At 41.7% G+C, this 280,973-nt stretch overlaps 27 protein-coding genes, 3 long non-coding RNA genes and 3 pseudogenes across 43 annotated transcripts; 13 read left to right on the forward strand and 20 right to left on the reverse strand.

Annotated features, from left to right (window-relative positions):
* Nucleotides 1–3,855: 3,855 nt before the first annotated feature.
* Nucleotides 3,856–6,008, reverse strand: LOC127780799 (probable ribose-5-phosphate isomerase 3, chloroplastic). Its single transcript, XM_052307770.1, has 2 exons — nt 5,478–6,008; nt 3,856–4,423 (listed from the first exon to the last, which is right to left on the reverse strand). Exons 1-2 carry the CDS (start codon nt 5,880–5,882, stop codon nt 3,986–3,988), a joined length of 843 nt encoding a protein of 280 aa, XP_052163730.1. The 5' UTR covers nt 5,883–6,008; the 3' UTR covers nt 3,856–3,985.
* A 2,765-nt stretch (nt 6,009–8,773) lies between these two features.
* On the reverse strand, nt 8,774–12,008 carry LOC127778566 (uncharacterized; annotated as a pseudogene).
* A 1,313-nt stretch (nt 12,009–13,321) lies between these two features.
* On the forward strand, nt 13,322–23,376 carry LOC127779036 (MMS19 nucleotide excision repair protein homolog). The gene is made up of 21 exons (XM_052305711.1): nt 13,322–13,675; nt 14,115–14,177; nt 14,260–14,314; nt 14,743–14,840; nt 15,960–16,118; nt 16,219–16,278; nt 17,138–17,326; nt 17,451–17,504; nt 17,661–17,747; nt 17,851–18,583; nt 18,984–19,357; nt 19,444–19,517; nt 19,802–19,904; nt 20,057–20,919; nt 21,364–21,439; nt 21,576–21,687; nt 21,807–21,883; nt 21,988–22,068; nt 22,426–22,505; nt 22,576–22,667; nt 22,753–23,376. The coding sequence occupies exons 1-20, from the start codon at nt 13,598–13,600 to the stop codon at nt 22,589–22,591; spliced, it is 3,432 nt and encodes a 1,143-aa protein (XP_052161671.1). The 5' UTR covers nt 13,322–13,597; the 3' UTR covers nt 22,592–22,667; nt 22,753–23,376.
* LOC127779037 (protein LIFEGUARD 2-like) lies at nt 23,301–25,007 on the reverse strand. Its single transcript, XM_052305712.1, has 4 exons — nt 24,577–25,007; nt 24,330–24,443; nt 23,880–24,040; nt 23,301–23,708 (listed from the first exon to the last, which is right to left on the reverse strand). Exons 1-4 carry the CDS (start codon nt 24,869–24,871, stop codon nt 23,502–23,504), a joined length of 777 nt encoding a protein of 258 aa, XP_052161672.1. The 5' UTR covers nt 24,872–25,007; the 3' UTR covers nt 23,301–23,501.
* Nucleotides 25,008–25,101: 94 nt separating this feature from the next.
* LOC127779038 (protein LIFEGUARD 4-like) lies at nt 25,102–27,954 on the reverse strand. The gene is made up of 4 exons (XM_052305713.1): nt 27,549–27,954; nt 26,962–27,075; nt 25,706–25,863; nt 25,102–25,610 (listed from the first exon to the last, which is right to left on the reverse strand). The coding sequence occupies exons 1-4, from the start codon at nt 27,805–27,807 to the stop codon at nt 25,407–25,409; spliced, it is 735 nt and encodes a 244-aa protein (XP_052161673.1). The 5' UTR covers nt 27,808–27,954; the 3' UTR covers nt 25,102–25,406.
* Nucleotides 27,955–62,842: 34,888 nt separating this feature from the next.
* Nucleotides 62,843–67,860, forward strand: LOC127779332 (ETO1-like protein 1). Its single transcript, XM_052306064.1, has 5 exons — nt 62,843–63,486; nt 63,614–65,326; nt 65,429–65,720; nt 66,635–66,944; nt 67,349–67,860. Exons 1-5 carry the CDS (start codon nt 63,362–63,364, stop codon nt 67,567–67,569), a joined length of 2,661 nt encoding a protein of 886 aa, XP_052162024.1. The 5' UTR covers nt 62,843–63,361; the 3' UTR covers nt 67,570–67,860.
* A 12,648-nt stretch (nt 67,861–80,508) lies between these two features.
* Nucleotides 80,509–83,774, forward strand: LOC127778319 (heat stress transcription factor A-2b). The gene is made up of 2 exons (XM_052304904.1): nt 80,509–81,309; nt 82,635–83,774. The coding sequence occupies exons 1-2, from the start codon at nt 80,977–80,979 to the stop codon at nt 83,418–83,420; spliced, it is 1,119 nt and encodes a 372-aa protein (XP_052160864.1). The 5' UTR covers nt 80,509–80,976; the 3' UTR covers nt 83,421–83,774.
* Nucleotides 83,775–84,724: 950 nt separating this feature from the next.
* LOC127780896 (low molecular mass early light-inducible protein HV60, chloroplastic-like) lies at nt 84,725–85,910 on the forward strand. Its single transcript, XM_052307884.1, has 2 exons — nt 84,725–85,029; nt 85,110–85,910. The coding sequence occupies exons 1-2, from the start codon at nt 84,877–84,879 to the stop codon at nt 85,581–85,583; spliced, it is 627 nt and encodes a 208-aa protein (XP_052163844.1). The 5' UTR covers nt 84,725–84,876; the 3' UTR covers nt 85,584–85,910.
* A 1,293-nt stretch (nt 85,911–87,203) lies between these two features.
* LOC127780897 (low molecular mass early light-inducible protein HV60, chloroplastic-like) lies at nt 87,204–88,144 on the forward strand. The gene is made up of 2 exons (XM_052307885.1): nt 87,204–87,431; nt 87,527–88,144. Exons 1-2 carry the CDS (start codon nt 87,297–87,299, stop codon nt 87,968–87,970), a joined length of 579 nt encoding a protein of 192 aa, XP_052163845.1. The 5' UTR covers nt 87,204–87,296; the 3' UTR covers nt 87,971–88,144.
* Nucleotides 88,145–91,935: 3,791 nt separating this feature from the next.
* Nucleotides 91,936–96,987, reverse strand: LOC127780933 (ruvB-like protein 1). The gene is made up of 12 exons (XM_052307928.1): nt 96,741–96,987; nt 96,406–96,594; nt 95,227–95,358; nt 94,914–95,063; nt 94,454–94,609; nt 93,680–93,814; nt 93,504–93,569; nt 93,173–93,279; nt 92,942–93,041; nt 92,773–92,864; nt 92,484–92,553; nt 91,936–92,330 (listed from the first exon to the last, which is right to left on the reverse strand). The coding sequence occupies exons 1-12, from the start codon at nt 96,819–96,821 to the stop codon at nt 92,241–92,243; spliced, it is 1,368 nt and encodes a 455-aa protein (XP_052163888.1). The 5' UTR covers nt 96,822–96,987; the 3' UTR covers nt 91,936–92,240.
* Nucleotides 96,988–97,173: 186 nt separating this feature from the next.
* On the forward strand, nt 97,174–104,499 carry LOC127780121 (pentatricopeptide repeat-containing protein At4g20740). Of its 8 annotated transcripts, none has more exons than XM_052307076.1 (5): nt 97,174–99,392; nt 100,773–100,931; nt 101,027–101,155; nt 101,970–102,044; nt 102,139–102,854. In XM_052307076.1, the coding sequence occupies exon 1, from the start codon at nt 97,180–97,182 to the stop codon at nt 99,361–99,363; it is 2,184 nt and encodes a 727-aa protein (XP_052163036.1). In that variant the 5' UTR covers nt 97,174–97,179; the 3' UTR covers nt 99,364–99,392; nt 100,773–100,931; nt 101,027–101,155; nt 101,970–102,044; nt 102,139–102,854. The 8 variants fall into 8 exon arrangements, with proteins under 8 accessions (XP_052163036.1, XP_052163033.1, XP_052163034.1 ...); XM_052307073.1 differs by having other exon boundaries at nt 100,800–100,931; XM_052307074.1 differs by having other exon boundaries at nt 100,816–100,931.
* A 1,569-nt stretch (nt 104,500–106,068) lies between these two features.
* On the reverse strand, nt 106,069–107,591 carry LOC127780236 (uncharacterized). The gene is made up of 3 exons (XR_008018780.1): nt 107,320–107,591; nt 107,009–107,166; nt 106,069–106,852 (listed from the first exon to the last, which is right to left on the reverse strand). It is a non-coding gene; the product is annotated as an uncharacterized LOC127780236 (long non-coding RNA).
* Nucleotides 107,592–116,539: 8,948 nt separating this feature from the next.
* Nucleotides 116,540–122,748, forward strand: LOC127778983 (peptidyl-prolyl cis-trans isomerase CYP63-like). Of its 4 annotated transcripts, none has more exons than XM_052305632.1 (14): nt 116,540–116,722; nt 116,831–116,929; nt 117,045–117,099; nt 117,626–117,714; nt 117,982–118,006; nt 118,095–118,133; nt 118,250–118,367; nt 118,921–119,075; nt 119,156–119,483; nt 119,574–119,686; nt 120,347–120,494; nt 120,907–121,215; nt 121,296–121,376; nt 121,945–122,748. In XM_052305632.1, the coding sequence occupies exons 2-14, from the start codon at nt 116,849–116,851 to the stop codon at nt 122,306–122,308; spliced, it is 1,905 nt and encodes a 634-aa protein (XP_052161592.1). In that variant the 5' UTR covers nt 116,540–116,722; nt 116,831–116,848; the 3' UTR covers nt 122,309–122,748. The 4 variants fall into 4 exon arrangements, with proteins under 4 accessions (XP_052161592.1, XP_052161593.1, XP_052161589.1 ...); XM_052305633.1 differs by having other exon boundaries at nt 116,540–116,718; nt 116,808–116,929; XM_052305629.1 differs by having other exon boundaries at nt 116,540–116,718.
* Nucleotides 122,749–122,812: 64 nt separating this feature from the next.
* On the reverse strand, nt 122,813–126,342 carry LOC127778984 (2-methyl-6-phytyl-1,4-hydroquinone methyltransferase 1, chloroplastic). The gene is made up of 3 exons (XM_052305634.1): nt 124,629–126,342; nt 123,497–123,803; nt 122,813–123,309 (listed from the first exon to the last, which is right to left on the reverse strand). Exons 1-3 carry the CDS (start codon nt 125,156–125,158, stop codon nt 123,154–123,156), a joined length of 993 nt encoding a protein of 330 aa, XP_052161594.1. The 5' UTR covers nt 125,159–126,342; the 3' UTR covers nt 122,813–123,153.
* A 526-nt stretch (nt 126,343–126,868) lies between these two features.
* LOC127778985 (phosphopantetheine adenylyltransferase 1) lies at nt 126,869–129,135 on the reverse strand. The gene is made up of 7 exons (XM_052305635.1): nt 128,950–129,135; nt 128,633–128,814; nt 128,433–128,504; nt 128,279–128,338; nt 127,511–127,605; nt 127,204–127,273; nt 126,869–127,099 (listed from the first exon to the last, which is right to left on the reverse strand). Exons 2-7 carry the CDS (start codon nt 128,774–128,776, stop codon nt 126,977–126,979), a joined length of 564 nt encoding a protein of 187 aa, XP_052161595.1. The 5' UTR covers nt 128,777–128,814; nt 128,950–129,135; the 3' UTR covers nt 126,869–126,976.
* A 4,860-nt stretch (nt 129,136–133,995) lies between these two features.
* LOC127778386 (uncharacterized) lies at nt 133,996–138,213 on the reverse strand. Of its 3 annotated transcripts, XM_052304976.1 has the most exons (4): nt 137,959–138,213; nt 137,491–137,674; nt 135,532–135,872; nt 133,996–135,023 (listed from the first exon to the last, which is right to left on the reverse strand). In XM_052304976.1, the coding sequence occupies exons 3-4, from the start codon at nt 135,850–135,852 to the stop codon at nt 134,256–134,258; spliced, it is 1,089 nt and encodes a 362-aa protein (XP_052160936.1). In that variant the 5' UTR covers nt 135,853–135,872; nt 137,491–137,674; nt 137,959–138,213; the 3' UTR covers nt 133,996–134,255. The 3 variants fall into 3 exon arrangements, with proteins under 3 accessions (XP_052160936.1, XP_052160935.1, XP_052160937.1); XM_052304975.1 differs by lacking the exon at nt 137,491–137,674 and having other exon boundaries at nt 137,959–138,208; XM_052304977.1 differs by lacking the exons at nt 137,491–137,674; nt 137,959–138,213 and adding an exon at nt 137,675–137,944.
* Nucleotides 138,214–142,159: 3,946 nt separating this feature from the next.
* LOC127780726 (uncharacterized) lies at nt 142,160–144,096 on the forward strand. Its single transcript, XM_052307682.1, has 6 exons — nt 142,160–142,269; nt 142,388–142,483; nt 142,802–142,975; nt 143,166–143,216; nt 143,333–143,476; nt 143,709–144,096. The coding sequence occupies exons 1-6, from the start codon at nt 142,177–142,179 to the stop codon at nt 144,048–144,050; spliced, it is 900 nt and encodes a 299-aa protein (XP_052163642.1). The 5' UTR covers nt 142,160–142,176; the 3' UTR covers nt 144,051–144,096.
* A 10,853-nt stretch (nt 144,097–154,949) lies between these two features.
* On the reverse strand, nt 154,950–157,675 carry LOC127780006 (uncharacterized). Its single transcript, XM_052306948.1, has 2 exons — nt 156,203–157,675; nt 154,950–155,519 (listed from the first exon to the last, which is right to left on the reverse strand). Exons 1-2 carry the CDS (start codon nt 157,528–157,530, stop codon nt 155,312–155,314), a joined length of 1,536 nt encoding a protein of 511 aa, XP_052162908.1. The 5' UTR covers nt 157,531–157,675; the 3' UTR covers nt 154,950–155,311.
* Nucleotides 157,676–164,709: 7,034 nt separating this feature from the next.
* Nucleotides 164,710–167,617, reverse strand: LOC127779954 (uncharacterized). Its single transcript, XR_008018747.1, has 3 exons — nt 166,501–167,617; nt 165,538–165,957; nt 164,710–165,463 (listed from the first exon to the last, which is right to left on the reverse strand). It is a non-coding gene; the product is annotated as an uncharacterized LOC127779954 (long non-coding RNA).
* A 119-nt stretch (nt 167,618–167,736) lies between these two features.
* Nucleotides 167,737–173,433, reverse strand: LOC127780857 (uncharacterized). Its single transcript, XR_008018835.1, has 5 exons — nt 173,338–173,433; nt 171,369–172,483; nt 170,269–170,546; nt 168,834–168,894; nt 167,737–168,673 (listed from the first exon to the last, which is right to left on the reverse strand). It is a non-coding gene; the product is annotated as an uncharacterized LOC127780857 (long non-coding RNA).
* A 2,905-nt stretch (nt 173,434–176,338) lies between these two features.
* Nucleotides 176,339–182,274, reverse strand: LOC127778923 (uncharacterized). Its single transcript, XM_052305570.1, has 14 exons — nt 181,977–182,274; nt 180,859–180,899; nt 180,644–180,763; nt 180,166–180,382; nt 179,942–180,078; nt 179,782–179,830; nt 179,557–179,678; nt 179,410–179,475; nt 179,235–179,298; nt 179,069–179,132; nt 178,848–178,994; nt 178,628–178,768; nt 176,861–177,853; nt 176,339–176,785 (listed from the first exon to the last, which is right to left on the reverse strand). Exons 2-14 carry the CDS (start codon nt 180,895–180,897, stop codon nt 176,746–176,748), a joined length of 2,199 nt encoding a protein of 732 aa, XP_052161530.1. The 5' UTR covers nt 180,898–180,899; nt 181,977–182,274; the 3' UTR covers nt 176,339–176,745.
* Nucleotides 182,275–184,683: 2,409 nt separating this feature from the next.
* Nucleotides 184,684–190,256, reverse strand: LOC127778817 (heterogeneous nuclear ribonucleoprotein Q-like). Of its 2 annotated transcripts, none has more exons than XM_052305450.1 (11): nt 189,319–190,256; nt 188,654–188,743; nt 188,325–188,558; nt 187,200–187,421; nt 187,017–187,122; nt 185,956–186,020; nt 185,807–185,883; nt 185,627–185,706; nt 185,499–185,539; nt 185,272–185,332; nt 184,684–185,184 (listed from the first exon to the last, which is right to left on the reverse strand). In XM_052305450.1, exons 1-11 carry the CDS (start codon nt 190,222–190,224, stop codon nt 185,180–185,182), a joined length of 1,887 nt encoding a protein of 628 aa, XP_052161410.1. In that variant the 5' UTR covers nt 190,225–190,256; the 3' UTR covers nt 184,684–185,179. The 2 variants fall into 2 exon arrangements, with proteins under 2 accessions (XP_052161410.1, XP_052161409.1); XM_052305449.1 differs by having other exon boundaries at nt 184,686–185,187; nt 189,319–190,255.
* Nucleotides 190,257–194,219: 3,963 nt separating this feature from the next.
* LOC127778519 (60S ribosomal protein L4-1-like) lies at nt 194,220–196,628 on the forward strand. The gene is made up of 2 exons (XM_052305139.1): nt 194,220–195,388; nt 196,310–196,628. Exons 1-2 carry the CDS (start codon nt 194,285–194,287, stop codon nt 196,421–196,423), a joined length of 1,218 nt encoding a protein of 405 aa, XP_052161099.1. The 5' UTR covers nt 194,220–194,284; the 3' UTR covers nt 196,424–196,628.
* An 831-nt stretch (nt 196,629–197,459) lies between these two features.
* Nucleotides 197,460–202,068, forward strand: LOC127778518 (pyruvate kinase isozyme A, chloroplastic). Its single transcript, XM_052305138.1, has 6 exons — nt 197,460–198,083; nt 199,276–199,366; nt 199,449–199,642; nt 199,932–200,053; nt 200,811–201,289; nt 201,466–202,068. Exons 1-6 carry the CDS (start codon nt 197,535–197,537, stop codon nt 201,765–201,767), a joined length of 1,737 nt encoding a protein of 578 aa, XP_052161098.1. The 5' UTR covers nt 197,460–197,534; the 3' UTR covers nt 201,768–202,068.
* An 11,659-nt stretch (nt 202,069–213,727) lies between these two features.
* On the forward strand, nt 213,728–216,168 carry LOC127780648 (S-type anion channel SLAH2-like). The gene is made up of 3 exons (XM_052307583.1): nt 213,728–213,886; nt 214,325–214,855; nt 214,987–216,168. Exons 1-3 carry the CDS (start codon nt 213,728–213,730, stop codon nt 216,166–216,168), a joined length of 1,872 nt encoding a protein of 623 aa, XP_052163543.1.
* A 5,742-nt stretch (nt 216,169–221,910) lies between these two features.
* LOC127779304 (thioredoxin H2-2-like) lies at nt 221,911–222,473 on the reverse strand. Its single transcript, XM_052306032.1, has 3 exons — nt 222,470–222,473; nt 222,275–222,393; nt 221,911–222,186 (listed from the first exon to the last, which is right to left on the reverse strand). Exons 1-3 carry the CDS (start codon nt 222,471–222,473, stop codon nt 221,911–221,913), a joined length of 399 nt encoding a protein of 132 aa, XP_052161992.1.
* A 2,602-nt stretch (nt 222,474–225,075) lies between these two features.
* LOC127779305 (uncharacterized) lies at nt 225,076–226,626 on the reverse strand (annotated as a pseudogene).
* A 12-nt stretch (nt 226,627–226,638) lies between these two features.
* On the reverse strand, nt 226,639–227,245 carry LOC127779306 (uncharacterized; annotated as a pseudogene).
* Nucleotides 227,246–251,420: 24,175 nt separating this feature from the next.
* On the forward strand, nt 251,421–253,610 carry LOC127778340 (uncharacterized). The gene is made up of 3 exons (XM_052304926.1): nt 251,421–252,046; nt 252,124–252,316; nt 252,403–253,610. The coding sequence occupies exons 1-3, from the start codon at nt 251,642–251,644 to the stop codon at nt 252,987–252,989; spliced, it is 1,185 nt and encodes a 394-aa protein (XP_052160886.1). The 5' UTR covers nt 251,421–251,641; the 3' UTR covers nt 252,990–253,610.
* A 4,787-nt stretch (nt 253,611–258,397) lies between these two features.
* Nucleotides 258,398–264,516, forward strand: LOC127780493 (uncharacterized). Its single transcript, XM_052307410.1, has 17 exons — nt 258,398–258,864; nt 259,799–259,901; nt 260,031–260,100; nt 260,186–260,224; nt 260,318–260,435; nt 260,528–260,585; nt 260,665–260,729; nt 260,832–260,838; nt 260,915–260,975; nt 261,354–261,413; nt 261,532–261,551; nt 261,639–261,704; nt 261,910–262,077; nt 262,174–262,431; nt 262,921–263,133; nt 263,735–264,006; nt 264,093–264,516. Exons 1-17 carry the CDS (start codon nt 258,761–258,763, stop codon nt 264,232–264,234), a joined length of 1,824 nt encoding a protein of 607 aa, XP_052163370.1. The 5' UTR covers nt 258,398–258,760; the 3' UTR covers nt 264,235–264,516.
* Nucleotides 264,517–264,608: 92 nt separating this feature from the next.
* Nucleotides 264,609–266,128, reverse strand: LOC127780492 (uncharacterized). Its single transcript, XM_052307409.1, has 2 exons — nt 265,832–266,128; nt 264,609–264,972 (listed from the first exon to the last, which is right to left on the reverse strand). The coding sequence occupies exons 1-2, from the start codon at nt 265,958–265,960 to the stop codon at nt 264,868–264,870; spliced, it is 234 nt and encodes a 77-aa protein (XP_052163369.1). The 5' UTR covers nt 265,961–266,128; the 3' UTR covers nt 264,609–264,867.
* A 1,897-nt stretch (nt 266,129–268,025) lies between these two features.
* Nucleotides 268,026–272,482, reverse strand: LOC127779896 (bZIP transcription factor RISBZ1). The gene is made up of 6 exons (XM_052306820.1): nt 271,835–272,482; nt 270,448–270,541; nt 270,079–270,286; nt 269,384–269,459; nt 269,169–269,294; nt 268,026–268,629 (listed from the first exon to the last, which is right to left on the reverse strand). The coding sequence occupies exons 1-6, from the start codon at nt 272,255–272,257 to the stop codon at nt 268,246–268,248; spliced, it is 1,311 nt and encodes a 436-aa protein (XP_052162780.1). The 5' UTR covers nt 272,258–272,482; the 3' UTR covers nt 268,026–268,245.
* Nucleotides 272,483–276,198: 3,716 nt separating this feature from the next.
* On the reverse strand, nt 276,199–279,428 carry LOC127780889 (tryptophan synthase alpha chain-like). Its single transcript, XM_052307878.1, has 8 exons — nt 279,118–279,428; nt 278,339–278,485; nt 278,057–278,231; nt 277,589–277,665; nt 277,191–277,268; nt 276,868–276,945; nt 276,712–276,771; nt 276,199–276,617 (listed from the first exon to the last, which is right to left on the reverse strand). The coding sequence occupies exons 1-8, from the start codon at nt 279,355–279,357 to the stop codon at nt 276,483–276,485; spliced, it is 990 nt and encodes a 329-aa protein (XP_052163838.1). The 5' UTR covers nt 279,358–279,428; the 3' UTR covers nt 276,199–276,482.
* Nucleotides 279,429–280,973: the final 1,545 nt, after the last annotated feature.

Here is a 280,973-nt window from a genome sequence, read left to right on the forward strand (position 1 = left end):
ACGACATGGATGTATCCTTGGCAGGGCAGGCATGCAGATAAGATAAGGAGAGGTTAAGTCTCCATATATATGTGCGCAGGAAATCTCGTTCTCCGGCCCAGGTGGGGTTGGCCGAGGCGCGCAGGAAATCTCCAGTGGGTAATAGTGGAGGATGTCCTCATCATTCCCACCCCCTTAAACAATGGCCCAGCTCTGATACCAACTGATGACGCTCTCTCTCGTGGCCCGATCTTCTGGTGAGGGGATAACTCTCGCTTTGATCGAGTGCAACGTTTGCGACGTGGCTACCAACCAGAACAAGTCCAGGACACCGTGCAATCACTACACAACAAACAATGTCGTACCAACCGTGACGCACGGTTGATGATCCTTGCAATGCAAACGAAAGAACACTGCAAGAACAAGATAAGATGCAATCTAAATATTGCGAATAGGTGATTAAGTACAAAGGAATAGTTGCGATTGAAGTGTTAGATCTAATCGACCCAGCAAATCAACACACCAACTATTGGGGGCTCTGAATCAATAGTCACTGATTAATCGAGCGAGGACTAGAGACAAGGTGAATGGCACTTGGCAAAATTCAACTAAACAAAACCCAATTGATTTTTAGGATGTACAAAGCTATTTATAGAGGAAAATAAAGCTAGGGTTAAGTTCTAATTCGTGGAGGTGGAGGGAGACACTTCCGAGATGGGCCTAGTCAATTACAAGGCCCAAGGCCCAAGTTCGGTTTCAGCAACAACACTGTCTTGTTTTAGCGATTCCCATTGACTCGAGATGAATTTTGTCGAGGGGTAATCCTCTCTAGCAGGAGGCTGTGAGGCCTCCCTTTGTGAGTTCGGCCAGGGGACCGGACGCGATGCTTAGGAACATGTTCTCGCGCAAGCGAGGTGAATCCGCGGAGATTAGGTTTGCGAGGTGGATGGTGACTAGAGAGAGAGAGAGAGAGATTATCTAGGTTCGGGCCGCTGTGGAGCGTAATACCCGACTCCTGCGTGTGTGTTGATCTTCGATCGATTACAAAGAACTCGGTTTTTGGGTTTACAAGCTAGGGCTTGGCTAGCCTTTTCCTAGAAACCAATCTACCAAGAGTCATCCCCTTGCTTGTAGGGCAAGGTCCTCCTTTTATAGATGAAGGAGATACCACATGCACCGCTCTACGCTCTCCTCCCGGGAGAGGGTCCCACATCGCCCGCATTGGAAAACGTCCCATGCCTTGGGCCGAAAGCGATCCACGCAGCCGTCCTCAAGTGGCCCCCACCAAAGTCCTTCGCCTGACACGGGGGACATCCCCGTCATTTCTTAATAACTTCTTGACGACTTTGTGGGTATACGCGCGTGGGGAGCGCCGATCCGCACGTCCCTTTTCTGCACACGATGGGACGGGGCATACCAGCCCCCACGCCGCCTGACAAAAAGCGGGGCGTGGGTGCGCTGCCGCCCGTCTTGTCCATCCATCGCCGGGTCACAGACCGGTCAAGAACCGGCTGCCTGGCGCACGTCTATCAGTGGGCGGCGCACGGCCTACCACATCGCATTAAATGCGACGGGGGCGGTTGGGGCGCCACCCATAAATACGCTTGGCGGACGGCGTTCCCGCCCGTTTGAGCTCCCACGAGGCCGCCACATGGCGACCAAGCGAGGGCCTCGGGGGCGGCTCAGCCCCTCGAGCCCGAGGGGTACGACAAGGTACCCCGAACCCCCCGAGGGATGGACGGCCGCTTTTTGGCCAAACGCCCGATCCCCCGAGGGGGGCTGGGCCCGCCGGGTGCGTTGTGCAGGGGAGGCTTCCCTTCCCTTTAGCCTAGGTACCCCCAGGCCCTTATCACCGACAAATTTGGACATAAGACTGGATGCGTTTGAAAGGTAGCGAGATAAGCTTTCCATGAAGTCCAAGATCAACCAAATCGGAGTTGGCATGAAGGCGCTAGGTCTATTTGAAGTCAATGCTGTCTCCGGAGGCCAAACTGGATTCCAAAACTCATTGGACTTTAATATCTTGTAGATCCTCCATTCATCCGATATATTCTTTGGTAATGTTATATATTTCTCATACTTGGTTGTATGCATATACTTGATAGTCACATCAGAACTATTGAAAACGGTTCATCTTCAACCCCCCTCCTCCCCCTACGCTATTTCTCTCCTTTAGTTCTCATTGTATAAGTCATATTTTGTTAGAATATAGATGTGCCCACAACTTATGTCTCAACATTCTTTTTTTATTTTTTCTCACTGTTCACATAGGTTGAAAGCACTTCAAATTGATTTAAACATCAAAATTTTAAAGTTCGAGCAAATGCCATGAAAAATTTCAAAATATTTTTGAACTTTGGTGATTGTGTCATCTATAGCTTTAACAAATTTCAGCTTAAAATACAACTTTGTATAAAGAGTAAAAAAATGTTATTAAGGAGTAAAATGAACCATTTTTAATAGTTTAGTGGATAAAATGAGCTAAAAAATAGTTCAGGGGTTAAGTGATCCATTGAATTAGTTTGGGGAAGTAAAATGTACTTTTTTTTCTTATAATTAAAACTTAATTAATCATGCGCTAATAGTCTTTTTATTTTCCGTGCCCTAACTTCATCTTCATTAGAACCGAACAGGTCTTAGCTCAGTTGTAGTTGAGCTAGCTGCGCCGATTCTAATTAGTTTGGAGAATAGGAGTTTGGTTGGGAGTCAAGTCGAGTCATTGAACGGTCGGAGTTCCTTCCAAAGGAGCTGCCTTTGAAGTTTTGGAGCATCACCAATGTACTCCCTCCATACTGAGAAGAAGTTGTGTAGGATAATGTTTAAGTCAAATCTTGGGAATATAAATTATAAATAACTCTCAAGTTGTTAAGTTTGTAAATGTAAAAATTATATGAATAGATTTGTCTTGAAAAATATTTTCATAAAAGTATACATATATCACTTTTTAATAAATATTTTTATAGAAATAAGAAGGTCAAAGTTGTATTTTAGAGACCGTGTCGCTGTCCTAAACGACTTCCTTTACGAGTATGGAGGGAGTATATGGTAAAAGTGATCCATATAAATAGGACCCACGTACATAGATTTTAGCTGTAGCAATTCTCAAAATGTATATAGATACAAGATAGCATTAGGAAAAAAGAGAAGTAGAGATAGATATTATTGTTTATTATATGTGGATAGCTAATCCTAACGACTGACATACTACTGACATATAAGAGGCTGAACCAGGGTTTACGATTCCGACGAAATCTGACCAGACTTCACAAAATTTTGACGTTTCGACGAGGCTCGAAAGTAGAAACCGTCTGAGATTTCGAGAAGTTTCATCTCAATTCAAATTTGAATTGATAAAAAAAGAAAAAATCAAATAAAATCTTGTAAATACTATGATACTCATATAATCTATTGGGATATAAATTTTCGAAAAAAATAATGTATTGTGTGTATTTACTGAAACTTACATTAGGAAAAAAAAGAATAATGAACTAAAAAAAGGAAAACCCTTACATGGGCCAAAACCGATCGGAATTAAAAAAAGGAAAACACTTACCGATCGAAATTTCGATGATTTCGATCGGAATTTCGTCAAAACCGACCAGTTTTCGAGAACTTGTCCTCAAACTCAGAGAATTTATATTCAAATTTTGGTTTATAAAATTTGTTCGGAATTTACCACCGAATTTCGTGAAATTCTGAATTTCGCCACTGCCCGAAACGGAAGGGGCCTGTACAAATCGTAAACCCTAGGCCTGTACAAATCGTAAACCCTAGGCTGAACTCCCAACTTTCTTCAAACTTCCAACTTTTTTCAGGAACTAAACACACCCGAAATAAAACATAGGAGATAGACTATGCCACAAGAGGAATCAGCAATGAAAGAGTGGGGAAATATATTCAATTATTATTAGTGAAGCATCTTATTGCCTGCTTTTACACCCCAATAGCTTATACATCCCAACAAAAAATCGTAAATTCAACACCGGCAACAACAAAACCCCAAAACTCACTTTGTTTTGACACTGACGCCGTCTGTTCCAGCGATGATCACCGAAGTCGCCATGTCCAGGAACAGCCCATGCTCAACGACGCCTTCCAAAGCTGAGATCTCCTTCCCTGCTGCCAACGCATCCTTGATCGGCGTCTTGAAGTATAAATCAACGATGTAGTTTGAGTTGTCGGTAACGTAGGGTTTGCCGCCTTCATCCAATCTCAGCTTCGCCTCGCATCCTTCATCGTTAAACAGATCCTGCAATCTCACTTGGTTGTACTTCCAGCAGAACTGCACAACCTCCACAGGCATGGCTAGACCACTCCCTCCTAAGCCGGTAACTAGCTTTGTCTCGTCAACAACAACGATGAACTTGTCTGATGCTGCCTCAACCATCTTCTCCCGGAGAAGGGCACCACCTCTCCCTTTCACAAGGTTAAGGTCTGGATCGACCTGTTTTGATACCAAAATGGAGGTATTCAGGTAGGTAGCTATAAAATGGTGACTTGGGAGAAAAGCAGGGACGAGGATACCAAATCATAGACAATAAAATTACATAATATTTGACCATAGAGCAGCTGTTTGCATGTCATGGCTTGATCCTGCTAACTTTATCATCACTGTTAAAGCATTTTACAATAGAGATGTGTTGCTAAATGGCCTACTTTCAGATACAAAGCTACACAGAGAAAAGGACAAGGACAAAAACAGATACTCCCGAATTACTACGGCTAATCTGCATAATAAGAAGGCAACACCAGCCACGAGTACCAAGAGTACAACGGTGCAATTTTTACACGGTTGACTAAGAGTTTAGTAGTGATTCTAGTGAAGTTCATGGCACTAACAGCGAGTAGTCACTGAGCTGACAGACAAGCTACCCTTTCCATTGGGCTGTTTTGCTGATCAGCTACTGGGCTGATCGGTATTGGCTGGGCAATTAACACATGATACTATTAGCTATTACAAACTTGAAAAAGGGATTTATTTGAATTTTTAAAGGAACTTCTATACAGAAAGTTTTCTTTCAAAAATTGCACTGTTTAGATTGTTTTCTCCTTCATAGGAGTAGTATCTAAAATGTGACCTGCCAATTAGCTCCTTTACTACTCTTTAGCTAGAACCATATACAAGATTTGCATTTTTGTCCAACTTTATCCATAAAGCTACCATAGGACCATCACACATTCACACCTACAACTTTTTATCCAGAGAAAGAAAAACATTATCAAGGTTAAGTCCAAAAGAAAAGCCTCATTTTCTCTCCAAGTCTCCATGAACGGTGATTGCAGGACAATCATATAGGCTTAGCACATGGTAGAAAGTCAGACCTCCCCATGTTGAAAGCAATGCAAGCCTGAATTCCTTTTTTTCACTCGGAATGGAACTGAACTGAACTAATCCAAGAAAACTGAATTTTTTTGTCCCTCAATGGATTGAGGAAAACAGTTGAGGACTCATGATGATGTAAAAGGAAGGAAGGAGAGGGGGTGGTGGCGAGGCGGACCTCGTCGGCGCCGTCGATGGCGAGGTCGATGCGGGGGTGGTCGTCGAGGGTGGAGAGCGGGATGCCGAGCGACTGCGCCTGCTCGAACGTGCGCTTGGAGGTGGGCACCCCGACGATGCCGCTCAGCTTCCCGGACGCCAGCAGCGCCCCGATCTCCGCGACGGCGAAGGCCGCCGTCGACCCGGTCCCCAGCCCCAGCACCATCCCGCTCTCCACCTGCTCCACCGCGCGCACCGCCGCCAGCCTCTTCAGGTCGTCCTGCGTCAGCGCCGCCGCCGCCGCCGAAGCCGGCGCCGACTGCGCCCTGATGACCCCGGACAGGCGCCTGCTCCGGCGCGAGCCGCCGCCGCAGCGCGCGGCGGATGCGGTCGGGTGGAAGCGGACGGAGACGGTGGCGGCGGCCATGGGAGGAGGCGGTGGTGGTTCTTGGGAGGTCGATGAGGCGTGTGAGGTGGAGTGGAGATGGAGGAGATGGGGGGTTGGTGGTGGAAGGAAGAAGATGGAGATGGAGATGGTGATCAAAGAAAGAGGGGTTGGTGGTGACTTGGTAGGCTAGGGGTTTTTCTAACTTTTTTTGTTGCAATTTTCTTTCTTATTCTTGTCAATAAGAAATGTTTTCGTGTTTAAATTACTGGTCATATTAGGTTGGGTTCATTGTGAGCATAGGACAAAAACATCTATTTCGAGTTTTTTTTTACAAACAACTCGCGTGGATCTCGGTAATTCTGTACGACAGAAATAAGGGACACTTAAATGGTTACTAAGGTCGTATTTAATGTCCTATTTTTATTGAATTATTAGAGTAAGCTCGTACGAAATATAAATTCCATTATGTGATAAAAACACCCCTTTTTATAGCCGATGTCCTTATTGGATTACCTCCTCCGGAAAGGTTCTTTTTTTCTTTCCATTTGTAAACTTTGTTTTCTCTCCATTTCTAGTAAAATTGGGCAATGATATCTAACAGGCCCAGTGAAAATCAAGGTCATTCATTTTAACCGATGTGACACCACCAGATTTCTCTATTGTATACTAATAAATATAAATTTTGGGATTATCATTGGGAATTAATTGGAAAGGGAATGAAATAAGAACATGGTAAGCTGATCATTGGCCTACCGCCTACAGCTGATTAGCAAAAGATAAAACTTTTATATCTATGTCCTTAGCAATTTAAAAGCTAATAATAGGAGGGGGTAATACACGGCCCTCGCGTCGCCCTCGCGCGGCGGCTCGGGGGCGAAACCCTAGCCGCCGCCGCCCCTCCTCCTCCCTCCTCCCTCCTCCCTGCTTCGCCGCCGCCGGAGCTCGTCGCCGGCAAAGCCGGGCGACGCGCTGGGATGGCGGCGGTGGGCCCATCTCCCTCGGCTCCATCTCGCCCCGGCGCGGGTGTGGCGACAATGGCGGCGGGACGGCGAGGTCGCGGTGGCGGGACGGCGAGGTCGCGGCGACGGCGTGGTGGTGGAGCTCCCCGCGGCGATGGCGGCGCGGCGGTGGGGCTCTGCGCGGCTCCGTCAAGGGCGTCGCCAGATCCGGTCGCCCTGCCAGATTTGGCCGGGGTGACGACGGCGGCGTGGCGGCGGGTCTCGGCGCGGCCGGCGACGGTCTCGGTCGACGCCGGCGCCCTCGGACGTAGCAGCTCCGGCGCGGTTTCGTCGGCGATGACAGAACCGGGTCGGCGGCGGCTCTCCGGTCGGCGGCGGCTCGTCCGGTCGGCCAGTGGTGCTCTCGCGGAGCGCGCTCTGGCGCCGGCTGCCGCGTGGTCCTGGCCGGGCTGCCGGCCTACTGCGGCTTTTGCCGGCGACGGGGAAGGCGCCTCCATCTTCCTCCCTTCTGGTCCTCCAGATCCGGTTCTCCCCTTCTTCAGTAGTTGTTCTTCCGGTGCTCTCTGACGGTGCGGCGGCCGCTCCTCTCTTCTTAGGTGCTCCTCCCTTCTTAGGCTAAGCTACTTCCAGTCGATGCCGGGGAGTTCCGTGGTTCGGTAGGGGTGGCGTGCGGAGTTGTTTCGGCGTCCTGTTCGCTGGTCGTCGGCCGCGCCGTTGGTTTCCTGCAGCTGGGTTCCTAGGTGTGAGGTGGTCTCTGGTCGAGCTGCAGGGTTGGCTGTTGAGGTGGAGTCGGAGCTGCTTGTCTTGCAAGCTCGGCAACGATGACCCTCAACGAACGTCCCGGCAACGCGACGAGGGTTTTGAGGTGGAGCAGTTTGAGAGAGCCTTGGGTGAAAACCTTGCCTAGTGCTATCCTAGGTTGATGATATCGACGCTTGCGGGTGCCGTTTCCTCCTTGGAGGTGTCGTCATGTTGGTTCTCTCTTCCTTCAGGTGAAAACCGGGTTCCTTTCGGAATGGGCGTTGACAGCATCCTTGATGTTATTTCCTTGTTGAAGGCTTCGCTCAGAAGGTTTCTGCTCCAGTAGAGGATGTTTGGTGGTTCTGGAGACCTCGTCATTATGTTGTCGAAGCTGCTTGCCTTTTAGTAAGCTCGGTAACGACGACTTCTGTGAGGTCTCATTAGTTGTTTCTTTTCTTTTCTATATTGGTTTTTGCCGGTTTCCCGTTTAATTAACCGTGCTTGTTTGATTTTCGGGCCCGGTTTCCCTTATTAACTGGGCCAATTCTCTTCTTCTATAAATTCCAGCAAGAGATTCTCCTGCCGTCGGTTCCTCGAAAAAAAAAGCTAATAATAAAACAGTAAACCACGATGAAAGACAAACGATGGGAGGCATTATTTTTCTAGTGGGGATTGTCTGCAATACTGCTGATGCAGTAGCAGACACTTACGTGTGGGACCGGGACCACATATCAGCCACTGCTACTGCAAGCAGTACTACAGAGGATGTGCATCCTTATTTTTCGGCTTTATAAAATCGTAAAGGTATACCTCAAAACACCATATGGTTTCGAGAGTCATGTGTCAAATTTACATGAAGAATGTTAGTACATCAGGAAAAGACATGTAATCTTATCTATGCTGGGCATTTCTGTTGGGTACACCATTTTGCATTGCCTGCATCTTTGATTTCTTTTTGTTTTACAAAAATACAAGTCAATGTTCAGGTAGCTGTTTTCTTTTCTTTCCTCTTTTTCTTTAAGCGAAGGGTCAAGACTCCAAGCAGGATAGTTGGCTCCTGGTCCTGATTATTTTGACCTCTTCTTGATCTATCAGCATAGCAGCCTAGTGTTGGACTAATTGAAAGCGTACATTCGCTTTTACGCTTTCTTCAGTCAACAAACGCAGCAAAAGGCACCAGGATATCAGGGAGACAGTTACCAACCTAAAACATGGAAAACAAAACAGATGGACCTCCTAATTTCATGGCTGATAAGAAACTAGTACTCCACTATGTTATAATCCTCACAGTTAATACACCATTTTTTCTGGATTCATCAAAAAGCATTTGTGGGATAACTGAAGTTGCAGAGGGTAAGTTTCTAGGTTGGCTACAGAAGAAAACACAGAGACTGAGCTTCCTGCTCTTGTGCTTGATGCAAAATGAAGTTGCAGCGAACGTCCTTCCCAGCTCAAGTCTTTCAGGTCTGGCCAATGAAAAAGAACAACATCACTATTAGTAAACTAGTAATTACAAAAAAAAAAAAGTGATATAGCTGGCTGGCTATGCATATAATGCAAATGCTCATATGATCCTTGTTGCACCATTTTTTACAATTTCCTTTCGAATTTCCATAATGAAAGTTGCAATCTACCAGATGAAGAGAACTACAAAGTACAAACACGAAGAAAAAGTGACAATTCCGGTTTCAGGTTTCAGCAAAACTTATGTTACTGGAACCAATTCCAGGTTCGGTCGGTAACAATAGATTCACAAAAGGAGTAGCATTTGAGTAGTAGAAAGAATGATCCAATGTTTCAGGGGCACACACACACACAAAAAAAAAAAAAAAAAAAAACAGCAGCACCCAGCTAGTAACATCAATTAAAATGAATTAATGTATTCAGACTGTGGCTTTTGAATTGCGGTAAATACCCATATATTTCTCTGTATCTAACTGAAGGATTAATAATACACTACTACAGTGGCAGATCCATGCATATCCTGTGGGGTCGTCTGACCCCACAGGTTTTTGAAAAACCCCTTTAAAAACCTCGATTTTTATGTATAAATCCAGAGAACTTAGAAAAATGATCCCACTTAAATATAAACTGGTATTAATCGACCACAGGGTTAAATTCTTGGCTCCGCCACTGCACTACTAGCAAGCTTGTCTCTGACTCAAGAAAAGATCACCGATATATAGATGAAAATGATTCTACTAATGCTTATAACATTAGAAGCGACAAAGAGGATGAGAAGAAAAACTGACCCCATATTGGTACTTCCGCATCGCCCACCATTCAGGCTCTGACTCAGAACAAAATATCAGCCCTTTGTTCCTACATATTAATCAAAAGCTAAGCAAATATAGAAGAAAAGATTTAACAAAGGATCAAGAACCATGTAAAACCAACATGCTGATAATAATTAGTAAATTTTTTTAGGGAACAATTAGTAAAATTTAAATTGATACATCACTAGGTACAAAACAGCAATACACTGAAAGAGCATGTGAGGTTCAAAGACTAACCGAAAATGAACTTAGAAGTGCAGATTTCGTATTTCATAGTACCCTGAATGAAAATCACATTAGGCCCACCCTTATAGACTTCCTAATCATTAACAAAAGCTGGTAATACTCCAACAACTTAAGACACCGCTTATTCATAGAAACCTTAGGCCCTAGTTCTATTCTTCAACTCTAAACTTCAACTTTCTCGTTTTCCGTTAGCACGCTTTTCAAACTGTTAAATGGTGTATTTTTTTTAAAAAAAAGTTTCTATATAGAAGTTGTTTATTATCTAAAAAATATAGAAGTTGTTTAAAAAAGCAAATAAATCCATTTTTCAAATTTATAATAGTTATTACTTAATTAATTATGTGCTATGAGTTTTCTCGTTTTGCATGCAACAAAAATTCAACTCCCAAATAGGAGATTGAACGGGGCCTTAAGGTGAAATCACTCAGAATATTTGGGTTTTCACCAGGATATTCTACTCGGTAACAAATCCGCATATAAATCGGCTCAGGCTTCCTCATAACAAGCAATTAACTTTTTACCTACTGCACGTCTGAACCTTAGCTGAACCGGAGACCAAATTGCCATATAACACGCTGGATATATAACTGAAGATACATTGGTGTAAGAACAAGGAAGAACCTTACCAGAATTGGCGATAGCAACAGGTGAAGATGTGATGGATGAGGCTACACGGGCGCGATGGAGGGCTAAGCATCAGCTGTCCATCACTTGCCGGTGACCAAGAGCCGGTGCCAAGATGGTACTGAGCAAGGTAGTTCTCTCCGGCATGGAAGCACACAATGGAGTTGCCACCAATGGACAGTAACCAGCCAGGCGAGACGCACAGGCTCCGCGCACCGATGAAGAGGACATGGTCACCAATGTTCGCCACTGGCACAATCATACCCATGGCAAGATCAGCAAGCCTGAGAACCAAAATGCGCGAGAGGGAGCTGCCATTGTAGCCGACCAGCATGAGCTCGGAGTCCAATTCCACTAGAGAAGGCAGGTGGATCTCCTCGCTCGAACATGTCGCGATCCTCCTTGGAGGAGGCACCGGCGGCTGCGCCACCGATTCCTCCCCCTCACGCCGCCGCCGTCGCGGCGGATCGATCACCGAGACATGAATCAGCCCATCCCTGCAATTCACCACATACAGCTTCCCCCCTGGAATGACAATGCATTGTCCAATTGGTTCTCCTTCCATGTGCTGATGACCCAATCGTCGTCGCCGGCCGCCGCGAACGCCACGCGCCCAATCTTTTCGACAGCGAGCATCACGGTAACAATCCCCTCATCGGCGACATCGACGGCGGCGCAGATCTTGCGGATCTGGTGTGAGAATCGGGTAGCGGAGGTGTTGTACATCCAGCCGGTGAAGATGTACATCGGATCGACGGTGGGGTCGAAGTCCAGGTGGAGGAGCTGGTGGGCGAGGGAATCGAGGCGGGGGGAACTCGGCGATGTCGCCGGTGAAGGGGTGAAGGAGGCGGATGGCGGTGTCCCCGTCGCGCTGCAGGAGGAGGAGGCCGTCTGGGGAGTCGAGGACGCAGTGGTCGCGGAGGAGCGGGAGGGGGACGCGGATGAGTGCGGCGGCGGCGGAGGCGGAGAGGTCGAGGAAGTGGGCGTGGCCGGCGAGCGCGCGGTGGCCCGGGAAGCGGCCGAAGCCCTCCGGGAACATCATCCACCGCGCGCCGGGGTGGAGGAGAGGGTCCAGCACGCCGCGGCCCCGCGGGGAGGGCGCGGCGGCGCGCCACGGCGAGCACACCGCCCGGAACCGGACGTAGTCCGTCGACGAACCCCCCCCCCCCCCCCCCCGCGGCGATGAGCTCCGCCAGCTCGGCCGGCAGATACGCCCAGCAGACGCCGCCGCCTTGCTCCGCCATCTCTCCCGTCGCCGGCTGGCCGTCGCCGCCGCTGCTTCGCTTCGGCTTCCTGGTGCAAAGCAAACAGGTGGAGTCAAATTTAGTCAAGCGGCGAGAAATTTGCACAAGAGACCTAGGAGATTTCGTCAATTACAACTATGCCCCTGGATGATGTTTTCGTATCATACACGCTGTGAGTTGCAAGTAGAGGTGAAAACGGGCGGATGCAGTCAGATCATGGCATTCTTGTATTCTAACCCATATTTTCCTATAAATTCGGAGTCGGGTACGGTTAGTGTCGGATAATATATCACTTATCCCGTATCATATCGCATATTATTTTCTTCGAATCGGATTCGGAAACGGATATCTGTTTATATCTCTAATTCATAGATATTAAATATATAATAAGGTAATTAAAGTATTAAAAGAGATACATCAAGAGAAAAAATGTACAATATTACATGTGAGCTCGTAAAATAGTGATTAACCAATCTTTTGTCATGTTTGTAGGTAGATTTATTATAGATTTTAATACATATTTTATAATATGGGATATACGGGCGGATACATGTCTTCCCGTATTCTAACCTATATTTGCTAATGAATTCAGATTCAAATTCGGATAGTATCGGGTATTCCATTTTTTCTCCCATATTCCTCTTGCGAGCCTCGGGTCGGGTGGGTGGGCGGGGAATACCCGCCCCATTTTCACCCCTAGTTGCAAGGGAATATATCATACCTGAACAAGCTTCCCATGCACATCAACTAGCAAATGTCACAAAAAATTCTTAAAAAAATAGACATATACTTCCAATAGTATTATACCTACATGTGAAATCTTATCTCCAAATTCATTATATTTTAGCCATAACAAAAAAGACAAAATTCTACCATTAAAACTATTAGAATTACGGCTAAAATATTCTAATGAATTTGAATATGAGACTTTGCAGATATGTGTAATACTATTAGGAGTAAATGTTTAATTTTTTATAGAATTTTTCATGACATTTAGTAGTTGGTGTGTACGGGAAGCTCCCGAGTTGCGAATCGTTAAACGCCATATCTTAAATGAAAAATGCTACATGGTATTATGTTATCTATCATCTAATACCTGCCTCGTCCGAACGGGATAATACCTCTAAGGTATCGCATGATACCTAGTAGGTATCAACTGATTCCCAGATATTAGACGATACCTCTAAAATATCATCTCATCGAACGGGACACTGTCACGTCGTATTTTTCTAAATTAAAGTGACAAATAGTTAAATGTTCCCTTTCTAAATTAGAAAAAAAAATAGAGGGAGAGATGTGGCTGTGCTAGTATGAAATTGTATTATTTCCTAGGGCCATCCAGGCATAATGTTGACCATGCACGGTGAAAGAAAAAAAAAAAAGAAGCATAGAAGGACAGAGAAAAAAAAAGAATAAAAAGAAAAACATCTCGCGCCGCCTCGCCCCTCCCCTCCCCCTCCGCCGTCGCCGTCGCCGTCGCCGCCGCCGCCGCGCCGCCTCCCCCCTTCCCGGGGGCGCCTCCACTCCACCACCTGCCGCTCGACCGCCCCGCGCCTCGTCTCCACGACCCTCCCCGTCCTTCGCGCACTCCGCAGTAGCAAAACCCCTAAACCCCTGGGTGGCACGAAGCTTGTACGCGGCTTCGGCGGCGGGCGGCGGCGGCAATGGCGAAGGTCGCTGTCGGCCAGTGGGTACCCCATGTGGAGGCCTTCGTCGACGTCTCCCGGCCCCCGGCCCAACACGTGCGCTTCCCCTTCTCCAATCCCCTTCTCCCCTCTCCTTGATTGGATTCTGAATGCGTGCAGCTTTGCTTCAAATTCGTTTTCTCTTTGAATAATCTGGGTAGAATTATCTTCATTATGAGTTTTTTTGGGGGGCAATTTCCATCGTTGGTGGCAAGTCCTGGATTCCGCGGCCGAAATTCTAGCACTTCTTTTGTTAGGGAAGTGGTATTTCAGCTCTCACTCTAAAAAAAAGAAGTTGGTATTGAAGTGTAATACTGTAATATGGTAGTATTGATAATAAGTCTCTTGGTTAACACATTGGATGGATGCTGCTGCTGACTTGCTTGAAATGTGGAATGCAATGCGATTCATTGTTGGACTAGTTTGTTGTTGATTATAATGTTTTTTTTGACGGAATTGTTGATTATAATGTTGTAATGATGTGCGTGCACAACAGTCTGCCAGTGTGGATGCCCTTTCTGCCTTGGTGAATAAGGACAAGCTGACTCTCTTTGATTTGGTATGTCCCAGCCTCATATACCATACATCGAGTTAGGGAAGGTAGTTGTTTTTCAGTGTGCCTCATTGGTGATTTTGTTCAGGTGTCAAAGATGGAGATGTACTTGACGACGACTGACCACATTGTTAGATCCAGAGGTTACCTTTTCTCTTTGCTTTGTTTTGCTATATTCCAAGTTCGATTTGCCTTATTTTTGTGAGAAGCGATCAACTAATGAAAGTAAAAGCTTGAACCTTTCTGTGGGCTAGATTAGGGATATGGTCACCAGTTTCTTGCTATAGTTACTTAGCATTGTTGGCACAGTTCTAGTCTTCTAGAAGATGCAGAAGACAATCTCTTCTCTTTGTGAAGATTATCACAGATCTTTACTTATATACAAATACTGAAAAGGGGGAAAAGCATTTCACTTTACTAGAATCTATGATCCATTTGCGAAAATGTGAATTATTTCCAATCATTATTCTCTTGTTGTGTGACCGGCCAAACTTCTCTTGCTTGGTGACTTGTAGATTTCAGTCGAACCTCATATTGTTTGTCAACAATCTCCTTTTTTTTTTTTTTGCAGGAATCTTGCTTCTTGGGGAAATATTGTGTCGAATTTCATTTAAACAGTTAGATGTTAATGCTATTTCAACATTGTCAGACTTCTTTATATCAAGATTGGTAAGTGTAATAATGTGAATCATAGTTATTTCCTTTCAAACTACTGTTCTCAGCTCCTGTAACTTCAGTACTTCACTATAGAAAGAAATTCAATGTGTTACTTTATGTTGATTGGCATTTGGTGTATGATCACAGCTTCTCAAACAAGTAGATCAACAGTTCTTTTTACTTGATTAACCCAGTAATATGACCTTCTGTTGTTATTATTGTCTCTTTGTCAAATGTCGAATGAGATCAAACACCTGGGGGATAAGGACGTAAAATTAATGAAGCAAAATAGAAGAGATTTGTTGAATTTGTGGTGCGATGCTTTCTTGGGAAAATTAAGCATGGAAATATATATTTTTATTTGCTTACATTTGCTTTCTCTCCACATTTAAACAAGCAAACATCCACATCTTTAATTCCAACTTCTCAACCCTTGATGTGAATCATCACCATCATAGATTTCCAGCAATTAATTCTAAATGTACTGTTGAATATGACTAGCTGAACTGCAAGGCACCATGCTATATTTATTCAAATGACTGAGTTCTGGTCACTGCTAGGTTCTAATGTGTGCCTATGATTATTTTTGTGTACACCACATATAACAGAACAGTCAGAATTGTGTTCTAATCATTGTTGAGCATTGCATGCTGAGTGAAAAAGGGAACATGGTTTTAACTAGTATCATAGCCTCATTGGAGAAATGGGATTGAATTTCATTATTTGACATCTCTAGAAACTGACGACTTTAAAAGTTGTTAGCAAACAAAGATTTGTCTAGGCTTTTTATTTGATTAAAGACGAAAAAGGTTAAACTAGGTGTCTGAGCTTGGTTCTAGATTAGGCACTCTTTAGTCGTTTAGTTTGCCTAGATTGGACCTAAGTGTCATTTGTAAAGAATATTCTCCTTGTGAATTGCTTTGGATAGTTTAGAAGTTCTTATTTTTCACATTTTTATTTTTTATGTGATGAAAACATTGTGTGGAGCAAATTGGTGAGCTCAACATCTGAATATCTGATAACTCCTGTTATACTGTATTTATTGTCTCATGCTAAACTGTAATTATATTTATATTATGGTGCCATCCTTTTATTATCATAACAGTAATCATACTTATTTTTACATATCAGTCAGATTGGCAAGCACTTCGAGGAGCACTTGTTGGATGTTTGGCCTTGTTGCACAGAAAACAAACTGTTGGTAGTATCATCATTGCTGATGTCAAAAGACTTCTCGAGACTTTCTTGCAGAATGTTCAAGTCCAGTCACTTGCAGCTGCTGACCGCAAGGTTTATGTGATTATTTATTTTTGTTGCAGAGATGCTTAAACAAGAATTTATCCTAGTCGAATCCATTGACAATTTTTTATCCTTTTTATTCTCTTTCCAGCTATGCTTTCAAATTCTGAACTACATACTGGATCACTACCCTGAGGCTGTCAAAACAATGGTATGGTACTAAGTCAGTATCTGGACAACAGTAGATCACTGCATCATGCTGAAATTATCTTAGCCTAGTTGTTATTATAACAGAAACGACAGTGCCTTTTATCAATCCTATCTGTGCATAGACTATCTAATAATGATAGCAGCAGCACAGCTTCGCACTTCCTTTGCTTTAATATGCTATGTTTTATTGTTGTGATTATTCCGCGGTATGTTGGCACTTCCCTCATCTGGCAATCATATATTATCTTTTTTATTCCGAAATATTTGACTCTTTTGGCCAATCATGAAACATGCTTTGGACAAAACATGACAATCCAATAATACTGCAAGCATAAACAACAAGGTATTTAAGAGTCATATGGGTAGTTTTGAAGTATACGTTGGGTATGGGGAAGTGCCAGCTATTCAAGGGTGGAAATAAAATCATTATTATGAGCCTCTGACATGAAGGCTCAGTTTGTATTGAACTGTCGTTTTGGTCACTTGCCCTAGATGCTTAGTCTGTTCTTTTGGTTTTGTTTGGTCATTAGACTTTTAAGCGTGCATTGTATTTTCCGACTCTTGGGGTGGGATTGTTTTTCCCCCTTGCATTCTTCTTCTCTTATTAATGAAATGATGTGCAATTCTCTTGCGTGTTTGAGAAAAAAAGGGTATTTCACTGTCAGCGTGTACTTTATGTTCCTTCTTAGAATTTTGAATGTATAGTATTCTCATTTATGAATTCTGAGGTTTTGACATGGAGCCATGGAGGCACAGTTTCCTTTTCACTATCAATCTGTTAGTAAGTTTATAGTCCACTTCAATTTTCGGAAAGATGAGTACAAACCAATACAAGTTCAATTGGTATCATGAATTTCTAGGGTGATGAGCTTCTGTACGGAATGTGTGAAGCAATTGATGAAGAAAAGGACCCGGAATGCTTGAAGCTTTCATTTAATTTGGTCGAAGCTGTCATGAAGCTATTTCCAGATCCATCTGGTTTGGCAGCACAATATGCAAGCGAAGTTTTTGAGATTCTGAGTAAATATTATCCGATCTACTTCACACATGTATGTCGATTGACCGTTTTGACTTTTAAGGCATTTTCATGTGCTTTATTGTTCTATTAATAGCTGTTCTCAGCCTTTCTTTCTTCAAAGCAGCATACTGATTGTGCATTGTTTGTGTATGTAGGGAGTGGGTGATGATTTAGATGCTACAAGGGATGATCTTTCTAAGGCACTAATGGTATGAATATAGACATATAATATTTCGCTGATTTGAGAGTGTTTGATCTTTGTGGTATTTGTTACCCCTAGATTCTCTTGTCATGCTAATTAATGATGAAGTAAGGCTTCCTATTATTGTATTTTGTTGGCTAACAATCTGTTTAAATCTATACAGCATGCCTTTTGTTCAACCCCATACTTTGAGCCATTTGCAATTCATTTGCTTCTAGATAAACTTTCTTCCTCTCTTCCATTAGCCAAGGTTAGTAGCTAAACTTACTGCATTACATATGCTTCAACAACCTAAGAAAGAGAAATCCTGTCCGTGTATTTTTGCTGAAGTATCCGCCTTTATTTTCTTACAGCTTGATTCTTTAAAATATTTGGATAATTGCATCCGCTGCTATGGTGCAGACAGAATGGGTAGACATGTAACCACTATTTGGTTTAAGTTGAAAGAAGTGATATTTAGCCTGTCCATAGACCAAATTTTATCAACCTCAGGGGCTAAAGACATGGAGAAGAATAAGAATGAAATAGTATCAGAAGCTCTCACTTGTTTGAAGACAGCTATTACTCAAATGGGTCCTTCAGATGAAGATCGTTTGATCAATTTAATTTTACTGGATGAGGACATTGTAAGTAGCATCCATTCTGTGGCAAGTGAAGAAGCCTCTGGTTTGACTTCATTGCAAAACCCGATTCAACTGCATGCCCTTGGAAGTGTCATTTCTATTCTTGCTGAATCATCTGCATATTTCTGCACTAGAGTTCTTCAAGCGCATTTTGCACGCTTGGTAGATAGTTTGGAAATCTCAGCTGGTCGTGAATCTCAGCACTTGAATAATTGCAGTGGACCATCTTCTGGTGCTATTAACTATGGTGCACTCTATTTATCTGTCCAAATGCTTTCATCCTGTCGAGAGGTGGCCTTGACATATAAAGAGGAATTTTCTCCAATTAAATCAGCAAAGGAGTCTTGGTGGCTTATCTTAGAGAAAAAAATGGACTCACTAATCCATATTCTTCAATCATTACTAACCATTGATTCTCAATCTGTCCAGTCAGCAGACAGGCAAGAATATGTTTCGTGTGCTGGTATGTCTAAGTATAATTTAGTAATTTACCACATGCAATATTTTGTGAACCAATATGTACCTGTCAGGTGCCACATTTACCAAAACACTGTTGATCCATGTTGATAAGTTGACATGTTTGCTTCAGATAGTTTGTTTTCAAGTATTACGCTTCAAGCTGTAAATAAATAAAATACACGTAGAATCCATATCTATGCCCTGTGGTAGTTAGCACATTTAAATACACATAGTTTGTTACTTTGTTTTCAACTTTGTTATATCTTGCGCCTCAAGGCCATGTTTTAGTACTAAATGTTTGATTAATGGTGCTGTTAATTTTCAGTTTGCCCCCAGCTTCTTTAGAATTAATGAAGGTTGAGCTATCTGTCCTGATTTGGTTATTTATTGTAAATGATTTGCAGTGAAGGGTTTGATAATCCTTGCAACTTTCCCGGAACCCCGTTTACCTCTATCGGCTAGTGCATATGAGGATGTTCTGCTGACGCTTACTTCAGTAATTATGAGCAAGTATGAAAATATGCATTTGTGGAGATTATCATTGAAAGCATTGACCACCATTGGCTCGTCTATTGTGGAGTTTCATGCTTCTCAAAAGGAAAATATTTATAACAAAGTTGTTGTTGACAAGATTAGTTCTCTGGATGAGCCTTGTCGAACTTCAATACCCCTCAACCTAAGACTTGAAGCATGTTTCGAAGTTGGTACTTCAGGTTCAAACTGCATGTTAAGGGTTGCTAAATCTCTTGAAGAAGCTGTTGTCGGCAATATTTCTGAGGCAACTGAACATAGCTCTTGTTTTCATAGCTCTTGCATGTCCCATTTCTATAAGCAACTGAACAAAATATTTTGTTGATCATGCAGGTTAATGGAAGAGTAAAATGCAGCGAATATGTAGTCAATCTTCTTGAATGCTACTGTGGTCGGGTCCTTCCTTGGTATGTCAACCTTGCCTTGTAGTAATGTAGTTCTATGTTAGGAGACGTGGGAACAAGTCTGTGATCTAAAACTCGGATTATGCAAACCTAACCGTAGAAAATGTTACAGAAATTTGATGAATAGATAACATGAGCCTGAAACGTGATAGGATTCTCAAACATGGCCAGCACAAATGACCATGACAATGCATGTTTGATGCATGTGGACAGCATTAGTTTCCAATCTTTTTGATTGGATATATTTTGATCAAACTATCGTTTCACAACCATTTTCTTCATGGCAGGTTGTTTAATTTTGGTGGTGTCAATGAACTTGCTTTGAACTTCGCTATGCGTCTCTGGAATGAAATTAGGGACTTGGCTACTTCAGATAGAATCGGATCACAGGTGAAGCTCTATCAAATTGAGTGTCTCTTCTAGTTTAAATGGACTTACTGACACCTAGATGTCTTCATAATATATGATGTTACTGAGGATTTGGTGCATAATCATGAAAATACTAAATCTCCTCTCTCTCTCTCTCTCTCTCTCTCTCTCAGGATCTTCTTAGCTCACTAATGATGGGAATGAAGCTTGTAATCGGAATCTGCACAGAGGAACAACAGTCACTGATTGTTCAGAAAGCGTATGACACAATATCATCGATGCTGTCTCTTCCAGTGAAATCAATGACAAGACATCTTTTGGCTGTTGATGAGGCAGTTCCTCTATACTCTGTTCGTGATACATTTCTCATGTGTATGCTTTCATCGGTTATAGTTGGTCTTCGGCCTCAAACACCTGTACCAGATATGCTGATGATAATTAATCTCTTTACGGTCTTCCTACTGAAAGGACAAATTCCAGCTGCCCATGCATTAGCTTCTATTTTCAACAAAAACCTACACAATTCAGAATTCTCACATGAGAATAAACTGGATAAAGTGATTGATACTATTCTTGAGAGGTGTTTCTCAACAATATCAGTGCGAAGCAATATGAAGACATCTCTCTCTTGTGCTGGCCGTTCAGATGATGCTAATTGCTCAGAGATCTTGTCTGGAAGCATTGAATCAAAGGACGATATCATCTCTGGCTTGGCCTGGCTTGGCAAGGGATTGCTTATGAGTGGAGATGAAAAGGTGAAGGATGTTTCACTGTTTCTTCTTAAATGTCTATGCTCAGATCAGAGTTTGGCTGGCATTTCATCCCATCAGGAAGAACATGGTATCAGTGATTCATCATATGCTTCTCTTGCAACATCTGCAGCTGATGCATTCCATGTGATGATGAGTGATTCAGAAGTTTGCCTGAATAAGAAGTTTCATGCAAGAATAAAACCACTATATAAGCAGCGTTTCTTCTCAATATTGATGCCAATTTTTCTCTCTAAAATCAAGGAATCTACTGTGATGACTACAAAGTAAGTGTCTACATTCGTACTGCTTTCCTTATGGTCTGTGCTGAAACAAGTGACACGGCTGCATCATTTGTCATACAAAAATGATACATAGTTAACTTCAGGCATAACAATCCAAAATGGACTGAAGTAAAAGAGACTTTTATGCCTATTTCTTTTATCTGGGGAAGGCATTTCTGTTGACAAATTAGTTGGGTACTGTAATTTTATAGCCTAAGGACTAATTAGCATAAGCGTCATTAACTATGTATAAATTTCATGCCTGTTCTCATAAAATGTCTTCATCATGAGTTTATGCCTAAAAAGTGCTCTTTTTGTTTCTGGATTTAAGTTATGATATTGCCTGGCAGTGGCCTTATTAATTAGAAAATTGATTCCTATATATATGGAGCCTTTTACAAATGTTATATTCTTCGAAGTTACTGAGAAAAATATCATTCTATGCAGATTGGTTTTGTATCGAGCTTTTGGGCATATCATTTCCAATGCTCCAGTACCAGCAGTTATAACAGAAGCCCATCGGGTTAGTTCTTGATTATGATCCATACTATTACATGTGCAATATTAATATTAGCATGGACATCCTTTGTTGGATCATACATCCAGACCATGCTAAATTGCTAATCAACCCATTGTTTTGTTCCCCCTTTTTATTTCAGATTCTACTTGTGATGGTTGATAGCATAGCTAAATTAAGTCAGGATGTTAAGGATAAAGATCTAGTGTATAGTATATTGCTCGTCTTATCTGGAATGCTGATGGATGAAAAAGGTGAGATCATTTATTGCTCTGTTTTATATACATTTTCATTTTTTGTTGTCACTGCTGCAAACTTGATGCACATTATTCGATCTAGTTGCTAACTTATCAGTATCATTTTTCCTATGCAGGCAAAGAATGCATTGTGGAGAACATCCACATCATTGTCAGTGTCCTTACGCAGCTCGTTTCGTATCCTCACATGATGGTACCTTTGTGTTATTTGCATTAACCATTCAATACTAACCGTGCATTTGTTCTGTTTATGGAATCAACATGTCTCACAACCTTTTCTTATTGCCCTTCCTTTAGGTTGTTCGAGAGACAGCCTTACAATGTTTAGTTGCCATGTCTAGTCTTCCTCACTCAAAAATTTATCGCATGCGACCACAGGTAATTCTGATTGTAACTTATTTGGAAAAATATGCATGCAATAGTCTGTAGTATCCTCTTTGGAAAAATATGCAGCCGATATGGTCTGGAGTAGGCATAATGTTGTCAACTGTTAATATACTTGTACTATACTATGGGCCTTGGCTCATGGATAGTTGTCTCCTTATTGGCGGGAGATAATAAGGTGTCATGCTTCAGGTCTTCAGCTGCACATTTTTAGTACAAATAGATAAATGCATTTAATACAACTTACCTTTATTTGCTTAGTTCATATTTTTTAGTTCAGATGAATTTGTTAGACGCAAATAGAAGTTATTAAATTGAAAACACTTATATGACAAAGGCATGCTCTTGCAGATCCTACAAGCTGCAATCAAGGCTCTTGATGATAAGAAAAGGAGAGTTCGCCAAGAGGCTGTTCGTTGTCGACAAACATGGTATGAAAACCTTTATCATCTTTGGAGCCAAGGACCTGGTCTTATGATTTTTCCCTTCATTTTGCTGCAGGCAATCATTTGCTTAAAGATAGTGTTTCTGCTATGATGGTATCATTCGGGTTCGGAATTGCTTACTAGGCCATCCTGTTGGCCGTTGATGAGGTACAAGATATCTTGATTGGTATGTCATGCTACCATTTTGGGTCATTCCAACGGCTCAAACCTCTTTATCTCCTTACCTTCCCAGGTTAATTAGCTGTCAGCTTGATGCACATACACAGGCTCGGTGTCCTGTTGCGTAAGGTGAGGACTGTACAGCTCGACACACCTTGAAACCTGTTGTTCATCCGGTGGCTGTTGAGTTCTGGATTGGAGATATGAACCCTAGGAAACAGTGGACAATGACTTATGACTTGTGCCAAGAGCTTCTGGGGGACAATCTGCTCACCTGCATTTCAATCCCTTTGTAGTCCCCCTTGATCACAAATCATCCTCGTTCGATGACTACAATGCAACTTAGCTGGACGTTGCAATCCCGTGCCCTCAAATTTATCGCGTGCTCCTTAACTGTGGTAGGATAATACTATCATGATATCACCTCAGTGAAAGATAAGTTCAAACCAAGTTCTCTGCATATTTTTGCCAGTGCAGTAGCTAAATTTTCCCTCTTTCGTTAGATTGTATTTTGTGCAAATACTGTTCTTCCTGGAATGGTTGATCTCCCTGCCGAATACTGCTGTAAGAGCTAAGAGACGCCTCACATACAACGCATCTACCAAATTATGTTTGCCAACATCATAAACAGTTGCAGCATGTAAGCCACGTACATTATTATTATTACTGTAATGGTTCATATATTATTACCTCAAATTCATGGCTAATACATTGGAATGCAATACGATAACTACATATGTTTTCCCTATAAAGAGTTATAGTTACTGGCTGCTGCTTTTCAGCAGGGTAACAACTACTAGTAACAAACTCAAGAGATATATTCTATGAATCTGAAGCGTCGAGTGCAGTGAAAATGGCCATGAAGATGTTGACGGTGTCAAGGTAGAGCGAGATGGCAGCCGTGACGTACTCATCGTAGGCGTGCCTCTTGATCAGATTGTCCGTGTCGTAGATGATGAAGCCGGAGAACACCAGCGCCGCCACGCACCCGTACACCGTCGTCGCCACTTTCCCCGTTGGCACCAACATCTGTGCACGACCAAACAAATGTCATTGAGAAATCAAAATCAAATCAAATATTCAGGATGTCGGAGACGAAAATGACGGAGTTCGAAATCAAATCTAATATTCAGGATGTCGGAGACAAAAATGGTTAGTTTTTGCGATCGATATGCAGCTGTTTGGTTGTTGGTATGAGACCTGGATGAGACCGTAGAGGACGAGGACGAGGAAGGCCGCGACCAAGAAGGGGCGGAGGAAGCTGAAGTCATGGCCTCTCTTGGCCGCCCAGAATGTGTAGAGCGTCAGGCCGAACACCACCCCGAACGTTAGGGATGCCGCTTCGATTATAGCAATGCCGGCTTGGTAGTTTCAAGGAAGAAAAAAAATAAGAAGAGAATATTAATTTCAAGATGGATGCAAGGTTAATATCCGTTTGGAATACCCGCTTCAGTTACAATCATACTGTAGTTAAATTTAAAAGTTTTCCATTAAAAAATTGTGACGGTTTTTTAGATAGCTTATAACAATGCCGGCTTAGTTTCAAGGAAGGGGAAAGGAAAAGAGAGAGTATTAATTTTAAGATGGATGCAAGTCCGTTTGGAATGCAATAATTTGATAGAAAATTTTGTAGGGAACACAAATATGTACCTTTGGAAGAGAGGCAGCCCAGGCCAATGGCGCAGCTCATGCAAATGGTGAACAATGCTAGAAGGATGAGGTTGATCGGATGCTTCTTACGGAGAAACATCGTCGGCAGCATAACTGCTCCATATTGTCACCCATCAGCACAATATAATTATCGTTAATCCAACAGTTAATCATACTATAACGTGGCATTATATGTATTAGATGTGTTAATTAGCGCTGCATGAAATTAATGTGGGTCAGTCGTCACCGATGAGGGGGGCGACGATGACGAGCACGAAGGCGGCGAGCGACGCCGGCGTGCGGGCGAGGAAGAAGCGGCGGATGGCCGGGACGGAGTAGACGGCGGCGGCGATGGCGACGGTCACCACCAGCTGCGTCGCCACGATCGCGTACACCTTGCGGATGAACGCCCACCGGAGCTCCGGCCTCTCGATCATGTACGTGCACGCCACGCCGGCGACGCCTACCGCCGGCGGCGGCGGCGGGAAGCTGCTGCCGCCGGCGGCCGGCGCCTCCACGTCGTGGTGGTTGTGCTTGCCCATATCGCCGCCGCAAACCAGTGACGCGCATGCACTTGCAACACTTGGTCGGTGGAGAGGACAACGGAGAGATGGCAGGAGTGACAGATGCCACGTGGCACTATACCCCCTCTTTTCTATTGCAGGATCAAAATTTATGGCTGCCAAAGAATTTCAAGGATGAATTTACAGGATCAAAATTGCTCAGAATTGAGCAGTAAATTTAGTTAAAAAAAAGGGTTAAAACAAAACAATGGTAAAAAGAGAGAAGCAATTCCATTCATCCAAAGGTAAACCAAGCCATCCATGATCCATCCGTCCACCATACATCAAGCAAATTAACCCAAATCAAACATCACCTCCATATGCATATAGAATCTAAATTTGTTCGCGTTTCCTACGTAGATAAGATCACTAGTTTGAACCCAGCATGATAAAAGACCATCCTACTTGTGGCATCTATACAATTGTTGTTTCTGGGTACGCGACTCATGATAAGGCAGAGCATTTTCACATTCACTGATGAAAACGTATATGAACACGATGCGATGCGAGGAGCTCAGTCGGCTGCCCTGAAGAGGGTCATGAGGGAGAGGAAGAGGTTGATGACGTCGAGGTAGAGGGAGACGGCGGCCCAGACGTACTGGTCGTAGGTGTAGCGCTTGATGATGTTGTCCGTGTCGTAGACGATGTAGCCACTGAAGATGAGCGACGCGATCCCGCCATAGATCATCTGGGAGATCCTGCCCAGCGGGAATAGGATCTGCAAACGGCAAGTTTCGAATCAGCCACCGAGTTTGTCAAGAACAAGATGAGGTGCACAGGAGATCAAGAGAGTGTAATGCTGCATCTTTTGACCTGAATGAACGCAAACACGAGCAGCACAATGAGGGAGGCGAAGAGGAAAGGGCCAAGGAAGCTGAAGTCACGGCCCCTCTTTGCAGCCCAGAATGTGTAGGCAGTCAGGCTAAACACAACAACTGTTGTAAGAATTGCAGACTCCAGAATGACCTTGCCTGTTAAAACAGCATAATATATTAGTGACCACCTGATCTTTTACAACCAAAAAAAAAAAAAAAGCAACTCCGGGACAAAGAAACAGAGTACTGAGCAAAGATAGGAATATAGGATATGAAGAGTAAACATCATTATCTACTAAAATATCTATAAAAAATGTTGCATGCAATGCTTTGTACATACATCTGCTGTTTACATGAACAACTTTTAACCACCACTAGAACACGGGCATATTATAATATGGTACACATCATCAAAGAAACTAGTTCAATAACATTTATAGATGTATAAGATACTAGTGCCTTCCAACAGATAGCAGATAGGTCGCAATGTTCCAAGAAATACTACTCAGATAGACATAGCACGCATTCCATCTCAATTTAATCAAATGATATTAAGATAAGAGTATTTTTCGATCTCATGTGAAAAACCTTTTTTATTATCAGTTTTAGGTTAGTACTGCAACCTAAAGTCCTAAACAATAACCTTACAAAAACTATGCACAAGATATTCTTTGGACCCAAACCACACATCATACTCAAATTAGTACTGTCACAAGATGGCATTATATAGAAGATTCGAACAGTGACAGGGTAAATAGTAAATAGCTTTAGAAATAGGTTCCAGATAATAGTCTATGGAAGATTCTATTCATTTGCATGTCTACAAAAGAAAAGTTAAACATGCTCAAGCCTCAACATTACAAAAGGCAAAAGGAGCCAACATTAATAAACTAACCTAACGTGCAAGCTGATTGTATTCCGAATACTTTTATAAGATTAAGAAACTAAGCAATGCCAAAAGGGGGAGATATTCCAAATGCTTCTGACTCGACAAGCATATATTAAAGTCACAACAACCTGGCCTTACACAAAGACCAAGCAAAATGCGCACTCCGACAATGTCTCCGAAATTTCCTATGTAGCCCCACCATAAGCATATTCTTAGCAAACTTAACACGGCGAAAGCAAGAAACTAAATGCAAACGGACATCGATATTTCAAGAGAACTAGTCATGAAACACAAACGGGTGTAAAAATTGTGAACACAAGAAACAAAACAAAAAAAAATTGATGGCGAGATCGATGATCAGTTACCACTGGTGAAGGCGCATGTCATCCCAACCGCGAAGCTGATGGCGACGGTGAAGAGACCGAGCAGGATCAGGTTGACCGGGTGCTTCTGGTGGTAGTAGTACAGCGGGCAGAGCACTGCACACCAAACCAATCAACCATTCTTATTCAGAACAAACAATTGCAATCCACACAGTAGAACACACACACACAAATAAAAAACAATCTAATTCTAGTGGCGAAAACTAGGTCAAATTAGTCATTATTAGGAGTATGTATGTGCGAAAATACACCACGCACCCACCACCCCACCATCCACGAACCCATCATCGCTTTGCCTGGACGTAACGGCATCAATACGTGCACGCACGAACACACAACACGCAAACCCAGCGCAGTTGATCATCCCACTAAACTTCACAACACAATTTTGCAGGGGAACACATATTTCCAGTGGAATTTGGGGGAATCCGATTCGAAATCTAAACCGTACGCAACGCAGCAGAATCGAACTGATTCGAATTCTTCCCCCATTTTCCTTCGCAAGAAAAAAAAAACACCATCGAAACCCTAAAAAATTGAAACAACCATGTGAAGAACGGGGAACTCACCGATGAAGGGGAGGATGATGAGGAAGATGTAGAGGCCGAGGCCGGCGTGGGAGGAGACGAAGAAGTGGGAGATGGCGCGGACCTTGACGACGACGGCGGCGACGGCGGCGGTGAGGAGGAGCTGCATGGAGAGAATGACGTAGATCTTCCGGATGAGCGCCCACCTCATCTCCGGCGGCTCCGTCATCCCCGGGTAGAGCTCCCTCGCCCCGCCCGAGGTCCCCGCCTCGACGTCCCCGCCCTTCTCGTACCGGAACATCTCGCCCCCCCTCCTCCCACTCAACTCACCCCCACTTCTCCTCTAGGGTTAGCTCTTACCGCGGCGGCGGCGGCGGCGGCGCGAGGAGACGACGCGGCGGCGCAACGGAACGGAGACGAAGACGACGACTCGAACGACTTCCCGTGTGAGATAGACTAGTAGTACTAGTACGTATCCTCCTTTATAGGGAGAGAATGACCCGTGGGAGAAAGCTCGCTGACAGGTGGGGCCCGAAATGTTGTGTGGTCCACATGTCGGTGACGGTGAGTGGAGTTGTAACGGTAGCATCAAGCGGTTTTTATTTTCCCCGAATGGTTTTCGAAATTTGGGGGGAATGGTGGGGCCGGGGAGGCGGTGGGGCCCGGACAGCTGTGAGACGGGGTGCGGTGAGGTGGCGTCTCTCGGGTAAGGTAGGTGCACCGGATCCTTCTGGACCGAGTCCACCGCGTGTGTGAGCGCGTGCGTTGAGCGGACGCGTACGAGGTTTTGTCGACAAATGGAGATATATTAGCCCATCTGGCCCATGTAGCCCAGTTACGTCTTGTTTGGATACGGCCCCATACACGTGCTTGGAGTGGCATTTGGGCCTATCTAAAGGAAACGTTTTTGCTCTTCAATTTTGTGGACAAATTAAGTAATAATGCCTTGAAAATAATATATTTCATTTCTCAAAAATATATATATTTCATCAACACATAGATACACATGCATAATTGTAACTCTCGACCCTTGTAGATGTAGCTATCCACTCACAACAGGGACAGATCACTCATCACTCAAGTCTTCTATTAAGAGAGGAGGAAGAAGAGAGAGAAGGAAGAGCGTGTGTGTGTGGAGGGAGGATATAAGCTCTCCCTCTATTAGAATTCTGGATCCGCACTCGGCTCACGATGATGATTCCAATGTTCAAAGTGGAACAAACCGCAAGAGTCATGGCGAAGGCCTTCGTCAAGAAAATGTTGAGGTAATCACACCAGCCACAAGAACCTGTGGGACTAGTGCAAGAAGGACAACCACCTTGGCGGAGTGCCTACGGGCGAGCCATGTGGCAGTAGATGCCAGAATCAACCCCGTCATAAGAAATACGATGAGGATGATGTAGTAACCCTCTTAGTGATGATTGAATACTCCTTTCAGGAAATGAGAGAGCATTGCTGCAGTAGCAGAGGCAGCCGTGAGAACACCTCTTTCCAATAGCTTCGTTTTAGTATTGGATTCCTCGTCTGTTAATCCCTGTCTAACACCATTGTCGTCAACCATTGTGTTCTGGTCAGCATCGTGCGAAATAGTGACAATCACATGCCCGGGAGTAGGTGTTGGAAATATAGTCATTAATCGGCATATTTTAATCCAAAATGTTAAAGCAATAATCATGGCATAAGCATTGTAGGGTGATCTTAACATAACCAGTAGCACACTATGCGCATCATGAATGTCAGGAACATGAACATAACAGTAACGCATAGAGGCATCATGAAGAACAGGAACAAGAACATAGCGCACATAGTATAGCGCTAACAATGGGAACAGGAATAGCGTTAACAATGGGAACGGGAGGAGAAGATTATACCCCGAGAATGGCCCTCCGCTGGATGGTGAGGCAGAATTTCCTCCGTTGTTGTTGTCATTCACGGCACCTCCTCCTGGCGCACCAGCTCCGGCAGCTCCGGATCCAGCTCCTGTCGGCGGCGCACCACCTCCATCTCCTCCAGCGGCGGCTCCAGACATCGCGATGAGCAGTCGTGCGGGAGGCACTCCCCAAAAACCTGATCACCCGCCTACCCGGTGCAGATCTCAGGCGAAGGTGTGGTTTCGGAGGCACTGCTCCTTCCAATCTCTCGTGCGCGCAAGAGATCAGAAGCGAGGAAGCGAGAGCAACTCAGGCGGAGAGGGGGAAACTAACACCGGGGAAGAAGCGATGAAAACGGATCGCACACGCGGCCTCCTTATCTATCAGGAGAAAGAACGTGGACGCGCTGTTGCGGGAGAGATCGTGGGAACGTGGTTAGTGGCTGCAAAAGGATAGCGACGTGACGCACGCACGTCCGCCAGCCACGCCCCGCCACGCCCACGCCCACGCCCACGCCCACGCCCACGCCCACGCCCACGCCCACGGCCTCGGCCCGGCCCGGCGCGCGCGCGCGCGCGTGTGGCAATCCGACCCCCACCTCATCTGGTCAACAGGGAGCCTCCAATAACTCCCTATTTAGGTTGAGATATTTCTCGCTTAAATCCTGAGGTGGTATTATTATCCTTAACACTCATTATGGGCCTTTGAGATTTAATAGGATAAGTTGGGCCTAGCCCAATTATTCTAACAATCCCCACCAAATTTCAAGGCTTATAAGAAATGTTCTCAATGTTGTGCCTGTTTGATATACCAGGGTTTTGGTGGAGACTGTTAATTTGAACTTCCACCTAGGAAATGAGCTACATCAGACCACAACTGAACAATGGACTATGCCTTGAATTGTCAGTTTTGTGTGATCAGGTTTCACTCAGAACCTTGACTGGTACTGGGCTGCCATTCGCATCCCCTCTGTTTGGAGCATATAAGTCAAACTCCAGGCCTTTCATGAGTATCTAGAGGTCGCCCAAACCTCATAGACTGTGACTAGCAGTCGAACTCATATAGGTGTGTTCCTTCTAAGATGTTCTGCAGGTCAACATCTCTGCTTGGAAAAGCCACTCGGATCACATTAAAGCATGAGCCATCCTACCATGCAGGAAGGAAGAGAAGCACATCATGAAAATGAGCCCTTTTCAAGGGTCTCTTCTCTCAGTCACACAATAGTTTGTTTCGCCATCCAAATTCACGGGATCTCCAATCACAATGGACAGGTTTCCACTATTATGCAACCTTAGGTGGGTATCAAGCCCATTTCCCTCGATGCACTGTCTATCACATTACGTGGTAGCCCCTTGGTAAACTGATCTGCCAGATTTCTAGCCGTTTGGACATAGTCCAATGCTATCACTCCGGAGTTTTTCTGCTTTCTGACAGACTTCAGTCTTCTTTTAACATGCCTGGATGACTTCATGTTGTCCTTCGAACTGTTCACTTTAATAATCACTGTTTGATTATCACAGTTCATCAGGATTGCTGGTACTGGTTTTTCAACCACCGGCAAGTCCATCAAGAGCTCACGAAGCCATTCGGCCTCAACTGTCGCAGTATCTAGTGCTGTGAGTTCTGCTTCCATTGTTGACCTCGTTAAGATGGTCTGCTTGCAAGACTTCCAGGAAACAGCGCCACCTCCAAGTGTGAACATATATCCACTTGTGGCTTTTATCTCATCGGCATCAGATATCCAGTTTGAGTCACTATACCCTTCTAGTACTTTTGGATACCCGGTATAGTGAATTCCATAGCTCATAGTGCCCTTTAGATAGCGCATTACTCTTTCCAGAGCCTGCCAATGATCATCTCCCGGATTTGAGACAAACCGGCTCAGCTTGCTTACAGCAAATGAGATGTCAGGCCTCGTTGCGCTAGCCAAGTACATCAATGAACCAATGATTTGAGAGTATCTCAGTTGATCCCTTGCTATTCTTCGGTTTTTCCTTAATAGCACGCTGGGATCATAAGGAGTAGGAGCTGGCTTGCAGTCACTATATCCAAAGCGACTCAAAACCTTGTCCACATAGTGGGATTGCACAAGTGTAATCCCACCCTCATCTCCTCTTTGTAGTTTGATGTTAAGAATAACATCAGCCTCTCCCAAATCCTTCATTTCAAAGCTCTTGGATAGATAGTCCTTGACCTCCTCAATCACATTAAGGCTGGTCCCAAAGATCAATATGTCATCGACATATAAGCACAAGATCACCCCTTCTTCCCCACCATAGCGATAGTATACACATTTGTCAGCTTCGTTCACAACAAAGCCTGCAGATGTAAGCGTGGTGTCAAACTTCTCATGCCATTGCTTAGGTGCTTGCTTGAGGCCATACAAGGATTTCAACAGTTTACACACCATTCCCTCCAGACCTTCTAGTACATACCCGTCTGGTTGATCCATATAGATCTCCTCCTCCAGCTCTCCGTTTAGGAAAGCTGTCTTAACGTCCATCTGATGGACGAGAAGACCATGAGAGGCTGCCAGAGCAAGTAGTACTCGAATCGTGGTCAGGCGAGCAACTGGTGAGTATGTGTCGAAGAAGTCCTCGCCTTCCTTTTGGGTATAACCCTTGGCCACAAGCCTTGCCTTGTACTTTTCGATTGTACCATCAGGCCTAAGCTTTTTCTTGAAAACCCATTTGCATCCTACGGGCTTACACCCATATGGACGCTCAACGACTTCCCAAGTACCATTAGACATAATCGAGTCCATTTCACTGCGTACTGCTTCCTTCCAATAGTCAGCGTCAGGAGATGAATATGCCTCTTCTATGGTTCTTGGGGTGTCATCCACGAGGTATACAATGTAGTCATCTCCAAAGGATTTTGCAACCCTTTGTCTCTTACTCTTGCGAGTATCTACAATGTTGTCCTCCTCAGGATTTTCCTCAGACGTTTGATCATTGTGTTCTATCGGTGCAAAGTGCTCATGGGGTATGACAGTTTCTTTACTAGAAGTGCTAGGTGTATGTTTCATGGGAAATTCATTCTCAAAGAATGTAGCATCTCTGGACTCAAGAATTGTACCAACATGCATGTTGGGTACTCCAGAGTTTACTATTAGGAATCTATAACCCACGCTGTGAATAGCATAACCAAGGAACACACAATCAACAGTATTTGGTCCAAGTTTCCGCTTTTTGGATATAGGTACATTTACCTTGGCCAAACAGCCCCATGTTCGTAGGTATGAGAGATTTAATTTCTTCCTTTCCCATTCCTCGAATGGTGTTACTTCCTTATGCTTCACTGGAATTTTATTCAGGACATGACACGCAGTCAAAACTGCCTCACCCCACCATTCCTTGGAAAGCCCCGCAGTGTCTAACATGGCATTCACCATCTCAGTTAGAGTACGGTTCTTTCTTTCGGCCACCCCATTTGATTGGGGTGAATTGGGAGGCGTCCTCTCATGAATAATTCCAAACTCTTCGCAAAAGGATGCAAACTCATTGGAAAAATACTCCCCACCTCTATCAGACCTCAACCGTTTGATTTTCCTTTTAAGTTGGTTTTCTACCTCAGCTTTATAGATTTTAAAGTAATGCAATGCCTCATCCTTTGTTTTCAATAGATACACATAGCAAAATCTAGTGCAATCATCTATCAGTGTCATGAAATATTTCTTTCCCCCTTTAGTCAACACGCCGTTCATTTCGCACAAATCGGAATGAACAAGTTCTAGAGGTGCCAAATTCCTTGCCTCAGATGCCTTGTGAGGCTTGCGAGGTTGTTTCGATTGAACACAAGTATGGCACTTGGAACCTTTGACCAAAGTGAATTTTGGGATTAAACTCATGTTAGCTAAGCGCGTCATACAACCGAAATTCACATGACAGAGTCGCGAATGCCACACATTAAACTCATCATTCTCGCTAATATGGTTCACAACATTATGATTATTACACATGTCATTCAAAGAAAAGCGGAACAAGCCTCCGCTGTCATAACCTTTTCCAACAAAAGTCCCATATTTAGATACGACACATTTATTGGACTCAAACACAAGTCTAAAACCTTCTCTACACAATAGAGAGCCGCTAACTAGATTCTTCTTTATTGAAGGGACATGCTGCACGTTCTTCAGCTGCACGGTCTTTCCCGAAGTAAACTTCAGATCGACCGTACCAACACCATGAACAGCCGCAAGCGACCCGTTTCCCATCAACAAGGAGGAACCTCTCCCGACCTGATAAGAAAAAAACAGAGAAATGTCAGCACATACATAAATATTAGCACCAGTGTCCACCCACCAATCAGGTGAGTGAAAAACAGAGAGAACTGTAGGTAATATTTTACCGTACCCCGATGTTCCTCCGCCCTCGCTAATGACCATGTTGGCAGACTTCCTGTCTTTGCGCTCAGGATAGTCCTTGGCCCATGCTCGGACTTGCCACACACAAAGCAGTCTCCCTTTGCCTTTCCCTTGCCTTTCTTCTTAAAATTGGTTGCAGCCTTGGGTTTGACATCAGGCTTGACTTTCTTGTTGTTGTGGGATGCATGAGGGTTCTTCTTCTGTACCATATTGGCACTAGAACCTCCCTCAACCTTTTTGCCCCGGACGTCCTTTGCCCTCGCCTTCTCCTCAACACCCAAAGAGCCAATGAGATCAGAAACACTGAACTCTTGTCTCTTGTGCTTTAGAGAAGTGGCAAAGTCCGACCAAGAAGGTGGTAGTTTGGCAATAATGCCACCCGCCACAAACTTGTCTGGCAACTCACAGTTGTTGTTCTCAAGTTCCTTAGCCAGCATCTAAATCTCATGAGCTTGTTCTACTACAGAACGGTCATCGACCATCTTGTAGTCATAGAACTGCTCCATGACATACAGCTCACTGCCGGCGTCAGAAAGTCCGAACTTGGCCTCAAGTGCATCCCACATGTCCTTCCCAGAAGGCATGTGCATGTACACGTCCACTATGTTGTCAGCGAGTACACTGATCAATGCTCCACGGAACAGGCAATCTGAAGCCTCGAACTTAGCCTCTTCCTCAGGAGAAAGAGGTGGTTCACTTCGTTTGCCCCGTGAAACATAGAAGCATTGCATCGCTGTCAACCACAATAGTGCACGTGCTTTCCATCTCTTATAGTTTGAACCATCAAACGCATGTGGTTTCAGTGCAGTAGCAAAGCCAACTACCGAAAATGACCTATCAGGTTTTTGGATTGTTGGAAATATAGTCATTAATCGGCATATTTTAATCCAAAATGTTAAAGCAATAATCATGGCATAAGCATTGTAGGGTGATCTTAACATAACCAGTAGCACACTATGCGCATCATGAATGTCAGGAACATGAACATAACAGTAACGCATAGAGGCATCATGAAGAACAGGAACAAGAACATAGCGCACATAGTATAGCGCTAACAATGGGAACAGGAATAGCGTTAACAATGGGAACGGGAGGAGAAGATTATACCCCGAGAATGGCCCTCCGCTGGATGGTGAGGCAGAATTTCCTCCGTTGTTGTTGTCGTTCACGGCACCTCCTCCTGGCGCACCAGCTCCGGCAGCTCCGGATCCAGCTCCTGTCGGCGGCGCACCACCTCCATCTCCTCCAGCGGCGGCTCCAGACATCGCGATGAGCAGTCGTGCAGCTCCGGCAGCTCCGGATCCAGCTCCTGTCGGCGGCGCACCACCTCCATCTCCTCCAGCGGCGGCTCCAGACATCGCGATGAGCAGTCGTGCGGGAGGCACTCCCCAAAAACCTGATCACCCGCCTACCCGGTGCAGATCTCAGGCGAAGGTGTGGTTTCGGAGGCACTGCTCCTTCCAATCTCTCGTGCGCGCAAGAGATCAGAAGCGAGGAAGCGAGAGCAACTCAGGCGGAGAGGGGGAAACTAACACCGGGGAAGAAGCGATGAAAACGGATCGCACACGCGGCCTCCTTATCTATCAGGAGAAAGAACGTGGACGCGCTGTTGCGGGAGAGATCGTGGGAACGTGGTTAGTGGCTGCAAAAGGATAGCGACGTGACGCACGCACGTCCGCCAGCCACGCCACGCCCACGGCCTCGGCCCGGCGCGCGCGCGCGCGCGTGTGGCAATCCGACCCCCACCTCATCTGGTCAACAGGGAGCCTCCAATAACTCCCTATTTAGGTTGAGATATTTCTCGCTTAAATCCTGAGGTGGTATTATTATCCTTAACACTCATTATGGGCCTTTGAGATTTAATAGGATAAGTTGGGCCTAGCCCAATTATTCTAACAGTAGGAGCTTCAGTTCTGTTGGATAATAGCAGTAAAACATTGTTACCGGCAACATTGCCTGATGTCATTTCCTCGTTGCTGATGTCTGGTTGGATGGATTTCGTCAAGGCAACTTGTGCTTGTGCTTCCATGGTTGAAGGGCTGTTTGTTTCAGCCATCACTCTTTAAAGTAGAATTTTGTTGTCCTGTGGCCTGTGGGCAATGCAAAAGAAGACGAAATGTCTTGAGGATGCACGGTGTTTTTTCAAATTGTAACTGAAAGGAAAAAGTACGAATTGCCCCCCTGAACTATTGCGACAGTACGAATTACCCCCCCTGAACCACAAAACTAGACATATTACACCTCGAACTATTGATACTAGATGAATTACCCCCCTACTCAATCCTGAGCGGTTTTTCTCTTACGTGGCAAACACGTGGCGCCGACGTGGAAATCCAATCAATAAAATGAAATAAAATAAAACATAGGGCCCACCTGCCATTACCACTCTTCCCCCTCCCCTCCCCTCTCCTCTCTCTCTCTTTCTCGGGTGTGCGTGAGCGGGCAGTGGGCGGCATCGGCAGCGTGCGGACGGGCGGTCAGCGTGCGGGGGCCGGCGAGAGATGTGGCACGGCGGGCGGCGGGCGGCGCGGAGGAGGCGAGCCGAGGGAGCGGCGAGGTTCTCTCTCTCTCTCTCTCTCGTCTGGCGCCGTCGGGAGAGCTGAGCAAGGAAGAGGCGGCGGATCCTGACCGGCGGCGGAGGAGGCGAGGCGACGGCGGAGGAACGCGGTGGCGGAGGAGGCGAGGCGAGGCGACGGCGGCGGAGGAGTCCAGCGCCGTGGTGGAGGATGCGAGGCGGCTCTGCCCGCCGTCGTCTTGAGCTCCCTCCGCGACTCTCCCTGCCGGAGCCGTGAACGGCAGCGGCGCACTTCGCGCTGCCGCGCCGCGCCTACGACGGGTAGGTGCAGGCGTCGCCGCCACGAGGCCCCATGCCCAGGTCAACATTGCCACCTCCAGCGAGCTCACGAGCCTCCTTGCGGCGAAGGCCGAGGATGAGGCGCGTGCCTCGCCCACCCCCGCGCGCCGTCGTCCACCGCCACCGCAGCCTCCCGGGCGTCCACCGCGCTCGCCGCGCCCGCCCTCGCGCGCCGCCATCCACCGCCCGTCCCTGCACGCCCCGCCGCAGCCTCCTGCCCTCGAGCTTGCTCCGTCTCCGCCCTCGGCCCCGCGCTTCTCCCCCACCCCTGTCTCCAGCACGGCGATGTCCTCCATCGACGAGTGTGTGCCCGGCGACGCCTCTCTCGTCTCTGCCTCCATTCTGGGCGTGCTCGTGCTCCTCCTCCGTGGCGAGCGTGTGCGCTGATTGGCCGCCACAGCGAGCTCGCCGTGGAGGCGGCGAGATCGATGGCGAGCTCGCCGGGAAGGGGCAAAGAGGAAGGGGACAAGTGGAGGATTGGGCTGACAGTCGGCCCCACCATATTTATTTGTTGTGGCTGACAAGTGAGTCCCCTATATTTTTCTTTTGTTTTGGCTGACCGGACTGCCACGTGTGCGTCCACGTAGGATCGAAACCACCCTGGATCGATCTAGGGGGTAATTTGTCCGGTTTGTAAAGTTCAGGGTTAAAAATAACTGGTATTGGAGTTTAGGTTTAAAAATCGGACGACCATAATTGTTGAGAGGGTAATTCGTACTTTTTCATAATTGAAATGGGAGTCGCTTAAACAAACAAGTCATATCTAACAATTAATTAGTACTTCTTAAGGATATTCCTAACCTAATGACTAGGATAATGTCCATAGCATTAAATAAGCTGTCATCTAGGATGAAAAATGACGTGGCAAGTGAATAAATGAGGAAAGAAAAGAAACCATGTCTTGCATGAGACATGATTTCTACACAACATCCAAGACATCATATGAGATAAGTAGCATTAAATTTAAGGATAGAAAAGTAGTATTTGTATTAAAAGAGTAGAGTGTATTACTAATTTCTTGGTGATGTAGAGTTTATGGAAACTATATCTAGTGTCTTGGGTTGGGATTGGCCTAATGTAATTAAATATATTTACTACGATTAATCAGTGTCCTAGGAGGTGTGATCCAATTCTATCGGAGAGATCACAACTCAAAACAAAAGCATTTTATAGTGCAAAATTATAATGAACGAGAAAATCAACACAATAGTTGAGTTGGTGAATTAGACTTCTTTCCATATTGAAATGGACTTAAATGTTTTGAAATTTCAAGTCACACTTTATCCCTAGATTAAAAGCTAACCGCTTTATAAGTCCCCTCGTTACTACTCCATCTGTCCCAAAATATAAACTTTTTTTTAAAATAATGTAAAGTCAAACATTTTCAACTTTAACTATTAGTAGCAAAAATATATAAAAAAAATCAATCGTGTAAAATTGATGTAACTAGATTTATCATTAAACAAACTATCATAATATGTAACTATTTTATTTAAAACATTTTATTTTTATAGATATTGTTGGTCAAAGTAACATAAAGTAACATCTCGAAGACTGTGTCGAAGTCCAAAAATTCTTATATAGTAGAACGAAGGGAGTATTTAAGCACCATCTTTTTTTTATCCATAGTTGAACAGCATTTTACGGCCTTTATCTCTTCGTTTATGCTTATAAGCTAAGTGTTAAATTTTCAACATTAAATTTGAAGTTAATTTTGGTGTTTTTTTAACCTTTGCTTTTTAAATCGTTAAGAATGATAGTTTGGTAAATGAAAAGAAATTTTAAAATTTCTTTTCATTTACCAAACTATCAGAGCTTTAGTTTAGACATGAAACAAAATTGTAGTAAATATATATTGAAAAATGTAAATATAATACTCCCTCTGTTCTATCTTAAGTGCAACCATGATTTTACATATCCAACTTTGATCATTCGTCTTATGTGAAATTTTTTTGAAAAAAATTAAAAATATAAGTCACATCACACGTAAAGTATTATTTATGTTTTATTATCTAATAACAACAAAAAATAATAATTATAAAAATTTTAAATAAGATAGATGATTAAATCTGGACATGAAAATTTATGGTTGTATTTAAAATGGGATGGAGGGATTAGTATTCAAACTTAAAAGAAATAAAGTAAAGTCACCTCGGGATCGGCTAGGATACTGCTACCTCAGCAGCTGCGGCGGCGGCGGCGCAACGGAACGAAGATGACGACTCGAACGACTTCCCGTGTGAGATGACAGAGTTAGTTCGTATCCTATTTATAGTGACGACAGGTGTGCCGACGAGGGTGGATGGCAGTAAAGGCTGTGTTTATATTCAAAGTTTACATCCAAACTTTAATCCTTTTCTATCACATTAATCTATCATATACACACAACTTTTCAGTCACATCATCTCTAATTTTAACCAAAATTCAAACTTTGCGCTGAACTAAACACAGCCAAAGTTCAGCTGTCGAATTTTTGTGCGGATGGTGGGGGCGAGATGGTGGGACACGAAAAGGCTAACTACTGACTATAAATCATCTATAGTCAATTTAATAGTCTATTCATATAATAGTTGCTTACTATACTGTTAATATCTGGTCCCACCTATCATAGACACATTACGTCTTGGAGTCTGTGCTGTAGCTGGCTACAGATATGTAGCCCGCTGCTTTTCTCTTTCATTTTATCTCTTTAAAATACGTTTATAGCTGCAGTACGGACTCCAAAACGTAATGTGTGTATGATAGGTGGGACAAGGTATTAATAGTGTAGTACGCAACTATTATATGAGTTGGCTATTACATTGGCTATAGATAATTTGCGATAGTAGCAGGCTATACTATTAAACTTGCTCTAATGGCATCTCGCGAATAACCACTGTGTAGGTAGGGAAGAACACATCAGGTATATGAAAAAAAAAGACCGTGTTTAATTCGTGCGCCATTTTTTTTTAAGTATATGGATACATATTTAAAGTATTAAATTTAGACTAATAACAAAACAAATTACAGATTCTGCCTGAAAACTGCGAGACGAATTTATTAAGCCTAATTAATTCGTCATTAGCAAATATTTACTGTAGCACCACGTTATCAAATCATGGCATAATTAGGCTTAAAAGACTCGTCTCGTAAAGTAGTCACACTCTATTAATTAGTTATTTTTTCCCTATATTTAATACTTTATATATGTGTGTAAACATTCGATGTGACAGTGTAAAAATTTTTGTTCTGGGAACTAAACATGGCCTAAATCGATCTTTTCCTCTTCTTTTGTCAACTTGTTCTGCCAGCATCTACCCACTTCTTATCTTAGTACGTGTTTGGTGCGAGAACGAGCTGAGATGGATTGGATGGGTGGAGTGACTCCTGTTTTGCGATAGAGTGGAGTGACTCCTGTTTTGCCATAGGATGGTTCTATTTTCTGGTTGGATGGATGGAGTGAATCCTGTTTTTATTTGGTAAGAGGAATGAAGGGGATGAAATGGTCCTATCACTCATGTCGTCACCGTCGCACATTGAACTATTATTATATTTTCTCGAGCGCACAGCGAATTATTCTTACTAGATAGAAATCACGCACGTTACTTAAAAAAACTACATGATAAAATAGTATATATGAGTTATAAAATTTATTTACTTATTCAAAAAATATTTGAATGTTATAAACGTTTAGGATGCATGATATGTTTTTTTAGAAGAGAATTAATTTGCATCTTTGATGAATCATTTAACACTAAGAATAATTAAGTTGATATGGCTTTACAAGAGAAGAGAAAAATAATAGATTTTTGGATTCATGATGATACATTACATGATAATGAACTTGTGGATTATTTAATTTGTTGGACTCGTTTGTTCGAGCTGCGGTCAATTTTAACTTATAAAATATAGTTTTAGAATTAATTTAGTTTTTTTTTTTCATTGTTTAGCTTTCGGTCAATTAAACATATCCCTCCTTCTCAAGCCGGCGGATTGTATTGGGTTTGATTGGACCACGTGGCATACATCACATCACACAAAAATGTTGAATTAAGGACGGGAAAGGTTCTGAAAACGTCTCTATCGAGAATATATGGAGCTGCTGGGTTCATAATTCCGAAGAAAAACTAGCCGAATTTCGTGAAATTTCGAGGTTTCGGTCTGAAATTTTGATGAGTTTCATCCAAATTTAAATTTGCATAGATAAAAAAGGAAAAAAAATCTTATAACTAGTATGTGTCAGGGTTACGGATAAGGCATACCTCCTACTCTACGACTTATGGAATATACGGATATGGTATACCTTCACGTATGTGGATTATTCCATGTACGCCTAAATGAATCAACAAATCGCAGAATCCTTAAGCCTTCGTTATGAAAACGTGGACGTGATCACACCAGCCACAAGAACCTGAGGAACAAGTGCAAGAAGGGCAACCACCTGGGCGAAGTGCTTACGAGCGAGCCATGTTGCAGTGGATGCCAGAATCAACCCCAACACAAGAAATAAAACAAGAATAATAGTAACCTTCTTGGTGGTGATTGAACACTGCTCTCAGGAAATGAGAGAGCATTGGTGCAAAAGCAGAGGCAGCGGTGACAACGCCTCTTTCCAATAGCTTCGTTTTGGTGTCAGATTCCTTGTCTGTTAGTTCCTGTCTAACACCATTGTCAACCATAGTGTTCTGGTCAGCATCGGACGAAATAGTGACAACCACATACCTGGGAGCTTCGGTGGTGTTGGACTTGGAGTTACTAGCAATATTGCGTTGTGCTGTTTGCTCATTTCTGATGTCTGATTCGATGAATTTCGTCACGGCAACTTCTGTTTGCTTGGTTGCATGGATTATCTTCTTTTCAGCCATCACTCTTTAACTGAAGTAGGAGTCTGTTGCACTGCAGGTAATGCAAAACAAGACCAAATGTTGCTGAGGATGCAGGGTGTTGTTTGATTACGACTAATTAGTACTTTCAAATGTGAAAATTTTTGAAAAGAATAATATATTGTGATTGATCAGGGGTGAATCTACAGTGTAATGGCCGGTGTTAGACAACACCGAGGACTTTTAATAAAATCTATAGCGAAACTGTTTATCCATATATTATAACACCATGATATAAGCATAATTAGCATACTATGATACTAATAGACATGTTATGACACCACTAAATTAATTTTCTGATCCGCCGCTATGATTAATCGATCGGTCGCCTAGGAGGTATGATCGAATTTTGTTAGATAGGTCAGAACACACAATGGAAGCATTTCAAAAAATTAATTAAATTGCTCGGATTCTAGGGACTAAACCCATTTCTTATAGTACCATAGTAGGAAGTGAACATCAAAACCATCCGTGTGTCATAGTATGCATGAAGAGGGAAGAAAAGGAAAGGGAATGAATCCCTTGAGCCATTTTTCTTTTAACAAAAGGGTTTGCGCCATTGATTAAAAAAAGAATCTCTCCTCCTTATTTTTTTTGGCCCAATGGAGACTAGAAGAACCTCAGCTTTGGAAGACGCGGGCTTCCGGACAGCTAGCGGCCATTGGATTTGCATCCAACGCCCCTCCTGTTTCTTCTCCAACCGATCATCGCATGTTCTTCTTCTCTCTCTCCTGTCGTGCTCGATCCAAAGCGGAAGCCATGTTTCTTCTCCATGGTGCTTGATCCCCCGCACCACCTCGATCTCCTCCCATGCCGTCTTCTAAGTTAATTCTAAGTCTAACCACTCCATTTTTCTTGTCCCTCCAAACCAACACCGCCGCCGCCTCGCCGCCATCGATCCCACCCCTCTAACCCCAGTGCATGTGACCGGTTCTCCTCGTCCCTACCCTCCCACCCTTACCCGGATCCCTACCTCAATCTAGTACAGATCCTTCTATCTATGACGGCCCCTAACAAGACTGGAATTTGCGGGCCGTCACAAGGAAGTAATCTCAATCGGGCCGAAGTTTCGCCTGATTGAGATATGGTCGCACAGCCATGGTATATCGGCATAAAACTAAAGCCCATCACGGATGACACTTATCTGTGACGGGCCATAGTTGAGGCCCGATTGAGATGAGGGTTCCATATCTCAATCGGGCCCTAAAAGAAGCCCGTGACAGATGACAGTCGTTTGTGACGGGCACCAACTAAAGGCCCGATTGAGATAAGTTAATGCCCGTCATAGATGACACTCTTATTTGACGGGCTTTTATTAAGGCCCGATAGAGATTACTTGTATGCCCGTCACGGTTGATTGTTTTAGGGCCGTTACAGATATTTGTTGCACAGTATAAATACCCCCCACCACCTAGTGTAACTGTATCCCACTGTTCACTATTTTGGTGGGAGGTTGTAGGGGCGATTTTTTGTCTTTTTTCCAAGGAAAACAGAAAATTTCCAAAAGTGATCAAAATGGAGCAATCAAGTGAGTAATATTAATCATTAATTGAGCAATTTCATCACGTCTTACTTTTGCAATACTGATCTTATAAGATGTGCCTCTAATTTGTTTTTTTTATTTTGTAGCAATTGATCGAAGTTGGATGTATGCGAAAAATTTGAAACGTCATTCTACGGAGTACAGAAAGGGCGTAATAAATTTTATGAACGCCGCGGAGGAGGATCGGAAAAGAAGAATGATTACATGTGTTGTCCATGTGCAGATTGCAAGAATGAGAATATGTTTGATAGCGGAGAGGACGTACACGGTCATCTGATACAACAAGGATTCATGAAGGGCTATACATGTTGGGTGAAGCATGGAGAGCAAGAATCAGGAAGTGGAGCAGCAGCAGACATAAGTGGTGCGCATAATCAGGAAGATGAAGATGAGCATGACATGTTTATACCTTCTCCATTGGGCAGTGAAATGGTTGATGTGGATCACGATCTGCTGCAAGACATGTTACGTGACGTTGAGGACCCAGCCCAGAATGAGAGAGATGGAATGAAGTTCAGCAGGTTGGTCAGTGATTCCGAGATGCCTCTGTACGCTGGATGCAAAGCAAAACACACTAAGTTGTCAATTACCTTGGACCTAATGAAGCTGAAAGCAAGTAGTGGATGGACAGACAAGAGTTTCGCAGATCTTTTAGGAATTTTGAAGGCTATGCTTCCTACTAAGAACACATTACCCGAGACGACATACGAAGCAAAGCATGTTCTGTGTCCACTAGGGTTAGAGGTCCGTAGAATTCACGCTTGTCCAAACGACTGCATATTGTACCACAAGCAATATGCGGACTTGGATGCTTGTCCTGTCTGCAAGGCCTCTCGATACAAGCGAAAGAAAAGTGCTGACGAAGGAAATAAGTCAAAGAGGGGTGGTCCGGCAAAGCTTGTGTGGTATCTACCTATCATTGATCGTTTCAAGAGCATCTTTGCCAACCCGAACGAAGCGAAGTTAGTACGTTGGCACGCCACGGAGAGAAGGAATGACGGTATGCTTAGACACCCAGCGGATTCGATTGAATGGAGGAATATCGATCGAAAACACAAAGACTTTGCTGCCGACCCTAGAAACATGAGGATATGTCTGTGTACGGATGGCATGAATCCTTTCGGTGACATGAGTAGTACTCACAGCACTTGGCCAGTTCTTATTGCGAACTATAACCTCTCGCCATGGTTATGCTTTAAACGGAAATATATTATGTTGTGCTTGTTAATCCAAGGTTCGAGGCAACCCGGCAATGATATCGATGTATTCCTGGAGCCTGTTATCGACGATCTTGAGATTCTTTGGAAAGAAGGTGTGGAAACTTGGGATGCATGTGGTCAAGAGAACTTCAAGCTAAGAGTTCTATTGTTCTGCACCATTAATGACTACCCTACACTCGGTAATCTTTCCGGACAAACTATAAAAGGAAAGAAGGCATGCTCCGATTGCAAGGAACATACACGAAGCCGATGACTGAAGAAATCACGAAAGATGATATACATGGGTCATCGGAGGTGGCTCCCGCTATGTCACGCATTTAGAAGAAAGAAGAAAATTTTTAACGATAAGAGAGAACTTCAGCCTGCTCCCATATTGTGGAGAAGGGTATGTGGAAGAAAAAATCCATATTTTGGCGGCTACCTTACTAGAAAGATCTTGATGTCTGTCATTGCATTGATCTCATGCATGTAGAAAAGAATGCGTGTGAGAGTTTGGTTGGCCTGATGTTGAATATTCCCGGGAAGACAAAGGATGGGTTGAACGCGCGCCTTGATTTACAGGACATGAATATTCGCAGTGAACTCCAGCCCATACGAGATGCAGAGACAGGTAGAGTGTACCTCCCTCCAGCCTGCCACACGTTGTCGAAGGATGAGAAAATCACAATGTTATCATACTTGAAGGATATTAAAGTTCCATCGGGCTATTCAGCGAGGATAAGTAAGTATGTTAAATTGGACGATCTAACACTTGTTGGAATGAAGTCTCACGATTGCCACGTGCTAATCACATAAATCTTACCAGTTGCTATCAGAGGCATTCTACCACCGAAAGTGCGTCACACGATTCAACGTCTGTGCGCCTTCTTCAATGCAATTGGACAGAAGGTTATAGATCCAGAAGATCTAGATGGGTTGCAGACCGATATTGTGAATACCCTCTGTCACCTGGAGATGTTTTTTCCACTGTCTTTCTTTGATATAATGGTTCATCTCCCTGTTCATCTGGTGAAGCAAACAAAACTATGTGGCCTGGCTTTTCTAAGGGAAATGTGGCCGTTTGAAAGGTACATGGGAGTTCTGAAGTCGTACGTTCGTAATAGAGCTAAACCCGAGGGGAGCATCATTGAAGGTTACACGACCGAGGAGGCTATTGAGTTCTGTGTCAATTACATGTCCGATGACGATCCTATCGGAGTTCCTACGTCTTGTCACGAGGGAAGGTTGTCAGGTGTTGGCACAATCGGAAGGAAAAGAATTAGGCCCGATCAAGCGTCGTACGCGCAGGCTCATTACGCTGTGCTCCAACATATGGCAGAAGTTGGCCCATAAGTTGACTTTTGATATATTTTTGACAAAATAAATTTGTCTTACACTTACACGTCAGTACTCCCTCCGTCCTAATTACAAGGCTTATATATTTTTACACGATCTTTTAGATATATTTTAATCATTAATTTATTTCATATTATGTCATCAATGACTATAAAATTAGTATCACATCAAAATATTTTAAAGGAAAAGGTACAAATTACACCCCCCAACAATCGCGGTCGACCGAATTACCCCCCTGAACCACAAAATCGGACATTCTTTACCCCCAACTATACAAACCGGACGAATTACCCCCCATCGACCCAATCCGCAGTGGCTTTGGTCTACGTGGTGTACGTGTGGCAGTCCAATTAGCATTCTATTTATAAAAAAAATATAGGACACACCTGTCATACTCCTCTCTCACTCTTCCTCTCTCTCTCTTCTCTCTCTCACTCTCTATCCCACTCTTCCTGTCTCTCTCTTCTCTCTTCTCTCTCCGGTCGGTCGGTCGGTGGCGGCGGGGGACACGGAGCGGCGGCGGCGGCGGGTGACACGGAGGTGGTGGTGGCAGGGGATGAGGAGGACGACGATGAGGATGACGCTCGGGCGCTGGCGGCGGTGGCCATGGAGGAGAGGAGGAGCGCGGGGTGGACGCGGCAGTCGGCGTGAGGGTGGTGGCAGAGCGCGGGGAGGACGCAGCAGCGGCAGGCCGCACCGAGGAGGGGGGATGAGGAGGACAACGACGAGGATGGTGACGGAGGAGTGGAGGACGACGCTCGCACACTAGCGGCGGCGGCCATGGCGGAGAGGCGGAGCGCGAGGAGGACGCGGCAGTCGGCGTGCGGGCGGTGGTGGAGCGCGGGGAGGATGCGGCGGTGGCGGGCGACGCCGAGGAGGTGACGGAGCGCCGAGGAGGGGGATGAGGAGGATGACGACGAGGATGGCGCGCACGACGCCATGAATTGCCTAGTTCCCCCCACCTCCGAATCGACCACCGGCCCCGAACCCAAAACCGAATCGGCCGCTCCCGCACAAACCTAAGCACCCAAGCAACCGCGAGACCAGAGGATAGGGTGGGGGAAAGCGGCATCACCTCCTTCTCCTCCTCTCGGTGAGCCTGGGGATCCGCGACGCGGCGGCGGCGACGGCGTGGTTCGATCCGACAGCGAGACCACGCGGGGGAAGGCAATGACGATGACCTGGACGCGGCCACGTGGGGGAGGATGAGGAGTATAAAGTTTGATCCGTCGCGAGGGAGGATGACCTGGACACGGCGGCGGCGGCAGCGTGGTTCGATTCGTCGCCATCCTTGTCGTCATCCTCCGCGTCACCCACCGCTGCCGCCGCCACATGTCCCCCACCGCCGCGACCGACCGACCGGAGAGAGAAGAGAGAGAGAGGAAGAGTGAGAGAGAAGTATGACAGGTGGGGCCTACATTTTTTTTATAAATAGAATGCTGACTAGACTGCCATACGTATGCCACATAGACCAAAACCACTGCGGATTGGGTCAATGGGGGTAATCATCTGGTTTGTATAGTTGGGGGTGAAGAATGTCCGATTTTGTGGTTTAGGGGGTAATTCGTTCGATTGCAATAGTTCGGGGGAGGGGGTTAATTCGTACTTTTTCCTATTTTAAAATACAAATCAAATGATGTAGATATCGCTTAAGTAATTAATAGTTAAAAATACCGAGTTTATTTTTTCTAAAAATAAGAACATCCTATAAATTGGGATACTTAGTACTGAGAACTGAGAACAACGCATTACTGAAATTGCCAAACAGATCATTGGGACAAACTGATAGCAACATTTTATTGATCCATATTTTAGTATCACAGCAAGTAAATTTTATAATATACTATTCTCCCCCTCTTTTTTTTTTTTACATTGGAAGTATAACTCGATCATACCCTTTGTACCAACTAAAGTATGTACACCATCGTATTTGTGGAGACATGATAAATGAAGTCATATACCACAATTCTACCCCTAAATGAATCAACAAATTGCAAAATCCTTAAGCCTTCGTTATGAAAACGTGGACGTGATCACACCAGCCACAAGAACCTGAGGAACAAGTGCAAGTAGGGCAACCACCTGGGCGAAGTGCTTACGAGCGAGCCATGTTGCAGTGGATGCCAGAATCAACCCCAACACAAGAAATAAAACAAGAATAATAGTAACCTTCTTGGTGGTGATTGAACACTGCTCTCAGGAAATGAGAGAGCATTGCTGCAAAAGCAGAGGCAGCGGAGACAACGCCTCTTTCCAACAGCTTCGTTTTGGTGTCAGATTCCTTGTCTGTTAGTTCCTGTGTAAGTGTAACACCATTGCCAACCATAGTGTTCTGGCCAGCATCGGACGAAATAGTAACAACCACATGCCTAGGAGCTTCGGCGGTGTTGGAGGATGACCGTTTAACATTGTTACCGGGAATATTGCATTTTTCCGTTTGCTTATTTCTAATGTCTGATTTGATGAATTTCGTCACGGCATCTTCTGCTTGCTTGGTTGCATGGATTATCTTGGTTTCAGCCATCACTCTTTAACTGAAGTAGGAGTCGTTGCCCTGTAGGTAAAGCAAAACAAGACCAAATGTTGCTGAGGATGCAGGGTACTGTTTGATTCCCAAATGAAACTAAATTTCGAAAAGAATAATATATTGTGATTAATCGGTCCCCTAGGAGATGTGATCGAATTATGTTTAGATAGGTCAGAACACACAATGGAAGCATTTCAATAAAATAATTAAATTGCTCGGATTCTAGTGACTAAACCCATTTTTTAGTATCATTGTAGCAAAATGTAAACATCAAAACCATCCGTGTGGCATAGTATGCATGAAGAGGGAAGAAAAAGAAAGGGAATGAATCTATTGAGCCATTTTCTTTTAATAAATAAAAAAAAGGCTTTGCGCCATTGATTAAAAAAAAATCATCCTCCTTATTTCTTTGCCCAATGGAGACTAGAAAACCTCAGCTTTGAAAATATCGTGGTCGACCAAATTACCCCATGAACCATAAAACCAACATTTTTCACCTCCAACTTTGCAAGCCAAACAAATAACCCCCGGCACAATGCGCTATGGTTTTTATCCAGTCAGTCATTCATTTATAAAAAAAAAATAGGTGGGCCCCACCTATCAGTCTCTCCTTCTATCTCTTTCCCAATGTCTCTCTCACTTCTCCATCAGCGGCGACGGCGGCGGCCAAAGAAGTATTGGCGTGGGAAGAGACTGTGCCGCACAGGTGTGTGAGTGGAGGCAGTGACGGCCCCATCTTCAACCTCTGCCTCGTGGCTTCGAGCTCCCGACCAGCAACCGCCACAGCACCATCTCCTCAATTCGTGAGCGTGAGAAGGGGATCGAGCTCGTCACCGTGGCTCCTCAGCGGCGGAAATCTCCGCCAACTGCCTTCGAGAGCGGCGACGTGGTGGTGTGCTTGTTGTGCCGATGAGGAGGAGGAAGCCCGGCCGGCGATCTCGACGGCGGGCCGCTGCCGCATGCTTCGAGGAGAGGAATCCGGGAGAAGAGTGAGAGAGGGATACGGTTGAGCAAGACAGAGGATAGAGGTGAGGGATAGATATGACAGGTGGGCCCCACCGAACATTTTTAAAGAATTGCTTACTGGATGCCACACGTATGCCATGTAGGATCCAAACCACTTCAAATTGAGTCGAGGGGTTATTTGTCTAGTTTTAGCAGTTGAGGGTGTAAAATGTCTAGGTTTAGAGTCTTAAGGAGATAATTCGGACAATCCAAATAATTCAGGGTAATTCGTACTTTTTTTCTAAATTAAAATATTGACTACTAGCGCTACTTAGATGAATATATACAATACATTCCGCATGTTAAAAACTAATATAGAACCGGAATTGAACTACTTCAATGTATTTTAACATAATATCAGTTTCGTAGGAATTAATAAATGATGTTAGATACCTTGTAAAAATCGAATACGCCCTACGTTTCCGGATTAAGGCAATATATTTTACTACACACGTGAGAACAACACATTGATGTGTGCTCTGCAAATAAACTTATGATTAATAAATAGTTATAAAATTTAAATATAAAAGTATTTAAAATCACCTCGCTCCTCGCGGCAGCAGCGGGCGTTGCGCGAGGACAGCGGAACTGAACGGAAGTGAATACTTGAATACGGGGGAAGGGGGATGCTCTACTGCGCCCTCTAAGCGGTTGCTAATTATAGTCCTATTTACCGCCAGAGCAGTGGGGGACTCTCTCGACTTCACATAATAAGGGTGTGTTTAATTTCACGTTAAAATTAAAAGTTTATGTGTGTAGAGAATTTTTGATGTGATGGAAAATTTAGAACTTTAAAGAAAAACTTTGGAATTAAACAGGGTAACTTCCAACTTTCTATCACATCAAAACTTTTCTACACACATAAAATTTCAACTTTTTCGTCACATCGTTCCAATTTCAACTAAACTTTTAATTTTAGTGTGAACTAAACACACTCTAAGTGGGAGGGGAGGAAGAGCTCTTGCTGCTTTCTGCTAAAGTTTTTGTTTATTTTATGCTCCTACTACTATCATGTGTGGTTTTTTTTCCCTAACGTAAATGGGATAGAATGGAATCATTTATACGAATTTGTTGGCCTCCCCTTTCACGAACCGTTTCGAATTCCACGGCTCGCCCTACTTTAGTTGCGAAGAACACGGTACACAGCATCCCAAAAAAAAAATTCGGTGGCAAATAGATTTACTTAGAGCAAGTTTAATAGTATAGCCCACTACTATTAGTATATTGTCCCATCTGTCATATACATATTGTGTCTTGAAGTTCGTGCTGCTGCTGGCTCCATATGTGTAGGCCGCTCTTCTTCTCTCTCATCTTTTATCTCATTAAAATATTTTTATCTTTTATCTTATTAAAATATTTTTACAACTGACTTATAGTTTTCTACTTTACCTGCTCTTAATCACAGGTTACAAAATCCGTATAGTTTTGACGCTTGCTTTTATCGATAACAGTACAGTGCATAGCGATTGGATAAAGGCGACCGAAGAATTTGGGTCCAGGGGCGGTGCGCGTCAAACTTGTGTGTATTTGCTACACCTTGCCGATATCACAAGTCAATCATACATCACCGACGGCTACACTCGACCCAGCTGGCGCGTGGTTGCTACTCCTATTTACTACTCCCTCCGTATTAAAATATAAAAGATTTTTAGAGAGATGTGACATATCGTAAGACTACGAATCTAAATAGAAAGCCTCTTTAGATTCATAGTCCTACGATATGTTAGATCATTTCAAAATCTTTTATATAGTGGGACGGAGGGAGTACTATGGCTCGTCTCAGGTTTCGTCTCTGCGGTCTCGCTTTAATTAAACTAGATGACGGGGTGGCGCTGACGCACCTCCTGTAAAATAGTTGGGATTCGGATCACTGCAACTTAACACTGCACATAATTTTGGCTGTCCATTTTTGTGATCAACGGTTCAGATTCATAACTACAGTAACGTGAACAGTATTCCGTGCTACAGTGCTACTGCTTAAGGTGCAGTCACTATTGTGACTGCACCTGAGCCAAATCCAAATAGTTGGCTGGATCATCAGTATGTACATGCTATAGAACACAATAGAGAAAGTTGGAGAAGAAATGGAGATAAATATAAACTACAGCTGTGTTTAGTTCTATGCTAAAATTGGAAGTTTGACTAAAATTAAAAATTTAAAGAAAAAAGTTGAAAGTTTACGTGTGTAGGAAAGTTTTGATGTGATAAAAAAGTTAGAAATTTAAAAAAAAAAGTTGGAAACTAAACTCGGCTTACATACAGTTTGCCCGTTAAAGTTCTTACTTACAAGCGTTGGTCATTAGTGTTTACATGGCATGCTTCACAACAAAATTTGCTAATACGGTGACCAACTAAATTGTATATGACACGTATAGGAGGGTCTGTAACCGAGTTTTTTGATAGGTGATTCAGAGAATATATACTACCAGTTGCAAGCGCTTTTTAATGTACAAGTGGAAGATCAAAATCGTTCCTAGTTGTATGGTATTTTTGGCCACAAATAATTTCCATCCAGTCGATAGGTTGCAGCAACTGTCCATGACCTGGTAAGAAGCAGTGGTTGGATGCAGCTTGCCCTTGAATCTGAGCCAGCTCGGTCATCATGTATGGTCAAATGTAATATTGCCTTGTAGTAAAATATTGGTGAGCAAAGCTATAAGTATGCTATGTTTGCACATTGAATTGTAAATAAAAAGTAAATGTAAAAATTTCTTACTATTCTGCATTGTTGAATAGCTGCCTTGTTGATGGCGAATATGTAACATTTCTGAGAGTAATCTAAGGAGCTTTGATATGTCCTTTATAAAGCTCTTGTATCACCTGTTAGCTGACAATATTGCCACCGTAGTATGCCACTCTTTTCTCTTTGCCTTGATGCAGGAAACAAGATGGAAATTTGGATTTTTCATTTATGTACAAGATAGTTTTTAAAGACCAGTACAAGACAGTGATGCACCCAGTTACTTCACTTTCTTTGTTGCAGTTTTGGTTCTCCGAGCACAGGCTGAGCATGTAGTGTCGGCGAAAGAAGGAAATAATTCGATCAGTTACAAACATAACCAGCAATTGTACCTTCAATATCTTGCACAACGCCCAACACAAAAAATATTATTTCTCATTTTCTTCCCTTCATTAGAGGCAGCAAGCTCTTCCTGCAACTAAAATAAAAAATGAAATTACGCTGGATAGAGACAATGTTCAGATCTGTATGCACATATAATTTTACGGCTAATTAACTGTGTTCAGTTTCCTTTATGCTCTTCCTCTATGTTTTACTTGTTAAGTGAGGCACACTCGGCAATAAGCAGAGCTGTTATATCCCATATAAAGCTAATGAATGAGAATCACTACGTGCTTTCACAATATGCAGAAAATGCATATACCAACGAATATATTATGTCATATAATCTGAAAAAAAAAATGGAAACTAACAAAATTGTTTTCATGAATGGAAACTGACACTATTCAGTAGTAGTTAGTTTGTAGTACTATATTACATAGGACACTACCACATTACATAAATGAAAAACTAAACTGTAACACATTTGATTGTGCATTGTTTCCTTTCCTCATGTAAATATTTCTTTATTTATCTATAACATGAACCAAAGTAGGAGACTTTGCAACTGATTTTGATGAGAAGAACACTTTCTGTATTAGATTCACACATAAGAACACTTTCCGGATTTTCAGGGGAAGGCGGCGGTATGGCTCACGGGCACGGGAGGCTGGAGGTTGAAGACATACTGTAGCGCGAAGGGGGAAAGTAGACTTTGGCTGGGTTGAAAAGAAAAGGAACGTAGGGCAAGAAATAGACTTCTCCGGGAAAGAAGGACACAGAGAAGGCAAAGAGGAAGAATGGGCCGAGAAAGAGAGAGGACTTTTCCTGTTTCGGGCCGAAAAGGAAAATGGGATTTTAATTACTTTTTCATTTAAATTAATCATGGAAATGATCTTTACTAAAAATACTTCCAATGCTCAAATAATTTCAAGAAAATTCCTGAAAATACTTGGACACTCAAAGTATTTAAAAAGATTAATATCGTATCATTTAATGACTAATTTAATATTTAAATAATTACTGAAATGTTCTTTGTATGATTAAAATTAGTAATTGAGCTCTGAAAAATCCGAGAAAATTCTAGAGATTATAATTAACCATGAAGAATTTAATAAAAATTAAATCCAGCCATGCTTTATATTTAGGAAATTTTATTTCCCACATTTAACTTCACTTGTAAATTAATAAACATTTAATATAAATTCTAATAATAATTTATTAAATAATTTATAAATCCTGAAATGAAAAATCAGGCTGTGACAGAGATCTCGTCGAGTACATTGACTACGATATTGTCGGTATCGTCAGTTTCGTCTACTTCCATTGTAATATGTGGTTTTTCATCATCAATCTCATATAAACTGGACTAAGGCTATTATCTGATAAGGGGCCTGAACCAGTATAATCATTGTCTTTTGTCTGCTTGATGTCGTATTACGTAGATCCTCGCTCCTACCCCAATATCCTAATAATCCGGTCTACGAGTATCACTCATCGACAAAGACGGACAGTGAAATGTGAGGAGAGCTATAATGCCGTGTCCTAGCTATAGTAAAAAAAAATACTATAGAAATGGTCATGGTCGTCACCCTCCAACAACCATGCTTGTCGGCACTATAATGATTTTTTTTTAGAGAAGTGTATTTTTTACCCAGCCTCTACATCAAACAACCCAATCTGAAATTCGCTCCATAGGAGATTTGAACTCAGGACCTTGAGGTACTACTCAGGTCACTATAACCACTGTTGAGATTATAGGCATATAATGATTTAATCTATTCCATAAATAAATCATGACATTACAGATGAAAACTAGCATGAACGCATCATTAGATCTACACATGTAAACTACACAGTATAACATGAACAGATCAAATATGCGCAACATATTGAACACGTACCGAGATGACGAAAAGACCGGCTGCTTGGTCGAAACTTTTCGCAGGCGTCTACGAAGGCACGAAACACGCGAGCGAAGAGGAAGGCGAGCCGTCGCGAACGAACAGGGAACAGTCGCGCGAAGCGCTTCCCAAAAATCTTATTGCCGCCTTCTCCCGGTGCAGGACGTCGAAGGCAGAGGTTCCGGAGACCTGCTCTCCCGATCGCCGGTGCACGCCGGCGAGCGAGATGTAGTAGTCTACGAGCGACGGCGCAGTACAGAGTAGGAGGCAAACCCTAGATTGATTTCGCGTGTGTTACGTGAAGACGGCAGGTCGGTTTATATAGAGAAGGGTCGCTTGATCAGGGCGCCCGCACGATCTCTACTGCGCGTAACCGAACCGGATAAGTCGCGCGTAACTTATCCGGACTCCACACCGTTTGCACGCACCGAATTTTTCGGAACGTTTCCAAAACAAAAACGAATCCGAATTTGCAGCAAAACAAAACTGTAAAAGGAGGCTGCATCTGCGCAAGGGTGAGAAGCCAATTTTTCGGACCATTCGACGCGTACGTCGTGCACGCGCGCCGCCTGCCCTGCCAGGCCAGGCCAGGCGAGGTGAGCGAGCGCGCACGTGTGTTTCCCCTCTTCTCTCCACCACACATGCTTCAAGTGGCTAGGAGGGCATCCTCCATTTTAAGGAGGTCCCCCTCTCCTAGAATAAGCAAGGTGGTACTAAACTCCACATGCATGCCATCCCATGAGGTGGGCTTTTGTGATTTTCCAAAGAATTAATCTTCGAGTGGGCTAAGGCCCATTCATTAATTCCAACAATCCCCCACCAAATCTCAAAATCCCACTGAGATTTGCCTTTTCCAATGTACTGTTTATATACCAGCGGTTCGATGGAGACCGATTAAGATTGAACATCCACCTAGAACTCCAAGTTACACTTACTTACAACTTGAACAATGGACTACGCCTTGAATTGCAAGTCTTGTGCAAGCAAGTTTCACTCAAAGTCTTATCTGGTACTAGACCGTCTGTAGACTACCCCTCGGGTGGAGCGTATAAGTCATACTCAGGTCTTTAGTAAGCTTCCTAGAAGATTCACCCAAAATCTTCATAGACTGCGACCAACAGTCAAGCTCACAAAGGTGAGTTCTTTCAAGAATGCTCTGCAGGACAACATCTTCGCTAATTAAAGCCAACAGAACTCATTAATGCATAGCCAACCTGCCTTGCAGCTCACGAGAGTACATGCATCTTCACTTGGAGAGGGTATATATTGGTACTCTCCTCTAGTTTACTAATGATTTGTTCTTCCCAAGATCTAATTCACGGGATCTCCGATCACATAGACTGGGTTACCACCATAGTATAACTCACATAGGTCTCAAACCCATCTCCTTCGATGCATTGTCTATCACATTTTGTGATAGTCCCTTCGTGAAGGGATCTGCCAGGTTTCTCGCTGTTTGGATGTAATCCAACGTTATAACTCCGGAGTTTCTTAATTTCCTGACAGACTTCAATCGTCTTTTCACATGTCTAGACGATTTCATATTATCCTTAGAACTATTCACTTTGACAATTACCGTTTGATTGTCACAGTTCATAAGGATAGCCGGCACCGGTTTTTCAACAATAGGCAGGTCCATTAATAGATCACGCAGCCATTCTGCCTCAACAGTAGCAGTATCCAGTGCCGTCAGCTCTGCTTCCATGGTTGACCTCGTCAAAATGGTCTGTTTGCATGACCTCCATGAAACAGCACCACCACCCAGTGTGAAGATATATCCACTAGTGGCTTTGATCTCATCCACATCAGAGATCCAGTTAGAATCACTATAACCCTCCAGTACCGCAGGATACCCAGTATAGTGAAGCCCCAATTCCACAGTACCTTTCTGATAGCGCATTACTCGCTCAAGCGCACGCCGGTGATCATCTCCTGGATTAGAGGTAAATCGGCTCAACTTGCTCACAGCAAAGGAGATATCAGGCCTAGTTGCACTAGCCAGGTACATCAACGAGCCAATGATTTGGGAGTATTCCAGTTGATTCCTAGCAATTCTCTTGTTCTTGCGAAGCAACAAGCTAGGATCATAAGGTGTTGGAGAAGGCTTACTATCAATGTAGCCAAAGCGATTCAAAATCTTCTCCACATAATGGGACTGCAAGAGTGTAATCCCATTCTCACCTCTAATTAGCTTAATGTTTAAGATAACATCAGCTACTCCCAAATCCTTCATATCAAAATTTTGAGACAAGAATAATTTAACCTCATTTATCACCTCAAGGTTTGTCCCAAATATCAGTATGTCGTCAACATACAAGCACAAAATAACTCCCTCACCCCCACCATGGCGATAGTACACACATTTATCTGCCTCATTGACTGCAAAGCCTGCAGATGTCAATGTTTTGTCAAATTTCTCGTGCCATTGCTTAGGAGCTTGTTTCAGACCATACAAAGACTTCAACAATTTGCACACTTTGCCTTCTTGACCTTCAACTACAAACCCATCAGGTTGATCCATATAGATCTCCTCATCCAGCTCTCCATTAAGAAAAGTTGTCTTAACGTCCATTTGATGAACGAGAAGACCATGTGAGGCTGCTAGGGAAAGTAGCACACGAATTGTGGTTAATCTAGCAACAGGTGAGTAAGTGTCAAAGAAATCTTCGCCTTCTTTCTGAGTATAGCCCTTAGCAACAAGCCGAGCCTTGTACTTTTCAATAGTACCGTCAGGCCTAAGCTTCTTCTTGAACACCCACTTGCACCCCACAGGTTTACACCCATAGGGTCACTCTGTCACCTCCCAAGTCCCGTTAGCGATAATGGAATCCATTTCACTACGGACAGCCTCCTTCCAGTAGTCTGCATCAGGAGATGCATATGCTTCTGAAATTGACTTAGGAGTGTCATCCACGAGGTACACAGTGAAATCATCACCAAAAGACTTAGCCGTCCTTTGTCTCTTACTCCTTCGAGGAGCTTCACTAACATCCTCCTCAGAGACATCTTCATGTGTATGTTCAGTTTGTTCTGGTGGTGTGATTGAACTGGGAATTATTTCAGAGGGTTGGTTCAAACCACTATGTGTATCCTTCATTGGGAAAAAGCTCTCAAAGAAGGTAGCATCACGAGACTCCATAATTGTACCAACATGCATGTCCGGTACCTCGGATTTAACTATTAAAAATCTATAGGCAATGCTATGATGAGCATATCCCAGAAAGACAGTCCACAGTCTTGGGTCCAAGTTTGCGCTTTTTCGTTATTGGTACATTGACTTTCGCCAAGCACCCCCATGTGCGCAAATAAGAAAGTGATGGTTTTCTCCCAATCCATATCTCATATGGTGTTTTGTCCTTATTTCTGTTAGGAACTCTGCTTAACACATGATTTGAGGTCAACAGTGCCTCCCCCCACCATGCCTTAGGCAGTCCCGCGGTGTCCAACATGGCATTCACCAAGTCAGTCAGTGTGCGGTTCTTCCTTTCAGCAATCCCATTAGACTCGGGAGAATAGGGAGGCGTCCTCTCATGTATGATGCCATGTTCCTCACAGAATAAGTCAAACTCGTTCGAGAAAAACTCTCCACCACGATCAGACCTAAGCCTTTTTATCTTTCTGTCAAGTTGATTTTCAACTTCTGCCTTATAAATTTTAAAATAGTCTAGAGCCTCGTCTTTCGTTTTCAACAAGTACACATAGCAAAATTTAGTAGCATCATCAATCAACGTCATGAAATATCGTTTTCCACCCTTCGTCAACACCCCATTTATTTCACAAAGATCTGAATGTAGGAGTTCTAGTGGTGCCAAGTTTCTCTCCTCGGCAGCCTTGTGAGGCTTGCGAGGTTGCTTCGATTGCACACAACTATGGCACTTAGAACCGTTGACAATGGAAAACTTAGGAATTAAACACATGCTGGAAAGCCGAGACATCAAGCCAAAATTAATATGACATAAACGTGAGTGCCAAACATTAGCCTCATCATCCACACTGATAAGAAGAAAACAATGAGATGTCAGCACAAACATGTACATTGGCCCCAGTGTCAACCCACCAATTAGTAGACTGATTAACTGAAAAAACAGTAGGTAGATTACCATACCCGCTTTCATCTCCAGTGTTGCCAATAGTCACATTAGCAGACTTAGAAGTCTGCCCTGCAGGTGCCTTCATCCCCTTGCGCTGTGGACACTTCCTAGCCAGATGACCAACTTGGCCACACACAAAGCAAGTTCTCTCATCCTGGTTAGGATTGTTGTTGTTCTTCTTCTGCTTCTTGAAGTTGGTGGTCTGCTGAGCTTTGTATTTTCCCTTGCTCTTGTTCTGGGCCTTGTGCACAACATTGGCACTGGACTGCCCACCATCGCCCTTAGACGCGGCATCCTTTTCCCGAGCTTTCTCCTCAACATCAAGAGACGCTATCAACCCCTCAACGGAGTATTCCTGTCTCTTGTGTTTGAGTGCAGTACCGAAACTTCTCCAAGATGGAGGTAATTTCGCAATAATGCACCCGGCCACAAATTTGTCGGGTAAGACACACTTAAGGAGTTCGAGTTCCTTAGCCATGGTTTGTATCTCATGAGCCTGTTCGACTACAGAACGGTTGTCAGCCATCTTGTAGTCATGAAACTGCTCCATGATATACAGATCATTGCTAGCATCAGTAGCACCGTATTTAGTATTCAGTGCATCCCACAACTCCTTAGCGTCGGTCATATGCATATACACCTCGACCAGACGATCGCCAAGAACGCTAAGAATGCATCCCACAAAGAGAGTAGTGGCTTCCTCGAATTGCTTCTGCTGTTCAGCAGTAAGAACTCCTTCAGGTTTGCCAGTACTCACCCAGAAGCATTTCATAGCTGTCAGCCACAGAGTGACCCTGATCTGCCATCTCTTAAAATGCACACTAGTGAATTTATCCGGCCTCAGTGCATCGGCAAAACTAGCCATAGTAAAATCACAGTGCCTATAATAAGGTTTTTGGATTGTTGAGATTATAGGCATATAATGATTTAATCTATTCCATAAATAAATCATGACATTACAGATGAAAACTAGCATGAACGCATCATTAGATCTACACATGTAAACTACACAGTATAACATGAACAGATCAAATATGCGCAACATATTGAACACGTACCGAGGTGACGGAAAGACCGGCTGCTTGGTCGAAACTTTTCGCACGCGTCTACAAAGGCACGAAACACGCGAGCAAAGAGGAAGGCGAGCCGTCGCGAACGAACAGGGAGCAGTCGCGTGAAGCGCTTCCCAAAAACCTTATTGCCGCCTTCTCCCGGTGCAGGACGTCGAAGGCAGATGTTCCGGAGACCTGCTCTCCCGATCGCCGGTGCACACCGGCGAGCGAGATGGAGTAGTCTACGAGCGACGGCGCAGTACAGAGTAGGAGGCAAACCCTAGATTGATTTCGCGTGTGTTGCGTGAAGACGGCAGGTCGGTTTATATAGAGAAGGGTCGCTTGATCAGGGCGCCCGCACGATCTCTACTGCGCGTAACCGAACCGGATAAGTCGCGCGTAACTTATCCGGACTCCACGCCGTTTGCACGCACCGAAAACTGCAAAAGGAGGCTGCATGGCTGCATCTGCGCAAGGGTGAGAAGCCAATTTTTCGGACCATTCGACGCGTACGTCGTGCACGCGCGCCGCCTGCCCTGCCAGGCCAGGCCAGGCGAGCGAGCGCGCGCGTTTCCCCTCTTCTCTCCACCACACATGCTTCAAGTGGCTAGGAGGGCATCCTCCCTTTTAAGGAGGTCTCCCTCTCCTAGAATAAGTAAGGTGGTACTAAACTCCACATGCATGCCATCTCATGAGGTGGGCTTTTGTGATTTTCCAAAGAATTAATCTTCGAGTGGGCAAAGGCCCATTCATTAATTCCAACAACCACTAGGCTACATGCCCTTTCGTGTCGGCACTGTAATGATATGATTTGTATTTTTTTAGGTTGGTAATACTTATCGTTAACCATAAACTTTAAAATTTTTGAATGTGAATAGCTTCTAAAATATTATTTTTAACAAAAAGGAGACTATATGTATATACAGTATTAGTTTTAAAAAGTATTTCCCTAAAATCATATATTTATTGACATATATATATATATATTATAATAGAAAATAGTAATCAAATTGCTTCTCAAAGATTATATCCTTGTCCAAAATGACATATTTTCCTTGAATAAATTGGCCGACATTCTGTCACCAACTGGCCGGCGAAAAAAAATCCTTAAAACTCTATAATAGTTAATTTATTTGTTTATATCTTTAAAAAAATTAGCTATTCAGCATCCCATTAAGCCCAAGGGAGCATACCAAGTAAGAGAGCTCCATTGTGAAAAAAAATAAGGTTCAAATGATATGCATCGTTGCAAATTGGTGGGAAAAAAAAATCAAAACCCGACGAATGCCATCTGATCTGTACTTTCGTGTTCAGATTTTTACACAAATTTGTGTGCATTTTAAACGACGATGTTTGCGACGGCGATATAGCGTGAGTGAGGTGGAAAACACGAGGCATGAGAGGGCGCCGAGTTTGTCACCATGGTCGGGCAGCAAGCACAGAACAAGATGCATCGAGCAGCAAAAAGAGACCTCTATTATAGTCTATTTATTTTTGCAGTCTGTATGGATGCATGATGGTCGATGAAGGGCAAAACGGCGTCCAAATGTTCAATCAAAGCTTCAAATTATTACAAACAAAGCCAAGAATTCGTTAGTTTCATCTCCAAATCCATTTCACAGTAGTAAGTTCCAAAATTCTCTACTGAAGAATGTGTGTGTTTGGGTCTACAAGGCAGGCAGTTTGAGCTAGCTGGGAAAATGCATTTATGATGCAAATTTGCAATGCACGCCAAATTCTTTTTTCAAAACCATAATAAGTTCTTGATAAGCAAGAGTAGGGTACCACACAAACCCAATTATGATTCCCAACGACCATTCCGATCGATCAATGCGTCTACATTAATCCTTGGCCCTTTTTTCTAGTTGTATCATATATGTACTTCTTTTTTGACCTCTTTTTTAGCAGCTAAGTCTTCACTCTACTTGTGCTCATCTCGTGACCCCATTAATCCAATCCAATCCAATCCATCATCTGTTTGCTGGTCCATCTACCTCAACTAAATTCATGCATGCATGCACAACTAACTACTACTCCTACTCACTACTGATCAGTACTCCTCCAGTTCTATTTTAATTGACGTTTTAGATAAAATTGAAGTCAAAATTTTATAATTTTGACCATAAATAACTTAAAAATTATTTAGTTTAGAGGAACTAGAACAACATATATAGATTTGTCTTTCAAAACACTATAATAAAAGTAAACATACATTTATTTATTATATATATTATAATAGAAAAATAAGGTTAAAAATATATTTTGTAGACTGTGTCATTATATAAAACGTCAATTAAAATAAAACCGGAGCGAGTAAGTAGCTAAAAGATGGGTTCCATCAGCTAAAATTGATTGATAGAACCATCCTATGAGTTTGTTTAGGTGTGCATTTCATCATTAATACTCTCATTCTCAGTCGGCCTCATCTTTTTCCATATATGAAATCAGCCGTTGACAAAATTTAAATTCTAAAACTTAATTTTTTATGTTGATTTTAGGATATCTTAAACATAGTTTCTTCTCAGCATTGATTTTTATGTCGCTAAGAACACGTATATAAAAGTTTCACTTATAAATTATTTTTTATCGTAATAAGATGCTTGTTATATAATCAACACTTGGCTAACCTATGAGACTGTGCATTTGGTTAGCCTTTTCCAAACAACTAGTTTCCCATGTAGTATTATTAATTCTAAATTTAGTACCACCTACAACATACCAGCGAACATGATATAAATACACGGACTCCACAAACAAAGTACGGTTGTTACTAGTTGCGATTGCCACTTCAATTCACTATAGTTTAGATTCACCAAACCCCCCCTAAAAAAGTTTGGAAACAAAAGTCTCATAACAACGAAACCTAATTTGGTTTCTGCTCTTAATGCAAGTTCTCAACAAACGACAAACTATGCCAAACTCTCAGCTACCAGCTGACACCTGCAACTTTGTTCCAATTGTTTTGTGGACACATGATACTTCAACTTTGTTGTTTCAATTGTGTGTGGAGCGAAAAATTAAAAATATGTGGTCCCAATATGGGATTTTTTTTAATTTTTAAATTTGTAAAGTAAGCCCGCCAGTAACTTATGTTCAGATCCAAAGCTTTTAACAATCCCATGATCAGTTAAAAATGCTTCGAATGAAATTTTCTCACCACCGTGATGTTTCAGTCAAATCTGAAAAGGGTTATTTATAAATCGTCATTTGGACCAATACCTCCATAATTCAACTTACATACACTGAAAGCATTTTGGAATAAATTTTTTACCTCCAAAGATGTTTCAACAATTACAAAAGAGGAATATAAACCCTGATTTGTACCCATACCTCCATAATTCAACTTAATCACAATGTCAATCAATGTCCTGTGGCAAAGTGCCATTTCAGACCAAACCTGAAAAACCTTTCAAAACTTACAAACACAAATTTGAACAAACACATTCATGATTCATCCCCTCCACCTCCTCCTACACCCAAAAGCTGGTCCATCCAGCTGCATCCTATGCATGGATTCATGTGGCAGAGCATTTCCATTTTTTTTCCCTCTCTCTCTCTTCACAAAAGGCACACCCTAAAAAAATTTATAAATATTTTTTTCCTCTAACACTAGGTTAATCTAATCTCCATACTTTATTTATTCCTCTCCACATCCACTACCACTACAAGAGAGAGAAGAAAGAGAAGGAGAGGAAAAAAAAATCCTCTCTTTTTCTTCTTCTTCTTCTTCTCCCCCCTTCCTCTGCATCGAAGCTGCTCCCTGCAGTCGCAGGATCCCGAATCCGAGCTCCTCCCCGCCATTGCCGCGGGGGCGCGGCTTCTTGATCTGTGGAATTCGATCGGGGGGCGCGGGGGGCGCGGAAAGGTGGGATTTTTGCGGCGAGATTTGGGGGCCATCTTTGGCCCGTTTCTTGTGGATTTCGTTCGAGTTCTTGTGGTTTTGGATCGGGTTGGTGGTGGTGGTGGAGCTGGAAAAAGGTGGTTACCTTGGCCACCAAATTCCCAACCCTTTTTCTGTTCAGATTCTTGGCGTTTTCTTGCGCAAATTTTAGCTAGGGTTGGTGTGGATTCCCGCTCGTACCCCCATTAGCTCGTGATTCGTATCCAGGTTCGTGTAAAAATCTGGGAGTGGTGGAGATTTGGGAGGTTTTCTCCTTCCTGTGCTCTATGAGGAGCAGCTTCCTGTCGGAATCGCCGTGCGACGAGCAGCATATCCATGGATTCAATCCGCAGTCATGGCTGCAGGTGGAGCGTGGGAAGCTGCCCAAATCGTCCTACTCGCCTTCCTCTATGTAAGGGCCACTACATTTGATTCGAAGATTTTCGATTCTCTCACCGCGTTCAGCTCATTTCTGTGTGATGCTACTGAAAATTGAACTAGATATACTGATGATTTGTGCCGATTGTTTGGATGTGCAGCGAGTCGCTGATAAAGATCGCGGAGCCGCCGGTCGTACCATTGTATAAGCCCTTGGATTATGTGGAGGTGCTGTCCAGGATCCATGAGGAGCTCGAGCAATGCGCGCCGAGCGAGCGGCCAGGGCTGTATTTGATACAGTCCCAGGTGTTTCGGGGACTTGGGGAGGCGAAATTGCGCCAGAGGAGCCTGCATTCTGCGTGGCGCTGCGCGACCACTGTGCATGAGAAGATTGTGTTTGGGGCATGGCTGCGGTATGAGAAGCGGGGGGAGGATATCATATCCGATGTCCTCGCGTCATGTAGGAAGTGTTGCAAAGAGTTTGGGCCACTTGATGTCGCATCCGAGATGCCCGAGGGAGACTTTGAGATACTTGGTTCTTGTGATATCGGCATATCTTTGAAAGTTTCCCCTGTAGTGACCTTCCAAATAAGGGATGGGAAGGTGACATGCAATAGGTGCAAGATTGCTTCTCTATCGATCCCTTTCTGGTCCATGCTCAATGGACCATTCACTGAATCTCAGCTTGATCTTGTTGATTTGTCGGAGAATGGTATCTCACTGGAGGGCATGAGGGCTGTATCTGAATTTAGTTGTACATATAGCTTAGAGGATTTGCCTTTGGAAACCTTGTTGGAGATCCTGGTGTTTGCAAATACATTTTGTTGCGACAGGCTTAAAGATGCGTGTGATAGGAAACTAGCTTCATTTGTTTCATCAAGGCAGGATGCTGTTGAGCTCATGGCATTGGCATTTGAAGAAAATGCACCAGTCCTCGCCGCATCTTGCTTGCAAGTGTTTCTGCAGGAGCTTCCAGATTGTCTAAATGATGAGCATGTAGTTAGCCTATTCCTAAGTGCAACTGAACAGCAGCAATGCATCATGGTTGGACATGCCTCCTTTTTGTTATATTGCTTGCTTAGTGAGGTTGCAATGAACATTGATCCAAGGACGGAGGCAACCGTGTGCTTGTCAGAGAAGCTTGTTCAATTGGCTGTTACTCCTACACAGAAGCAAATAGCTTTTCATCAGCTTGGATGCATTAGGCTTTTAAGGAAGGAATATAATGAAGCTGAACACCAATTTAGTGTTGCCTTCTCAGCTGGTCATGTGTATTCCATTGCTGGTCTTGCTAGAATTGCTGGTATAAGAGGTAGAAAGGGTTTGGCTTATGAGAAGCTCAGTTCAGTCATAACATCAAGTGTACCACTAGGATGGATGTATATGGAGAGATCTCTGTATTCAGAGGGTGATAAAAAGTTGGGTGACCTTGACAAAGCAACTGAGCTGGATCCAACTCTCACTTACCCTTACATGTATCGAGCTGCATCCTTGATGAGAAAAAAGGATGCAAGACTTGCCTTAGAGGAAATCAACCGAGTATTGGGTTTCAAGCTAGCATTGGAATGCTTGGAGCTCCGGATTTGTCTATATCTTGCTCTCGAAGACTACAAATCTGCAATTTGTGATATCCATGCTATCCTTACACTTTCTCCTGAGTACCGAATGTTGGAAGGTCGTGTAGCTGCTTCCAAAATAGGCACTCTTCTTGGGGCACATGTCGAGCAGTGGAATACAGCTGAGTGTTGGCTTCAGCTGTATGAACGCTGGTCATCAGTGGATGATATTGGTTCCCTTTCAGTGATTTACCGGATGCTTGAGTCAGATGCAGCAAAAGGTGTTTTGTATTTCAGACAATCTTTGCTGCTCCTTAGGTTAGTTATACTAGCACCTCACTCTGTTGATTCCCTTGTGGCCATTTTGGTCTCAACTCTCAACATAACTATAGATGATGCTTAATATTTTTTTGTTTCCAGGTTGAACTGTCCTGAGGCTGCAATGCGCAGTTTGCAATTGGCACGGCAACATGCAGCAACTGAGCATGAACGGCTAGTGTATGAGGGGTGGCTTTTGTACGATACTGGGCATTGTGAGGAGGCCCTACAAAAAGCAGAGGAATCTATTTCTATTCAAAGGTCATTTGAGGCTTTCTTTCTGAAAGCCTATGTTTTGGCTGACTCAGGTGTTGATCCTTCTTATTCTGCGACTGTTATATCGCTTCTTGAAGATGCACTAAAGTGCCCTTCAGACCGGCTTCGGAAGGGTCAGGTTAGTATTGTTGCGCACCAGCACACAAATGCTTCAACGTAGCATTCACTTATGCTAATTGATTTGTTTTGAACACTTAGTTTATCTCACATTGCTCAGACTTGGTAAGGTGGAGAGCAACTTGGTTTTCCCAAACTTTCTATATTTTTAAGACCCTGCATGCTTTGCTCGACAGTAAATAAAGCGAAGATAACATTTAATATTGTTATATTGTTCCCTCCAAACATTTAAGTATGAGGCGTGAGAAAATTCCTGTTATATTGTTCCCTCCAAATTGCGGGAATATTCTGTTTTGCACATAGACTGAGAGATCTCTAGCTGCTATAGAAAGCTGGATATAACTTAGAGTACAGACTATAGAGTGTATACACACTTATTTTGCATTGTGATATTAAATATGCCTTAAATTTTTCAATGAGACCATTAAAAAAAACTTGCATTTGTGGACAGTGATCAGTTGTCTCAGTGAAATAAGAGTTGCTGATGAGAAAAGGATAATGTTGTCTTGTCTGGCTAATTATAAATTATATTATTGTTCAAAACTATTCCAATAACTCAAAATTTTCTATCCTTGATGTTGAGGTATCATCAGTGCAACATACTATATACCTACGCTGTTTTATGCATGTCCATGATGTGGAGATGCATGAACAAAAAGAGAGAAGTTAAAGAATCTGAACATGAAAAGTGTCGGTTAACTTAATCATGGACCAAAGGGCGACATTCTTGCTATGATTTTTGTCTGAAATTGATCCTACTAGTTAAGACAAATAGATCCTAAATACTGTATTATGACTGCCAGTAATACAAACATCCAAAATTTGATCCTATCTTGCTTAGTCAGATCCAACAAGTTGCTCTCGATTGTTCCTTATGATAAGCTTTTCTCTAATATTGCATAATTCCACCTGCAGGCTTTGAACAATCTTGGTGGTGTTTATGTTGATTGTGAGAAGTTAGACGCAGCAGCTGATTGCTACACGAGTGCTTTGAAGATCCGACACACTAGGGCACATCAAGGTCTTGCCCGTGTTCATTTTCTCAGGAATAACAGGGATGCTGCATATGAAGAAATGACAAAGTTGATAGAGAAAGCTAAAAACAATGCTTCAGCTTATGAGAAACGTTCGGAATATTGTGAACGAGAGCAAACTATGACAGATTTGCAAATAGTGACCCAGTTGGATCCATTACGTGTTTACCCGTACAGATACCGTGCAGCAGGTAAAAAGACTAAAGTTTACTTAATAGTTGAGAATTACCTTTAGTTTTGAATACTATGTTACTATGTAGGTTACTCTATACCTTATCTTGGCTTCTGCATGGAGAACTGTTAATTTGTTCATCATCCTTGCTGGACAAAACAGATACTTTGTTGCTACCATCTTTTAAGTAGAGTAAATGTCTGCTGTCATTACTGAATCTTCTTTTTGTCAGAGCAAGTTTAGTTAGTGAACTATTGACTGAACTGCACCATTGCAGTATTCCTTACCTATAATTTCCTCTGTGTATTCATTTCTCTTATTTGAACATGCAACTTTCAACACTGAAAGCGTGTTTTATATCTGATGTAGTTGTTTTTTAAGAAATGGAGTAGTTAAAAGATTTTTGATGGCTTTGGTTTGCAGTACTGATGGATAGTCACAAGGAGAAAGAAGCAATTGCAGAGCTAACCAGGGCGATTGCATTCAAAGCTGACCTCCACCTATTGCATCTTCGCGCGGCGTTCCACGAGCATATCGGGGATGTCCCCAGCGCTCTTCGCGACTGTCGAGCCGCCCTTTCTCTGGATCCAAATCACCAAGAAATGCTGGAGCTTCAGAAACGCGTGAACAGCCAAGAGCCCTAACAAAAAATTGTGGTGCCACTTGGTGCATTGCATACCATGATTTTTGCGCTCATAGGTGCGCCTCATGACAGCCCCTGACTCCATCCAATTTTCTTCATTTCTTTGTTAATTACTGTAATATGATGTATTCAGCAAGAAAGGAAAAATGAAAGCACTAGTTCTTTGGAAGCCATCATCGATGAATCTTAGCACTCGATGACTGCTGGCTTTTGTAAAAGTAATGCCTAATCACTGAACTGTTGTCTCCTGGAAATGAAAATCACCGTGCATGATGTAACTTTCAGGCCCCTATTTTAGCTCCCAATTTTTTCTGTAATGAACCTTGCATGCAAATTTTGCACCATTTTAGACCTACTTTACCTGTGGGTTTTACAGTCATCAGATGGTGTATTAACATGTGTAAATGACGCGTCCCTTATATTTAGGGGAGTTTCTGCTTTCCCTTCAGAGTAAAGTACAGCTTGGTTGCACTTGCAGCATCAACCCCTTTTTTAGAGTTGCTCCTGCATGATTACAATTTCAATGGCTTTTCCTTTGCCTTCTTTTGTCAGTGCATATCTTCACCTTCTCTTTCTCTGAACATTGGTGTACTTCTTTCTTTCTTCTTTTTCTTCTTGGCTTATATGATCCATAACCAAAAATTGAATTTTGAATCTTAATTTTGGAGTTGATTTTGAGGGGGGTTTGCACCGTTGTTTATTTTACATAATTGATTTTTTTTAAATCGTTATTAAAAATACAGGTAAAAAAAAAAGAGATGTTGAATTTGGATCTGACAGATGCCCCATATGTTTCATTTTAGTTTTGTTTTTGCTCACTAGCATGACACACCTGCTGAAACAGCTATCCATATCTAATAATCTAAAACTGACTCTTTTACTAGCTTTTGATTGGTCCACTTGGCGTCTCTTACTTTGAAGAAAAAATCATAAATTTATACTAGAGAAAAAACACCTAATCATATGTGAGGAAAAATCTAGAGAAAAATATCACATATGGATTTTAGAGGCTTCCAAAACTATCTCCCTTTCCAACCACAAACTTCTACTCCTTTGTCTTCTATAAATATACCACGCATACTCGCTACTCCTATAACTCTAAAATATATAGTAAACTCAATATTATTAAGAAAAAACAAATCTAAAACAACAAATTTACATTTATTTTCCTTCTTTAAATATCCTATACCTACTCGGTACTCCTATAACTCTATAACTCTAGAATATGTAGTAAACCCAAAATTATTATTAAAAAAATCCAAAAAAAGAAGATAACCTTGAAAAATCTAAAAAAAGAAAGAAGACAACCTTGATTTCATATATCATGAAATAGGATCATTAATACCTCCTCAGCTTAAAAAAATGATTGTATTTTTTTTGTTAAACAAATTCAAATTCACAAGCACACCAATTTTATCATTTATTATTTTTGAGTGATAAGTATATATATATATATATATATATATATATATATATATATATATATATATATATATTCTGATTAGCAAGTGTGCCAACGACACGCCGATTTTCTAGTACTGTCTCGTTACGCTATTTAACATGATTTTACTGGATAGTTTTAGAATTGAGATCAGAGGGTTGCGATTAAAAACGAACTCGATAGAGAGGGACTTAAAGTGCACTTAATCACGGTGAGGCAGAGTGGAAGAGCGCGTTGCAAAGACCAAAACCCCATCTTTCTTCCCATGGCCGCCACCGCCATTGGCGCCGGCGCCGGGCTCCTCAGCCGCTGGGCTCTACCCCACCACCGCCACTAGCGTCGGCGCCGGGCTCCTCAGCCGCTGGGCTCTACCCTCCCGTACACGGCGAGGGTACGATCTCCACTCTTCCCGTGGTAAGTCTTAAAAACCCTAATCCTTATTTATTTTTTCCGTGCCCATCCGCCGCGACGACAACCGGCGCCGCCGCATCTACGCCACCTGCGTGGTTCGCACGTCTCTTCTACACTTCGCAGACACCCCCTACCATCCTAGCCACCGCCCGGCGGCTTACTTATCCGTGATCTCGGTCGGGAGATGGACATGTTGTGGGCTGATTTCAACGTCCTCATGATAGAGTTTCAGCTGATGAGATCTAACATTGAGTGAGCTATAAATCTAAGATTGCAATTTGGTGCAAAATGTTTTGTGCGAAAATGTTTTCTCATCGATGTTTTCCTTTTTGAACTGATAGGGTGGACTCCATTAAGCTCACCGCAAATGCCCACCAGGATAGCTTCCTGATGCTCGCCGCCGGCTAACTGTCTTAATGACCTTAGCAACTTGTTATCCGCAGACCAAGAAGGCAGATAAAGTTTTCATGATTTTTCAACCATACTGCCCGCTGAGCAAGAAGGGGAAAGGAGGGGTGATCATTTCCCCTGCCAACGTACCAAGGAAACTGCCACCCCCACACCCATATCCAAGGAGGTGCTCAAGTCAGCAAATGAATAGGTGCCCGAGTAGGTGCTCGAGGTCGAGCTCACCTATAGATTGCTTGAGTATGTACTGAAGTTGTATAATATAGCTTGAGTATGTGCTGAAGTTGTATAATCTAGACTTTTGGAGTTTGTATGGTATTATGTTAAACCCAAAGCTAGCTTCCCTGTTGATCACTTGATTGTGAACATTTATTCAATCATATGTCTACAGCAGCAAGGCATATGTTGTGGTGCCATCGCAATGCCATTTATTTTGTTGCAACTCTGTGGTTAAACTTGTGTAAGACACTTTCATTTTCATTGTGGTTAAACTTGTGTAAGACACTCCATTTCCATTGCAGCTATTATTGAAACTTTTTGGTACATGAGTTTCATATCCTATCTTCCTCTTTGTTGATAATTAAATATTCTTCTGTATATTTTTTCTTTTATTCTTATCATTTCCTTTCTTTTGGATTCCTCCCCTAAGGTTTTCTGGAGAACCAACAATGACTTCTGTTCTATGGTAGGTTATTTTTTCCTAAAAAGTTCTATTTGGTGTGTTCCAATGCTGTTTCGACCATTAGCATAATTTTTGTTGCAGTAATCGTGTTAAGTCGTACTGTTTTTCATGATAGGAGATGGAACTCTATCTTTTCAAGTTGTTGCTTCCTCTAAGCATCTCACGTTGCTTCCTTAATGCATTACATGTAACAAAAAAAAGAGAACTATTCCAAATTTCCTGTGGAGTACTCATTCTGCACTGAGCCACTGATAGAATACCATGGAACTTCCTGCACTTTAAGGATATGCTATTGTACATCAATGACAAAATGCCAGTTGATTCTATTCTTTGCTTACCGCTAAACACACTTTTCTAAAGATAAAAGGAAACCAACAAACTATTTCTAATTTATAGATAACTTTCCATGCCGCATCCTCCTTGAATTCGGTCACTTCTGGATAAGTTTCCTTTAATAGATTAATTTACTTAACCGAATATAGCAGGAATCCGACTATTGGTGATGTGATAATTTTCTTAGGGGCTTACCAAATTTCACTGTTAACACAATCACCGCCTTCTCGTGGACAAACTGGCAAGCTCACTGGCTAGCAATGTCGCCAGAGATGGGGATGGAGAGAAATGGATAGGGGATGACGAGTGGGTCCATTTTATTTTTCCATTTCTTTATTTTTATGTCTCATTGATATGTGGGCACCACATGGGCTCCATTATTTTTTATTATTTTGTGGGCTCAACATGGAACCCAGTATTTTTTTCCAGATTAAAATACCACATAAACACCATGTCAATGTCACGTGGGACAAAGATCTAGTCAAAGGAGCCACGTAGGTGATACATCAACCAGAAACGGGGACAATATTATCGAGAGACCTCGTTTGCAATGGTTTTGTAAGTTAGTCATGTGTTGTATCCGGTTTTGCGACCCAGGACTAATTTTCGAACTCAGTGACAAATTGTGTGACCTAAAGTGAATTTATTCCAAATACCAGCTTCTTCCCACTGCACGGCTCACTCCAAAACCACAGCCCACTACAATCTACGGGTTTATCGACGTAGGTGTTGAACCAGGCCGCATTCGATTTGGTCAGGTATTTACTGTCGGATAAACTAGGAATAAGTTTGTTTTGACTCTCTTAAGCAAGTCAAATCTAATTCTTACCCTGAATCACAATACGGATATCTCGACTACCAACTATTAAAATTGGTGTAATTTAACGGGGGCTCCTAACGTGCGCGTACGTGCTAGGAGGTAAATGCAGTGCGCGTTTTTTGATGCTAAGAGCGCTTAGTGCTAACTTTTTTTCGATTTTTTTTGGATAAAAATTCATCACACGTCTTTCTTCTTTTTTTTAGTTGATTGAAACAAACTTTCAATTCCAGATTTAAACTCAGATTTAAAATTTTCAAGTCAAGATTTGAATACTTTTAACTTAGATTTAAAAAATTTTCAACTCAGATTTTTAAATTTGAGTTCAAAATTTTCAAACCAGAGTTAAATTTTCAAATCTTGACTTGAAGTTTTTTAAATTTGAATTGAAAGTTTCAAATCTTCATTTGAAAGTTTTCGAATCCGAGTTGAAAGTTTTCAAGTCTGAGTTGAAAGTTTTCAAGTCCGAGTTGAAAGTTTTCAAATCCGAGTTGAAGGTTTTCAAGTTTGAATTGAAAGTTTTCAAATCTGAGTTGAAAGTTTTTAAATCTAAGTTGAAAGTTTTCAAATTCGAGTTGTAAGTTTTTAAATGTTGATTTGAAAGTTTTCAAATCTGAGTTGAAAATTTCAAAAAAATCTTGAGTCCTACTCCTACACGCGTGCGGTAGTAAACGGCAAAAAGAAAAAAAGGAAACAACGGCAGCTGCGAAAAAAAAAGAAGAAAAAGCAAAAAAAGAAAGAAACAAAGAAAGAAAGAAATGGCGTCGCGAAAAAAAAGAAAGAATCGCACGCGCACGTGGGCCTTGTGGGCCGGAAGTGGGCATCGGCAATGCGCGCGTGTGAATTAGCATTTGCGTAATTTAACTCCCTCAGCAATTTTGGAGGATGGTTTCACTGACATGACGCCTATGTGATAGTGTTGAGCTGGTTTTCATCCCACGTGACTCTAACGTGGCATTAGAATTTTTTTACAAAATATGAGACCCACTTATTATTAAAAGAGGGGACCCACTAACATATGGGTCCACATATCATTCTCTCTCCCTACTTTCCTTCTTCCTTCTCCCTCGTGGATTTTTCACAATTTGATCATTTTGAAAAACTTATTTCACAATAGACCCCTGAAAAAACTTATCCAAAAATGGTCTTGTTGGGGGCGCCAAAGTCACTGGCGCCATCGTCCAACGGGACGGCGCCAGCCTCTCTCGGACGTGGCGGGACGGTGCTGAGGTGGCAGTGGGAGCGCACTAGTGTGGCTGGCACCCACCCTCCCCCTCTGAAATTTTTATTTTTTTTATATTTTTTTGATATTTTTTCACGCTTAGGAGCACATAAGAACCAACCATAAAAAAAATAAACTTAAATAGACGAAATATGTGACTTGTAGAATTTTTCCTCTCCTCTCCTCTCTAGTATAGAGGACAGAGACGTGCAACTTTTTTTATTTTTATTTTATTTTTTGATATTATTTCACGCTTAGGATCACACAAGAACCTATCATAGAAAAAATAAATTCAAATGGATGAAATATGTGACCTGTAGAATTTTCTAAAGCTCTACCGAAAAGCTTCTCACCTCGAAAACACAATCTTGCAAGCAGAATTTGGAGGTTTTAATTTTGAAAGTTGCGCCTATTTTAAGAAATGACACCCAAATGATGCCTATTTTCGGTACAGATTTAGAAAAATTCTACAGGTCACGTATTTCGTTCATTTGAGTATATTTTTCCCATGGTTGGTTCTTATGTGCTCATAAGTGTGAAAAAAATAAAATGAAAATAAAAATGTTGCACATCTCTCTCCTCTACACTATAGAGGAGAAGAGAGGAAAAATGGCGGCGGGGAGGGGGGAGGGCAATGTGGCTGTCTGGCTGGCGCGCTCCCCCGCCACCCACGTCAGCAGTAGGAGCTGGCGCCGTCGCGTTGGACGACAGCGTCAGTGACTCAGGCACCTCAAAAAGGACCATTTTTGAGATAAGTTTTTTTTTGTCTATTTACAAAATAAGTTTTTCAAAAAAACCAAAATGTGAAAAATCCAGCTTCTCCCTCCCTCTCTGTTATCTCTCTCTTTCTATCCCCTTTCTCTTCCCCGGGTGACCGAGAAGATGAAGGCCAAGCCGTTGTTCCATCATCACCCAATTAGATATGGCATAACGAAGTTTAATTAAACTAGAAAGGAAGCCCGCGCAGATGCGCGGGCATCTTATTTATTGTTTATAGAAATAATGCTATTAGAATTAAGTCATATCTCATCAAATAGGTTTAAGAAATTATAGATTTTGTCTCATAATAACAAAATTCTATATTGTGAAATAGATCGTAAACTTTAATATATAAATGATAAGAATGTCTCTTAGATTTAAAAAATCACTTTTATCCAGGTTACTTGTAAACTCGCCTATTATCACCATTATTTATTATCATTTTTCTTAAAAGTTAGATATCCTTTTAATAAATGGAACTTCATTTGTACCACCAAAATAAACTTAATACGCCATTAATACATAAGACATTCATTTCCACTACATACCTAAATGTTTATCTCAACACTTATTTCTAAATCTATGAATAAATATTCTAAAACTACGGCTTGTATTAACCTATTGGTTAATAGGATAGCGTCATTAAGAAATAGACATGAATGCCCCCTCTAATGGGTGGAACCATCGAGGCTTTATTTATCCGCTGCCTTCAAGCATGAGTTGACATAGTCGTGATTCTCACAATTAGTGTGGAGCACAATTTTAACTAATCCTAGTTCGCTATCGGCACCCTCAAAGAAGATTGCATCAGTAAGTAAGTAGAAAATTGAGCACTATTATCAATGGTGGCCTCCTCTGGGCTTGCTTCAACTCAACCATATGTGCCCCCTGCTATACTTGTGGTAGCATAGCAAGCTCTGTTATTCATGCTCGGTGTCCTTCAAGGAAACAAAGTCAATATGGATGTGATGAAAATAGTTCTTCATTTCTTCCCATAAAAAAATAGTTTCTTTATGTTTTATGTAGGCATGATTTGTTTATGGTGTTAAGCAGTACTTCTTAATTTTTTATGGTACAGATACAATGTAATCTTTAGAAATAAGTGAGGTTGATCATTAAACATATATATAGCTAAGCAAACATGTGACTGTGACAATCTTCAGAGTTTGTATTTTGACAAAGATCTATATTTTAGCATCTGGTTTGTTTTTGTCACCTATTGTTCATAATTGCAATTGCAAGAGACACCTTTACTAATTCTAAATGTATTTATTTTTTTCAAATTATTTATAATAACTAATTTGTTGAAGTGCAGTTATAGTTACATCAGTGGGATGTTTGACGTACATTTATCAATTATCACTTATGCCCAACATATTATAATTTCTCGATTATAAGAAAATATATCATGAGTAGTAGGTTTATGTACATGTTATAAGATTGTTCATTTGTTACCAAACCTATTTCGCAAAATAACAAATGTAAATGACCATAATTTTTGTGATGGATTAAGGAGTTGTATTGTAGCAACATCATTGCCTGGGCATACCTATCAAATAATTCTGAAAAATACAATAAACAATTAAGAATCTTAATCTCACAAAAATTAAAATAAAGTCAGATATAATTGACAAAACATAACGTTGTTTCATTTTCATGCACGTAGATTTCAGTTAGTGTTATATAATTATCAAGTGATATTTGACCATAAAATATAATATGAAATTATTTCAAAGATTATCATAACATTAATTATTATATGTCACACAAATTATTTGAAAAAGTATTTTTATATTAAATTATTATGTTGGCTCCATGTGTTGTAATGTATTTAGCACTATAATATAACTATGATAAGTCATCAACATTTGATTACACCTTATTATAAGTTGACTATATAATTAAAAATAATTTTAAGAAAATGAGTGATTAAACACATTTAGTTTGTTTTTATATTAAAATAGTTTAACCTGCATATTTATCTTTGGAGTAATGAATTTTATTTTATAGTAGAGAAAATCCTATTCTGAAGAACATCTATATTTTTTTTAAGGTTCTACCAACTTATATATGCATTTTTTAGGGCTTTATAGCTTCATTATCGTATGTACATATGTTTCTTTGTTTTTTTTTCAATCGAATATCCGGTACATAGTTTCTCTCGTATAGACAGGATATTAAGAGGAAGCGGGATAATTATCTAATGATCTAAAATAATGGGTCCATTATTTCAAATGAAAGTTGACAGCAGAATTATAGACTGCCACGTGGCGGTCTAAGAGTGCTTGGAGAAACACCACATGATCATATTTGTGGAGTAATAAATTTTATTTTTATAGTATAGAAAATCCTATTTTAAAAAGACCGTCTATTTTTCTTTCTACTGACGTACATATATTTTTTAAGATTTTATAGCTTTTCTTTTCACTCCTACATAAGTACGTACCTTTTTTTCAAGTGAACAATATCTAAAGTTTTTTTGTTTGATGGTTTTTTTATCGTACTTACGTACTCTTATACATGTATTTTTTGGGCGTTATAGATTTATTATCGTATGCACATATATTTCTTTCTTTGTTTTGTTTCAATCGAACATCCGTAAACAATTTCTCTCGTATACACATGAAACTAAGAGTAAGCGGACTAATCTAATAATCTATAAAATGGGTCCATCATTTTAAATGAAAATTGGCATCTAAATTATAAAGTACCATGTGGCGGTAAGGGTACTTGTAAGATCGCCACATGATCATATCTATGGAATAAATTTTATTTTTATTGTACGGAAAATCCTTATTTTAAAAAGATCAATGTCTATTTTTTTCTACCTATGTACATAAATATGTGATAATAAATGAAAATATTATTAATAGGAAAACATCAATAAACATATTTAAAAAATATTCAAAGGCTCTTTTCTTTTTTTTGTCTATATATATATATTTATATTTTTTCAAGTGAACAGTTTCTTTTTTTTTCTGTTTTATAGTTTTTTTATCGTACGTAACTACAAAGTACGTTCGTTTTTTTTAAAGGAACATCAACTAAACGTACCTTTATTTTTTTTTTCCAAGTACATTCCGACGGTGATTTTTTTCCGGTATAAATGGCATCATGCACAGGACAGAAGGCAAATAGATCTAATCTAATGTAATGGTCTAAAATAACGGGTCCACCAATTTAAATGAAAATCAACGGTAAGATTATAAAATACCACGTGGCGATCTATAAGCGTTTGTAGGAGCGTCACATGGTGGCTTAGGAGTGTTTATAGGAAGATTAATGGACTTTTAGTATATAATAGATAGATAGATAGATAGATAGATAGATAATAGATAATTAATTCCCATGGTAGTACAAATTAATAGTTAATAATACATGTTGGAAATTAATCCCCATGATCACTAACCAGAGCTTTGTTGCAACTGGGGAGGCCAAAAACACGGTTCATAGTACATCAACGTGCAAAGCAAATTATTTTTTCGAACGACTCGCATAAGTCGGTGTAAAGTTCTATTGATAAATTACAAGGTTACAACCCGAAAAGGTCATAACCAGGAAAAGAAAAAGTATACCATAAAAGATAAAAGAAACACGACTGAGATCACCCAAATCCTATCCCTTACAAACAACACAAAGTATATTATGGGCAAAGCAAATTATTTATATTCAGGAAATTGAAGAGCAGAAGTACGTACTAGAGGTGTACGGTCGTCGATCTAGAGATGCAGCTCGAGGTCCAGCTGGTCGTCGCCGGCGCCCATGGAAGAGACGGCGGCGGCGAGCACCATCTGCATGCCCGCTGCCGAGAGCGGCCAGGAGCTGGATGCCCTCGGCTCTCGGTGAGGAATGGATCACCGGAAGGAGGTGGTGGCCTGCATAAACTCTAATAAGGTTATTGTTTAGTAAGTAGAGAGATACTCCGGTGCTTCCTACTCGTAGTATTATACTACCAGTAGAACTAATCTGAACCGTTTATTTTTTTAGGGTAGATTGGTACTAAGACATATTTGGGGTAGATTTGACACTTAATTTATTTCTCCGTGTGGGTCTCGTGGTTAGCGTCGCTCAGAATCCTCATCTATCGCAATCGAGTGGAGGTGGAGAGCGTGACTCCTTCCGCCGGCGCCTCGACTCCTTCTGCCGGCGGCGCTTGTGCATCCCGTTCCCTTCCGCCAACGGCGGAACTCTCCGGCGCCCCTCTCCTTCCGTTCCCCTTCTCTGCTGGCGTCTAGCCGCTTCCTCACCGGCGTGCGCGCAGGAGCTTCTGCTGTGGGATGTTTTCCTGTTCATGATTTTGTATGGGTTGCGTTTTGCCTGAATTCTGGTGTGAACTAAATAGAGAAGGGAAAACGTTAGTTGGAAATTTATCTGAAATGCTGCAGTTCGTTTCATAGATATATGGACTAATCCATGTTAGTACTGAAGACCAACTGATCATCAATTGTTTGGTTTAGTTTTCAACTGTAACTGATCCTTCTGTTTGTCTCTGTCTGTTTGGTTAATTGACCCTATTCCCTGCATGTATCTGAATTCTTCTGGATATGAAGCAATTCGTTTCAGATATGGATGTGGATTTAATACCCTAGTATGTCACAATGTGTTGAATTCTTCTGCATCTGTGGCATTCCGTTTCAGAGCTAGTTGAACTGTTGGATCGCTTGCATGAAGTAAGTATTTTGCCCCCAAGCTGCCACTCTTATACTTTTTCCGTTTCTAAATATTTGACACCGTTGACTTTTTAATACATGTTTGACCGTTCGTCTTATTGAAAAACTTTTGTGAAATATGTAAAACTATATGTATACATATAAGTATATTTAACGATAAATCAAATGATAGGAAAAGAATTAATAACTACTTAAATTTTTTGAATAAGACAAATGGTCAAACATATTAAAAAAGTCAACGACGTTAAATATTTAGAAATTGAGGGAGTATATTTAAGTGAAATCCCAAGCTGCTAAGTTGCCATTCTTATATATTTAATTGAAATCCCACTCCTATGTACTCTTATATAGCAAAACCGTTTTACTGTAGACTTGTTCGATGGTCACAAAATGCATTGACAGTGATATGCTATCAACCATAAACTCTGGACAGAAAGTTAATTAGGGTTGATCAAAGAATAGTTTGTCAGGTTTTGCTGCTATCATGCTTCTTCAGCAAGCTCTCCCTTGGTCTGTTCAATGGTATATGCAACCAACTTCGTATGTGTCAGAAAAGATGCAAAGCAAAATGCTCAATTCAGTAGATTGTCGACAAGATTTTTGATGACATCGAGCAATGGAGCAGCTGCGGGCAAATGTGCTGGTGCATTTCTCTCAGAGAGCTAGATAAACGTTGGAGGCGGCGGAGGCGAGTGCGTCGGGAGGCGGCAGACGAGGGCGAGGGTGGCGGAGCAGGCGAGGTCGGTTGAGGCGGCGGAAGGGAGGAGTCGCGAGGGAGGTTCTCTCGGCATAGGCTCGAGATGCAGGCGTCAGTTCCAGAACGAAAGAAGATAGGGTAGCTATTGTTATAAAGTGAAAGTGACGATTATACCCCTCCGTAAATAATTTTATGTAGACAAAAGTACCCTCTCCACAATTCTACTACCATTAAATGAGGTGGTAGTAGAAATAGATCTGAACCCTTCGATTAAATAAGATCAACGGTTCAGATTTTTTTCTACTACAAGTAGAAAGCACCGGAGTGAGGCTCTAGTAACTATATACTTATTAATTTGACTGGCCTGCGAGAACCAGTGTTATATGTAGTGTGCATGAACACCTGAAGTTATTATTTCCTTTTTTTTATGCTCCTTTAACATCATTCTTTTTTTTTCCTGAAGAAACAGACAAGAAGTATAATACGTCCGCGCAAAAAGAAACACGCAAGGTTAGCCCCAAATTTCCAATCATTACACATTTTCTCTCTCTCTTTGTTCTTCGCCATTGCAAGACAGCTACAGTCCGCCCGCAAGGTGCGCTGGCGGCGGCGGCTGCTACTACGGCGGGCCATGGCGCCACGCAACACAATTGCAGCCTCCGGCGGCCATGTCGCCGGAGCGAGATTACGTCGGCCAAGTGCCAGGTGCAGCCCAGCCGCCGCGCGTGTGTCACCCGCTGATTGCTGTTAGAAACGATTAAGACTTAGAATTTGGTTCTAAAGCAGAGACACTGATGTTTTAAGTGCTTCTCTTTTTCTTTTCCCGCCTTTGATTTGCTATACTAGAGCATTTTGTTTTTCTCCTTTCAGCTTTCATTTCATCCTGGAAATGTAGAACAAAAGGCAGACATGTTTGCAACACATCTACAAATACATATAAGTGCTTTGTATCATCATCCGATGTAACTATATTTTTTCATGTCAATAAAGCTTATGGTCTGTTCACTTTGATGCCATTTTTAACCTTACCAAATTTTAGTAAAGTTGTCAAAAAAAAAAAGTTGCTACATTTAATTTGCTACCAAATTTTGGTAACTATATAAGAAATCCTGCCAAAATTTTGGCAAGTTGTCAAAATTTTAACAGCTATACCAAAATTTTAGCATTGTCCAAAATTTAGTAAGTTTTTTTTTAACATAAAAGTGAACAGCCCTGAGCCGAATGGCACTCCCCGTAGGCACCACCCCCAAAAAGAAGAAAAAAAAAACGAGCTACTGTTTGAGCGTTGGTTTTGGATCGGACGGTGCACAACCCATCCATTTCCTGTGCCAGCATATCCCCCTCCTGATCGATTCGGATTCCTCCAGCTACCGACACGCCGACACTTGTCACCCACACAAGGCCCATGTGCGGCCCAACTAGGCCCACCCTTCCGACACGTGTCCCTCCCCCACCCTCACCGACCGGCAGTAGCATTCACCTTCTCCCCCCTCCGCCGCCTCCGCCGCTCCCCCACCTTCCAGAACCTTCCTTTCCCGAAATAGCCACCCCTACCCTACCCTACCCTACCCTACCCACCCCCGCCAAGATCCCCGCCGCCGGCGAGCTCGAGCCCTTGGTGGTGCTCCGGCGGGCGTTGTCGCGGTCGGATCAGCTGCTGCTGGTGCTGGTGATGCCGCTCTCTCTTTCTTGCGTGTACTTCCGGGTGGGAGGTTGATGGCGATTGTGAGGTGTTCTTTGGCGCGGTTGCCCTCGCCCCCACTCTTATCTCCTCTCCTCGCCCATGCTACCTACCTTCCTCCCCCGCCGGAGCTGCTCTGCTGCTCGTACTAGCGTGGGAGCTGCCTCTTCTTGTTGAGCCATTTCTTGCCTACAAGGACAGGGTGCCTCGCCGTCGCCATTGCCGGCGTCGGAGCCGGACAAGGAGGTTCAGTGTGTACTGTACCGTGGTTTTGGGCCTTCTGAGCTATGGATGATCCAATGCTGAATGCGGTGAAGGAGGAGGAGAGCCACGGGGACGGAGGAGGGTTGGAGGTGGTGGCGGGAGAGGATGGGGCGGCGGCGGTGGCGGCGGGGGTGGCGCCGAGGCCGATGGAGGGGCTGCACGACGCCGGGCCGCCGCCGTTCCTGACCAAGACGTACGACATGGTGGACGACGCCGGCACCGACGCCGCCGTGTCGTGGAGCGCGACGAGCAACAGCTTCGTGGTGTGGGATCCCCACGCCTTCGCCACCGTCTTGCTCCCCAGGTTCTTCAAGCACAACAACTTCTCCAGCTTCGTCAGGCAGCTCAACACCTATGTAAGCCCATAGCCACAGCTCCCTCCCCCTCCCTCTATATTTTGTCCTGCAATGCACTTGTTTGCAACCTGGTTCAGTTCTTGATGTTTCGCCGCTAGCGCCGATGAATGTAGCTGAAATTGTTCTTGTTCTTGGTCGTTGGAACAACCCCCACAATTGCAGTATAAACTATATGTTGTGGAGTAATAAGTTGGTGTAACCATCCAAATTGAATTGTCATTTGTGGTCATTCAAAGTTTAACAGAGGAAATTAGTTAGGCATTTAAGGTTGCCGGGTTCTTTTCGGTTGTTATGGTTGAATAGTTGGGATCTCAGATCTTTTTTGGTGATAAGGATATTTAATCTCTGGGAAACACTTACTATGTCTCATGATATTTCATCAGAGAAGCAGAACTAACTTACACAAGCGCGTATAAACATCTATTTAGTGTTTTTGTGTTTAAAAGCACAAAGAAATCCTAGATTTGACATACTTCTGTGGAATAACAAGCAACGTATGGACAAATGATAGTTGAATGGCAGTTGTCCTAGATCTGAAAATTTGGACTTTTCTCATTTTTGTTGGGCCACTGTCATAATTGTAAGAAAAAGGCTGTTAACAGAAACAAAAGTCGCTCAGGGGAAATGATTCGATGTTTGTTTGGATGGATGCAGCATTGCCCTACCTGCATGTGCTGTAGTACTGTACTTCAGGTCTTCATATCTGGACTCCATTTCCCAAAGTGATGGAGATCCATTTTCATGCTGTGCCCGGTGTCCCCATCCTTTGAACCTTTTTTTTGGGCATGTTACGGTTGTGTACCAACATCTTTTATGCTATGCGTCACCGTCAACTACTTGAACTTCATATAAGCGTCACGTTGGGCTATTTTTAAATAGTGTAAATAAGATCAATATGTTTATGTTTTTTAATAAATATCCTCAATTCTTATGCTAGAGTTGATAGTTAACTTGTGCCCTCTGGAATGGGGCAACAGATGACTGAATTTGTAATTTGCCCCAACTTATGAAATCGATGAAGATTGAAGGAGAAACTTGATGAATTTAGTGCAGAAAGAACTGAAAACTGCACAAACTGAAACCTTGCAAATTGAACTGAAACGCATTCCAGAAAGGTACACAAAAGATACTTCTTGTAGCTTCATCTTTGTTGGTACTGCTGCAACTTGTGATCTTAACAAAAAAGCAAAAAAAAAAAAAGTGAGAGAGAAGTATTAGTGTGTAATTCTCCCCCTACCAAGAAAGAAGTAGCATCCTGTTGCATACTTGTCTAAGATGTCTCTTGCAACTAACATTTCCCTGATGAATTGTTTGTTTGTTTTCAGGGTTTCAGAAAGGTGGATCCTGATCGGTGGGAATTTGCAAATGAGAATTTTCTGCGGGGACAGAGACATCTTCTCAAGAACATCAAGCGTCGAAAACCACCTTCCCATACTGCTTCAAACCAGCAATCCCTTGGGCCATACCTTGAGGTGGGCCACTTTGGATATGATGCTGAGATAGACCGGCTGAAGAGAGACAAGCAATTATTGATGGCTGAGGTGGTGAAGCTAAGGCAGGAGCAGCAGAATACAAAGGCAAATCTGAAAGCCATGGAGGATAGGCTGCAAGGAACCGAGCAGAGGCAACAGCAGATGATGGCATTCTTGGCGCGTGTCATGAAAAATCCTGAGTTCTTAAAACAACTTATGTCCCAGAATGAGATGAGAAAGGAGCTCCAAGATGCCATTTCAAAGAAAAGAAGGCGTCGCATAGATCAGGGACCCGAAGTTGACGACGTCGGCACTAGCAGTAGCATAGAGCAAGAGTCACCGGCCTTGTTTGATCCCCAGGAGTCGGTGGAATTCCTCATCGATGGGATTCCCTCCGATCTTGAAAACTCAGCGATGGATGCTGGAGGTCTGGTGGAGCCACAGGATTTCGATGTCGGCGCCTCCGAAGAGCAGCAGATCGGGCCCCAGGGGGAGTTGAACGACAATTTCTGGGAGGAGCTGCTGAACGAAGGGCTTGTTGGTGAGGAGAACCACAACCCGGTCGTCGAGGACGACATGAATGTGTTGTCGGAGAAGATGGGTTACCTCAACTCAAATGGCCCAACGGCTGGGGAATAGCTAATTTCATTCAAATTATACCACATTGCTGTCAGCTTTCGCCATATGAATTTAACTGAATTTTAGTTGAATTTCTGCTTGCTACTGGCATGCCTCCCTCCCTGTGTTACTGACCGTAGTGATTTGTTCGTTGTTAGGCCATATAGCCTGCCAGTCATGTAAAATGAGTAAAGGTGTTGATGATCCACAAATGTTCTGTTCCGTGTTGTCAGATGGTCTGCCTGTATTTGTAGTCGTGCTTAGTGTGTGCAATGTTGTAATGACATCTAATATTAATCTGTACTTCTCGTAATGACATCTGATCTTAATCTGATTGCAGAAGTGCTTTGAATTGCATGTGAAAAGAGAGTAGTTTCCATGAGGTGCATATATATGGTACTGAACTTTGATTTAAATAGGTTTAAACTTTTTAGATTTTGATCGGCAATTAGTCAAACTAAAAAGAGATTTCGAACTTAAAGACTATACCAATACATTCATATTTCAAAGTGAATCCATAACAGTTCAAAATTGTCACTATAAAATATTCATATTTTTAAAGAAATTGTATCTCTTCCGCTCCAAAATATAACAGTCCAATATTTGTTCCCAAACACAATAACTTTGGCATCTACTCCCTCATGTCAAACAATCACAAACTTCAGTAGTTCAATTACATATCTCTTCCTAGGCCATGTTTGCCACGACTCCGGATGCTAGATTTTGTAAAGCTGAGTATTCCTAGCTACAAAATCCATGAATTTGGATATGCGAATTTGTTGATAACATTTAAATGGATTGTTTTGTTCCTATTTTAGATGAAATATAAAATTTTAAAACAATATAATTCAACATAAAAAATTTAAATGTAATATGTATATGGGATTTGGAGTTGTGCCAATTAATAGAACCTTAACCTCCATAAAAAAGCCCTAGAAGTCTCATTATACTCTGAGACGAAAGAAATATAAATTTTACAATCAGCACAAATTTGATCACAAGTTCACAACCACATATCACCAATCACCTGACACGTGGGCCCACAAACCGCCAACCTTTCCCGCGACTACTGGCGCGCGCCTTCTGGATTCTTCCTCAGCCCTTTTTGGCGGGAAGCCCACCCCACACCCCGACGATGCACGGTGCCCTGGACGTCCACGTCGACCGCCACCCGCAACCTCTGACCCCCTCGCCCTCCACGTCGCCGCCTCCCACTCCCCCCGCCGACGTGGCCGCTGCCGCCGCCACCACCACTCCCCGCCTCGCCGCGCGCCCCCGTGACCTCCTCCTCGATGATCCCCCCGCCTATTTATACTCGTCTCGCCACCCGCACCATCATCATCATCAGCAGCAGCAGCAGCAGCAGCAGAAAGAGTGATCTAGCTAGCTCGCCTGAGTTCTTTGCTTCTCCAGATCGATCGTTTCGCGCGCGTCTCCGCGTTCATCTGCTGTGTAATTTGAGTTATTATTAGCAACAATGGCAGTTGCTACCATGGCGCTGAGCTCCTCCTTCGCCGCCGCCGCCGCTGGTAGCGCGCCATGGCGTGGTGTCGTCGCCGCCGGCCGCGCCGCGGTTGGCTTCCCGCCTCGCCGTCGTGCTGCCGCGCTCGTCGTCAGGGCCCAGGCCGAGGTGAGCTGAGCGTTCTTGATTGGTTTCACTGTGTGTGTTCTGGTGATTTGCTTCGTGTGCTAACTTGGGGCGATCTGCAGCCGGAGGTGGAGCCGACGAAGGAGGAGGCGGCGACGTCGTCGCCACCGACTCCGACTCCGAGCCCCGCGGCGGCGGCGCCCAGGGCGAAGCCGGCGGCGGCGCCCAGGGCGAAGCCGGCGGCGAGCACGGGGCTGTGGGACGTGCTGGCGTTCAGCGGGCCGGCGCCGGAGCGGATCAACGGGCGGCTGGCGATGGTGGGGTTCGTGTCGGCGCTCGCCGTGGAGGCGTCGCGCGGCGGCGGGCTCCTGGAGCAGGCCGGCAGCGGGGGCGGGCTCGCGTGGTTCGCCGCCACCGCCGCCGTGCTCTCCGCGGCGTCGCTGGTGCCGCTGCTCCGCGGCGAGAGTGCGGAGGCGAGGAGCGGCGGCGTGATGAGCGCCGACGCCGAGCTCTGGAACGGCCGCTTCGCCATGCTCGGCCTCGTCGCGCTCGCCTTCACCGAGTTCCTCACCGGCTCGCCGCTCGTCAACGTCTAATTAATCAATTAAATTAAATTAAATTAATTAAGCTGCACTGTACACGTGTACGTACAATACATTCATGTACGTACGTATGTACTGGGTAGCTAGCTAGGCCGGGTTGTGTGTGTGTATACACTGGAGCAAGTAGCAAGCTTGATAGTGCTTGGTGTACTACCTTGGAATTTGAGAAGGGATTCAAAATTTGGAACTCTTGCAAAAATTCTTGAGAAATTTGGATGTTCGACGCAGATCCATATCACATAGAGGGAACCACAACCATATTTATGGACACTATAATTTAAACTCCGGTGGATATATAAAAAGAAGTGCATATCGTCTCAATTATTAATAGGTTTGTACAGAGAAAATATGCATGATTAGAAAGAGATAAGTACACTTTCAGCGTCTTACATGCGATTGTTTTCTTCTCTCCACTGTCTCCTCTCTTCTGTAGCCTCCACTCCTTGCTAGTCTCTGTCCTCCTCCTCAGTACACTCCATTCATGCTCTTTCCCTAATGCATTTCTTTGTTCCTTCGTAACTACATATATTGGTAAGCATATGTTTAACCACACCATATTTCCCTGTTACTATATGAAATCTTATGTATGTGTACTACAAATAAAACTACCATTATTTCAGCCTTTTTTTTCATTTGTTAGATATAATATTGGCCATCTATATAAAAATAAAACATCGCATGAACAACTAATAAATTGCAACTTAAAATCACTACAAATTAATTATAACATTAATTACATTTTTTACCATATAAATTAATTATGTCTATCTATTTTTTAAACCTAAACCGACTCTAAGTCATAGCACACAAACTACCTCCATTACTATTATCCTACTTAATAATAATATACTACATTATGAATATTTTATATTTATTAACTTCCTATGTTACTATTTTTGCATGCGACGTATAAAAATATAATGTAAAAACTAATATATACCTCTAATTTTCTCCGACATAATTAATAACAAATATTTACTATCACTAATATAAACCACGTGAACTAATATTTTCTAAATCCTTCACCCTACAAATTTTTACTAATCAACTTACGTGTAATTTATTTCTTCTATCCACTACCTCCTATCTTCTGTGGCTTCCTCTCCCCGCGGCTCTGACGCTTCGCCGCCTGCCCGACCCGCCGCCCACCGCCGAGCTACCGCCTCCTCTGGCCATCCCTCTAAGCCGGCGAACTCCTCCCCTTCCCTCCCCCTCTCACCCCCACCCCACCTCGGGACCCTAACCCGTAGGGTGTCGCCAGTGCCGGAGAAGAAGAGAAGGTCGCCGGAGTTAGAGGAGAAGACCTAGAGCACGAATCTCAAAGCTTATCTGGTTGTCCAAAATCTGTAAGATTACTGATTCCCGCGACTACTGGCGCACGCCATCTGGATTCTTCCTGAGCCCTTTTTTGGCGGGAACCCCACCCCGACGACGCACGGTGCCCTGGACGTCCACGTCGACAGCCACGCGCAACCTCTGACCCTCTCGCCCTCCACGTCGCCGCCTCCCCCTCCCCCGCCGACGTGGCCGCCGCCGCCGCCACTCCCCACCTCGCCGTCCTCCTCGATGACCCCCCGCCTATTTATACTCGTCTCGTCACCCGCATCATCATCAGCAGCAGAAAGAGTGATCTAGCATTCTAGCTTTGCTCGCCTGAGTTCTTTGCTTGTCCTCACTAGCGGTGTTTGACAGTTTGAGTTGTTAGCAATGGCGGCCGCTACCATGGCGCTGAGCAGCTCCTTCGCCGCCGTCGCAGCCGCCGCTGGTGGCGCGCCATGGCGCGCCGCGGTACGCTTCCCGCCTCGCCGGCGTGTTGCGCTCGTCGTCAGGGCCCAGGCCGAGGTGAGCTGAGCGTTCTTGATTGGTTTCACTGTGCGTGTTCTCTGGTGATTTGCTTCGCGTGCTAACTTGGGGCGACGTCGTCGTTCGATCTGCAGCCGGAGGTGGAGCCGACGAAGGAGGAGACGGCTACGTCGTCGTCACCGACTCCGAGCCCCGCGGCGGCGGCGCCCAGGGCGAAGCCGGCGGCGAGCACGGGGCTGTGGGACGTGCTGGCGTTCAGCGGGCCGGCGCCGGAGCGGATCAACGGGCGGCTGGCGATGGTGGGGTTCGTGTCGGCGCTCGCCGTGGAGGCGTCGCGGGGCGGCGGGCTCCTGGAGCAGGCCGGCAGCGGGGGCGGGCTCGCGTGGTTCGCCGCCACCGCCGCCGTGCTCTCCGCGGCGTCGCTGGTGCCGCTGCTCCGCGGCGAGAGCGCGGAGGCGAGGAGCGGCGGCGTGATGAGCGCCGACGCCGAGCTCTGGAACGGCCGCTTCGCCATGCTCGGCCTCGTCGCCCTCGCCTTCACCGAGTTCCTCACCGGCTCGCCCTTCGTGAACGTCTAATTAATCAATTCAATTAAATTAATTAAGCTGTGTACAAGTACAGTATGTATATACTGGGTAGCTAGCTAGGGTTGTTTGTGTGTGTATACATTGTAGCAAGTAGCAAGCTTATAGTGCTTGGTGTACTACCTTGGAATTTGAGAAGGGATTAAAATTTTAGAACTCCTACAAAAATTCGTGAGAAATTTGGATGTTCAACACAGATCCATATCACATAGGGGGAACCACATGCAGTGGTAACCATATCTATGGAAACTATGATTTGAACTCGTGTGTGTCTATATATATATAGAGAGAGAGAGAGAAAGAAGTGTGCACCATCTCAATTATTAATGGGTTGTTCAGAGAAAATATGCATATTTAGAAAGAGACGAAGACACTTTCGGCGCGTCTGACTGCTTACGTGCAATTATTTTCTTCTCTCCACTGCCTCCTCTCTTATGCTGCTTCCTCTCCTCCTCAATGCACTTCGTTCTTTCTCTTTCTCTACTACTCAGTATTGTCAGTGAGGACCATCTCCTCTCCTTTCCTTTTATGGAACGGCAACATTGGATTCGTATGAAGAGAGTGGTTATTACGAGCTGAGTAATGGTGGCCGACATGAAATGACGGCACTAACGAAAATGATAAAAGAGTGCACAGAGGTATTTCACCCTGTGCAAAAAGAAAGAGATGGAAATAGTAGAGGGAAAGAGTGGTCATGTTGCTCAAAAAAAAGGTGTGATTGCATGGTTCAGGTGAGGCCGGTGTTGTCCTCGAGATATAAGAGCATGAGTGGAGGTGTCAGTGGCGTCGGTCTCGCACTTCCAAATAGCAATACCGTAGCCGTCCTTAGCACCAACAAAAAAAATTCGCAAGACCTACAACTAAAGCCAGTAACGTGCTTTGAAAGAGCGATACCAACGATGTTTTCGCACTTTGAGCGTGCGATACCGCGGGCCCACTCTCCAATCTCCGTGCTCCTCGGTCTCGCGCATCGGGAGTGCGACACTGATACGGTATCGCGCTCTACGCGTGTGATACCGCAGGCCCACCCACCTCCCTCTGTGTCCCGGTAATGCGACAACGTGGATCCCAAAACTCTCTCGGTCTCGCGCTGCGAAACTATGAGACCGTTGGGCCCACCCGCCATACTACCCTCCCAAATCGCCAGAACGGGTCAGTTTTTCCACGTGGCGCTCTCGCTCTACGAAAGAGCGATACCGCGACGATCTCGCTTTTCCCACACACGATACCGCCAACTCAAATGCACCCTCGCTGATTGATACAGCGATATTGTGGCGCTATCGCACTTTCCCGTTGCGAACCTCGGTATCGCTCTTCCATCCTGCGATACCAATGGTATATTTGTGCAAATGATTCGCCATCCGATATATTTTTGAAAAAGAAAACGATGAACAGTATATTTTCAAATTTTTTTCTGCAAACTAACAGCTAAGATAAACAAATTTCAAATGACACTACTTAGGCTTGCATCTTTGTCTTCGTTTTCTTCTAGAGCACAATACTTCCATGGACCTTTTTCTTTAAAAAAAAATTCAAACCTTCTATGGCTCCAAGAAATTAATTTTTATCTAAACGCTATAAGTTTCATGAAAAAATGGAAATAAAGAAGGTAGACTGTAGTTAGTCAGTTATAAGATGTTACGCTCATGAGTAGTACCATAAGGTCCTGAGTTCAAAGCTCCATAGGAGCGAATTTCAGATTGGATTATAGATTGGGTTATTTGAACGCTAAGTTTCCTGCTTAATAGGCTAAGTTCCTGATTTAAAAAGGCTGCATATATATATATATATATCCGGTTGGTTTACACTATGTGTAAAGCAGCAAAGCCCTGTGATTAATTAGTCTAATTATATACAAGGTGATTCCCCACGCTTTGCTGTGGGAATTACTAAGTAATTTTTAATATATATTTTTTCGTTACAATCAAGCTAGGGGCAAAAATAAAACAAATGAAATATCAGGGCTTATCAGTATTTATCATGAAACAGACAAATGAAACCCACACTTTAATGTGTAACATATTGATAAGTTTATGTTAAATATTATAAAATGGTAGATAGATTTGTAAAAATATTGTGAAAATGATGTGATGTGTGATGATTGGATATGTTTGCATGTTAATTTGTAGAATTAAATAGATTATAAATGATGTTGCATGTTTGCACGAGGTTGAATATATAATTATTGCTAGTGGGTGATGATATAGCATGGTTGTATGTTAAGCTTTACAGTTAGTGGGTTGTAACTTTATAAAAAGTATAAATAAGATGACTTGTTTATACTCCCTCCAACCAAAAGTTTATAGCATATTTCTTGTTTCACCAAGACCAAATAATAAATTAACTCATTCTATATATAACAAAGAAAAAAATATGCATTCATGCAACCAGTGTTAAGATGCTAATTTAGCACTTCATTCAAATCTTATATGCATATGGAGACTACAAATATGCATATCTCATTTTCTTTTCAGAAAATAAATAAGCTTTAAGACTTTTGGGTGAAAGGAGCAACAAAAAAACTTTTACACGAGTTTTAGACACTTAAATTGAAAAACAGTAAAAGATCTCATATATAACATTCCATCGTTATAAAGAGACCCCAGTTTTACACCCTAGTAGCTTAGGTTATCATAATCAAGTTAGTAGCATGCACGGCTGGTGTTTGAATCTCCTGAAGATGAATATAAAGATAAAGATTAAATGTTTCACGTAAAATGAGGTGGTAATAACGTGTGATTAATTGAGTTTTAATTATTATAAACTTGAAAAATAGAATAATCTGATATTTCAGAGCAACTTTTATATAGAAAGTTTTCAGACGAAATGCACCGTTTAGTAGTTTGAAAAACGTGCCACGAGTATCTAAAATTTTATCCTATGCTTCTAGAAGAAACGAACAGGGCAGCTAAAGAAAAAATGATGGAACAAAACGCCAAACGGTCACTAACATTGTTGTTTTCCCGTCTCATCTCGAATTGTCGTTCTTGCATGCTGAAAATGCTGCCACTTTGTTGGCCATGGAGATGGAGGCTGCTAACTAGCCACGCCGGGGGGCTGCCTGACCTCTTCACGGTGGCCTCGATGTCCACGTTGAGTATCCAATGAGAAATGACCCCAATCACCCAAGCTAGGCTCTATGGGCAGTTTTGGTTTGAAGCTTGTCATAATTTTGTTTCTTTAAAGATGATGGATTGAAATGAGATCTTCAAACTCATTTTGGTTTAAAGCACGTCATAATTTTGGTTGTGTCGCGAAGTGAGCGTAGCTCAATGGGCTATGTTCCTTTTTTTTAAATCTATCCACTCTAATTTAGTTTAAGTACTAAACTTAGCACATATACTTATATTTAGTGATAGATGTTAATTATAGTGTGTACGTTTATATGGTCAGTTTGAACAATTTTTTTTAAAAAAAGAATAGTTGTGTCAAATCTTAAGCAAACTTTTTAGGTAGATTTGCCCCCCACTTCATAGTCATTCCAATCGAAATGACTAGTCTATGAAGTACAAGAACTGGAAAAAAAAATAAAATAGCCCGATGCGGCGTGACTGACCCAGCCTCACTCCACGTCGCTGGACACCACGTACGATTGTTGATTGTTCATTTGTTCTATCAACGATAGCTCGGTAAAATCGTATTACCACCACGACCAATAATTTGCACAAAACAATAATTTGAATTTCGATCGTTATTTCTGTTTAGAAACAACGACCATTATTGGCTTAAATACAAAACATTAGTAGACTCCACTCTATTATAAATCTTGTGATACAACTCTGATGCTACATAATCATATTACTTAGAAAATGTCATGAATAAGTGAAACCACTGTGCAGCTAGTCGTGATCAAGATAGGTAGTACCAGAGGGCATGACGCTATTCTGGGTATTGATATTTGCTAAATATGCAGCGTCTCCTCACAAGTCAAGTTTGAGAGCATTTCCCTCTATATGAACTGAATGATCAAGAACCGACATGAAAATGCTCATTAGATAAAACAGTATCAAACTACTGGTTAGCATGGACAATTAAGATACACGATAATTCCATAGGAGATCTACTCAGCAAACAGTAGTTTGAACAAGCAATACTCCGAAAATGCTGCTATTCTCTAGAGGCTGCCTACAGTGCAGGGGTACATTGTTCAGTTTCTACATTTCTGCAAAAATCAATCAAGTGTGCTCCTGAAAGAGTCTTCGCACCTGTGTACGGCATGAATAGGGACAAATTCTCGAGTTTATCGTCATACTGCAAGAGAAATTTAAGTAATGTATCTTTCTTGCTGCTCCTGAAGGAGACGAGCCGATGATTTAGCGTCCAAATACAGAGCACTGACTTCCTCAAGATCGGCCTGATTAAAAACAAGGTCATGGGTTCAGCATACATAAAACTTGCAAGAACAATATCAGGCTAACAAGTGAATGTAGCAGCCAGCCATAAGCCCATACGGCAAAAAAGACAACAAGAGGACGTTACAATATCCTGCTGGAATTTCAACACATACCTTGCTGATCTTCTCTCTCCCATTAGCCTTTGCAACTACACTGGCTGGCGATAGCAACTGAATAGCATGCCTACATGAGATTCAACATGTGTTACAATCGTTCATCTTCGCTAGCTGCCTCAGTAAGATGAGCTTGGTGGTTATAAAACTAAAACTACAAAATTTAAAATGCTTATAGAACACCGAAAGTGGGAAATAAGATCAGTCCACTTAACATAACTCCCTACTGCATAATTTCCATCTTAACTCTCTTTCTCAAACCTGTCGGTGTAACAACCAAGAATCATACCTCAAAGATGTCTGTTGTCCAATCTCTCCTAAAAATGCGAGACTTTCTTCATCAATGTCAATCTCTTCCACCTGCGCTCTAATAGCAAGTATCTGTAGAGGACAATGAGCAAAGATCAAACACATTTCTAAATGGGAAAGCCTAAGTGATATAAGATCCAAAATCAAACCTGGATCATCTCAGTGGGACCATATGTTTCTGTTCGAATAATCACCAATCTGTCTAGAAGATCAACTGGTATACCATGTGGACTTGTCATATCAGTTCCTCTGGACACAAGCATAACAAGACTTTGTAAACTTTAAGGAGCATATGGTAATAAACAAACAGACAAACACATGATTAGTCTGGTATTATAATGTAGCGCAGAGTGCTTCGACTGGTAAATCAAACTGTTTACCTTACGTTACATATTCCTCTGTTCGTAGCAAGTATCACAATTGGTGATAATGGGCTCTCCAAAGCACGATTAAGATAAGAGAAGCATTCAATGTCTAACATGTGGACCTGCGATTAAAGTTCCTCACAAGTAACTAAATCAAACCACATCAAGATTTATACCATATAGTAGAGAAATAGCATGGCAGTATGGCACTGCCCCACAAGGACAACCCACTGTATGTTTGACAACAGACAAACACACCCTCATTTGTATTTATACCTTCTGACTCCAAAATGAGCCACTGAGACAATTTCCAATCATAATTCGTAAGGATGAAATAATAAGATACCTCGTCAATGAACAGAACACCAGGTACAAGCTCAGCAATTCCTTCATCAATATATCTGTTAACCACCTAGCAACATACAGTATAGATGTTAAAGATCATATGCCAATCCTGACATGTTTATTAAATGTGGTCCACTTTTAAAAGCAGCAGTGCTGCTACATGGGAAATTTGAATACCTTATTGATTTCTTGTCGTAGCTTCTCAGTGATTTCAGTTTTCCGTGGCTTCATCATCTGTCCCATAAGGGACAAAATATCTTGGCCTCCTTGTGGTTGAGCATTTGCAGCATCAAGATCATGAAGCGTAACATCCTGTACAAAATTGATAACTGAAGTTTCAGCTCTTTAACTAACATCCATATAACTTGAGAATCATAAACAGAGAGCCTGTATATAACACACTAATGCTGCATAAGGGAACCCATTTTCTTATGCCGGTAGACAGGAATATAACAGTTGAGGGATAAAATAGAAGATAAAAAGGACAAATCTTCCAGTGGGACCTAATTAATCAAACATAATGAACTCCAAGGGTTATAATAATGTAGACTGATGGTCATGAATTTATTATTTAGTAGTGTTTGATTTGTGAACTGTATAAACCATTTATCAAGGGAGGTGTATTTACAAATGTGGATAGAAAAGGGATTAAGACCAATCCTTTTGGCTTTGGTAGGGCGGTTAGTTCAATATCACCTACAGGCCTGAAAGAGTTGGTTCTAATCTGGTAATCCATATCTATTCAGACAAGGTGTGATGGTAACAAAATGTCCCATAGCTGACAGCTCTACTTTCAATCTTCAAGGCATGAATATTTGACACTATACTTCAAATTTGTAAAACACGATCCATTCATTTCTTTAATTATCACCAACATAAATTCATAGATAGTACAATGCAAAAAAGACTTGCCTGTGCAAAAATCTTTTAGGCTAAAATTCACCAAATTACCTGCACTATTTCCTTCTTCTTATGGACCTCCCCTTTGGGAATTGGAACATACTCCTCAGCTTCAAGATCGTATTCTGTAGCAAAAGCATCACATCTACCAACTCTTTTGACCGCACCACTATTAGCTTCAATGTATATAACATCACCCACTGACACCTGCATCCCATGTATCACTGATGTAATGAAACAACTAGTGCAAAAAATGGAAGTAACAGAAGTGAATCTCAGTATCAAGGCATCTAATCAGCTTCACGATGACAAGTTATGAATTTCCAATCATGCAATTTTTTTTTTACAATTAACATTCTCCAAAGTTTACTTTATAGATTAAATATTCACAACAAGACATTCTTCTGAATAAGAAATGAACAATCATCCAACTATTACTAAAATTTCAAAAAATGCACTTAGTGTATTCTAAAATATCCAGCACAAGATAGGAGGGCGAGGAGCAGGATACCTTTTCCTTTATTAAAGCATCATAAATTGTAGGATCTAGCTTCAGTTGCTTAGTCCCTTTTACAGTCTTCAGACCTATGATTACATGGCTAATGCTTTTTCCATATCCACCTGTTGTACTCTCAGCCTCTTCTGGGGAAAGTTCAGTAACCTAAAAGGCAATGAAGCACAAATATATATTATTTTAGAAACAGACAGTGAGAATATCATATCAGTTATAAATGTGCTAATATCAAGAGAAAATGAAATAATGCACAAATTCAAGAACAATATCTTAGTGCAAACTTAAAAATTAGCATATATGGTGTGCTTACCTCTCCTTCGTAGACCTCTTTATTTTCTTTTATACGCAAACCTATAGCTCTACGGAAATTCTCCATTAGCACCTCAGTTTTCTTGACCTCTGAGGAATACACTTCTGATCCTACCATAGGACAGAAAGGGACCTGTATAGTAAAATAATAAGATAACACATAAGATATTCTCCATCAACATGAATGAAACATTGGAAGTTTTACCAAAAATGAAGCAGATGTAAGACATTGAACGAAAAATCTTATAGTTAACACAAAGAATTTCTCATATAGATTGTGAGGTATAAAGTAAAAAAATGTACAGGTATCTAATAAATTGACATCAAATTCCAGTGATCCACCATTAGCAGAATTATTTTCAAGGAAGGGAAACAAATATATTGAACCAGCAAGCAACAGAATCCAAGCCTAAAAGAAATGTTGAAAGCCAAAAACATAGAAAAAAACATGCTAAGTCGACCATTTCTTTAGAATAGCAATTTAGTTAGGTGAATCTGAAATTTAATCCAACCATCCTCCCAACAGTTGAACTAAAAAATAATAAGGCATAGGTTCTCAAATACCAGAAGCTCAATATGAATGCCTTTCTGGAGCTAGATGAGCCCTTATAAATGTAGAATTACTTGTTTACACTAGCTAATGAACAAAAAGGATTCAAACTTACAAAGAAATGGCTTATTATGAACAATTGTCCACGGTGCCCTTATTGCACTTAAACACGATTCATCAGTTTTTAGTGGCCACATGCTTTAACTCCATTCAATCTTCAGTAAAGAGAACTATGAAATAGAAGTAAGACCTCTTAAACTAAGTCTATGGTATGAAAGGCAGGAAACATAACCCCTCTATGTAGAAGTGAGGCTTGAACACACACATGTATAATATGTTGTTGAAATGAGGCTTAAAACCAAGGTATTCACAACCTTGTGCGGCCACCATTTCACCACGCTGAGGGCCATCGCATCGACCTCTTGACGAGCGGAAGAGCAAAAATCCCCAAAAGGCAAAACACTTTGTACAAGCTTACGGTGAGCATATGTTGCTAATAACATGGCTTGTTCATTATGAAGCCTAAAATCTAACCTCCAAATTTAATTTACAGCAGAGTGTACAAATCATCTAGAGCAGTGCTCAAAGGGTGTTCGAGAGGAGAATGAGGGAGTGGAGGCACCAACCAACCTTACTACCGAGCTCCTGGGAGATGCCGAGAGCGAGAGCCGTCTTGCCGGTGGCGGGCGGGCCGGCGAGAAGCAGCGCGCGCCCGGCCATCTTCTTCTGGCGAATCATGTCGACCACCAGCCCGGCAGCCTCCCTCGCCGCCCCCTGCCCCACGAACCCCGCCGCCAACCCTATCGCGGCCCCATTCGCCTGCTCGAGACCACCAAACCAAGCCAAGCCATGAGAAAATTTTCTCTAAAACCCTAGGAGAAAAACCTTTCCCCACTGCAGCAGCAGCAGCAGCAGCAGCAAGGTGGGGGAGAGAGCGGAGGAGGAGGAGAAGCGCGGGGACGCACGTCGAGGCCGAGGCCCTTTATGTGGGTGTGCGTCGCGATCCTCTGCTTCTTCGTCGTCGACTGCACCTCCTCGATCCTCATCGCCGCCGCCGCCGCTTCCTGTCTCTCCGCCTCCCTCCCTCTCCCCCACCGCAACGACGGTGGCCGGCCGGTGGCGCAGCGACGCACGTGCGGACCTACGAGCGAGCGGCGGCGCGGCGGCGACCTGGGCGGCGGCTGGTGAGCTGCGACTGCGAGCGAGCCACCGGCGTCGAGAGGGAAGCAGAGGAAGAAGAAGAAGAGGAGGGAGGGGGCCGCGCAATCTAGGGTTCTTTTTTCTTTTCGGGCCCACCTGGTTCGGCCCATTAAAGCCCATATAGGCCCACGACTTAGGACTTAACCCGGCCTGCTAATCCTACGCTATAGCCAGTGCAGCGAGTGATCTCATCTCAAACTCACCATGGCCTCGCCGCCGCCGGAGCGGGCGCCGGCGGCGGAGGCTCGCCGGCGCAGGACGACGGTGTACCACGGCCACCGCCGACCGTCTCCGCACCGCCCCACCGTCCGAGGCGGCGTATTCTCCGACCTCCGCGCCACCACCGCCGCCTCCTCCCAACCGAGGCCTCCCTCCTCCTCCTCCTCCTCCGCCCCATTCCGCCTCGCCGACTGGGACCCCTCCTCCTCCTCCTCCTCCACGCCTTCTCCTTCCGCCACCGCGGCCGCCCGCCGCCTCTCCCCGCTCGCGCGGTTCCTCCTCGACGCGCTCCGCCGCCACCAGCGCTGGGGCCCGCCCGTCGTCGCGGAACTCACCAAGCTCCGCCGCGTGGCCCCCGAGCTCGTCGCCGAGGTCCTCAGCGCTCGCCCGCCGCCGCCCCCGCCGCTCGCGCTCCCGTTCTTCCTGTGGGCGGGACGGCAGAAGGGCTTCCGCCACTGCTTCCCGGCGTTCCACGCGCTCGCCTCGCTCCTCTCCGCCGCTGGGCTCCCCGCCGCGGCCGACCAGCTTCCCGACCTCATGCGAGCCCATGGCAAGCCGGTCTCGCATTCCCAGCTCAACCTCCTCGTCAGGCTCCACACCGGCGCGCGTCGCCCGCTCCGCGCGCTCCACGCCCTCCGCCGCTTCCGCCACGAGTTCTCCGTGCAGCCTGAGGTCCACGCCTGCAACCGCGTGCTGGGAGCGCTGGCTGCGGCTGGGCATGTTGATGATACCCTCAAGCTGTTCGACGAAATGTCGCACTGCAGTGTGCGGCCTATGCCGGTGACATTCGCGATCATGGTGCGTGCGCTGGCGCGGGCGGGGATGACGGATAAACTCCTGGAGATGATTGGGAGGATGCGGGCTGAGGTGTGCAGACCGGATGTGTTTGTGTACACCGCACTGGTGAAGACGATGGTTCGCTGGGGGCATATGGAGGGTTGCACCAGGGTTTGGGAGGAGATGAGAAGGGATCATGTGGATCCAGATACAATGGCTTACACCACAATGATAGCTGGGCTATGCAATGCGGGAATGGTGGAGAAGGCAGAAGAATTGTTTGGGGAGATGAGGAGGAAGGGTTTGCTGGTGGACAGGATGGTGTATGCGTCTCTCATTGATGGGTATGTCTCCACAGGAAGGGTCAGCGATGGTTGTAGAGTGTTGAAAGAGATGGTGGATGCTGGTTACCGTGCAGACCTGGGGATCTATAACACACTGATTGGCGGGCTATGTGAGATAGAGCGGGAGGATAAAGCACACAAGATGTTTCAGATTGTCGTTCAGGAGGATCTAATACCAAGCTCCGAGACTGTTTCACCATTGCTGGCTCGTTATGCCGATAAGGGCGAGATGGTTAAGTTTTTTGGATTGGTTGATAAACTAGTGGAGCTAAGCTTGCCTATAGTTGAAATTTTAGTGGACTTCCTGAAGCTCTTTGCATGCAAGAGTGGCAATGAATTGAAGGCTGTGGAAGTTTTTAATGCTTTCAGAAGAAGGGGGCATTATAGTGTTGGCATTTATAACATTCTCATTGAGAATCTGCTGAAGATCAAGGAGAGGAAGAAAGCACTTGTGTTGTTCGAGGAAATGCAAAGTTCAGATGACTGCAAGCCGGACTCATGTACATATAGCCATATGATCCCATGTTTTGTGGACGAAGGAAATATTGAAGAGGCTTGCTCGTGCTACAACTTGATGATGAAGGCAGTTTGGATACCAAGCATTTCAGCCTATTGTGCTCTTGTGAAAGGGTTGTGCAAAAAAGGAGAGATAAATGCAGCTATTTCACTTGTTAAGGATTGTCTTGGGAATGTGGAAAATGGGCCAATGGAATTCAAGTACACCTTGACTATTCTTGAAGCTTGCCAATCAAAAAGCCCAGAGAAGGTCATCAAAGTGGTGGACGAAATGATTGAGTTAGGTTATTCCATAGAAGAAATTATATATTCTGCTATTATTTATGGTTTCTGCAAGTATGCAAGTTCAACTGAGGCAAGAAAAGTACTATCTACCATGAGAGATCGCAATATTATTTCAGAAGCCAATTATATTGTTTATGAGGATATGTTGAATGAGCATTTGAAGAATGTCACTGCAGATTTGGTGATATCTGGATTGAAATTTTTGGATCTTGAATCTAAATTAAAATGGAGAAGCAGAGATGATTGAGAAATCTTTGTACAGTTGCTACATACTAGGTACAACCTGCTTCACTTCACTTGTGATTTGTGCTATTTAGATATTGTATTATGTGTTACCTCTTGTGAGTTGAACATTGCATTATGTAATAAATAGTCCTAAACACTTCTAGGGATCTCATAACCTGGTTATTCCATGGTATGTTTAGCTAGAGTTGATATCCATGGGCCTCTGGTTTGTACCAAATTATGGATAATTCATACTTCATACTGGTCCTGATCATTTTTCTCAAGTATTTTTTTTAAGAAAACACAAATCTGGTATTCCACCAAAAAAGTCAACATGTGGGAGTGGACGTGGATGAGTTTGGGAACCCTTGTTGTGCTTATCCGTCCATAGATTTATCATGAGAAAATTTAATGATACTGTAGTATGTAGAACATAAGTATGTATGTTACTTGACAGACAGTTATTTGGAAAATTCATGCCTGCATAATGTTGTGGAAATTCATGCCTGCATAATGTTGTGGGCATATAGGAGATATTGAGTAACCAATGATGGTTCTCACAGACTCACACAGTCACACTAACGAATGGGCCTGATCACTTTACATTATTGGTGACATTATGCAGAGAAAGTAGGTAAAGGTAGAAGTATACAAGTTCTGTAATGAGCAACGACGGCACTACAGATGAATGAGCCTTACAGCATAGGTGTTTTTTGTTTACACAATTTGGAGGAACAAGCAGTGTATACAACCAGTTCCTTCTGAGTTTGTAGTTTGAGCAGGCCAACTTGGTCTGAGGCATGTTAGAACTTAGAAAGATGTGAGTTGCAAGCTGAGAAAATATGATTTGAGTACTGATTAGCTAACCTCAAGCAGCTTGGTTCTTGCCCTCCCATATCAAGTCCCGATGCTTAATAAAAACAGAGTGCATGGTTTCCTGCCGTTTAACATTCATTGTTTATTTATCTTCAATTTACGAGCTGGTGTTGAGAGCCTGAACTAATGGACTAATTTTGTGAGTCAACTCTTCCATGATATGTCCTCCGTTTTAGTATTTAGGATTCGACTGGACCATTTATGCAAACACACAACACTGACACCTATGTTCCCAGTTGGCCAGTCACTTGGTTAATGGTTACATAAATCCATGCGCACCCTTGCTTGTAGCTAAGTATTATTTCATTTTACTTTTAAATTCAAGATTGCCAATCTTTTGTGTAATTGCTAATAGCAGTACTGTATTTTGACATAGCAGAGATAATTAAAGCAATTTTCTTTGTTTTGTTTTATCATGTCTCAATATTTTATGCATGTATGGTAAATGGTAATGTGCCTTCATCCCTGTATCCTACTACATATGTTGTACCATTAGCAAGTTAAAGAAACACGCACACCAAAAAAAAACTGACTCGGTCCCTATATATGGGCAAGTGGTACTCAAATGAAGTAGTATATCAGTCCCAACTTCTTTCAGGACGGTAATGATAGCGTTTCATTTTACTGGGGAGCTGATTCTTATCAGTGACATGACACTGTTGAATCTTTAAAGGGTGTGGAATCTGGATCGCTTCCTCTCTACATTCCTTTAAGGTACACACTACCAATCGTGCAATAGGATCTGCAAGTATTGTTATAATTAGGTATCTGCTCCTTATTACCATGTTAAACCTCAGTAACTTGATCAGGTTTCTTCTTCACAACCACCCCTGGAGAACTAGCTTCCTTAGATGAGGTGAAAAAGCCAATCCAGCTAACTGGTCGTACAAGTGAGATCCATCTGGTGCAGCCTGGAAGGTTGATGGCTTGATACAGAGGTAAACTAGCATTAGTTCTTATAGTTAATCTTTTCAGCAGTACTCCGTTATTCTGTCATCTACCCTATAGTTCACCAACACAGTGTTACATTCATCATTCCTCATTGATCGGTCAGGATCGTCTCCCACAGATCCGATGCCCCAGGTCGCTCCCACCTCCCTCACAGCCTCACCCCATCAATCACGCGTCACAAAATGTGCTCTAGCGAGAGATCATTAGACTAGAATAGTTCATTTCGGTCATGGAACTGTACTTCACCTTCTATGTTACAGTGGTACTTTGATTATCAATTCCATTTGGTACTCATGCCGATCCAGATTTGGTGCTTATCATTTTCATTTGGTACTCATGCTTCAATAATTCTTGCTTTGATGAATTGTTGCTGATCCACATCTTTCATGATTAATGTAACATAGTCTGTAGTAGCAGTTTAAAACTGAATCAGTAGCAGTTTAAAATTGGAACCAAGCGCATTCTCCATGGGATGCCTTAAATGACTGATTAGTGCATGAAGTAGGCTTAAATTGCAGTCAAAATCAGTATAATGCGTTAGAAGCAGATGATTTCTAGATACTTTATTTAAGGCCACTATTACAGTTTAAACCATATAAACTAATAGGAAACCATTTGCTCTGAGTTGCCATGTCTTATAAGAATGCGTTGCTGTGAGATGCTCCGGAAAAAAAATCTTTAACCTTTCGGCATAATATATTTTTAACTGAAATACTTTACACATGCATTAGTTATGTCCTCTAAGATCATGAAATTCAGTTTATTACTGTCCATTTATGAATATTCCAACTATTTTGCCAGATGATGAAAAGCAGCTTGAGGTTTTGAATCTATGCAAGTTTGTTCTTACTGTTCTGATGGTACACCTTATTTCAGGTACCTAAAATTGTCCTTTTATTCAGTAGTCCTTTCATTAGGTCAATAAGCTCCTTTTTTGTGTTGCCACTGAGTGTCCTTCATTTGTTGTTAGAGACTACAGTCCGAAATTTCTGATTATTTAGGCAGTTAGAAGTCCCGAGCAGCGGCAACCGGGTCTCGCCCAGCCTCCGCTCCCAAGCTTTGAGATTTGAGAATCCCGGGTAGGGGCAGTGGAAGCCGAGGGTGCCACCATCCATAAATTTCTGTCTGTAAATTATCACACTTTTTAGGACTAAAACTTCGGTATTGTGAAGGAAAACAAGAAATGATATTTATTTTATGCCATTCTTTAAATTTTGGTATCTAATATGAAGCTTAAAAAACACGTGCGTGATGTGTTTTAAATTGTATAATCTATATTATCATATATTGTTGTCATAGCGTTAGCATGAGCATATTACTAGTCTTAATAAATTCATGACATGATCTTCCCTCTTCTGAATATGTAGTTTTTCTTTCTTTCTTTCCTTTTCTTTTTTCTTACTTCAAGAGATAAATTGTAGGAGTCAGCATTACATTGCGTCTCGTCATCAATGATATGTATTCAACCCGTAGATGCGCATGTCTTGTGTTTTTGCAATCCTATTCCAAGTCGATCAATAACTGCCTAATAAGAAACCAATAGATAGGCCACTCATAGTGCTATTTAGCCATCGCTGTGATATAATTATAAATTATGCTTTCTTGTTGCTTGTCTGCTTTGCACTGCAATTAAGATGTCATTGTTGGAACAGAAACTTGTTTGCCGGGGCACACAATAATTTAGATATGAAAAAAAAAAACATGTGTCTTGTCTTGTTCTTTGCAGTGTGATTTCATTTCAATTCGCCGACTATATATTTCCTGAAGCCAAGAGGGGCAATCAGGCGCATGCCAGACATGGGCATAACTGTTGGCATATGGCGTTAGGTATAACCGTTAATGCATCCTGACGCCGACGGGTTGCTGTGGATGTCTGTGTACATTCCTCTTGATTGTCACCAATTATTTTCCAGCATGGGGCGTCCTGATGTGTAAGTGGCTGCATTGATCGTTGATGCATGCATGGACTTTGTTTTGTAGTGTTGGATAAATTTAGGAGCTATCTATGCATTTGTTTTCTTCTGCATTTTTTTTCTTCTTTTTATGTTTGTGTAGGCCTTTATGGTTGGAACTTTGAAATGTTGTGATTTATGTTGATGTGTTTTGGAGCACCTTTCAGAATTATAGGAGCGGTGACTGACAGGTGACGAAGAAAGTACTTTAGGTTCAGGTGGATGAGATGAACTGACCTTAAATAGATATGTAGACCCCAGTGCATTTTCTCTCCTCGTAGTTTCATTTTTCTCATCGAGGCTATATTTGGAACACAGGAACTCCATGGAAATTTTGGGGGGAATTGCATATATCAGCTCATTTCCTATAGGAAAATGGGATCAAAACCTCACAAACACATCATTCTAGTGGGTGATCCATAGTAAGCTGAAGTTTTATGCTTCTGAAATTTGGTAGAAATGCAACATCGATGCATTCTCAATAAGAATTTATCGATTTTATTAGTTTCCTTAGTATATTGAGTGTATGTTAAAAAGGAGCCACTTTTGCTTGTGTGCGTGGTAGAGTGTGTGCATATGTATTTGTCTTTCATGCAATGAAGAAATGAGGGGAAATGGCCAATATTGTCCTTGAAGTTCCATTCCAAGGTTAGTCTAGTCCTTAGCGTTTTTATATTATCCAAACAAGTGTTTAATATTTATCATATGACCTAATATCGTCCTTAGGCCCACATAAATGACCACTTGCGCGTACCATATATCCTCCCATGCGAAAAATGATGATGAAATGAAGTAAATTGGACCCATCATATATAGATTTTGTATGGGAGATGATAATGTGATATAACCGTGGTGATTTCGATGGCGCAAAGGGTTATATTATGTGACATGATAAATTTATCGGTTCATTTGGATAATATAAAAGGCTAGCGACTAAATTAACCTGAGCTGGGACATGCTATTCTCCCAAGAAAAAAAAAAAAGAGTCGATGACAATACACTATTTTACTGCAGATTGACAAGATATTAACGTTAACTACAAATGCAGCTAAGGGTTTCTTTGGAACGTAGGAATACAAAAACACATGAATAGAAAAAAAATGTGGGAATCGAGGTGACATGTTAATTGAATCCTTTGGAATTGTAATCTATAGGGATTGTTAAAATTTGCTGTTTGGGTCCTTCATAGGAAAAGTATAGGATTTTAGGAGAGAGGTTGACATAACAAAGTTCCCGATGAGGTCCAACCTTATTTTAGAAATCCTTCAAAATTCCAATGAATCAAGCCACTCCAAATGAATTTTGTAGGATTCTCAAATACCCTTCCAAAGGAGCACAAAGGAAAATTTTCCAGGGGTTTCTAATCCTACAAAAATCCTCTATTTTTCCTTTGTTCCAAAGGAGCCCTAAACAAACGGCATGGCTGGTGAGCTGTATACACTTTAATCGTCCATGGATGTACGTACGTTTCACCGTATTTCTACTTATTTTTCTGAGAGGACACATGTACGCATTCAGTAGAGTTATAAATATGTACTTGTATAATAACTCCATGAGTGCTATACTAGCTCACGAGAAAGCTCGAAATGGTTAGCTTGACCAGCTAGCTAGCCTTTTTGTCAGTTTTTTCTAGTACGTAGTCCTCCGTCCTTAAAAAAAAAACCCAACTTTGAACTTCAATGAGATATAATCTAGGATAACGAATCTAGATAGATAGGCTTCTAGGTTGAGTTTTTTTTTTTTGGACGGAGTATATAGCTAGCTAGCTTTAAATTGTGCCAGCCCATGCTGCTGTACATACTGTTTGTATATTCAACACTCCTTGAAAAACAAGAGTGCATAAATTAAAAATGCAAAAAAAAAAAAGCAATCTTGATTCCTTTGAGAAATAAACTGAAATTTGTAGATAGAACACATGAATTTCAAGGATGAGTTCTATTTATAAGGTTGGGGAAAAAATCATACGGCCTTAACCCTAAACCACATTATCCGTCGACCCATGTTCAGCGATGCAAATAGGTCAACCCATGTATCCGTAAACCACATTAGTATTTTTTTTCTTTAGTTATATACTAAGAATACATGATTTTATAAATATTCCTTTTGTAAGGTATTTTTGGGGCCATGGGTTATAAAGCCAAAGACACATAACCAAAGCAATAAAAATAATTGTCAGGTAAGACTTCTATACTTCTACTCATAATGGTCTCAAAAGCCAGAGAATTGGATCACAAAAGTGATAAAAAAAATAAAATTAATTCTACAATTAGCTGTGATTTATAAGCTGAATTTGGAACCAGCATGACTACATTATTCATGACACAATAATACAACAATTAGTTCAAAATTGGAACATGTACTTCTTCCCCAACATGTTTCCATCCTAACACCACATGACAGTTAGGAACTCATTTTTTCGCTTATGATTATGCTTATCAACCAGAATTTAAATTCTTAACCTTAAATTTGAATTTGATTTTGAGGTTTTTTAATCGTAGTTTATTTTTCAGCTTTTACTTTTAGATCGTTTAGAACATTTATATAAAAATTTTATTCACAAATTATTTTTTATTTGCAAATATGCCGTTTGGCTTATTTCACCAAACATCCAAACGATGGGACTGTTAGTCTTTTTCCAGCTTAATTATTGTGTGAACCAACAATAATTACACGTTTTTACGGCACCACAATTTTTTCGATTAAGATGTATATAAACAACTGGATGTAGTCAATAGCCGTACCTGTACGTGAGCTACCCCTACCGCAATTAAATTATTCTCTTCTAGCCTTTTCTTTTACTATATCTTTTCTCCTCTCGTTAGTTATGGCTCTTATTGTTTTGCTTATGTTTTTACTTATAAGTTAAATTTTGAATTTTAAAATTGATTTGTTTTCATCGTAGTTTATTTTACAACATTTGCTAATATACGATTCGGATAATAATGTTTACTCATAAATAAATTTCTGTCTTCTAATATATGATTTGGATAAATATATGAATAAACGAAAGCTCTATTTATTATATAGTATATATGCGACGAGTAGTGGCACATCTCACACAGATCTTCACATGCAATTGAGTAGGACTGGCATAATGGGAAAAAAATTAAGAATGTACACCCAACTTTCGGCTGTAATAGACAGGGACATAGAATCTAATGTATTGTACACTCAAATCAAATGGTTAATCGATATTCAATCAATCATCGGTTAATCAATTAATTAATTAATTATCCCCTCTAGCTAGTTACTCCAAAAAATCTGCTGATGTGTATCGTCAAATCTGGTCATACATTAGTGTAATCTGGTCTCAAAAAATATATCTAAAGAGAGATAAAGTAATATAATTACACAATCATAATTTGCCCAACTAATACATCCGTAGTGACGACGATAGTGTGGACTGGTCCCACATGTCATTCAGGCGGTACTCGTAATAATTTCAGTAAGATAAAATATCTGCGGTTTCACTTCGCCATGCATATCACAAACCTTGCAAGTTGCAATCTTGTATACTATAGTATGAGATAAAAACAAGAGAGAAATTTGCAAGATTAGTATTTATTTATGACTTTGTTACTTCTCATTATCCTGGCTAGCATCAAAAGCTTGCAGAGATCAGACCCAAGATTTGTCTAGCTGGCTGCTCCAGACTGATGATAATTAATTGGCTCCATATAGCTAGCTAGCTTCTCCTGAACATGCTAAGCTAGCAAGAACACCCTACAACACCTGGACAACTGGATATCAGATTTTATTGATTGAATTAAAGACAAATTAAGAAGTTGGAAGAAACTAACCATTCATTATATATATATTTTTAGATAATAACCATTCATTATATATGTTGATGATGCAAAGAAAGAACTCCTTATTAGTCTCTCACACCTGTTCATCTTCAGATCTTGGCTTGCTAGCTCATGTGATCTTCACACCTGTTTCATCCTCAGTTCTTGACTCTTGCTCATTTGATCTCCAATTAATTCATGGATGCTCAGCTCCCAAACAAAACATCTAAGATTTGATCGATCCTGCAAGATTAAAATCTGCACACAGAAGAATATATAAATTTGCATGTAAGCCTCACACCAACATATATATATGAATACAATCTGGCCCTTTAATTTTGTGCAGCCACAAGCAGATGAAACTGCACAGCATGATCTGATCTTTGTTTTGGCAGTCAATTCTGCCCTCACCTAATAAGCACTCGTCAGATCATGCTGGCAGCTTCAGCTCCTAATGGTTGCACCTCAACAATCAAGGCTGTGTTTAGATCCAAAGTTTGGATTCAAACTTCAGTCCTTTTCCATCACATCAACCTGTCATACACACACAACTTTTCAGTCACATCATCTCTAATTTCAACCAAAATCCAAACTTTGTGCTGAACTAAACACAGCCCAAATTCACACACACGAGAGAGAGAGAGAGAGAGAGATGTGAGAGGAAGAAGAAGGCTCTGAGAGGCTTTATATAGCAGTGGCTCCAAATTACTCTGACCGACCAGTACACACTTCGATATAGGTGGTTATATATATATGTGTATATATGTTTGAAGGATATATATATAATACGGCTTAGTTATCTCTAGCTAGATTGATGTAACAACTAACTAATGTGGTGGTCCCATTGCAAATTTGCAATACACTGTGTCACTGTCAAACACACACTAACCACCACCTTTCAGTTAGGGTTTCTAAAATATATTTTCTGTATACATGGATATAAATGCATATATATAAACAATATTGGCCACATGAGCTCTATGATTTTAGTCTATGCATTTAGGGCCATATTTAAATTTTTGGAAGTTTTTTTCGGGTCCCTAGTGCCAGCCAACCACCACTTGAGATCTTAATCATACATAGTACTTTCTAGTCTTTTGCTAAGCTATTCTCATTTTGTAATAATTTGTTGATGAGCTAGCTTTTGTACCATTTTGATAATTTTGATAATTAAGCCAGGGCCATGTGTAAATGGATGCTGCTCCCAAAGTATCAACAGGTCAAGCATTTGGATCTTGCATGGAAAGGTCTTGGTGATTTGATATAATGAAAATGTATTTAGTTTTTTATTTGTCTGATTCCTAAGAAATTGCTTTTGAATTATTATTAGCATTGTCTTGACCATATATATAATTAAGCAAACAATTTTAGCAACTAGCTAGGAAAGCGAGATGCATATGCCTGTGAAATGAATTCTATCACCTGTCTGGTAGCTGGCGTATTGTGTATCGTGTGATCATGCATTGCACACATACATTAGAAAATTTAATGAATACAGCTTAATTAATTTGTAATATATAGCTGGCATGTAGTACACTAGTACCTTGCAGAAACAAAAATATGTATATTAGTATATAACATGTGTGTGCAGGAGATCTACACGTAGTACATGGCGTGCAAGGCTTGCACTACAGTTTTTATCTTAACTAAAAGGTATAAATTATTGGAGATGCATGCATGATTTAATAATTGATTAATTAGTGGAGTAGTTGATTGGATCACTCTTTAAAATTATACTGTATGTAGGATGTACTATACGTATATTAACAGTTGTTATGTTGTACTAATGTACTATATAATGGCACCAAATTTGGCACCTCAATTCTCATAGCATGTGCTTGTGTGAATGAGTTGTCTCTCGATCTAGCTAGCTAGGAGTACGAAAAATACTCCCATTAATTAACATCGACAAAATACTCCCGTTAATTCACCATCTACAGGTTATACTCCATCCATTCTAAATATAGGGTGTAGCTATATTTCTTCAATAGTAATATAAGATATGCATCCATGCATACAATTAATTAGTATTTCTCCTCTAAATTCATTTCTTTAAAAATTCTCTATGCTCTTGATCTCTAATCCCAGTGGGGACATGCATTATATTTAGAGAACTTTTACGGTACAACATACTATCAGTATATACTGGCAGTATATAGAAGGGCATGTTAAGAATTTGATAGAAAATAAAATAACACTTTAGTAATTTTTGGTTCAGATTGAATCTAATTGGGAGTAGCCGGTCCTAGATCTTATCGTGCACTAGGGGAGGAGCATCTTGAGCGCCATTTGATGATGAAGCACGTGACGATAGCACGATTTGATGATAGAATAACGAAGAAAAGATAAAATTACCCTTTCAAACTTTATACTTCTATCTAATTAACTAAAAAATCCAATCAATCTACACCGTTAGATCATATATACTTGCAGTATATTGTACCGTAAAAGTCCTCTATATTTATTGGGATGATAATAATTATTTCTTGGTCTTTTAACTCTTTATGTTAGTAGTAACGTCATATATTTTGGAGTGGAGTGAGTATTAATTAAGTATGTATGTATGTACACTAGCATATATTCAACAAGTATAATCAGTCTTAATGCAAATGATAAACTAATCCGAAGCTGTTCAAGCTATTCTTAACTTTGATCAAACTACTATATCTTTTACATGCATATATACATGCAGACAAATATGTATATGGCTCAAATTCTACTACACAACAAATAATTAAGCATAAGTCTATGCTGACTGAGAACAAAGAGGACAAGTAATCCCTTGGCTGCATGTGTGGATCAAGAGTACACACTACAACAAAGTGAGGTAAAAAGAATAAATATACTGCAGCTTTGCAAGTATTGAAATATATACACTGCAACAAAGTGAGGTAACATGTACTTCATCTATTCCAAAATATAATCATTTCTAGATTCAAATGTGTACACTTGTGGGGTGTTGATTAATTTCAATGCATGAAAACATATACATTTTCAGTCAGTAAGATGCTTGGGAAGGGAAGAATTAATCTAAGTAATCCAAAACTTAATAATTGTCCAAAGTGACTGAAAGAAAATATTTTCCCTCTGTTTATATTTTGGAAGTATATGCACATACCCCACCATTGGAAGAAGAATGCATGCAGCTAGCAAGCACAATCTGTGCCTGTCTTTCATGTGTATTTACACACGAATTAAATAGGTTAGCTGCAGCCAGCACGACCTAGCAACAAGGCATGCAATGCATATGATCCCCAAAAGAGGCCACATGACCATAAAATTCTTTTTTTCTTGGTGATCATTTCATAGCTAGCTAGTACTCCCTCCGTCCCATAATATAAGTGATTTTGAGTTTTTGCTTGTAACGTTTAACCACTCGTCTTATTCATTTTTTTTAAAATTATTATTTATTTTATTTGTGACTTACTTTATTATCTACAGTACTTTAAGCACAACTTTTCGTTTTTTATATTTGTAAAAGAATTTGAATAAGACGAGTGGTTAAACGTTGCAAACAAAATATCAAAATCCCTTATATTGTAATACGGAGGGAATAGATCATATCAATGCTGGCGGCAGGGCAGCTTCACCCATTCCTTTGGGCAGTTCCAAGATTGTATCACAAGATTAATAGATTAATTATACAGTATATACACAAGTACTAGGGAATCACATGTTCTCTTCTCACTGCTAACCAGCTAGCATCTGGGACCATTCATGCATGGGATCTCTGAGAAAGACACTGGTGACTAGCTAGCTAGCTCCTATGAATTAATGCCAAATTATTTCTAAGGTGATATATAGTTTAATTAATTTAGCACTGAAAGGTTAACCTGGGCGACTTCGATCTGGTTAAAAGAAAAGGTCGATAATTAAGCAAAACTGAAAGAAATGAGGGCAGGAGAGAGATTACATAGAACAAAAGTACAAGGAAGAAAGATTCCAAGAACAATGTTAAGAAAGGAAAAGGAACAAAATAAAGAAGGATCTACCTGCACACAGTATGATGAGGGGTCATTTTGGTTTGATGCCAAAATTACCCTACCAGATTGTTGTCATTTTGAATAGTAGTTTAGCTAGTGTTTAGTTTGTTACCCAAATATACCAATAAGATACATAAGTTGCTAAAAAAATTAACACTACCAAAATTTACTTATGTTTTGGTATTGCTAATATTTTAGTATGGTAGCAACAAAACTAAACAAGTCTGATATAAACATAGTGCTCCTACATAGGAGTACTCACTCCGGTTTCATTTTAATTGACGTTTTGAATAATAACACGGTCTGCAAGATATATCTTTGACCTTGTTTTTCTATTATAATATATATAATAAATAAATGCATGTTTATTTTTATTATAGTACTTTAAAAGACAAATTTATTTAAAATTATAAAAGTGTAACCTTTAACTTTGTCCAAAATGTCAATTAATATAGAAGAGAGAGTATGCAGCATCTTCAATTCATTAACCTGAGGTAGGTCTATCTAGATAGGGAGAAACTGCCAATGAAGAAGACTAGCAATAGAAGGGATCCGTAGTATAGCTAGCTAACCCTAGATGCCTAGCTAGCTATAGCTATGTCTAGACAGCAAGCATAGGCTGCTGCACCACAAGAGTGAAAGGCTGTGGATATGTGTTGAGCTGTTGAAGATACTACTGCATCTCAAAATATAAGTGTTCAGAGTTTTAAAGAAGCTTAAATTGATCGATAATATAATAATTATGATTAGTTAATATGAGAAAACTATTATGTGAATATTTAACAATAGATGGTTGTTTAGTTGAGATGATAAAAGCATGCACTACTAGAGAACCACATATCGGTGCCGGTTGGGACATTGAAAGCGGCAATGATTAGTCCGCTGCCACCAATCTCAATCTTAAAAACCGGCACCAATATGGAATCAATGAGCCAAAAAAAAACGGCTCCTCGAGCCGACGTAGGAGCCGATACTTCGATCCGATGAACTCCACATGAATCCACATGATGAACAAGAACAACACATCAATTCTCATCAATAAATCTCAGATGAACTCACATCGGCACATCAATATATAGATCTCACATCAATTTCAAGAACACATCTCACATGAGCAACAAATGAACTCTAATAAGAACAAATCACAAATCACAAAGAGAGAGGGAGGGGGAGAGATGGATCCGCCGTCCGCCGACGCCGTCGCACCTCCTGCCGCCGCCACCGTCCGACCACCTCCCGCAGCTGAGGGGCGCGGGCCGCCTGCCTCCCACCGCCGAGCGGCGCGGGCTACCTCCATCCAACCATCTCATGCCGCCTCCCGCAGCTGAGGGGGCATGGGCCACTTGCCTCCCACCATCACCTAGAATAGGTGCTGGTTTTTGACATATTAAAGGTGTCAGTTTTTTATAAAAACCGGCGCCTATTAGGTGCCGGTTTTTATTTAGAACCGACACTTATAATTGTTTAAAGATGTCAATTTTTTTGTGATTTCAATTCACGGAGGTGGAAAAAAGCCTATAGTGGCGACACCTATTTGATGTTTTGTAGTAGTGATGTTGAAAAGTTTGGTAGTAGTACATTTTAGGATACATTTGGAATGTTACATTATTGTTATACTTTAGATTACAATAATTTCTTTTAACTTTAACACAAAACATGGAAATATTTTCCATTGTGATTTTATGATAGCTATTGCCACCATATATATGCTTGCCTACGCGATGGAGCTGGCCGCGTACGTATAGTAATAGTTTGCATGTTGGGAACCAAATTCCATCCGGTTGTAATCTCATGAATGGATGAAAAATATGGGGGGTATGTTTGTTAAAATTCTAAACGGTACAAGTTTCGTAAAAACTATTTTTTAAATAGCTATTAATTAACTTTATAATAGTTCATTCATACATTTCTATTCTCGGATATCTATATTCCTTTAAAAAGGAACAGTGATCGTGTATGCTTAATTTGACTCTCATACCATCATATCACCAACTCTCCAGTATTTTTTTTCTATGGAAATGATATTATACGACCAAATGAACCACATGTTACCGTCCCCCATCGTCAACTTCCTACTTTTGTGATGAGAAAGAAAAGGATAATATAGGTTCAAACCTGAGGACTCATATTTTAGTAACAATTATATATGTAGAAATTAAGAGATGATATATAAAAAATGATGATAATTATTAATTAATGATTTTTTTTTCCTCTTTTAACTAAATCTTATTGCAACGCATGGGCAATGCTAGTCATCACAAAATCATATAAACTATCATCTATTCGTCCATTTCAGCACTTTAATTTGAACGTGGTTACGACAAAAATATATATGTCGACTACACATATCTTTTATGGTGCCAAATTATTCTTCTAGTTGGTGGAAAGTGAGATGATGCTAATTTGGCTTTGGTTGAACCTGGCAATGATGAATTAAAATATGACCTAATTACCAAATGTAAATTCAATTTTGAGTTTGTATACTAGTAGCTTGTGGTAGCCTTTATTTGTGCATATTGGCCTATTGGCCACAAATTAAGCAGGACTTTTCTTCACTGATGAACTGGATGGTGGCTGTAATTTCATACTCGTATCTTCATGTGAGGTTTAATTGGTTGTTAATTACTGCATCAAGGAACGATGATTTGGCAGATCGATGCATGGTCAAATTGACCCTGGCCGACAAGAGGTTCAGATGAAAGCCTGACAGAAACATACTGTACTCCTAGAAATGACAAGATCTTGAGACTCGAAACAAAGGCCTCTCAAGTCAGATCAACAGCTATCGATTCTCCCAAGTCAGATCAACAGCTACTCCTTACTCTGTACTCCCTCCATTCTATAATAGATGACGTTTTTGACTTTTTATTTGTAACATTTGACCATTTATTTTATTTAAAAAATTAGTGTAAATATAAAAAAAGATAAGTCATATGTAAAGTATTTTTGATAATAAAGCAATTGACAAACAAAATAAATAATAATTTCAAATTTTTTTAAATAAGACGAATAATCAAATATTGACAAACAAAAACTCAAAAAGACAAGTAATATGGGACGAAGGTATTATCGATCATCGATGAGATCCTTGGATTGCATTGGGAGCACAGCTAGCTGGAACATTTTATAGCTAGCTAAAAGGATCAGTACTCTTTTACTGTTAATTTCGCTAGATATGCAGGAGTAGCATTAGGTAGGTACAACAGTCTAGTATCACTTGTCTCGTCGACTATCTGCTGCCGTAGCTTCTTCCTTTTGTCCGGTCAATGGTGTGCATTCCCTGCATCGCATTGGTGTGCATCGCAATAGTGTTCATTGGAGTATGATTGCGCTTCCTCCTTCCCTCCCCAACTATAAATATGTTTATGTTGTTTACTTGCTCGATACTAAAATGGAGTAAGGTCGAGTTTAGTTCTAAACTTTTTTAAATTTTTTTTTAACTTTTTCATCATATCAAAACTTTACTACACACAAATTTCTAACTTTTCCATCACATCATTCTAAATTTCAACCAAACTTCCAATTTTAACGTGAACTAAACACACCCTAAGTTCATTTTTCACTCTTCTCATACATATCAATGCAAAAACAAAAAATAATAGAATACCCTAATATAACTATTCATCACTTTATCTACTCCAAATATAACTATTCACTACTTTATCTATTCCCAATATAATTATTTCATACTTTTACAAACTCTGATACAATGATTACTTAAAAGAACTTATTTTAGAATAAATAGATGGAGCTAAAAATAAATTTATTATGGGACGGAGGGAGTAACAATAAAGGGTTAGGAGAAAACATTTTGATGCTCCTTAATAAACTTAATAAACAAGGGATAAATATAGTGTGAGTGTGATCGGGGATAAGATGCAAAATATTTACAACTAAGTGCAAGGTGATTAATAAGATAAGCATTCACTCCATCCCAGAATAAAGCTCCTAGGAGTATTTTGAGGTAATTAAGGATTGTGGTGAAATTATTCTCATTACTAGATGGTGGGGTGATGGAAATTATAAATATTATGGGTGGAGGGCAGGTCTCAACGGTTGCTGGGATGATGAGCGCGCCAGGTAGCATGTGAAGTAATGGGGTAAAAATCACATTTTATATATTCTATAATTAGCTATATATGGGGTAAAATTTGAACTTAGTTATATTTTAAGATGGATGCGGTAGTATTTCGGAGTGTTTATATTTTTGTCAATAAATTTTAAACTCTTGATATGCTTGTGGTACAAATTATTTAGCTCAATCGGTGGAAGCACAGGCTAGAGGGCTATGCATGTACTCCCGTCAAAAAAAACTTAATTTAGGAAGGGATGTGACCCCTTCTAGAACAACGAATCTCTTATTGTTCTAGGGGTCACATCTTGTTGTCCTAGGAGGGAGTCACATCTCTTTTTAGGTTAAGTTTTTTTTTGAATGGAGGGAGTAGGCTAGATGGCTATGCATGTACGAGTAGTATCCTAGCTACACTATCACTGTGCATGGAAGTATTGTCACATCGATGGCCAATTAAAGGTTGCATGGCTAAACTTTAGCACTCAATCCTAAAATATAAGTCATAATCACTCATAACACAAAGACTAAGAAAATATTTAATCACTTTCTTGGTGTTCCTTGATACATGTAAGCAATATGATTGGGAGGTTTGATGATATAAGATTTAAAACAAAACAATTTTATAGGACTAAAGGATGATAGTTAATATATGCATGCATGCACGTTTTATATTATGAGAAATGAGAGAAAAGTGGTTGTATCTTATATTTTGGGATGGAGGGAGTGAATTTAAGAGCAAAATAACAGCACAAAACATAACACTACAAGTATTTGTGGCCATATGCATGTGTGTTTATTAGTACTTGGCAAGCAAATTTTTAAGGGCTCCTTCGACACGCATGGTTATCAAATACGGAAATAAGAAAAACATGTGATTAATAATTAAGATGTCATGCCACTCTATCCGTACTAAAATGTACGTAGCTGTTTCTGTTTTGCATTTTGTAGCTATTTCATGTTAAATACAATTTTGAGACCGAGGGAGCACAAAACTATATGAATATCTCAAAAAGAGTACTACTCCATTAATTTAATTGGTTTATAACTCGAACATAGCGTTAGTGATAAGGTTTTAAACCCCCTAAATATTTACTTTTGTGGTAATCTTATTGCCAGCCATGTAGTTTTGCGATACTTAGCATTAAACATATAGTTTTAATTTATTGTTAAATCCGTAGTTTTATAATACACCATCTTAAATATATAATCCTTCCATATTTTAATGTATGCGCCGTTGACTTTTTAACCAACGTTTGACCACTCGTCTTATTCAAAATTTTTATGCAAATATAAAAATACTTATGTCATGCTTAAAAAACATTTGATGATAAATCAAGTCACAATAAAATAAATTATAATTACATAATTTTTTTGAATAAAACGAAAGGTCAAACGTTTGTTAAAAAGTCAACAGCGTTATACATTAAAATATAGAGGTGGTATATTTTGCGATAATTCATTAATTTGACTGAAATTTCGTGAAATTTACTCAAACAAAATTATCACATCCTACCTAGGCCCATCCCATCTGGCTCGGCCCACTCCACCTCCCTCACGGCCTCACCTCGATACATGCGCGAATACCACCACTCCCCGACCTTAGCCCTAGCCGCCGCCGCCGCGCGCTCCCCTCCCCATCCCCTCGCCGCGCCGCGCCGCCGGCGAACCCCCCTAGCGCTAGGCCAGCCGTCGCCGCGCGCCCCGCACCCTCTCCTCCGCCGCCGGGCCTGCCGCCACCACCGCCGCGAGGCCTCGGTTGGTATCCATCTATCTATACTATCTATATCTTCTTGGATGGCAGTTTTTTTTTTTATCGAGATGTGTTGCTAATGGTGCTGCGTTAGCACGCCCACTCGCGCGCCCGCAGGTGGTGGTCGAGGACGCCATGCCCAAGGCGAAGAAGAACCCTCATGTCTTCTTTGACATAGCGATCGGCGGACGCGCCGCTGAGAGGATCACATTTGAGGTTGGTTGGTTGGTTGAGGAGCTAGTTTGTTCCAGCATGGCTAGTTGCCTACCTGGTGTTATTGTTTGAGTAATCCTTGCTGCCTGGGCTAACTTTCTTTGCCTTCGATTTGCAGCTGTTTGCGGATGTCGTTCCGAAGACCGCGGAGAATTTCCGGGCTCTCTGCACGGGTAAATTTTTACTCGTTTGATGGGATATAAGTTGCGTGTAGCGGATCAGTTGTCGCTAGGAAATTTATTTGCGCTATGCGACTTGTAATAAACCTTAGGTGATGAACAATGTTTTATGATAAGGATGCGCGTGAGCTTTTCTGCTCCGCAGCTCTGTTGGGTGAATTTACATGAGTGATGAGGCACATGCCAGTTCTGAATGTAGTATATTACAATGCTAACAAGTCATACTCAGTTTTATTATCTGCATGCTCGTGTATGGTAATTAATATTGTTATCTAAAGTAGAATAGTGGGAAAAAAGTCTCACTATGTTCCTTTCAATGGTTCTGGCATGATTTGTTCTGTTATAAAGATACACTATTCTTTCAATGAGCAATTGGCATTTAGTTTGGTCAGGTTTCTTGTAAGTCATAGGCTTATCATTTCAGTACTATGATAGTTTGTATCTAAATGATGTATTAGCACTGATTTGCAACCTGTGTGACCTTTTATATCCACATGCTCACTTTTTGGTTGATATGTAGGTGAGAGAGGCCTTGGAGTATCTACACAAAAGCCACTTTATTTTAAGGGAACAAACATGCATCGCATTCTGAAAGGTTTTATGGCTCAGGTACTGAAAATTAAACCAAATGATCCAAGTCCTCTGGCCACTGCATATTTCTTTGTATCAACTCACAGTATGTTTTTGTTCTTTTATGGGATTTCAAATGCTGAACTCTACATATTTCTAGAATGTAGATATGAATGGCTTGCTAGTTATACAGCATAATCCCAGATTTTTTTTTGTTCCATTTGCAGGATATATCTACTCTAGATTGCATTCTAGCATCCATTTTTTCCCTAACTATACTCATCTTATCAAAATTTTCAACTGCAGGGTGGTGATTTTTCAAGAGGAGATGGTATTGATTCATTATCCCAGGCATCTTCTTTCAACTGACTTCTTGCTGTTGTACACTTTATAAGCTCAACGTTACATGCTGTTTCCAGGACGTGGTGGAGAGAGCATATATGGTGCAAAATTTAAAGGTTAATGACTATAATGAAATTTGTGGCTGCCATAGAATTTTTTTAGTCCAATTAGTGTCAAATGCATTAGTATGCTTTCGCTAAAGTTTTTGTATGTACTTTCTGGTGTTCTACAGATGAAAACTTCAAGTTAAAGCATGACCAACCTGGTGTTCTTTCCATGGCAAATGCTGGACCAGACAGTAATGGATCCCAGTTTTTTATAACATTCGTGCCAACACCACATCTTGATGGGTATTGCTTCTTTCTGTTAGTCAGTTGGCAATTTTCTCTGTTAATCTCTCTTCTAGTTCCTTGTGCATATTAAGTTATGCCTTTCTTTCTTTCCTTACTGCACAAAGATATAGTACTTGATATCTACCAATACCAAAATTTAACATTCTAGAGAGATTTAGTCTATTAAAAAACCTTGAATCCAAAAATTCTGTACAACCATGAAAGATCAATTAGCCTCATGCATACACACATAAAAGTTGCCATTTGTTAAATAATATCTTATAAACAGCACATTTATGTCTATGTATATACAACCATAGAAAACTCTCTGGAGTGGGTGTGTGTGTAGAACACATCATTAAGCCCTACTCCTTTCTTAAATGTGTCTACAAGTTGTCAGGTAATGGTTGAGAGTATGTGGTGGCTCCAACACAGTGTATGTTGCCCACAGAAGTAATCAATTTCCTAATTTCTATGGTGTTTTCCTGTGGATAAGAAGTCATATAACTTCCTTTTACCAATGGCTCCAAAATCTATCAACTTCAAATGACTTAAAATTATAATCGTGTAGCAAACATGTGGTCTTTGGGAAGGTGGTCACTGGAATGCCCTTGCTGAAGAAGCTTGAAGCGGTAGGTTCTGATACCGGAAAGCCTACTTGTGAAGTGAAAATCGTGGACTGTGGTGAAGTCTCTGATTCCCAGAATCAGCTAAAGGGAGAGAAAGGTAAAAAGCAACATAAACAGATAATACCAAACAGTCCATGTGTTGTCTGGTTAGCTTTCTCACTACTTGTTCTTTTGCAGAAAAGAAGCTCAGAAGAACAGAAGACAGTTCTGCTGCTGAAAAAAGGGTCAAAACCCAAAAACCACCTACTCATGATAAACAAAAGAAAAAGAGAAAGCATTATTCTTCTGATTCCTATAGCTCAGATTATTCTGACACACAGTCCTCAGATAGTGGCTCGGAATCAGAATCATACTCTTCGTCATCATTGGATACTAGCTCATCCAGCGACCGCAGACACAAGACAAGAAAAAGTTCGAAGAAGGATAAACACAGGTCTGCAAAGGGGAAAAGCAAACACAAGAAGACTAAGAGAAAGAGTAGAGGAACAAAAAGGAAATCCAAACGGTACGTTGATGACCTGTATGATCTTGGTAGTGTTATTAGCTTATAATGATGTATTTGCTGAAAGATCTCCTGTCTGGAGCTTTTTTACAGAAGCTACAGGAGCTCAAGTGATGATTCAGATAGCTCAAAGACAGGCGGCAGCAGTTCTGACAGTGAAAGTGAAGGCCGTCGTACGACTCGTACCAAGCATTCCTCGAAGAAAGGTAGGACAATAGAAGAGTCAATTCACATTCATTTGCTATGAAAATCCTGAGTAGTCTAAAATATGCTGCTTTGATTGAACTGCACAGATTTCTGTTCTGCTTGTTAATACTTTGGACTCGCTGTGATTGTCCGTGTTACTTTAAATTTTCTCTGCCTGTTAAATTTTCTGTTTTGTGGTTCAAAAGGCTGACTTTGTCCACTGCACTTGCTAATCCCTGCTTGCGACCTGTCCATATCTACTTTTTTTCTGCAACTAAACTATCTATTCTATTCTGATACACAGAACAACTTATGTCTGCAACTATTTTTTTGATTCTGTTTACCACTCAAATTCTTTAAGCATCCACATAATTGACGATACTCTTGGCCAACCTTTTGTTTATTATCATTTCTTGCCGACCTTAATTACAAAATCATTCTAGAATACTTTGAACTGATTCTGAATATGGTAAATGTAGAGTTTCATCATTTATATTTTTTAAATTGCTAACAAGGTAACATCTTTCTAATTTATGACAGAAGTTACCATCTTTGACCTTGAAGTTTTGCCTGCTGTGTTTGGTTATGACGTATGATTCATGGAATGTGTTGCATTTAATTGTTCGAATGTACTGAGATTGTCTACACAATTTTGAACTAATAAGCAGCTTTGTTCATAGCAGATCCAGATAACACCAAAACTATAAGTTTGGAGAAAGATAGTACTTTGGAAGATGCAGATAAAGGCAAACAAACAGCTACCCTTGACAACATATCAAATGAAGGAAGCAAACCCTCAAACACAGATGGAAATGGGGCTGGTATCAGGTACAAAAATCAGAACTCAGAAGATAAAGCTAGTAAATTAATGTTTGATTACTTAAAACAAATTACTTACTGTCAGGTTCCTTTCAGTACTACTACCTCCAGTCACAAATATGTGACTTTTGGAATGCGTGCACCGTGCAGTCAACATGTTTAAACTTTGACCATCAATATTGCTTTGAATATTTTGAATTCAACTTTTAAAAATGTTATGATTATATTTGTCTTAAAAATAGTATCAAAATATTATACTAGTAATTCCTAATAAAATAATTGTCTTGATGACTGTGTCGTTGTGCAAAACGTCACTTTTTTGTGACTGGAGGGTATTTAGCAGGGATAAAAATGTCCTGTTCAACATTGAGATAACCTTATCCTTTGAGTACCCAATTGAGATGTTTGTTTGTATTTGCAGGGATGATCCTGGTGCGAGAGCTAGGAGCAGTCCTATTAGGGCTGATGCAAGTTTAACAAAAGTGGATGGCAACAATGGTGCTGATACTGCAGAGGCTGGTATATCTAGAGCTGAACCTGTGCCAACCAACGGTAAAGATTTAGCAATGGGCTCTACAGACAACGGACAGCCTCAACGTGTCAGGAAGGGGCGTGGTTTTACTCAACAATATGCATTTGCACGTCGATACAGGACACCATCTCCAGAGCGTTCCCCTGTTCGGTCTCGCTACAATGATGGAAGAAATGATAGGTGGAATCATTTTAATAGGTACTGCAGTTAGATTATTTACCACATTTTTTTTTAAAAAAATGATGATTAATTTAATGTTTGGATGCCATCATGTCCAGGTATGGAAGAAATGGTCCCTACGGTGCACGCTCTCCAGTAAGAAGATATCGTGGTTCCCCAAGAGCCAGTAGTCCGTCCAGGTTGGTATTCTTCTGATTATCCTTGGAATCTCCTAGTGGTCAGTAACAATTGATTGGGTAGAGTGGATGAACTATTTTGAATATAGTTGTGTACTCTTCATGAGTTCATGCCTTCTTTGGGGTTAACAGTGTAGTTTGTTATTATTTAGTACCATAATACCCAGGGTTATGTGCAACGTGCCGAAACATCTGATTTTGTTCAACTTGGACCATAATAGTGGGGTTTTATAAAAACTTTATAAAATTTACTCATAACTATATCATGATGCCTTCAAGAGTTTAGTTAATCTGAATATTACCCAAGTTCATAACTTGCTTTCATTGCCTTATATTTCATGCCAATTCTTCTCTTAGGTAGATAGCAGAGGCTATGCATGGACAAACCTCAAACTGGGTTACATGTTAACATAGATACAGTATATTTTGCTTAGATCAAGCAGCTTTCTTGCGTGATTCAAATTCACCAAACATTTCCTTTTTATCCGCTTCCCTTTTTTACCATTGCAAGGCCATGTTACTTTAGCAATGAGCTATACAATTTTTTAAGAAACTCTGAACCATTGCCCAGATACCCAAGGAGAGACCGTAGCAGGAGCAGGTCACGCAGTCCATTGAGGTACCGTGAGCGTGGAGGATATCGCCGCCCCAGTCCAAGGCGCAGCCGCAGCCGCAGCCCAGCGGAGCACCAGAGGCGAGATGTAAGAAACAGGCTTCGATCAGGTCGGGATGGTGGTGGCCCTGATCACCGTAATAGCAGCCCTCCTGTCAATAGAGGAAGGTCAAGATCCAGGTCGAAGAGCCGTGATCCCTCGAAGTCCAGATCACCAGATGCTCCTCCTGCCAAAAAGTGGAGCTCAAAATATAACCGCAGGCGCAGCAGCAGTTCAAGATCCAGTAGCCCTGCTGGAAGTAAAGGCTTGGTTTCATACTGAGATGTGATATCAGAAGTTGAGGTGATATCAGGAGTTGAAAACCCTATGTTCCATGGTAGCTTAGTATTGAGTACTACCCTTTAAGAATGATGATGTAGTTAATGGCTTAATGTACTCTTCTTTTGTAACGTTTCTCATTCAGAGATTGTTGTTTTTATGCATCTTCTATTTGGATATGATATTTAGACTTCTAAGTTCTAAAATGCTTCGCATCATATCCTAAGTATAATTTATAGGTAAATCTACCCTTTGTCGTCTTTTTATGATGGAAGTTTGTAGTCTCTTGTCCTATTAAAGCCTGTTGGTAACTTTGTTTAGATAGTCTCTTGTCCTATTAAAGTCTGTTGGTAACTTTGTTTAGATATTTGTATTGGCACGTTTCTTGTTTTCAACACGAGTTTTTCCTCTGTTGACAAGAAAAAAATGAGCTGTGAATCTGTTAACTGTTATATTCATATTCCTGCATTCCAGTCGAGTCCATGTTTGTTTTTCAGATCCCTTAAATATTGCCTCATTTTTATTTTTGACGGTTCATAAAACCAACAAGGGAACAAATGAAGCAAGCTAGAGAACAAAGCATACCATCAGCACCCACAACACAACATGAACACGAACATTAGACCATTGGAGTGTTCAGTGCCTAACATGTAACAGAAGCTTAACACAACACAACTTTCCCTGTCATTTTGTCTGACATTGCCTGGCAACTTGGCATCAGGTAACAGTTAAATGGGCTTGGTCCTTTGGGACAATCTGATCTTCGATCCACATGGAGACAGGTACCAGCACAAGTAAGAAGCACAGATCATTTCGTTTTGTTGGCATTGCTTGGCATCAGGAAACAGTTAAATTGGTTGGTCCTTGGGGACAATCTGATCTTTCATCCACATGTAGATAGGTACCAGCACATAATAAGAAGCGCAAATCGTCCCCATGATGAAGCGGAAGATGAAGGTGAAAGGATTCACTGGTTTCTCAACATCTTCAGCCTTTGGACCAAGCTGCAACAAGAACAAAAGGTGAAAAACCAGATAACAAAGCACATCAGTGTGAGCTAGCATGACACAGAACTCAGGTGTGTTAGACTCACTGTTAACAAATTTAGGTGCTCTTAACATTTGATGTTTGTAACAAGAAAGCAATTCTGAGTTAATATGAAGCTAGAACACATTGAGATGCAAAGAATACCTGCAAAGGGGAATCGCCAGACGATCGCTTCACGCCTGTCACAGAGCACCCCATGATCAGGCCATGGCGTCGAACACCGCGGTACCATTTGGGCCCAATTCTCTTGATCTTGACATCCTGGAACCCTGCCTTCTGGAACCATTCTATGTACTCTTCTTCCTTGGGGAAGAGCATCCACATGTCGGCGAAGAAGCGTGACAGCCAAAAGGTTGGGTGAACCGGGCCAATCAAACAGGCAACTCCACCTAGCTTCAGGACCCTGTAGGCTTCCCTGATTCCTCGTTGTGGATCAGGCCAGTACTCAATGCTGACAAAACAACACCATTGGTAAGTATGGCATCAAAACTGATCAATGACCACATATGACTAAGCTTAAAAGTAAATGAAACACAGGTCACTGATGACCACATGCATATTGCTTTCACATTTCAGGTAATAGATTCATTGGATAGGAGTGATACTTAACATCTTCACATGGACAATATAAGTCAAAACAATCATAAGAGCCAGTATTATCATATTAACAGAAATCTGATCCAACAAATATATAAACATCTCATCATGGACACTTGAATCACTGATAACATTAACCATTTACTAGAAACCACACTACTGCAAATATATCCAAACAGATGGTTTTGTCATGGTGTCAACGCTAGATCACATAGAATTTAACAGGTATTTTCTTTCATTGATACAGAAATCTATACATCAATATCAATTCAAGGATATGCAATGACAAAATAATGGCATTAGTTGATGATAGATGAAAAAAAATGTTATTGTACAGTTCACATGTGAAGTGTAACACATTCACATTAGCAAAGAGAAAATTCTTGACCAAACTTAAGTTGTGCCCACACATACCGTATATTGGTTTATCCTAGTAAACACAAGCAAGAATGAATTAACTTCACAATCCTGAACACATATCTATACAAGACAGCACATAAAATGTTTTATATTTATTTTAATAAATCCTGCATCTTCTTATAGCCAAATTATAAGAATGATTCTGTGTTGCTATATGTCCTGTTAAACACGACAGAATAAACCTTCATGGGTTGCTCATGGGAAACACAATTGAGAAAATACCGTAAACTGCAATGCAAAGAGGACATTAGAGAATCACCTCCCAGCAGAGACATAGCGATCAAATGTGTCAGTCGGGTAGGGGAGGTCCTCAGCGTCACCCTCAATGATGTTCACCCCATTCAGTGCCGCCTTCTGCCTGGCCTTCTCAAGCTGGTGTGGAGACTGGTCTAGCAGTGTGACATTCTCATTGTCCACATGCTTGACAATCCCCAATGTGGTGAACCCAGTGCCACCACCAACATCGACAACCTTGAGCCCATGGTGGTAGAGTTCAGCAGGCTCCAATGCATCATCCCTCATGTCCTCGGTCCAATGCCCCGGGTTTATGACATGGTCATACACAATGGAAAGGAACCTATAGAACCAGAATGCTTCCTTCTTGTGTTGTATGAACCTAGGTTGTGATGCTGGCCTAGCAGAGGAGACCGCGCACTTTGGTGCGATATACTTTACCCTTGATCTCACACCACTTCTATTTCTCAAAGGAATCAAACCTATTTTGGAAGGCCCCAAGAATCCTAATCCACCGGGAGCTCTAAATGTAGAGGAAGAAACCATTTCTTTCATTGTTGTTTGAAAACTTGGATCAAATCACGTATGGCTTAGTGTATCGTTGGGCAAGAGAATACTGGTTTTATGTACGAAAGAATCAACAAACAGGAATGGACTAGGTAGCTCCTATGCTTCATTTGTGAGGTTTCTTGGTAGATTTACAATGCAAATAAATAGAAGATCAGTAGATCACATATGAGTGCCTGTACGATGCAGGAGAGAGGGAGCTAGTTCTTGGCCATGGTAACCTCAGCTGCCAAGCCACAGGAACTTGAGAACATGCAACAGCCATGTATGCAAGCATGTGTGTGTGTGTAGTCGTGTACAGTATAGACCTTTTTTGTGATGCAACAAAAGGCTTAAGCTTCTATTCCATCAGGAATTCAGGATGCTGATGGCTTTATTTGTCTTCATCTCCTCTAGTTGCTCCATTGATGGGGACATGTGGGTTGGGGATTGTAAACCTATGGATGACAATTCTGGACAGGAATGTATGGGGGACTTGCTACTTGGCATCTTGCAGTCCTTTTAGTTCTCATCCAAACATTACACCTAATTTGTTTGGTTTATGCTACATAAACAGCTTTTTTTTTGGAATAACACAAATTCAAAATGAAAGTTACAAGAGCTGCCCATAACAGTCTAAAATACAAGCATCATTTAAAGTACCCATAATTTTCAGTTCTAAGGAAGATTAACAGCATATGTGTGATTACACAATTACTTCTGCAAGTGAAAATATTTTATTGTGTAAACTTATGGATTTCTTTAAGTTCACAAACTAAATGGGTGCAAATGTTACCAACTTACCATAGACAAAACCCATATTTTGGTAATCCTAATCCACATAATCCAAATCAATAGGTATACACCTCTCAACTCTAATGTGGACAAATAAAACATGTTTATAGATCTTGCTAGTTAAGTAAAAAGAAAAGGCTAACAGTGACACCTTTCTGCTTTTAATGATCTGTAAATGACTATATATCTTTAGTGCCATAAAAAATTCTCTATGAGATAAATATATAGGTCTACGACCAAGGAGAACTCATGATCAACCAAAGTAAATTGAGCATACCTGGTCAATGTGAAGAGGACCATGAACAACACTGGAGCAGAAATCAAGCAAAGAATTATATCGCATGAGCTCTGATGAAGATATACATCACATGGGTACATCACAGAAGGGGCAGCAAATTCATTTATAATTGATTTACCATTACTCCAAAGAACGTCAAGGTGACTTCCTTTTTTACATTCACATGGCAAAGGTAGGAAATAAAAAAATGTGTAAAATTGGTTAGTGCGGAAGTTCCCAGGAGCTAAGATTGAATTTGTACAACTATATCATTCAGAGTGAAGTAATACTTTTACAGGGCCCTGGAAGCTGGGACAAGTTTCAAACATAATTCCTCAAAAAGGTAACTAAAATACCACTTTCAGATTACTTGTTGAGACTATGGAGGATCATTCAGGATTTAGTAGAGTGAATTGCAGCTTGGACTGTCTCTTGTTACCATAGTTTCACTTTGAATCCGCTTTACCTTTTGCTTCACTTTGAACCCCCTTTTTCTTCTTCTCCAACTCTGGAAATAGCATTATCTCCTAGGTCACACCACTTCCGCGGTTCTGCAGCCGCTGCCATAATACTGGCAGTGGATATGTGCCTGAGTTTGAGGAGAAGGGCAAAAAAAAAAGGGGGGGGGGGTGCAAAATGAAGCAAAAGGAAATAATAGGGGTCCAAAGTGAAATTATAGTAAGAAAAGGGGTCCAAAATGCAATTCACTCGATTTTAGTATACAGCCAACCAGAATCACTTTACTCCCTAAACAGCTAAACACCTTTAGATGCTGCTCCTTCTTGCTGATTAGCTTTCTCTGCTTCAAGCTTCCTTAAAGCAGATGAACTCAATTTCTCACCCTCTGCTCCTCCGGATAGAAGATCAACAACCTCAACCTGCAATTGAGCTCATCAATATTTGGATCACTATGAAGCATATCTTGTACTTGTACCAGGTTTTTTTAAAAAAAAAATAATTCTAGGGAGTATGAACACCACACCTTCAGCAAAGGTAGTCCTTTCTCTTCTCTTTTCCTATTTACGGCAAATCCACCATTTAATGTCTCCTTACTGAACATAAGCAGCATCACTAGGTTAAATGAGGAAAAACAAAAAGGAGAAAATTTAAAGTAAGCACGAACAACTCTACATTATTTAAGCATGGCATATTTCATACATTTTTAATATAGTTCCGTAGCTGTTTGATGAATGAATTTCAATTTTGGTCAGAACACATGCATGAAGTAATAAAGGGAAAAAAATTACAGAGACTTAATGTCAGATAAGAGATGATCAAATTGTCCATACCTGACAATAATGGCATCCAACTTATCATCAATAATGGATGGGCCATAAGGATCCTCAATAGGCTCCACTTGTACTACCAGTTCTGGTTTAACAGACTGCATTTTATACAAAACCAATCATGAGCTTTCAACAAACATCATAATTGAGCATTCCAGAAGCAGCAGTTTCACTTTTGGCAGCTCCTCCTAAGTATGAACATGCTTAATTGGGTATGTACTTATGTGAAACTGATAACCCTTACAAGTTTTTTTTTCTTTTTTTTGCGGGGAATAACCCTTACAAGTTAAGAAGCATGCAATTCCAAAATTCTATATTTTTCTAAAATGTAGATGACTAGGAACAGGTCTTCAGTACAAGGAAGTTATGGAACAAATTTCGCAGCAAGTTGGTCCTAAATTGCCACATAACTCTTCACCAAACCAATTCACTGTATAACTTCTTATTACTCACCTAAAGTAATGTGCCACATGAGAGAAGCTAATTCTCATGCGCGAAATCTAAGGTTTACTGAATTGTCTTTGTACCAGAATAAATTATACACAGCCTCCCAAATCAACTGAAAATTACACCTTTGATTTCCTTCATTTTTGGAAGAGAAAAGATTCATCCTGTCACAACGTCTCACAAACAGCAATAAAAAGCAGCTCAGTAACTTAATTCATGCAAACTGCTTCCACTAGTCATCACCCAATGTTCCAATCCTTTGTAGGAGTATTTACTAACAGAAACTATATACTACATAATAAAGTAGGCAAGATTATCCCCCACCTTGATGTAATCCTCCACAGCCTTCATGCGCTTTTCGACGGGCTCGATCAACTCAGCGTACTGCAGGCACACACACAGAGGGTGGAAATCAAGAACACAACCAGCAGCTAGCATCACAGCTCCAATAACCGGTGAAAAATGGTGTCATTTCTACCTCTTTCTTGGCGAGCATGGGGCCTGTGCAGACGCCCACCACGATCCGATCCCTCGCCAAATCCGCCGAGGCCTACACACCCAACAAATCGAAAAATTCGTTATTCCTCAAAGAGGATTAATACTAAGCTCGGTTCTTTAGGAGGAAAATAAAAATAGAAATCCTCTTCTTTTTTTTTTCTCAAGCTCGCAGCACCGCACCTTGAGGAGGCGACGGTGGCCGTCGTGGAGGCGGTCGAAGGTGCCGCCGAGGACAACCGAGCCGTACGGCGGAGCATCCTCCTCCTGACTCGGCGGCGGCGGCGCTCCGGCGAAGGTGTCACCGGCGACGGGAGGAGTGATCATTTTCTTTTCCTACTTCAATCTGTCCACCTCTGCATGCTCTGTCCGGCGGAGTAAAGGTGGTCACCGGTGAATACGGGATCAGAGAGAGGCCCGGGGAGGAGGCGGCGGCGGCGGATCCGGCAGCGGGAGGCGCCGGAGACGAGGGAGAAGGGCGGTTTTGCGGGGGAACTGACCTCGCTGGAGGAAGAAATGGATGCGGGGCGGTGGGAAGGAGGAGGCCGGCAAGGGGAGCGGCGAAGGCGAGCCGACGGGGTCTCTCCGGTGATGTGGGCTGAGGTTGCCGGCGATTGGCCGGCGGCGCGAGAGGAGGAAGAAGCGAAGAGCACTTTCTACTTTTGACTTTTACCCTTTATTTCGTTTGTTTATTTGTTTCTGTTTTTTTTCTCTTGCGAGGAAAAGAGGAGAAAACGTACACGTGGACGGTCCAGATTGACTGATTGACTTCTTTAGAAAGAGAACGTATACGCACGGCTTCCAACTTCTTCTGCCGTGGACGGTCCAGATTGACTGATTGACTTTGTTTCCTAGAACTCCATCCGTCCCATTTTAAACGCAACCACAAATTTTCACGTCCAACTTTGATCGTCCGTCTTATTTAAATTTTTTATAGTATTTTTATTGTTATTATATGATAAAACATAAATAGTACTTCATATGTGACTTATGTTTTTTAATTTTTTTAAATAAGACGGCGATTAAAATTGAACACGAAAATTTGGACGGAGGGAGTACCACGTAGTACAAGAATTTCTTTATTCCACATGAAATGAAATTCTTTATCTCACGCTTGGTGTTAAATTTTTTGAAGAGGAATCATATTTTTCCATCTTTTTTTCTCGGTGTAGCTCTATTTTTTTTCTAATTCTTTCAGTAGTAGGTGATAAATCCTTCCACAGCGAAGCACCTGTAATAATTTCATCAATCTCAAGACATATTGGTCAATCTTTAAAAGTGCTAATAGGGATAGGTTGTAAGTGTGTGCATGCATAGCGGTGGCCGGTGGGTGCGCGCGCATATGGACACCTATATCTATATTATGTTTAGAAAAGAAAAAAGAAGAATCTCCCACCTAAACTCCACTTGATTCTCATCTCTATAACCAAACAAGGGGTGTGTTTGCTACCAGGGGATGGGAACGGTGTACAGTGCACACGGAAAACGGGGCGGTACATTAGCACGCGATTAATTAAGTATTTGTTTTTTTTAAAAAATAGATTAATTTGATTTTTTAAGCAACTTTCATATAGAAACTATTTAAGAAAACACAACGTTTAGCAGTTTGAAAAACGTGCACGCGGAAAACGAGTGAGAGAGGTTAGAAAAAGTAGCATCCGAACACACCCAAGGTCATCAACTTTTCTCTTAATCTCCCAATCCCCTTTCCCAAACATGATTCTCAATCTCTATAGCAAGCGCATCAACTTCCTCTAATAAACTCCTAATCCCCCTTCCTCGAAGTTGAAAAACCAAACATGAATTTTTCATCAGAAAAATAATTTGAAAATTTATTTTGAACGCATTACCGTTGACGTGAAATTTGTCGCACACGAAGACATGGGAGATCCGCTTAGCTCTAGTGCAGGTCATATCAATCGGGTTTAGGGCGTGACAATCAGTTTGATACCACAACTGACAGAACAGATAAACAAAATTGTACCAATAAATCAATCGACCGATGTTGATATAGAGTAGTAAATACAAGATTACGGCATACATCATGCTAGTGGTCCGATGTAAATCGGATGTAGCCAATATCTGTCAAAGCACTTATATATCGGCTAGAAAACCGATGCTAGTAAGGTACATGCAGATAAACATAAATAATGATATCAGCTCTATCCAGCTTTCCGAAGGGACGAAACCTACGAGCTATCAACTTTCGTTCGGTTACTTGATAGATCGGTCTGAACCGAGTTGAAGTTAACAAACTAAACCGATAGAAAATAGATCAGTCGTACTACGGTTGTAGATCGACTAGATGTAATATAAAGATAACTTATCGGCTAGCCATCCGATAAAACGTAGCACAAAACCTATCAACTTAGCAAGACTTGGATTATCAGCAGCAATCTAGAGGATCAGACCTAACCGAGACAGTACGAGATCACATCTAATAAATAAACTATATAAACCGATAGATCTACACAAACGTGATGGATATAACAAATCAATTTAAAACAACATACGCTTAGAGAAATATCAACTTATCCAGAATATCAGACCTATCCGAGAAAGTCATAATTAAGCTGATACGACTGTAAATAGCGATGCAGTTAAAGATAGAATTAATATATCTAATATGCAACGCTTGCATCAACTTGGATAGACTATCAGACTTAATCGAGAAAGTTCTAGCCACACCGATACAGGCGAAGTTGATAGAACTTACTTCCTCGCTGGAGATCGAACTTAACCGATGTAGCCCTACTCGAAACTAAGAACTCGTTGGAATAAGGGTGGCAATGCATTGAAAGTATTTGTATTGATATGTGGAGATAGACTAAAAAAACCCGGGGTGTACATATTTATACTCTTAGGTTGATACTAGTCCTGATCGAATACGATCATGCTTAATTAATTGATAGAATTAAACTGCCATGCCATGGTTTCACGATTCCTTCATGAACTCGGTTTCTTCTAGATAGGCTTCTCTCAGCTGATCGACTTTTTTGGTGTTAACAATTACACATAGGCCCTCTAAACTTCGCTGAAGCTCACATGCAAATTTTTTTTTGAGGAAAACGAGAGCTTTATTGATTATGTAATAACATTACAATCTTGCTTCAGAACCTGCATCACACAAGACGGGACATGATCACGCCAAACCACGCAATGTGCTGTCCGTTTAGCAAGTTGAGCTAGTTCATGAGCTACCCTATTACACTCTCGTTTTCTGTGCTGAAAATGCACTTCCTGGAGACTTCTCATTACAGCTTTTGCTGACCGAATAAGAAACGTCCATCTTGATCTTTCCTCATCTTCAGCTGTCATTCTTCTGATCACCGTGACACAGTCAGACTCAAGGATAATTGGCTTCCTTATCCACTCAGCTGCAAGCTTCATCCCCTCATAGCAAGCTAAAATCTCCACTTGTTCTGCATATGCACATCGGCGTAGGTACTTCCAGGAAGACAATAAAACCTTCCCTTCACTATCACGAGCAATCACACCGATCCCTCCTATGTTATCTGTCATGGAGAAGGCTCCATCCACATTAATTTTTGCCCACCCCTCCAGGGGAGGTTCCCAGATTTGCAAACAATCAGCCTTCGACACGCCCGGATTCTGATTCAGCCTCCCAGGAACCTGAGCAGCACCTTTTCCTTTTGGGTCTTCCTTTTGTCGGATCGGGAACAGGAGCTGGACATAACTCTGTAGGAACCAAATTGAACCAGAGATTGTCAGAGTGCCAGTGTCATGAACAGAGTTGTTGCGAAGATGCCAAGCTCTCCACAGCATCAGCATCACCTAGGCTTTATTCCTCATATCTAGAGTATCCAAAAGAAGAAGCGGCCAATCTGGTTCTTGTCTAACGAATTTGTCTTCTGGAGGAATCGGCCAGAATGCCCGCAACTCATCACGCAGAGCTTTTGCTTTTGTACAAACCACAGTAACATGGTAACCATCCTCACAGGGGGCACCACAGACCTCACATCGAGCACTTGGCACTATGTTGCGCTTCTGCTTATTGTGTTGGGTAGGTAGTCCTTCCACTGCCAACCTCCAAGCAAAAATGCGAACCTTTTGTGGTACTTGAGCAGACCAAATATTCTTCCAAAGCACTCGGTCGCCATTTCCATTCGAGCTGCATGCACCAACCTCGTTTGCACGGTGTTCTTTAGCCAGTCCCAGTCTATAAGCACTGCGAACAGTGAAGACTCCCAGTCGCTCCGGATGCCATGCCAGAAAATTGTTAGTCGGGGACTCTGGTAATTTAATTTTTAGGATTTCATCTACATCCGGTGGATAGAAGATTTGTCGAATTAAACCTTCATCCCACTCCTGATTGTTTGGTGACACCAGGTCAGCTACCCATTTCAGACGTGTCCTTGTTCGTTTTCCAGTTACTCTCAGCTGGTGATCCCTAGGAATCCAATTATCCCGCCAAATATGCACATGGTCACCCTTTCCAATTCGCCAGATTATTCCTTTCTGTAACAATTCCAAACCATGGCATATGCCTCTCCACACTTCCGAGGAGTCAGTGGGGAATACTGTATCAGTTAAATGGCCATTGGGAAAATACCTTGCTTTCATCAACTTGGCACAGAGGCTATTAGGGAATTGAATTAGACACTACGCTTGTCTTGCTAGAAGAGCTTGGTTAAAGATTTTCAAGTCCTTAAAGCCAATTCCTCCCTTACTCTTTGGTTTAATAAGCTGCTGCCAGGATGTCCAATGCGTTTTTCTCCGGTTCTTTTCTTCCCCCCACCAGAATTTCCTGATCATCTTCATATAGTCCTCACAGAAACCAGATGGCAATTTAAACACACTCATCACAAATGTAGGGAGAGCTTGTATCACATGCAAAATTTGAACTTCAGGATATGTGGATACGTCTACTCTCTCTCTCAAAGGAAGCCCTCAATCTTTTTGTCATGAATAGTGACAATAACAATGACAATGGACCACCACTTGATAGTTGAACACAAAATCCAAACATTTTTTTTCTTATTGAGAGGGAGAGAAAAGGACACAAGCATATATGTTTTCAGCCTTCAGTGCACTGTCACTTGCAGTTCCTTTTTTTAATTCTGTCACTCTTTTAAATTCTGTCACTTGCAGCCCACAACTCTCTTATAAAGACAAAACTGATGTTTATCCATTGTTCAGATAAGAGTATCTGTGTACTGATTATTGCCTTTGTGGAGTCATTTTATACCTGCGGCTGAAAAGACCATACATATGGCAATGAAATTCTGTACATTCTCTATCATCCAAGAAATTTTCATCTTCCAGGTAGGTTCTAGATCAGATTTTAATCTGTCAAGATTTTTCATCAGGTACATATATGAAACATAACTCACTAGAATCACCAAGTACAGCCATGGACAGAGTGATAAACAAGTGAAGAGTGTATGCACCTCTTGTACCAAATATTCAGATCTGGACAAATAACACAATGGACCAGTATTCAAGTAGGATAATTTCGCGGTAGCTTTTCATTGTCCTGAAAGTAAAACCATAATTTTGCTGTAGCTTTTCATGCTCCTGGAAGTAAAAACCATCAAATTCTCATTTACTTCTAACAACAAAAGTTTGGTGAAATACAATAAACTACCAGTAAAATTTCTGCAACTGTTTTTATATTTACAACACCATCAAAGGTGGAAAAAGGAGGAAGTAAGCTCCAGAGATATCTACAAGATGGAGACGAAGAGATACACCGAGCTCAGAACAGCACACTGTTCTTGCGAAAACCGTTAGATGTATAGCCTTCAGTTCTCAACTTATCTGATATTGGAGAAGATTCAATGGTTCAAGAAGATAATAGGTGTCTCAACTGAAGCAAGTGTTCCTCATTTGTGATGTTAAGCGAAAGGCGCAGATTTGTCAGAAGTGACTCTTGCTCCCATGTCAGTGGTCCCAATGCATAGAAAGCTCTCACTGTTGATTGATATGCTTGTAGCTCCAGCTCATGGACATCCATTTTGAAATCACAGCCATGGACATTGTCACTCTCCTGCCTAAGCATGGATGGACATGAAGACATGGCATCATCAGGGAAGCTGTTCCTGACTCCGACAGATTGTGTGTCAGTGTTCATAGAGTGTTCTGAGAAATTCACACTACAACTAGCCACAGAACACTCGTTTTCTTCTCTAACTTGAAGAGGCATTTGGGATGGTGGACGAACTATGCTGTCTGGTTTTCTCTTTGTTAAGTTGTTCTTGGCAAGATCATTGTATCTTTCACTAGAAGGCCTACAAAAGAGATCTCTGTGGATGTCATTCTTTGCAGACACTTTCAGAGGCTGTGGTTTCCTGGTTTGCCGATGAACTTCATGTGCATCTACTCTCCTTTTCTTGCTTGCTCCTGGAATTGAATCATCTGGTGGCATCCTAGTCAGTTCTAATTTTTTCTTCACATTTCTTGCACTAGAGGAAGGACAGAGATTGATCGCTTTGTGCCTCTTAGTGATGTGATCATTAGCTTCATTGGAGTGATGATCCTCTTCCATCACCATTTTTGAGTGATGAAATGTTTGATCAACATGTTGGGTCTGTTTTTCACTCTGCTCTCTGACCTGAAAAGGGGGCAATGACTTTTTAATTACCATGTCAATGAAATGCTTGCTGAAAAACATGAGTGAAACTAGAGAGGTGAACAAAATTTCAGTCATTTCACAAAATTTGCAATAATTACACCCAACTAGTAATGAAATATAGTACTTGAGCATGCCATGTTATACTACTGATGTCAAATAAGTTCGTCTGCTGTCGTATCAATCTTGTAGCCAAATGCTTATTGGAAACAAATCACACTAGCGGAAGCAATAACAAGCTTTACAGATTTTCAATAAAGAATCTAAATCATCAGTTGAAGTTCAAATACACTCAATGGAGTCTTTTGCAAATTCGACAAACATACTAACATAATCTCTTCATAAGAACTCCAAAGAATCCACTAATAATCATATATGCACTACTACAAAGCACAAACATGGAAGAACATGAGCTAACCACACAACGAATTGAAGTACTGAAACGACTAGCTACTGTAATAAAGAGTAACGCGTGGGAATCAGTACTCACTTTGTCTATTACAGCTGACTGCTTGCCATGATAGGCATGTGGAAACCTCAAGCAAGATATGTGGAATTCTCTCATTTGCATGCAACCTGTTACCCTGATGACGAAATAGTCATCCTTCAGCACCTTTGCAATCTTCCCAAGCCTCCACGAATTACGATCCAAAACCTCAGTTATGTCACCAAGAACCCATCTGCCTTTTCTCATACCAACTGGCCGATGCGTCCTAACATCATCCTTCTTCACTGCAGGCATCCCTTCAGCAGCAAAGTTTAGATTGCTATCCCTAAAGTTATGTAGCCTTGTACCTTTTAGTTTCATCATCTCTCACTAAGAACCTGACCCTGCTTACAAAAGGCAGACCATTAGGAAAGTAAAAGTAAGCACTTGCACTACTGAAAGAATAAGAAAACATGAATGGATAAGAAAACAAAGATGTCATTTTGTCAAAGTATATATAACTGTATTTCTAGGTAAAGCATACAAGTGGGATAAAGACACTGTCATTGATTAAATCACTCCAAAGATCTGCTAAATTTTATTTAAAGAAGAAATCTAGGAGACCTTACAGTCACCGAATAAAAGAACTACCCTGGAGGTATAGTGCTGAGTCCAATCAGATTAGTTTGCAAGGTACCCCACTAACTTGTAACATCATTTGTTGAGGCCATAGAACAACGACGGAAGCAACGCAGCGCTCATTGAATCAGGCAACACAATATAGAACAAAAGGTATGGGTGCACAGTTCTAGCATCTTGATGTGAAAGTACGCAAGTAAATTGACCAAAGTCCAACAAAATGCACCAGATTCTCAGTTGGGGTTGTGTTAAACATTCAAGAGTTGACATGAACTACAAAAGTATTTCATTAAGTATGGTTCGTGGACAACTGGTACACTATCAGAAGCAAGATATTGTCCCTTATTCGGAGATGCGTTCACAAAACTACTTAATGAACAGAGCAAATCCAGAACGAACAATATCAGAATCTGGACCGACTTCTTTTTCCCTTCCATTTTTAGCAATCAAACGGAATCGGACCAACTTCTACAGCTCAAAGTTGGAAGCTGAACAAAGGGGGAGCAGATGACTAAACTGCAGGACTGTCACTTATGCATCATTTAAGCTTCACAAGTCCAGGACTCCAGGTACAATCTATACTATAAGAGCTTCCAGTTTCCATGCTCTGAGCAGCCATGGCTTGTTTCCTTAGTACAAAAGGAGGCCTAAGAAAAGCCCCTAAATCAACTAGACATTCTACCTAAGCCGTTAATTAACCGTGTGAAAGGATTCACTCCCTATGACCCTATCTACTGCATTTTAACCAAAATTACCTAGACCATGATTCAGACAAATTGGCTATCCTTCTGAATTCTGATTTTGAGCCAAGAACTAGGAACATCTTATGATATCCAGAAGTACATTCATGGAAGAATCCCCAGAAAATGGTAGTAACTTTTTTCCTAGGAAAAGTCAAACCTCTTCTAATCTTTTTTTTTTTTCCTGAAACTGAAAACCTCTTCTTATCTGTCAGATGGGGTAGACCAATCAACCAATCTGGATCAGATGGCACACAACTTCACCTAAAAAGCATCCCTTGATTCCATAACATTGAAAAGCCCAATCAAGATTTCAAGGAGCAATAATAGTACAGTACAGCAGCTCAGATCGGAACCATGTACTCAAAGATCTAATTTGGACCACACTAAATATGCAAAAACAGGAGCTTTAACGTAAGAATCAATTAAAAAACTAGTTGGATTGATTGAATCTGTGATTCCAAAATTTGTAGCAGCGAAGTACAAATTTCATCTCAGCCCAATTTCCCTTGTAAAATACTAAGCTTCAGAGTGGAAAGAAATCAGGGCAGATTTTGATCCTTTTTTGAAACTAAGGGCAGAGTTCTAGACTATGAATAACAAAACATTAGGATCCTAGTACACCCAAAAACTCCTTTTTTACCTCAGTTTGGTGAAAAACCAAATCAGAAGGCATCATCGAGTTGGAATCACGAACAACAGCAGCTCAAGTCGGAATCACCAACACAAGAAACTCCAAGATGGGATTTTTAACGCGCAATCTAGGCCAAAATGTAAGAGTTGGAGTACAAGAAATCCAAAGAAACCAGCATCAAACCACTCCTCACCTGCAACAAGAAGCCAACCAACGGATAAACTCGCCTCGCCGATCCAAGATTCTCAAAATGAAAACAGTTTTCCCCTCTCCAGATTAAACAAGCAACTCCTAAATCGGGATTAACCCCCAACTCGTCTGTTCCTCCAATCCAATTCACGCAAGAAACAGAAAGAAATAAAGAAGCTAGCAAAAAATTTCGCCACCTCCAAACGCCCTAAAATAGAAACCCAACCCAAAAATTATGCGAAAAAGAAAAAAGAAGATCAGAAATTTGGTGCATCGAAGGTGACCAACCTCGAGAGGAGATGGGAGGATTAATCCGGCGGCCAGGAAGAAATCGGAGCGCCTAATTCCGTGCCTAACCGTAGGAGAAAACGGTGTGCTGGCTTTGCCCTGTGGATTGGCTGTTTCTTTCAGTTCTTGCTTTCCTGTTCCTTGCGTTTTTGTCATGGGAATTATTGTTTTTTTTTCTTTTTAAACATTTCCGATGTGTTTGTAAAGTATATAAAAAATTTTATCACTGGTAATTGTAATTTCTGAAAAAGATTGATCTGATGGTACCATGGTAATGTTCACGCTTCTGCTAAATTGATTATATATATTTTTTATTTTTTTTGTCTTTTGTTTGGGAAACGAGAGCAAGTGAATATAGTTTTGTGTCACTCCTTGGTCTCTCCCCCTGCCTTATTCGATTGTTCATATCTCCTTATTTTTATTTTATTTTTTTCATAAAAAAAGAGAAATAAACTAAGTTCCATGAAGATATAATTATACTTTTTGGTTGAGGAAACCGGGCAAATATTCATGGATCTATTCTCAAAAGATTATGAGTAACCATCTGGCTACTCTTTTGTAGCTATAAAAATTGATACGAAGATTTGTGGCTGACCTATCTTCTTGCAAGGCTCATATGTTCATGGAATTCTATATTAAGATTTATAATAAAATAGATAAAAAATACATATTGATTGTCCTAAACTACTAATTTCTTATTTGTTCTGTCATAAAATATAGCAACGTAGAACTGGATGAAACACATTCTAGTATAACGAATCTGGATATATATACTAGTCACTAATATCATTATTATTATATATGTGCGCTTAGTAGTTATATTAAGAATTAGATTAGGATTAGGATTGTATCAATGTTCCATAAGAGACTTCGAATCCTATACGAATCTCAATTTTGCAGTTATACCAATTTATACCCTCCCCTCCGCGGGAGAATGTTACTCTATAGCAACCTGTACACCTGTGGGTAGACGTACGTTTCTTGGTGAAAGTAGCGCCGCCGTCGTTGCAGCCGCCATCGCCGCGGAGCAGATCGATCTACTGGCAGCGTTCGGACTGATGGTTGCAGACTCATTTCCATTGACATCGTCGACTAATGCTGCTGATCCGTCGCATCACGCCGCCATCAAGACCCACCGCTGCTACTGAGCAGATTGATTTGTTTCTGAATCTAGGAAAGATGGCTCCTACTACGCTGTCGTACCTCTATCCACGATGAACTTCATCGCCTCTCCGACGTATACCACGTCACCGCCACCGCCTCCGTAGTCGGATAGACCCACGATTTCCTAGTCGTCGGATATCAACCATCATCAGGGCCAAGAGAACCGAGGTGACTCCAGCGAGCACCTTCGTCTCGGCGAGGGAGGCCACCATGGTGGCCGCCCTGGGCCGGGACACGGCTATATATGGAAGTGGACACCGTGGTGGCTATGGCTTCCATAGGCATTATCGTGACGGTTGGAGAGGTGATCACCATGGTGGGCATGGACAGGAACACATCATCTCTCACATTGGTTTCCTCCCGCTGCCGCCGCCACCACATTATCCTTTGTCGGAGTTTCTGCCGCCGCCGTACTTCGGCGCATACCATGAACCAACTATCGGATACACACCCCACAGCGAATACTATGGATCAATGGTCAGCCATGCACACCCAGGTATGTGAGATAAGGAACACATCCTCTACCTTAAAGATAGGTGACTGAGTCGCTTACATGTGAGACCACTCTACTATAGGATCACATGTCAGTGACTCAAAGTCATGTGACCTAATGACAGAGGATCCAATTCGGTTAGATATACTAAAAGTTAAGTTTGGTGAATTGTTATTTAAAAAAATATATATTGATATTCAGTTATCCATACCCTATATGGGACACACCATAAGTTTGGTGCATTCTTTCTTTTATTTATTTATACTGATTTTCTTTGTTATATGTAGGAGAAGTCTGGTGTATTTTTTTTAATAAAAATTATACTGACTTTCTTTGTGATATGCAGGATTTGCCTCTCCAGATTAAACAAGCAACTTCTAGATTGGGATTAAGCCCCAACTCGTCTGTTCGTCCAATCCAATTCACGCAAGAAATCTATACCTACTTAAAAGAATACTTAAGGCTTCCAATCGTCCGCTTCGTCCGTCGTCGTCGTTTGAGTCCGAGCCCGTCTTTAAAAAAAATCCCCTTGCAGATCAGCCGATTGCTCCCAACCCCTTTGCCCCCAATTCCCAAAATACATGAATGACAAAATCACTCAATTGCAATCCCAAATCCAAACCAAGAATCCCCACAAAATCAACATCCCAAATCAAAAATAAAATCCAAACCCTAACCCTAGCCGTCTCCCGGAGCAGCCCTCCTCGTGGTCGCCATCGTCCCCGTTGTCGTCACCGCCTTCCACCGTGAATTATCACTGGTAATTGTAATTTCTGAAAAAGATTGATCTGATGGTATCATGGTAATGCTCATGCTTCTGCTAAATTGATTTGTTTGTTTATCTTTTGTTTTGTTTTATTTTTTAATTTTTTTTTGTCTTTTGTTTGAGAGACAAGAGGAAGTGAATACAGTTTGTGTGTCACTCCTTGGTCTCTCCCCCTGCCTTATTCGGTCGTTCATATCTCCTTATTTTTATTTTTTGGTAGAAAAAAAGAGAAATAAGTTAAGTTCCATGAAGATATAATTATACCTTTTGGGTGAGGAAACCCGGGCAAATATTCATGGATTTGTTCTCAAAAGATTATGAGTAACCATTTGGCTCCTTTTTTTATAGTTATGAAAATTGATATGAAGACTTGTGGTTGACCTATCCTAGTTCTTGCAAGGCTCATATGTTCAAGGTATTCTATATTAAGATTTGTAATAAAATACATAAAAAATATACATTACTTGTGCTAGTCTGCTAATTTCTTACTTCCTCCGTCCCAAATATAGCAACGAAGGACTGGATGTGATATATTATAGTACAACGAATCTAGATATATATGTCCAAATTCGAATATGGATATATATATGTCCAAATTCATTGTATTAGGATGAGTCACACCCAGTCATAGGTTGCTATATTTTGAACCGAGAGTACAAATTAGTACTTTCTCCATCCTAAAATAATTAGTACTAAATATATCCTAATTACTACTTCCTTCATATTCTTATAAGTTATATCAAATATGATATTATTTGATACTATGTTGCTATATTTTAGGACGGATGGAGTATTTGATTTATTGGAAAAGCCAAAAACAAAATTATACCAAATGGCCATAGATTTTATCCCTTTGCAAGCCAAAGCGAGCTGAGTTTATCCATGTCATGATAACTTTGCTGAGTTGGAGATGATGTGTTCTATACGGTCTTCTACGGTTGCACGTGCATACACACTTATTTGTTGTATTTTAGGACATACACTAGAGCAAAGCATATCTTTCAAATGTTCGTGTGTTTTATCAGATTTAGCATCAACAGTTATCTACAAGATTTTTTTTATATAAAATTACGTCTTTTACAATATTAATTTAAAGAAAAATACTTACAGTGCATGCGTAAGACTAATCGATCCAATGGGGTCATGCGCTCATTTATATTGATATTATTTTATTATACCTGTTTTGGTATTAGAGTTTACTTATTCCAAATCTAGCCAAATGTGGGGCCTCCATTCTGATAAAGTAAATGTAATGCACCTGGGTGTTTCCTAACATCCTGATCATTGGTAGTACAAATTTTACAATATTATTTTTTTTTCAAAAGAAGATTCAACTCCAATAATAAATTTTTAGGGTTAATATGTTAGTATAAATTTCATGATTTTGAAATATATCATTACTATTCAACTATTTGGAACCATGTCATTATAATTTCATAAATATTGAAAATATACCACTGCATACCCCTTCACTTTATTTTTTTTTAATTTTCAGTACCAAATTGCAGCTTTATTTTATCCCCTTCTTCCTTCCTAGTCTATTTTCTATAAATGTACTGTAATAAATATATATATATATATATATATATATATATATATATATATATATATATATCTTCATTAATTTTCATTGAATTAAAGATTTGGTTTTGTTTTCTCATTGAATTTGAAGATTTCGTTCAGATTTCGGATTTAATAAGTTGAAGATCTTTCTGACTCATCTATATAAAGCGGATGAAACAGGCTAGCAAAAGACACACAAAACACGATACCTCTTCCCTTCCCCACTTCTAACATGGAGAACGTTTTTACTCAATCTGCACTACTCTGTGTGTTGTTTCTTAGTAGTTCAATAGTTGGAGGTTGCTCTCCTACAATGGAAGAAGAGGTACTTCTCTTGAGCTATATATATTGTTATAATTCAAATTCGATTTTATTCAACTGAAACATAGAAGTAATAGCTAGTCTATATTGATTTGTTCCCCTTTTCCCAAACAATTAACCAGGTCCAAAAGAATTGGCGAACATTGATGGCCCCTCTACTTCATGTGAATTTCTCTTCATCGGATCATATATCAACTCAAGCTGACCCAGTATATTATGTGAGTGTCATATACTTCTTCCGTCCAAATATAAAACATAGTTAGAAATTTGTTCCAAAATAATGCAACTCATATCTTCTTACCTATCATCGATGAATAAATCGATAAATTTGATTCTTTCAATATCCCATCACTGTACCTACTAATATAACTTTCCTATTAATTTGGGGCATTTCGGTTCTTTGTCTCCTTTCTTAACTCCACCATAGGAAGCTAAAATTTGAGTTTTTTTGGGGAGTATGTTTTTTTTCCCTAGATCTAAAAGATGCACTTGTACTCATGATCATGATTTTCATGACCAAATACGTACTTTGGCAGTTTGCAGCATATGGATCGATTCCTTCAGACGACGCTATCAAGTATTACGGATTAGAGGCCACCATGGACATTTATGGCTTTAATCTAGAGCATGGACAACAAACCGGAGGTTTCATTTGGATTTACAATACGGATGAAGCATCTGCCGTGAATAAAGTTATAGCTGGATGGAATGTAAGTTAAACTTATCTGCTTGATTTGGAATTGTAATTTCAAGCCTACATTAGCTTAGCTGGTTGATGCTCAACAGGTTCATGAGCTTCTCACTGTCAATCGAAGATGTGTCACTAAACAAGTTACTTTGATTAATCATTTGCTCCATTTCTTTTAGTTTTAACATTTAGTTGTATTGTACCTCATACAGGTTGAGCCTGAATCGTACAATGATTCACAGACGCACTTCAGTACTTGGTTTGTAAGTTTCTTCATAAACACTGCAGTTTCCTATCCATCAATTTTTATTTTTATTTTTTTGCCATAATAAAGATTTTGTATTTATTATGTCATAACTCATTCTCCAATTAATGCCAGATTGAAGGTTCTAATGTTTGTCCTGATATGCGTTGTCCTGGATTCGAAAGTGTATTTAGCTCAGAAATCGTTCCTGGAATGGTGATTAGCCCTGTTTCCACCACCTCTGGCAAGAAACAATACATTACAGTCAGAGTATCCAAGGTTTAATTATTGTCTAATTAATAACAGAACAATCTTACATTCCTTTTTTTTATCCCTTCATATATAAAATGGAAATAGTACAATGAATCTGGACATACCCATGTCTAGTACAACGAATCTGAATATACCTATGTCGGATTCGTTATACTAGGATATGTCACATTCCATGCTGGTTGAGATATTTTAGCACGGAGGGAGTATGCGTCATGACACTATATTTTGATGATTTCAGGATCAAAATTCCGGTGATTGGCAAATCTACTATGGCTTTAATGGGGATGCCAAGCTTGCAGGTTACTATCCAAGATCTCTGTTTACAAGCTTGTCAGATAAACCAGTGACAATATTGTTTGGTGGCTATGCCTTGAGAAAGGATCAAAAGCCAAGTCCTCCAATGGGCAGCGGGAATGCCCCGTTTAAAAACGCCGCATCATTTCGTAGTATCAAGTTTTTTGATGCCGGTGGCAACGCCCATCCAATCGATTTTCGTCTCGGATTTATATCAAATTGTTACACTATTTCTGTTATTGAAAATGATGGGTTCTTTTATGGGGGACCTGGCAATATTTGCTAGTAGTTTGTAATCGAGCTTCAACTTAATGTAATGAATATCCTGGGGACTGCACCCACAGAGAAACTGAGCTTCAATAGAGTTCATCACAATTGTTTTGTCACTCTTAGTTGATAAGTATTCAGCCTCATCGTTTGACGTATTGGAGGAAAAAACGAAATGGTATATTTGCAAATAAAAAATAATTTATGAATAAAAATTTTATATACATGTTCTTAACGATCTAAAAGCGAAGGCTAAAATAAACTATGGAATAAAAAAAACTCAAAATCAGCTCCAAATTTAAGGTTGAAAATTTAAATTTTGGCTGATAAGCATAAGTGGAATGATTGATACAAGATTCTAATATACTCCCTCCATTTCGAAAATATAAGCAGATAAGGAGAGGAAAGGGAAAAGAAAAAGAAGCCGGAGAGGAATTACATATGTGGCATGGTTCCTTGCTTTTAGTTTCACTTTCACTTTTACCCACGGTATTTACATACTCCCTCCGATTTGATAATTCATGTCATATAGACAGCGACACATTCTCCAAAACCTATATTTGAATATAATTTTCTATTATAATATAAAAACCTTAATAAGTACTCCATCCATTTTATATTATAAGTCGTTTAACTTTTTTCTTAGTCAAACTTCTTAAAGTTTAACCAAGTTTGTATAAAAATCAAAATATATTCAATGTTCAATTTAATGAAACTAATTTGGTGTTATAGATGTTGCTAGTTTTTTTTTATAAACGTGGTCAACCCTAAAGAACTTTGACTAAGAAAAAAAGTTAAACGACTTATAATATGAAACGGAAGGAGTATCTAATTTAATTTGATTTTTTAAGTCTCATCTACACATGTTGTCCCAGTGCCTTAAAATTAATATTTCAAAAGTTGCTAATAGTCAAAGTTATAAAAGTTTGACATCACCCTTATAAAAGAATGACATGAATTACAAAACAAAAGGAGTATGTGACATTATCTTTAGGATACTTTCATCGTAAGTGATCCCTCTCAAAAAGAGTGGATATTTTCATCTGAAGTGATCTCTCAAAAAGAGAGAAGAGGAGGTGTACACTTGGCATGGTTGCATAAGGAAAAATTCATATCTTGCCTTTTGCTTGGTCAAGCTAGCTAGCCCATGTCAAGCCAGCTCGTATCATACCATAGAAAATTAAACCCTACTGTCACATAGATTATGAGAAAATATATAGAGAGAGCTATAGAAATATAGAATCTAGAAAATAAATAAAAACCATAATTTTTTTATAGATTCTCACCCGCTAGTTATTCACAAGCTATTTCTCATAATCCATAGTTTCCTAAACAATACCAAAACGTCTAGGTACTTCAACGCGCAATATATATACAAAGGAAACTACTCCTTCACGATGATTTAAAAAAAATAGGGTCATCGAGGCCAATGTCATGGGCTCACGGCGACATTAGGATGGAGTGCCGCCGCCACCTTCTTCCGGCCCTACGCAAGGAGGCAGGTGCCACTGTCGCCGTCGTCCGCCTTAACCTCGAGAAGCAATTTCCTCCTTGTGCCTCTACCCGGGAGGCTGCCGTCATCATCGACTTGGATGCTGGGAGGCCACCATCACCATCTGCCTTAACTTCGTGAGGCCGTAGCTGTCATCTGCCCCCAGGAGGCACCCACCAGGCCACCACTGCCCCCATCTACTAACTCCAAAGAGAATGCCGCTGTCTGCTGCTTCTAGCATTTCAGGTACTTAATACTCCTATGTATCTTTTTAGTTCATATATTGGTTACTTAAAAGACAGTGGCGGATCCAAGAAGAAATAAATTAGATAAAGCTATAGCTCCCCTTCAAATGCATGTATAACAAAAGAAAAATTAGTCGAGGCTTCGTAGGGCTCCTATGGTTCTATTGCAAGTACTCTATCTGGAATGGTCGGAACCATTGTATTTTTTTTAAACCTGGAACGGTACCTGCATGACATGTGACTTGTATAAGAACACTAGCTGTCAAGTGCTAATGAAATATTTTACTCTAAAATTTATGTCATTCCTATGCTTGTGTATAGCGATAGACAATCAGATATGAGATATGTGCCATTCACTTGGAAAAAAAAATATATGACATTTTACATTCAAACATCAAGCATTATATTGATCAAACAATTAATATACTAGCTGAGCTCGTTTGGCCCCTTTTCGAATTATAATGCAACAATACATTGCTGATGAGCACTTGGCAGAGCGCTGCCTTGCCTACCTGTTTTTCATCGTACCGCCAACAATTACCTGAATTTTGTTCGATCGGATAGTACCAGTAAATTACTTTTACTCCATCCATCAAATCAGAAAGACGACAAGGAATCTCATATAGGAAGCGTGCATGAACATATATAAGACCATGATCCCAAATAAAAATAAGCCACGGAAAGAAATATTTTTATTTGGGATATTTTTACCTATCTTTAAATAAAAATAAGTTGGACATATAAAAGGTTCAACGAAAGAAATACTGATTTAAAGATAGGTAAACATATTCAATGTGCAACTTATGTAGAATCTGAACATTCCAACTAAATCTACAAGTAACAAAGTCAAACGAACTAAATCTACAAGTAACAAAGTCAAACGAACGAAAGCTTCACGCAAAACTTAGGGTTGTGTGGTGTGTTTGAGAGTAGTGGAAAGGAGAGGATCGACATATTCCCTCCCATTTGATAATTCATGTCATATTATGATTTTCTATTATAATATAAAAAACTTAATAAGTACTCTCTCTATTTTATATTATAAGTCGTTTAACTTTTTTCTATTGTCAAACTTCTTAAAGTTTAATCAAGTTGTATTAAAAATATACTAATATTTTTAATATAAAACAAACATATTATTATAATATATTCAATGTGGCGTTGTAGATGTTGCTAATTTTTTTAGAACAGTGCAATACATACGATAAATATCTTACAATCAGTGTACGATACTTTCCAATCTCTGATGCATGCAGAAAATATATGGTCCAAAATGTTTCCATGGCCCAATCAATTATCATGCATGACTGGATTGTATCAAAATCGTAACAAGTTATCGTACGTACAACAATTTCCTTTTTCTATATATAAACATGGTCAAACGATTTATAATATAAAAGGAAGGGTGTATCTATATTATGAGAATATAAGTTGTTTGACTTCAAAGGCGGGACCAGGAGTGTCGCCGCGACGACGACTCAGCATGCAGCGCCTGCTCCCGCATCGTTGCCGCCGCCGGCCGCCGGACCTCCTCTCTAGCCTCGCCCCGCCAGCCGGGCCTGCCCAGACGACGAGAAGTGAGAGAGAGAGCGAGGAGGAAGGGAGAGAAGAAGGGAAAGATGGAGGGTGATGACGTGGTCACCCTAACATGTGAGGCCCACATGGGTCCCACGCTGACTCAGCTGCTATATCGGACAAAATAGGGGTCAAAACTGTCTAAGGACCCAGAGTGACCCGGTTTTATAAGTTAAGTGATGACATATACCTAGTTTTACAGTTAGGCGAATTTTTAATCAAATGACAAAACGAGGGACACTTTTTCCCTTTTTTTTATTCAAAGGCTTTGAAATTCCTACGTTACAAATCTCTAATACTGATTTTTTATTCAAAGGCTTTTTTCCTGGTTTTTTATTGGGCCACGTGTGTAGGATCGAGATATCGATAAAGGGGGGTGAATAGGCGATTTAAACTAGATGACATCAGATCAAAACTAACCTAAGTTGCTACGCTTGGTGAGGGACAATGTAAACTAAGCAACTAAGTTAAGTTTCGCAATCCTTGGGTGATATGGGCTCAAGTATATCACTATGAAAGTAAATAGCACATCTAAGTTAAGTTTTGCAATCCTAGGACGATATGGGCTCAAGTATGTCTCTATGAAAGTAAATTACAAAAATGTAAATGCAACAAGTCAATGAGACAAGAGACAAGGAATTTTTCATCCGAGGTTCGGAAACTCGCCGGTTTCCTAATCCCTATTGAGGCGAGCCTAACTTCACCGCTCAAAACCACAAAGCCACCGCAAGCCCCCTTTGTCAAAGGGTGGGTAAGGTGGGAGCCAGCCCTCGAAGTGGACTACCCAAGCCTCGATCATTAGGGGTAGTTCTTCCTTCACTCCGAGGGTTGTGAACTCCAACCCACTCACAACCGGCACCGGGCCTCCTCTACAATCTTCTCGGAGAGGTCATCAGGCAACACCTCCACAAGCTGTCTAGGCGGCGGCAACCTCCAAGAGTAACAAGCGATGACCCGGCTCGGAGATGATCAAGTGCTACACTAGATCCACAATGAAGCAAATGCACTTGACTCTTGGCTAATCAACCCTCAATCACACCTAATGGATGAACACAAGCACTAGAGAGTGTGAGAGAGTGTGCAAGGGGTGTATGCAAGTGAAGCAAGTGCCAAGAGAGTCTCCTTGCTACTGGTAGGGGAGTATTTATACCCCCATCCACAAAAACTAGCCGTTGGAGGTGAAATCCCCCAACTCCGTGCACTGTCGGTCAGATCGCTGTTGTGCGGCCGGTCAGACCAGGCTACTTTGTAACGGCTAGTTAATTGAGCCCACTCAGCCCAGCCGGCCAGACCGCCATAGGGCGGCTGGTCAGACCGGCCACGGCTCGGTCAGACCGCCACCAGCTCTATCTGACCGGCTCTGGCAGCTCGAGTTTTCCACCCCAGAGCACACCACCCAGGCCACAACCAGATTCCCAGGGGCCGGTCAAACCGGTGTTGCTTGTGCGGTCAGACCGGCCAACCTCTGCCGATCAGACCAGTGCACAGCCTACAGTTAGACCGGCCCTGGACAGATAGTGCAGAGAAAATGAAATGTGAAGAGTCTAAAATGCAAATAACCTAATGTGGCTTTTAGATCATCTCCTTGTTTAGGTCATTACCCCTCTTGATAGTACGGCAAAGCTATAAATAAAACAAGCACAATTTGATCGCCCAACTCCTCGATCAATTAAAATTAAAACTCTAGTTTACCGTCTTGTTTCCTTTGCTTTGAGCCATCAAGTTTTAGTCCTTCGGTAATCATCCATGCACACATATCACGTGGTCCTAACTCAAAATATATAACTCAAGAGACTGGTTAGTCCACAATTAGCGCTTGTCATTAATTACCAAAATTAACAACGGGGGGCCTAGATGCTTCAACGTGGTGCAACGAGAATTTGGCTTACTGTAGGATCGAGATGTCGACTAGAGAGGGGTGAATAGATGATTTAAAACTAAATGGCACTTAAACAAAACTAACCTAAGTTGCTAGGCAAGGTGAGATACAAGGTTAACTAGGCAACTAAGTTGAGTTTTGCAAACCTTGTACCATTGCTTCGCTCTCTCCTGAAGGGAGAACGGAAACAACTTCCACCGTACAGTTTCTTGCTTCATGCCACAAACCTTAAGGCATGAGCAAACTTGCTCAAAGTCCCGCAGATGATGGTAGGGGTTTTCCTGATCAAGACCAGAAAAAGAATTTTCCCTAACCATACTGATTAGTTCGGAGTGAATTTCATAGCCAGTTGTAAAAATCGGCTCCGATAAAGGAGGTGGCTCATAGAATTCGCCTCTAGGAGCAGACAGCTCAAAGAGAGGTTGCTCCATGGTCGAGAACAACTTAACATGAGTACTTCTCTGGGTAGAAGGGGTGAAGGTAGAATAAAAATCAAAATAAAGGGATACAAGGATGAACTGGGTTTGGAAATAATCAGCAACCGTTCTCCAGCAACTACGCCAGAAATGCTTTTTGGTATTTCTTACGATCACAGATAGAATCCGCAAGCGCACGGATATACAGATGTAGCACTTCCCTATGGAGTATTCCAAGGGTATCGAATCAAGGGAACGTGTGTGATTAATTCTTCCTCCAGTTCATCCAAGGACACCAAGCGAAGGTAGGCAGAGGATAAAGAGGATTTCCTAGTGAGAAACAGTGTCTAGGGAAAGCTTAATTTTAATCCTAACGCAATACTTCAGGCACTGACAAGAAGCTTCATACATCTCTCAAGTTTAGCATAGTCTCTAGAGTATAGTTGAATAGAAATAGAATAGAATCTTCAGTCCTCGGAGTCTTCGGAAGAATTCGGGTATGACTCTAATAGCTTTTCCTTCTTTTGTAAGACTTGTATTTTATTTATAATATTCTTCTTTATACTACTTTGGTATTGTACTACTTTCCGAGTATATGAAGACCAACTTTATGATATATCCAAGTTATATTTATTATGATGCTAGCTTATCTAGGAGATGCAATGGTGTGGGTATAATGATCGTATTTACGATGACTCTATGTCATGACGATGATATTAGAGTAGTATTTGGTAATTGAAGCGTGGTGTTTAGATTACTGAATATCATTATTTAGGGTTATATGTTGTGGAGGCGAGGTGGGCCGCTGATGGTGACAACTCAGTATGGGTATTCCTCTGCGCGTATATAGTCCTAAGTTAATTTCCTGGGGAGGGTACTCCTCCGTATTTAGCCCCGGTTGGATGGTCATGACGGATTGTCGTAAGGAACTCGGCAATTAGGGGTGGCTTCTCGAAGCACCATGAGGGCATCGGAAAGAGGTATTAGTTGAGTAATCATTTAACTAGGATGTATGTATAATATTGTTGACGCGAAAAACACGCACTGGCCTGAGAGATCTGCTTAACTCTAGTGCAGGTCCAAAGAAATTGCATTCGGGTTCTGAGCGTGCCAGCTGGTTTGATCCTGCAACCAACAAGAGAGAAAAAAGGACAAAAAGTTAAATCCATCAACGATAGCCAATCAGCTAGATTGCCGATGACATATCGTCCGAAGCCAAGCCGATGTAACCTGCATCAGATCAGCAAAGGCAGATAAAACGAAGAGATTGCTAGGTCCACCCGATCGGCTGTAGAGGTTAATGATACACAGTCTATCCAATGAAATACAGTTAGATCGGGTGGTTAGGATAGATCGGACGTTATACCGAGACAGTATAAATCACCCAATATCTAAATGTGCCTCAAAGTAGAAATTATGTATACTCACCGCATAGCCGATAGGGCAAACCTAACGTGTATCGGCTAGTACTCCGATACCACCTTATACCAAGATATCATCACAGATAAAATAAACAAAACTGAGATCAATCTAACAAGCAGGGTGAACTAGCAGACTGATAGGAAGCTTAATATACTTTAAACGGATGATATCTTGATATAACGAGCAGATTTAGACAATCCAGAACCAAGCAGGGAAACAAGATGGCTAAATCAGGTAAGATCGGTTGAAACCCCGCTATCTCTATTAGTATTCAAGGAAAGAGCTAGATAAGACGTTTCAAGACAATACTTAACAGATCGAACCTAACCGATGCAGCATAAGCGTGAAAAGAAACAAAAGATCTAAGCAAATCGATGAAAACTCATTCAAGATGGTAGATACACCGCATAGTCTAGTTTGACATCGACACCTAAAATCATCGGCCGTTTTCGATGATAGAGGCTAGCCGATGAGGTTTAGCTGACGAGATCAATCTAGATTATGCGGTATATATGATAACTCGGCGGTTCACATAGACAGGATTAGAGTGTCGTAGAGATGCAAGCACTAATCCCGAGAACGCAATCCGCCATATCAAGCTTTACCTCTTCGTCGGAGATCGAACCCGATGCAGCCCAACTCGAAAGCAAAAACTCGACGAAACAACGAAAATAAAAAAGGGTGGCGATGCACCGAAGTATTATTGAATTGTCGTCCCTTGATTATAAGGTGCCCGGTCATATTTATACCCGAGGTACATAATGTGTCCTTGCTGGACACGACTCTTATCTCTAATACAATTTAAAATACAAATAAGTCCCTTAGGTGGACTCTTACCAAACATATCTCTAAGGAAACTGAAAAATGTCCTAATTAATAGATACAATTGCCCTTTTTAGGACTCCAATCCTTGTGCGGCAATGGCTGTGAAGCATTTTGACTAATCCTGGTGACTGGCGTGGGACCGTCTTTTCTCGAGATTGGTTGCATCGGCTTAGCTCCGTCGGATTTGGCGCTAGCCGATATGCGGCAGCCGATACTGCCTGTAGCCGATTCATGCGGCAGCCGATGTTGTTCGTAGCCGATGCGTACTCTGCCTTCTCGAACGGAATCTCTCCAAATCGGCTTTGACTCTAGCTTTGAATCCAGCCCATGGCATTACCAAATTTGGTCATTAAAAACACATGCCCCCCAAGTCCGCGATATTCGGGGATGTAGCGGATTTGCTCGATTCCGTCTCCATTTGCGTTTGGGGTTTCTCTTTCTGTTCCGGTTGTTATCGTCTTGCTTTAAATAATAACGTTGTACCGGGGTTCTCACGCCACTTGCCCTCGCTTTCATCGCCTCCGCCTCATTATTTTCCCCGCGAAGCCTTCATTGTAGCAATCCCTAATTCCTCGGCGATCCTTTCAGCGATTGCCCGATCATGGGGGATCCCTTGCTCCGATAGCCCCGCACGATCTTCGGTCATGGTGCATGTGGCAGAAATCCCTGAGGTAACTTCGATCTTTTTCCGCAGTGATTGCTCCGCCCCTTTTCTTGATGGTTCTTTATCTTTTTCCCCCTCTTTTTACTAGGGTTCTCAAGATCGCCTCTTGATTCCTTCCTCCCGGAATTCCACTTACTTCCTCCTCAGGCCGATGGGAGATCCGGACCCTACTGATCTCATCAATGCTGAGACAGAGAGGATTTCCTTCAAGCAGGCCAAGCCCAACCTGGCAAAGTGGAAGTCGACCTTCCGATCCTGGCCGTCTAAGTTGAAGGGATACAAATCGTGGTATAAGAGGCTAGCGGCCGCCAAGCGATCTCATTGGGAAGAGGTGGGGATAGCGCAATGTTTAGCTTTGTCTGTAGTAGATTTGAAGAAAGACGAGCCTTTACTTGCCGTTGTCGGCTATTTGAAGAAAGGCCATTTTTTTTCTCCGTTTCGTTTTTCTTTTTCGCGTCGCTGGTTTTTTTATGCTATTTTTTTCCGCACGCCATCACTATGGAAGCGGTCTGGGTTGGTGCGGCTGCTGGGCTGAGCAGACAGGGATGGCGGCCCAAGAGGAAGAAGAAGAGGGAGGAGAGGAAGCGGGCCGGCCCGAGGGAGGAGCCCAGCGGACAGGGATGGCGGCCCAAGAGGGAGGAGGGGAAGCGGGCTGGCTTGGGGGAGGAGAAAGGAAGAATGGGCTAGATTTGGCCCAGACTTAGGAGAGGGTTTTTATTTGTTCTTAATTTAAATTAATCATTGAAATTATTTTGTAGTATTAAAATTAGCAATTGGTCTCTGAAAAATTCAAATAAATTTTAGAGAGTGCTATTAATCATGAAGAATTTAATAAAAATAAAATTCAGCCATGTTATTTTATTTCCCACACTTACCATATTTGTAAATTGATTTAATTATGCACCTACCAATTTAAAAAATACACAAGTATTCGAAAAATTTTTGTGCGTCGCCCGTTATTGCATCATCATCGTGTCATCCCACTTTCTCATGCTCTCCGTTTCGTTTGTTGTTCGTGTATAAGTAGGAGAGAACACGATGATCGATGGGTGCGTGTATCCATGCTGGAGGGGAGAGAAACACGTCCACGCAAAAGGCCTGCGTCTAGATCAGTCTTGCGGTCGTCAACGCACAAGTCTGAACCTATATCATGTGCGCGAGCAGTATAAGGCCCACACCAAATTTTGTTAGGCTAAACAGTGGTAATTTTTAATTCGATGTATAGCGGCCAAATCAATGTGCAGCTATATTTGATTACATCTGTTTTCGGTTTCCTTGGCTCTTTTTGGTGAGAAGATGTAACCAAATATTTATATATTTCACAATTAAAGCATGCAGTTATATCGATGCATGGAGGGTTCAGCGCCTGTGAACCGGAAGAGAAAACACGATAAACTAAGCATGGTCTCTTCCCACCAAAATATATACGTTTGGTCGATTGCTTTGGCATCAGATGGAATTGGGTCAAAGAGTTTATCTAAGACGTAGTAGGGATTGAATTGAACTAATTATAATTTCTGATGTATCATCTTTTGCAGTGTTTGATGCATATTTTAATTTGCGATTGCATTGTGTTAGCTTAGTGAATATACCACATGCTAATTCAGAGCTGATTTAGACTATTTTGAATAGGTTAATTGATAACTCCACATAAAGGATATGCTTTTGCTTAAATCATAATGAAACTTGAACTCGGTAAATCTGACGTTTATTATAATTTAATTGTTTCCGTTGCGACGCACGGGTATTTTTCTAGTACGTAGTAAATGTTGCTATGTTTTGTGTACCAAATAGTATCTGTGTAAAGTTGAACGAAAATACATAGGCAGATTCATTATTCCAGTATGCTCCATTTCGAAAACTTGTTTTTCAGAAATAAAAACAGTCACTTTCCAATCTGAAACTCTCTACTAAAATATCAAACACAGTAAAAATCTCAGTCGAGCTGAGGCTTAAAAAAAAACTCAGCTCGATTGTTGGAACTATCCTACCAAATGACTCACTAATACTACCTCCGTTTTCTTAAATAGATGAAACCTCCGTTTTCTTAAATAGATGAAACCGTTGACTTTAAAAATATTGTTTGACTATTTATCTTATTAAGAAAATAGTGCAAATATGTTAAATATAAGTTATAAGTTATGCTTAAAGTATCAATAATGCTAAAAAAACGTCACAATAAAATAAATAACATTTATATAAATTTTTTAAATAGGACAAATAGTAAAACAAAATAAAAACTGAACAAAGTCATCTATTTAAAAAAGGGTGAGAGTAATATTGTCCACTTAAGTAGTAAAAACATAAAAATTGTCATATTCGCATGCTACACAAAAAAAATCCATTCGCGCCATATATACTTGTAAACACACTGTAATCAATTTCGATAGCAAGAGGATATAAACAGACCAGGGCTATTACTCTTGATCTCAAGTAGTGGTGATAACTCCAGGACTTAGTAGGATAAATTCAGCATAATAGACAGATAAATCTAGGAACGAGACAAAATTAGAAAAGATAAAATCAAATGGTCCAAAATGGAGCTTAAACATTGGCATCCTTCATAACCAGCCTTCTGAATCAGCCTCTGAACTCATAGATGCCAATAAACCAGATTCTAATGCAATCAAACATCACCTTCTCCTTCTTGCGCTATTTCTGGCCATTTGATGCTCAAATGTTCCTTTTGTCACACTCAGCCTGAGAAAGGCCTGCGGTTTCTTCCGGCTAGCCTCACAACGTGTTGGGCTAGACGGCACGGTTCAAGCCTCACTCCTCTTAAAAATTTCTGATACGAGAGCACATCCTCTCATATCCAGGGTTTCTTTCCACACACACTGATCATGGCCAGCCATCACATGTTCTCCCTGACTGCGTTTGCGTCCATGAGTGACGGCTGTCAACCAAGGGTTGTTGCTTGATTGTTTGTGCAACTCTACGCAGAGTACTTTTGCAGGAGTAGGTTTGTTCCTGTGCACAAAATAGAACCATGTTTTACTAAAATAGACAGGTGCGGTTGCATGACAAGAGTGACCTAGCACTAAAGTTTGTATTCTGACCACAAAGTAACAGATCACGGATTCAGCTCCAATAAACCAATTATGGTTAACCACATTCGTTCTGTTTTTGACAACAGCAGCACAAACTTAACAGCACAACTATTTACGACTAAAGTACACAATTCCATTTGCTCATGAAAAGTTCAAATGCTCTTGTCTATGTTAGTGGTCAATGTTTGAAGTATTTAACTTCGTGCAATGGGCCAAGCATTGTCATGGCAGGTATCATACACTTTCAAGCATTTGCACTTAAACAGTAAAGCAGCTTAGGACCTCCTGCTCATTCTTAAAAATGCATCCGCACTAGTACTTTAGCCTACAAATTCCAAGGATTGGGCTAAAGTTTGTACGTGTTTGAGCTAAAAAAGGAAAGGAACAAATGGCTGAGTTGGACTGTGAAGGGGCCATGGGCTATGGCCCATTACCACCGCTACCCGCACCCACCTCCACACCCAATCTATCTACCTATCAAATGAATGATTTTCCTTTTCCTATAGTGCAGGTATTCGTATGTATTTTACATTTTAATTAGATTGATGAGACAACCAACTAAAGGGGGCTTGTGCAATTAAGATTGTATAGTATTCTCGTTACCTGTAGAGATGTTTGGAGATCCGACTTTGACGGTACACATCTCTGAAACCGCCAGTTCTAGCACCACTGCAATCAACCACTTCTCTTACAGTCTTGTTCCTCATGTCAATCACCAGCAAGCACCCCTTCTCATCCATGCAGACAGCCCTGAGCAAGATGTAAACGACATCACCATCATCATGCTGCAAGCTCAGAGCAGGATGCCCCGCGTGGAGGTTCAGCAATGGTGACTGATCTTCAGCCTCATCCCCCTGTAGATCATGCAGCAATTTCAGATGGAGTGGGTTGTCCATCCTAAGCTCGGAAGCTTTGAAATTCCATCGATCCTGCCAGTTGCTGCTGCTGCAAGAATCCATCTTCCAAGTCGATGTGCGAGCAATCCATCCATGGGAGAAATGAGGGTACATCTCGAAGTAGTTGATCGAGCCGTTGACAGCGACAACGTCACGAACGGCAACCGCACAGCCTTTGAGGAGAACTCTGTGCACCCATGGCGGCGGCAGAGGCAGCGGGATGTAGCGAAGGACATTGTTGCCGACGAACATATCATAGATGAGGATGCCCTTCCAGAGATCGACCCACCCCATCGAGCCGCTTCTTCCCCCAATGTTAATCACCTTGCTCGCGAAGGTGAACGCAGCAGAGGCCACCGAATCGACGATGTCCATGACCTTGATCTCCCATTCCCCATTGGTGGAGTCATACAGATGCAGATTCAGATGATGCTTCCCAGACGACGAGGACAAGCGTTGGTACGGCTTGTTCTGGTTGAGCGCAGCAACGAAGAAGCCGCCGTCGCTGCGGCGCATGAGACCAACGCGGCGGTCGGGGAAGACCTCGCGGCAGGAGGACGGACTGGGGAGCGGCTCGAGCGATGGCGGCGACGCCTTTGCGGCATCGTAAATGAAGTACTCATTGAACTTTGCCTCCTCGGAGAAATACATAGGGCAGATGGTGACGCGGATGAGGGCGAGGTTACCATCCGTGGCGATGATCCGGGGCATATGGGCAAACTTTTCATGATTCAGGTCCGGGCAGTGGACGGTGAAGTAGGAGAGGGAAGGCGGCGGGGCTGACCAGAAGGTGACGTGGATGCGGTGGCCATCCTTGGTGGATGCGGCGGCGGTGGTGGCGTTGGTGAGGTGGTGGAGGTAGGCCTTCCCATGGAGGAGAATCCACTCGGGATATGGGGGGTCGGGATCGGGCAAGGGATGGGTCGGTGGAGGGATCCAGAACGGCGTACGCACCTCCTCCTCCTCCTCCTCCTCCACGATCTGCAATTGGATCCAATTTTGGGGTGGAGGAGGTCGACGAAGTTGAAGAGCCATGGAGAAGAAGGCCGATTGGCTTCGCACAAGCCGGTCGGCGGCGGCAGCGGCGGCGGCGGCGGCGGCGGCGGCGGAAACGAGGAACTCAAACCCTAACAACGAGCGAGAGAAAAGAAGATTTGCCAGGAAGGAAATAATAAATCACCAAACTCCCTGAAATCCCCTTTTCAAGGTCGACTGGTGTAAACGTGTAAAGAAGGAAAACGAGAGAAGAACGTCGGTGCACGCTACCATGGACCTTGAAATTGACTGCCCACCCCGGCCCAGCCTGTCCAGAACGAAAGGACGGTCTGGAAAGGTTAAATTAAAGGAAAATAAGTTCACTTTAGATCCCTCAATTTGTCGTCGAGTCTAAAATTCTTCCCTGGACCACAAAACCGAATACAACGCATCCTCCAACTTACAAAACCGTGCAAACAAGATCCCTTAGCAGTATTGTCTCTGGTTTTGGCTGACGTGGCGCCTACGTGGTTTCTTTGACTTAGGTCTTCGTCTCACGTGACATTAACGTGGCGCCTACGTGGCAATTCGGTCTGAAAAATAATAAAACCATGGGACCCACATGTCAGTTTCATAAATAAAATAATAAAAATGGTGGGGCTCATGTGGCCACACATATCCTCCACACTACTCCCTCTCCTCTCTCTCTCTCTCCCTCCTCTCTTCCCTCTCCCCCCCCCCCCTCTCTCTCTCCAGCCGACGGAGTAGCATGGGCGACGACGGGACGGAGCGGCGGCGGCCGAAAAAGGCCGGTAGTGTTAGCGTGACGCATATATTCGGCATGTATATCTGTTTCCTTGTGGCCTAACGTCCCGACATCTCTCTCGGTTCTGTTTCTATAAATCGGTTGACTAGATTTAGGAAGGTCGTATGCCTATATGTACTCCACATCGGTATCAATACGATTATTGCATTGAGTCCTATTGTCTCACATTGTATCAAACTCCTCAATCCACCGCTTCTGCTAAACCCTAACTTCACGCCGCGGCCATGTCGACCGTCGGCTCCTCTCTTTCCCACGACGCGCTCGTTGACACCGTCGCCACGGCGGTGGCTGATGCTGTCCGTACCTCCTACCAACCTCCTCCTGGCCTCACGATCAACGATGCCGTCGCGAAGACCATCGCGGACTCCGCTGCTGACAAGGCCTCTTCCGCCGTGCGAGATGCCCTCTCCAAGCACTTGCCCGCGCTGACTACTACGTCCGACTCTCCCCCGACGGAAACAAACTCTGTTGCGCCCCCGGCTACATCACCCACAATTTTGGAGATAGCGACGCTCCTCACCCGTCTCTCGTTCGGTCTCCCGGCTTCGTCTCCAACCACCGCGCTGCCTCTTCCGGTTCTTGACGCTGATGCCCGCAACGCGCTTCACGCTCAACCGTCGCCGTCCTCAACATGAAGGCGCTCGTCCCGGTGACGCTCAACCTCGCCTCCGCGAACTACTCCCGCTGGTGTGGGTTGTTTCTCGTGATTCTCGGCAAGTATGCCTTGACAGGATCAAGCCAAATTAATTTCAGCTAAATTCAAGAAATTGAGAAATTCTCTTAAGAAATGGAGTTCTTCTTTGGCCGAACTTTCCAGGACAATTGAAAACAGTAATAAAGTGATTCTGTTTATGGACAAAGTGGAAGAACTTCGACTTCTTAATGTCCTGAGTTAAAATTTAGATTGATTGTCAAGGGTCATGTTGCTTCTCTCTTGAGCTGGCAAGAGCAACACTGGAAGCAGAGGTTCAAGCAAAATTTGGTACTTCTTGGAGGAGAGAACACCAAATTCTTTCATGCCATGGGAACTGAAAGGTTCAGGAATAATAGCATTTCCTCCTTGCAAGACTCTAATGGTAATAAGGTGAATGATCATGAAGGGAAGGCTGCTATTTTCTGGAAGGTTTTTAAGGACAGAATGGGTGTAACTGATAGTCCTGAAATGGTGTTTAATTTACATGAGTTGATTGAAGATAAGGGGGATCTATCTTCTCTTTGTGCCCAGATTTCTACTAAAGAGATTGATGACATAGTGAAAAAAAAATGCCTGGAGACGAAGCACCTGGGCCTGATGGCTTTAATGGGTGTTTTTTTAAGTCTTGTTGGGAAATTGTTGCTTAGGATTTTTACAGGTTTGTGCTGATTTTTGGGGAGGCTCTATTGATTTGTCTACAATTAACTACTCTTATATCACTCTGGTCCCAAAAAAAAATCTAATCATGCGTCACCATCTCTCCTTGATCTTGCGCACCCCGTAAAATATATTGTTGATCACAGAAATCGACAACTAGTATTAGAATTACTAACCTCTTGCAAAGAATAAACATAAAACGGAGGAGAATCGACATCAAATCAGACGATCAATCCATCGGACGATGTCGAGAATCAGGCTTATGCATGAATGGGCCAACAACTCAGAATTGACATGATGAATTGGGCCAAAATTCACAAGTCTGCGGAGAGGAGCAATAGAGGAGACCACCTGCCGAATTTGGGCCGGTTAGGCCTAGCCCATGGTTCGGCTGAACCCCATCCTGGCGCCATTGGATGCAGGGTTGCGGCTGGACGGTGTGGATTAGCTCCCAATGACGGTTGGAGGGTATTTCCGACCATTCCAACCGTCACAACCGTCATTGGAGGCTATATAAGGCCTTCATCTCCTCACTTTCTCCACACACTTCACGCAAAGCTCTCTCATATTCTCTCAATCTTAGTTTAGTATTCTCAAGCTAGTGGAGTAGGAATATAATAAAAATCGGAGTCCGGAAGTCTTCGGAAGAGTTCGGGTATGACTCTAGTAGTTCTCCTTTCTTCTTTTGTAAGACTTGTACTTTATTTAGAATATTCTTCTTTATACAATTCTGGTATTGAAATACTTTCCGAGTATATGAATGCCAACTTTACTTTATATTCAAGTTATATTGATTATACTGCTAGCTTATCTAGGAGATGCATAGGTACGGGTATAATGTTTGCTTATGCAATTACTCTATGTCATGACGATGATATTAGAGTAGTATCTGGTAGTTTAGGCGTGATGTCTAGATTATTGGGTATCATTATTTGGGGTTATATGCTGCGGAAGAGAGGTGGGCCGCTGATGGTGACAGCTCAGTACGGGTATTCCTCCGCGTGTGTATATAGTATTAAGTTAATTTCCTGGCGAGGGTACTCCTCCGTATTTAGCCCTGGTTGTATGGTCATGACGTGCTGTCGTAAGGAACTCGGCAGTCAGGGGTGGCTTCTCGAAGTACCAAGACTGCATCGGAAAGAGGGTATTAGCTAGTTAATCATATAACTAGGATGTATGTATAATATGTATACTAGAAGTATAAGAATAGATTCTTTTTCTATTTTCTTTCCACTTAGCTTAGATATTTTAATATGAGAATGAGAAGTCTAATGCTTGTGTGTCATCCTACCCTATGGATTATATTAACCCCTACTTAGACTATGATTGTTATGAGTAATAAATTATTAGTATGGTTCTCTCTACTATAATCTTCCTACGGGATTAAACAAATACGATACCCTTGGAATACTCTCGGATGAAATGCTACAATGGTATATCCGTGCGCTTGCGGATAAACTCTATAACCATAATATACCAGGAGTATTTATGCGCCATTGCTGGGAATTATATTTCTAGTAATGTCGTTAAGAAATACCAACAGCGTGCATGGCCAGGGTAGGGTTTATATAGGTGATGGGGACGTGGGGACGGCCCACGCGCGCATTGAAGAGTGCTCATCTCCACGCGCGTGTGTAGGATCGACATGTCGACTAGAGGGGGGGTGAATAGGCGATTTAAAACTAAATAATACCTAATCAAATCTAACCTAAGTTGCTAGGCTTGGTGAGGGTGAACTCTAACTAAGCAACTAGGTTAGGTTTTGCAAACTTAGGGTGATAGTGGCTCAAATATATCTCTAGGAAAGTAAATCACGCTCCTATGTCGATGTTTTGCAATCCTAGGGTGATATGATCTCAAGTGTGTCTCTAGAAATGTAAATTGCACAAATGTAAATGCGACAATCAAATGAGACAATAAGACAAGAGATTTTTCACCGAGGTTCGGAAACTCGCCGGTTTCCTACTCCCCGTTGAGGCGAGCCCAACTCCACCGCTCAACCACGAAGCCACCGCACGCCCCCTTCGTCAAGGGGTGGGCAAGGCGGGAGCCGGCCCACGGAGAGGACTACCCAAGCCTCGATCACTCGGGGTAGTTCTTCCTTCACTTCGAAGGTGGTGAACTCCAAACCACTCACAAACCGGCGCCGGGCCTCCTCCACAATCTTCTCGGAGAGGTCACCGGGCAACTCCTCCACAAGCCGTCTAGGAGGCGGCAACCTCCAAGAGTAACAAGCAATGACCCGGTGTGGAGATGATCAAGTGCCACACTAGCTCTACAATGGAAGCAAATGCACTTGACTCTTGTCTAAACAACCCTCTAACACACTAGATGGATGAACACAAAGCTCAAGTGAGTGTGAGAGAGGTGCAAGGAGTGTATGCAATTGAATTCGATGCCAAGAGAGCCCCCTTGCTGCTGGTAGGGGAGTATTTATACTCCCACCCACCAAAACTAGCCGTTGGGGGCGAAATCCCCCAACTCTGTGCTCTGCCGGTCTGACCGGAGGTATGCGGCCGGTCAGACCATGCTACTCTGCAACGGCTAGAAAACTAGACGTTGTAGCCCTGTCAGAGGGCCCCATCGGCCTGGCCGGTCAGACCGACATGGGGTGGCCGGTCAGACCGGCCTCGGCTCGGTCAGACCACCATCGGCTCGGTCTGACCAACTACGGCTCCATCGGCTCTGTATCGGCCATCCCGAGCAGCATCATCTCGGCCTCCAGGAGGCCGGTCTGACCGGGAAAGTGCCGCCGGTCAGACCGCCACTATCTAGCCGGTCTGACCGGCCAGGGCACGCCGGTCAGACGGTCAGACCGCCACTATGTGGCCGGTCTGACCGCCCCTGGTCAGGCCGAACCCAGTGAATTTGTGTAATGAAAAAGAGAGCACAAAAGAAAATGCAATGACCTAATGTGGCAATTCAAATCATCTCTTTGCTAGGTCATTACCCCTCTTAATAGTACGGCGAAACTAAAATTAAACTAGCAAATTTGATCGCCCTACACCTCGATCAATTCTAAATTAAAGCGCTAGTTTTACCGTTTTCTTTCCCTTTGCTTTGCGCCGTCAATTTTAATCCATCGATAATCATCCATGCGCACATGTGACGTGGACCTAACTTAAAATGTATAGCTCAAAGACAACGGTTAGTCCACAATTAGTGCCTGTCATTAATTACCAAAATTAACACCGGGGGCCTAGATGCTTCAGCGTGTTGGTAGGCTGGTAGGCGGGGTAGCAGCGCGACGGCACGGTGTTGGCGATGGCGCGGTCTCGTGGCAGCACGGCATTGGCAAGGAGGGACACGAGACGATGTCCGGCAGATGGCGCCGTGTGTGCGGCGCCTAACCGGCCGCGTCCACGGGCGGTTAGGGCGGCGACGGTGATCGGAGGCTAAGCCCCAGCGGTTAGGGCGGTCGATGGTTGGGCGCGATGCACGGCGCGGCGAGCAGTCGGCGCGGCGAGAGCGGAAGGAATGGCGATGGAGGTCATCGGCGACACACGGCGGTGTTGGTCGATCGTCAGCAAGGATGGGATGGACGGAGATGGCTGCCGAGCCGGCGATGGGCGGTGGCGTGCGCGGCAGGGCGGTTAGGGGGTTAAGGAGGGGAGGGGGAAGTCATAAACTTCTTTATTGGGCTGCCTGGGCTAGAGGGAGGTAAAGTAAACTTTTCCCCAATGAATTTCTCAGGCCGAGACAGGGTTCAACAAAGGGAGGGGAAATAGACTTTTGCCAGATCGAACAAAGCAACATAACAGCAAGGAGAAGAAAATCCAAATATTTGAAGGAGAAAAGAAAATGATCCAAAATTCAATCCAAAACTCGGCACGATGCACTCCAATTGTGAAAGGTTTTTGAAGGCGGATTTTTAATCGTGGTTTTTAATAATCGGATTTTTTAGGGTGTATATTTCAAGGATAATATTTAAAAAATAATTAATTTCTAGTTCATCGTATTAATAGAAGAGAAAAAAAAGAATAAAATAAATATATGATGCTAATAAGGGGATACAAATAATATATTTGATCTCCTAATTTACTAAATAACAACCAAAATCATATTGTATATTAGTAGGCTCATTGGAAGCTCGAGCTCGGCTCGACAAAGCTCACGAGCTTTGGGAGAGGCTCAGGATCGGCTCGTCTGGACCTCAAGTCGAGGTCGAATCAAGCCTAGGATAAGTCAAGCTCGAGCAACTCGCGAGCCTCGAGCTTTTTTTGACAGCCCTAGCTGTCTTCTAATGATGGAGCTCCAGTCGCTGATACGACAGACTTTCGCAGCCTTGCAGGTGCTCTACAATATCTCACCTTCACTCGGCCAGACATTGCTTATGCCGTCCAGCAGGTTTGTCTTCACATGCATGACCCATGGGAGCCACACCTTGCCGCTCTCAAGCGCATCCTCCGCTATGTTCGTGGAACCCTGTATCACAGTCTTCGCCTTCACTGCTTCCCTACTGTTGACTTGGTGGCTTACTCTGATGTTGATTAGGCCGGTTGTCTAGACACGCGGCGGTCTACCTCAGGCTATGCAGTGCTCTTAGGTGATAACCTCATCTCCTGGTCCTCCAAGCGTCAGAACACAGTCTCATGCTCCAGGGCTATGCAGTGCTCTTAGGTGATAACCTCATCTCCTGGTCCTCCAAGCGTCAGAACACAGTCTCACGCTCCAGTGCCGAGGCTAAGTACAGGGCAGTTGCCAACACTGTTGCTGAAACATGCTGGCTTCGCAACTCCTTCATGAGCTCCACACTCCTCCGAGCAAGGCTACCCTTGTCTATTGTGATAATGTCAGCGTTGTCTATCTCTCCACCAACCCTGTGCAGCATCAACGGACCAAGCATGTTGAGATCGATTTTCACTTTGTTCGTGATCGTGTTGCCGCAGGAGCTGTACGTGTTCTGCACGTGAGCACTACCTCACAGTTTGCTGATATCTTCACCAAGGGTCTGCCCACTGCTGTGTTTTTGAAATTCCGATCTAGTCTCAACGGTCGGCCAGCCGATGCTAAATATTCGGCATGTATATCTGTTTCCTTGTGGCCTAACCTCCCGATAGCATTTCAGATGAAGAAGCAATTCCATCAGCAGCAATTTTGTAGTAGTAGTAGTAGCAAACACTCCGGTTACATAAAAGAGTACCAAAACAAGATAGTAAAATTGTCTAGTCCATTAAGTAGACTCCATAGCTAAAGAATATTAAGGTCTATACCTAACAAATTTTGATTGCTAATTGATGAGTAATAAGACTAATTTATGCTTGAGCTGAACAACGACTTAGAATTTTGATAGTACTCTTGATAGTACTCCTGCTCCTCGATGCACATTGCACTAGTATCAGTCCTCAAAAGCTTATCTTCTTCTACCATTCTTTTCAACTCAAACTTGTTTTTCTCTAGATCAATCCAGTGTTGCTCAAGTGCTAAAGCAATTTTGTACCTCTCCTCAAGCTTCCGCTCCTTCTCCGCATCGGCCTCTTTCTTCTTATCCAATAGATAGTCTAAGGACTCTTTCCTTGATTGATACGAGCGTTCGCACATCTGTTGTTTCGCCTTCTTCCTCCCCATGGGTCTTCCCTCGCCTTCTGTATTCTCTGGATCTGCAGTAGTCCCACTCTCATCAGCATTACATGCAGGTGTACACATCGCAGGAGTGGAATCGTCGGTCTTCTTCTGCTTCTTGTTAGAAGTTTTACTAGCTGCCAGCTGAGTGTGCTTAGTTTGCCACTTTGGAAGATTCTTTAAAACATTGTAGCAATGCATGAACTGAAACTTCTTTTCCTCTTTCTTCTTGTACAACATGCTGCTTGCACATGCTGCAAAAAAATGAACATAAGTCAGAAATATAAAAGACAAGATTGGAAAATATGCTGCATAAACCAAGTATTACCATCTCCTCAGGATTGACACCACTCTGATTTCGATTCTGAATTTGGCATAAGTAACCAGTGTACTTATTGACTTGCTCTTGTATAGCGGACCAATGATGTACAAGTGAACTTTGGGACCGATCTGAATCAAATTCCTTGTTCTCATGAAAATATTCATAAATGTGGCCCCAATATATACCACGAGATTGATCTGTCCCTTGAACCGCATCAAAAGAAACATTTATCCATGGTGGCAGCAAAAGGTTGTCCTCCTCCAAACTGAAATTTTTGGACTTTTTTTTGGTTCGGTCTCACAACAGCATTTTCATTCCCAATTGGATCTTATTCATCGGCGTATTGGCTTCCAATCTCACTCGACTCAAAATGATTGCTCACATCATTGATCAAGTTTGTGTAATATCGCTCTCGCTCCATACCATCTGTCCATGGACAAAAATTACATTCTGTTATCTGAAAGTTCACATGTATTGGATGGTGACAACTTTTTGTACACATAGTATATATCAAAAGCTAAGCATTAGCATCTGGTAATGGATTCCAATTTGCAATTGATTAAACAAGTTTGAAAGTCGCATGGAGAGAGCATACAAACGTGCTAATTTGGATACTGAAAATGACAAGGTTCAGAGAAATGATCCTATATCAATACTGACAGTGACAAGGTTCAGATAACTGTTTCTATATGGATCAAACAAGAACAGATTGTTCAGAGAATTTCAATCGTGACCCTGCTAATCCCTGAGCATCACCAACAGCTTAAATTTCAGAGCATCATATATGAAATTCAGTACATAATGAATTTCCATTGTGTCAAACTCAGAGCATGACTTTGAGAGCATATCAAACTCAGTGCATATTATCAAACTGAAATTCCAGTTATGACGGATAATAAACTTGGCTTCAGATGTGAAGGAATTCACAGCATATAAACTTGACACTGAACGAATCAGGATCGGACTTACCGAAATTGCTCATGTGGAGGAATTCTTCATGTGAGAGGGGATCCAATGGCTCGCTAGACATCTGCTCCTCCATGGCCTCGGATGCCTGAAAACTGGAGTAGGGAGGTGGGGGCGTACGTTGATGGCCGCTGGGCAGCGGTGGGGGGCGCTGATGGCAGCTGGGCGGCATTGTGGGGCGCGAATGTCTGACGGGCGGCGGTGGGGGACGCGGATGGCCGCCGTACCATAACTCGCCATACCGTGGAGGCACCCCGAAATGAGGCGGTGGTGGTGCTTGCGGCCGCAGGACACCTCCTCCGCCAACCACTCGAAGTCTGGCCGTCGTCGCCACACCACGCACCGCACCATGGTACCAATCCATTGCTGCGGAGGAAGAGGCCGCCGCCGCCGCCGAGGAAGATGTCGCCGCTACTCTAAAGTCCGGATAGAGATCGGAACCTGATCTATTGGGAGATATTGGATATCTGTTGGGCATGCTCTAAAGTCCTATTATCTCACAGGTAGAGCGCTAAGAGCGGGGCGGCGGCGGGCCGCGGGCGGAGTGGCGGGGCGGGCGGCGGCCGGAGCAGGCCGACGGAGACCTGCACGGCGAGGATCACGCCGTTGGCCCACGTCGCCACGGCACGCCGCGGCGGCGAGCTCGGACATGGTCGCCGTCCGGAGACATTCGCTGCAGGGTTCTAGCGACACGGGAAGGGGTCGTCGGGGCATCCATCCCCGCATCCATCCTGAGCCAGAGATGTTCATCGCCTAGCGCATAAGCAGATTAAGCGCGTAGCGCCGCCGCCTTGTGCTGTCGATTCTCGTCGTCGTCAGCCCATAAGTGGCCTGGCTGGCGGCCGACTCCCCGTCCATTCCATGGAGGAGGGAGAACATGGGGCAGCAGCCGCGCAGCATCACCTACGTGCATCTGCAGGGCGCAGGCGAGGCTATGGCTGAGGCGGTTCATCGGCGGTAGTAATAATAAACTTATTTAATTAACAAATCACTAGTAATTTGTCCGTGTTAACGCTACGATAGCATTTAGTAATACAAATTAAACAATCAAAAGAATGGAGTACAATATATGTTTTCTCAAACAGACATACAATAGAAGGTTTAACATTAAACACGAGTTATTATATGGTTAATTACAAAGCCATTCTAGTAAAAATAACATCGCAATTGTTTCATTGTTTCAAAACAATATAAGAGATTTTGTTCTATTCATCCCTCGTCTAGATCCATTGACATGCATTGCATATAAATAACGTCTCATAGCAGGGATACAAAGCCCTTCTAAAAAAAATAAATCTATTCAAAATCCAAAATGTCTTATAGTGGGATACAAAGGAAGTAATTCGTAATGTACGCCTTCACAATCAAAGCATAGACATAAAAATTTAAATCATCCATCAACATCTAATGTTTAATCTATATCTCGTTTCAGATAGAATTCATTATCTACTATCGTTTTTCTTATAAACCATAAAAAAAAGCTATTCCTATACATATGTCACCAAATAGAATTTTCCTTCTATTTTATCTTGTTCATATGGCCCAAATATTATTAGGAGGAGCAACACCATTATTCATTTTGCAAATCGACGACCAGCAGTTAATTACCTGGAATATTATCCTAATCAATACCATTAAGCTTATGAGGTATGCACCACTATTTCTGGAATACTATCATAATCAATTTGCACACTTCTTAAATGAAGTTGATTGTTGAATCGATAATCATGAGGCAAACAATTCCCAGAAAATCTGTCCACTCAGGACCTTGGCTCTGAAAAAAACCAGTGAATGAACGGATATTGAAGAAAACCATTATGGGTTTCTTTGGATGAATTTAGCATTGTTGAACAATCATCGATGTTTACATCCTATATTCCAAAGAACACAAAACAGATCACTTACACCACCATTTGCTAAGACCAATGCCATCACTGTTGCTGCCTAAATCATTCAGGACAAAGGATTCCACATAAAGCTGAGAAACTTGATGCTCTTGTTCTATTCCAAAAGGAAGTAAAAAATATGAGGATTTCAGAACAGGAATGTAGGTAAACAATGATCAGAAAAAGGCAGATAAACTTCTCCAATCTGCTTGCACGGGACAGCTGCAAGCGTTCTACTGCATCTTCTGATGAAAGCCCCACGTGAAATGTATTCAGCTCCTCAAAAATGTCTACAAGGAGCAGATTCACCTTCTATTATATATCCTCACAAAGCACAGCATTAAGACTATATGTTTCAAAACCCGTCAAAGTCTACAACATGCCAAATTATACAAAAGTCTACACCTTGCGTATGTACTGGTGTCTGGTCACCTGAAATATAGATATTACCTGAAGATTATTGCCAGTTGAAGACCATGCAAAAGTCTGAGATGCAATTAAAAAGTTTAACCTGAGATAGAAAGTAGAAAATTGTTAGGACACCGCACCATTCTGAATTTTAAGTCCACCAAACATATATATGCGACAGGAAAAATTGCAATCAGTTGCTATAGAAAAATATAAATTTCGCTTAAAATATCTTAAAACTAATCAAATCCAAACAAAGGTACAGTTGATCAACTCCAAGCGATAGTGTATATAAATGTTGTGCTTGGACAAAGATGCAAACAATGAACCATATCAATGCTAATGGGTTTTCTTTTTCCAGTAGATGAAGCATGAAATTTTTGTGCAAATTATACAGTAAATATGCTCACATGACAAGTTATCGATGCAATGTTTTTTGGCTGCATGGTTAATTACTGGTTATCTCATGACAAAGCAGAAGAGGGTGATTTTTTTTCTTCCAGCCACATCAATTCTTCTGTTGTGCCTTTTATAGGGAATAGTTTGAGCATATTTGTTATATTTTTGAAATGGCCAACAATTGTCAGGAAATTATATTTCCAATCAACAATATGCTATATACTCAAGCATTTGAAAGTGATATTGTCCGATATGGTACTCAGTTATATTATATACATACATATAATGCACATGAATAGTGTGATATTGCCCAATACTATATGTCAAATTCAGAAAATAGGGTCAGAAAGTCATATATGTCAAACATGATTAAATGAAAAAATGAGGACTTCACTTCGCGGGGACATCTCTCCATATCACACAAACTGCTTTATTTTTTTTTCATGTGCCCAATTTCTGATCTACTTTAGTTGAGAGGAGCAGACCGCATGTGCCCTATTCTGGACAAACAATATAGAAGTATTTGGCAACTTAGATGAAAATGAAATCATTCACTATTTGGCAACTTAGAAGTATAAAGCATAAACATGTATAAGAGCAATCACTTTGTGACCTCACCAAAGCTGCTATATGTTGTCAGAAACCAAAGATATATAGAAAATAGTACTGATTGATAAAGCATAACTATAGGTTTCAATTTTATGCACAGTAGAATTAAATTTGAATGTAAAAAAAATGTCATAAACCTACAAAAAAATGCAATCTATTTTTGTCTTTTTGAACAGTCTAATATTTTATCAGAAGTTGAAGAAGCCTAAGTAGCAGTCTACAAAACAATGCAATCTATTTTTGTGTTTTTCAACAGTCATAAGCCGAATTTTTTAAAAAAAAACAGCTACATTGAAAATGAACTTGTCATATATATATATATATAGTCATAAGCTACTCTAAGTCATTACAAAGCAGCCAAAGTATCAGTCTACAGAACATTGCATTCCAACCTATCTTTTCCAATTCTCAGAGACAAGATCACAAAACACATGAGGTGCTTCAGTCTGAATGTTTTGGTTCAAGATACCTTTTGGCGGCGTGGCTCCGTATCGGCGGCGGTTGAGGCAGAGGCCGAGGAGGAGGTCGCCAAAGCAGTTTGTCGGAGGAGACCGGCAATGCGTGACGATTTGGGTGGCGGAGGGACGGCGGCGGCGGCGGCGGCGGCGGCGGTGATGCCGGTTGAGACAGAGTCCGAGGAGACTTCAGCGGTCGAGGGACAGCGACGGGAGACCGGATCGGCGATGTCGGTTGAGGCGGCGGCGGCAGGCAGTCGTCGGAGAGGCAGCGGAGAAAAAAATTCCAAATCTAGAAGAGAAACTATGGTTAACGCAAGAAAATTCAAGAAAAAATGGGTGGGAGATAGAGGGATGATGGTCATTTCATATCAGCTTGTACATTCAAACTAATTTGATCCTGTTCACTTATAAAAATCATATCAAGAGATTTTTATGAAATGACCATCAGACTATATGCTTAAATGCTTGAGAAGATTTTTCTAACTTTCAGGAAGTCCGTGGTCGCACTTATATTCTGATTTTCTATAGACTTTGTGCAAATTCTCGAAAGGAACTATACTATATATTAATAGCAAAACATAGGCAGTGGTTGGCACTTATGAAAAAATCTGCTTAAAATATTCTATTGTGTGGTCTAGATTATGTAGATAATAGTCCCCTGAACCATTATATTGTCCATGCTCTAAGAGGAAAGATCTAGCTAGTATGATGGTGCCTCCCATTCGACAGGTTTCTGACAAACAATGCACATATACATTACAAGAGAATTGTCTGTGACGTCGCAGATCAAAATGGGGACATGTGGTCAACCTAACAAATTGGGTGTGTCTGAAATGAACCCACCCCAACAGAAGAAAAGAAAGAAAAACAACTGTCTGTTATTCCTCTGTCTGCAAGGTAGGGAAAAATCATTACCAACGGAAATAATTTGTATAATCACCCCCAATGCATCAGCTATCAGTGTAAACCAAAAGATTCAGCAATATGAAAGTTGAATTAGGGAAACCATTATTGATCAACCTATAACAGGAAAAGATAATCTGCAGCATATCATTTTATACCCACAGCTTTTTCACATAAGCATTTTAACAAACACAAATCGTGCGCACACCTGATGGAGACAGGGAAGCAGCAGTCCTCCACACTGCCACAGGAGTAGGCGTCGACGGCGGTGGCGGTGGCGTTGGCGGCGGGGGATTCGGCGGCGGGGTCGAGGAGGAGGAGTCACTGCGAGGGGTGGCGGCGTCGGTGGCAGGTGGGCGGAAGGAGGAAAGGCAGGGGGACAGCGTCAGCGCTAGGCGTCAGCGGCGGGGAGGAGGAGGAGGAGAGGCGGGGGGATCCTGAGCGGCGGGGGTTAGGGTTGGGAACCGCGAGGGAATCGACTGGGGCGGCGACCTCAAAGAGAGGGAGGGCGTAGCCGCAATGGGGGCGCGGTGGAGAGCGATGGGCGGTGGTGACGATGGTGGGCGCCGGCGCGGCGATTTTTCGCGGTACGGAGGGGCGCGCGGCGCGATGGTGGTGCGGACTGCTGAGGAGGAGCGGCGTCGATTGCCGCCGGGCGGTGAGGGGGCGAGAGAGCGGCGCTGGGCGGCGTGATTTCGGGCGTGAGGAGATGGGGTGCGGGAAGGGGAGGAGGGGGAGACGTGGGGTAACGTGAGGCGTTGGATTGGATGATTTTGGACCATTGGATGTGTGCCATGATGAACGATGAATGAGTAAATAAAAGCATTTGTTGTACTATAGTAGGGTAGATAGATTACTCACTGAAAACTTGGCGTGGCTTTGCCACGCCATTACGGTGAATGGCCTAGTGTTCTTAGCAGAGTGGCCTAAACTCGGTAATTTCATTTTAAAAATACTCCAATATCTTGTGTTTATTAAAATGCTCCAAAATGGTAAGTAGACTCCCAACATGATTAAAACAAATATAACCATATAAGTCAACATTGAGGCACAAAGAATAATTTCATATGAATTGCAGATCATTTCATAGAAATTGTCTGTCGCTATGCCAACTCGATAAAACCACAACCCAGTCATTCTCATCCTCATCCATCGGATTCATCTGAGCAATCCTGCGTCCATTTTGGGAACAAAATACATCCGGTCCTGGTATAGAGTGCACGTCATATCGATATAGGTGTTGTATTTATATGCACCCCTGATACGGCTCGTCATGTAGATGCACAATCTTTTACGCCTTGATGCTCACAGTGAATGAACGAACTTCTCATAGAAAACAAATTGAGTAAAGCAGTTATAACATAATATATTGTTATGTTCACAGAGAAAGCAACATGAAAAAAAAAGAGTAAAATGGTAGGACTTAATATACCATTACGCTCACAGTAACTAATACTCAGGGGCGGATCCAGGAAGAAAAAATAGGGAGGCTCAATTACACAGTTTCTTCAACCTCCAGTCATTTAGGGACTTTTAGTTTATCATTCATGGTGAAAAAAAATGAAGGGGGTGCTTCGGGGGGTATCCATGAGTCTTGTAGGTGTAGGGGGGACTCGAGTCCCCCTGCACCCACGTTGGATCCGCCCCTGCTAATACTGACATGAGCATGGTTCTACCATCCACGTGTGCTACTGTCTTATTAATCAGCAAGTCTGTTTCCTCATTTGAAGCAGTTATTCAAGCATATTCAGCTCTCAATGACAGTAGTGAGAAACTCTACCTCCTAAGATTCATGCACACTGCACACATCATCTATAAATTGCAAATGGTTTAATTCGGTCTACATCATCTAGTTTGAACTAAACTCAATAAATTTTAGCCCAAAAAAAATCTTATTTAGGAATGACCTGATTTATCTTGTTTATTTGAATAAAGCATGTGCTCTCTGCATTTACAAATAGACCCATCAAAGAACAATGTTTATTTGAAAATGAACTATAGGAAGATGCACAGCTAGCTTGACTGAATCATTTACATTGAAGCATAAGAACTGTGTGCCATGCAATGCAAAACTTCTTTTCTCAATTAGAAATTTAACTATTTTCTTGACAAACTGCAATATAAATTTCTGAAGCTGCACAACTGGTGTTTATTATATTAAGAGGTATGATATCTACCTCTGCCATGGCATTAGTTATGATATCTGGAATGGGCTCTATAGTGTCACCGATCCACCGTATCTGGAATGAGCTGCCCTTCTCTTGGTAATTTGCTATCTGCTCCACAGTTGTCAAAGAACCAATATCAAAATGCAATTTCAATATAGCAGCATCAACGAAGACAGGGGGGACGGAGAGAGTTAATGATGGGTGATAAACTCAGGCAATTCTTCAGAGTGCTACCAATAGGCAGAGATAAATTACAGAGCTGTAGAATATCTCTTTTTGCTGAAGATTATTAACAACATCAGTGATTCAGTGTAAAAAAGTGAAACCAGATTAATGGAATGGAATAGTGAATTAAAGTCGTTATCTTTAGAGAGATGATGCTGCCAGATTGGAGGTTTCAAAATGTTACATAAGATTATAATTCAATCAAACGACACATTTCTATTTCAGAAAAGATAGCTAAAGAGAGCATTTGCTTTTCATTCTTCAGTGATAATTTCAGTTTGAAGTGGAGTCGCGATTGAACTTTTGCAGCGTACATCTGAGAATAGCATAGTAGGATGCTTCACTGGAATGATCAATTTATATTTTGAACTCATGAAATAGTAAAAGCTGAAGTACTCCTACATCACATTTAACCAGTCTCAACCATAGTAGTGCTCAGAGAAGAATTCAGAAACCATGGTTTGCAGAGAAATAGAGCATCATGATTCACCAAATATACTGAACATTTCAACATTGGCACAATAATAACTAACTTCAAGGCCTCAAGGAATATTCATAGTAAAATGAGAAGACTTTTTTTTCTGTGAGGAATAAAATGGACCATATTTTTATGAAGTTGTATCAGACTTGCTCAGAAAATTGCATGGTACATTGTATAGCCAATATTCTATTTCTTGAACCTATCTAACTATGTCAAAAGGTGTGAGTTAGACTTATTATATAACTATATGAGTGAATTGACAACAGGAATAATCCCTGCGAGTAGGTTCAACTGATAGGACCTATACATTCTGGAATAAATGAACTAAATTTGTTTGACGACATAAACTTGATAGGTCTAGATGCTCGCTAAGCTATCATAGGAAGAGTAAAATCTTTCTCACAACAAAGCTATGACCATTGGCAAAAGACAGGATGGTCTAGTTGCATAGAAGAATTATCAACAAGGACAACCACATGATAGACTATTTGTCATATTTCAGACAATAATAGACATATATGCATATTTCTTTTTCAGATACTGCTATGATATCATATGTGTCATTGTGTATTCAGCTTGTTAATTTCTACCTTACATCGTTGAAGTGTTTTTGGTTGCTAAATAGGATAAATTTTATACTTGTAGATATACAAATACACCTAATTGAACTTGATTAACATAATTCTGTACAGAGCACAGCTAGCAGGCAAAGGTGAACAGAGATGTAGTTAACATGCCTGGGTGCTGATGTGTGAAGGTGTTACGGATGCTTGGTCTTCTGCCACCTTCGTACTGTAAGTCAAGAAATGCCAACTCTTCAGATTTCAGACAGAGACAAAACATTTTACAATGTAACAGTTAATTTTTGGCAACTAATTCATTCCTTGGTGCCAATCCGAGCAATATTCAGTAGCATCGTGTAACACGCAAAAACCACCGAAAACAGCAAAAGAAATTCCTTCTTTTTTTCTTAATTACAGGTGGAATTAATCACCTGTGGTGTGAACACATAGGGAAGCAGGGGAGGGAGCTCCCGCTCCTGCATGACGGCGTCCGGCGGCGGTAGCGCGGTCCTCAGTCACGCCCTTTGCTGCACGGCCAGTGGCCTCCGTCCAAGATCCCCTCGGGGCCGCGGCTTGGGGAGAGAGGCGGCCGGCGAATCAAAAGGCAGGCAAAGACGGACGTAGCGATGCACATGATTTCACCCTCCCCATCCCCAAGCACGGCAACCGAATTCATCGCCACATCCAGCGACGAGGTGGATCTATGCCACTGCTGCCGAGCTTGAGGGGAGAGACGGCACAGAACAGCGCGCCGGCGCGTGGGAGGGTCGGCCTCGGGCGCCGGAGGGGCGGAGGTGGAGCTGGAGCGCGAGGAGGAGGAAGAGGCGGCGACATCGGCGTAGGTCGACCTCCGACGAATGAGGCGGAGGAAGCGGGGGCGGGGCCGCCGGCGGAGAGAAGGGCATAGCAGGTTTAGCCGTTTAGGGGTATAACTTTTTTCAAAAAGACCCCTAAAACCTCACATATTACAACGAGGTCCACCGCAGCTATTCCACACCGTTGATCATCGATCCGAAGGCTGAGGGAGAGGACTAACGCTGGAATCGTATTGTGCCACGTGGAGGGGTTATTTGCACGCGAATCCGCAGAGATTTCGATATTAGAGATTAGCCTTTGAAAATTAGCCCATTAGAAGCAGTTCTTTTGTGTTCCCATTGGTTGATCTCTTACTGTGCATGTGTAGAATTATATGGTGCAAATAAGGAGGAAGAGGGAGAGGGGTGAGGGAATGACATGTGGAGCCCATATGGGCCAACCATTTTTAAATTATATTTGTATATGTAGCTGACATGTGGGTTCACTTTTTTTATTATTTTTCCAAGATAGAATTGTCACGTAAGCACATCAATACCACATAGGATGAAGACCTTGTCAAACCAGCCACATAGGTACCACATCAGTTAAAACAACATTCCAAACCGCTGAGGAATCTCGTTTGCACCAGTTTTGCCAGTTCAGGAACCTCGTTTACACCGATTTTGACAGATCAAGGACCGGTTGTATATCTGGTTCCACATCAGTCACAACCACCTTCCAAACCTCTAGTTCCACATCTTCATGGACCGGTTGTATATATGGTTTTGAGGTTCAAGGATGAAAATCAGATTTGGTGTAAAGTTAATGGACCTAATATGAACTTATTCCATTTTATTGTAATGAAATTTAATGATTTATTATGCCACCATGGTGTAGCACGGACATATTACTAGTATTGTTGGTGAAAATAGAATCCTGAGGGGCTGCTCTTCATGCTATATATATGGTTCTGCTAGCTTCGTAAGTATAACAACCGTTAAGGCTAACAAGTTTGATTCAACCCAGAAATTACTTAACACAATGGGTGCTCTGAGAAGCTGAGTTGTTTTGCCTACGAAAAGAATTGAAAACGTACTATTCATCATATTCTTTATCAGAAATATACCAGAGGAAAAAATTTTACAGCACGAATGAACAGGCGGATTTCGCAGCGCGAACCCGAGGACGCCGTGACGGTGATCGCGCGACCTCGCAACCCTTCTTACATGCTCACAAGCTGTCATTGTGTCCTTGTTTGTTCATGCTCACATGCTAATGAGTCAAGCCCCCTAACAAGTCATTCTTCGCTAATGAGTCAAGCCCCCTGACAAGTCATTCTTCCTCTAATCAGCCCTACTGATCACAGCCATCATCATCCACCGACTTCTGGTAGCTGAATAAAATTTAAAGTTTAGACAAAAAGAATCAAAGAAATAAAACAAAAGGAAATTTTAGAAGAATACTATACCTAGATCTTTTGTAGTCTTTCCAGACACTTTCAATCATCCCTTTCATGGCGAAATTCATCAGGAGTTCATAGATCACTTTTAGAACGTGCTTGCCCAGAGATATTGCTATCATCATGATCAGTTCATCAAGACTGCGCACTTGCTGTAAGCGTGGCTCAAATTTTTCCAAAGGTTCACTGCTGCCATCAGCTTTAATAATCCAGCGATGTGAATTATGTTCCTTTGTCTTGTTTGTACCGTGCTGAAAAACATGCCGTACAAACTGAACAAACGACTCCAAACTGTCACAATAGCTAACCATTGGCAGTGTTTCAATCTCCTCAATTTGGCCGTGGCGTGCTAACTTTTTTCGGCGCTCCTCCTCGTATCTCAGCACACCATTTAACACTTTATTCCCATATTCTTCCACATCGTCGATCCAACCAACCTCAGCGTCCTGTAAGACTGTTCTGAAAAACTGTGTTGTGTCATCATCATCATATGCACCACAACCTCCATGTATACCAGAGAATAGATTAGCAACTGCGATTGGTGGTTTAGTAGCAGGATTATGGGTAATGAATTCATAAACAATCTCTAGCATAGTCTTGCTGACACAGGCATACTCAGGGATGTTTAGCAACATGCTGAACAATTCAGGGAAGTACGGCGGCATCATACCGTCAATGCTGAAGTAATACGTGAGACAATTGCAGATCTGAGTGAGATCAGCTTGAAATGCCTTTGCTGTTTCCTCAGGAATATCCTCAACCAACTCAAATCGCTGAGGTGTCTTGGTAATAATGAATTCATCGCCATTGCAGACTACAATGTCTCCCAACTCAAACTGTCCATTCCAAGATAAACCAGTTAAGTGATTCTTAATGATGTGACCTAAGATCCCCTGAAATCCCAAGCAGCCTCTGGGTGTAGCAGCAAGCACCATGTTCTGAAGGTGCACTTCAACCTTCTCCAGTGAACGGTTCTTCAAGAAGTCATGTAAGGATTCAAGCCTACAAGTAATATGATTTGCTTTTAAATTATTGTCGTTCAACATACATTAATCAACAAAGAGAAGGCCCCTAATGGGCGATCAGTCGCGCCCCACGCTCAGCACGCGGTCAGTTTATGGCCCTCTAGTCTCTCTCCTCTACTACAGGTATATACGTATGTATATATTTTATATACATACATATAAACTTTGTATATACATATACTAAATTTATGTGTATACAAAGTTTATATGTATGTATATAAAGTATATATGTACGTATACATATGTATATGTATGTTTTTTTAATATGTATTTTTTTATTATAAAAAATATATACACATATACAAAGTTTGTATACGACATATACAAAATTTATATACGACGTATACAAAGTTTGTATATGTAAATATACCAACTTTATATACGTACATATACAAAGTTTGTATGTGTAATATAAAAAGATACACATATAAACTTTGTATACGCGTATACAAACTTTGTATACGCGTATACAATCTTTGTATACGTGCATATTAAAAAACCGAAAAACTGAAAAAGATACCGAAAGAAAAAAAACAGAAAAAAAGTGCACCAAAAAAAGGAAACCACATAAAAAAAGATACGGAAAAGAAAAAAAAGAAAAGAAATGTGCGAGAAAACCGTGCGCAAGAAAAAAACAGAAAAAAAAAACCCGCGCCGTGCACGCCCTCCTCTCCGCGCGCGCCACGTGCCTCGCCGCACGGGGGAGGGGGGGCGCGACTGATAGCTCATTAGCAGTTTCGGAGCATCATACCTCCCAGGGATATCAGTGAAAGATAAGTCCAAGCTATCCAGAACAGCCTGTTCATCTGTACTTAGTTGTACAGATTTCGATCCTTTTAACAATATTTGCTGGACAAAATCCACAGCAACACTTCTTAATACTGGCATCAACCTGCTGAGCAGAAAAATTAGGATATTATTTCTTCACAAAAATAATTTAACTAAAGAGGAAAAGGAAGAGAACCACTGACCTCTTGCAGCTGCATATGTCCATAGCAAGATATTTATCAGTTTGTTGCAGATGGGAGAAAAGCACTGAGAAAAGAGGGGAGCCTCGGTCCATCATCACCATTGCCTCACTCAAGTAGTACTTCTTTTTGTCACCCCTACGCTGGAAACTAACAAAAGAAAATGTATAATAAGAACAAGAACAGGAACAGAGGAAAAACTACATTGTCTGGGAGAAGCATACTTTTCTAGGAAAGCTCTAAATTTGCTGGCTGTGAGATCATCCATATCACATGAAGCAGACGCAACTACAAATCCGAAAAAGTGCAGATGGTAAGAATGTCCCCAGGTCTAATGAGAATTAACAACCAACAAGCTATCTTGATGTCTCATGTGCTGCAGATACTCACCTCGCGTTTTCGGCTGTTTCTCACAGACCTGGATGTCCAGTGGTCTATCAGACCTTTGATATTCCTAAATTATTAGATCATCTTTCAAATTTCAGAATGTGAACTATGATATACATAAGTAAGATAAGAATAGCATGCATGCATATTGTGAAGACAAACATCCAAAGAAACAAACCTCGATTGCTGCTTGAACCGACTGGCGAGACTCATATTCAATTATGCCAATGGAGAAGCTGCCATGCTGCAGAGATGGGATAAAACGTCAAAACATATGATATATCATTTATGGAACCAAGCCTACAAGTTTTAACTTGTAACTAACCTTAGGAGTTGTAATATTTATACCACCAGGCCTAATAGCACCAAATCTTTTAAAGTTCTTCTGAACCATCTCAATAGTTGCATGGCGAGGCAAGTTCTTCAGAATGATAGAGTACCCTTGCTCTATACAAGATAGTTTTAAGGTTCAGTATAAAGAAAATACACATGTTTTTCTCTCTCCCACTGTTTTTTTCTTCAATGGAAGTGAAACAGACAAAGAACTAACCATGAGGGACATTTCTGTAATTATGAAGATTGGCCTTCTTGGTTGTAGCCTATTATACAAGCCATCAAAAGCACAAAATAAGCACAGATCGAAAGGTATAATTGCTACGTACTCAAAATCCAAACACTAACAAGTAGCATGACAACAAAAGAATCTCAACTGATGCGTATGACGCTGAAGACTTGGAGGAACACGGGAGCTCAATCGGAGGAAAAGGTGAAGTCTCAGAAGAAGACAATAGCTCAATTGGAGAAGGCAGATCCTTAGAAATGATTTCATCAGATATAAGCATGTGATCTGCAGTGAAATTATTGCATCGAGTGAAATATTAGAATACCAATAAATGTATGAACGAACAGATTTAAAGATAACAAAGTACAATACCTGATTCGTCTGACATTTGTAGAATGTCATTCAGAATGAAATACCTTCCCTCTTCTTTTCCAGGAGCAAGGAAAAACAACTGAGTGAATCTCTCTGTCATTTTGCTCCTGCTTAGATATCCTTTAACAGAAATGATCACACCCTGATTGAATGAACACTGTGCGTCAACATTCTCTATATCTATGCTACATTGTGTCAGAATTTTTGAGTAGATAGCCTGATTGAACAAAACAAATCAGTCAATGACAATAAATCTAAGAATATTCATCATAAATGAGCAGTAAGGGAAAAGGTAAGTATGCTATGGTAAACTGATTACATTAGAGAGAGAAATTAACAAGTACTGGAAAATTATAATGTCTTACACATGGATAGTATCCATCAATCACATTTATGAAACATGTATCATCACTGGTGAACAACGCAACCAATAACTATCTAATATAAAATTCAGAGAGCAAAGTATATATGCACTTACAGGAATTGGGGTTGGATTTGTTATGTCCCCATCTTGGTCTAGGTCACAATAGAACCGAAAAAGCTCAGATGGTTCTGTAACCAGAACAGAGTAATACTTTTTAACAAACTCGTTTGCAACCTGTAAGAAAGATCACAATCATAATGAACAACAATACAACTGTTTTTTTAGGGAGTGAATCCAATGAAAGGGAGAAGGAGAAACAAAAACAGCACCACTAAATGCCAGCTTTCAGGAGTCGCATCGATTGCCATCGCTGCATAAGGTATGACAAATCAGCTATATATATATATATAAGGCAGTACAAAGCTTTCAGTTTACTTTGTTTTTTTATTTTAAATTAATCTATGCTTACATAATAAAAAAAGGGTTAATTGGATCCATGCCATTATAAATTTGCACGTTTTGGAAAATGCCATTACAATTCAAGAAATTGGAACCATGCCATTACAATTTAGAAAGTATTCGAAATGTGCCAAAATTTACCACTTCAACACATTTTCCAGATTTTTGTGACCAAATTACCCTCGTCTTCATCCTCCATCTTCTTCCTTCCCCTCTCTCACCTCTCTTCTCTTCCACTGGCCAATGTCACCGCCACCCACAACATGGCCGGCTCATCCGCATCCCCTTCCCTATCGGAGTGCGAAGCCAAGCTAGTCTCATCTCCTTCCCCGCCACACTATTCCCATTTTTTGGTCTCTAAAGTCCTGATGCCGTCACCGACATTGACAGCCGATGCCCCACCTTTCCCTCCTCCTAGCGTCGCCTCCCCCTTCCTCGGCCAGATGGGTTGGTAGAGGGGGATAGGGAAGGGAGGGGAAGACCACCGGAGCCTGCTCAGGCAGCTTGGTGCGGCTGAAGGTTGTGGTGGTGGGGATGGCAGCGACCCCGCGCAGCCTCGTCTACGCCTTCTCCGCTGATGTGGGAGGTCAGGACACCGTGGCCAGCTGCCGGTTCGAGGCCTGGGCCAAGGACGTGCTGATGCGTCTGCTGCTTGGTTGCCCTGCGTGCCTGTGCTTAGTTGATCCATGGCAGCCAAATGAACATAAAGATGGGGAAGGAGACTAAGGAAGAAAAAAAGAGGTAATTTGGTCTAAATTTTTTCATGGTTACACTGAAAGGGCAAGTAGTGGTGTATCTCAAATTTCAATAAGATCGTAATGGCATGGTTCTAATTTCAAGAATTGTAATGGTATTCTTCAGAGCATACAAATTTATAATGGTATGGATCCAATTAACCTAAAAAAACATCATGTGCGGTTCTGTTGGAACGGAAAAATCAAGTCGGGAACCAGATCTTGAGACGATCCACGCAGAAATTTAATTTTACCTTGTGCTCCTCCCCAGCCCCCGGAGATGAAAGGCAGAAACCCCCACACCCACCCACCACCCGGCGACGGAGACGAACCGGAGGATAAACCCTAGCCGGCCCGAGGTAGGCGAACTCCCACACACACACACACACACGTACACCACCTGACGAGGGAAGCAGCCGTAGCCGCCGGTGGCGGCCCGAGGTGGCCACCCACCCACCACCCGCACGCCACCCCGGCGAGGGCGGCGAAGCAGTGAGAAACCCTAGCCGGCGGTGGCGCGGCGTTCGGGCGAGCGGAGTCGGGGTGCGGAGCGGAGCGAGCGAGAAAGGAAGCGGAGGGGGTTGGATGGGGTTTTTTGCTTTACTGCTGCTGCTTCTTTTTGGAAAGCGGATTTTCCGGTGTGTGTCTCTGCCTGCGCGACTGCGCGGCGGCCGATAGCTTCGGCGGGAAGGGAAAACTCCTCATCTCCCTCCACGTGCAGCCGATAGCTTCAGGCCGGCCCAATTTGTTTCCCAGCCCACGTGCGGCCCGCGATTTCCCATAGTGTGTAGCAAATAAGTTTACTTGAGGTCTCTTATAACTTGTTAACGAATCAAATTTTCATCGGAAAAACAGATACAACGGGTTCCTTAATTGTTAAAACCAGTGTAATATAAGTTATTGTCAAAACCGGTGTAATATAAGTCCCATTGCGGGTTTAGCTGATGTGGCGCCTACGTGGCTATTTTAACTCGGTCTTCGTCCCACGTGGCATTGATGTAGCGCTTACGTGCCAATTCAATCTTGAAAAAATAACAAAAACCATAGAACCCACATGTCATCCTCACACGTGGGTTCACCTTAAGTGTCATCCTCACTGGTGTTTGAGCGGCGGTTGCGGTCGAGAAGGGACGAGCCGCATTCACCTTATTTGCACAAGGTTATCGTGGAAAATGCCATTATTATCCGTTGGCAAGATCCACTAACGTATTTGACCTGTGCGCTGCCCCAGGTGATGTGACGGTTACGAAGTGACAGCCCATCATTACCAGTGAGGCGGTTTCTTATTACGCGCAGGGCCACATCTGTCGAGATTTGTCACCAAGAAAACCGGGCCCATGTATCACTCGGTCAGGAGAGTGATGATAATCCTAGCCACCTACAAAAGGGTTTTGGCCAGGGCTAACGCCGGGGCTACTGTCGGCGATATGGGTCCGGAGGTATCAAGGCTAGAGGGAGGAAGCTGCCTCCAATGCCCAGGGGGGTCGTGCCCGGGGTAGGGCGGCAGCCACCCCCTCCGTGACCGGGGGTCAGGCTCCCCCGACCCCCTCTGTGGGTCACCACGTGCGGTGGGTTAGGTGGCCGCCTACCCGCATTTATGGTGGCCTGAGCGAGCGCGCCATGCCGCACTTAATACGGCATGCGGCGCGACTTACTAGTATGTGACCGGTCGAATGACTAATGGGACTAGGGGTAGTGCGCCTGCGCACTGTCCGTCTGTCAGGCGGACAACGGCCTCGACATGCCTCGTCACATCATAATCGGTTGGAGCCGGTTTGGTCCACTTTGGTCAAGCATGGCTCCCAGTTCTCGGTGCGACGGAAACCCAAAAGTCTTCACCCATTAAATGAGGAATGACACAGGCATCCCCTGTGTCAGCCGGCTTGATTTGATGGGCCCCATGCTGCGACGTTTGTTGGGTGGTTTCCAAGTGAAGCAACAAGGCATGCATTTAATGCATGGATGGTACTCTTTCACCCCTAGATAAGCTTTTTGGGCTAATGTGGTAACCCATTGAGGTATAAAAAGGAGGTCCATGCCTAGTAAGAAAGGGATCGTTGAGCTCTTGGTCTAATTCATGCTTAGGGGCTCACACGCTTAAGCATATGTACTCCACACATAATCAACCAAACATAGGAGTAGGGCGTTACGCTTTATAGCGGGCCAAACCTGTATAAATCCCTTTTTGTCTCATCATTCTGGAGGGGCCCGACCCCCTCTACATCTCACACTCCACCGAATCCTCAAATCTCAACCGCTGCCCCCAGCCGAACTAATAAAGGGGGGATAAGTCCCCGCTAAAGGAGTTCACTCTCCGACAACTACGTACTACTCGCTCTTAATGTAGGTTTTGTACTCCCTCTGATTTCATTTTAATTGACGTTTTGGACAATGACAAGGTCTACAAAATATATCTTTGACCTTATCTTTCTATTATAATATATACAATAAATAAAAGCATGTTTACTTTTATTATAGTGCTTTGAAAGACAAATCTATATATATTGCTCTAGTTTCTTTAAACTAAATATTTTTAAACTTATTGATGGTGAAAGTTATAAAAGTTTGATCTCAACCTTATCCAAAACGTCAATTATTATAGAACCGGAGGGAGTAAGAGTAACTTGTAAGTGTTTTTAGCTCAGGAAAGAAACTTTATTATTGTGCTTAGGAGGTAGTATACAGTCTACTACTACGTACTACTCTCTCTTAACGTAAGGAAATTCTCAGCGCACGTGAAACGAGAAAACTCATTAACACATGATTAATTAAGTATTTTATTTGACATAATATCTATATAGAAACTTTTTGTCAAAAATACACCATTTAACAGTTTAAAAAGCTTGCTAACGAAAAACGAGGAAGTTGAAGTTTGAAGCTGAGAAATAAAACTAAGCCTAAGTGTTTTTAGCACAGGAAAGAAACTTTGGTGTGGTGTCTCGACAGCATGCTGTGATTGCCTCTAGGCTAGGGAGTGATGTACATGCGTGCCCTATAGAAATATGGAGGTACTCTGGTACTGCCAGTGCTATGATTGTTCAAGAATACCTTACAATAAAGGACTCCCAAGAAAACATCACAACATGCAGATATATGAGGATGATTTTCAAAGTTGGATTCAGAAGCACATTTCAGTTTCCTTTGTACGATTGCCATATATCTGTTTAAGACAAACGCAACACTTCTTGCTACATAAGGCCTATTTTGGAACACGGGAATTCCATGGATCCCTACAGGGAAATATACAGCTAAAGCAAAACTCCATTGGCAATTCCCATGTTCCAAACTAAGACTATCATCCCCAAAAGAGCATTCACTAAACTGTATAATGTACCAATAGTGATGCCATTAACTTTAAGTATTCAGTCTTCTGCCATGGTTCAACTACACACTTCTCAGGCAGGGAATCCACAAAAACCATCATCTGAGTTGGAAAATATTCGTCATTATCATGTAGTCAACCTGCTGCAGTTCATGAATCAACGGAAGATAAGATGTTGAGATTTAAGTGTGCTCAATACCAATTTGATATATGAAAGTTACCCTTACAATTTTTGCTATGCCTGCTTCGATAGGACTGCACTAGTTGACGAGAACTTGATTGCCTCATCTGAACAGAGTGAAATACAAATGGTCAAGTTATATGTTGTATTGCAACAACAAAATTAATTATCAGAAATCAGGAAACATTTAACAAGTTGGAGGTGTATCCACAGGTTCCACCCAGGTTTAAGGGTGGGAGGAAGATCTAGAGAATTTGCCATAGGAAAACATACCTGACTACTGATTGGTGTTCCTGTAAGTCCATAATAAGAAGCTGAAGATGCGTGATACATTACATATATTAGTCCATATAGAGGAGTCCTTTACTAATTGTTAGCACCAGACACACTGTATAACATACCTAGGTGTGGAGGATATCTATTGCTGTCATGATAATGTGGCAAAGAAGATTCAGCAGTAGCAGGGGGCAGCGCACCATAGCTGACATATGAGGATGCAAAATGATTAAGTGAGAAAGAATCCGCTACTCTATTCTGATAAATAATACGACATATGGGGATAGTTTAGAATTTCAGATCACCTTGATGCTGCTGTAGTATAGGTGCTAACCTCTTGACGACGACAAGAATGACCTCTCAATGGATAATAAGGATCGCCCTGGATTAAAATCAAAACTATGAGATTAAAAGATCAGTATGCAGTTTTTCAAGACGATATGGTTTAACCTACCAGTGTTGAAAAGGGACGCTTCTCTCCAGAATAAATGTGGGTATAATCTTGAACAGGGTATCTTACTGTTTAGAGGACGAAAACATCAGCTGTTAGGGATTTTAAAGAGAAAACAATATGGCAAAACTTCAAAAATATATTGTATTGGACAACATGTTAATTGTAGGAGGGGAGCAAACACAACATAATAGGAGTGCACATAGCCAGAGTGGCAGCATGAAACAGCTAGCAGATTTTGCAGCCTAGTGAAAACTAAAACAACACCATCCAACTATGGCTTGATTTTATCAAACAGCTGGTAGGGGCTTCACATGCATTCAGATGGTTTATTTGTTCAGGGGAAACGGTTTATGAAAGACATCTATCTAATTTACACAGGTGAAGTAGATATTAGAGAATATGCTATAAGCCAGTCATTACACAGATCAAAAATGTCAGGCATCATGACATCATGAAACCAGCTTCTTTTCCACATAAGAGCAATTGTTTCTGAAAATAAATCTGAGAACTGTTATACAACCTGTCCATTTTGAGAACAAATGCAACATGCATACAATTCACCCAATCAATTAATCAGTTAATAAATAATCATACACCTTATATTCATTTGCATTTTGCACTAGTTTTATTTTTCGATCTAAGGAAAAGGTCAAGAACATGCAAATGGAGGCAATTCCTTGGTTTCTTGGTCAAGGGTCTGTCGGCCTATTAAATATGGAGGATTATGAATTCATGATTTGACCACTCTCAGTTGGGCCTTCGGTATGTATTGACTTTGGTTGCAGAAAAATGAGCCTCATGACCATGGAACGGTTTACAAATTCAGATTCACTCAAATGCTAAAGATAAGTTTGATATGGCACTTGTTATGACAATTGGGGTATATCTTGCTCTTTCATTAAAATCTGAAGATTTATGTGTCTTGAGCTATCAATCTTCAGATTATAATGAAGTTGGTTGATTAATGTAGTTAATATTTACATAGGAGAAAGCTGGCAGCCACAGATGGGTCAAACAATTGGAAATAGACGACAAGATGGATGGAATTGGGAATGACTAACTTTTAGAAGTCTTCATTTTGCCTTCCCCACTAATACTAGATTTATGGTCTTCCTTGGTCTGCTTGCTCTGTTGGGCAGGTTTAGCCAGTGAAACTTTAATATTCACCTGGGACACGCCAAAAGATGTAAAAATCCTATCAATTGTAAACTAATACTCTGATTTAATCCAAGTCGAGAAAAGACCTTTGAGCCGTTCTTCCTGAACTCTTCCTTGTCAAAAGATTCAAGACACGAGATTGCAGCCTCACGAGTAATGTAATTAATAAAGGCAAAGTCCCTCCTTTTAGCTGACGGCATATCGCGTGACAGAACCACACTTTCAATCTTCCCATGTTTCTTGAAGATTTCTTTTAGCTGAGCATGATCCCAGGACGTTGGTATCCCATCGACAAAAATCGATTTAACCTAGATGGAACAAACAGTGCATCAGAGTACTTAGACTTCCCAGGGAAGCGAAATCAAATATGTTGTGAAGTGTTCAGAACTTCAGATATGATTAAAGGACTTGAACGGGGATATGAATAAAGCCAGGTATGTTAACAAGTGGAAACAAATGGTCGTTAACTTATTTATGTAATAAGGAGGACGACGATGCACTTCGAACCAAGGGCCAAACATATGAAGGTCCAAGAAACATTGTTCACAAAGGACGTGGACGTACTAGTCAAACTGATTTTTCCATCCAACAGAGTTATGAAACAATTAAGACAGAACAGAAGGAAAGAAATCTCTCCCAAGGTTTGGATAAAGCAACATCATGAATAATATGTCCAGGTCGAAATAGAATAGTTGACATCTGTAAGAACCAATGGTATAAGGACCATAGGATAAAAGGTTGATAGCGAAAAAACTGAACTCTACGATCATCAATGAGGCCAAATCATCAGCAATACAGAGATACAGGGATGCCCTTAAAAGAACAGAAAATTCATTTCGTGTCAGAACTTAAGCATAAACAGTTACAGCTAGTATACCGATGTATATCCAGGATATAATTGTGATAGCAACAGAACCAGTAAGACGCAACCTGTGCCTTATGCCAAATGATAGGATAAGTGACAAGAATGCCAATACGTATGACTAGACTGAAAGAAAGTGGAGGTTGTCTTCAAAAGAAAAGGTTAAAACGAATAAGATCATCTGATCTGACATTCATTTGCAGTTTCAGTCTTATTAGAGTCACAAAACCACCATATGCATATGATATGATCTCTATAAAAGCTAAGTGGATGACACACATAGGCAGTATGTTGGAGAGAGGGGGAGAGAGAGAGAGAGAGAGAGAGAGAGAGAGAGAGAGAGAGAGACCTGCATATCTTTCTCATCTGTATCATTCAATGGTTCAGCCCATGCAACTCTTATATTCAGGCCTTTGCCAAAAGCATTTTTCTGTGAAAGCTTTTTGTATGCCATCCGTGCATCTCTACTAGTTTCCAGTTCAAGAAATGCAAAACCACGATTACAGACCGGATTATTTGAATCAGACTTAAGTGTTACAGAATCAATGTTCTCAATTCCAATTTTCTTCAGCTGCTTGATGACCTGCTTTGAAGAGCAACATATGAGAATATAAAAATGAAATTCAGGCTAACACCAAATCAAGCCAATCAGAACACAAAAATGAAAATGTTACTCACATCTTCTTTTTTCCATTTCTTGTTGATGTTTCCAAGAAAAATTCTGTCATTCCCAACTGGAACTGCAGCTCGACAGAGCTTCCCACAAATCTGTAGCAGAGTTTCCATGAACAAAATTGGAGAAAGAGGTGTAATAAGTACTATTCATTACAGCAATATGTGGGACTAGAAGACCTGGTCTATCCAAAATTTTCACAAGAAACCATTTTTATCACAGAAAATTGGCACTGCATAATAGTAAAGCAACCAAATATATACGAAATACATGTAGAAGTTTATGGATTTGTGCTATGATGAGTCAACCATAACAAATGGTAAACAAGATAAGAATTAAGATCAATGTGGCATATCCCATTAGGGGATGCTGTATCAACTAGTACGACCTGACTCAATAAAATCAATCATGGCATCGTAGAGAGAAGTCACTGGTCCATTTGACAGTGGAAAAATTCTAAGCTCTTGCAGTAAGCTTACATGGTCATTCCATATGATACTTAACTGAAAAAGGTATTTTGTACCGGTTGTGATATTATGAAACAAATACGCAGCATTGTCCTTGTCCCACATTTGATGATTGCACTAATGCACAGGTCATACAGCAATCATCTCTGGTGCGGGATTACTATGATGATGATAAAATCAAACCAAAAGTGTAATGGCACTACCTTCACATTGCCGAATTCTGCGATGGCCTTCTTCGCCTGCGCGGCGTGGCGGTAGCGCACGAAGCAGTACCCCTTGTTCTTCCCTGCAAGAGGATTCATTATCATCCGGACCTCGGTGATTTCCCCGGCCTTGGCGAACACCGCCCTCACATCCTCCTCCTTGGCGTCCCGGTGAAGCCCGCCAACAAACACCTCCATGGTCATCTTCTTCCGCCGCTCCGACATCCCCGCCTCCTCCTCCTTCTCCACTCCCTTACCCACCACTAAGGCCACCTCCTCCTCCTTACACACCGATTCTTCCACCACCGCAACGGCATTGCAATCCGTGGCAGGTTTGGATTCATCCAATTTTTGCTCATTCCCAACTCCGCCGTCCTGATCACTTGGTGGGTCGTCGGTTGGGGCTTCTCCCCCTGCCTCCGATGATGCTGCTGCTCCGCCGACCGCCGCAGCAGCAGCAACCGCCGCCGCCGCGGCCTTCCGAGCGGCGAACGTGCCCTTGGGGACGACCTTCTTGACGATGACCTTCTTAACCACCTTCCGAACCTTCCGCGCCGCCGCCGCCGCCGCCGGCGACGACGACGACGACGACCTCGCCGCCGCGTCATCGACAGCGGGACGTGGCGCCGTCGAGGGCTCCGTGGAGGCGGAGGGCTGAGGCGGCGTCGGCGGTGTCGAGGCGGGGGGGATTGGTAGGGTGGGGGGAGGTGGTGGTGGTTGTGGCGGGGTGGCGGCGTGGCGAGGGGCGGGCGTGAAGAGGCGGCGCTTCTTGGGAGGCATGAGCGCGGACGGCAGCGGCAGCGACGGCGAGGACGGCGGTGGCGGCGGCGGGGGAAACGGCGGGGAGGCGGCGGCGGCGGCGGCGGTGGCGAGATGGCCGGGGACGCAAGGGCGCGTCAGTTCCATCGCGTTCGCGTCGCGTCGCGCCGCGCCGCGCGGGGGGAGGAGGAGTTTTTGTGTGCTTTGGTTTGGGGAGGGGTTTTTTCCGAACGAGGCGTCGCTGTCCCGTCTCCTGGTGCGTGTTTATGCGCTGACACATGTCCATGTGCATTTTTTCCCCTTAAAAATATTTTTTCTCTTTGTTGCAGTATTTTCTTCGTCCCAAAATATAACAAATTTTGAATGGATATGACACATTACTACGAATCTGGATAAGGCTCATAGTACTATGATGTGGTATATCCTTCCGAAATCACTTGTATTATGGGATCGAGAGAGTAGTAGTTTGTGTAAACCACATGCGTTTTCTTCCCGAAATTCCAATCTATAAACACATTTAAGGTGTGTTCGGAACTTTAGTTCGCAATCTCTCTGTCTCGTTTTCCGCACACATGCTTTTCAAACTACTAAACGGTGCGGTTTTTACAACAAGTTTATATACAAAAGTTACTTTAAAAAATCAAATTAATCCATTTTTGAAAAAAAAACAGCTAATACTTAATTAATCGCGCGCTAATGGACTTTACGTTTTCCGTGTGGGGAGATGGATTCACAACCTCCAAGTAAGGAACACAGCCTTAGTATTTAGAGTAAATTTTATTTTGAATCACCCTTTTATTATCGATGTTTCACTTTGGATCGCACTTTAACCATTGCTTTCACTTTAGATCATGTAATCTTATCTTTGTTTCATTTTAGATCACCTTGACACTCTTCTTATGCATATGAACGATTTTGAAGTATGCCAGCTTCTATTCGTCAATGAATTTAGATAGTTATATTTAGACTATTGCTTTGATATAGGACAAGTTGATGTAGATGGATGAAATAGTTAAAGGTAGTTCAAAGTGACACAAAGGTAGATTTACAACGTTCAAAGTGAAAAAAAAATGTGAAAGGATGGTACAAAACGAAACAACGGTAATAAAATATGGTCCAAAATAAAATTTACTATAGTATTTATTAAAATTTAGATCAAAATATAAACACTCGTGGAGTACTAATCGAATAATTCGAAGTACTTCATATTAGTCGCACAACATTTAATTTTCTTTTCATATTAGCTCCAACTACCTTCTCACCCACCATACCTGATTTAACGTTATTGTTTTGCTAAAATTTCTAAAGGAGCTTTATAAATGATGCACTAGAAACATAAGTGCGTTGAGACGAAAGAAGTATATTGGAATGAATTTAGTTATTTATTTATTCATCTTTGTTGCAAATATAAACCACTTGTTCTTTTTTTTTTGGAAATGGCACATTTGGCAGAGGTAGCCATGCTTGATATGAGTTTGTTGAGGTGTTAATGCTAGTGACATCACAGTATCATAAGTAGAGTGAAGTAATGCATTACACCTATCATATCATGCATGACGTGTCCACTGTCTAGAGATAGCAAATTATATCACATAAGGTGATGTACTTAGGGGTGTTTAGATTTAGGGTGTAAAGTTTTGGCATGTCACATCGAGTGTTATATAGGATGTCGCATGTGATGTTCAGGCACTAACAAAAAAAACTAATTGCAGTATTCATCAGTAAACCACGAGACGAATTTATTAAGGCTAGTTAATCCGTCATTAGCACATATTTACTGTAGCACCACATTATCAAATCATGTATGCTTAAAAGATTTGTCTCGTAAAGTAGTCGCAATATGTGCAACTAGTTATTTTTTTAGCCTATATTTAATACTTCTAGCAGGTGTTTAAACATTCGATGTGATATGGTGTAAAATTTTGTCCAAACATTCGATCTAAAATTTGTTATATCCTTTTGGGCTAAATGGAATAAAATGCTGAATAAGTGAATAATTCATGGTACAAACAAATTAATTAACTACTTCCTCCGTTTCACAATGTTAGTCATTTTAGCATTTTCCATATTCATATTGATGTTAATGAATTTAGATAGATATATATGTCTAGATTCATTAACATCAATATAAACGTGGGAAATGCTAGAATGATTTACATTGTGAAACAGAGGGAGTATTATAGAATTAAAAATAAATTAAAAAAAATGTTTTTAAGAAATTTATATATAAAAGGTTTTTATAAGTGAAACCGTTTAGCAATCTAGGAAGCTTGTATATTACTATTATTCTATCTATTTTCCGATAGTTGCTTATTGGTTTGCTATCACAAACTCTGCTTAAGTGCTTAGTATTTGCTCTCCCTCCCGGTTTTTCACTTAATCACGAATCAAACAAATGACATCGAGTTTCGTTTTGCTTGATACTCTTTTTTTTTATAACACTAATATGTCAATAATATACATAAATTAGCGGTTGAAGGATTCTTAGTTGTAGAATTATCTTTTTATTAGGGAAGGTTAGTTTCAAAACTGCAATTATGTAGAAACTTCAGGTGGTGAAAATGATATGGTGTCCTATTAATTTGGTGATGGATGGATGAGTTAGCCCAAGTCCTCTTGTATGTACGGTTCATATTTTTGTCCTCTTTCCATAGCTTCGGATCAAAGTTTTTTTTTTTTGAGCTAGGTATCTCTTGCTATACAAATCCATATATCTAGATTAATGATTACAGTGGTACTATTTTAATAAATTATTTTGTTCCCATTTTAGATGAATTTCAAAATTTTAGATCACTATAATTTTACATATAAACTACAAATTTATGGTTGCTCTGAGATCTGGAGTTGTGCCAAACAATACCTCATATTACTGATCCTTTTCCGTATGCTTTCTAATGGAGCTAGTATTTACAACTGTTTATCAAAAATACATTTAAATGATACAAACTAGTTGGTTATTTAGTTTTTAAGTATGACATGTTTTGTACGACCCAATTGACGGCCTCACAATAGGGAACCAAGCCTGAGCTCTAGGCTTGGCTCCTAAATCCCATTCAAATCTTCTTAAAAAAATCATATTTTTTTAAAAAAATAGTAGGATGATTAGGCCGAATATGTCAGTTGAGCCTTAGACGTAGAGAATTTTAATTTGGCTCTGTCACTACCCTCAGGAATTGAAGTAGAGAAATGAGAGCTACAACTGTTGAATAACCTCTCAAGAAATCACTGAACCGCATGAGCAGCTTAAATGTGGAGAGCAATATTCATTAAGCTCAGGTTACTAACTTGAAAAATATAAAGCATGTGGATGCGTTGTTTTGAACTCTAAAAACACCTAGCCGGAGTTTTGCATTCTTGAAAACATAACACATGAATACAAACTTATACTAGAAAAACCCATGAATTCTAACCTTAACCTTATGGTTTTTCACCAATATTTCTAATAAGGGGGCAACCCTTTGGAAGATGAGAACTCTACCATTCCGAACACATGAATAGTAAAAATCAAACTGTTAAAGCTTGACGGGCTAGGGCGATAGCTGAGCATTGCCACGCCAGATTATTGTACAATTATACTACTCTAGTAGTACATATTCTTGGCTCTATACTGTCACACGAAACGGAAAAGTCCAAAGTAGGAGACTGTCCATATAGTTCTGTTTGATGAATTTCGTCAGGAGATACACTGTGAGATTTAATTGTTATAGAACATAGAACCGTTTGTTTTTTCATCTACTTATACTTTAAAACATGGATAATGAATTTGATTTTGAACAGGGCTTGAAACTCTTAACTCTAGAGCAAATGAACTTTCGAACAGCTGTGGATTCAATATTCAACTCGAAAGTCGAAACCCTTCCTTCTTTTTCAACGAAAAAATCTGCAAAACTTCCGAATAATCAAACTGTGAAATTTCAGCGACACCTGTATTTAAAAACATGGGCCAAATTCAAAACCCAAAGCAAGAAACAACTGCGCTACACACAACATGTGACGGCCCATCTCATCAAGCAACAAGGCCCAGCCCACTCGACACCCACCAAATCCACGCCGCTCAATCGAAACCGACGTTCCAGATCTCGCCGCGCCAACCCCATCACACAAACCCTAGCAACCCCCCACCTATATAACCTCTCTCCCTCACGCCCCGCCTCCATTCGCACGCCCGCGCCACCTCAAAACCCTAGCCGCCGCCGCCGCCGCCGCCATGGCCACCCAAACCCGCCCCCTCGTCTCCGTCAAGGCCCTGGAGGGCGACATGGCCACGGACAACAGCAGCAGCCTCGCCCTCGCCGAGGTGTTCCGCGCGCCGCTCCGCCCCGACGTGGTCCGCTTCGTCCACAGGCTGCTCTCCTGCAACAAGCGCCAGCCCTACGCCGTGTCCCGCCGCGCCGGCCACCAGACCTCGGCGGAGTCGTGGGGCACCGGGCGCGCCGTGTCGCGTATCCCGCGCGTCCCCGGCGGCGGGACGCACCGCGCCGGGCAGGGAGCCTTCGGCAACATGTGCCGCGGCGGGCGCATGTTCGCGCCGACCAAGACATGGCGCAAGTGGCACCGCCGCGTCAACGTCCACCTCCGCCGCGTCGCCGTCGCCTCCGCCCTCGCCGCCACCTCCGTCCCGTCCCTCGTCCTCGCCCGCGGCCACCGCATCGAGACCGTCCCCGAGCTCCCCCTCGTCATTTCCGACTCCGCCGAGTCCATCGAGAAGACCTCCCAGGCCATCAAGATCCTGAAGCAGGTCGGCGCCTACGCCGACGCCGAGAAGGCCAAGGACTCCGTCGGCATCCGCCCCGGCAAGGGTAAGATGCGCAACCGCCGCTACATCAACCGCAAGGGCCCCCTCATCGTCTACGGCACCGAGGGATCCAAGATCGTCAAGGCCTTCCGCAACCTCCCCGGTGTGGATGTCGCCAACGTCGAGCGCCTCAACCTGCTCGACCTCGCACCCGGTGGCCACCTCGGGCGCTTCGTGATCTGGACCGAGAGCGCCTTCAAGAAGCTTGAGGAGGTGTATGGCACCTTCGACGCGCCGTCGCTGAAGAAGAAGGGGTTCATCCTGCCGAGGCCCAAGATGGCCAATGCTGATCTTGGCAGGATCATCAACTCTGATGAGGTGCAGTCTGTGGTGAAGCCGCTCAACAAGGAGGTCAAGCGCAGGGAGAAGAGGAAGAACCCGCTCAAGAATGTTGCCGCTGTCCTCAAGCTCAACCCCTACTTCGGCACTGCACGCAAGATGGCCACCCTTGCTGAGGCTGCCCGCATCAAGGCCAGGAAGGAGAAGCTTGACTCCAAGAGGACCAAGCTTAGCCCGGTATAACTTGCTCTCCTCAATTTTGTTGATACAGTTATTATGAAATGGTGACTAGTAGGTTGTACTGATTAGCTATGTAGATCTATAGTTAAAGACTCATGGTAACGAGTAGCGAGAGCAACCATTTGGATGCTTGTCTAGTGTGTTAGCTGGTACTGCTTTGCATGATCAATTTGTTTAGATGACATTCTAGTTCATTTAGTTAGCCTGCACTTGCCGTTGCCCTTTATGCTGCTATGTTGCTTCATGGGCTGTTAATTTGTTAGTATTGCTTGGAATTGATACTACCTGGTGTTAATTCTTGTGATTATTAGGTACAATCGTTTCTATATTCATGCTTCTATTGTGCTTGTTTCTCCATGTCTTAGTTGTAGTATTTTGTTCAATGATATCTCTGGTAAGCTAAGGTTGTATTACTTATAAGTTGTAAAACCATTGACCTCATTGTTGTATCTCAGTGTCTATCTTATTTCTACATTGTGGTCCTAGAAGCCTTTGAATGTGTTAATTGATTCATGATAACATACAGTTGTGCAAGGTCATTAGTTCTTTTTTTTCTTAAAAGTATGTCTCTATGTTAGTTTAGGTTTCATATAATGTTTATAATCTAAATTTGCTCCCTGTCCATGGTGGAATGGTGGCTGAGTTCTTGGCATTAGAATGTCATTTATTTGGCTGTGTTTTACATTTATCATAGCATGTGTGGTTTGTTGTTGACTTGTTGTAGCTGTTTATTTACACAGATTCTTAGGTTCTACTATCATCTTTTGTCTGGTTTATTCTGCCATCTCTAATTCGCTATTTCTGCTGTATTCCCTTAGTGTTTTTACATGGGATACTTGTTTAGTCCTCAACCATTTAGAGACTTCAATCTCTTGGTGCCTTTTGTTCTAACTGAATATTCCTGTTGATTGATTGTAGGAGGAGGCTGCTAAGGTTAAGGCTGCAGGAAAGGCATGGTACAAGACCATGATCTCAGACAGTGACTATGCTGAGTTCGACAACTTCTCGAAGTGGCTCGGAGTGACGCAGTGAGCGTTGTCTTGTTTTAAGTTTTGAGTAGCAGCGTTACCGGATCTTATCTCAAGGATTTATCAATCTGTTTTTACCTGAACATCTCCATAAGAAGTTATCTGTGGGATTTTGAGACTAGTTTCTCTGTTTTGTTAATGTGCTGTCGTGAGAACATAGAGTATGTGGCTTGGACCAGCTATCTAAATTATGTTTGCACTTCCATGTTCTCTGTGATGTCCTGTATTTTGATGCTGTGATCTTGTATCGCTGTATCATATTGTTCTAGGGCTCATGGCTTACTCAGTCACCATGGCGCTGATATCATTCACAATGTCCAGCCTACCTTTTGTTATATTTGCATTTTTGGTTAGATGAGTTTGTGAAATCTGTTCAGTGGGCATGCCTAGCAAGCCTAAATCAAGTTGAGCGAGCCTCAATCTTATCTTGCTTTTGGTGAGGAAAATGTTGTCTGTTTTGTGGTTGTTTGTTGAGGAAAATATGGTCGTGCCATTGCTTTAATCCTGGAATCACTGTGATGACTGATGACTGAAACGAGTTTGCTAGTTAACCAAACTCTGTTACCGTTAATGATTGAGGAAGAAGTCTTGGCTCGTGCTGTTGCAGAAATTGCACGGGATTGAATCAGTGGCAACTTGAGTTCTGGATGAATTTTCTTCCAAACAAAACTTCGACAGTTCGACTGTGTTGGCAACCACTGTTCCTTGGTTTGCATTCTGTTGAAGTGCGGGACCGCTTAGCGTTACGACGAATTTCGCAAAACACAGTGAATTTTGTCCGAAATTTGATCCAAACCAAATTTGTCCGAAATTTGGTTTGAGGAAGCTTCGGACAGAATTCGAACAAATTCGTAAACCGTCGGGTTCACTTCACCCAGCGTCAAACACGCGACGGACCGGAGTGTACCGCGAAGCCAAGCTCACTCGGTCAGTCGCGCACGTGGCCCCACTCCTCCTGCCACGTCACCCTCCACGTCATCAAAAGCATTCTCCCTCCCACTCCCCCCCCCCCCCCTCGTCTACTACTTCACCTCGCAATCTCCGCCCAAATCCAACGCCTCAACTCAACACAAAACCCCGTAAAAATCTCCGCCTCCACCGCCGCCGCCGCCGCCATGGCCGCCACAGCCACCGCCGCCGCGGCCCACACCCTCCTCCACCTCGCCGCCCCGAGGAAGCCCTCTGCTGGGCCCCCACTCCCGCCCACCACCCTCCGCCTCCCCGGCCGCCGCCTCGCCCGTCTCACGGCCAGCTGCAGCAGCGGCTCCGGGAACAACAGCGCCGCCGACTTCCCCAACCCCAACGGGATCCTCGTCGCGCCCCCGTCCGCCGCGGCGGCGGCATCGTCGCATATTGATGTTGACGTGGCGACGGAGGCCGACCTGAGGGAGAACGGGTTCCGGAGCACGCGGCGCACCAAGCTCGTCTGCACCGTGGGGCCCGCCACCTGCGGCGCCGACGAGCTGGAGGCGCTCGCCGTCGGCGGGATGAACGTCGCGCGCGTCAACATGTGCCACGGGGACCGGGAGTGGCACCGGGGCGTCATCCGCGCCGTGCGGAGGCTCAACGAGGAGAAGGGGTTCGCCGTCGCCGTCATGATGGACACCGAGGGGAGCGAGATCCACATGGGGGACCTCGGCGGCGCCGCCGCCGCCAAGGCGGAGGTGAGCTTAGCTGCCGCTGGATTCTGCCTTTGGCATTGCCGCCTTGCTAATTTGCTTTCATGCGTTCGATGGAATTCGGCGAGTACCGCGTGCGTGGTGCTACCAAGTACGTGAATTCATACTACTAGTGAGTAGGAATGCGTGCTTTATTCGACTTGGAATTCGGATAAAGAAGATGTCCTGACACCGTGACTCGGTAGATCTAGATTTGAGCTCAGGTTCATGTTTGCACAGTGAAGGGGAACACTAGTATTGTTATGGAATATTCTTCCATGAAATGCTACTAGCACCCAACATTCCCTGGAGTGGGGATACCAGTTTGGATTTTGCGCAACTTTATCGCAAGTTGGGTGATAACATGAATCCAGATTCTACTGCAGAGAATATAAGAGATGCTCAGGTAGATGCAAAAGAGAGAGCCACATCATAATCTCACTTGAGCAAGTGCTCCAGCCCCTTCTGGGACTACCATGTTATAGACCTGTCAACAAGCTAAATTAACCACCTATTTAAGCGTGTAACCATTCCAAGTGCTGGCCTCCTTGTTAACTATTGAATACTCTGCTACTTTTCATGCTATTGTCCGCGCTGGTAGAGAAACACAGTTAGTTTGGCCTAATTGTCAGCTATGTATGTGTGTTGTACATGGCCCAACAGGCTCTTGTTCCTGTAATGTCAGCCTATAGTGTAAATCTTGCTTTCCAGCTGAAAAAGGAACACCGCATCTGAATTTTGTTTATTAGATTCAGCAGAAGCATGCAGGCATCTGTAGTTTGAGTTTTATTGACTTGGTTTGGCAGTCATAAGCTCTGTTCTTGCTCCAGTAAAGAATTGAAGTTTCACATTAAAAAAAGGGTAAAGAAATTGAAGTTAACAATATCTGATGCTCCAAAGTTTCTGTATCACCTATGTCAATGAACCATGACATAATCTTAGAGATTAATGAATTCTCTCATATGACTGGCTCACCACTCTCAAAAATAAGATTCTTGCATAATTTTTTTCATTTGAAACATATTACAAGTGGCTTGACCGCTATCTAGCGCTCCCTCCTAGTCATATCCAATGATAACTACTTTACTTTTTCTAGCCATGCCTTTTATTGGTTCTTCTTGGGTTTTCCTGGTGGCAATATGCCCCTCTAATAGTTATTTATTTTAATGCTTTTTTTTTCTTTTGTTGGATTTCACAGGATGGAGAAATATGGACATTTAGCGTAAGATCCTTTGAGGCACCTCCCCCAGAACGAACTATTCATGTGAACTACGAAGGCTTCGCTGAAGGTTATTTTCAAGCAGATCTCTTCTGTTGGTCTTATTTATATTTCTATTCCCCTCTGTAATGTGTTTTTTGAACACTACACAGATGTGAGAGTTGGTGATGAGCTTCTTGTTGATGGTGGCATGGCTCGGTTTGAGGTGGTTGAGAAATTAGGACCAGATGTCAAGTGCCGTTGCACAGATCCTGGTTTGTTGCTGCCACGTGCCAATCTTACATTTTGGCGGGATGGTAGTATTGTCCGTGAGAGGAACGCTATGCTACCTACCATTTCATCAAAGGTAAATTCACTAGCATGGCAAATTTGTTGCTGCAAGCCTGTAATAAAAAAGTAGGCTGAATGGTTATGTCATTTTGTTGCACAAACAGTTCATGTTTTACATGTTACTACTGAGGTCAGCCCAAATGAATTACCTGGTTTACTCAAACCATTGTGTTGTAATAGTGAATAATATCTGCATATATTCGAAAAAGTCCACCATCCATTTCTTAGAAAGCTTTATGTGGACTGTTACCAAGAGTTATTGTTGTTGAGAAATGATGATTCTTATTTCTGTGCAACTTCTGCAGGATTGGCTTGACATAGACTTTGGAATTTCTGAAGGCGTAGATTTTATTGCAGTTTCGTTTGTCAAATCTGCAGAAGTAATTAACCATCTGAAAAGCTATATAGCTGCAAGGAGCCGTGGCAGGTAAGATGAGTATAAATACTCTCTTCTTGATTGAGCTCATACCTCCATGAAGCTAAGTACATGGTTTGATGGTTGAACTGATGGCACCATATATATGACTAATACTGTAACTATCCAACTCTTGTGCATCTGCTGCTTTTGGTTCTTGTCCAATTCTGTGGTACCAGTTGGGTAAGCTTTTCAGTCAGCTACCCCTCAGATGATCAGCTTAGTATGAACGCACTGTTTTTAACTAGTTATTACTTAAATGTTGAGTTAGCCATAACTTGCTATAGTGTCAACTCTTTTGCACCAACAATCTTGGTTTTTATTAGGACATATGGTCTCTTTGTTGTTAGTTTCTCCAATCAATTTTTTCGATTTGTAGTAGAGCCAAGTGGACTATGGCAGTAAGTTCTGATGTGTTGAAGATTGTCTTGGTTGCTCCATACCTGTTCAAACAAAAAAACTGATCAATATATTATTTTGTACTGTTTCTAGTTTAGATTTGCAGTAGTGTAGTAATTCACTTTTAGGTTGCTTTACGTGTATTCTTTTATTTCTAGAAGAGTGAACATGATTAATAAAATGCATGAATTTAGATGGCTTAAGAAAATGGACCATACAAATATATCGGTATAGTGTATAGTGTTTATATGTCCCAAAGAACCAAGAAAGATTACATATATTTCTATTAAAAAAGCTAGGCATTGCATTCCCGAAATATTAGTTTCCTTTTTGCTAACCTTTATGGTTATTGTATATTGTCACTTATCAGCGATATAGCAGTCATTGCAAAGATCGAGAGCATTGACTCTTTGAAGAACTTGGAGGAGATAATCCGTGCTTCAGATGGTGCCATGGTAGCCCGAGGGGATATGGGTGCACAAATTCCCTTGGAGCAAGTCCCCTCAGTACAACAAAAGATAGTTAAACTGTGCAGGCAGCTCAACAAGCCAGTCATTGTTGCGTCGCAGCTTCTTGAATCGATGATTGAGTATCCTACGCCCACCAGGGCCGAGGTTGCTGATGTTTCTGAAGCAGTTCGTCAGCGTGCAGATGCGCTTATGCTTTCAGGTGAGTCAGCAATGGGGAGATATCCAGAGAAAGCTCTTAGTGTCCTCCGGAGTGTTAGCCTAAGGATTGAGAAGTGGTGGAGAGAGGAGAAGCGCCATGAGGAACTGGAACTTAAAGATGTTTCATCTTCCTTCTCTGACAAAATATCAGAAGAAATCTGCATTTCGGCTGCTAAAATGGGTAACCACTGCCAACTCTACTTCTATTGTTGGACTGCTGCTGTATATATGAATCGTTTTCTCGCTGTTACTTCTTTTTGTTATTGTGCATTGCCATGGTTATTATCAACTCAGACTACTGAATTTTGCCATTTGCATATCTGGGCAAGGCCTAACCACAGCTAATTTGAGTTGCAGCCAACAAATTGGAGGTAGATGCCGTTTTCGTCTACACAAACACTGGCCACATGGCCTCACTGCTCTCGCGGTGCCGTCCTGACTGCCCGATCTTCGCCTTCACGACCTCGACATCTGTGAGGAGACGATTGAACCTCCAATGGGGCCTCATCCCCTTCCGCCTCAGCTTCTCGGACGACATGGAGAGCAACCTGAACCGTACCTTCTCGCTGCTCAAGGCCAGGGGCATGATCCAGTCCGGCGACCTCGTCATCGCGCTCTCCGACATGCTGCAGTCCATCCAGGTCATGAACGTACCTTGAGAATCATCATGCTCCCCTCTCGTGTTTGTTTGTTCTGCCCAAAACGGAACACGGCTTTAGTTGACATCATCTTAAGGGCGGTTTTCTGGTTTGAAATTTATTCGTTTGTTCTCCATTGTGTTAGACGACAGAACCAGAGAATGTTACAACAATAATGCTGCAACTTCCAGCGCGTTGTAAACTCTATGCTATTTAGCCTATGTATAAGGCCATGAACTGTTTTGTCGCTTACTATGATAGGCTATGTATTTACCAATAAACCCTTCTATTTAAGCTATGTAAGAATTTTCCTCATCAGAAATTACTCCTTGCTAGAGCCCAGTAAAGATTCTTTAAAAACTCCTTGCACATCAAATTAGAACTGAGTAGTTTTACTTTCATATGGACTTTGGCCAAACTAGTCACTAACCTTTTGAGTGAAATTTTTACCCTTTTTTTTTGCACATGTATTTATGCAGGGTATTAGTTGACCTGATGTAGCCATGAATAGTTTTTGCATTGGTACGTTTGTTTGAATAGTTTTTGCATTGGTACGTTTGTTTGGCATCTGTCACAACCCACAAGTAGGACGCTAGCAACGACATAAAAATATTTTATTGGGGTGTGAAAAATGGGAGAATTATGTTCGCAAGAGGGTTTGACCAGGTAGTCATGACATTCTTATGCTAATCTCAAGTCTCAGCCATATATCAAACATCTTAATGCACACTGCAACGTGTTACGTGAGTCTCCTGCTACCGCTAGTCTCCCAAGTCTACCAAATACTTGACCCGTTTTTAAATACACTCAGTTTGAAACCCTCCGTTCTAAATTAAGATGTTTTTGTTTTTTACCAAGTCAAGCTTTTTTTTAGTTTGACCATATTTATAGAAAACACAACTGCGTTTTTAGCACAAAAACAAGTGTACTATAAATATAGCCAGTAATGGATTTAATGAATTTGGTGTGTTACTACGTATTTCTATGAGCTTGCTGAAGAAATCTGACTTAGAACAAAAGACTAAAACATCTTACAACCTAGAAAGTAGAAAGAGTACTTATTAGCATATTCTTTCCAAAATCAAAATTTAACACCGCCGCAAATTTTGAACATGATATTCTGTCAAAATATTGTATTTCCAAATTTTTTTTCATGGCCAAATTCAAAATAACATTGAAGGTACTAACAAGTAAATGATAATGAGATAGTAAATATATTATTAGGGGCGTGAATAAAAAGGTTGAACACAGGGTTACCCCTACTGTTGTTTGGGGGTTACCGCTACCCCGTGGTTGGTGGTTACCGTAGTAACCACAAAAAAACCGTGTAAAATTTACCTCAAAAAATTTGAATTAAAAAATCGGTTGTTTTGGCACAGTTACTGCATGGTGCATGGTTTCTAGTGATAACCACAATATTCACATGGTTATTGCCGGTTGTATAGCAGAACACATCTTAACTAGTGAAAACAAAATCACACAATGCATCAAGGAATGTGCCACGCCTTCAAAATAGTGGCTCTGTTCGGTTGCAATTTTTATTACTGTACTGCAGTCAATAGGAACAGTGTTTGTACTGCAGTCAATAGGAACAATGTTTTGTATTAATGTTTTGTATTGGCAGCTGCAGCAGTGCAGCCGCTGCATATAGCATCCGAACAGACTCAATATTAATTGTCGGATATGCTAATAGTGAAACGACATATGCCGTTGGATAAACATAGATTACAAAACTACAGGTGCTGGCAAATCTTCATGAGGCTTCCAGAGTCTCCAAATCCAAACTGAGATAAATCGGTGAGGAGAGAGATGTGCAATACTGTAAGATGAGGACATATGTCAATGCAATTTTGTAATTTGATCCTTCCATAAAATTAATTATATATATAAGCTCTTAATTTAATATATCTTTGATTTCTTGAAATGGTCGCATTGTACTACCTTCTCAACATATTACCTTCTCAGCATATAAGAAGTTTAAGATTCAATACGGATATTTAAAAAATAGGTAAAATTCAATGATAGAAGATTACGATTGATTGAAATGAGGAAAACTGGTGGAATGTTGTAATTGGTTATTTACTCAATTTTTTATGGATTTTTTTTTACAATTTTTGACCATGTATAATAGGCGGGTTTGAGTCACGCGAATGCGTGACTTCGTAGCCTAGTGAAATTGAATTGCCACTAGAAAAAATTCAAAAAAAACACTTAAATGTGTGCATAAATTGGGGATAATTGGAATAATATATCTAACTTTTGGGGTGTAAAATACAAAAATTCGGCATTAATTTTTCTATATTATGGACTTCAAAGCAATTCAATATTTTATAGCATAATAGCATTACTTGCATATTACTACCATATTTCACACGAGCAACAAATGACCCACTATTATTACAATAAATATCCATCACTAAACATGAGCATATCTACTCACCCAACAAATAACATATCACCTCTACAAAACCATTTTCCGCATCACTAGCAAACCATTTTTCACCTATTCACAAAATTTCAAATCTCAACAAACATCAATCTTTCACAATGTATTTGACCTAAACCTAATACATTTTTTCTTTTTCTAATTTCTAAACTATTTTTGATTTTGCCCTCAAATTTCAATTTATATTACTCTATTTCCAAAAACTTCTTCACCATCTGCCACTAAAAATCAAGAACTACATCCATGAATTCTTTTGATTTTTTTTTTGGAATTTTCAATTTGCTCGAATTTCATTCAAACCATATCGCGGAAAACCGTTACTGTGCCCCGACGGTAACCGCAATTATTGCGCGATAAGGTAAACTCTGATTGAACGATGTAGTATGAAATCTGTTACTCCATCCATCATAAAAATATAACACATATATAAGGTAGAGTCTCTCTACCTTTTTGCTTAAAAAATATAACACATATATCTCTATAAGTGAATAGTGAATCCCAAGAATTAACTAGGATGAGCCACATAAGAGCAAGATTAACAACGCAGCCGGCCAGCCGGCTGCATGCGTCGCTCTTCGCCCGCCGCTGCGCCGGCTGCGGGCGGTAAGCTGGCGTTTTGATGCAGCCTGGCCCACGAACAGAGAGGCAAACACCGATGGCAGCCGGCGGTGTGTAAAACGCCCACTTTCTTCTCTCTCTTCCTCTCTCTCTCTCTCCTCCACGTAGGATTTAGCCTGCTTATAGCCTATCATAATACTTGCTCTAATCAACAAAATAATAGCCACTGGATCCACATGAAGACAAAATAGCAAGAAGAAATCTGAGCCATTGGATTCACTTTATCTAGAAACTTCCTTAACCTACTAAAAAACTAGTAAGGTTATGGATATAATTTTACAATGTACACTTTTATTTAAAAAACTATTTTGCAAATATACCCTATTACTCTATCTATGCAACTTTCCTTTGAGGAAAAAATACAAATAGATCATTGACCTATATTTAGAAATATTCAACAAATGTTGTGCATATAATTTTACAACTCTCACGGTTTACAAATAAACCTCATTTTTTTTAATAAAGATTAATATGATCCAACTAAGCTTTATATCATTCAAAGTTATATATATTAGTGATGAGCATATATATATGTGTGTGTGATATGCTGATGTAACTATCAGTTATGCACCCATTAAAGATGTTATGATTAATCATCATTACAAATTTAAGCTTATTATTGCTACCACAATCTATAGACATATTTAATAGAGAGGGAGTTTATAGTTGCACGATGCACAACTTAATATAGGATGAACCACATAATCAACAAAATAATAGCCACACATAAAGACAAAATAGCAAGAAGAAATCTGAGCCATTGTATTCACTTTATCTAGAAACTTCCTTAACCTACTAAGAAAAAACAGTAAGGTTATGGATATAATTTTATAATGTACACTTTTAATTAAAAAACTATTTTACAAATATACCCTCTTACTCTATCTATGCAACTTTCCTTTGAGGAAAAAAATTTTACAAATAGATCATTGACCTATATTTAGAAAGATCCAACAAATGCTGTGTATATAATTTTACAACTCACACGGTTTACAAATAAACCTCATCTTTTAATAAAGATTAATATGATCCGACTAAGCTTTATATCATTCAAAGTTATATATATTAGTGATGAGCATATATATATATATGTGTATGTGTGTGTGTGTTGTGTGTGTGTGTGATATGCTGATGTAACTATCAGCTATGCACCTATTAAAGATGTTATGATTAATCATCATTACAAATTTAAGCTTATTATTGCTATCACAATCTATAGACAGTATTTAAAAGAGAGGTAGCTTATAGTTGCGTGATGCACAACTTAATATACTAGTATACTTGAGTAGATACAACCTAATAAAAGATTTGGTACTATATTTTTTTATAGTACTATATGGTATATATCACTATATTTTATTTTATATTGGAGGAAGTATTCATAGGAGGATATTTCATCTCGATGTATCTCGAACCTATATTAATGAATTGACCTGCAGCCGGTCTGAGTCGAAGGAGGTATTCGTCATGGACTATGCTCCTTCTACGAGTCTCCTGCAAATCTCGAGTCTCAGCCGTCTAACCAAACATATTAATGCACACTGCAATTGACTTCTGTTGCTAGTCCCCTCTAGTCGTCTCGCCCGTCCACCATATTAGTGCACACGCTCATCATGAGTCATGACAATTGATCCATTGACCCAGGGGTTAGCTAGACGTGTTTTTTTTCTCAAAACGGATTAGGAATCATGCTTCTCATCTTAATTTGTTCATCGGCATTTCTTAAAATTTTTTTTTCTAAATCGACTTTTCAAAATTTAAAATATATTTCTTTTGTTTGTTCCTTCAAATTAATTTCTACAACAGAAAATTATAAAACTTTATAGTATAGTTATTTTGGGTTGGTAATCATCCTATATAATAAAGAACGATCCAACGGCTATGGTATTCTTGATGATGTGTCTACATGTAATTGCAGATAAATGAGGCTAACTTGTATAGGAATAGTATATTTGGTCAAGCTAAAAGAAGTGACACGTGAAAATATAAAATTTAGATATGGAACAAAAGGATTGGAAGATTATTCAGAGCTGAGAAAAAACTACAATAACCCGATGGTGAAATTTTTAATTAATATTTTAACATCTTGAAAAGTTTGCTTATAGATTCAGATGGTGGTAACTCGAAGCTAATAAACACAGGAGTGAGTGCAATTCACCGGTTTAACATATAAAATGTTACATACACGTGGTTTATTTGCTATTAAAGAAAGTTGAAAAAATACCTAAAAGTTTCAAAGCAATTTAAATTTACAGAAGAGTTGAGATTTGCTAAAACCACATACATGTAGAATTGGAGGAACTATTAACTTTGCATGGAAGTGCATGCATGTGGGCTGGGGATACATTAATGCCTACTCCCTCTATTTTGCAAGTTATAAACATTCATGGAAATTTTAGCAGAAATTAAGACTAAAGTGAGAAATAATTGTGATTGCTTGAAATGAGAATGTAAATTAATTAATTTAACAAGAAATAATTATAATTGGTTGAGACAAACGAGTAGATGGAGAAATGTGAAATCATATAACACTTATATTTAAAAACGGAGGAAATAAATTTATCAATGGTGTACATGTCCTTTGTACGTGGAAGACAGAACAGAAGTAGAGCCACAAGCAGACAAGCTAACAGCAATTTGCACCAGTTCAGAACTGAGAATGCGTTGAATAAGCCAAGACTTGGGCCGAGTTTAGTTCCAAACTTTTTCTTCAAACTTTCAACTTTTTCATCACATTAAAACTTTCCTACACACACAAACTTTCAACTTTTTCATCACATCGTTTCAATTTCAATCAAACTTTCAATTTTAACGTGAACTAAACACACCCTTCTCGAGCGGGTTCTAGGTCTTTGGGTCATAGATTAATTTGAGAATGTATCGGCTTCTAATTTCGTCCAAGGCATGAGTCAAGTCGTCTCCTATCATAATCCATGAAAAATCAGTATATAATTAAGTGTCAGTGTCAAACACTGGACTAAATTTAATTTCAATAGGTGTCAATGTAATGAGTTGACTAAATACGAGATAAATCCAATAACACATAAGTATATACTAAGTATATATGAAAGATCAGGAAAAAAAACTAATTATATTGTAATCATTTAGCTCTTTTCTATATAGCAAACATGAACATATGTCGAACTGAAACATGCATGTGCCCTAACTGTTGGGGGTGTGTGTGTGCTGCTGGGATCGCCACTGATCGGTGTTCAATGTTTCTTAATTATGCTTTCCATTAATACATTATGACAATATAATGATCAGAACTCCAGAAGAGTACTTGGCTAGCTTGCCACTTGAATTGTTGTAATGTGAAAGATCATCTGTGCTATATTTATCATCATCAGGATTCAAAATGTTGGCCTGTAACTATATAGAACCAGAGACCCATTACGTAAATTTAAATTAATTGTTCAAATTTTGAATTTATATTTAAAGCTTATTTTTCCACACCCGGTTATAGGTTGGTAATTAACCTCCTAGTTGCTGATAATTTTCTTTTTCAAAATTTCAGTTTGCAATTTCGTCCTGTAAATTTCCGGTAACCAGCACTCCAGCAGTAATTAATTAGCCAGTTACCGGTCTGTGTTTTCTTTTTTGTTAATTAAAGACTGTCATGGTCGGGATTACGTACAAGCGATGAAGCCAGAGAATAGTGACAATGATCGATTCCATTTGTTTTGATTCAGTTTGTCACTTGTCAGCTTGTTATCCTTGAGAAGACCAGTAGCAGGGCCGTCCCGTCAAATTCGGAGGCCCTGTGCAAAGTTGAAGGATAAAAACTTAATTGATGATATAATATGGAAATAATTTATACTCCGTAATATATTTCATAGCAATCTAGAATGGCCTAAAATGATAATCCAAAATTAGGGATTATCGGATTAGAAATTATCAGAAAGAATTAGATAGGGGCGCGGCAGGCGTCAGGTGGCACGACCGCATGAGAGAAAGAGGTGAGGCGTCGTTTACTCCTCTTGTTCGTTGTGATTGGCAATTGGCGAGGTCCACAATGGGAGGCGATTCAAGATTGTGAACCGGTGCAACTGTGCGAACCGGCAAAGGCGTAATCGAAGCCGAAATGACGAGAAAAATAACAGATTTTCAGAACTAGCTGGGCTACCAATTTACTTATTGAGTTGTATATCTAGTGTTGAAGTTTTGGGCCTAGGGGCCTTAAAAATTGGGGGCCCTCTGCGGGCGAGCTGGCCGCACACCCCTACGGCTTGTTTGGCAACTTGAAGGAAGGGGATTATGAGTTTACACGAGGGAATTGATGGTTAGATTAAGATGGGAATTTGATTTTTAATCCCAGTATCTTATTTGGTAGATGTGGTGGAAATTGATAGGGAGTTTAGTTGGAGATTAGGTCATTAATGAAAATGGATGGCTGAGATTTGTTTAGGCAAAATAAAGGAGGAATTCCCTCCTAATTACCATCCCCTACCCAGATATTAAAAAGGAGGGAGTTCCTCCCTCAATTCCCCGTCTCCATCCCACCAAAATTCCCATGTATCCCATTCAAACAAAGCAGTTAATAGCCTAATCCCTCTAAACTCCCAATTCCTTCTAAAAACTCTCTCCAACCAAACGGGCCGGGACGGCCCTGACCAGTAGCAAAACAAATGGAATTGGTTGTTGCTAACAAATCCTGTAATTGAAGTACAAATGCGAATACACCTAGATGTACCCACCTTTTATATGAACACATACATATACATTACCAATGAATACACATCTAAAAGACTAAGCCGGTATATTGAAAATATATTGAAAGTAACGAAGTAATAAGAGATTTGTTGTAGTTTGGCACATATCTACATTAGTGAAAAGTAAATTTCAAGATTTCATCATAATGAGCCACGTCACATATTGATTCAGGGCCATTGGATCAGAAGCAAAGAAAAGGTGAAATGAATATTAACCGTCCGATGTACAGAGAGAAAGGCAATCAAAAAGTGGGATTCTAGACAATTCCACGATACCTTACCCAGCGGGACAACAAAATAATAATAATAAAAAAAAGAGAGAAAAAAACAGCTACAGCAACGAAGCGAAAAGGCGGAATACGGAAGCGTAGAGGGCGGAGAGATGATGGGCTGATGGCAGATGTAACTACCTTATTACAATTTAGTCCTACAATAAAAAGGATTTTAAAAACTAGCCTCATAAGTACAAAATGTATATCCATGTTAATTAAATAATTAGCCCTATGCTAGAGATATAAATTTATAGCTAACAACTTTAGTACCCCTACATATATGAAACAACAAGCTTTTTAAAAGGAGGATGAGCTACATCATCTACAATGGTATGGACCGTTGGATGAACTGGTAAATAAAAATACACCATTGGATCATCATGCTCATCTATGACTGTGGAAACACGGGAACCAATCCGGTTGATTCCAGATCATCATGCTCATCTCAAAAAGCAGATAACTCATGTGCTTAGTCTATTTAACAATACCGTTCAAAAATAGTCTTTTTAACACTATACATATGTTTAATTAATCTCCTGACTAAATAAAGGAAAAAAACATATGACGTCTTAGCTGTAAATTTATATTGAATTTATATGCAAATTTATACCTATAATGTACGAGAGTGTACACACAAATGCTATGTTATACTACTTTTTTGCTTGGTATTGGAGCAATACACAACAACTAAATAGCATCCACTACGTACCAATTTTATTTTAAAATAGTCCCTACGAATGCACACACGTACACCCTACACTTAGGAGCACTTAGTGCTATTGCTGTCTCCAATCTAAAATATAGGTGCCTTTAACATTCAAAATTTATCCTAAAATATAGCTATTTCTTCTTCTACTCCCTCATCTTAACCAACATAGTCATATCCTATTTAATTTCTTCGCCTATTTTCTAATGTCAATCAATTACAACGTTCCTCCATTTACATCTCTAGCTACTGCATCATTCCCAAAATAAGTATTTCTATAATTCAAATTTTATATACAAATATAAACATTTCTAAGACACTAATTTCAATACATATTGGAGTAGCTCGTGTTCGGAAAGAGCCAATTGGAGTAGCTCAAAATTTGATAGTAAGTGACAAAAAGAGATCATTCCTCCTTAATCTTACTCTTTACTAAACAAACTAGAAATACTTATATATAGAAATTAATGAAGTATATTAGAGAACAAAGAAAATAACGTACTTATGAAACCAGTACCTTCAATTAATATCAGGATCAATGGTCTAATTATATAGGTAGGTTATGCTAACGCTCAGAGTCGCGCAAAGCGCGACTAAGTAGCTAGTCTATAATTGAAAACTAAATCTAGAACTCAAACTTTCAAACTTAATTAGATAAAATTATTTCACCATTAAAAAAAATCTAACCTTCAATTTGTACTACGTACGTACATAATCCGGATCATGAGACAAAGGTGGTGTTCTTTTCTTCTGAAGATAAAGATGAAGATTAAGTTTTTTATGCAAAACGATGTGGTATTAACGTATGATTAATTGAGTTTTAATTATTACAAACTTGAAAAATAGATTAATATGATATTTTAGAGCAACTTTCATATATAAAGTTTTCGCACGAAACACACCGTTTAGCAGTTTGAAAAGCGTACCACAAAAAATTTAATCTTCATCCAACTCTTGTTGGAGAAACAAGAGAAAAGAACGAGGCCAAAGCCTGTTTTCTAAACATTAATCATCAAACCATGTTTTTTTTTTTGCTAAAACCAGTTTCAAAAACCTTGATCATCACACCGTCCAACATGGTTTTCCAAGTTTCCAGCGTCTAGTCAACTTTCCGGGTTACACAAATCAAACAAGCTTTTATTATTATTTTTTGTCACCAGTTTATACAGCTCAGTAATTTACACAAATCAAACAAGCTTTGAAAGGATCAAAGCTCACAGTTAAGCATTTACACTCGTCTAATTTGGTCCATTTCTTCAATCCCCGCCATTAATACCTTTGATTTTTTTTTAAAAAATAGACTTCATCCTTGATAGTACTTTTTAATAAATCACTGGAGGGATGAGATTCCTCACAATAATTTTCCATTACAAAGGATTGAAGAGAAACAGGATTCTTTGAAACAATATAATTTTTTTAAACACCACCATAATTGATTGGCCGCGTTATAATAAGAAGAGTGCTTCATTTTAGAGAAAAAACAATACCAAACCTTACAATAAATAGTTGATAACAGGAAAACTGTGCTAAAACCCCAGACACGACCTAGCTTTCCTAACCACCAAGATAGGACTAGCACCATCCAATTGGACGACTCCGACTTCCCCAGAAAAATCAAGGGAATAAGATGTCAATAACCCGACCGATACCAACTTCTAACTCCCTGGACTTAGGAACTACTCCCTCCATCCATAAATATTTGACGCCGTTGACTTTCTTAAACATGTTTGACCGTTCGTCTTATTAAAAACTTTTATGAAATATATAAAACTATATATATACATAAAAATATATTTAACAATGAATCAAATGATAGGAAAAGAATTAATAATTACTTAATTTTTTTAAATAAGACGAACGGTCAAACATGTTTAAAAAAAGTCAACGGCGTTAAATATTTAAGGACGGAGGGAGTACATCTCTATGTCTATCAGGGTTTAACTGAACATGACAGGTCGTGTACAAATTCAAGATGAGAAATGAGGACCCAAGTAAATGTTGGACTAGTTCAAGAGATGTACATTCCTCTTTTAATGCCTACACTATCGCAGCAAGAGCACATCGTACCAAGTTGAACAAAAAACAAGTGGCAGAGCTCTATAAGTTCTTAAGTACTCCTTGTCATGATGCATGCCCCCTTCAATCTCGATCTGTTAATTAAATCCATAGAAGAGTGAAGCCTTTATTTTTCTCCTTTTTCGAGGAGAAGAGTGAAGCCTTTCAATCTCCCGTTGGTACGCTTCTCCGAACTCTAGCTACTTCGAAATAGTAATGCTTATCATTTGATTGATCTCTTATTTTGTACTTGCTGTGTATCACCTCATGCAAAACGATATATCTTGGCCTCAAAAATAGTTCTTTCGCATAGAAAGGCTTTATTTGCCAAGGCAAATACCTGATTCTTTTACATTTACAGTTATAAAACTGTCACGATAGCGGCATTAGTAGACGTTATAACGCTATTGAAGATTCAAACTTGACAATACTGAGACAATTTGTTAACAAGATTTAGCCAAAATCTACAACCCGAACTTGATAATTATAATATATAAGGAATCAACGAGCCTTAGGCCTCCCAGTCGTTCTCTTGTCTAGCCATGCAATCATCTCAGATGGTGCATCTCTTGTTTAAAATAGTCTAAAATAAGAGTTTAGCTACAAATCCAATCACTAACTGACAATGTAAACATATTTAATACAAACTCTACCTTGACGAGTATGCTACACGAATTTGAATTAGTTCCGTGTACATTTGAATATCCGTGCACCTGGGCTTAAGCTCATTCATTGCTCATGCGGAGCTATCTGATAAGCCTTCACCAGGTCGTTCATAACTAGACAAATTATTTTGTGGATTTGCTCTAAATTGGTTTTTTCCAATTTTCCTAGCAAAACTATAGTTAAAATTTGTTTGTGTTCGTATATAGTGAATTGTCCATTTTTTCTCATGTAATTCAATAAGGTATGAGAGTTAGATGTATTAAGTTCAAGTCTTAGGTAGCACAATTAAATAAAATCGTACAACTCATGTATATTATATTCCACGATTGAGATATAAGGGACCATTGACTAAGGAAGCCTTGAGTGAGGGGAAGTTTTCCAATATAGTGTGGGGGGAGTGTTGGAATATAAGTATTCGCTCGTCAATTTAATTAAGCTTTTAGGTTGAACTGATTGGTGTCCGCAACTCAATATTCTCAATATATGCCGTAGATCACACCTAGACAATGGAGGTTAGCATCGGCAAGCCAGATGACGGGCAATCGCTTCTTGCTAATGTTGAGGCCTCCGATGACCATGCCGCCTTTGATGCCATGGCCACAAGCTCGCGCCGTCCACCTAGCTTGCGCCCTCTGCGGCACCCCAATGTGACATCCCTTGCACCAGTAAGTCACCTCATACTCAAACTTATTGATCCATTAATTCTGCCATAGCAGACATGAACATGAAAGGGTGGGTGAGACCCTGTTTAGATGAGACTAAAACTTTTAAGTCTCTATCACATCGGATGTTTGGACACTAATTATAAATATTAAACGTAGACTATTAATAAAACCCATCCATAATCTTGGACTAATTTGTGAGACGAATCTATTGAGCCTAATTAATCCATGATTAGTCTATGTGATGCTACAGTAAACATTCTCTAATTATGGATTACTTAGGCTTAAAAAATTTGTCTCGCGAATTAGCTTTCATTTATGTAATTAGTTTTGTAAGTAGTCTATATTTAATACTCTAAATTAGTGTCTAAATATAGGGACTAAAGTTAAGTCCCTGAATCCAAACACCACCCGAGTCATTGTCGTTTGTCTTCTTTACAGTTGCCACCGCTCCATCGCTGTGTACCACGACAAACCGAGGTGATATTCCCGCCACTTGACTCACCGGACTCCTCCGAGCTGAAGAAGGTTATGTCCATCAGCCTGCCGGCAACACCAACCGGCTTTGCCGCACCTGTTGCCGGTGTCAGTGACTCATCGGGCATAGATCTCCGGAGGCAAGCCATGGCGTCGAACATGACACAAAGGTTACAGCAGCGCTCGCCAACGTCGCTGAGCAACAACGGCCGGCTCACAGACGAGACAACAGCGTTCCAGTCACCCCCGCCTACCCCCGGTGGCGGCCGGTCGTCGATGAGCCGGGACAAACGCTATGATTCATTCAAGACGTGGTCGGGGAGACTCGAGAGGCAGATCAGCCACCTGGCGGGCATCGGGCCGGACATCCCTTCACCTGCAGGGCAAGTCGTGGATGCCGCCATGGATAGTCACCACCATTCTCACATTGTGTCCACGCCCGAGGTTGGCCGCTTCTTTGCCGCACTGGAAGGCCCCGAACTAGACCAACTCAGGGTAAGCTATAGAAAAATAAATGAAACAACCAAAAAATAATTCATAAAGAATATATATATATATATATATATATATATATATTAGCGGTTTATTAAAAGCCAATGCTAAAAAATAAGCTACAACTCGTATAGTCGGAGGAGGAGCTGGTGCTGCCGGTGGATAGGACATGGCCATTCCTGCTGCGGTTCCCGGTGTCGGCGTTCGGGATCTGCCTTGGGATGGGCAGCCAGGCGATCCTGTGGAAGAGGATCGCGGAGTCGCCGCCGACGACGAGGTACCTGCACGTCGCCGCCGACGTGAACCTCATGCTGTGGTGGCTCTCCGTCGCGCTCACCTGCGCCGTCTCCGCCGTCTACGCCTGCAAGGTGGTCTTCTTCTTCGAGGCCGTCCGCCGCGAGTACCTCCACCCGGTCAGGGTGAACTTCTTCTTCGCGCCGCTGATCGCCTGCCTCTTCCTCGCCATCGGCGTGCCGCGCGCCGTGGCGGCGTCGACGGCGGCGCTCCCGGCGTGGCTCTGGTACGCGCTCATGGCGCCGATGCTGTGCCTGGAGCTCAAGATCTATGGGCAGTGGATGTCGAGCGGGCAGAGGCGGCTGTCCATGGTGGCGAACCCGTCGAACCACCTGTCCGTCGTCGGCAACTTCGTCGGCGCGCTGCTGGGCGCGTCCATGGGGATCAGGGAGGGCGCCGTGTTCTTCTTCGCCATCGGCGTGGCGCACTACGTCGTGCTGTTCGTGACGCTGTACCAGCGGCTGCCGACGAACGAGGCGCTGCCGCGGGAGCTGCACCCGGTGTTCTTCCTCTTCGTGGCGACGCCGAGCGTGGCGTCCGTGGCGTGGGCGGCCATCGCCGGCGAGTTCGCGCTCGGCGCGAGGCTCGCCTACTTCGTCGCCATGTTCCTGTACGCGTCGCTCGCCGCGCGCGCCGTCAGCCTCTTCGGCGGGGTCAGGTTCTCGCTGGCGTGGTGGGCGTACACGTTCCCGATGACCAGCGCCGCCGCCGCCACCATCCGCTACGCGGCGGAGGTGGAGGACACCCGCCTCGCCAGGGCGCTCTGCGTCGCGCTCGCCGCTGCCGCCACGCTCACCGTCGGCTGCCTCTTCGCCACCACCGTCGTGCACGCCGTCGTGCTCCGCAGCCTCTTCCCCAACGACGTCGCCATTGCCATCACCGACCACCGCAAGGTGAAGCCCAAGCCCAAGCCCAAGACCACCATGGAGGTGCACTACAAGATGGATGGCAATGGCGACATCGAGTGCGGTGCTCTTGCCATGACGCCATCGCCATGCATGCCGATGGCGACGGCAGCCTAGAGGATTTCTTTTTTTTTTTTCTTTTTGACGTGCATGCATATGCATGGTTCTAGCGGTTTGAATTTGATTTGGTGAAATCAGTTTACATCATCGAAAGTTCCCAAGTTCTATTTTATAACATCAATGGTTGTGATGCACTTCAATACAACCTGAAATTTCTACTGTTAATTGATAATTTTTATAGTATATTTGTCCACTTTCAAGATTCCCTCTCGTTAAGTAGGTAAAAAAAAAAAAAACTTCTGCCTCGCTGTGTCAAAGCCCACCTCATCTAGCTTGGGCTCCCCTTTCTTGCACTCTATCCCCTTCCTCGCCCGAGAAGGCTAACAGGCGATCGCTCGCTGCCAGCGATCGTTTTTTTTCTTTTTTTCTTTTTCTCTTTTAATAAGTTTATACACCTAAAGTTTACACATCTAAAGTTTATCCATCTAAAGTTTGTAAAGCGAATGTTTATAAGTCAAAAGTTTATATACCCGATTCAAATTCAAATTCGAATTCAAATATTTTTATATTTTCCTCTTTTAGTAAGTTTATACACCTAAAGTTTACACATCTAAAGTTTATCCATCTAAAGTTTGTAAAGCGAATGTTTATAAATCAAAAGTTTATATACCCGATTCAAATTCAAATTCAGATTCAAATATTTTATATATAAGATATTTCTATACATAGAGTTTATGCGTGCAAAGTTTACGGTATAAAGTCTATGCACATGAATGAGAGTATTAGATTTTTTTTACTAACTTTGTGTTTTCTTTTTGAATTTTATGATGAAAGGAAAGAATAGAGAGGAGTATAGGGGGGAGGGGCGGGTGATCGCTGATTCCCCCTTCCTCTCCACCCCGTGTCTCCACCTACCGTCAAGATAGTCCCTGCCTGATTTTTCACCTTTACGACCTCATCATTAGACAGGACAAGGAAGATGGTACTAGCCATTTGATGAGGCGAGTTTCATGGGACCATAAGGAAGGTAAGTATGCCCCCGCGCCGCCCCTCGTCATTCCTACGCCGCTGCCGACTCTGACGTGCTACGCGTGGAAACGAGCCGAGCCAAGTTAGGAAAACAAGCTAAAACATGAGCTCAGCTCGGCTCGTTTCTTTGACTCGAGATAGATCGAGCTGGCTTGCTTCCCATTGAAGCATCTCTTTATATATAATTTGTAATCATTAAGAAAATCAAGAATAAATCATCAACATGTATAATTAATATAAATTCATATATTCAATTCTTCAAAATCTTGATGATAAATTGCATATTGACAAATAATAACTCCACTATAAAATAAAATCATCCAGATAAGTACATGATAGCCTAGGCTCACGAGCCAGCTCGAGCTTGGCTTATTTCAGCGAGCTGAAAAGGAGGCTTAGGCTTGGCTCGTTTGGCATTCAAGCCGAGTTGAGCTCACGAGCCCAAGCTTTTTTTCCACCTTGGACACTCCAGCCGGCACCGCCCATGCTCATGCGCCGCCCCTAGTTCCCCGCTCCAGGCCGAGAATTTTCAGAACATACCACCCAACACGCACTGCTTTCAGGATTTGTCACCTAATTCGTACTACTTTCAAAATACACTACTGGAGTGCGAATTTTCTTCCTTCCGTGCTACTCTGTCCCTTAGCGTCAGTCGCGCCGTCATCCTCCGTCCTCCTGGCGCCGCCGTCGTCAGTCCGCCACCGCTTGCACCGGTGTTAGCCACGCCATCGCCCGTCCGTCGCCTCCCGCGTCAGCCGCGCCGTCACCCGTCTGTTGCTGCCCGCATCAGCCGTGCCGTCGCCCGTCCGTCGCTGCCATCAGCGCACGTGGTGGAGGGCCGGAGGAGAGGGGAGCAACGGTGGAGCGCAGAGGGCGTCGAGCTCCGGCGGCTGAGCTCTATACGAGCTCGAGGCCGCGGTGGCGGCTGAGCTCGGGGACGACATGAGCAAGCTCGCCGAAGGTCACCCTCGTGCTACTACTTTGCGCCGTCTGCGCGCATCTGGCCGGGACGAGGCAATAAGAGGAAGAGCTGGCGGCATGGGGAAGGAAGAGCTCACCATCATTCGCGAAGAAAAGTTCGCTGGTGTGGGGAGGACGAGCTCACCGGCGGCTAGATGCATGCGGGCAAACGGCGCGTGGGGGAGGAGGAGCTCACCGGTGTGGGGAAGGGAGGACGAGCTCGCCTGCGTGGGGAAGGACAAGCTCGCCGGCGGCCAGATGCGTGCGGGAAACGACGCGTGGGGGAGGACGAGCTCGCCGGCAGTCAGATGTGTGCGGGCAAATGGCACGAGAGGGATGAACTGACGAAGCGCGGCTTTGGGGAGACGGAGTGGGACGAAACGTAGAAAATTCGCATTCTAGTGGTGTATTTTCAAAGTAGTGCGAATTGGGTGACAAATGATGAGAGCAGTGCATATTGGGTAGTATATTCTGAAAATTCTCCTCCAGGCCCGCCCCCTCGTGGCTGCCACCATCTGCAACCTCCTTCCGGACCGTCTTCTGGCAAGAATCGTTACCGCCACCTCCGCCCAGATCGGCAGCCTTCACCTCTCCAGGAGGAGTTTCCCACATGTCGGCGACACCAGATCCGTTGGATAACACTTCGCCGATGCGTCCACGCACCTTCAAGGAGGCCCTTGCAATCGGGAAAGTCCGGGATTTCAAATCCCCTATACGCCAGCTACCGCCTCACCATGTCTTCAAGACGGTCTTTACTCCTCCATCCAGGCATAGGCAGATTCCCACCAGAGCCCCTCCCAGTGAGTCTCCTCCACACCGCAGCTACTCCTCGGCCTACTCCCTCTGTCCCAAAAAAATGTCGAACTCTGGGGTTGAACGTTTGTCCCAAAAAAAACCGATTCCCACGCAGAGATCGAGAAATACTACTACTCCAGTACTTATCCTTTCCCTGTCTCATGTCAGGTGAGTAAATAAAAAACGAAATCAACTACTCATCCGCTCCCTCTGGAGTCTCGACCTTATCGTCTTGTACTCTTGTTTCTCTCTGCATCTCCCACCTATCCCATGGCGATGCGCCACTTCTCTCCACTCCACCACAAGCCCTTCCTCTGTGACTTTCCGCGACGTCGTCCTGGCTTAGATGCGTCCCTCCCTCCACGCTCCACCCCTGCCTCCTCCCACCCTTTGCGACTTGTCGCGGCATCGTCCATACGGTGGCCCAGATGCGGTGGTGGTGGTGGTGGTAGAGGAGGGTTGCGAGACGACGGATCCGATGTCGGCTTCAATGCAGCGCTGGTGGCGGCGGCGGCGCTAATCCAAGAGATGGCGTCGATGGCGGGTGGAGGTAGCTCGGATACGGCCGCCACGGCGGTGCCATCGGAGTTGTGCAAGACGGTGGATTTGATGCACGATGCAGCGACAAAAAAGGTGGAGGCTTGCTGGTTTATGGTGTTGATGCGTTTGGTATTTGGCGTCGTCGTCAAATGCAGGCGACACCATTACTCAGTGATGCATCGACGGCGAACATCAAGTGGTGGGAGGCCTGGGTACTGAGGAAGGGGCTAGGAATGATTTAGTGTTCACAGGGTTTTTTTTTAAAAAAGACAAAAGTGCTAATCATGGTTGTACTTGACGAGGGTGTTTTGGTCTTTCACTGCCTGGGCTAAAACTGCATCGGGCTTCTAGGAATCAACATTTTTTAGGACAGAGGGAGTACACAGCTAGGCCGGAGAGGGGATGTAGTAGCGTCGCATCCACAGTACGCCCGCGCCCGGATGAATTGAATCCGCTCGAGCCTAGCTGGCAGCAGGTCAAAGTATGCCATTGGTGGTGCCGAGCAGCTCTCCCAAAGGAAATCCAACCATTGGTTTCAAGGTGGCCTCCTCGCAAGCGTCTTTCCCCTACAACCCATTCACGCGAATCAAGCTTCTCGTGTTTCTTCCATGAGGCCACGAACAGGAGATGTTTCGTTTGCCTTGCACGTGACTACTGTGCGGTGCGTTGCTAAGATTCCAGTCCGGTTAATCCCCTGCCGCAATATCAGATGTTCATTTTTAGATCTCTTGGTGACGTGGATCAACCTCATACGTCAATTTTTAGATTCAACGGTAATTTACATGTTTCCACTACATATGTGATTTACATGCACTAAATATTTTAAGCTACACAGGGAAAAACATGGCAGCAGCTGGAAGAACCATGCTCGTCAAATCTGTGCTTACGGCGCAGCCTATCTATCTCCTGACTGCCTTGAAAACCACGAAGGAATCCCTCGAGTAGCTAGACAAGCGGCGCCGTCGCTTTCTCTGGGCTGGCACAGAAGATATCACTGGAGGAAAATGTAAAGTCAACTGGAAAAAGACGTGCTTGCCAACCAGCCAGGGAGGATTGGGAGTCCTAGATCTAGAGAAATTCACGAGGGCCTTGAGGCTGCGATGGTTATGGCACGAGTGGAAGGACCCGACCAAGCCTTGGGTGGGACTAGAAACGCCCTGCGATGAAATTGACAGGAGTCTTTTCGCCGCCTCAACAAAGATAACAATTGGAGATGGGAACACAACATGCTTTTGGGATTCCGCCTGGATCGAGGGACAAAGACCTAAAGACCTCATACCGCTGGTCTATGAGATCTCTAAAAACAGAGGGAGGTCTCTTCGAAATGGAAAGGAGGAGGACGCCTGGGTTCAGGACTTGGCTCTGGAATCACACTCGCCTTTTACAGTAGACCTCGTCGAGCAACTGGTTGCCCTATGGCAAGCGGTCCGGAATATTCACTTAGGCATCAGAGAACCGGACCAGATTACCTGGAAATTCACAAGTAGCGGACGCTACACGACCTCCTCGGCCTACCATGCGCAATGTCAAGGAACACCGAGCACAAGTTTCAACTCCTTAATCTGGAAAGTCTGGGCACCGGGGAAATGCAAATTTCATGCTTGGCTCATCATTCAAAATAGAGTCTGGACTTCAGATCGACTTGCGACAAGGGGATGGCAAAACAACGGATGTTGTCCTCTGTGCCGTTGTGAGGCTGAGACGGCGCTGCACCTCGTTGCCACTTGTAGATAAACTAAAAGGATAGGGCCTTGTTGCTGGATGGTGGGCTACCAGTAGATTGAGCCGGCTCAATGGGAGGAGGCACTGTCAGTGCAACAGTGGTGGGAGAACCTTGCAAACACGCCTAATGTCCCGAAAAAAAGGCTCCGGTCACTCATAATGCTAGTTGTATGGGAAACCTGGAAAGAGAGAAATCGGCGAATATTTGACCGCAAAGAGGCGGCAACGAGCTTCTTCATGTCAAGAATCAAAGAAGAGGCTAGCCTTTGGGCTTTAGCAGGGGCAAAGCGACTGCGCGAGTTAATCCCGCACTATGTATAGTGTATAGCTCTAGGCTCTATGTTTTTTTCTTTTGCCCCTAGGGATTGTATTTTCTCCTGCTCTATTCAATGAAAATGCACCCTAGTGCTGTTTTCCGTTAAAAAAAATATATTTTAAGCTACGGCAGTTATCTTGTGCTAACATCCCTATCAAGAAAAGAATTCTTTCAAAAAAAAAAGAACTAAGTATAAATAGTAGACGGACATCCAATCTTTTCGTCTTCATTTTTTTTTTCAAAAGAAGGTTGAATATATCAAATACAGTATGATAAACGATTACAACTCATAATTAAGTCGAATGGCATTACTCGATTGTCTCATATAATCAACCAAGAATCGCAACACCAAGGTTCTGTTTGGCGCACTAGATCTAAGATTCACGTTGGATTTGAAGTTTGGATGTTAAAATTATAGTGGTTTAAAACTTTATATTTTATCGAGAAGAAGAGGGCGTGAGATGCTTGTTGATGCTGCTCTGAAGATCCTCCCGGTTGACGCCGACGACGCGGGCCACCGCCCGGCGCTTCTTCACCAGCACGAATGTCGGCAGCGCCTCCACCCGCAGCAGCCGCCCCAGAATTTTGAACCGGTCCACGCTGAGCATGCCCACCTCGGCCTCCTCGCTCTTCAGCCCCGACGCCATCCTCTCCACCGTCAGCTTCATCAGCTTCCACGGCTCCGACCACGGTGCCATGAACACCAGCACCACCTGATATATAAGTGATTATTCATACTTGAATGCATCGATCGATCACATCTCACATTTAAATCTGAATTGGGCTGGATTATATATATACTAGCTTGTACTCTGATTTCATAAAATGCTCTGTAAACTCTTCCCAGCTTTCAATGTTCTTCACAGCGCTGGGCCTTGCCGTAATGGCGGAGCTCGAAGCAGAGGGATGAAACGGACTTTCTATATGAAACCCAAAAACCAAGGCAGAAAAAGATTAATGGTCACAAGAAATTAGCATGGGATAAAAGCATGTTACCCATCAGATCTCCTTTGCTCTTTTTGAATCACCAAAAAACTTCAGATCTTATTTTCTAAAGTAAATTCAGGTGTTCTTTTTTAAGTAAAATTGAACCTTATTATGGCCTGGATGTACATGTAATATAATAGTATAAAAGTAAGGGAACATATATTAGGCAAGGGCATCGGTAAGAAAGGAACATAAGTGAAGGAAAGCTTAACAAGGAGTCAGGGACACTATTCCCATTCACTATTCCAATTCATCAACTTGGACGTGGATTTTCATCCCTCGAGAGAACCCATCGTTGCTTGCATGTCAGCTAAATAGTTATAAAAGATTTTTAAAAAATGACAACATAGACTAATATGAAATATATATCACACCACAAATATGCAAAGCCAAATTCGTTTTTTACAAGTTATAAAAAAAAAACTGAAAATAGTTATCGTACATTCACAATTATATTTGTTATTTTTTTATATTTTTTTAAAAAATATATAACTATATTTAGTTGACATACATGAAACGAGAAACGAGAGGATATCCTTCCAGGGATAAAAACACTTTTTCCATCAACTCCTTTATTTAAGAAGAAAAAGATTCCCAAACGTTGCGTTCTATATTACCGCATTGCACATGAAACAGAGCGACGGAGTACAAAAAACACGTACAAGAATTGCTAGCAACGGTACAAATGAGCACGCATGAAACTACTGCTAGTCATAATAGCTAATTAAGAGAAGAGGGTATAATTAAGAAGCAAGTAATTTAGTGCTAGGAGGTGATTACGAACGAGGGCTATTAGTCAAGTAAAAAAAACGAGAGCCTTACTCCGGTGCTTTCTACTTGTAGTAGAAAAAAAATCTGAATCGTTGATCTTATTTAATCGAAGGGTTCAGATCTATTTCTACTACCAACTCACTTAATGGTAGTAGAATTGTGGAGGGGGTACTTTTGTCTACATAAAATTATTTACGGAGGGGTATAATCGTCACTTTCACTTTATAACAATATCTACCCTATCTTCTTTCGTTCTGGAACTGACACCTGCATCTGGAGCCCATGCCGAGAGAACCTCCCTCGCGACTCCTCCCTTCCGCCGCCTCAACCGACCTCGCCTGCTCCGCCACCCTCGCCCTCGTCTGCCGCCTCCCGACGCACTCGCCTCCGCCGCCTCCAACGTTTATCTAGCTCTCTGAGAGAAATGCACCAGCACATTTGCCCGCAGCTGCTCCATTGCTCGATGTCATCAAAAATCTTGTCGACAATCTACTGAATTGAGCATTTTGCTTTGCATCTTTTCTGACACATACGAAGTTGGTTGCATATACCATTGAACAGACCAAGGGAGAGCTTGCTGAAGAAGCATGATAGCAGCAAAACCTGACAAACTATTCTTTGATCAACCCTAATTAACTTTCTGTCCAGAGTTTATGGTTGATAGCATATCACTGTCAATGCATTTTGCGACCATCGAACAAGTCTACAGTAAAACGGTTTTGCTATATAAGAGTACATAGGAGTGGGATTTCAATTAAATATATAAGAATGGCAACTTAGCAGCTTGGGATTTCACTTAAATATACTCCCTCAATTTCTAAATATTTAACGCCGTTGACTTTTTTAATATGTTTGACCGTTTGTCTTATTCAAAAAATTTAAGTAATTATTAATTCTTTTCTTATCATTTGATTCATCGTTAAATATACTTATATGTATACATATAGTTTTACATATTTCACAAAAGTTTTTCAATAAGACGAACGGTCAAACATGTATTAAAAAGTCAATGGTGTCAAATATTTAGAAACAGAGAAAGTATAAGAGTGGCAGCTTGGGGGCAAAATACTTACTTCATGCAAGCGATCCAACAGTTCAACTAGCCCTGCAAGTTAAAAGCATGATTCTTCAGATAAGCCCATTCATCTCTGAAACGGAATGCCACAGATGCAGAAGAATTCAACACATTGTGACATACTAGGGTATTAAATCCACATCCATATCTGAAACGAATTGCTTCACATCCAGAAGAATTCAGATACATGCAGGGAGTAGGGTCAATTAACCAAACAGACAGAGACAAACTGAAGGATCAGTTACAGTTAAAAACTAAACCAAACAATTGATGATCAGTTGGTCTTCAGTACTAACATGGATTAGTCCATATATCTATGAAACGAACTGCAGCATTTCAGATAAATTTCCAACTAACGTTTTCCCTTCTCTGTTCAGTTCACACCAGAATTCAGGCAAAACGCAACCCATACAAAATCATGAACAGGAAAACATCCCACAGCAGAAGCTCCTGCGCGCACGCCGGTGGGGAAGCGGCTAGACGCCAGCAGAGAAGGGGAACGGAAGGAGAGGGGCGCCGGAGAGTTCCGCCGTTGGCGGAAGGGAACGGGATGCACAAGCGCCGCCGGCAGAAGGAGTCGAGGCGCCGGCGGAAGGAGTCACGCTCTCCACCTCCGCTCGATTGCGATAGATGAGGATTCCGAGCGACGCTAACCACGAGACCCACACGGAGAAATAAATTAAGTGTCAAATCTACCCCAAATATGTCTTAGTACCAATCTACCCTAAAAAAATAAACGGTTCAGATTAGTTCTACTGGTAGTATAATACTACGAGTAGGAAGCACCGGAGTATCTCTCAAAAAACGAGGGGTTACCTGCAAACAGGAAGCTGAGGTCCTCGCCATCGTCGTTGGTGGATGCGACAGGAGCGGTAGGCTCTCCTTGGTCAGGGAAAGAAGGCTCCGACTTTGGCTCCGGCTCTGGCATCTGGAGCTTGTCGGGCAAGGTCTTGGCGCCCTTGAGCGAGAGGATGAGCCAGACGAAGGAGAGGAACTCGCCGCCTTCTCCGAGTCTCTTGGCATGCAGGTATCCCCTGCACATGCTGGCGGAGTAGAAGAGCATACCCACCCACACACGTACGATACATCACCTGACACCGTGTTATGCGGTCCATCTTATCAAACAGCTCCTCTGCGAGTTTGCATGCGTCGTGGACGAGAGGGTACTTGGGTGCATGCTTATCGTCAATCGAGGGGTTGACCTTAGCTCTTGCCTTGTCGATGATCTTCTCAGCTAGCATGTCTTGTTTGAGCATCTGGAGGCTATGCGGTTGTTGCTGAGACTCAATGTCCTTCAAGATGAGCTCAACCTCCTCCATTGCCTGCGTGAAGAGGTGTTGCCTACTGCCGGTCATGAGCATGTCGGGACGAAGGTTGAGAAGGTGGGCCATGTAGTCGGATATCGCCTGCGTGCACTCGAGAAATTTCCTATCGATGTCGTCGATGCGGTTGTCAGTCTTCATGCGGCGGTCGGTGGCGATGTGCCAGAGGATGACACTCCTATCAAAGGACCCGCGCAGGCTGTCCTGTACTTCCTCACCGCAGGCCTTGCGTAGGTTCTCATCGAGCACCCAGTTTCGGCTCCCCGGCGCGAAGCTCCGGTAGCTGGTCAAGTCGAGGCCCCTAGCATTCACCTCTACAAGGTTGGAGAAGATCAACCCGGCCAACATGTGGTACAGGTTCCTGCGTTGGCAGACGAAGAATCCATCCTTGTAGCCGACATGCGCGGCGCATTTGAGCAAGACCCCAGCGGGCTGTGCCATCCTGTGGAGAGCTGACCAGATGAGGTTGTTGTACTGGGGGACTGTCTCGCATACGCATAGCGTTGGGACATTCGCCATGGACATGAGCTTGAAAAGCAGCTGCCGAATGAACTCCGCAAGGATGTCCAGCGCGGAGGTGAGGCAGAGGAGCACGTAGGTGGTTTTCAAGTCGATGGCGTTGTGGTGGCGCTTGCTGCTGGCGGCGAAGAGTGCGATGGCGGTGATGTGAAGGAACGGCACCAGCAGTATGTGGGGTAGGCCAGGTATGCTGGGGTCAACGCGACATTGGCTCTGGTATAGATGAGCCCAAACGCAATGCGTAGCCAACGCTTGGAGCCCATCTCTGCTCTAGGGCTTAGGGTCAGCCAATCTCTCTCCGCCTCCTCCGAAGATCTGCGTTGACGTTGTTCCTGCTTGAGGTGAGAGTCGGTAGCTAGCAGCGACATGTCAGAGAGTATTAGTAGGACCTTTTCTCTATCTGTTAAGATGTGTTGCTGACTTCTCTCGACAACATCAGTAGTGTCGTCTACCCCAGGAGGGGCGTGGAGGATGTCACTCTTGTCCATTTTCAGCTCGGTGAAGCAGTACCTCCACTTGCTGGTGGTTTGTACCATGGACGACGACACGGCCGCCAGCCGGTTGATGCGGCTGGTCCGTCGGAGAGCCCACGGCTTCTCGGTGAAGCTGAGCACCCCGATGACGAAGAGCAGGATCGCCGATGCCAGCAGCCTCCTGTCGCCGTAGCTGTGCCTGTGCCACGACTTGTAGAAGGCGTACAAGGCGATCGTCACCACCGTCACAGCGTGTCGCATCCACAGGCCGCTGTCTTCGATGCGGTAGGCGGCCAGCTCCCGCTGCCCGCCGAGGTGGATGAGAAGCACAGGAGCCCACAGGACCTCTACCACGCTCGCCTTGCTGTTGCTGCTCCACCCGTCGTCGCGGCTGCTGGCCGCGTTGCCGCCGTGGCGGTTGAAGAGGGTGGCCGGCCAGCGCGTAGATCGCCACGGCGTCGCTGCTACTGTACGCGACACCAATGCATGTTCTGAACCACACCGGGATGGTGAACCTGCGCATGGGGGCAGCCAACAGGAGAAGCCACTGGATGCCGAGGCTGGCAAGGACCAGGATGCGCAGCTGCCACTCTTCCCACCACACCGCGGCGCCTGAGAGCTGCATGGTCGATGAATTGGGTATTTAGCTAGCGATCGAGCAATTCGATCTGTGCGTGTGCGCGCAGCGCGCGTGCTTGGGTGGACTTGGAGGACGAATTGGGTATGGTTTCGTTCGTTTTGGCGTTCTATCTGATCGATTTAATTACGTTGCATCAACTATCAAAGACGTACGGAAAAGGTTAGATAAATCAAAACCGAAAGAAAAAGGAAAAAAAAAAAAGAAGACAAAAGGCCTGCATGCATGTCATGTACATGGTCATATTCCTTCCTGCAGCTTTATTCCTGTGATCCTGCCCCTCTCGTTGCCCGTTGCGTGTTTATGGTCATATTCTAGCTTCTCACGTGTTCCGTCTGTATTTAAGGGCTCTTTTCAATTGGAGGATTTCCATAGGAATTTTGAAGGATCCAATTTACTAAGAAATTTTTTCTATGAAACCCTTTGATTCACATGAAAGTATAGAAAATTTTTCATAGGATTGCATTCCTATACTCAATTTCATAGGAAAATAAGCAAGAGGTCCAACCTCTTGGAAACTTTCCTATGCTTTGTTTGTTTCCTATGGTGCTATCAAAGGGACTCTTTTCATATTTCCTGTGTTTTCCATTCCTATAGGATTAGTAAAACATGCCACTTCAATTCTTACATTTTTCATATTCCTGTGTTTTTCCTATCATGTGTTTCAAAGGGGCCCTAAATACACGACACCGTTGACTTTTTAAATAACGTTTGACCATTCGTCTTCTTTAAAATTTTTATATAAATATAAAAATATTTATGTCATGTTTAAAGAATATTTGATGATAAATCAAATTACAATAAAATAAATAATAATTATATATTTTTTTAATAAAATGGATGGCTAAAAGTTGATGAAAAGTCAACGGCGTCATCCATTAAAATACAAAGGGAATACGTGATACCCATCATTGCTTGTGCCCCGTGCTTTTCTAAATGGGACAATGCATGGTGTTCTTGTACTCCCGTACTTTTAGATGTAACTGTGATTTTGTCCATATTTATTTGGGCTTATTTGGTTCAATGGATTTTCAAATCAAAGGATCCTTGAGAATTTTTTTCGAGAGTTCTTACCTCATGCTATGAATCCTATGAAATAAGATTGTAAAACAACAATCCTTTTAGGAATTTAGTAAGATCCATTTCTATAAAACAAATGATGCTCGTAGAAAAAAATTCTAAGGTTTCAGTTCCTACAATTATCCTATGGAAATCATTTAAATCGAATGAGCCCTTAGGTATGATTTTGCTCTTGCTTTTTTAATCCAAGTTGTCAGGTGTAAATTGGATGACTGATTGGTGGGCCTAGAGTAAGGGAGTGAAAGTGAATTGAGTATCACCTGATTAGGTTTCTTATATATGTTAAAAATTTCCTACCCTGGTTTAAGTTATACACGTACTTGGTACTTACATTTATGATTAATTATTCTTTCAGTAGTAGATGACTTCTCGTCGATAATATAACGCTTGTGCTGTTTATTTTAATCTCAAAAATATATCGGTTCAGTTTTTAAATGTGCTTATATGAGTCGAGTGTAAGCGTGAATAACTATATATATATATATATATATATATATATATATATATATATATATATATATATAAGCGGCCGCATGACTTTGTACCGTGTTCCTTAATAAATAGAATAAGGGAGTGAAAAAAATGAGAAAATTACTGAGAAATATGAATGGATTATTATACCCCTTTAGCCAAACAGAAGCACCCACACGGCCGGCAATGGATTTTAAATAATCGAGAGGATGTCTCCTGTTGTTTGCATGTCATCTGAAAAATCATAAAATAAGTTGAAAAAAATTGACAAGACAAATTAATATGTGACATATCACTTTACAAATATACAAGTTAAAATTTAGCTTCTACAATTTACAGTAAAAAAGAACAAATTGAACTACAACTAGCTAAGGTACATTCACAATTAAATTTGTTTTTTCCACAACTTATAGAAGTTATACTTCACTGTGAAGAGATCTATCATGTATTAATCTCCACGCGGCCCTTTTCCGCCGCTAGTGCCTCACCCGATCCCCATTCCATAATAAACCAAAACCATAGACATGGCGGCGCGCAGCGATCTACCGGCGGTGGTGCACTGGCGAAGCGAGGCAGGCCGGCGAGCAGCAGCCATTTCTTTTTTTCTGTAAACCTAATAGGTGACAAATTTTTTAGCTTGCCAATTTTTGTTGGCTTGGTTGAGAAGAGCTACAAACCAAACATGCCAAAAACTTGGTAACCCTTCGTATTGGTGTTCTGATCGATTAGCATTGCATTAATTATCAAAGCCGGAAAAGGCTAGAGAAATCAAAAACAAAAGAAAAAGAAAAAGATAAAAGCTTGCATGTGTGATACTGCAGCAACCTTATTCCTGTCCCTCGCTGCACTTTGCGTGTTCTGCCCCGTATTCTATGGCTTCTCAGGGCATCAGCAATGGGTCAAGTGGTCCTTAAGTAGCCCATGCCAATTCAGTCTTTAGCTAATAATAACACTTAACACAATGCATACATAGTAAAGTGGTTCTTAAGATGGGTCCCATCTAAATAAGAAATCTTACTGCTCGTCAACTACCCCTTCACTTCTCGTCCTTTTCATTTGATCCCATTTTCTCTCACGTTCTTCTTCTCTCGTGACCGATGGAGCGGTGCAGGTGGCCCTCCCGGGCACGGCCGGTTTCGACAGCTGTGTTGGCGCTTGCGGGCGCGGCCGGATATGGCGTCGGCACTCGCGGGCGTGGCCAGATCTGTCGGTGTAGGCGACTGCGGTGCTCGTGGGCAGGGCCGGAATCGGCGGTGGCGTCGTGCTCATAGGCATGGCCAGAACCGTTGGCGTCGGTGACGGTGCTCCCGGGCATGGCCAGATCCGTCGGTGCAGGCGACGGTGCTCGCGGGCAGGGCCGGTATCGGCGGTGGCGTCGCGCTCATAGGTATGGCCAGAACCGTCGGCGTCGGCGACGGTGCTCGCAGGTGGGGCCAGATCCGGCGACGGCGGAGGCATTGGCGTCGGTGCTCGCGATGGAGCAAGCGGCAACGGAGGTGACTCTCGCAAGCGGATCTCCGACGATGGCAAACTCCATCCGGGTGCTTCGAGCTTTTTTCCCCTTTACATGGCAAGGCTTCCATTCTTCTTCCCTTCTCTCCCATGGCGGTAAGAAACGGTTAGGGAGAAAAGGTAGCAGTGAGAGAGAGTGTGTATTTTTTTATTGCTTGTGGTGTGCTTGTGACCAGTCCTTATGCATAAGGATGGCTCATCTAAGGAGCACATATAAAGACTACTTCTACAATGTAAAATGCCCACTCTGGATGCTTAAGATCCTCCTTATGGCATACATTGTGGACACCCTCAATGATGATTTTATAAAATTAAAGTGTGTTTCAATTATAAATTTGTGATGAACAATTGGTATTTGAGATATGTGGTTTTGATATTTGGAGACGATTGGCGTAGTGGTTTTGAAGATGATTGATTTAACAGATGATGAACAGTGGTTGATGTCAGTTTGAGTCCGGTCAGACCGGGCAGGTGGTGCCGGTCAGACCGGCGTGTGTTGCACGGCCAGACTGGCAAGCCCGACGGACTAATCGGTCGGCTTTTTGTCGGTTTTGATTTCGAGTTATATTTTTTGATATATGTTATTAGTATACGATTATAACTACTAAATGGATATATACGTATGTAATACTGTTGTGTGTTACCATTGAGTCAAGTTCGTGAGAGAACTTGTGCTCGGATATGATTTCTTGTTTGATTAATGTGTAGGTGAGTCTTGATGCCTCGAGAGAGCATTGCCGGTGATGGATCGGGAGTCAACTTGGGAGAAAATAACGTCCGGACGAGCAGGATATAATGCGAGATGCTTAGGCTAAAGTTCAATGCTCGTGGTTGAAGATATTCCATATGGCATATGATGGTGTTGACGGAGTAGATTGCGACTATGGTATTTGCATAGTATGAGGGTCGTTGGAACCAATGTATACGCGAGATTGAGGTAAAAGAAATGGGAGAGGGGAACTTTTATGCAAATTCAGCCCTACTCCTGCTGGCCGAATACAGTATTGCTCTTATAAATCAATATTCCATAAGTACAATATTTGGGATAACTTATCTAGTCGTTGTCCACTTGGCGGCATGGATCTACACGAGTAGTCGACGACAGAGTAGTCTTCTTTCTTGAATATGAACCCGAAGAGATCAGAGACAGTGCTAGATCCAACTTGTCAGTCTCTGTAGCTTCAGATTGGGTCTGTCTAGACTTATCCCTGATGTTGATGTTTGACGCTGTATCCGCGCTTGGCTTGAGGCTCACCTACTTCGTCACCATGTTCCCCTACGCGTCGCTCGCTGTGCGCGCCGTCAGCTTGTTTGGCGGGGTGGGCGTACACTTACCCGATGACCAGCGCCGCTGCCGCCACCATCCGCTACGCGGCGGAGGTGGAGGACACCCGCCTCGCCAGGGCGCTCTGCGTCACGCTCGCCGCCGCCCCACGCTCACCGTTGGCTGCCTCTTCGCCACCACCGTCGTGCACGCCATCGTGTTTCGCAGCCTCTTCCCCAATGACGTCGCCATTGCCATCACCGACCACCGCAAGGTGAAGCCCAAGCCCAAGACCAAGACCACCATGGAGGTGCGCTACAAGATGGATGGCAATGGCGACATCGAGTGCGGTGCTCCTGCATGACGCCATCGCCATGCATGCCGATGGCGACGGCAGCTTAGAGGATTTCTTTTTATTTTTTTACTCCCTCCATCCCTAAATGTTTGACGCCGTTGACTTTTTTAAACATGTTTGACCGTTCGTCTTATTCATAAAATTTAAGTCATTATTAATTCTTTTTCTATCATTTGATTCATTGTTAGATATACTTTTATGTATACATATAGTTTTACATATTTCATAAAAGTTTTTGAATAAGACGAATGGTTAAACATGTTTAAAAAAGTCAACGGCGTCAAACATTTAGGGAAGGAGGGAGTACATGCCAAGCCAACGTGTCCCCATGCATATGCATGGTTTTAGCGGTTTGAATTTGATAAGATGAATATTTGAAATACAAAGTGCCTATGAAAATTTATATTGTTCATTTTTTGAGTAAGTTGATTGGTTTAACTATTAATTCCTTTGAATAATATTATTTCAAATATGCTAAAACTAATTGAGATTTGTATTGATGAAGGTGGGTTTCATAGAGCCTTTAGACCATAAAACCTGTTTGACATGTCACAAGTTACAATACATGGATTTTTGTAGCTGTGATCATAAAATACGAGGTTCCTAAAATTTACTCTAATACCTGTTATAATTTTCCTCTTGCACAAGAATAGAAATCGAGCATGTACTGCAACGCACACATGACATGTGTGTACCAGATCTCACCAAATTATGCCCATTTAATTTGGTAAAATCAGTTTACATCATCGAAAGTTCTTAAGTTTTATTTTTATAACATCAATGGTTGTGATGGAAGCACTTCAATACAACCTAAGGCCCCTTTAATTTAGAGGAAAAACATAGTAATTTTGGAGGATTTCAATCCTATAGAGAAATTTCCTATGAAGCCCTTTGAAACAAAGGATTGAATCATATCTAATCCTTCGAAATTCCTATGGAATGGACAATTCTATAGAGAATTTGGAGGAAATTTAGTAAGAGCTTCAACCTCTTGGTAACTTTCATTTGAGTCTATTTCTCTCATCCAATTTCTATGTTTTTTCTGCGGTTCAATCAAACGGTCATTTCTGTGTTTTACTGCGTTTTTGCAATCTTCTGTTTTACACTTGCATTCCTATCAAAATCATACGTTTTTCCTATTCCTACGTTTTCTTAATCCTGCGATTCAAAGGGACCCTAAACTTTCTATTATTACTTTTTATATCATATTTATCCACTTTCAAGATTCTCATGTTAAATAGGGAAAAAAAAAAAACCCTTCTGTCTCGCCGTGTCAAAGCCCACTGCATCTAGCTCAGCTCCCCTTTCTTGCACTGTATCCCCTTCGTCCATGTTGGTGTGGAGATAACTACACCCCCGTGTGGATGATATTTTTCTTGTCATATTACATATTTGTGATTGTAGGGTTTAGTTGAACTTTCTAATAATCGGCTGAACTTTATGTATCTACTAGAAGATGGTATGTGCTTTACTGTTAAATATATGGACTAGATGAATATATATTAAATGTTATAGAAATGATAGGTAAAATTTAGTTTAATATATCGTGAAAATAATGTAAGTAATGATAATTTAGCATGTTTTTATGTTGAACTTTAAAAGATAATAAATTATAAACATAATATTATAGTTTTAGGTGTTTAATGGGTAGGAACTTTAGAGTAGGTATAAGTTCCGTTACATGCTTTGAGCCTGTGACGCCCTAGAATAATCGGGGAAAACAAAAGATGGAGCAGGCAGCAGCAGCTAGCTAGCTGTAGCTGGCGGCCCATTTGGCTGGTGGGCTTGGGCCCATTTGCAATAAGCATAAATAAAGCGGAAAAAGTTCACTTCAGTTCCTTCATCTTTGTCATCAAGTTTCAAATCGTTCCTAAACCGAAATAATATAATACATTCCTAATCTTTCAAAACCGAGTCACATTAAGTACTAAGACAATATTGCTCCTGGTTTTAGCAGACATAGCACTAAAAGCAAAAATTAAAAAAAGATAAAAACCCACATAGGATCCGCATGTAAGTGAAGCTTTAAACGGTTGACTTCAGTCGGTTTAAAACAGTATTGCTCCATGTTTTAACTGACGTGGCAATAAAAGCAATTTTTTTTTAAAATAACTAAAACCTACGTGAGACCTGCATGTCAGTGAAGCTTTAGCCGGTTTTCTTCAGCGAACGAGCTCCTGCCCGCGCATCGGCCTAGCGCGCCTCTCCGGGCTGTTCGACCGCCGCGCCCGGAGCGCTCGACCAGTAGGCGGGCGATGGTCCCTAAGGTCGGCCGGCGAGGAGGCCGGCACCGCGGCGGAATCGCATCGGGAGCGGAACGCCATGGGCACGAACCGCTCAACGCCTACTTCGTCCCCGTCGCCCAGCCGCATCCGCCGCGCCGACGCCACCGACGCCGAGGACGCCACCGCAGCGGGTCGCCCCTAAATCAAGTGCAACAACTGGGGTGATGTCCGCATCGTCAAGTGTGACCGCGCCCTCGACGACTGGCTCCGCGACGACTTCCCCAACCACCAACTCTGCAAGGTGCCTGGCCCCGATCGAGCTCTTTTTCTCGCCGCTCCTCTACGTCTAGGTACAGTGTACACCTCCATCCATCGATCAACAGTTCATTCAGCGCATATGTGTTTTGACACGTTAATTAAACAGCTCAACCAAAAATATAATATACGTGTGAAAATTGAAAATCGAACTACTGATTAGCTGATAGTTGCAGAGCCTATGGGTATTCTTGGATTGATAATTGTTACTCCCTCCGTCCCATAATATAAGGGATTTTGAGTTTTTCCTTGAAACGTTTAACCACTCGTTTTATTCAAATTTTTTTTACAAATATAAAAAACGAAAAGTTATACTTAAAATACTGTAGACAATAAAGTAAGTCACAAATAAAATAAATAATAATTTCAAAATTTTTGAATAAGACGAGTGGTCAAACGTTACAAACAAAAAAACTCAAAATCCCTTATATTATGGGACGGAGGGAGTAACAATTTAGTGCAAATCTATGCAAGGTTGTGTGGTACGTTTTTTTTTTTAAAAAACACACACACGCTGCCCGAGTGGTTCTCGCGGAGTCGCTCGACGACGAGGATAACCAGCTGATGGTGAACAGCTACCACCACCAGGGCGTGCAGGCGGCGGCGGGCGGAGCTGTTCGTGCCGATGGCGTTCTGCTCCGGATGCATGCGATTCTGCCACCGCGTCGCCGGCCTCCCGCCACCTCCACGCCCATCGCGGAGGCGGTCGAATGGCCCGGGAGCGGTTCCTAGCTGCCGCAGTCCTCAGCGGCGCCAGGAGTTCGTTCGCTGAAGCCAACCGGCTAAACCTCCACTGACATGTGGGTCTCATGTGGGTTTATTTTTTTTATTTTTATTCTTTGTGCCACATCAGTTTAAAACCGAGAGCATAACAAGTCGGATGCTATATCAAGATGAGCAACTGGTATCTCTCTTTATCTTTTTTTTTTACTATTGTACAATTAGCTAAAGGTTAAGAGAGAGAGGCTAGTTGCAACGGATATTATAAGAGATAGAAGCAAAATTAAAATTACAAGTATTGGTATATTTTTATGGGGTTGTATAGGTAGTTGATTAGACATATAATGTCATATCCAAAACAAAATCATACATGTGTAAAAATTTTATGCCTTCACATTTTAGCTTGTGATATTAGAGATAGATCCGAGCATCACTACTAACATCGTTTAAGGTAATATAGCTACTGGGAGTCTGTGAGTCTAGCTTGACTAGCTTGTGAGTAATTTTTAGAGAAAGTAAATCAATTTACTAGGCTGTGAAAAAATGAGCAAAGTTAACCGAAAGTACATGTACGACTACGAGGTGTCGACATACACGGACGTATACGTAGACGTCGCGGGTCGTATATATGGCCGTACGTCTCACTGTATTGCTTCTAGAAGCATCCTCAAGATTGGTCAGCTGCTCGTCTCAACCGCTGCCAAACGCCGCCAAGCTCTTGACTTTCGAATAGCCATATACTCCCTCCGTTCAAAATATTTGACACTATTGACTTTTTAGCATATATTTGACCATTCGTCTTATTAAAAAAATTGTGAAATATGTAAAATTATATGTGCACATGAAAGTATATTTAACAATGAATCAAATGATATGAAAAGAATAAATAGTTACTTAATTTTTTTAATAAAACGAATGGTCAAACACGTACTAAAAAGTCAACGGTGTCAAATATTTTGAAACGGAGGGAGTATATGATCATTGGCCTTTTTTATCAATCGATTCTGATTTTTTAATCGTACTTAATTATTGTTTTTGTGATTGTACGACATTGTCCTAGCCATTATTTTAAACAGTTTTTGAATCCTACTGCCTCTGCTAAAAACAAACTTCATTTGTGGCAATAAATCTAAATAAGCACTTGTCCAAGTTCCTAGCCATATATATTCACATAAGTACAAGTCAAGAACCGATCTAACTATTGAAGAGCGGAAAAGCTGAGTAGGTCATATATGTAGACAAATGACATTAGTACATTATAAGAAGTTCTGAGTATCATGACACAGTCAAAATTATGAAGATAGTTTAAGGCTCCTTTGAAACGTGGGATTAAAAAAAAGGAGAAATAGAAAAAACACGGAGTTTTGACTGAAATGCAAGTATAAGATAGAGATTGTAAACACACAGGAAAAATATAAATGTAGTTGTCCGATTAAGCCACAGGAAAATATTAGGAATTGGATGAAAGAGATGACTCAAATAAAAGTTACAAAGAGATTAGATCTCTTCCTAAGTTTCGTTCAAAATCTTGATATGATTGTGCATTCCACAAGAATTTTAAACAAAAGGTTAGGATTCAAATCTTTGTTTTTAATAGGGATTTTTTTTATTATGGTTAAAATACACCAAATTTCCTTTTTCTTTTACAAATCAAAGGTGACCTAAGTGCCGGGACAATTGAATTTGGATAGTGGTATATACATATATTGTAAACTAGGAAATCATAATGTTTTAGCACTTCCTGAACAATGATCAGATTTTTTTTATGGTCTGTTCATTTCTCGACCATTAATTATTACGTATGTCGTCCCAATCTGAAAGAGAGTCAATATTGAAGTTCTTGAGCCCCTTAAAATGTCCCTAAACAATAAATAATGTTTCTTATAAATGTAGTATATTATTCCTTGCAAAATATGACTAGCCTAGTTAGAAATTTTTTAAAAAGGAGAGATATCATTATATTTTTTTTTGAAACGAAAACCTTAGAGAGTACAGTTAGAGATATCATTATATACTAGGTAGAACATTACCAATCATTAGAGGTATAAAAGAAGCCAAAATAGTTTGGGGTTGCTTCAACAAAATAGTTCGAGGGAATAAAATGAATTTTTCTTACAAAAACAAATGAAAATAGAAATCCTTTAGAAAATTTAATTATTTCAGGTCGGCAGTGGCAACACAATGCATACAACAACGGCCAGCTGTCTGCAGCGACAGTCAAAATTTTGTTTTTTTTTCAAAAAAAACGTGTTCCTAATTCTGAGTGGTAAGTGTCATGGAATAGAAGCTTCTTTGCCGGCAAATAAATGGTCGTTTTCGCACGCGTGCAAATGATGAATCACGTATAATTTACTCCCTCCATCTACTTTTGATAGTCATATTTCATCTTGACACACAGATCAAGGATAAGTAGTTCTACTTATCATTCATTTAAGCATGCTACTAGCCATTCCTCGTAAATAAGCGATTGATTAATATTTACATTTCTCAAAGCCCATATAGCCAATCATATGTGGAAGAATGGAGAGTCATGCATTAAATTCGAGAAAATTATTAAGATGATAGGTTGTTGGATTGAAATATGCCTATTAAAAATAAAATTTTCAGATTTGGAAATATGACTATCAAAAGTAGATGGAGGGAGTATAAGTTAATTACTTTCTTGGAGGTATGAATTAATTATTGCATAGGATCGATGGCGTGGTCGTTGTTCATGAGAATTGAGAAAGTATGTGGGAGCTTAAGATGTGTCTAGATCTAGCGTGTTACACGGGCACAAAAGGTATCGTTTTTGGCTTTGTAAAGTAAGTAAGCCATAATTTATAGTGAATTACATTTTGGATCACATTTTATTACTTAAGTTTCACTTTGAATCACCCTTAAATATATCTTTTCACTTTGGACCAGATAAATTTACCATTGTTGCGATGTGGACCACCACTAACAATTTTTTTCAGTACAATCAACGACCTTAAATACATCAGCTTTAGTATACAGCCGAACTCCTCTATGTATGGTTCATATGTTTGCAAAATGGGAAGTTAGACATGACGAGAAAAATTTTTCATGGTAGTCCAAACCGCAACAATGGTAAATTTACCTGGTCCAAATTGAAAATATAGGTTTAAGGGTGGTCCAAATTGAAACTTGGGTAATAAAAGGTGAACCAAAGTGCAATTTACTCATTTATATTATGACACACCTAATGTTTTTACCAACATCCAAAAATTGTTGCATAAGGACAAGGGTTAGCCTCTGCCAAAATTTAAATTTTAAAAGTAATTTTATGGTATTTTCAACATAGATTATTTTTACTTTGGCTTTTTAAGTTGCTAAGTACTCCTACCTATAGAAAAGCTTAACTCATAAATTATTATTTAAGTCATTAATAAGTCGTTTATTTATGATCGGCTCAGGGACAACCAATAGACTCTAAGAAAGAAAACTCCATTTTACTTCCTCAAGGTATTCAATTAAATTATTTAACCCTTTCAACAAATTACTCCCTAAACGGTTCAAAACAATTCACTTTACTCTTAATAACATTTCTCTTTCTCTTACTTTCCCTCTTTATATTAGTCATATATAAGCTGAAATTTTGAGAGCCGTAGATGACACCATATTATCAAAGCTCAAAAGTATTTCAATTTTTCATGACTGATTGCTTTTTAAAAAATATCATTGTTTGAATTAGTCTTTGGTGCTTTCAACCTATATAAACAGTGATAATAAATTTATAAAATGTTGTGATGCGAGTTATAATGCACCTATCATCGTACCAAATTTCAGTGCAAACTATGATTTATATAGAAAGAGAAAAAAAGGAAAATACAACTATGGAGTAAAGTGGATTGTTTTGAATGATTTGGGTGTAAAATGATCCAAAAATAGTTTTGGGGTTAAGAATAATTTGAGAGAGTAAAATATACTTTTTTCCAAGGAGAATATCTTTTCATATGAATCTTTTTGTTATAACAAACTTGGCTACTTTCTATATTAAGGATAGACTCTGCAATAAATAGGGGCAAACAAGGAAAACCAAATATAAATTGGTGTGCATGCTTTATGTTTGAAACAAGATGAGAAAAACTATATGCCTTATAGAAAGAACAGATGGTGTACATACATTTGATAATGTTTTTTTTATGACTTGGACGAGTAGTGGCTAAGCTATTTTGTTATTTAGTTGCTAACCTTTCAATAAAGCAAAAGGGGTAGTTGCTTGAGATGAGCGTACCATGATTAATTTATGTATATGTTTTTTTGCATATTTAAAGGCAAATTTTTTTTCATGCATTTGTGTACGTGAAAATTGCAATGTTATCCATGTCATTTCACAATGTTTATCCCTAGGCAATATCGGAAGTATAGCAATATTATTAATAGTTGTAATATGCATATGCTGAGGAAAACTACAAATTTTATTGTGAGATTTATGTTCCTTGATGGCATATCAATTAATTAAACTTAGCTCTCTTTTGTTTATTTGCATATTTGTGGAGTGATTGATAGCACCATATAATATATGTTGTCAAATTTTCCATGTTTATTTAGATGGCATGCATGCAATAAATTAACAATAATATATGATCAACTTTAAGGTCTAAAATGACTTCTCCATAATGATAATAGAGCTGTAATGTGTGTGAGTTTTTGTCCAAATGCATATGCATGGAGGCAGACATTCATAGAAAAAGTTGATGACACAACCAATTTAGCATTTAGCCACAAAACCAACGCTCTCAAGTCAGAACCAAACAGCCGACCTAGGAAACTAAGTCCACATCTAATGGCGCCATGCATGAAGATAAGATCAAAAATTAAGCCATATACATCAAACCCACACACACACTGACACAGACACATTTGCAAGAAGACATGAATTGCAACATACACTTTAACTTGACACAAAGCTATCCATAATCTCTCTCTCCCCCATCTGTAATTAATCAAACCAAAAACCTCTCATTATATCCCCTATAAGATATCATCATCACCTCTATCCCTATCGAGGGCTTAGCGTGGGAGCAGATGGCTTTGTGGCAATCAAACAAAGGCTCCAAAAAGGCATTGCTTTCATGAGGGAGAAGGTGATTTTTTTTTTTTAACATTTTGTGAAGTGAAAGTGGTGTGTGGCTGGTGAGGCCACTGTCCTCCCATTCATCTAGAATGTTGAATTCCCAGCATATTCCTATTTATGTTGAAAAATAGATAGGTCGCAATCGCTTATACGTGTATGCGTAATATTATGTGTTTGTAAAACCTATGCTCCATCAAGATCAACCTCAAAAAGAAATGGAGACATTGTTATCCTCTTTCTTTTGTACACTCTCTCTGGATTTATTGATTGTCCACTTGAAAATTTTGTAACTGGTAGCATATATCCACCATTATTGTAAACACATTTTCTACTTTGATAGATCAAAGTTGTGGCACCATACAAGTTTACACTCCATTATTGACCCACTGAAATGTGCAATAATGCAAATTCAGTTATGTATTCATGGATACACTACTCTATTATTGACTTATGTGTTCATACCTGAGGTAATTGTTATTTGTGCAAAATTATAAGACAATTAATTAAATGGAAATAAAGGACAAAAGAAAGGTGACAAAGGCTGGAAGAAAGTAGAAGCATTCTTTAGAGCCAAGGCTAGCAGTATCATCTGCCTGCTGGTGGAGCTCACAATCTATACATGATGCATTCAATTAGCCCTTTCTTGTTCTGCATGCCACACTGCATGTGGGCCCATGACATGTTATGGTCATAGGGACCCCACTATTAAGTGCAAATGAAAGTGACCTTTCATGACTTTTGTAGTACTGCTATTTCATTTGAGAAAAAGCTCTTGGGGCAAATCATGCATGCATCCTTCATGATTTCCCTACCAAATCACTACACTGCATTTATTTGAGAGGAAAATCACTCTACATGTCTAGTGTTGCCTTTGTATATGTGCATTGTTAGTGTAATAATTTATCTGCCAATCATCACAATACACTTACTTGTACTCTAGTTTTCTAGGGCTTGACCATATGAAAGGCATTCTTCAACCACTCAAGTATTCAATATATACATCCTGAATAATAATTACTTGGGTTACCAACTGGTACATACTGGATTCATATTAACCAAAGTTTACCTTAATTTTCTTTCTTTTTTTTTGTGAAGGAACTGGTACAAGGCGGTGCAAATGTAATTTAATAGATATCTAGAAAAAAAAAACTTTCTATGCAAGTATGAAAAGGAAAGGTATAAAAAGGAAAAAGTTCTATACTTAATTTTTATTAATGCAACATTACCTTCTGAAACTAGATCATTTATACTACTCCTTCTATCCCAAAATAAGCGCAACCATAATAAGTTTCTATGTCCAATTTTGATCATCCGTCTTATTTGATTTTTTTTATAATTAGTAGTTTTATTGTTATTAGATTATAAAATATGAATAGTACTTTATGCGTGACTTATGTTTTTTATTTTTTTAAAAAAATCAAATAAAACGGACGATTAAAGTTGGACACGAAAACTTATGGCTACACTTATTTTGAGACGGAGGGAGTATATATCAAATTGAACAACAAAAAACAATGTTCATTGTTGTGATTTTTCATATTAACTAAACTGATTTAAATCTTGCAAAATCTTAATGAGAGCAACATTGCTGCTGACTGATGAGAGAAGTAGCAGTATAGCACTGTCTTCTTTTTCCTTGGAAGTCAGCTGTAGCTGATGTGATCTTCCCTTTTCAAGCTGTTCAATTTGTAGGGCCTGATCTTCCCTTTGATTGCTATGCACATTGCAATGTTCTGAAAAACAAAATTATGGTTTCAGAATGTCTATCCATAGATCCTAATACTGCTAGGCCTTAGAACACTTGAAGAACTGCACTCATGCTTTTAAGTTACAATGATCTTTACAGTGATCGATCTGCCTTTCTTGCTGGTGCAACCTATGATCCTCTACCTACTCACTACAATTAGTTCCTTTCAATATTTTTTGGAGTATAATAATCTAAGAGCCTCGATGTTTGCCAATCATCCACCACCAAAAATTTATTTTGGAGTTAATTTTAAGTTATTTTTAACGTAGTTAATTTTTTAGCGTTAGTTTTAAGTTGCTAAAAATCAGGTTTATATATCTTCGGCTATAGTAGCTGCTATCTCCAGCTATAGCTGTTTGAGAAGGGTCTAACTATTTGGTCTCATACACAATTTAGCTGCTATAGCTTCATTTAGTCCACTATAACTGTTTGAGAAAGCCAATCAAATCACTGCTATAAACATATATATGCATAAATTTTACTCAGAAATTATTTTTTATTTGCTAATAAGATGTTTTGGTATATAATCAGCTTTTGGCCGATTGATGGGGCTGTAACTATGACGCATTGATCTAATGTATGAAGCGCATTATACTTCACAGTAAGTTAAACAAACCAATATTGTTGAGTTTATTCATCGACATTTTTTTTAATAATGTATTTTATAAAACCTAGCCTCTACACCAATCCAACATGGGTGTATACAGCCACTTATATATGGATAGACATTACTATAATTAGTTAGTTCATCCAGAAACCAGTCAATCAAGAAGAAGCAGATCATTTCAGATAAGGGCTTATTTTACCAGGGCATGACGCCAATGACGGCAGGATCACACTAAAAGTTCTGAATTTCTTAAGACAGATTAGCAAACCAGTTGTCGACAACGTCTTTACTCAGAACCTGACAAGGCAAACCATGTGTAGAGAACTAGAGATGACACCTCTATCAAACCAGAGTTAAATTAATTACCATAAAGTTAAACTATAGTTATGGATGCGTCACGCATGCTCAAACTAAAATATCCTATGTGAAATTGCAAAAAAAAAAGTACATTAAATTAATGCTACACGAATGGATGTGATAACATCTATATATAAATAATAATCAATTAATTACCATTATCAATGACGTACTTGTGTAAGACAAACTCCCCAAATATATGATTTGGTGTAAATTATTAACAAGATGAGATCGTCATAGAATATGCCAAACTTGTACTACATTAATTAATTAAACTGTCTACAAATTAATGGTGACACATTGGTCCACAAGAATTGAACTAAATAGTCAACTTAATCGCGCGCAATTCCTTTCCATGGACAGGAAATTGGAATAGGTATAGTACATACTATAATTTTAAGTTACAAATTAAGATGAGTACTGAATAATATTAGCAAGGCACGAATGGAAAGCGACACATATACATGCAAAACTGATTTTGGAATCATCTTTTCGGAGGATTTGGATATGCTAATTATATTAGGGAGTTACCTTTCGTGTTATCGGGTAATTAAGTTCCATGAAGTACCTAACATATATTTTAACATGACGCGGAGGCCGGCTCGGCGCGGGCGGCGGAGATGGAGACCGGCTTGGCGCGTGAGGCGCGTCCGGTGGAGGAGGCTGGCTTGGCGCGAGAGGCGCGTCCGGCGGTGGAGGAGGCGACCTAGGTGTGAGGAGGAGCGGCTGGTGGGTGTGGCGTGGTCTTCGACGCATGAACGCTGGCCGGCGGGGGACGCCGGTGCAGGGGTCCCACATGTTGGCAGAGCTTGTGTGGTGGTGGAGCATCGGTGCGTTAGCCATAGATTTGTAGGTGGTGAGCGATGGGTGAAAACCCAGTCCGGCCTTGGCCGGACCGACAACGATGGTTCATTCCTCCTTCTGAGGGTGTTGTCGTGCTGTCACACCCCTCAAGGGTGGTTGCCGGACGAAAGCCCAGTCTTGGCTCCTTTGAATCCCGATGGACGGCGGCGGCGGTTTTTTCGTCGCTTCTCTTCTTGAAGACATCGTTTTAGCATCCCCTAGGGGGCGATCTCGTCTGTATCCCTTTGTTGGTCTAGTGGCAGTTGGTCATGCTTAGCGGCGGCCGGTCCAGTATTAGCCTTCTCCTGAGCTTGTGTGTTGGCGATGTCGATGTGTGGGTGGTGGTATTTTTTTTCCTGGTTACGACCCTCCAGGGTTGTAATCTTGTAATTTTTTCCTACTCTATCAATAGAACTTCGTACCGTCTCGTGCGAGTCATTAAAAAAAAACTAGTTTACAGTGATGGGGGATATATACTCTCTACATGCAGACTTCCTCAAACTATTTTTTTAAGATAATAAAAATGTTTTACATCTACATCTCCAACCTCTGTAGTTGCGCACACAACTGATGAGTTTGAATACTTCAAAAAAAATGAAAAATATATAAGAAACAAATTGGTGGGACAAACACTCAACTTCCTCAAAACTGAATAGAATATATAGTGAATATTTTGATAGGATTATAGTTGGGATTTAGATTCAAGTAAAAAAAATATGTATATTTTTCTAGCTTTTTATTGTTACTAGAGATTCCCTGTTTTCCTCTTTGTTTTATGGGGGCAAACTTGGACAGCGTCAATGACTTACACCTAACCCAGCAGTTGATGGGAGACTACTACATTTTTTTGCAGTTGGACTGTCAAATCATTTTAGGCTGTGATCGCCAAACCAATGCAGCATATACCCATCAAACAATAATTAAGCACACATCATCAAGGGAAAAGCCAGTAGTTACACAACTAAATCATTGTCCCTTTTGCTTATCCATTAATAATGATGAGAAAAAGAAGTGTGAGTGGGGTGTTGTCTCTATAATTTGTGACTTTTAATGAGTTTAGAATGCATACTAGTGTCCTTGCTAGTAAAAAAGAAAAGGACAGATTAGTGTTTAACATGTTTGATTATATATGGTTCAAATTAAATCACTCATACTACTGTGGACTGTGGCGTGTGCTTTGTACGCTTATTTTAAAAATAAAGTCTATGAATCTCAAAGCAAGCCATTGCTGTGCATGTTTTGTGAGTGCAAATCTCTGCATTAGCTTTAAAAATAAATCAATATCTATATATAACCTTCAATCTAAAATTTTATCATATGCTTCATCCAGATTTGCGCTCACCTAATATTAACTACCTTGACATGAAATTAGTAGACTTTTGAAAAGAGGTGTACCGAAGCAACGCCCTACCTGCACAAAATAAGCAATGTAGTATATGGAGAGATCATGGCAGGATGAACCTAGCTACCAGTCAAGTATCTTTAGGGCATCAATTAATTCTTGCCTTCTATGTACTTTACTCTTTGAGAAAATCATAATATAGTTCTGTTTTGGACTAAGGATTTTTTTTAATTAGTTTAGTTATGCAAAATTTAACATTGTGCCAAAAACATCTTCTCAACCTTATAAACACAAAAAGTCCAGATATGAAGGCCAAATGGTGCAAACTATCCAGATAAGGAAAATATATGACTTACGTGTGATCCAAGAATTAGGCCCAATTGGAATATTGTGCAGTTCCTTCGAGCTGTTCACAAATTAGAAGACAGAGCAGATCATTTACGCATAATTAATTACGTATTAACTATAATAAATTTGAAAATTATTTTTTTAAGAAACTTCCATATAGCTTTCTTAAAAAAAACAAAATATTGTTTACCAATTTAGAAAGTATGCTAACAAAAAATGAAATATTGTTTCAAGTTGTTCAAAAGAACTTAGTCTTACTTCGGAAAGGGTACACAAAACTAGCTAACTTGGTTAGTTGGGTATACAACGTAATACTAGCATATCAAACCAAAACCATGGGTTTCCTAAAGTCTAGCTACCGGTTTTCAAAGGGACAAGAAGTTATTAGTGAATGATCCATATCAAATCATTGTATCAGCAGATAGGTGCAAATTACCACTCTTAGCTAGGCCTCATTCTCCCAATTATCAACTCTGTGGTCTTAGCGGTCATGGAAACAAATAAGTCAAGTAAAAAAATATCATCTAAGAAAACAAAGACTCGGATATATTCAAGTATGTAGTAATAGTAGTAGAAAATGGATGAAAACAACTACTACATGCTTCAAATTTTCATATGTTGGTAATTGTATATGCAAAATTAAGGGTAATTGCTTGCATATCATGATATCGTTATAGTAACAATGTAGTTGCTTTCTAGAAAAAAAAGGGATAAAATATACAATTGAAAAAAATAGAACTAGAAATGATTGTTTGGTGCAATTTAGATTTAACCTATCCTTTCTCGAAAGATGTATTGTGCATGCACCAGCACCTACCTGAAGCAGACACCTTACAGACAGAACAATCAAGTGGAAAGGGACAAACAATATTCACAAGGTGACCATAATGATGCGATGGTTTCTCTTGTAGTTCCATTGGAAAAAAAAAACATAAAAATCAAAACCGGCCATATTGTCAAAGTATATATAAGCATCCATGGTTCATGAAAACTAGCAAGAGGCATTAAGAAAATGAATTTGGACAAATAGGTTTAAACCATACTCTTTGCGATTTTTTTAGTTAACCAATGATTCTTTAATTTAGATTCCATGAGTAATGTATAAATCATCAAACAAAGTTATTTACATCGAACAAAATAGGAAACAACTAGGGTAACAAGCCATTATTTACGTCGAACAAAATAGGAAACAACTAGGGTAACAAGCCATTACTTGTATCAAGTAATCATGGGAACAACTGTAATTGGTATTAAAAGGTTGTTGCTATTGATATTTCACAAGTTCTACAAAACACTAAAATATATCATGCTATCCATTCACTCATTCATGTCCTGAAAAATCAAAATGTGGTGTTGTAGCTGATAAATCCAAGCCTAGACCACCTTGCAACCAATCCAACCGCTGTCCATCCCAGCAAGGAAAATGAGATAGTGTTGCTATCAAAAGACAAAAAAAAATGTACCAAATGAAATCATAAACTACACAGAGAAAACCATACGATGTATCTGGACATGTACACCACACGCGAGAGTAGAAGATCCCGGAAAGCACGTCATCACCGCTCTTCGGTGCGCGCGGTGCTTGTAGGACAGTTCACCAAAATATTCTTGATCCAAAATAGGAGATAACAGTTTTCCTACTGTCATAAAAAATGTTTAAAAACCGTTGAATCCCAACACAATATGATCAAATTTTAAATATTAGCTTGTATTTTTTTGAAACTTAATCAGAAAGGAGCCAACGTCAAACTTCGAATTTTAAAACTTAATTTTGGAGTTGATTTGATGTTTTTTTCGGCGTAGTTTTTTTCGGCTTTAACTTTTAAGTTGCTATGGATGGATATACAAAAGTTTTACTCACAATTTTTTTCTCAGTAATAAACTGTTACTACCTTATAATCAGTCATAAACTACCGATGAGCACGGTCATTCCGGGGGGTTTGTTTTTGGCCTTTTGGAAAAAGAAAAAACGCCGATCCCTACTGAGCACGGAAGGCATCATCCCGGCCGCGATGCGCTTGTGGCCGTGTCTGTGGCTTCCTGAGGCCGCGCCACGTGTACTTGGTCGAATCGGCCCGGTCCAACCGAAAGCGAGGTGGGCAGTGTGGAGCCCACCAGCTGGGCCGGGATGAACTGTATCTTTTTGGGAGGGTTTGTTTGTGTAGAACTGTAGATCAATCAGTGGGTTTGGCTTGTGTACGTAAGCATCAAATTATCACTGTCAAATATATACGTCATTGTCCTACTAGTATTTAATTAGTTAGTAAAATTTTAACTAGTCTCTCAGTCCCAAAATAGTTGAGACTACATGTGACACATCATAGTACAGTAAATCTAAATCTAGATATAAGTGTGTCTAGATTCATCATAATATGTCAAATCCGATAGTAGGTTGAGTTTATTTTAGAACAGAGAGTAGTTCTTAAAAAAAAAGGTACACGTCAATCATCATAATATGTCAAATCCGATAGGAGGTTGAGTTTATTTTAGAACAGAGAGAGTAGTTCTTAAAAAAATGGTACACTTTGATATATGACAGTCACTCATACTGCCAGTTTAATAGCTCCAACCCACACAATTTTTTTAATATGTTGTATAGAGTTTGTAGGCTAAATCAGTGGTTATTTTACTGATTTTGCTAGAAAGCTGCTAATATTTTTTCCTCTCAAAACTAATTTTCAGTTTGTGGCCATCCAGTTGTCGAACCCGGAATCCTTGGTGGGAAGCCACGTTAGCCAACCAACCATGAGTAATTTTTAGCTGAATTTACACTAGTTACATATCGTATAGCTATAATATAAGTACACTTTAATTATATTATAGTATATTTGATTTAAAAAAACTGATGAATTTGTATAGCTAATTTTTTAAAAGACAAATCAGTGGGCTTCGAACCACTATTTATGTTCTTCCATAATAATCAGATGATGGCTCACCAATAACTTTGTCTAACCTAACTCTATCTCAAAAACCTAGCTCTATCTCAAAGAATATTTAGAGCTAAGATACCAATAAACCCAATGAATACTTTGAGGCTGGTTGTACGATACTACCATCTCCATTCTAAAATAAGTTTATTTTTCACTTATCCCACACATATCAATACAAAACCACAAATACTATAATATCCCTACTTATTAAATATCTCAATGCAAATATTTCTTACTTTATCTACTCCCAACATAATTATTTTCTTTTTTATAAACTCTAGTGCAATGATTATTAAAAATAAACTTATTTTGGGATAAATAACAGGAGCTAATAGTAAACTTATTATGAGATGGAGGAACAGGAAGACTAAATTAAACTGAAATGATTGTGCTTTTTTCGAGGAATGATTGTGCGATTTTTAACCATTATTCTAACTGTTAATGTGATTTTCAAAGGTACATTTGAAATGAAGCAGTTATTAACTTATTTATATATCAAAATAGGCAGCGATAGCGTTTTTAGAACACGACAGTTATTACAATATCATAGTATCACGTGAACAACCGTGATGGTTGATATGACCACTAACTTCTATATAGCATCGATATATACATTTTTTATTATTTTGAATAATTTCATATGGTTTGTTTTTTTTTTCATGTTGGATGTTTGGTTCTTACCAACTAGGAACTATCATCAAAATTGAATATACTTATTTTGATTGGTACAAAACTGTCAATGTTTTATATATAAAAGTATTGTACTGTTTTTTTTCTCTGTGTAGCTAATTTTGATATTCATATTAAGTTATGCTATAAATGACATAACAGAGGCTTCCAGTTTTTATAGCAACCCCTCAGTGGCCACTTTTTTTTACCAGGCCTCCAAAGCCACGATTATTAAGGCCCTTTGATTCAAAGGAAATTCATAGGAATTTTAGAGGATTTCATTCATATAGGATTTTTTATTATATAGCCCTTTGAATCAAAGGAATGGATCCTATAGAATCCTATGAAATTCCTATGGATTGTCTTTTCCCATGCAAGTTTTGAAGGAAATTTAACATGAGGTAGAACCTCATGGAAAGAATCCTTTGTGTCTTTATCTCTCCTCGAATTCCTGTGTTTTTCCTGCGGCCCAATCAAACAATCATTCCTATGTTTTTCTTGTGTTTTTCAATCCTCTGTTTTACACTTGCATTCCTGTCAGAATCCTATGTTTTTCATATTCCTCTGTTTTTTCATTCCTGTTATTCAAAGGGGCCCTAAGGGCTTGCTTGTTTGTGTTGTGGCTTATAATTTTAAATTTTAGAACTTTATTTTTAAAATTAAATTAAAGGTTTTGTTTTATAAGTTTATTTTCATTTAGGTTTGACTTTTTTTTAATGAAACACATTACAAACGAAAATGCTCATAATATGTGCACACTCACCTCTATAAATGCACACACACATCCTACTCCTATAAGCACCTTGAGAAGATCGAGTCCAACATGATGAAGTCACCACGGATATCTCGCTGTCGATGGATACGTCGCTTACCACTGACAGAATAATTAGCCGCAAATGTGAGCACCCATGTCAATTTTAGAACTTGAACCCGAGTAGGTTGGTTTCAGAAAAAAAAAAACTAACCAGTTAAATTATACTCACTTCACCTTTTGGGTTTGACTTTTGACCGCATATAGCAGAAAGGCAAAAGCCTTAATTTAAAATTACAATTTTCGTTATTATAGAAAAATATATTGAAAAATACAACCACAGAGTTTATAACTTATTTCTATATATACAGAGAGTAATAATAACATAGTTAAAATGTATACTTGCATGTTTAGGCATGGCGGATAATAAAAATAAAAAATAAAGCCCAAAACCCTATCGAAAAGAACAAGGCAAAATTTACTACAGAATACTCAAAAAAACGTGTAATTAGTTGTGGGACACCGCAAATATGTGAATTGGCTATAGGACATCGCAAAAGAGTGATAATTAGCTACTAGACACTGGAGGCATTATTTTATCATTTCCGGTGGAAACGGAGAGAGGAACAATCGAAAAGGACCAGATTTCCCTATGTGAGCCAAGGATGTCAGCATCTCCACTATTTTCATGTCCTCTTACTCCTGATGAGGCACACCACACGCAATGCGGCGCCGCTGACACCGTCCTTCTCCATCACGCCGGCAGGCTCGTACACAAACGTGGGTAGGGCATCGATGGCGTCGCGGACACTCACATCGTGCCCACTATGCCGCGTCATGCTCTCCGCGCACACCCTCGCCGCCCTCGCCACCGCCTGCGCACAGCGATGCAGCCGCAACCGGCGAGGACGACGACGCCAATGCAAGGCGGTAGGTGCTGCATCGACGAGAAGTGGTGCTATTCCATCGGCTCCTTGCCGTGGCCGCCAGAGCCAGTGCTCGAGGCAGCGGCTGTTGCTCGGCTTGCTCCTCTCACCTTGCTTGTGCCTGGGCTAGAATCTGATGCACCTGCACCGCCGCAGCCCCAGACGGCGGCTTCTTGATGGCATGCGACTCTAACACAAGCAAACGACACGGGGGTATGTTGGTACTTCTAGCGCTCTTTCTCTCTCTGTTTCCACTAGAATAATAAAATAATGCATCAAGTGTCTAGTAGCTAATTACCACTTTTTTACAATATCCTACATCCAATTCACATCTTTGTTGAGTCCCACGGCTAATTACACGTTTTCTGAGGGTCCCGTAGCAAATATTGCCAAAGATGAAAACCACATTTCCATCAGCGCGCGAAATCCCAATCCTACCCCTGCACAATGACATCCACCGAGGGGCAAGCCCGTCATTTCAGCTGCGCCCACGGAGTCCACTTCCCCCTCCTCCCCCACAACGGCAACAATACCGTGAGCCACCCGCCGGGCCCACCTGTCAACGTCCCCTCCACCCACTACGCCACGTCACCCCCCTCCCGCCTTTATAAAACCTCGCGAACAAACTCCTCGTCGTCCCCCCTCCTCCTCGTCGTCGTCGTCTCACCCAACGAACTTTTCCGGCGAACTCCCCGACGAGATCGATGGCCGCCGGCGAACGGCAATCGAACAAGGAGTACTAGGACGCCCTTCTTTGTTGTTTCTTCTCGGCAAGATCAGTTGGTTGGCACCACCTGCCATTCTTGGTTTGGAAGTGTGGGAGGGAGGGGTTCGGTTGGTCGATGCCGTTGCGGTTGCCGTGCGCGATGGAGACGAGGCCACCGCCGGCGGCGGCGGCGGCGCTGGCGCCGGCGAGGGTGTCGAGGTTCCGGAGGCTGCTTGTGCGGGTGTCCGCGGCGCCGGAGCGGGCGGGCGGCGGCGGCGGCGGGGAGGTGAGGGAGAAGGAGGAGAAGGCAGCGGAGATGGAGGTGGGGTCGGTGGGGTTGGACCGGATGGTGCTCAGCTTCATGGAGGATTCCGCCGCCGCCGCCGTGGAGCGGCCCCCGCGTGGCCGCTGCGGCAGCTGCTTCAACGGCGGCGGGGACGGCAGCGACGACGAGGAGTTCGACTTCCTCCCCTCCGACTCCTCCGCCACCGCCGCCGCTTCGGCCGCCGCCGCCGCCGGCGACGCCCTGGACGCGTTAAAGGTATAGGGCCTTTTTCCCCGGCTCGATTGTTGTTTCCAATTGCTCGCCGGAGTGATCAACGCTTTGTGTCGTCGCAGGGCTTGGTGCAGAGCGCGAGCATGGCGGAGAGGAACCTCCTCGCCGACGCGTCGAGGATCGCCGAGAGGTGCCGCAAGGGCGGCAAGAAGAAGGCCGACGTCCGCTGCGCCGTCGCCGACGGCCTCGCCGCCCTCGGCTACGACGCCGCCGTGTGCAAGTCGCGGTGGGACAAGACCCCCTCCTACCCCGCAGGTAAACTAAACCTCGCCCCCAATTCGATGCTGCTGAATCGCCGGCGCTGACCGGCGGCGACGGTGGGCGGCGCAAACCTTGTGCAGGCGAGCACGAGTACATCGACGCGGTGGTGGCGGCGGAGACACGGCTGGTGGTGGAGGTGGACTTCCGGTCGGAGTTCGAGGTGGCGAGGTCGACCAAGGCGTACCGCGCGGCGCTGCAAGCTCTCCCGCCGCTGTTCGTCGGGACGCCGGACCGGCTCGGGCAGATAGTCGCCGTCGTGGCGGAGGCCGCGCGGCAGAGCCTGAGGAAGAAGGGCCTCCACGTCCCGCCATGGCGGAAGCCGGAGTACATGCGCGCCAAGTGGCTCTCCCCGCAAGTCCTCCGCTGCTCCGACAAGCCGCCGCCGCCGCCGCCGTCGCCCCCGCCCACGCCGGTATCGCTCTCCAGCTTCTCCGGCGAGTTCGAGCTACGCTTCGACGCCAAGACCCCACCAAACCTCAGCGCCACCGCCGCCGGCGACGACAACGACAACGACGACGAGGTCGAGGCGAAGAAGATTACGATGGTGGTGTCCCCATCGCCGTGGCGCCCGGTGGAGCCGGAGGCGGCGAGCAAGAAAAGGTCACCGCCGCCGCCGCCGCGGCGCCCCGAGGGGAAGGTGGTGACCGGGCTCGCCGCCGTGCTCTAACCGCGGCGAAGAACTCACTTTACTACACTAGCTAATTAACCAGCTCTCCTCCCTCGCCAATTTTCTCTGTTTTTTTTTCATTTTTCCATCGCCGCTTTGATCCGTCCGAGGCTTAGCTCATGGTGTTTTCTCAGTTTTTTTTTCCGATTTTTTGGAAAAAGACATTTACAGAAAACACCTCCATTTTTCTTTTTTCTTTTTTTATTCTAGAACAAATTTTGGTTTCCACAAAAGGGAAGTGCAAGGAGCAGTAGCTGTGACAGCTTCTAGGCCCCCTATTGTTGAGAAGAGGATGAAAAATGAAAGTATGAACTAGAGATATGCAACATTATCTGGTTGCTTAATCAGATCTTAATCACTACTTGTACTAGCGTGAGTGTATCAGATCACTTGGTATCATCAGAGGCTCAGAGCAGGCAGTAGGAGCAGTATTAAAAAAGATGCAAGTATGGAGTACTACTAGTAGTGATGCATACTTCTAAAAAAACCTGCAGCGTAATTATACTTCACTAACCACTGCTGCGAAAATATTTGGAATTCCAAATTTTCAACCACTTTGCCACAAATTAGATAGAGCAAGTAAACCAACTATAAAACATACATATGTGAAAAAGATAACGAGAAGCGAAAAAAAAAAGAGAGCTATAAATTTATAGTCAAATTATAGACTTCTAAACAATAGACTTTAACATGTTGTTTGTGTACGTGAGAGACTAAATATTAATAGTGTAGTACTACCTCCGTTTTTTAATAGATGACGCCGTTGACTTTTTCTCACATGTTTCATTCGTCTTATTTAAAAAATTTACGAATTATAATTTATTTTGTTATGAGTTATTTTATCACTCATAGTACTTTAAGTGTGATTTATATCTTATATATTTGCATAAAATTTTTAAATAAGACGAATGGTCAAACATGTGAGAAAAAGTTAACGGCGTCATCTATTAAAAAGGGAGTATATATTTGTAGGTAACTAAGGTATTAGCTTACTAGATTAATTATAGATAATTTGAAGCTAATAGTATATTGTATTATTAAACTTGTTCCTAGTCCATATTTGTTCTGGAGTACTCTATTAGTCCTGAAAAAAACCTTCTAGGAGGGTGAATCTGGGTAAAGGGGTAGTCTAGATTCATCCTTCTAAAGGGATCAGGTTGGTTTTTTTACTAGGGAGTAAAGTTTAATCTTCCACTTTGACCATGACAGTTACGCGCGGGTGACGGTTACTTTTGCGAGTGGGGCCCAGGTGTCATACACCGGGGGCAGAGGCAGCGGTGGCCCACGTGGGCCCCACCGGCGGGCGTGCGGGCAGCAGACGAGCCGTGCGGGTGCACTCGTGCCGTCTCGGGAACCGCGCCGGCCGTCCCATGACGATGGCGTGCGTGGCTGCGCCCCCACCAACTCTTTACTCTCTCTCCCTCTCTCTGTGGACTTTTCTCACCTCGGTTTTTTACCACCCATCGGTAAAAAAAAAAAAAGGAAAAAAAACTGTGCTCCGACCGATGCTTCATAATTTGCGATTTCGCGGTTAGAGCAAAATAGCCCACTACTAGCTCCAAATCGTCTATAGCTAATATAATAGTTAATTTATATAATAGTTACTTGCTATACTATTATACCTGGTCCTATCTGTCATACAAACCTTACGTCTTGAAGTTCGTGCTACAGTTGGCTATAGATCTATAGCTCACTGCTCTTATCTTTTTTTATATTTTTAAAATATATTTATACTGGCTATTGTACATGCTCTTAGGTTGAGAAAATTTTACGGTGGCCGAAGAAGAGGCAGGCAGTTTGATCGGCGAATCCAAGGTGTGTGGGGGGTGGTAAAAAGTTAACGCGAGGAACGGTGAAATAAAAACCAACTGTAGTGCTGTTTTGCATTGCGTTGCGCCTCGACCATGGAAGACGAGCTAGCGTGTGCATCGTGCTTGGTAAATTTATGTTAGCTTTGGAAGCAACGATCACGCCTTTACGGTTTGCGAAACACACGCCCGGGGTCCTCGATCTACCTCACCCGCTCCTCAAACTGTTTCTAGCAACAATCATCCAAATCAACTGTTTCTTGACAAGCCGGAGTATGTCAATTCGAGTGCGGGCATAAAAAAGGCGTAAATTAAATAGTATTAGAAAGTTGGCTTAGAAATTCTGATGATGTTCGTTTTTAATCGCATCATTTAATTATAGGTTTGAAAAACATGCCTGTGATAATCCGGTGGTCATTACCAGGGTTCACCGAACCGTCTTGGGTGGGGTTATCGCCACCCCACGGTTTGGTGGTTATTGTAGTAAACCGCACGAAAACTATGAGGGATTGTAGTCCAGTTTCATTTAAAATTTGTGACATAAATATATTAATTTTAGAAGTTATACAACCAATCAGACTAAGGTATATGTATTTATTGGACCCTACAAAGTAGGAATGACAATATTAATGAGGGGCACCATATTCATTTCTTTTCACTACTAATTTATTTAAGAATTGGTAGAAATAAAGTGTTTGTTAGATGAAGTGAGTAAAATAGAAGCAACTTTTATATTTGAATTTTGTGCCAAATACAAGCATTTCATTTTGTACCTATCCCATCAATCATCGTTCATTCAATTTGTTTCTCATATTATCCCTAACCATACTTCCAACTTCAAACGTCTCTTATTTATGTTTTTTTTTCCGGAACACACTATGGACCTAGGTGTTGGATAATGACTCAAATATATTATTAGTCCTAGGCACTAGTTGTTTAATATGTGCCTATATATAAGGGTCACCCTTATACATATAATCCTAAACTATTATAGTTGATTTTTTCCTCTCTACATTAGAGGGGTTTTCCGCGTAAAAATTTGTCTCTTTCGTATTTTTTTTCCTAACACTAATATTTATATGTGTATACATACTACCCTCTATTAGCATCTCCGAACATCATATGTGTTCCGTTATCAGTGGATACGTCTCTATTAAAAAATAATTAACCGCTGATACGAGCATTCCTGTCCAAATCTTTTGTAACCAACCTTAATTAGAACTTCTACAGGTGTTTATGATTTGCCATGAAGGGAGTAGATGCTTGGTCAGTCAGTACCCGTGAAACCATTAAACTCGCTTTTCTGTTGCACTATCGGTGTACCCGTAGTCCTAGTCCAGTACCAGTAACTGCTCCTGTTTTGGACAGATAGCTGTTAATATTCTTTACCCCGCCTGATGTGAATCAGCTTGTACTTGCTGTACTGGCAGCAAGTACGCTGTCCCATTTTCTTAATGTGCATCAGGGGAGTAAATAAAAATAATTAAGGACGAGTCTGGTCATGACTACAGTGCATACTCTCTCAGTAAAAAAAAAGAAAAAAAAAAAGTAAGTCTAGAACTCGATGTGACACATTATAATAGAGTGAATTTACGATGTGTCATATTTAATAATGCTAGATTGGTTTTTAGGGACGGAGGGAGTATATATTACCATGCAAAACTTTTGCATTACTAAGTTTCGATAGCTTTCTTTTTTCAATAAAGCAAACTCATCCTAACTCTACTTTGTAACTTGTAATTGAAACAAGCCGCGCTCGAGGCAACTCGCAAACAACTCATTTGGCTTGGTGGCTTGTGTGGCCTACGTGTATTTGCTCAACAATTATGGTTTTCGAGATTGCTAGGTGTGAATTAATGATAATAGGCAATATATGTACTAATATACCTTTTGAGGCAGAATATACCTTTTGAAGCAGCTGGGCAAGTGTTCTAGTATTTGGAAATGGTCGGTTTATACCGTTATAAAAAAAATTGCAGATGTATGACATATATGCGTCAATCAGTCCTTCTGCCATAAAGTTTCTGAGACTTATTATTGCTTCATATTTAACTTTTTAGCGGCTTTATGTTAAAAAAAATAGTTTATAATAAGTGGTTATAGTTTCTTTAAAATACTAGTAGATACGTCGAGCCCATTTTGTGAGGCCTATATGTCAGTGGGTGGTACCACCACAAGAAACATTCAAATGAGTAAAGAAAATTTATGTGTTATTTCATTATCATTTTTTTTAAAAAAATGCGTGAGCTGACTCGAGAAAGAGAATTGAGCCAAGACAACGGCCGAGCCGGCCAGCCAGAACAACGCAACAAAGGATCTGTTTATATCTCATCTCAAAATTTTACACCCTATATAAAGTATTAAATATACACTAAAAAATAACTAATTGCACAGATTATGAGTAATTTGTGAGACGAATCAATCTTAAACCTAATTGCTATATGATTTAACAATATGGTGCTACAATAAACATTTACTAATAACGGATTAATTAGGCTTAATAATTCATCTCGTGGTTTACTGACGGATTCAGTAATTAGTTTTTTTAATAGTGTTCAAACACCCTATAAAATATCCGATGTGACACGCCAAAACTTTACCATAGATCTATAAACACCCCCAAGACAGATTCTGGTCCTATACTGGGCTTTGAACATATCCAAACTATCAGGCCCACGGCCCATATATCCTTCAAGCCCACAGCCCATTCCACACACATGTCTCGCCCGGCTGACACGTGGCATCAATCAGGCTTCCACAATTTGCACTAATCGCAGATTAGAACAGGAAAAAGCAAACAAAAATAAGTCCATTTTACCCTGAACCCCTAAACTATTTTTTAAGTTCAATTTACCTCTAATACTACTAAAATGGTTTACTTAACATTATGTCTCTTCTTTGTTTTTCTTTATACGAGTAGTATTTTAAACTAAAATTTTTGTAGTGACATAGATGTCAACCACTATCAAAGTTCTAAACTATTTTTTAAAATTCATTTATTACTATTTACTTGAAATTTAAAACTCGGTATTTAATTTAGTCTCATTGCTTCCGATCTATGTAAACAATAATAATAAAATTTGAGAGGTAAGTTATAACACATTTATCAATTACCAAATTTTATGGCAAAATATAACTTATACATGGGGAAAGGAAAAGAAGAAATACCATCAGAGGTGTAAAATAAGAAAAAACCAATACAGTACTACTTTATCCATTTCATATTATAAGTTGTTTGACTTTGTTAATTAGTCAAGATTCTTTAGGTTTTGACCAAGTTTATAGAGAAAATTAGCAATATCCATGACACCAAACTAGTTTTAATAAATTTATCATTAAATATATTTTATTACAATATTTATTTTATATTAAAAATATTGCTATATTTTACTAACAACTCTGTTAAAATTGAAGAATTTTGACTAAAAGAAAAAAATCAAATAAATTATAATATGAAACGGTTGGAATAGTTTAGAAGGTTAAGTGAACTAATGTAATATAAAATAATTTAAGGTGTAAAATGGATTTTCTTTCCAATACTAAAAAACAAGAAAACCTCCATTTGAAACGATGGATTGACGAAATAACGAGAGAAGCCAAGCCAAGCCATCTCCTTCCTCTTGGCCTCCGACCACCTCGCTCGCCTCGCCTCGACGTCTCCTTCCCTCCCGCCTCCAAGCAACCCCTCTCGCCGGAGGAGGAAACCCTCCTCCGCTTCCAATCCCCAAATCCCCATCCGCTATATCAACCCGATCCCCTCCCCGATCGTTCGATCGTTCGATCGATCTCGCCCTCGACTCCAAGCCGACGAGAGGAGTTGAGGAGTTGAGGCCATTTCGGTGCGTGCGCGGCGGGCGGAGGTGATCGGTGGCGTTTCGTTCCGTTGGCGGCGGGCGGAGGTGATTGCTCGCGCGGCGTGGAGCGGTGGGGGGAGGATCCGAGCGGGAGGGAGAGCGCGCGCGGATGGGGTGGCGGAGTCGCGCTTCGGCGGTGGCGGTGCTGTGGATGCTCGCCGCTGTGGTGGCGGTGGCTGCGCTGGATCCTGATCAGGACGAGCTCGAACGCGCGTAAGTGCGATTCACCAGAGGTAGCTTCTGATTGTTTGTTTGTTTTTTTTTCAATCTTATAGCATCAGACTCTGCTTTTGGTTGCATTCTGTTGTTGCCTAGCTTAATGGGGTTGAGATTACATGGAGATTCCGGTGTGCATTTTTCGTGTTCATCTGTCGCACGCGATGCTGTCATGCTGCGAAATTCAAGTTAGTACGGCCGAATTGCGGCTGTTTTTTTTTTTCCTATCTCTTAACGCCACATTGGAAATGGGCACTTGAGATGATTGTGTGGGAAGTGGGATATTGGAGGGGAGCAGGTAGCTGCTGATGCATGGTTGAAATGAGAAACCAAGTGGATTATTCATGTGAGATGTGGAGTAGGTAGCCGGTGTGTTGCTACTTGCATCAACCGGACTAATTGAGCGTGATGGGTAGATACTTTGTTGGTTAATGGATGTCAACTTGCTAAGTTTCACCTACATATGTGGATAATTAAGAAAGGGAAGACACATCTTGAAGATGGAAAATTTTGAAGTAATTAGAGCAATAGCAAACAAAATGATGACACATTCCCACTATTTTCTTAAAAAAAAAACTGAAGCCGCTTTCGTGTCAGCATAGTGTGCCCCAGTTGAACCGGCTTTGGAACTCTCAGATGATCTAACCATATGAAAGGCACCTTCGTAATTGTTTTGATGAAAGATTGTAGACTTGGTTACTTAACAGAATCATCGTAGGTCTGCTTCTTCAACTTAATGCTGAGTGAATGAGAGTACAACATGTATATGGCTGGTACTACTAGCATCATGCAGTAGTTGTGTTTCATTTACTTGTTCATATGGAAAACATCATTTGCTACAACGCTCATATTTATCAAATCAGTGGACTGCAAAGAAAAATTATTGTGGTTTTGGAAGTTCTTTTTTTTTTTAACAAAGGTAGTTGTGCAGGTTTCCAATCGTCGAACCAGATCATGGTCACACTAAACTCCGTCTTGCAAAAGAAGGTTTGGAGGCAATTAAAAGAATCGAAACACCAATAGCTGCTGTCGCTGTATGTTTAAATGGGCTGTAGCTCACATAAATACCTGATAGTTTGCTTTTCCCAACTAATGCCAAGGCACTATATTTATTTCTTTGTCGTGGTGCATGCTGAGTTATATGTCTCTGACTCTCAAATCAGGTTATTGGGCCATATCGATCTGGAAAATCTTTTCTTCTCAATCAGCTTCTCTCCCTAACATGCAATAAAGGTACAATGAGTTCCTGCCTTACATACATACCATGCTCCAGGAAAGAGGATACTTGGAATGATGGATTGATAAATTGGCTCTGCAGGTTTTGGAGTTGGACATATGCGAGATACCAAAACAAAAGGTTTGGTGGTGCCAATGACAACTTTGTAATGTTATCCTAAATGATTCCATATCCTAATTGAAGGATTCTAACACTCTGCTCCACATATTGAAGGTATATGGGTCTGGGGTACTCCCATTGAGTTAGATGTGAATGGCTCCAAAGTTTCTGTCCTTTACCTGGACACTGAGGGATTTGAGAGCATCGGAAAATCAAATGTATATGATGATAGGTTTGTTGCTTATAGATGAAATGCATATTAAATTTGAATTGGAATTTTAAATGGTGAAAAATGGACTGTTAGTTCTTTTGTTTTTGTTGCAGGATATTTGCTCTGGCCACTGTTTTAAGTTCTATCCTTATCTACAATCTTCCAGAGACGGTGTGTTTCTCTGGCTCATGACATGCTCACCTCCATTCTCTCATTTGATAGCTATTAACTTGACTTATCTTGATCATAGATTCGTGAAGCTGATATATCTAGACTCTCATTTGCTGTTGAAATTGCTGAAGAATTCTATGGAAGGTTTGCTTTCTGCCATTCCTATTTGGAGCTTACAATTTACTAAGTGCCTCCTTAATGTTCTAACAAAATTTCCACTTTTCTGTCGGCATTTGTTGACTCCAGAGTGAAGGTAATACTTAACCTTAAGTGTTAGAATTATGTAAACTAGAACCACTATGTCAAAGTTACAGTGCTTGTCTCTGTAGGGGCAAGATGTTGCTTTTGAGCCAGCAAAACTACTGTGGCTTATCCAGAGGGATTTCCTCCGTAAGTTTCTGTTTGCGTTACATATGAACAATTTTATTTTGATAATCAAGTATTCCTTTCAGCATGTTCTGAATACTAGATGAGAATTAGATTTTCATAACAAGAATAGACAATAAATCACAAGTCGGACCATAAAAAGTTCTAATTGCCTTGTATTAATGTTTGTACATTGTGAGGTCGGACTTATGTTGCGGTACAGACTACAGAGGGACTAGTTAATAACTTGATATGTGCTGTATATTAGCAATAGTGGAAATATACAGGTCTCGTGCTTTATTTTGGTCAAATGTCTATTGTTTTGCATTTCACCGTTTGTTGTTGCTGTTTTGTTTTTAGGATATTAAACTTCTTTTAACATTGTTAACTTTCATGAGGCAGAAGGAAAATCTGTCCAGCAAATGGTTGATGAAGCTCTCCAACGGGTGCCTAACAACAATGGTTAGTTCAAGTTACCGTATTAATGGTTTTTATCACGATGATATTTATTTCCTTTCTTTCTTCATGAAACAATTGAAGTGGGGATCTTGAATTAACCTACTTTTGTGTATTGCTGCAGGAGACAAATATATTGATGAGGTACAATTAGTTCGAGCTATATGCTAATAACTGGAAGATATGGCATACTAATTTGTTTGAAGAAACATGGTTTTCATGTTATTTTAGGTCAACCGAATCAGAGACTCTTTGGCATTTATGGGCGATAACAGCACTGCTTTTAGCTTACCCCAGGTTTGTGAAAACATGATCATGGTGGGGGGAAAACATGAGATATGTTTTTTTTAGGGAAAAGTGATTTGTGCATTTAACATCATTACTATCACAATTCATAAAATTTTTGGTATTGAGCTACCTTTTAACATATATGCTCATTTTGATGATTATGTGCTGTGATCTTTACATCACTAAGTTATTACATTATGAACTTTTTTGCCAGCCTCATCTTCAAAGAACAAAGCTATGTGACATGGACGATCAAGAACTGGACCCATTATATATAGAAAGGAGAGATGAGTTGAAGCAAATTGTTACTTCCATGATAAAACCAAAACTTTTGCAGGGTAGAACTCTAAATGGAAAGGAGTTTGTATCTTTCCTAAGGCAGGTAATACCTCTTGGCTTGTTTTTTTTTATGCATCTTAGGCAGGTAATCTTGAAACTCTTGTGAGCTGTTATCTGAAGTTGCTTACCTTTATTTTAGATACTTGAGGCGTTGAATAAAGGTGAAATTCCATCAACAGGATCACTTGTAGAAGTATTCAATAAGGCAATTCTTGAGCGCTGCTTAAAGTTGTATAATGAAAGAATGGAAAGAGTGGGTCTACCAGTATCAGTGGATAAACTTCAGCTGATTCACAATTTGGCAGAAGATGAAGCTAGAAAGCTCTTTGACAAGCAGCATTTTGGTAAACATCATACTACCCGATCCATCCTCAAGCTTGATGAAGAGATGAGAAAGGTTTGCCTGACAATAAATATTCATGCGTGTTTAATGTTGTCTTCCATTTTCAGATAATAAAACGACGTCATTGATGCAATTTTTATGTTGTAATGAATATGAATATGGATTGAAGTATATGTTATAAACATTATATCGAACTGAGATGCTATGGTCTTCAGTTCTTCACATAAGAAACACTTGATTCTTCATATTGTCATAAAATTCTACTATTAATTACTAATAGCCATAAATCAAGTTTGATAGTTCATTGTGTAGTGGTAGTACATCTTTTGTGTAGCAACAAGTTGGATTTCTTTCCATGCCTTTTGTGCTTGGATGCTTTGTTTTGAACACGAACGAATTTTTTTTTTCAGATTTTATAGGGTATCTCTGGTGAGATTCTTACATTTGAAGCATTCCATTTAGGAATAAAACTCGTTTGTTGCTTACAACCTATGCAAAATGGATAATATATCTTCAATGTGTTTAACTGGGTATTCTTTTTAGGTCTTCGGAAACTTTGGTTTTGCCAATGAGTACCAGTCATCGAAGCTGTGCGAAGCAAAGTTTTCAGAGTGTGAAGATAAAATGGAACACCTTCAATCCTTGAAGCTTCCTTCGATGGCAAAATTTAATGCTGGATTTCTTCGCTGTAACCAGAGTTTTGAAATGGAGTGTGTGGGACCTGCCAAGGAAAGCTATGAACGTAGGATGTCAAAGGTCCGTCTCTTTTAACTTGAGACATCTTCTATGATGGGAAAGAACAAATGGATTTTGTACCCACTTAAAATTCAGATCAATTTAGGGATAATGCAGTAATACATGGAGTTGTTAGGTGTATCCAGTTACAAAAGTAGCATATCACTTTTGACTATCAGATTTTGCATCAAGTTTTTCAATACTCCCTCCGTTCCTATATACTAATTATCACCATTGATCAATTCTGTTGCAACTTTGACCAGTAGTTCTTATGACAGAGTAGGTAGTTTTTCTCTGCTACTTATGTGAGCATTTTTAGAAGTCAAATCGAGTCAAGGTTTCATGTAGTAGGTACCATTTCACCCATTATGAATAGCAAAAGGGAAAAGCAGAGATGATTGTCCATATGTAGAATTCGAAAGTAAAACATCTTTATTCACCTTCCTTTCTCTTTTTTTTTTCCTGGTAAATACACCAGCACGTTCTGATATGTTGTAAGTTTTACCTGAAACTCATTTTTTGTCCAATTATGTTCTTTATTACTTGTGTTGTGTATTCCTGCACCAATCTTTCTTGAACTGATATACTCCTTGATGATAACCTTATCTCTGCATGGTCACAGATGCTCGCAAGGTCTCGTGCTCTTTTCATCAAGGAGTACAACAACAAACTATTCAATTGGCTGGTGACGTTCTCCTTGGTCATGATTGTGATTGCGCGCTTTGTGATCAAGTTCTTTTTACTCGAAGTTGCTGCATGGGTGATATTCATCTTCTTAGAGACATACACGAGATTATTCTGGTCGTCAGAATTGTTGTACTACAACCCCATCTGGCACATGATCGTCTCTTCATGGGAAACCATTGTGTATAACCCAGTTCTTGATATTGACAGGCAAGTTTCTTCTCTCTGTGAAGTGCACAACATGAATGTAATCTCTATTTTGCCTTCCTTACTGTTACGATGCTTGTCTTGTGCAGATGGGTGATCCCAATTGTTGTTGTGCTATCATTTTTAGCTGTTTACTGGCGTTGCCTCGGTGTCAGGAAACGAATAGGAAGATCATTGCTTCCTTTGTACAGAGGTTCTTACGGAAGCTCCAGTCGCCCAAGAACAGATTAATCCAGGTCTAGAAATGGTGATGAATGATGCAAATCGCTGGGAAAATCCATGAAAATATCCTTTTGCCGTGTGATGGATAGTGGACGGCAAAAGGATGTTGGCTCTATGCACACGCTGCAAGAAGCTTCTCTTGCAATCCAAGAAGGGAATATTTAGGCTCAGCTCACGTACAGCTCTTAGTCTTACTGACCCACCAAGCAAAGCAAATGCTAACGTATGAATGATAATCAATCTTTGTTCTATATCGAAAAGCTTATAGTAACAAAGAAATATAACCATACTGTATTTCAATGTAAAGATCATTCTTTGTATATTATGGCACACTAGATAATAACAAAGAAGATCTGGTAGTGTACAGGCCAGAGCAGCTGAAATTTCATGAACCATCAGAACAAACCGGTCTCTAAATTTCATGAATCACCAGGGGAACAGAACGAAGTTATTGATGAAGCTACTACTGTGTTTCTTACAGATTTTACATAAGTTGGGTTTATTTCAAATCTTACAGCAACAAGATCATACAGTCACATATTGATAAAAACAGTCAACTGGTCTTCACTTTTCTGAGCTTCCTCTTGGACTCACGGTTTCGTCACAAATAGCGGGAGTCCGAAGTGATCATGGTCCATGTATTTATTGTTGTTGTTGCCTCTTTCGAGCTATCTCGCGAGCCCTTTCACGAAGTTCTTCAGGAGGTGGTGGACGTGGACCTTCGGGAGGATATACCACGTATTCACGCTGCAGTGGAAGAATACAGAGCATTAGCTCAGACTTCTATATATCACCATTGAGAAGCAAAGTGATAGAAACATATAAAATGGGTCACATGAAAATGATTGGCAGATAGATCTTCTCTTTTAATTTTGTGATGCAACAAACATGAAGAAAATGTAAGTATTCATCAGGAAAAAAGAACATCATAACACGATAATCTGTGAATGAACCACACATAAGCAGATATATGCCTACACACCCTCACAACATTAGCATTGCTGCCTACAAATTGAGCAAAGTTTCAGTGGCAGATAAATATGGTCAGTGAGTTGACATGCTTGACACCACAAAACTTAGCTCTCTAAATCGCTTAATAGCAACAGCGCGAACAAGCTACAAACAAAACCCGCACCAGAAAGGGAATAGCCAGCCAACAAGGCATATGCATTGTTCATCAGCACGATTCTGGAAGAATCAGGATCCAATGGCTTCTTCATCTTGCGAAACAGCGTAGGAATGAATTCAAGCTCAAATGTAGATATCTCCGCTTCCGTCTGCAGCGCCATCGGTCACCACCAATGCCAAAATTCAGCTCATGGTCGAGTGCCACTCTCCACTCTCTACTAATGCAATTCTCATTTCTTCCCTCTTCTTAAGATCGAACCCCAAAATGCGCCTAAAATCCTAGCATGAATTTCAATCCTCAAATTGGATAGTGCTACTTTACGCGGTGGTGGGAAGATTGGGATATATGCTACCAAAACCTAATCAAAAGGGGGCAAAATCCTCACCCCCATCCATCGACCAATCCTGATCTTAGAGAGCCGAACAGAAGAGAAGGGGGAATCAAGACGAGAGGGAGAGAGAGAGAGAGAGAGATTACGAGGCCCATGAGCTTCTTGAGGGTCTTGGAGTCGGTGGCGACGAGGTAGGTGAGCGCGACGGGGACGGAGACGTACACCCCGAACTTGGCGATCTCCAGGACCCCCTTCGACGTCCCAATCGACGACATGGCCGGCGCCGGCCGCGAGGAAGAAGAAGAGATCCCCTCTCTCTCTCTCTCTCTCTCCTCCTCACTCCGAACACCTCTCTCCGTCACTCGATGAATCGGCGGCGGCGGTGGCGGCGGCGGCGGCCCGCGGGTTTGCGGAGAGGCGGATTGATTGGTGAGTGTGGGTTCGACGTCACCTGGTTTAGCTGCGGGCGAACGAGGATTAGCGGGGCCAGACAAGTGGGGCCCACATGGCAGTGAGAAGCCCGGACATTTGCATCGTGGACATCAACGTAACTTGAGAAAACTTACAATATGCCACTCCACAGGAGTGCAAAAGATAACATTCCACTCATTAAAGTGCAAAGGATAAAATGTCACTCAATAGGTTATCTTCAGTATATTTTGCCACTTTAGGGAGTTTTGAAACCAAAATGCCCCCACTCTGAAGAGAGAGGGAGAGAGGAGCGACGACGGCCGTGCTCGTCGCCGTCAGGCAGGGCCCGGCCATTTGCACGCCATCAAGATGGCAACACTCGCTCCGGAATCGTCACGTTGGTTGCTGCGTGTGGCTCTGCTTGCCGCTCCACTTGCTGCTCTGCTTCAGAATGCGTGTGGCTCTGCTTGCTGCTCCATTTGCACGCCATCAAGACGCCGTGAGCAGCAAGCGCTTGCACGCGCGCAGGAGGTGCTAGAGGCGGCGAGCGCGCGTGGGTGCCACCGCCTTGTCCTCCTCCTCTCATCAGCAACGCGCCGGCACCGCTCCTTCCCTCCGTCGGCGCCCTCCCCTGGTCGGCGGCGCCGTCCTCCTTCCCCCTGTCGGCGCCCTCCTCTCTCGATTAGCGGTGCTGTCCTCCCCCCCCTCCCCGGGCGGCCGTCCTCCTCCCCTTCTCGCCGCCCACCCCCACGCGCTCGCTGCCCGCCGGCGACGAGTCACGGCCGCCATCGCTCCTTTCTCCCTTCCTCTCTTCACATTAGAGGGTATTTTGGTCTCAAAACTGCTCAAAGTGGCAAAGTATACTAATGATAACGTATTGAGTGGCATTTTATCCTTTGCAATCTTGTGGAGTGGTATATTATCCGTTTTCTCAATCAAACATACCAAATGCCCAGCCCCGGTTTTAGGTGGGCAATCTTTTTTTTTTATGAATTGTTTTTCAATTTAATTTTAGGGGCTTTCCTAGTTGCTTTAGGGCCTATTTGAGGGAGCTTCTAGCTACTGCAGCTTCTCGAAGAATCAGAAGCTCCCCCAAACAATCTAGCTTTTGATCCAGATTCTGATAAGCTGTAGTTGTAGAATCCAGGAAATGAATTAGAAGCCATAAGCTGGAAAACCCAATTTTTCTAGATTCTAAGAAGCTGGCTATCAACCAGCTGCTTCTCAGAATCTTAAGCTCCCCAAGCAAGCCCTAAGGGTTTTCCTAGTTGCTTTTTCACGGCTCTCCTTTTTTCAGTGGTTGCTACTTAGATGTTTTAAGTTTGAGTAAATTTATAGAAAAATTTAGCGATATCTAAAACACCAAATCAATTTTATTAAATCTAATATTGAATATATTTAGATAATATGTTTTGGAAATACTATTATATTTTATATAAATTTTGTCAAACTATAAAAAAAATCAAAACGGCTTATAAAACGGTGGGAGTAAGAAGATAACTAAAGCAAATATATGAATAGACCTATTCCAAAAGAAAATCAAGCTACAAAATTCATTTGTTTTCGACTGTAATCTAAAACTAGGGCCAACAGGGCTCTGACCATTCTAAAACTAAGGTATGGCAAATTTCTGCCATAGGCACTCGGTTTTTTTTCTTTTCAACTTGTATCTTCACTAAGAAATCAACAGGGATATTTAAGATTATTTTTGCACATGTGGACCCAAAATATGTGTATAATAAGCTTTCATAAAAGCTCAGCAATGGCCAATCAACTTATGTTCGTACTAACTTTTTTTTAAAAAAACTATCAAGTAAAATTTGGCAAATTCGATTCTAACAGTTTTAAAAGCTATTTTCGCAACATGCGTTCCAGCCAACAAGTTAAACATTCAAAATGGAGACAAACACAATACCCCATATTCCAACCATTTTTCGCTATATTAAGGGAGACCACCATGTCCCATTGTCCCTCATTTTCTCAATTTGAAACAACAACAGCCGCAGATGTTCCTCAGCAAGTCCAAAATCCATAGAAACTACAGTTTCAGACAAAAACAGCGACAACAACTACTACTACAAAACAGCATTTGCAGGTTGCAAATTTGCACCTCCAAATGCTCTCATCATGTTGTTAGGATATGCTCCTACTACTGAAGCTCCATGTTGACAAGCTCACTTGCATCCATCAGAGACGATCCCCATGCTGTATATCCATTCGAACTTGCGCCGCCACCACAAGCTCCATTCTGAAGATGCTGCAAGCTCGCCATCTGTTGCTGCTGCAGCTGCACTGGATCTGTTGGGTCAATCTTCTCGACAGAATCCACAATCTGGAACGCTGGAGAAACCTGGTGCATGAAGCTGTTAACACCGGCATTGTTAGCGTTGGAGAAGTAGTTCATTGGGTTGTTGTTCTGGATCGGCACAGAAGCATCAGAGTTGACATTGAGGGGAGATTGCATGTCAGGAATGGCCTGGTGAAGTTGTCTAGCCCCTGTAACCATCTTCACACTCTCCTCTGCCATCCTCACCTGCAATCATGTCAAGATGTTAGCTAACCCACATCGCATGGTTCATGAATTTTCAGTGGTGGTCTAGAAGCATATGGCTATAAGATACGACACCGCAGTAGTGTAGTGTAGCTCAGGTTCTTTGTTAAAATTGATTGTGATCCATTGTGTGAATTGGTTATCACCATTCGGCAAGCGATTATTTACACCTGGTACGTTGCAGGAAAAAGAAAAGTAGTTACACCCGGTTGTTTCAAGACAAAACAAGTGAGTCTAATTGTTGCAGGTTATAATAGATGGCAAACAACTTATCCTTCCAATGGAGCAAGAGGACAACATTTGCAATATCTCCTGTACCAAATTTTAAGAACAAATGCTAGAAGTTCGTTTCATTCCAAGAAAATTTGGTATATGTTTGATATGTAGAATATTCCGGTTTTCTACACCATGAAAGATGCACAATACTGACCAGAATCAATGCACATGGATAATTGGATACCTATTTGAAAGAGAGGTTCAGTTCATACAGAGGACTAAAAGGCACTTAAACAGTTGCATACCTTTGCTCTTAGGGCTTCAATGTCTGCCATTAGTACCCTATTGTCAATAGCAGCAGCACTGTACTTCTGATTTGCATCAGCAAGACGCCTCAACAGAGAAGAGTTTTCAACCCTTAATAGTGATACCTGCAATGATTTAGCAACAATTACACTTGTTACTTACATATTCCAAAACTTTGTTGTGCAGTCAAATGGAATAGTGTAAAACACAAAACCTGCTCCTCCAGGTCTTTTAGGCGAGCTGCCTTTCTGCTTCTTGAGCGTCTAGCTGACTCCCGGTTGGATTCCTTCCTGAAATTGGACAAGAACACAAGCTCAAATCTCAAATATCCGGCTGTATTTATTACACAAAAAAAGGCAGACATGAATGTCTGACTGCTGCGAAAAAAAAGACCACAGTAGATAAACTCAATTTTTCATATGTAGAAAAAGCAACTAGACACAACAGGACATGATATTCCCAGCATGTTATGAAAAGCAAGAAGCAAATGCCTCCTAAATTGTTCTAATCATACACGTTGCATTTTTCCTTTTTTGCATGAATAGCTGCTTGCACGGAAACAATAATTATCCTTAATGCACCAGCTTGTAACAAGCATTACCAAAATTTTCAGTCAGGTATATAAAGCATTGAAACACCTAGCAAGCATTAGCTCAAGCATTTCTAAGAAAAAAGTGAGAATGTTGTATATAATCAAATACATCCAGTACAAACATGAAACACCTAGAAAGAAACTAAGGATCCATTATCTTGATAATCTAAAGCATATTACTTAAAAGCTATTTCTAAGAAAAAAGGAAATCAATAGATGTAAAAGTCCCCTAATTTCTAATGCTAATGCTCAGTGTTTACTCTTTGTATGTGTTGAATTGAAAAATAAAAATACACAAGCAAAAGAATACATATTACCTTTTCTTCACTTTATCTTCTTCATCAAGGATCATATTTCCCATTGCCTCTGCATCTCCTTCCATATCATCATCCTCTGATGGTGATGGCTCCCTTGAGGAACCACTCGTAGCTTGCTTGGCATGAGCATCTGTATTTTGATTTACATATGGGCCTGATCCTCCATTTGGGCCAGGACTTAACTTGGTCTGCACTAGTATCCCGTTACCTGAATGTGTCGAAATAGGGGGAAAATCCAATCAGATATATATAATATGAAAACTACATTACGCAAAAATTAGATTTGCTTACAACATTAGAGATTACTCATAAGTCATAACTCATAGGTACTGAGAAGATTTAACTAAGCACATATGCATAATAGAATACCTTCAATGCACTTCTGTGAACTCAGGATGGAACCAACTATACTCAGTGATGTTTTATTGCCTAGAGGACTCTCAGAATGTATTGCACCAGAGGCCTGTGGATGGATGGACATGCCAAAAATTGAAGTCAGAATGCAAAGGGACTTAATAACTATCGGAGCTAAACACACACTCTCATAGTTAATTAGTTCTAATGGCATTATAATCTTATATAGGGAACCGTTTCACATTGTAAACTGAAATCAACTAGCAAAAGCTCAGATCAACATGTTCTGTAGTCATTTGTAAACTGAACCCACATAATGAGTTCAAAGTATGATATCCAATTGCAAAAATTATATACCCCACTTAGAAAACTAACATAAAAAGAAGATATTTGCTCCGGTCCAACAAAAAGTACCTCGAGGTACCGGTACCTCACGGTACCAAATCATTTTCGATCGTTGGATCTAACTAGGCAGGATGTGCATTGTTAGATCCAACGATCGGAAACGATTTGGTACCGTGAGGTACCAGTACCTCGAGGTACTTTTTGTTGGACCGGAGCAAATCTCTAAAAAGAAAGCTCTACTTCCCCATCTACAATCGACTGGTGAGAATTTCTAGGTCCAAATTTACCAGATTCCAATATAACAGTTTCTTTTTTTCTACTAAAATAATTTCATCTTCCAAGGGTATGTGACCTAATAATTCCTTAAAACAACAATAATAAGAAAAGTAATGCAAATATGGTAAAATACAGAATTTCCAAAAAATATTCCATGAATCATACCGCCTAGGACCACCCAAAATAAGTGCAATGACCTATGATCTATACATCATTTTTGCAACATGTAACCAAATTGTTAACTTTGCACTCAAGCAATGCACGGCTCCAACAAGTCACATAAAGTCTCTACACCTCCATGCAATCCTAATCCATATTACTCCTAAATCTATACACGGAAATAATATAAATATTATACCACACCCCGACAATATTAATGTTTGTCTCATCCCACTCTGACAATATTAAAGTATGGATAAGAAGGCACACACGTGAGTAGTGCCTGGGCTTACGATGTGGATATCGACATCAACGCGTGCTCTTATAAAATTAATTTATACTCCCTCCTCATAATATAAGAGATTTAGAGGGATGTGACACATCTAGTACTATGAATCTGGACAGAGAGCCGGTCCAGATTCATAGTAACAGCTAGGATATGTCACATCTATGCTAAATTGCGACCATCTAGCCACAGTAATCACAGGAAATGCCCTAAAAATTGCACTTAATTACGCCACAGCCATCCCATCACCACCACCCCAAATGGTGAACCCACCAGTACAACTGTACAAGCCATGAAGCAAGCAAAGCAAGCAGCGATCGAGATGAGAGAGAGTACCCTCCACATGGCGACGGTGGCGAGGTCCTCGTCCAGCTTCCGCTTCAGCATCGCGTTGTACTCCACGGGGTCCATCGCCGCGCTCGCCGGCGCCGCCGGAAGCGCGGCCGCGGGCATGGGCATCACCCCCACCGCCTCACGATCGCCGTAGCCCCTACTCCCGCGCGCCGCCGCCTCCGCCGCCGCCGCCGGCATCGGGCTAGGGTAAATCGCCGCGCCGTCCGGGCTCGCCGCCGGTGCGGGGACGCCGTCGAGCTCCTCCAGAAACCTCTCGAGGTTCCACCCCGACGGGCACCGCTCCAGCAACCCGCCGCCGCTCACCGCGCCGACGTCATCCACTCCGGCGGCCGCCGCCGGCTGCACCGGCGGCGGCGGAGCCCACAGCGGGTCGGGGATCTCGTCGACGGCGAACACGTGCTCCATTGCGCTCTCGGACGAGTTTGAAATGAATTCGTGAGGGGTTTTCGAACCGAAATCGGGGCGAAATTGAAAACGCTGGAAAAGTTTGGGAGAAATTCGATCAAATGCTTTGGAATTTGATTTCGCGGGAGGAAGCGGAGAGGAGGAGGCTTCGGAGAGAAGGAAATGGTGGGAAAGCTACGGCTACGCAACCCATGGGTTTTTTTTTCTTCTCTTTTTTTTTCCTTTTTTTTTCAATTTTGAACTGAGTTGAGAGGGTGCTCTCCTCTCCTATTTATATAGGTTTGTCCCCTCTTTAGAAGCTTCAAGAAACGTAAAAAGCAAAACAACCCGCACGATCTTGAGTGATAATACCGATATAGATAATTTGGACGTGTTAACAGAGCTTTCAACGGATATAAAGTGAAACCCACACGATCAAAGCGATAACAACGATACGGACGAATACGTTTTTATTAGGAAAAACGGTTAACAGAAAGCGTGCAAGTAAGCTACGATGGTATGGTGTTCCTAGCACAAGCACAGGTGTAGCATAATTTTGACAAGGTTCTATAAAGGCATGGATTTATTTGTTTTTATCTTATCAAAGTTTTTGAGGGAGGGTGTAGATTACGCATCCTTAATTTGACAATGATAATATAAGGACAAATGGCTTTCTACAGAAAAAGAGGAAAAGTATAACAGAAAGGGTAGCAAAGACATTCGTGAATAAGAGTAGTGATGCTACTTAAGAAATGATCCATCTCTATTTACTATGACAAGTGTCTATAGTAATCCAAACTGATTATATCAAACTGACCTAACAATGATATTTCAGTTTGTAACTTTATACCATTGTCCTAAGAAACGTGCCCTACACTTATGGTTATGCTAGCAGCTTATTGACATGTATCATCCATGTTTTCTGCTAACTTTTTCTCCCCCTCCTCTTTACTTGGTTGCTTTCGAGTTTAATTTCAGAAATCACAAGAATGCATAGGTATAATGTGGTTGATTCCATGTGATAATCAAAATGGGGACATGAAATTTAAAAGGGGGAATAAGATCAGCTGAAAGTGCAATATATGTCGCTTAAGCTCCCATTTTGCCACGTCAAGTTTTTAAGTTTCTTGTGTTCTCTAGCATATTTAATACATACTACTTAGTCTTTTAGATATTATTAGTAACACAAGCACATATGTATTTTATCTTTAAACGTTAGGACCATATATAGAACATTTAGCTCCATGCCATTTCCACATTAGCCAATTAAATTTTATTCCCGTACTTTATATTTTGTTTTAGATATTAATTAATATTTACAATGTATAAAAAGTAAAGAAAATTGTTAAAATGTGTACCATGACAATACAATTTTTTTGCACTAAATTCTTTAATATGTGTTTATTGTCATGTATTATTGTGTATTCCATTCATCAACCTCACATGCACATTTGCAGCTTTGAATCTTTCTAGTATATGAAAAAGAATTTGGTTATGCACTACAAGTATGTACACTGACTCACTGAGGCATGATGACTACTTGCAATAATTTCATAAGCTTTGCATGTACTTTAACGCATTTCCTATCAATGTAGATTAATTCACCCACAACCATACATCTTAATTTGTTTCAAACTTGAAAAATTTTAGAGAATTGAAAAAATTTGTATCATAGTGTTGGGTTACATATCCAGGCAAAGCTAACAAGTATTTGTAAACTGAGAGGGTAAAATGTAAAAAAGAAAAAAGAAAAAAAAGAAGACGAACATGTTCTAAAGTCCCCATATGGTGTAGCACAATGTAATGAATTTATCATGTTCTCAGAAAGATGTGAGCTGAGGGAAATATGTGGTGAATTTATAAACTTGTTTTGATCAGATGTAAGGTTTAGTTACACATAAAACCAACTAGATAGGTAAAAAAAAACTAGAGTAAATTTCAGAAAACTGCACTTTTATTGACTAAACTATCACTTTGCTACAACCTTTGCGACACTTTTCAGAAAACTGCAACATTAGCGTTGAAAATTATCACATAGCTGCATTTTTTTAGGATTCCCTGTTACTGACATTCCGGGCCCATATGTCATACATATATGCTCGAGAGAGGGAGGAACGGAGCGGCACGTCAGCATGCCACCTCATGGCTTTTTTTTACTGTAGCGATGCCATGTCAGTGCGTGTTCGGGCAGAAAAAATCGTGGTCTGGCTACACCATTTGGCTCGGTCAAGGGCACAGGCCGACAGGGTCAAAGGCAGGTCCAAGACCTGATAACGACACATTACTACTCCCCCGATTCCCACCGTCGCCACCGCAATCTTCCTAGTCGATGCTGGGAATCGAGGCAGTAGTACGGTGAGAATCAAGGCAATAGTAATGTGTCGTTATCAGGTCTTGGACCTGCCTTTGACCCTGTCGGCCTGTGCCCCTGACCGAGCCAAATGGTGCAACCGAACCACGATTTTTCCCTCCCGAACACGCATTGACGTGGCATCGCTACAGTAAAAAAAGCCATGAGGTGGCATGCTGACGTGGCGCTCCGTTCCTCCCTCTCTCAAGCATATATGTATGACATGTGGGCCCGGAATGTCAGTAACAGGGAATCCCGAAAAAATTGCAGCTATGTGATAATTTCTAACGCTAATGTTGCAGTTTTCTGAAAAGTGGCGCAAAGGTTGCAGCAAAGTGATAGTTTAGTCAATAAAAGTGCAGTTTTCTGAAATTTACTCAAAAAACTAATATTTATGTTTTTACTCTGTAAGGAAACAAGAAATGTTGTATCTAAATAACCGATATATCTGATATCTATCCCTAATTAATAATTATTAATATGTCTCTTGCAATCATGGTGATTACTCAATTTAATAAACCCACGCAACGAGCATACGGCATATTTGGAATCTTTCAAGGACAGAATACGACACTTATCCGATAAGGGTTTTGTGACCAAAGCCAAGACATAGATCTCTAAATTCTCCCTCTTTTGCACTTCATGTTTTTTGAAAAGGGGAATATCATTGCTTACTCCTGGCCTTCTGTGGTGGAGTGTGAGGAGAACCTCCTCCTTTCCCCTGTGATGTCCCCCTATCCAAGAACTAAAAGGCAGGATAAAGCCAATGGTTCCTTTCTCTTGACAAAGATTTGTGCAAATCAAATCTTTCTACCACCTGTCCTAACTCCTCAGCCTTCCTCAGGTTTGTGGTGGGTTGTGAGTAGGAACTAGCATGGAAAAAAATATTCTTATATTTGTACTTCAATACCATCTTGGTTTTGTCATGTTCGTGTATGTGTTTGGGATCATGTGTAACCTTTGGCATAAACCTTATGATATTCTCTCGAGGGCTTTCTTGTCATTCCACGCGTTAATAACAGTAGGAAGAACAGAGATGCAAAATAGAAGTTTGCTTTGCAACACATAGATTTACTAATACATGTCAAAGCATGGACTTTTGCTTTGCTTTGTTGGAAGTTCAGGGATCGCCACAAATCCAAGGTTTTACTTGACAAGTTATTGACTTTTCAATTGACTACAGAGCTGGTTGGTATAATCTGCTTAGATTGTCTAGATTTTTATTAAATTCAGCAAGTAATGTAATTGGCATCCAATTACAGTAAGCACATAAAACAGAGGTAGGAGATATCATCTGATACGTGGGCTGCAGCTGAACAATCCAAAGTGCCTGTAGACTGTAGTGCAGGGCCTCAGAAAATGTACATTTCAGTTTCAGCCAAGTCATGTTGACTTCGTAATTCAGATAAAATGATAAACGCAATCTCGAAAAGAAAATGGCAAACACGATGGAGTATTTGTGAAAATAAATTGATACTTGGACTTGGTATTAGACAAACTACAGCCAAGAGCAACGTCATTTTCAGAACCAATGTCGTGCCGCCTCATCCATTGACAGAATGGGCTCATATCGTTATATAGCTGGGTTTCAGAATGACATGAATCAGTCAGGTAAACCATAGGTGAATTACGACATTATTTTCTCCATTTATATCCGCTCTTCGATATTTGCACCAACGACAAAGCGAAAACAGTGTTAGGCCCTTTTCGCAACATTTAGTATCATTCTTACCTTGATTTATTCGTTCAAGCAACTAACACAATGACTTAATTATTTTCAACAGACAACAGTAACCCCGAAAACCCCAATAGCAAAAGTCATGCTCCCAATACTATGCTTCAAACCTGACTACAAAAAAATGGACTGTATTTTCTTTCCTCATGGAACTGATTGTTTCAGGGCAATGCAGCCTTCAGGCTCTTGGCTAGCTCTTCTAGCTTCTTCAATCCTTCTTCGGGTGAAGCAGCTTCGCCCAATTGCCTCACCATAGCGCTCCCAATGATCACACCATCTGCGCCCCATCCCGCAATCTGTTACAAGGAATGAAGCGACAAAGGTCATGCAATGAATTGGGGGGAATTAAACGTATACTGTTTTGAACATAAGTTCTTGAGTATGATTTACCTGCTTCACATGCTCTGGAGTCGATATACCGAACCCAACAGCCACAGCTTTGTCCGTGACCTAGAAAAGAACAAGAGATTCTATGAGCATCCTTGAATGTTATATAAATGTTTTGGAGATGCCAACACCAATTCACTGATGATGAATGATGCATACCTGCTTGATATCCTGGAGAAGAGATTGCACCTTGCCACTGACATTTGCACGTGCACCTGTAACTCCAACAGTGCTTACCTGAATAACATAGGAGTTAGCAACAAGCCCCATCATAAATCTAGTTCGCTATCATCAAACAGATTCTTGAGATTTGATAATAACAAATTTCCAGCAGTGCACTGTGATTACAAGCATTCAGTTTATTTTTAGAACGTTGAGGTCTATGAGGTGCAAAATTACTGACTGGCCATCAGGAATATATGCTATATGAGAACAGGGTCATTAGATTTCGTAAATAAGTTAAAAAAGATATAGAAGCTCACAAGATAAATAAATCCTTCAGAAGCTTTTGTAATTTTCTCCATTCTTTCTGTTGGTGTAGTTGGTGTTGTCAGTAGCACCTGTAGGCATCCATGCAAAATAAATCATATTCATTAACTGAAATGGCATAACCAAAATGATGTGGGCTCAAATTACATATACATAGACAGAACGACACAATGTTCTTTGGTAATCAGCAGCAACATAAGTTTGCTAGTACCACATGGAAACAAACATCTTGTATATATGAAGGGAAAAGAACAGAATTATGGAAGTTCAGGACTCAGGACCCATGTACCCAAAATTAAATTACTCAGTTATGCACGGTTGCAGCAAAGCAATACTGACAGAACAATATTAGAGCTTTTTTAAAAGGTTCATAGCATGAGAGTGGACCTACCAGCTCAAGGTTGTTCTTAGCAGCTTCACTCCTCAAAATATTTGTCTCTTCCAGAGGAACATCAGGTACCACAAGACCTGCAACACAGTAATACATAAGAAACTTGATAGGTACCTTTATAAACAGTTCAACACTACCATATTGTTCTAGGTTTACTCCATAGTTCAGCTAGAAAAGGGTTTACTTTATAGTCTATAACTCTATACATTGAAATGCAAGAATGTACACATAACAACTGACAAGTGGGAGTCTGATGACACTCTTTACAAATATCAGTGGTGTAAATTTGTCTATGTTGTTATACAAGTTCTAATTTTCTGAATGCCTAAATTAATGTTAGTCCAAATTGAAATACAAGATATGAAATGGAATACCCCTTCTAGTTGATTAGGTGTGTGTATTGAGTAGAATGCCATTTTATATAAAATAGCATTTGTAAATTCATAACAGAAAATATCTAGGACATACCATGGACACCGGCTTCTTTTACAACAGTCATGAAGTTTGCGATGCCACGCTTCAGAATCGGGTTATAATATGTGAAAAGCGCTACAGGGCAGGACAGCTCAGGTATCACCTCCTTTACCATAGAGATAACATCCTCAAATGTGGTGCCTTTTGATAGTGCACGTGTAGCAGAAGCCTGAAATGATGCAATGAAATGGTTAAAAACTTAAAACTACTCATAACCAAGACTCACAACCACCATCAAACATCATAGAACAATAGCAGAGGTTTTTCATGGTATACCTGAATGACGGGGCCATCAGCCAATGGGTCAGAGTAAGGCACGCCCAATTCGATCAGATCCGAACCACAAGCATCAAGAATCTTCAACGCTTTCGCTGTAGTCGCCAAGTCAGGGTCACCAGCAGTGATGAATGGAATGAATGCGGTCTGAAAGTTTTCAAACATATAAGAGAGTAAACAAACATAAAGTGGATTGCAGAAGGGGGGAAAGGCAAGGTATGAACTCAATGCTGATCTGGATGCCTATCACAACTTAGGAGACATATAACTATGTCATCTCATATCAATTGGTATTCTACATAGTAATATATCACAAATAATAAAGGAAAGGTGATTGGGCTCATCCAACACTAATCACAATGATTCAATTATCCTCGAGATGATTCCAACGCATCATCAATCCTGACCGCGACGGCACGATTTTTTTTTTCGAAACGAATTTAAACCCACGACGCATGGGAAAACTGGATAAGGATTATCCATCAACCGCGGCCTGTATCACCGGATGCAAATCCATCCAATCGTACCGCACTGAAATGCAAGTATGCAACCGCAGAACGATTCAACGATTACCCCCGCACGAACCGCGACGAATCAAATCCATCGCGAGCAAACGGGGAGAGGAGATCCACACCACGACATCCCCAACCCCACCCAGCACGCGCGGAGATGACGAATTGGCCGCATCCCCACGCACCGAATCGACGAGGAGGGGGGGTGGTGGCATAAAATCAAAATCAAATCGAAACGCGCGCGAAGAACGGCCCCCCCGCGCTCACCTTCCCCTGCTCCTTGAGCTTGGCGAAGGTGCCGGAGATGACGCGCTCGTCCTCCCCGACGGCAGCCGCCTCCGCCCTGATCGCCACCATGGGAGCAGGGACCCCGCGGAACGAGACCCTCCCCGCCGCGCCGCCGCGCCTCCCGGGCGCGGCCGCAGCCACGGACAGGGACGAGGCCGAGGCCGAGGCCGTGGACGCCGCCACGGCGGAGGCAGTTGAGGCCTTGAGCGCGAACGCCATGGGTGGTGGTGGTCGACGGCGATGGCGCGCGGCGGCGGTGGTGGTCGAGTCGGGGATAGAGGGAGGAGGCGAGCGTGTGAGCCAGTGTTTGTGTTTGGGTCGGTATTAATACGAGGAGGAGGAGTTGGTGTGGGTGGGATGGCCGAGCCGGACCGGCGCCTCCTGGTGGGCCCACAGTGTCAGTGACAGCGGAGTCGACCTCATGGGGGATATTGTTCTTTTGTTCTTGTGGCACGTGCAATGCAATAAGCAAACATGAGTTTGCTATTCGTGTTGGTACTTGGTATACTTTGTAGTAGGTATATATTACTGTAGTACCACAGTTTCGTTTGAATTATTTTTGTCTAGTTAAAATGAAGTTGAAGAGCGGTCAAACTTTGTAAATTTTAGTATTAAAATGTACATGATGTTCTAATCTCAGCCTATAAAATATGGCAATTTCTTTTACAACATCAGCGCATCGTAACTTATATAATTTTAGCTCCAATATGGTAAACGTCAATCTTGAGAAAAAAAACACGTTTAATAGTTAAATTATGGCTATTTGTTGTTGCCACGTCCATTAGAAAAATTGTATGAAAAATAAGTAATACCCATGGACCCATATGCCAATTCTCTCGTCTCTCTCTTCTTTATTTCTCCCAATCTTTTCGGCAAGCAATGACGGGCATGTTCCTTTGTCTCCTTAAGAAGCTCCATGGCATTCAGTCATTTTCTGTATTTTGCCAGAATCTGCAGCAACAATGAGTACAGTAGCACTAGGTTAAACCTCAATACGACACCGTGGATAGTATCAGCTTCTAGGACGACACATAACCTAGCATCTTGCGCACGAGAGTCTTGTTGTCTAGATGATTCCAGTAGACTCTAGCTTAGACACCTCCCTCAGCGGGGATCTTGTCAATGGCGCATTATTGATCATGATGCCTCTAGCTCAGGATATTCGAGCTTAGGGATAACCATATCCGTCACCCCTAAGTTCGAAAAGAACCACCTCGACAGTGAGCATCAGGGATCACATTGCCCATAGTCAAGCTCGAGCTCCACCTTCTTCTTCCTCCGATCCACAACTACACCGTTTTGCTATCGAGATCGTCTTCCTCCGTCTTCTACCCAAGCTATGTCCCATTGCAAACGACAAAGCTCGAGGAGGAGGCAAAGTTTTGCGGAGGCAATAGTAGAGTTTGAATTCAAAGTTGGCGGACGAGGCAGCAACATATTTTCTCCCTTGGCGATGCTATATGCGTCGTAACGGCTTGCCGAAGAGACAGGGAGAAAGGGAGATGGGAAAACTAACACGTGGGACTAAGGGTATTTATGACCTTTCACACTATTTATCTCCTATTCAACCGAAAATGAATATTTTTCATGGCTACTGTGACCAAGACAAAATAACCATATTTTAATATTGTATTCCCGTTTGACCGTACGTGGTTGGGAGATTAAAACCATGAATTCAGATGTTCTATAGTAAAAATTATCATAAAATAATACTATAACTTACGCAATATTAATTACACAGTACTGTGCCTGTACGATAGGCTATTAGTAGTACTTCCTCTATACTCGTAAAGGAAGTCGTTTAGAACAGCGACACGATCTCTAAAACACAACTT

The sequence above is a fragment of the Oryza glaberrima genome, chromosome 7 (genome assembly GCF_000147395.1).
Source record: "Oryza glaberrima chromosome 7, OglaRS2, whole genome shotgun sequence".
Lineage (NCBI taxonomy): Eukaryota > Viridiplantae > Streptophyta > Magnoliopsida > Poales > Poaceae > Oryza > Oryza glaberrima.

Bases quoted from the DNA above. Each gene is read 5' to 3' on its own strand.
- LOC127778386 (XM_052304976.1), bottom strand. From the start codon at position 135,852: ATGATGAAACTAAAAGGTACAAGGCTACATAACTTTAGGGATAGCAAT. The intron at 135,024-135,531 runs GTGAGTACTGAT...CCCCCTTTTCAG, and splicing joins AGTCAGCTGTAATAGACAAA to GTCAGAGAGCAGAGTGAAAA.
- LOC127778984 (XM_052305634.1), bottom strand. From the start codon at position 125,158: ATGAAAGAAATGGTTTCTTCCTCTACATTTAGAGCTCCCGGTGGATTA. The intron at 123,804-124,628 runs GTGATTCTCTAA...TTGTTTTGTCAG, and splicing joins CGCTATGTCTCTGCTGGGAG to CATTGAGTACTGGCCTGATC. The intron at 123,310-123,496 runs GTATTCTTTGCA...TTCTTGTTGCAG, and splicing joins CTGGCGATTCCCCTTTGCAG to CTTGGTCCAAAGGCTGAAGA.
- LOC127778817 (XM_052305449.1), bottom strand. From the start codon at position 190,224: ATGGAACTGACGCGCCCTTGCGTCCCCGGCCATCTCGCCACCGCCGCC. The intron at 187,123-187,199 runs GTCTTTTCTCGA...GGCGTGTCCCAG, and splicing joins TCAGGAAGAACGGCTCAAAG to GTGAATATTAAAGTTTCACT. The intron at 185,884-185,955 runs GTAGGTTAAACC...ATTTTAATCCAG, and splicing joins AGCGTCCCTTTTCAACACTG to GGCGATCCTTATTATCCATT.
- LOC127779304 (XM_052306032.1), bottom strand. The intron at 222,187-222,274 runs GTATATATATAA...CTTATATATCAG, and splicing joins TGAAATCAGAGTACAAGCTA to GTGGTGCTGGTGTTCATGGC.
- LOC127780121 (XM_052307075.1), top strand. From the start codon at position 97,180: ATGGCCTCGCCGCCGCCGGAGCGGGCGCCGGCGGCGGAGGCTCGCCGG.
- LOC127779037 (XM_052305712.1), bottom strand. From the start codon at position 24,871: ATGGGCAAGCACAACCACCACGACGTGGAGGCGCCGGCCGCCGGCGGC. The intron at 24,444-24,576 runs GTGACGACTGAC...AATATGGAGCAG, and splicing joins CATCGTCGCCCCCCTCATCG to TTATGCTGCCGACGATGTTT. The intron at 23,709-23,879 runs GTCTCATACCAA...GGTCGTGCACAG, and splicing joins TCCTCTACGGTCTCATCCAG to ATGTTGGTGCCAACGGGGAA.
- LOC127778519 (XM_052305139.1), top strand. From the start codon at position 194,285: ATGGCCACCCAAACCCGCCCCCTCGTCTCCGTCAAGGCCCTGGAGGGC. The intron at 195,389-196,309 runs GTATAACTTGCT...GATTGATTGTAG, and splicing joins AGAGGACCAAGCTTAGCCCG to GAGGAGGCTGCTAAGGTTAA.
- LOC127780933 (XM_052307928.1), bottom strand. From the start codon at position 96,821: ATGAGGATCGAGGAGGTGCAGTCGACGACGAAGAAGCAGAGGATCGCG. The intron at 96,595-96,740 runs GTGCGTCCCCGC...GGTCTCGAGCAG, and splicing joins TAAAGGGCCTCGGCCTCGAC to GCGAATGGGGCCGCGATAGG. The intron at 95,359-96,405 runs GTTGGTTGGTGC...TTTACTATACAG, and splicing joins CCCAGGAGCTCGGTAGTAAG to GTCCCTTTCTGTCCTATGGT.
- LOC127779896 (XM_052306820.1), bottom strand. From the start codon at position 272,257: ATGGAGCACGTGTTCGCCGTCGACGAGATCCCCGACCCGCTGTGGGCT. The intron at 269,460-270,078 runs GTAATATGTATT...GTCCAATTTCAG, and splicing joins GAAGATAAAGTGAAGAAAAG to GAAGGAATCCAACCGGGAGT. The intron at 269,295-269,383 runs GTTTTGTGTTTT...AAATCATTGCAG, and splicing joins TAAAAGACCTGGAGGAGCAG to GTATCACTATTAAGGGTTGA.
- LOC127779036 (XM_052305711.1), top strand. From the start codon at position 13,598: ATGGCGAAGGTCGCTGTCGGCCAGTGGGTACCCCATGTGGAGGCCTTC. The intron at 14,315-14,742 runs GTTACCTTTTCT...TTTTTTTTGCAG, and splicing joins CCACATTGTTAGATCCAGAG to GAATCTTGCTTCTTGGGGAA. The intron at 14,841-15,959 runs GTAAGTGTAATA...TTTACATATCAG, and splicing joins ACTTCTTTATATCAAGATTG to TCAGATTGGCAAGCACTTCG.
- LOC127780006 (XM_052306948.1), bottom strand. From the start codon at position 157,530: ATGGCTCTTCAACTTCGTCGACCTCCTCCACCCCAAAATTGGATCCAA. The intron at 155,520-156,202 runs GTAACGAGAATA...TTTTGTGCACAG, and splicing joins ATCTCCAAACATCTCTACAG to GAACAAACCTACTCCTGCAA.
- LOC127780493 (XM_052307410.1), top strand. From the start codon at position 258,761: ATGGGGTGGCGGAGTCGCGCTTCGGCGGTGGCGGTGCTGTGGATGCTC. The intron at 260,436-260,527 runs GTTTGTTGCTTA...TTTTTGTTGCAG, and splicing joins TCAAATGTATATGATGATAG to GATATTTGCTCTGGCCACTG. The intron at 263,134-263,734 runs GTCCGTCTCTTT...GCATGGTCACAG, and splicing joins ATGAACGTAGGATGTCAAAG to ATGCTCGCAAGGTCTCGTGC.
- LOC127778983 (XM_052305632.1), top strand. From the start codon at position 116,849: ATGCCCAAGGCGAAGAAGAACCCTCATGTCTTCTTTGACATAGCGATC. The intron at 118,007-118,094 runs GTATTGATTCAT...TGCTGTTTCCAG, and splicing joins TGATTTTTCAAGAGGAGATG to GACGTGGTGGAGAGAGCATA. The intron at 118,134-118,249 runs GTTAATGACTAT...GGTGTTCTACAG, and splicing joins ATATGGTGCAAAATTTAAAG to ATGAAAACTTCAAGTTAAAG.
- LOC127780897 (XM_052307885.1), top strand. From the start codon at position 87,297: ATGGCGGCCGCTACCATGGCGCTGAGCAGCTCCTTCGCCGCCGTCGCA. The intron at 87,432-87,526 runs GTGAGCTGAGCG...TTCGATCTGCAG, and splicing joins TCGTCAGGGCCCAGGCCGAG to CCGGAGGTGGAGCCGACGAA.
- LOC127778518 (XM_052305138.1), top strand. From the start codon at position 197,535: ATGGCCGCCACAGCCACCGCCGCCGCGGCCCACACCCTCCTCCACCTC. The intron at 199,367-199,448 runs GTTATTTTCAAG...AACACTACACAG, and splicing joins CTACGAAGGCTTCGCTGAAG to ATGTGAGAGTTGGTGATGAG. The intron at 201,290-201,465 runs GTAACCACTGCC...TTTGAGTTGCAG, and splicing joins CATTTCGGCTGCTAAAATGG to CCAACAAATTGGAGGTAGAT.
- LOC127780726 (XM_052307682.1), top strand. From the start codon at position 142,177: ATGGAGAACGTTTTTACTCAATCTGCACTACTCTGTGTGTTGTTTCTT. The intron at 142,484-142,801 runs GTGAGTGTCATA...GTACTTTGGCAG, and splicing joins AAGCTGACCCAGTATATTAT to TTTGCAGCATATGGATCGAT. The intron at 143,477-143,708 runs GTTTAATTATTG...TGATGATTTCAG, and splicing joins TTACAGTCAGAGTATCCAAG to GATCAAAATTCCGGTGATTG.
- LOC127779332 (XM_052306064.1), top strand. From the start codon at position 63,362: ATGAGGAGCAGCTTCCTGTCGGAATCGCCGTGCGACGAGCAGCATATC. The intron at 65,327-65,428 runs GTTAGTTATACT...TTTTGTTTCCAG, and splicing joins CAATCTTTGCTGCTCCTTAG to GTTGAACTGTCCTGAGGCTG. The intron at 66,945-67,348 runs GTAAAAAGACTA...TTTGGTTTGCAG, and splicing joins GTACAGATACCGTGCAGCAG to TACTGATGGATAGTCACAAG.
- LOC127780896 (XM_052307884.1), top strand. From the start codon at position 84,877: ATGGCAGTTGCTACCATGGCGCTGAGCTCCTCCTTCGCCGCCGCCGCC. The intron at 85,030-85,109 runs GTGAGCTGAGCG...GGCGATCTGCAG, and splicing joins TCGTCAGGGCCCAGGCCGAG to CCGGAGGTGGAGCCGACGAA.
- LOC127780492 (XM_052307409.1), bottom strand. From the start codon at position 265,960: ATGTCGTCGATTGGGACGTCGAAGGGGGTCCTGGAGATCGCCAAGTTC. The intron at 264,973-265,831 runs GTAATCTCTCTC...CTTCCACTGCAG, and splicing joins TCAAGAAGCTCATGGGCCTC to CGTGAATACGTGGTATATCC.
- LOC127778923 (XM_052305570.1), bottom strand. From the start codon at position 180,897: ATGGCAATCGATGCGACTCCTGAAAGCTGGCATTTAGTG. The intron at 180,764-180,858 runs GTGCTGTTTTTG...TCTTTCTTACAG, and splicing joins CTGAAAGCTGGCATTTAGTG to GTTGCAAACGAGTTTGTTAA. The intron at 178,769-178,847 runs GTCAGTGGTTCT...TCTGCTCAGCAG, and splicing joins GACATATGCAGCTGCAAGAG to GTTGATGCCAGTATTAAGAA.
- LOC127780648 (XM_052307583.1), top strand. From the start codon at position 213,728: ATGGAGGTTAGCATCGGCAAGCCAGATGACGGGCAATCGCTTCTTGCT. The intron at 213,887-214,324 runs GTAAGTCACCTC...TCTTCTTTACAG, and splicing joins ATGTGACATCCCTTGCACCA to TTGCCACCGCTCCATCGCTG. The intron at 214,856-214,986 runs GTAAGCTATAGA...CAACTCGTATAG, and splicing joins CCGAACTAGACCAACTCAGG to TCGGAGGAGGAGCTGGTGCT.
- LOC127780799 (XM_052307770.1), bottom strand. From the start codon at position 5,882: ATGGCCGCCGCCACCGTCTCCGTCCGCTTCCACCCGACCGCATCCGCC. The intron at 4,424-5,477 runs GTCCGCCTCGCC...GTATCAAAACAG, and splicing joins CCATCGACGGCGCCGACGAG to GTCGATCCAGACCTTAACCT.
- LOC127780889 (XM_052307878.1), bottom strand. From the start codon at position 279,357: ATGGCGTTCGCGCTCAAGGCCTCAACTGCCTCCGCCGTGGCGGCGTCC. The intron at 278,486-279,117 runs GTGAGCGCGGGG...GAAAACTTTCAG, and splicing joins AGCTCAAGGAGCAGGGGAAG to ACCGCATTCATTCCATTCAT. The intron at 276,772-276,867 runs GTATGCATCATT...GTTCTTTTCTAG, and splicing joins TTCTCCAGGATATCAAGCAG to GTCACGGACAAAGCTGTGGC.
- LOC127778340 (XM_052304926.1), top strand. From the start codon at position 251,642: ATGCCGTTGCGGTTGCCGTGCGCGATGGAGACGAGGCCACCGCCGGCG. The intron at 252,047-252,123 runs GTATAGGGCCTT...GTGTCGTCGCAG, and splicing joins ACGCCCTGGACGCGTTAAAG to GGCTTGGTGCAGAGCGCGAG. The intron at 252,317-252,402 runs GTAAACTAAACC...AACCTTGTGCAG, and splicing joins GACCCCCTCCTACCCCGCAG to GCGAGCACGAGTACATCGAC.
- LOC127779038 (XM_052305713.1), bottom strand. From the start codon at position 27,807: ATGTTCCGGTACGAGAAGGGCGGGGACGTCGAGGCGGGGACCTCGGGC. The intron at 27,076-27,548 runs GTGAGTTCCCCG...TTTGGTGTGCAG, and splicing joins CATCATCCTCCCCTTCATCG to TGCTCTGCCCGCTGTACTAC. The intron at 25,611-25,705 runs GTCAAAAGATGC...TGCCGTTTGCAG, and splicing joins TCGTGTTTGCGTTCATTCAG to ATCCTATTCCCGCTGGGCAG.
- LOC127778985 (XM_052305635.1), bottom strand. From the start codon at position 128,776: ATGATCACTCCTCCCGTCGCCGGTGACACCTTCGCCGGAGCGCCGCCG. The intron at 127,606-128,278 runs GTGGGGGATAAT...TATAAAATGCAG, and splicing joins CTGTGGAGGATTACATCAAG to TCTGTTAAACCAGAACTGGT. The intron at 127,274-127,510 runs GTATGGACAATT...GCTTATGTTCAG, and splicing joins TTGGATGCCATTATTGTCAG to TAAGGAGACATTAAATGGTG.
- LOC127778319 (XM_052304904.1), top strand. From the start codon at position 80,977: ATGGATGATCCAATGCTGAATGCGGTGAAGGAGGAGGAGAGCCACGGG. The intron at 81,310-82,634 runs GTAAGCCCATAG...GTTTGTTTTCAG, and splicing joins TCAGGCAGCTCAACACCTAT to GGTTTCAGAAAGGTGGATCC.